Genomic DNA, 288358 nt, shown 5'->3' with positions numbered 1-288358 from the left:
AATATATATTACGTATAAATAAAGGACAGACAACAGAATTCTTTGCTATTTGTCATAAAGCACTGAACACGACAGGATGGATAACACTCATTAACCTTTTGAAATGTTCTTATTCTTTATTAATTTAGTGTTATTGGTTTGCAATTAATTTAGCTCCTTTGATCTGCAATTAGAATCCTGGTCAAAACTATGTTTAATTTTTTTATTTTAATTTACGCTACTTTTCTCAACTCAATTTTGTACAACTATCACCCATCTTTCGCAGCACACAAGTTTGCGATGTAACGTTTTATAGTATAATATCCTGTACGTTAGACATGATACATTAGATATGACACCCCTATATGCTATCAATTGTATCGAATTTCCATTTGTCTCTCTATAAGCCACCTGTTCTCAGACATTTTTTCTATTGTCACTTTAATTCCTTTCTAATCCATCAGTTGTCACTTGAACTTAATGTCATGTGTCACTTAAACGCCGCACTAAATCCCATTCAGATTAACTGTCTGTCACTTTCACGCAAAAAAAGTAACAGGTGTTGCACGCAGTTTTTCAGAAGTTAAGCTAGAAACAGAAATGAACGTCATTGACGATATGAGCTGCCTGCGCTTCAGCGACCAAAATAAATGTTCGGCCTGCTGTCCCATCAGTTTCTGAGGGAACCAAAGGCCCAGGATGCCGATTATCCCCACAAAGAAAAGACTCAGACATTCTTGTTTGCAAATGCATGTAAACAGCAAACTAGAATATTAAATGTACAGTATATAGAAACAAAACAAGCAAGGAAAGTAGAGTAAATAATATATAACAACAGAGGAGTAAAAAATGATTCATGCCATCAGTATTGTTTTTCATCAAGAAATTAGGATTGAAAAATATAACTTTAAAAAAGTTTTACCTCAACAATTTGCAAAAAAAAAGGTAATTTGTCCCTAAATTCAACAAAGACAAAAGTCTTGAACAACTCTCAGGCTGTAGGATATATGTTATCTGCATGATAATTTAAAATAATCATAATTTTTATGATTGAGGATTGCCACATGACTAGAGAGGTAAGGATGAGCATAAATTCCTATAATCTAAAATGACCTTTAAGTTACAAGCTGCATCTATGCATTACATCACGCTAACGAAAAAGAGATTAGCTGCTGTAATCTTCTCAAAATGTGTTTCTGTTTACACCAATCTTGCATCATCAGAGTTCGCATAAGATATTCATTACTGTAGTTCAGAAGAGGTATCCAAAGTGCGCAGCAGGAAAAAGGAGGAAAAGGGAAAATGCTTACAGCTGAGGCAAAAAAAAGACACTCTGATAGCAGAGTGAGACAGCCTGAAGTGAGGAAAGTTTTTGATGAAACGTGTATCGAGGTGTGAAATAGAAAGCTCACTGTAAAAAAAAAGAAAGAAATCCTTCAAGATCTCCAAACCACTGAAAGACCCTTTTTTATATAAAAAAATGACAGATATGCAGGTTCAAAAGGGGAGCATTGTCATATATTTTGCAGGCAACAGACCTCACTGAAAGCACCAAAATATACAGGGCATACATTATCAGGTATGTATTAGTAATATAATTTTAATCACAACTGACAGAACAATATATCCTGCTTATACCTGGGGAGTGAAATTTAGGTGCCAATGTATTTTACATGGTCTAATGTACAAGACAAGTTGGTGAGATCATATGAAGTTATTTAGCATGATATAAACCTTTGTGTATGGCAGGCAATTGTTATCTGTTATTTCAAATAAAATGGTAGTAAATTCAATACTTCTAAATCATTTTCCAATAACTGCTTGGCTTCTCTTTTGTATAACAAAATAACCACATGGTTACTCTCGAAATTTACAGATGTGAAGAAAGATTCGTAAATAGCAGCTGGTATTTAATTAGACTGCAGTTAAGTCAGGTTGTTTTAAACTTTTCCTTTATGACATTCAAAAGCATGTTGCAGAACTCATTAGGTTTGCTTTCGGGGGGGCTTTTGTAATTGCTCATTACAGAGAACGGGACTGCTACACGGCCCCCTTACCATTTTCACACTTCGCGCACTGCACTGGAGAAGAACGGATCACTGAACTGAATCATTACATCTTAATAATATCTTGCTGCACACACTGTTTCTGCGGCTGGGGCTAGATGGCAGTTTTTGTGCCATGAAGGCTAATAATGAAAAATGGAAAGTATGTCAGGTCTATATTTCAGGTTTCCATTTCACCTAAGAAAAAGAAAAAAAAAAAAGAATTATTTGCACATTCCACAGAACGCTCACTTCATTTTATATGTATGTCATATTTCTATATTTAAATGAACAGATGATTGAATTAATGAATGAAGGCACACATGCACGCCATATACATACATATGTATGCACATAGATCATAGCGTGTACTTACAAAACCTTAGATGGTATGGCTTACTACACACATATGGTAAAGTAACTTTTTTTTATAAGTAGAAAGAGTGCATTCTAAAATAACATAACATAAAATACAGTGCAGTATAGTGCAGTATAGTGCAGTAAAGTGCAGTATAGCACATACATAAACCAGTAACTTAGTTGTTTATCACTATTGAGTATTACGTAAGGGGCGGCACGATGGTGCAGTGTTACCGCACACCTCTGGGACCTGGGATCAAGTCTCCATGATGGACTCTGAACCTCATCAGTCTCTAGGGTCTGGATCCCCTTTGACCCTGAATAGGACGAGCAGTTCCAGAGGATGGAGGGATGGAGTATTACACACTCTATGCAACTGTTTGTGTTATACTTCTATACTACTAGCAGCAAAGCAGGACTGTTTACACCAGCATCGCCAAAAACATGGCAGTGATGCGTCGTGCAGTGACGTTACGATGACTAAGACATCGCTAAGCGATAGGAATTTTTCAGGACGTTATGATCTCATGGGACTCCGTCGTAGTATGTCATTGACTGACGATTAGAGTGGATTTCATAAGATTACATAGTAACTGAAATAATGATATATACATACATACTAACATTTGCTGGTTTGGCTTGCGATGAATCAGGCCAAGGGGAATCCTTGTACAGCAGCCATATCCAGACTTTCCCAAACTGCATGTATTGACTTTCACAAAGTGGCTGCATGTATGAAGGCAACATCTGACATATTTGACAACTAAAATTATGATCCTGCCAACACAGCCTAGAGTACTGTGAATGGCCCCAGACCCCAAGGGAGGTCTCCAAGACAAAATCTGTGAAAATACAGGGTGGCAAATACTCCTGTGTGTGAGCCCCTTGAGGAAAGGAGGTCAAAGCACCAAACAGAATTGCGAAGAAACCGCCAAGACGACCAGCACAGCCGGTGTACACCAAGGACCAGCCTGATCGTACAAACATGATAACAGAGTCAGCATTAATGTGGCTGGACAATTGGGAGGTGTAAAGTTTTTCTCAAAGTTTTTTTTTTTTTTGCTTTTTTCGTATATGTTCCTAAAGCACTTTCCATTTAACTTTATTTCTAATACTAAGTATAGTTTCACGCTTCCGTTGTTTGTATAAAGAAAAAGAACAGTACTTTTTGGTCAGCAAGGACGAGCACTTTTGTAATCCGATAATCCAAAACATTTTTGAGATGTGGCGGCATTTTTTAAAAGGCAGATTGCAAAAGTGCTGTTTGCAAAAGTCAGACGGAGACGAAGGAGCGTGAAGTTTGGCTTTCCCGATCAATCATCTCAGCTCAGCTGGAGCAGCAGTCCTGTCAATAACAGCCGTCAATATCTCTCTCTTCCAACCAAGTTAAGTAATGGCGAAATCTTTTAATGGGCAGCTGGGATGGGATGTCCCCTGATATGCATCGTCGGGGTTTCATTTACTCCCCATTATAGTCTAAGATTTAACATGTTTAACCCTTTAACAGCACTTAAACTCACATATCCACATAAACATATAAATAAAACTACGGATTTCACATTAAATATCTCACATACACCGATAACCAAAAATATTATTACCACACTCGTGTGAAACCCATAATGATTGTACAATGACCATCTAGTGATCTTAATCGAAATTATCTGCCATTTGTGCCGCAGTGCCTCTTCTCGTGGTTCATAGAAGATGGAACAGCCTTTGTTTACATCAACTATCAATGTGTCCTGGCCGTCCAACATCCTGTCAGTTTGTGGTGTATCTCTCCTCGGACTCTCTCAGTAGGTTCTCACCACGGCTGACCATGAGCTCCCCACAAGCCTTCTTGTTTCAGAGATGCTTTGATCCATCTGGCCGTAATGATTTAGCCCTCGTTAAAGTTACTTGGATATCTATCCCTGCATACTTCTTTTGCAATCTACATGTTGACTGCAGGTACTGAATGTTAGCTGACCATCTAATATATCACAGAACTTGACATGCACCATTTTTATGAAAGTCATCATATTTGCTTGATATGGGGCTGGTCATCGCTGTGTCACATGATTCAATTTCACGACTTTCCATAGTTTACCATGCACATTACTGTGTCACGAAGTCCTAGAAATAGGTGCCAAAATGGTACAAACACATAGAAACGAACTACATTGTAAAGATAAAAAAAACTTCATGTTCACTGGTTATGGCTATGGTATATATTTTAAATATCGAATAGGACCTGCAAGATTTATTTTACTTTCCACATGGGAAACAATAAAGCTCAATGATAATGAAAAACTTTATTGTCTAAACATAAAAGCTAATAACTAACTCAAATGATTCAAAGCTCGTCCATATCACTTTAAGATATTGTAGAATCACACACATTAATGCGGTCTTCCCCTTTCCTCCACCATCATTACCAACTCATTATTCACAAAGGAAAACTTAAAGGTACTCACTCCTGTAATTAAGGTAATCAGTTTAAGCAATATTAAGCAAGCTTAAAAGACAATGTTTTGTGAAGATTTAGCTATTGTAGTTATTTTTATATACTATTGATAGACAGTTATGACAGAAAACCTGATATTATAGTGTTTATTGTTCGAATTACAGGTTTTATGGTTCACATTTCAAGATGACCATCCAAGTAAAAACTAAAACTCATTTAATTCCGAGCAAAATCAGTATCTGAAAGTATTAGAAAACACCAAAACTTTAAAGGGCACATTGCTTTCCAGACAACTGCCTTTTTCACACAAACATGTGTTGGTCTAAAAGGAATTCAATAACTTTATATTGTACCACAAATTCTTTTTGTCCCATCTTTGGTACAAGAAATAAAATGTAGAGGAATACTCAGTATCTTGTGTTATGGGTAAAGCTTTGCAGCCGTTTTTTTTTTGTCGCCAAAAGCGGAAATTGCTTGGTAAAAGCTACAGTGCTTTATAACTGCTGACCCAGTTTAATCTTTCACAAGAGCTCCTGTGTAACACTATCTGCTCCGCTGGAGAGAAACGGTGAGCTCCAATCAAACCCTATAGTCAGTTTTACAGTAGAGACAGGACAGGCCCTAGTGCTTCTTGAATCAGTCCGATGACATCTGTCTGTAGCGCGGTCAGATTGGCTGATGCTTTGCTCGAGGCTCGGCTTACTCCCAAGTTAGCATCCACGTCCCTCCCCCCCCCCTCCCCCCCCCCCCTTGCAGGCAAGACTCACAGTTCAGAAGCGGCGCGATCAGTCGGCCTGCACATCTGTGTGTGTTTTTCAGACCTCAAGAAACCGAGATACTGGGACACACATTTTAATGATCATTTAGCATTCATGTTGTACCTTACATTTTGCGTGTGGAAAATAAAATATATAAATAAACCCAAATATTTTGGTTATCGCAACAGAAATAGAAAAGCTCGGTTGCCTCGATGTGCTCTTTTATTCTGCGGTGGAAAAGGAAAACAGTGCAGAAAGCAAAGCAAATTGGGTCCCTCGACATTTATTCTTTGAAGTGTTACATAGCACACCATCATTGACTGGGGAATTCCATAGCTCATTTGATATCCCCCTTTTCAGGTTTGACGTGTTCTTTATTTGTTCGAAATGACATGTCAATTCATTTAATAGGACCAATTTAGCATACTTTTAGAATGCATTATGTAGTATGCAACTTTATCTAAAAACTGAAAAAATGTTTCATTTTTGTAATGAGAGGATTAAAGATAAGAAAGAACAGAGGAAATCAATTTAAATGACATACTGTAAAAATCTATGTATGAGTAGTTTGTATTTATATTATGTCATCATCTTTATGAACTAGAACCAGTAAAATACAGAGTGTATCAAAGCCAGTGGTTACTGTGGCAATAAAAAAACTGCATTTGTTTCATATGTGAGCAGTGAGTATGAGTAAAATAGTGGGATTTACAGCTGAGGGCAGTGTTTGAATCATGCCCTGTGTTACTAACCTGTGAACTGTTAACGGTGGCCAGCTGGTGACTGCATGGAGGATTGACCACTAACTAACCTTGTGCTTCCACATCACTGAAAAACAGGTGAGAGCCTCCACGTTTAGCGATTTAAAGGTACAGCCCAGCTTGGGTGTAAATTGGGGGGGGGGGGGGGGGGGTTGTAACCCCTCTAATAATTAAAACCAGATAACACAACCCCCCCCCCCCCCCCGAAAAAAAAAAAATCACACCTCCCCCTAGAGTAAATGGGCCCAAAGTACAAATCAAAGTTACACCCTTGCAGCCCAGTGACCAGAAAACATTGTAAGACCACTTATGTCTCTGAAACATGGAGAGAAATCGTTAGGATGAGTGACAAAGTCAGGAACATTGCTTGCATTTATGGGATTTTACTCCTGGGGTGGCACCTTCAGAGAGCTTGGGGATCAGCATCTGCACTCTGTCAGACAGGTGATCCTACATTCAACAGTTTAGGACAGAATGATACGGGGTCCAGATCTCACCAATAATTCTGTCACCATGGACAGGTGACACTCCACAGAGGCAGTCAACAGCTTTGTGACTTACCACTGAGGCTTGTCACATTCCCTACAGAAGTTGGTGTTAACATGGGAGGGTTTATAGCAGGTCATGGACTGGCCATAGGAGATAATCCAAGTGAAACCTGACAACACTGTACTAGAGGGGGTCTTTCAGCAGGCTTGCGTTTCAATACCTTCTGCTGTTCATCTGTCTTGTTTTTAATACGGCCATTTCTGTAGTTTATCAATAAATGCAGTATTTAATTTTTGGTTGGGACTTCTAGTCAGAGCTTAAGCGGTTCAAAATGCAGCTCATTTATTGAATATCTGTAATTAAATGATACTTTGTAGATCTATTTGCTTATAGACATTATCTTGGGTATACTATAACTTGACCATGTTTGAACTGTAAGAATTGGCTCACAAGAGCCATGTGACACAGGGACCATGCAAGGAGTATGCAGTTTGATCATTTTTAAGATTCTCCAGAGACTGGATGCAGGAGGGAGGGAGAGAAGGAGAGAGAGAGATGTGGCATGTTTAGAAGGAGCGTTAACTTATAACAGGATTTGAGATGGACATCAAGAATCTCTGCTTAGGGTTACTGTAAGATAAATATTGTGCATGCAGGTAAGTGACATTAAATAACACATAGAAAAATTCACTGGTAGGAGTGAAACCCAACTCATAAATTACCGTCAAGGGTTAATAGGGTAACATGTTGTTTATTTAATCCTCTGTGTGTATAGGAGATTAGAGAACAGAAAAGAAGTATTTGGTCTCTTCCCCGTATCTACTTGCCTCACAAAGACAAATGTTTAGCTTCCCCTACATTCACAGCCTTCCTGTCTGATTGGTGTGAGCCTCCTTCGGAGTTGTGTATCACTGTAGCCGAAGGCATGCCGCTTCTGTCTATCCCAGTATTCTCACACTGTATCATCTGCCGCGTCAGTGATAAAATTGTGCAATTGTTCTGTACTTTGCTATTGCTTTTTCTTACCATATCTCCGCACGGCGCAGGTTTTAGGAGATTCCAAGGTGCCTTTTGCTAATGTTTCGTATTCATTTTCTTAGCTGGTTGCAGTACTTCAACGTTCATTTATTATGACTCCTAATCAGCCCTTTGAAGTTAGACTGTGCCCATTCAGACAGACGTGGTGTCCATAATCCAATGTTTTACGAATATCTGTGCATGAAAGCATTTTGGAATGTAAATAGTTAAAATGACTTTCGTAGGAACAGAAAAGCAGTGGTGGGGAGGAAATAAATACAGTGAAACTTGCCTCTTCAAACCTTTTTACAACCTTTCCAACTTTTTTAACCCTGAATTTATGGAGTTTATTCTATAGCTTTGCTGCACTGTGCTCCTAAAAATAATGATATAACCACATAGCCCAGGTTCAGCGTAGGCTTATACTTAAATAGTGTCCAAAAGGGTTTGAACTGTATTTTCCCATTTATTACATTATAATGGGTTATGCCCCATGAGGAATGTTTTGTTATTGTTTATCATTACTAGTTCTGATGGATTTTTGTTTCTTGGGCTCATATCAAAACATCTGGCTCCACTCTGTGAGAAGTGGGGGAGGTCATTTGTTACTCAGCGGATTTAACATTAAGTACTGATTTAACATTTAAATTACTTAAACATCTAATGTACTTAAATGGCAAACATAATTGACCTAACAATAATATACAACCTTGGGGTTGTGGGTTCAGTCCCATCTCAATCCCCCCCCCCCCCCAAATTTGTCTGCGGACACAGACGGGTCATGATCAGCGAGTGTATACAGCAATATTCCACCCGAACAGCAGTGAGCAGGTGCACTGCGACAATCGCGAAAACAAGCAGTATAGTGAGATGCGTAAACTTTTTTTTAACAGTTTTAAAGATGTTGCTACATTTAGGTGATATTACGGTAATGCGGCATACTGCGGGATTTCAAAATTCTGGTGACAAAAGGAGCCAGGACACTGCCAAGATTTAAAAATGGCAGAATAACATCGTTTTTAAAAATACTGTCAAAAAACTGCATAAAGAAACCTATTCCATCAAGCTGTTTTTTTTTTCAACCAGTGCTGTGTTATACTCTATGACACCTATGACTTAAAAATAGCTTTTTTTTTGCATCTGCATTTTTATTTAAATCCTAATTGATTAGTTGATCACTTCCTTATCAAAATAATAGTCCTAGCTGGAAGATTGATGGATCGATATATTTTAGTACAAGTGTAAAGTATATATATGTAAGTGTATGTATAAAAATACAATTGCATATTCTTACAAATGCATTTTGGGTGAATCCCAAATTTGTAACCGTAATGGGGGTGACAAGCTCGCCCAAGAAATGGGGGTGCAGCTTGCAGAAGCCTCTATCAGAGACCCAAGCTTTTGACTCAATGTAAAAGGCAATTCATTTGACAGCTTGTTGAATGTCCCCCTGTGTATTCTAGCAGCAACCTCAGCCAATTAAGGGTTGCCAGTAGCAAATGCATCAGTCACAACACTAATGCAACAGGGGAAGTAATAAAGCATCCGATCCCAGGCAGGGATTGAACGACTAAAGGCGTGATGCAAAACTTTCGATAAGCGAGAATTAGCTCACAAAGCTTCTAAAGACTCTAACAGGAGAGGTGTATCCATTTTTAGTTCCAAAGGTGACATCAGTAATGCATTTAGTTAAAATAAAGCCTTCTGCAGCATCATTAGATGACTCCTTCATTTCAGAGGGCACCAGTAAAACTAACCACCCCCATACTCAGAATCCATTAAACAAACGTATGTTTAGATTAGATCACCCTAAAACTATTAAACTGACAGAAGATTATTTTTCAGTTCCTAGAGCAGGATGAATGGATCCTTAATACTGATTTCTTTAAGGGAATAACTTATTTTTTGCAGCATTTCATGGAGTAGTAATCCATGTATGTTAATCCAATTAAATTAACTTCTAAACCGAGTTTAAAGTAATTTAATGGCATAAAAGAATGAGTAATTAAAAGATATAGCATTAGAAGTGTATATTTAAATCATTGAAGCCTAATACTACAATTACAGCTTCAAAGTGAACAACAAACTAAACTAGATTCATTTACTGCACATTCATCTTTCCCCACCAATCAGGTGGTTACTTGTATTTCTTTGTATATGTGTTAATTTCCATGCTTGAAAATGTCATTTATATAATGAATATTTATGAATACAGTACATTTAGATATCTCTATTCTATTTTAATATTTTTTGAACTATGACCAAAATTTTGCTGTGACATAGACCTCCGGTATAAGGAGTTGCAAGGGGGAGATGGGAGGATAGGGGTTCAGTGGGTTCAAAGGACATTATCTATTTTGAAACTGCAACCTTCAGAAATAAAAATAACGTGAACACATTATATTTTAACAAATTAAATAATTTAAATACATATAAGCTGACAGCATGTCTGCAAAAGTTGAGAAAGATCTGTAAAATACATGTTACGGGGATCAAATGTCAGAAAGTAACATTTTTTTGTTATCACTGTTTAAATTTTGGGGCAGTCTATCTCAAAATTCCAGTTTGTCATTCCTACAATGTGCCTTTTGTCTGAATTTGTCTGAAAATAAAAACAGGTGTAGATTTTCATCTATTAAATGTTTATTGTAAAGCAGTATTAAGATCTATCAAATACTTTTTGACTTATCACATTCATAAGGTCAAACGTGTGCCTTCACCCCTCCTGTTGCTGACACTAAGCAGTGGCATTTCAAATATGGGACAATTTGTCTCAAAACTTAATCAGACCCCCACACAATGCCTCTGCAGTTTGACAAAGACCCATAGAAAGTTTATTGAGTTATCGTCTTCATGAGATCAAGTGCCAAAACCGTAGCGCTGCTTCAAATTTGGGCGATCTGTCTCTAAATTTGGTCAGTTTTAGTTCCTCACCCATACAATGCCTGTGCGAAGTTTTAAAAAGATCCGTCAAATAGTTTTCAAGTTATTGGCTCACATGCTGAAGTGTCTGCAGTGGAGATGGAGACAGGGGCAGCAGATCAGTGCTAGAACCATATGTATTCCCTGAAGGCTGGAGAATACAATGACATAAGAAAACGTGTGGTTTTTCTGTGTTTATTGCCCACTAACAAGCATTCTTACGATAAGATGCAGTGCCACAAATCCTGCAAGGAGCACAGCACTCTGACACTCTAGATATCTGACCCAGGGAACTCTTTGCTCTGCATTCAGGTTTGGCAAAATGCCCCCTGCTTCTTCAACTGAATATACTGTGACATGTCTTCAATAAGTTCATCACCTTTCCTCATACAGTTTTAATATTGGCCATTCCTGTAGAAAACAACTTGACTTTGGTGTGACCTACTAAGATATTCAGGAAAGTTTAGTCATACAATTGTCCCATGGAGAATATATCTGATGTCAAACATGTATCTTAAATGATTTCTGATGTGAGTTCAATGACATTATCTTATCTTAGAAATGAGTGTGTCTTCTCAAATTTTTGTTAAGACATTGATACATTGTTAGTTTTTTAGGTTTTCTATCCCTCATTTTATGTTGTCCTTTAATGTTTTCATGTCTCTTAGTGTTTAAGTCTAAGTTAAACGATATTGAAAAATCTAAAAAAAAAAAAAAAAAAAATTACAAAATGAAATGTAGAACTAATTTTATGCTACCCAGGTATATAAATGTGACAATATTAGGATATCTGTAATAATATTCATACTCATTACGGAATACTTACTGGAATACATTAGTGGAATTAAACAAATAAGGAACTAGATAAAACAGATAGAAACAAAATAAACAAAAAACAAATTAAAGTGTTTACAAAAGCACAGAAAAATTAAATGCCTATACTTCCTGTTGATAAAAAATGCTTTTGCAGTCCATTAAAAAGTAGGCTACTCCCCCTGGGAAGACAACTGTTGTTATATTGTTATTGTTTTAGCTATGAAGGACATTAATTTATTGAGATTTGCGCGGCTTGGATTTTACTGGTCTATCCAGCCATAAAACTGAACACTTCATTTAAGCTTGTGAAGCGTATTACTCCAGGGGACACTGCTCAGATACATTTTCAGTTCTGGGATGAAACAGACAGACAGATAGGCAGGCAGGCAGACAGACAGACAGGCAGACAGACAGAGTGGCAGACAGACAGGTAGACAGACAGACAGGCAGGCAGCGACAGGCAGAATGACAGACAGGTAGGCAGGCAGACAGACAGGTAGACAGATAGATCCGAGCTCATTGGTCATTTGCAAGGATCAGTAAAATGTCAGAAATTTTCTATCAGACATTGGAAGTCAATAATATTATGTGTTATTATGTAATGCCCAGCATGGCCTAAAGAGGCATGCAATTCAGTGTAGAATTCCATTGTTTTCATTTCTTGAACTGCTACTGTACAGTTCAAGTATTGTTTGTAAATTTTATTGTAATGTTGACCAAAATTAATATTTTTTTTGTAAGCAATAGGAACATAATTTTTGTGCATTTTCTTTGCATTTAGACTAGGATTTTTTAAACCTTGGGGGGGGGGATGCATTGCCAGTCCTGGGGGACAATTTAAGTACATTTAGGTCATAAGTGCTTGATGGGAGAATCGACTGTCAGAGAGAGCACTTTCAGCTACTTCAGGTTTTACAAACTACTTTAAAACTGAAAGGATCCTATGCGTTGGTAAATAGTCCAGTTTTTCTTCTGCTTTGATTGGTTTGTGTCCTTGACTGAAAGACTCATCCTGCTGTTTCACATTAACATTAGTGACACATGCATGATTATAGGAGGCTGACCAATCAGCACACAGCAAGATCGAAATTGAAATCCAGGTCCTTTTCATTGAAATGATGAGTTAATAAATCCTTTCCTAGCTCAAAGTGTCCCCCCAGACATGGACTATCTGATCACAGTAACTAAGCAAAACACAAAACATTTTTTTTTTGGAAAAAAAAAATCAAAACATTTCTCTCTAATGATGAAATATCTATATATCTTTCAATTCCTTAGTCAGCGCAGGACTGTACTGCTCATATCCATTTTTTTTTCTTCTTTTTACTTTCTTTTGATGTTATTAAATAGTTTAAGTTAACGATAATGTATGCACATTATTGAAAAATTAACTTTAAAATGTAATTTTAATAAAATGGTATACTGTAAATTAGTTCTTTAAAAAATGCAATTCTCAGGTGTATGGTGCCCAAGTAAAGTTCACAATGAAGGTTTACAGTTTGATTTGATAATGCCAACAGCAGCACTGAGCAAAGAGAAAGTGAGTCGTTACATGTTCAAGAGGGTAAGTGCATGACATTTTAAACCACTTTGTACTTCGACTAGGCAAGGCTCTGGAATAATGTATAGTGTCTTTAAAAGGGGGCAGTATAATGTATTTTAAAGGTCAGCTAGTTTCATAATATTTTTACAAATCTGAAGTAATTTAATCAATCTTCTTACCTCCCCTCCACTGCCCAAGTACAGATTCTTCTCAGCATGTGTGCTATCATTACTGGTCATGTACATATGACTTGTGTAAATACTTTCTGCATCGACTTGACACATTTAATAAAGACATTTCCAGCAATTACGCTACATTATGTATTTTTTTATTATTGTTTTTTTTAACATGATTCACGATTGCGCTTCTGTCCAGCAGGGATTCCTGATGTCCTCACTCACTTCAGACCTCACACAGCTGGCATGACAGAGCCCCCCCCATGAGGTTAAGCGCGGCCGGTGCCCCCCCGGTGCTTTTGGTCAGTGACGCATGCCCAGCAGCACAAAAATGCGAGATGCACCAACCCTTCGAATACTGACTATCTGCAGAAGCCCCATTGCTAAATCCTCTACGCTTGATATCGAAGCCACCTGCCTTATTTTCGATGTGTGCATCTAATGAAATGCGAAAACTGTGCTGAAATGTGCATCACAGCCACTGAGGTTCTAGTCCACGTACATGAAATGATAAACTGTTATGCATTTAAACAAACTGATCTGTTCTAATCCTGAAAGCTCTTGCAGATAAATGCATGATGTACAGAAGCTACATCTTAAAAGTTAGCAATTATCTGAATTTTAGCTTGTTCTTGCAAAACTGAAGCTTGAATATGCATCTGTCTTGCAGAAATTGCTTGGAGAAGTTGTAGCTATCTGGTCATAATCAAATAACCCAAAACTAGATAAAATGTTTAAAGTCTTTCAACTTTACTGCAAGTAACCCACAATAGACAATCAATTACTGTATATAATAAGACTTGCATTCATTTCTTAAATTGCTTTGTACTGTCAGTTGTGTTATTCTGCATCCGATTAACTATCCCAGAGGCAAAACTGACATTTAGACAATAATATACTGTTAGTCTGTTAACAAACTAATTTTAAAAATAGATAGAATTCATATATAATGGTTATGAGTCTGTGAGAATGACCCATAATGTGTTTAAGAATTAATCCATATACTTTGCCTTTTTTCCCCTCTACATTCACAACAAGTATGTACTGTAAACAAACAAATATGCTTCCATGACAGATATTTATATTGCTGTCTGTTTGATGTCATCTGCACTTTTAAAGCTATACTGTTATGTTGTTATGTTTACATTAGCAAGGCAGCACACACACACACACATCTTTTCCACTTTTTTTTACTATAAAACAGGAAGAAATTTCCTAATTAGTGCTGGTCCTGAGAGGCCACTGTAATGCTTTGTTTAGTACAGTGCACTATTTCCAAACAATGCTGCTATTTACATATACATTGTTCATGTTACAGGTACTGTGAATAACATATTAGACTTAAATAGTTGCTTTGTGTCCATAACAAATATTAAAACTATATATATATATATATATATATATATATATATATATATATATATATATACATACAATTTGCCACTTTTATTGTCATTCAGAACATGCACACCTCATGCCACTTTCAATGTCTAATGCACATTCACAGTCTAGTTGCCAACCAACTTAAAAAACGAAATTCCAAACTCTGTTCCTCAGATCCCATCAATGACTTGTATTCCCCATTAGGACTGCAAGGACAGACTACTTCCTTTGAACCTACATTTTGCTTTCATTTTAATTGAAAGAATTATATTTTAATCAACCTGTCGGTAAGTCTGATTTATTTGCCTGCTGGGTGTGTTGACAAGTCAAATGTCACTTGAATCCTGGGTAATGGTAATATACTTTGTACAGTATATACTTTGTATATAGGCCTCCTGATATATTCATATATACTATTGCATTATGTAATTATTATATAATTATATGATTACTCACATCCATTTTGGATTGTAACATTTGTTTATAGATGTATGATACATGTTAAGACGTTTTGTTTTATAACTCTTATTGTGTAGGGCCTCCTTTTATGGTCAATACAGCATCAGTTCACCTTGGGAATGACAAATACAAGTCCTGCACAGTGACCAGAGGGATTTTTAACCATTGGCTAAGTCACTATATGATGCAGTTGGAGGAGAACATTTCCTGACTCGCTGCATCCAAAAAACACCCGAAAGTGGTGCAATATTATTTCGATCTGGTGACTCTGCAGGCCATGGGAGATGTTCCACTTCACTTTCATGTTTATCAAACCACTCTGTCACCAGTCTTGCTGTGTATTCTGACACATGACACCACCTTCAGGGTATAATGTTTGAACCACTGGGTGAACACAGTCCTCCAGAATGATTTTGTAGTCCTTGGCAGTGATGCGCCCATCTAGAACAAGTAGTGGGCCTAGGGAATGCCATGAAATCGTAGCCCAAAGCATCACTGATCCACCCCCATGCTGTACTCTGGGTACACGATAGTTTGGGTGGTAAGCCTCTTTGGGTGCATTTCTACCACACCAGGAACCATACTTTAGGTACTTTCCCTTTTCCATTGGCTTCCAGTTGAGTACCAGTATCACAAGTGCCAAACCAGCTGAGGTACTTCTTTGGTGTTTTTTTGAAACACTTTCTTTGTGAATTGGTCATGCAAATAGCCTGCCTTTACACAACCTGGTTGGAAAAAGGCACCAGCAGTGCTGGGTAGGCATCCAGCGAGGGGGACTGTGCATACTGCTGCTGCTGAAAGCAGCATTACATCACTGACATTATAAGCTCTTCATTATGCCATCAAGCAGTTGTCAAGAGTGCCAAGAGGGACTCTTTATGTTGGTGCATGAAGCAAACTGGTCAAGGGTGCCCCCCTCCGTTCAGAGGCAACTGGTCCTTTGGGACGAGCAGGGTGTGTGACTCTGCTACACCTGGTTACCCTGGACATATCAGGCAGGCCCGCCAGTGGTCCAGAAATGTGAATCAGAGGCAGGCAGAACTAATCATAGCAGGTCAGTCTAGTACCGACGTACAGGAATTGGTGAGTGCCTTTCTGAGGAAGTGTACATAGGTTGGGTTACTGTCGACGGCCTTCTGGACACCGGTTCAGAAGTCACAACAAACTTGAAGACCTTTTCGAGAGCACTTTGGGGAAGCTGGGTCCTCTCTGTCTCGTGCCAAGTGGGTTTGACTCACCGCTGTGAACGGGCTTGACATTCTAGTTCTTGGGTGCTTGAAGACAGACATCGTGTGTATGGGGAAGGTAGTGCCGAAGAAATGTGTATTCGTGTTGAGAGATGAGCAGTGTAGTGTGAGGTCTACAAGCAAGGTCCCTGGTATTTTGGGGATGAATATCTTGGGGGAGCTTAAGGGCCTTTTTCCTGACTTGATGGGCACAAATGAAATGACCTGGAGTAGGTAATCAGGGTCGAATTTTGGCCGAACTTGAGAGGGAAGAGTGCTGTTCGGGCCCAGGTGGCTGGAAAGCGGCCCATTTTTATTCCTCCGCTTAGTGAGGAGGTTATTGTGAGCCATTGTAGGGTGCCCCCCCCAAATCAAAGTACTTGTGGAAGCTACAGCAGGGGTAAGTTTGCCTCATAGCCTGCTAATTGCAAACACCTTAGCTCATACTGTAAATGGCAGTATGTCCCAGTGCAGGTGCTTAACTCTGATACAAGATCAATCAAGCCGCCCACGAGATCGTGGCTGGCACAGCTGAGTAAACCAGAGATAAGTTATATATCAAGAAACGTTGTGTCTGTCAAAGTAGTGGATGGTGAGCTGTACATGGGTGAAATAACAGCAGATGTGGCCCCAGTGAAGGATCCTCCAGGACTACTCCCAGTCCCAGTGGAAGCCAACCTCCAAGGGTCACTCCACTACAGATGCAAAGACTGAGTTGTTGGTAAAGCGCCAAGCCATATTTTCTCAGCATGACAGTGATTATGGATTTATGACAACAGTGACCCATCATATGGAGACTTGGAAGACCCATACTATCAAGCAGAAGCATCAAGACGTGCGCAGGACGTCACTGGAAGTGTTTCCTATTAAGACCGGAGGTAAAGTTCTCAGGGTCATGTTGTGTCAGCTGCTGGTGTGCAGGTAGACAGGGAGAAAGTTAGGGTCCTTGAGAACTAGCCAGTCCCTCATTGCACAAAGGACGTCAGACAAATGTTTGGGTTTATGAAGTATTACCGCTGTTTTATACTGAACTGTGCCTGGCTGGCGAGGCAATTGCATGCTTTGATGGCAGGGACTAGGGGAGGCAACAGTTTTGGCCCCCTTTGTCTGGAGCACAGAGTGTTAACGAGCATTTGACAGTGTGAGGCAGAGCCTTATGGCACCTCCTATCCTGTCATATCCAAACCTAAAAAGCCCTTTCATCCTGACGACAGATGGTAGTTCTCTCGGGCTGGGTGTGGTGCTTAGTCAGGTTCAGAATGGTGTTGAACGTGTGATAGCTTTTGCTAGTAGGGGTTTAAGGGGCTCAATAAGGAATGACAAAAACTATAGCGGGTTTAAACCGGAGCTGTTAGCTCTTAAATGGGCCATCACAGAGAAGTTTAGGGATCTGTTAATGTATTCCAAGTTCACAATGATGACAGATCACAATCCCCTACGCTACTTGGAAACTGCCAACCTGGGTGATATTGAGAAGAGGTGGGCTCTGCAGTTGGCAGAGTTTCATGTTGAGATGCAGTATAAGCCTGGGAGTCAGAACACTAATGCTGACGTTCTGTCCCTCATGGCTACAGCATTGGAGCCAGAGGTACCAGATGTGGAGAAGGACTTTCTGCTGCTGAATACAGAGGAAGTGCATGCCTGCCTGTGGCCAAAGCAGTCACTCCTGAAGTCTCAGAGGTTTATGTTGCTTCCCAAGCAGCCACAGAGGGAGAGAGGTACTCGTGGTGGTGGGAGGAGTTTCGATGGGTTTAAATGGATGATGCTGAAATAGGTCCCACACGTAGGCTACGTTCACACTGCCAGCCACATCGTTCAATTCCGATTTTTTGCTCAGATCGGATTTATCTATCTTGACGGTTCACATTCATAGCTACAAGTGACCTGTATCTGACTGAAATGCGAACGCATCGGTCCTCCGAAACATCACGCATGCGCACATTGATACGTTTTTACACGGGTCAACTGTGTCACTAACAACAAAAAACGTCATATCTGTGGGACGACTCATGGCATTAAAAGTGGAGGTGTTAGTAGCTCACGCATGTATCACACTTTGCTCTGGAGGATGACAAACGGTGAATCAGATGTACGTGAGCAGGTTGAAAAGGATAAAAAAGTCAGACGGCTAGCTTTTTCTGTTTTCGCAGTTATTGCTGGAACTGCTGCACCAAGAGATGTGTGACTACGAGCCTGCCGGCGCAGGCTGATGATGTCAGCGCATGCGTATAAGCAAAAAGATCAGATTTGAAAAGATCAGATTTGCATGTCCACACAGCCCTGAAAAGATCAGATCTGTGTCACATTAAGGCAAAAAAAAAAAATCAGATTTGAGTCACTTCAGCATGGCAGTGTGAACGTAGCCTTAGGAATATGGAAAAGAATAATCCCCCAGTGGGCCAACAATTGAAGTCTATGGAGCCAATCCACAAGAAGCTAACCTCACAGTCGGATAGACTAAGGTTGCGTAATGGTGTTCTGTTTTGATACATTGCTGACCTGCAAGATGGTGAGGAGGTGCACTAGTTGTGCCCGATGTGCACTAACCAAGGATGTTTTCCCAAGGATTCAGGCCCCAAGGGCATACATGAATGTGACCTCGCCATAGGAGGTATTATAGCTATAGACTGAACTGGAGAATCCCATAGGAGGCTATGAGAACGTGTTAGTCTTGACAGATATCTTTACCCGGTTCACCATAGCGGTGCTGACACTGCTACTGCTGGGTACCTCAGTGAGAAGGGGCTATGAGGTAGGTTGTTGAACACCAGGCCACTTCCATCAGTACCACACTTCAGGTCTGCACCGTGACATTCATAAGGACACCTTGGAGTCTCGGCCCGAGCGTGTAGCAGGGTAAGGGGCGATCGGTCGGAGTGCAGGGATCCAGACCCTGTTGCATCTGGATGGTTAGACAAGCCGAACCCCGACTGCATGCAAAAGCAGCGAGGATAAACTACTGTATAAAGCGATTTTTATACATATAATTGATAATCTATAAAAGGAATAATAATTTTTTAATAATAAGGAATAATAAGTTTTTTTTTTTCTATGACGGAGTACAAATGTTTCAGCTAAGTTTAAACTCCCTGCGCTATAATATCCATACAGAACTGAAAGTAAGAAAAAGCCTGATCTTAATCCAGGTGACTAGCAATGTAAGAAATGCTTGTACATAACATGCAATTTTGGTATTAATATAGCACATCGTCCCGCCCTATAATATACTGTACTACAGTGTTTTGAATTTAATACAACATACCCCGCCTCATGTTGTGATGTCATTCAGTCCCGGTAGACGTTCTTATGCCAGTGGAAAACCAACACCTTGAAGTAGCTTGGGGCTTCTCCACCCCGTACTGTAACTCTCCCGGATGTGAAAAACACAGTGAAGATAGACTCATCAGAGAACAATACATGTTTCACATTGTCACATTGGCACCATGGACACTGACGTTTGGCACTGGTATGAGTGACCAAAGGTTTGGCTATAGCATCCCAACCATGAATATTGACTCTGTGGAGCTCCTCGTGGAGGGTTTGGGGGAAACAGGATGGTCACACTATTTAATTAATTAATTAACTAACCAGTAATTAAGTGTTAGTTACATACTGATCCCATGCTTGTTCATTATTAATCAATCATGACAGTTCATGTATTCCATTCAAGCACTATGTTAGTTAACAGTTAACTAATTAGTTAATAATGGTAAGACTTCAGCCCAGGTTCGAGTCTGGGTTACATGTGTATGGAGTTTGCATGTTCTCCCCATTTCGTCGTGGGGTTTCCTCCGGGTACTCCGGTTTCCCCCCACAGTCCTGATGTCCTCACATGCTGAGGCTAATTGGAGTTACACATGCACTCCTATGGGCAATTTAGCGAGTGACTGGTGTGTGAGTGAATGGTGTATGAGTGTGCCCTGCGATGGGCTGGCCCCCCATCCTGGGTTGTTCCCTGCCTCGTGCCCATTGATTCTGGGATAGGCTCCGAACCCCCCGCGACCCAGTAGGATAGGTGGTTTGGAAAATGGATGGATGGATGGTAAGCGTGTACTACTAATGCATTAAGTAAGCATGTACAACTAAATTATTCATGCCCCCTCAAGTAAAGTGTTACCAATAGGAGAGTTGAGGTACGCATTTAATTCTGCAATGAATTGGGCAGCTGTGGTTTTATGTTTTTTGGATACGATCCGGGTTAGTACCCAGACATCCCTTTCAGACAGCTTCCTCTTGCATCCACACTTACTCCTGTTGGATGTGGTCCATCCTTTGTGATGGTATGCTAACATTACCCTGGATACCATGCCTCTCGATACACCACAGAGTCTTGCTGTCATGGTTACAGATGTGACAGTGAGACGTGCACCAGCAATTTGTCCTCTTTTGAACTCTGATATGTCTCCTTCTATGTCATGTGGATTGCAACATTTTATATACAGCTGTGCTATTGCTCTGCTAATTCAACCTTCACGCTCTGCTCTTACTGATGGAATGTGAAATCAGTGAAGATTGATCACTAGGCTGCGCATATGTAGGTGTGAATCTTCAAACAGTATTGACCATGATTTTCAGTTCCATTGTCCAACTCCTGAAAGTTAATGGGAGAATATGCTTAAGTCAAAGAGAGTGCACAGCTACACATGGGTGAATCGACCCCATAATGCACACAGTATACACTCTAGCGCGGTAATACTTTAAAACTGGGACATTGGTACGTAGAAAGAAAATGTTTGCGTGTACTTAAAGTTTATTTTAAAAGCCCTGAAATCTACTGTATATCCTGGATGTAAATTTATCATTAAGAATGAAGAGGCAAAAACATTTAAACAGCGTAGGGTAGAGCCATTTTCTTTAGCTTATACAACATTCTTAGAACATACTGGATACTACTGTACATAGACTAAGATGAATAGTCATTATTCTGGAGAATCTCTGTATCTGCTATCAATATTTATTTACCTAAACGTCTCTTTTATAAGATTCACAGAAGGAATATGTGTATATATAAAATTTAAAAAGCTATCAACTTGCTATACTGTCCTTGACTGATTCTTTGGGAAGAAATGTAATGAACTGCAATTTAGGCTAACTGCAAAATATTGGCTATCGTCACCGCATCATTGTATATGTTAGGCAAGGCGTGCTTGGTGAGGCCTGGAGTTCATTATTCATAAAATAATTCATGGCTCAAATGCTCATAAGATTACACAGGCCATGAGTAATAGTTGCAATAGAAGCAGACATTAAATGTTTCCCTTTGCAAGCCTCAATTGGTCATTAATATTGATAAATGGGAACACTTAATCCCTTCCATCGATTCTGATTTTGTATTTCTCTATGTAAGCACTAAAGCCTTTTCCCTGAAGCCATTCCTATTGAAGAAACAAAAATGTCAATTACTGGGCAAATATGCAAAAAGTGCCTGATATTTCAGTGACTGGTGTCTGTGATGTGAAAAAAGCAGGGCTTTAGTCTACTTCTATATGCATGAAATAAGCTTGGATTCTCTATTATCATATTTATTTTCATAACCATTGGTAAATGTAGCCATTAGTGACGCATGTTTAGTCTGGTTACAGCTGTTTATTACGTCCTGTCTTACAGACCGGATAAAACAGTAACTTTACCATTTTATATCTGACTGAAAAATGCTAGGTAAAATGATTCAGTGGCACGAACTGACCGATATCAGAGGATTTAAGGGCACAGTTCTGCATATAATTGTATAACCATCATAGGTTTACCATTTTTCACAGAGATATCTAAGCCATTGCATAAAAAGAAAAGAGGATCTACTGCTTTATAGCTTTAAGCTGATACAAGGAATATTCCTTTGGATGGGGCAGGTTCTCATTGACAGCAAACACTGATTTACACAATCTCATTAAAAAAATCCATATTTTATCATTAAAACACTAGAGCTCTCCCGGCTTGCCGATACTAATCAAAATGTCATTGCCGTAACCAATGTATAGAGAGCAAATGTGCTATAAATCACGTGTCCCCTTTCTGGCACAATCGCGGGATTTTTGTGGAGGTAGTTATGCTGTTTTATGGGTTTCAATCTACACTGGTTTCTTCTGATCGAAACATTGTTCGGCCATATTTGGATCACATTCGTGGAGCAGTGTGTCACTGGCTGACACAGCAGTTCTAGGCAGAAGGGAATAGGTCACATCAGTAGTAGGACAGTTCAATTAAAGGATGGGATAGTAATGAAAAAGCAATATTAAGAATAGCCCATCGTGCCAAAGTCCCTCACTTTTAATCATTCTCAAATCCTCATTTAACCTGTGCTTCCCATTACATTTTATAACTTCACCCCCTTAATTGTGCTTGATGTAAATTCCAAGCAGCATGTTTTAAATGCACTTGCATACTCTATAAACATATAACCGTTTGATTTATTGCAAAATGTGATCATTCCGATGTCTAATACTAACAGATTCCACGGATCATCATGTTCGGGGTGGTGAGCCGAGAGAAAATGTAGAAACAATAAAATATACGAACATATATTCAAGTGTACTTCCCAGGTTATACCAAGCTGTTGCTTAAGATATATTGAAGATATATTTTAGAAATATTCTACTTTATTATTCTGTTTGCTCATCCTCATGCTCAAATAAGCAAAGATTCTAGAAGCATTTCCCCCTTTATGGTTCAGATGACTTCTTTAACATTTGGTTTCCACATATGGCCTAATTCGATCCTTCCTTCTAAAGTTGTGATTTTTTTCCCCCTGCTGTTTGCGTTTTGCCCATGAACTATAGCTCATACTCTTCATGAGAAGTTGTTTACATCTGTATTAAACTACCGCTCTAAAAACTGGAAAAACAAACCCTGAAATTTAGGCTCGAGTTCACCGAACCACATTTATTTTCATAAATACTATTTTTATAGATCAGGCAAAGCACACAAACTCTACCCACACAGGGTAGAGGGTGAGAGAGAAACAAGCCCCCAGCCTTGTAGGTGTAAATAAACAACGCTAACTGCTGAGCCCCTATGCCCCCCGAAATTAGGCATCTGGAACCAATCTATATATATATATCAATATATGTATATATATGGAGTTGGGAAGAAAATATGATGTCAGATATACACTGTGTATATATATATATATATATATATATATATACGAGCAAAATAATTAAGACTCCAGCTACGAAAGGGGGAATGTAGATGAACGGATGCATGTGCAGCTCATGTGCAGATCAGAAATGGCAGGGGGAAAAATGGCAGGTTTTATGTAAGAGTTGTGTTTTGTTGGGGGGGGGGGCTTGAGACAAAATGGTGCTGCCCTGTACTGTGTCTCAGCGCAATACAAGTTTTTGCTGGGGGGCCGGTGATGTCTACACACTGCGTAGCGGTCGGCAGGCAGTGACAGCGATACCAAAATACATGTAAGCAAGGTGAAATACGGCAGAAATATGTTCCTCTGCAAAACGTAATATCTGACCATGCAAGTTACATGTGACGTAGAATCAAGGAAATAACTGTATAACTAGAGGAAATCCACGCAAAGATGGGGGAAACTTACAGAGTTTGTAATGCTGATCACCAAGCCGTCAAACTACAGTGCTCACAGAAAGGGACACGTGCTGAATATATTTTGACTGATTCATTAAATTCTCTTCTTGCAATTTTCCCATTAATTGCTACTGCAGTCCATGGATGTCAGTCTTTGATGTTTTTTTTATTGCAAAATGCGTGATGATGAAGTATTTCAATCTATATCTCTCTTAGAACCGTAATTTGGGTTTTAATTTATTACTACTTGAATGTTTTGCTTTAAACTACAGTACTGGTTGTTTCAAATGTGCTGTATATATTTTTTTCCATAAATGAATAAAGCAATATTTTTGTCACAAAACACTGTATATGTTAATCTATTAGCAGTGTCAGGCTGCCCTTTTCTCCGCTTTTTACTGTGTATTTCACTTTCCTGCTATGGGACAATTGACACATCCAGAAGAAACATAATTAGTAGGATGAAGAGAGGCTGCTCCGTTGCTTCATATCACGTCGGCTTTTTGGGCTACAGAAAATGGATCATTTTGGTAACAACTGCGCTAACATTTGTTAGTCTGTTGAAGGACAAAGCAATTTAAATTTAGACTTGTAAGTATGTCTCGCTCCCCTGCTCTTTCAGGCGAAAAAACACATGCAGCATGTACAGGTGGTAGACTGCAGAGCTGAAAGAAGCTCATTCAGCATAAACATTTGTGCAGGACATTCTGAGGTAATTATTCCACAGCTTAGAGGACCCAAAATATCATGCCAAAATCAAAGGTTAATATTCTTTTACCTTGCATTTTAAATTTATATTTCACAGATAAATTTACAGCAACAACAAAAAGCTTTTTAATGGAATAGAAAGTCAACATGATCAGCTATTCAGAAGAGGATTCCCTTGTTTTATATTACCATCTAAAATAAAAAACTGATTACAACACTACATTGAAATGCATGACACATCTGCCGCTTTGAATTACATTTTACTTGTTCCTAAACTCTTGATGCCGTTCTCAAGAGAACTGTTACATTTCACATGATTGATTCCCTGTCATGTGCCCTTAACAATAACGGATACATAGTGTCCCTTCATATCATTTCACTTCCCTGTGCTACTTGTGCGTTTTGTTGAACTGCTCCTTAAGCACAGTATATGTTATTATTCATCAGGCTTACCCCAGGGAATTCCCCATCCACTTTATGCAAAGTTTGACATAAAAGGCCACAAGAGAAAAACTAAAACTAACCCCTGTGATCTTAATGTAGCATTCCATACTACCTCTGCATTATCATTTTGGTAAAAGAAACAGCTATAAAATTAAGATAATAACCCTAGTAAAAAGGTTAAAGGGTTAAAAAAGACAGGTTTAAATAGATGTAGAACAGAATGTTACAGGCTCAAATATTATACATATTATGGCTAAATATGGAGCAATGTGTGGCTTAGTGCCCATGACTGGAAGATCGCTGGTTCATATAATGTGCCGGGCAGAGTGATATCACCATTGGGCCCTTGAGCCAGGCCCTTAACCCCAACTTGCGAAGGGATGTGACCCTTCTCTCTGATGCACACTTGCACTTTGCTTTGGGCAAACGTGTCTGATAAATAAATGTGATGTGTAATAGGCACGGCACAAAGAGCACAGGGGATGGCCATGCCGAAAAAAGAGCTAGTTAATACTGAACTAACCAATACAAATTAATTTATGCAGTTGACAACTTGCAACCGGCCTGATGGAGAGAGCATTACCAAGAAGATGTCCCCCCCCCCCCCCCCCCCCTCGAAGCAGCCTGGTTCCCCTCATGATCCAGAGAGTGATTTAGAGCCTTTTGGGTATCGTGAATGTTTCGCACGGGCTAGAGGTTAATTGGCACAATCATGATAACTGCCATCCCTCCAGCCACACGCTGTTACAATCACATATATATCTAAATTCTCTTCTTGCACATTTTGTTGCCTGATGTCATTTATTTAAATACAATCTAAAGCCACTGAGATGTTTAAATGTTTGCTTTTAAAAGCATTCAATTTAAATAATGTTTTGAAGGCAATTTTGAACACTATATGTTATATTGAACAGGACTCACCTTGCTGGATTATTTCACATTACGGCAGTTTCCTAGGCCAGTCCTTAGGGGATTGGCAGTCAGTCCATGTTTCCGCTCCCTCCCAGCTCCTGGTACTGTAGGTAGCAAAAATGAGGACTGTCTGACAGGGAGCTTGGAGGGAGCAAAAACATGGACAGACTGTGGGTCCCCGAAGGACCCAACTGGGAAACACTTTACTAGAGCAATAAAGAACCTCCTTAGTCTATGTACTGTACGGGAGTAACAGAAAGAAATACTACTATAAAACAAAAGATATAGTTAACCTTAAATATACAGACAACAGCTGTGTTTTCTATCCACAGTTATTAGAGAATGATTTGTGTGAGTCAAGTAGCATCCATCCATCCATCCATCCATCCATCCATCCGTAATCGCTGTAACCCGTACAGGGTCGGGTCAAAGTCAAGCAGAAAGTAAGGTACAGCGTTGTCAGTCCATTGCAGGCCATGCATTCACACTCGCAATGACACACAGGCGCCAAGTGACAGTGCGACACACTTTTATAAGTGAATTTGGTTACTGAAGGGGGCACAAGCAACTTAGTACCTTTTCTATTACTGAATTGCACATCATTGACCAAACATAGTAACTGCATGAAGTACATGAACCGTTGTGACTGATTAATGATGAACAAACATGGGATCAGTACGTAATTAACGCTTAGTTGACTAACATTAACTAGGAGTGTAGTCCATATTTGGGCCCCCTCTATTAAAGTGTTGGTGTAAATTTAAATGTCATTTTATACAAAAAAAATGTACGGACTAATGCATAGATTGGCATGTACTCTAACTAATGTCAAATATATTATTATTTCCAAATATATTGCTGATTAAATGTAGAACTTTTTTTGATTGAACACATTCATTTGCAATATATCTAAATGTTTAGACACCTTACTGACTAGACGGTATGAAATGCTTTTGGTGTCTTTAGAAAGCTTGGAGCCTCATTTATTAATATGAAACCATTATGAATACATATTTATATTTTGGACAAAAGCCCAAACTGCTACATTTTGTAAACTATTTTATTCATACACCATAACTTAGAGCCAAACCGAAACTCTCTCTTTATATTTCAGACTAAGATGAAATATAGTTTTAAGAAAAGACACTCTGCTTCATTTCCAATATAACTGACCTGGTAATTTGCAAGTTAAAAAGTTCTATTAGTGACAAGTGCATTGCTTACACTGCTATAGACAACCTGGAACCGCCCTGGAAAAAACATTATTTTCCCATTAAAGGCTCAACAGTACTTTGTCAATCCAGCCTGGCAGTGTTCCTAAACTGCCTATAAAACATCTGCAGAAACAACGCAATTATGAAAGCCATCTGGAACAATAACGGCGAGAGAATGGATATGATTAACACTAACGTAAACAGATGGCGTGCTGTTGGATTGGTGTTCGACAAGCATATAATAGAAGCAGCCTTAGGTCCAATTAAAAAGTAGGTCTCTCTCATCTCAAAGGCAAGACTTTGTAGTGAAGTGGAGGCTGTTAATTGAAGGCCTGGCAACAGGGCCAACTCATAGATAGTTGAATATTAATTGTGATAGGGAAGGCAAACTTGCAAGTGGCTGGCATATCAGAAAAGAAACTGAGATTGCTTTGGTGATTTATAAAGTGTCGTCCCATTCAGCAGAATTCCCAGTGCTTAATATCTGTAAGCAAAATATTCTAAACGACTTAGCAGCGCTACCTGTCGGCAAATTGTTTTTGACATGTGTTAGCTCACATCCACTTTATGAATGTAGAAAGAAATTAAATGTTGTCAAAAGCATTAACGTAGGATATTTATGTAGGTGCCTATTCGATTCAGTGGCGCAACTCGAGTTGATTTGCAGTCATGCTTTTATCACTAAGCAATGTCTTTATTGAACCATTGGTCTCACTAAATTAATAAAACCTTGGGATACTGGGCCCTCTGAGAATGTGTATGATATGCTTGTGTATCATATTTCAGGTAAGAATTCAGATTTTTCCCCCGTTTATGCTCAGTTTGTACTTCAGAAATTCTGACTGGGAGGCATTGTTTTTCTGACTCATTTGGAATCGGTATCAACTCCCTGTTGTAATCAACATGGAACGGGAGAATTGCTGGATGGATGAGAATCCATTGAGTTCCCTGCCTTAGTAGGTTATCTTTTCTCCCTGAGAACATAATCAGGGAATGTTGACAAGTAATTGCTTCCAGCAGGACCAGCTTCATCTAGCGATTTCAGACCAGCATCTGTTCGCCCAGAAACTACTTTTGTGCAGAAATCAACGTAAATTACTTCCCCCTCTTGGTCGTGTCCTACAGTCTTGCCCATCTATTGTAAGGTTGATCTAGGCATGGAATGCAGGCCAGGAAATGCATTTCTATAAAATGCACTGTCTCATATTTTTGGCACAAACGCAACGTAGCGATTTGGCTTTCAGCTGAAAATGGCCTTGGCATAGTACTTGCAAATTATATATTTTAAAATTGTTCAGCACTTTAGGAAAGCCTGAATCACAGTTGCCTTTTTAAAACATACGTACATTCATACGTCAGCTAAATATGAAATATTTTCTTCCCTCATTCTGACTAAAATTATACAAATATTGTTATACACTATTCATTAGGAAATAAATTAGAGAACTTTATTTTGGAAGATTTATGACCAGCATCATCCATCCATCCATCCATCCATCCATCCATCCATCCATCCATCCATCCATCGTCCTACCGCTTATCCTGAATAGGGTCAGTGGAATCATCTATATCCTCTATATTACATTATAATATAGTAATATAGCAGGTGATAGCAGGAAATTAATGAACTGAAACAGATTGGTGCACCCAGTGAATGAAGAGTGGGGTATCATTATTTTTCACTCTAAGTATGTTAAGAACTTGGTTCATTGAGCACTAAATGAAGTTACATTTTACAAACTGCAACATCATGACCCATAATTCAGGAAGCTACCCAGGCTCCACTTATAAAGATTTAATTGTTGTTGTTGATATGGAAGTATATATTATTGCTGAAGAATGATTTATACAAACTTACCCAGGAGATTGCTACATTATATAGTTACAGTACTATTCATGTTATACTGTACATGTATTTACTGATACAACTAGCACTGAATTGCTGGCTTTTATGTAAATGTCCAGTACCCTGGACACTGAAGTCATTGAGGGACTGGTAAAAAATGCAACATATTTCCATTCTTCTACAATTTTTTACATGTGGTTTATCTGAAAAAAAAGACAGAAATTTAAAAAATGACAGGATCACCTGCCTGATTTAGTTTTGGACTCAGTCCTTGTTTCAGTTAGAGAGATTTTTAGCTTATGGGGCTTCAGTGCTCCATAGAACACAACAACTAATATAACTACTGGTATCCCTACTCATACCATATTCCAACTGTCACACACAACAGAATCGTATTGAGTAAATCCTCCATATCAATCCTAGAGTTTACTGGATCCAGTTGGGATCTCCATCTTCACCCACTTGACCAAAGGATTTCAGGGGACTGCTTATCCCAAACCTTGCTGTGTGGCCTTAGATATGACAGATCCCTTGAAAAATATATGGGCAACTGTACCAATTACTAATAGTGTAACCCACTTTGACAGCTGTACATTTTAACAAGCAAGTTTTTTTTTTAAAAAAGTGTGTCTCTTCAGATTCAAATTTCATACCAAATGCATCACATGCTCCAATATTATTTTAGATTTAGAATACGTTAACTATGGGTCTCTGGGTTAATATGGCTTTGTCCTCCCATTTTAAACTTGCTAGGGTGATGCCAATTACAGAGAAACACTTTGGTGGTCTCAACCTCCCTGATAGATGAAGCAGACATGACATTTATATCCAACACATATTTCATCACAGTTGGCAGATTGTTCATTAGAGGACCAGGAATAATTAAACAAGAAAACTAATTTAATTTATCATTTATTTCCCAAGATGAATACCTCTTTGCTGCCAGTGTTGATAGACTTCCTCAGTTTATTTATGTGACAGTCATTCCCAGTGCTTCCCTAGCCCTCAATGTAAAAAAAAAGCAAATAGATAGAAAAATTTGTTCTAAAAGTGTCATTATCAATTTATCAACATTACCAAGCAATTAAAGTCCCCTACACATCTTTCGGTAACACAAATTATAATCTAAAGAGTGTAGGGAGATTTTAGCAATATTTTTCGGGAAAAGGTACACTTGCCAAATTCCATGTTAATCCTTGAGTACCTTGGAAAATGTATTGATTACAGGTTAATCACATCTGCACTTTAAGACATATTCCGTTGAGATGATGGGTTACTGCTTCCAAATTGTGTTAATTACAAAATTGAGTTGGGTGGATACCGTTTTGAATAATTGATTAAAAGAAATAAAGGAATGGCAACCAAGAGGGCACAGAACGATATCTAACTCCATTTCTAGTTTAGCCTAATGGGAAAAAAATGCTTTTATATTACCCGTCCACAAAATGAAATATGTCACCAAGAGGAACTCCTTCTCATTTCAGGAATGTCTTTAGAGAATAGAATGAAAGGCTATAGTGTTACATTGGATCTCAGCTGACATCAATAATTAAGCAACTAATATACCACAGTTTCCCAGATCAAAAATGGCAACAAACTTGTCAATTTTAAGGAGCTGCTTGACAGATTTTATTATTTTAAAAATTGCCACTTAAATCCAAGAGACGGGGGTTGGCTGTTTAAAATATGACATTATTAGCTAAAGTCAGTAAGTCAGTAACTTCACAGAGGACCAAAACACCCAGGAGATCAAAACTCTAACACTAATTTTCTGTATTTCTGCTCTTCAGCAAAAAAAAACAAAAAACAAAACAAAACAAACATCATTATTATAAGGATTCCAACAAAACCAACATCTCAAGCTATAATGAAGAGCTTTGACTCAAGACAGAATATTTATTGACGCATGCTCATCACCGCTTAAATGTTTTTGTTCTGGCCGTCCAGAGTGGCTAATTTGTCGTATTGGTCTACTCCTGAATGCCTGCCACCAATAGCAAGTTGGCATGGGTGAAATCCAACACACACATTCAATCCAGTGTCCTCTCAGACACCTACCTTTTCATTTTGTGTGCTGAAGACGTCAACGCATTTGGAAAAGAGAACCATTTATATACTTCCCTGTAGACCCCCAGTTGACAGTTGCTGAAGAGTGCTAAGACCAGTCTTCTGTTTTTATCTCTTGCCACAGAGGACTAAAACACAATATCTCTATAGTTACACAATTGTGTTGTAGTAGCTCTAGATCAGGGGTGACCAATCTTATCCACAAAGGGCCAGTGTATATGCAGGTTTTCGGGCTATCCTGTAGGTCAGCTGCTCAAACCCAGGTGTGAGGACTCTTGAGCCAATCAGTCCTAATTAGTAATCTGTTTAGGGAGTTGCAGCGAAAATCGACATACACAACGGCCCTTCCCGGATAAGATTGCCCATCTCTGATCTAGAGATACCACAACACACTGTGCTACTACTGGGATAGCCATTAAATGGTCAGTTTTGTACTAAAGTCTGTTGAATGTATATTTCACAATGCATTTCTTTGGCTAAAATGTAACAATTCATATTTTCAGCTAGGACATCCATTTCGTGAAGAGAAATTTGAAACATGAATTCCACAAAACAAAATCATAATTTTAGAATAGCTCGTAAAATATACGTATTAGTTTCTCAGGTTCGCATTTCCTGTTGTACCAAAGCAAAAAAAAAAAGAAAACAACAAAAAAAGTAATTAGGTGTTTGTGACAGCAAAATGTCTGCTTAATTAGGACACTACAGTTGCCTTTTCGTGCATGAAGTACTCAACAATTGTCTCAGCAGTGACTCAGCTTCATGGTAATTATTGATGTTGTCGTTTTCAAATCGCAGACTTCATTATCAAGTCTGTCACAAGCAGAATGAGAAATGTGGTTACACTCAGAAGTATGCTAGCAGCATGAAAATGAAACATAAAAAATTATAATGCTGGGTGCTGTGTCTGTATATGGCCTGTGCTAGACAATATTCATGTGCTGGGCTGTTTTAATCTCTACAGACAGTTTTTCCATTTCATAAGTATGTGAGCTATATTCTGAGTGAATATATAGGAGTTATGACTATCTGAATGAAGTTATGTTTCATTTTTGTACTCTTGAGCGAGGTTAGTGAGTGTAGCATTGTCTGTTTTATGGTTTCCGTTTTGCTGAAGCGGCTGATATAAGTTTATATTGCCATGGAAACAAATTAATGTGTCAGTGTCATTGTAGCTTTGGATTAGGCAGTCATAAAAATAAACATAAAAACACATCTTTGAGATTCAACAAAATGAATTATCAGAAACGCAACAAAAACTCACTCAAGGGAAGGCGTTCTGCTGTTTTCTGAATTTCCCCGAGTACGAGTTACGGGTTTCCCAGCAACGTGCTATTCTTAAGATCAGACACAGTGCTGCTCTCTTCATTTCAGATTTGGTAATGATCTTAACTATCGCAACAGCTTGTTATTCCAACATTCTTGAACAAAATCATTTAAAAAATACCATTTTGAAATTAGTGTGTCTCTCGATATCTGTCATTGGTTTACTGCTGTAAAAATCATTCAGTGGTCACTTAAATTTTCAACAAAACTCTGCAGTTTAATTGACGTTATTGTAGTTAATAGCCTCCACCAAGCCTTTTAACTCGTTAAAATTTCTTTTCCAGTCATTTTCCTGTATTTTCCAGAAGTTTCTTTGAGTTATTTTTTCTTTCTAGCTCTTGCTTTTATAAGAGTTGTGATTTTTTTTTTATCCCTGATCCCTAATTCTCCTTTGAGATCTACATTCTTGTCTTTTATTCAATTGGGCAAGCAACATGGTTTACACTGGTGCTTATTATATTTTTCTATTTGAATTATTCTTTTTGTATGTAGGCAATGTCTTTGATTAGTCAGCTTGATTCAGAAGTGAATCTATAGCATGATAGATCGATGTACAATTTATTTTATATTTCTTCATCTTTTATTTTTAATTTCTGGGTTAAATCGCGCTCTTGATTTGTATACATGTGTCTGGTTCATGAGGTTACTGCAAATCATTCTGATTTAGTAGATAAGTATTATTTTTATGATTAATCTTTAAAATTAGTTAACTGCTTTATAGCATCTAAGATCACTTAATATGCCTTAATCAGATTAATCACATTAATTGGGGTTAGCATTCAGAGTATTACTCTGAGAAAGCAGGTTTTCAGGCAGCCTTAAAACCACTTTAATGCTTTATGTTTCACACATACGTTACCCAAAAACTTGTGATCGGAAGAAAGCAAGTGAATATGACACATTGTAACTGAGTAACACAATGAATTCCCTTGTTAATCAAAGTCTCATTACGTGTTTTGTTTCATTTTCAATCACGGAAGAGTTTGAAACCCGCTGCTGTTTTTCTTTACACAGCCAGGGGTGACACAGCTGGTGATGTGTAAGAGCAGAGTACCTTATAACACACCATGTCAGACTGACAAGAATGCAAATGATGTGACAAGAACAGGAACCCCCCTCAAACCAGAAATGCCGAGCTGCTGGAATAGTAGCACTAACGCTTTTAAAAAAAGCCGATGTTGTTATTTTTTAACCAATTCTCATTCAGCCACACAGCTAGTTGGTGCCACTAGATTGACTGATGTCAGATTGTTTGACTGTTTCTTGTTTATTTGGTTAGCGTGTGTTTATGTGTCTTGTCCATCATCAAAACTGAATCATGGCTGTTATTCGTTCCGGCTGCCTTGTTTTTGTAACCCAGAAAAACACTGATTCATACACTATGTGTGGGTCGCATGCTATAAAAGCAATTAATTATAAGTCTAAGTATCATCATCCAACAAGCAATTCCACAAGCATTTCTGCATTTTGTGGAAATCCAGCTAATGATATCATGACAGGGACAGCTGAAATCCCCAAACATAAATTTATGCATATTTTTTTCTTCTTCTCTGGAATCCTTCCATTTTAAGTTACAGAAAACATGCCCCGAACAAGTTCAGAATATTTCAGGGTTAAGTTGCTACATACAAATTTGTTAGAAACTGCAGAGAATTAAATTTTTTTATGCTATTTAAATTCTCTGTGGAATCTCTTTTACATGACAGTGGCAGAACATTGCAGGTAAACTTGAAACACAAGCCATCTGTTATATTTTGTTTAGGGAAAAACATCCTAAATAACTAAAGGCTTCTGTTTACGTTCTGCGGCGACCAAATGACAACCTTCGGGGAATCTTCCTTGCGAAGACGGCGCTACTTTTCTGTTAGCTGGGAGATTCTTTTAAGTATATATTAACAGCCCAGATCTGGTTTAATGACATGCTACACGGGGATTGATTTTACACAGTTTCCTGTGGTGTGAGTGCACCCTTACTGTGTCACTAACTATGCCCCCCATTTAGTCTGAACCTCTATGCTGCAGCACTAGATGTACCGTGAACGTATCAGTATTAATGTGATTAATGTATGAGCTCAGTGGCAGCTTTGTCTGTCATGCTAGTGATTAATTTCTGCTTCTGAAGGTACAGCATGTGTGGGACCTGTACTGAATGAGCTGAATAGACTTTCAGCTATTATTCTCTGCATCTTTTAAAGCCATGCTGTGAGTACAAATGCAATGTTTACATCCAGCCTTGTATTTCATTCCTTTTCTGAACTCTCGTCCTGAACAGCCATATTTAAAAACAAGATAGCAACTAAAATGGCAGTTAATTTTTGCTCTTCCAGAAGGTTTCTTATAACCAGTGTAATGAAATGTGGTTAATTCTAAAGTTATAGTATCTATATTAAATTTTATATAAGCTGTCAAATGCATATAGATTACGTAGAAGCTGATTTTTATGGTAAAAAATGTAAAACCTAGAAAAAAAATCTCATTGCATTTGGGATGTTTTTTCTTTGGATAAGTTCTGCTATTGCCCATCAACTTGGATCCATGCTTTTGATTATTATTACACTAGAATGTTTATTTGAAATTCTGACATTACATTGACATTAGGTGACAGACTGTGACAACCAACAGACCACACATTTATGGAAAACTTGCAGTTTGACCTTAAGGATATTTGACTTGGATATTAGGGGCGGCATGGTGGTGCAGTGGTTAGCACTGTTGCCTCGCACCTCTGGGACCCGGGTTCGAGTCTCCACCTGGGTCACATGTGTGTGGAGTTTGCATGTTCTCCCCATGTCGTCGTGGGGTTTCCTCCGGGTACTCCGGTTTCCCCCCACAGTCCAAAAACATGCTGAGGCTAATTGGAGTTGCTAAATTGCCCGTAGGTGTGCGTGTGTGAGTGCATGGTGTGTGAGTGTGCCCTGCGATGGGCTGGCCCCCCATCCAGGGTTGTTCCCTGCCTCGTGCCCATTGATTCCGGGATAGGCTCCGGACCCCCCGCGACCCAGTAGGATAAGCGGTTTGGAAAATGGATGGATGGATGGACTTGGATATTAGGCTTTAAACATTCACGGAGAGAAAGCCTGTATCAAAGAAATTAATCTCATACTGTGAATGTTTTTAAGAGATTAAAATAAATCAACATTGCACTCAAAAATTACAATATTTTAGTTTAAGCCACTTTGTGCAAAACGTAGCTAAATCGTGATTTGATCTTTTGTACCTTTACCCTGTAGGAGAATATAGAGTAATAAGGAGGACTGATAGAGTCTATTACTCCCAGTAGTCTATTACTATTACTTTTTCTGAGGCGAAGACTGGGGGAAGCGTGGCTCTTGGATCCCTTATCCCACATCCATTTGCAGATCTTAAAAGCTCTGGCTACCTGTGAGACATGGCGAGATACGGTGTTGAGACAGTAGTTATCTGCCTCGTGAGTTTTTTTTTTATATATATATCTTACTGTTACAATGAAGCAGGTATTAGTGTTCGAAAGCCAGCCTGACCCGAGGTTCTATAGCCAATTCAAACTGTTTTTTCCTGTTCTCTGATTTTTGATTGGCTTACAGGAGTGTTCACTGTTTGCTTAATAAATAATAATAATAATAATAATAATAATAATAAACATTTTCTTTGACTGGCCACCAGCTGGTGCCTGTGAGCTAAGTCCATTTTAATAGATATAACGAAGGCTATCCAAAACATTATGTACAAAGTAATTGATGGTGCTATAACTCCGTGATTTATATTGCTCTTGAGTGACTATTAAGTTTTAAGGCTTCTTGTTTAAGTAAAAATAATAGGGCTGCCAAACACATTGCAATCACAATTTGACCCATGAGCAATTTTAACTGCTGAGTAAACGAGCAGTTGTAGCTATATCTCATGCTAGCACTACACATTTTTGCCATTCCTCACTTCATTTTTAATGTGCCGCCTATATATATCTCAGCTGCAATGCTTCAGAAACTATATTCGGCACTGTGAAACTTTTAAGACGGGAAGACTGTGCGCAGTGGGGCTTCTGATGTAAGCTGTAAGATACCCCAATGAGAGTTTTAATACCCAAGAGTGTTTATGTGAAAACATCAAGCTGTTTTCACACTGAACATTACAGTGTATTATCATATCACTGCCTCTTTATTTAATAATAAAATGCTATTGTTATTATTTTCTAATTAATGAGCTACCCACAGTGGTCTAGTACTTAGCAAATCAGCAGAGAGCCACGTAAAAATATGGGTCACTTTAAAAAAGGTGCAATGATTGTTTTATTTTTCAGGATGCCGCTTTTGTCTGGAACTTTAAAGAAGCAGGATAGCACAGAGGCTCACGACTTCAGCCCAGCTCTGCGTCACAGCAGAGTTTGCGTGTTTTCACTGTGTTTCCTCAGGGTACTCCATTTTCCTTCCATATTCCAAATATATTAAATAATATTAGCAGTTACTGAAAAATGGATGCATGGATGGAAGTTAAAAGAAAGTTCGAGAAGATATTATTAATGCTCGAAACTGATGACAGTACTTTCCTTCAGGACTGCATAATAACACAATGGTCCTGATATCACGTGCATTTCCCAAAAGCATTGTACTGCTAAAATAATTTTTTTTTTGGAGCCTTTATTGAGTTCAGAACTCTTTTTTTCCCAGCTGGGGATGTTTCTTGATGAATTCATATGAAATTATGTAACGAAGAACCCACAAAATGTATGAGATTTCTTTTGCCTGTATCTCTGGCATAATCATCATGTTCTTTTGTGACACTTAATCAAGTCTTGCACCTTCTGCACAGTTTAACACCTCATAGGCTGATGGAAGGCGAAAGCAGCAGTTTATTTTGTATTGTCGAAAATGTAATTATACATGTACTAAAATATTTAAAGGTTTGATTAATATTAAATTCTTACATTCATAAAATGCATGGCAGTAGTCAGTATCAACACCTTACACAGTGGCTTCCAATATTTTTGCAGAGATTCATATGAAATTGTTCAAAAGAAAATTGACACTGGCATATAAAATTGGAAACCCTGGGTTTCTTCTTGGGACAGAAAAGTATACACTCCTGACTACAATTGATCACACTGTGCACCACATTACTGCAGATACCACAATGGATTTCAAGGCCATGGGCCTTTTTCTAAAACAATTGTTTCTGTTACTCCCGATGCTTTTAAAAGCCCGGATCACTGAGTTTTACTAACATTCAATGCTTGGCACTCAAAGCCTCAGACGGCTCACAAGCAGAGACCACTTCGTGATTTTTTCCCCCTGCAGGTTTTTAAATGTCTTTGGTAAAATAGTGAGCCATAGGTCACAGCTAAGACTGATTGCACTAATGAGCCTGGAGGATAAAATGACCTGATCCTACTGGATACCTGCCAAACACTTCCATCTAAATAAACTTCAGCTGATGATCAACTTGTACCTCTGTTTGTCCACTTTGATGATGTAGTAAGGGCATCAGACAGTACTCTATGTACTGTGTATAAATCATATCAATCAAACCAATATAGTTTTCTTCAGGGACGGATTATGGGTTGTGTGGGCCCCTGGGCAAAACGTTCGCGAGGGCCGCCCCCCCCACCACCACCAGCACCACCACCACAACCACCACAATTCAAGGGCCCTTGGCAGCCAAACACCCTCCCTATAGGGTCAGGGGCCCTTGTAGGCAAAGGATCAAAGAATGTAGGCCCTCTAAAATAGACAAATGAAAATACATTGTTGATAAGCATTGCAAATTGTTTTGGGCTAGGGGCCCCCTGCACCTCAAGGGCCCCTGGGCAGCTGGCCTGGTCCGTAATCCGTCCCTGGTTTTCTTATAGTAACCTTAATACAAATATCTTCCTATTTACGTTTATCTTTTTTTTTTTTTTAATTGCATTTCCGGATTTAAAAAAAAAAAAAAACATAACCAATGCACAATTTCTGGAGTAAGATTTTCTAATAAAAGTTATTAAGTTTTGACATGATATGTAGGAGGTTTTGGTGCTTCATATACAGTAGTGCACAATTTTAAAGAATTAATGAACTGTCTTGTATTTTCTGCTAATGAAGCTGTCTGTGTTCATCCAGCAAAAGAGCACCATCTTCTTTGTCCTGTATGTTGCAGGGCAAAGAATTTTTTTTTTTATTGCAAAGAGCTGCCGTGACCTACATTATGGGACGTCCGTGTCAACCGTCATCTCAATTACTGCCACACACAAAGGAAAATATGCAGTGTCTTTGAGTGAAGGCCATGGGAATCGGTTGAAAGCACATGTATATCCCTGCTGAAAGGCACAACAACATGAATATTGATTACAGCTGAAGGAATGATGCATGTGATTCTTCCGTACGATTATGCATATTTCTACAGCAAACAACAGAAGTCGCAGAAACTTCTATATAGAGAATATTGATATTAAAAAAAGACAAATGGTGTTTCACTACATTATAAATAATTTTGCCCTTGAGGCGTACAATTTTACAAACAAATGTAATAACAATAAAATTTATGTTTTTATTAGCAGTCTCAATTTTCTTATTCTTTTTTAAAAATTATGAATATGTCATGTCCTACTCAGCATGTCCACCTGACCCTCCTGTCTCCTCTCTAGGGTGACCCTAACAAGTCATGCCTGGTACTCATTTGTCCTCATGTTAATCACACCCAGCTGCCTCTCGTTAGCTTCCTCGTTGGTATATATGTGCATCAAAGCCCTGTGTTTTCCAGTCCAAGTCAACCTTCCTGCTTCCTCTGCCATTCCTATTGTACAGTCCTCCTGTTTTGATCCTTTATGGTCCAGTTTGTTTCCAGGCTCCATTCCTTTACTTCAAAAAACACTTTTTGTTTTATTACGACAGCTGCCCTTAAGTCCTTTATCCCTTAAGTCGTGACACCTAGGCTGTTTAAGGAATGATCATAGTGAGAGCATTCCTCATCATCGGTTTAGAACACACTACGACATTTCCAAAAGTTTAAAAAAGATGTATGAAGACATATTGAGCAGGAAAGAACTGTTAAAAATTAAATACTTATTAAACTTAATTCATACTGTGGTCAAATCAAACTCATTAATTTTATCTTATTACTGAGCCACATCTGCCAAGCTGTGGCTTAATAAAGGACTGAACAGTATATTTCATCCATTAATCTTCCAACTACTGGTAAAGTACAGAGTTGTGGCGAGCCTGGATCCCAGCAAGCATGAGGGTAAAAGGCAGGGAACACCCTACATGGGGTGTCAGTGATCTTTATAGAATGCCATTTAGCATTTAACGCTTTACGTTAACAGCAACTTTACAGTAACATGTTCTATACATGCTATGTCAATAAAAATCTATGAACATTCATAACACATTATAATGCATTCTTAAAGCCTCATAATCATGGATATAAATATTTATAAAAAGGTATAACACCTTTATAACCATGTTTTTTAATCATTATGAATGCTTTATCAAGCTCTCATCTATAATGCACTGCAGATACCTTCATAATCCAGTACAATATATTACAGCTTGTTCACTGAACGCATTATGAATGCAATGCTTTAAAACATGTCAAGGCATGGGTGTAATTTATAGAGGGGATGGGGGGATTGTTACCCCCTAATAATCAAAACCAGCTAATACAACCTCAGGTCTCAACCTCCTTAAAGCTCAACCCAAAGTTATGCCCTTGTGTTAAGGTATACTTACATGCTGCTTAATGTGCTATGAATGCATTATAAATGCATTATGAAGGTGTGCTGAATGTTCTATGAATGCATTATGAATACATTTTGAAGGTGCACTTAATGTAAAGCAGTACCGAATAATTAATAACACTACTACATTGGTTGATTCCAAATTAATTTACTGATTTAAAAAAAAAAAAAACCTTTCTTCCCTATAAAACAGAGGCCAGCATCAGCTTACTATAGAATCATGAACTGAAGCTGTAACAGGCATATAATCAAAGGATTGATTACCTATGTGACCATAATTGTAGAATTGATTACCGTTCATGAGTGAATTTGCTAAAAGCAAGATTGAATTCTGTCCTTAGCTTTGGTATTGATCTCATAAAATTCAAAGACTCAAATTGAGGTCTGCTTTCATTTTTAAAGGTAATAGCCAAGCCTTTCAGCTTTTTAACTGAAAAATAATTGAGTGGATTATGCCGAAAGTATATAGGCTTCGTCTAACCACTGAAATTTCCCACTCATTATTTCACTTATATTTAAATGCTGATCGATTGTGACCAACATCTCCCACATTCTGAGAAAAGGGTAACATTAGCAAGTAATTGAAGCCACCCCCCCCCCCCACACACACTTTCTCCTTATAATGAGTTTGTATTAAATGCTGCCCTAAAATGCATTTTAAAAGGAGTTTAAAAAAGTGATCTTGAGGAAAAATAATTGCATATTCTCACAGTCAATAATAATTTTAAGGTTCATTAAAACGTGTTTAATGACTATTCACAGTACAGCGCAAATAAGTACTAATTATCATGCTTATGGCAATACTTGTGGTTTGCACAGCCAGAATTTGCAGCGTTGATTCTGTGTAAGGGAACCGGTGCCAAACGGTGAAATCCTGGCAATGAACAAGATCTAAGGTGAAAGTGGCGGCAAGGGACGTTCAGAGCCAGATGTAGCAAGAGTTCAGCAACCAAACCAAACACCAGAAACCAAAGGATGAAATCAGAGGTGAAAACGAAGTACAAAGACACCATGTACAGTAGAAACTAATGCTTAAGGATTGAGCCTTGCTAGCAACAATGACTATTAACTGCTTATAGCTGTTAATTCAATTAAACTGGGAACACTTCTGGATTCGGTTCAATGCAAAGGACGTCCCAGTGGAGAGCACAGTAGGGATGATGGTCAGCCAGGCTTGGGCCCCCTGAAATTGCTGCCTTGGAGTGATTTTATTACCGTTGAATTATAGTTCTTGTGGCGCACACATTCACATGTACGCCACCATCAGTTAAGGAGCGCCGCAGCAATGCCAGACTCCACACGTCGTCCCTGGTCCACAGACTTTGATCCCAGTTGCTCACGTACTCTTGACCTTACTGACCATGCTATCCCAGTTGTGCCATAAATTGTTCTGGATCCATCAAAGGAATAGTTAATCTTCTTGCCTGGCCTTGTGACAAGCCCTGGCCCAAACAAAGAGAGAGACACATAAAAAGGACGTATCTAAGGATACATTTTCTTCATAATGGACAAAAAAAACAAACTATTCATGCAGAGACATATACAGTAAATATCTACATTCAATAACTGAATGCTATTTCGAAACAATTTATGTTCCTCAGTTTACTGACGTACACATGGATTCATAGTTTGTTTTTTGTCATTTGTTGTCATGTTTGGATGCTACAGTATGTATTCAACACAATGCCAATTATTTTGAATTTCCAATTCTTTATTCAGACACGAAAAATATTAAGGATGTCATTCTGACTGTATACCTCTGATTGTACATTCTGTGTGAATGAGTTCTCCAAGGGAAAGGAAGACGGATTTCACTACATGCTCACTTCTGATAACACTGGCCATTTACATCAATAGCTGGAAAAATGCAAAGTTACATTCTGCTCATTGTCAGATGGGGAATAAAATGATCCTTTGGTAAGACACGCCCTGTCCTTAGTTTCCAAGGTGATAGAGTAGGAGACAATAAAGACTGCATATTGTTCGATAAAACATTCCTTCAAAACTTCCTTCTCCACAAGTTTCTAACCTGAACTTCATAGTTCCTCCAGCTGTGTTTTCCACTACTGAGGAGCTTTGTTCCAACTCCATGGTTCCATCCATCTCCAACACCTCCAGCATTTTATGTGTGTTCAGGGCTATCTATATAGAATTGTCTTCTTATCCACTGCCACTATGCTGCCAATGGAAGACGCGTCCAAACACTGTGCTGATTACCTAACCCATGTGGCATGTAAATATTATTAAACCAACATTCTTTTCCAGAACACTTTATGTATTCAGATCATGTGCAAATATTTTATATGCGCGCAAATATTTTGTGGTTGGTATTGTTGGACTGAGAAAACACTAGTTTTTCTGCATCATGCAGAACTCAGCCACAACCAATATATCCACTACCAATAGCTTTATCCCCGGTTTTCATTTTACCATGGTCCTTTTATTCAAAAGTTAATCTTACATGTTTATTTTATTTATTCACTTCATTAGTCAATTATAGCATTCTTTAACACCCATATTCTGTATCTGATTATGCTATTTCGGGTCACAGGGGAGGTCCAGGGTCTATCCCACAGGGTATGGGAACAGGGCAGGGAACAGCCCATGTTTGGGCAACAACACACCACAGGTGAACCTCACATGTACATCTACAGGTAATTTGGCAACTCCAATTCACGTTAGTATGTTTTTTGATTGTGGGCTGGGGGAACCAGAATAGCTGGAAGAATCCCCACAACAAAATGGAGGGGCTGTAAACTTGACGTAATGGCTGAAACTCTAACCCCAGTCCCAAAGATGGTAACAATGCTAATCACTACACTGCTCTACTACATCACCCCATGCGCTAAGATACAGTATTAGCAGTTAGTACCATAGTATTATTTAGGAGACATTAGTATTGCTCTTGCATTATGTTGTGTTAATAAAATTAATTTTATTACCACTGTTTGCTGACAAGCAGAAGCTTTACAAGTTATGTAACTCGTTATGTGAATTTCAAGGTCCTTCAAATGAGTCAAAGGATAACTTCCTTCAATTGATATAGATAATTCTAATTCATTCATACTCAGAAGGAGAAATTCCTTAGCTCTTATCCTCTGTGGTGATAAAAAGAAGCCACATTTGATATTAACATTTGCCTTAAGTGGCTAAATCCCATATCCACTGTAATATTAAAAGAAACATGTACTTTGTAATATTAACCATTGTTGTTCTTCTCTTTCCACATGAGCTTATACAGTAATAACATAAAACTGCAAATGCTCAGCTGACACCTGCAGACATTCCTGCGTTGCCCTTGAACCATTACCTCACCTAGCCCCAATCTATGTCATTAAAAGCGATTTCTTTTCAGAGAATGAAATGCTGGCGCACCACAGAACAAAAAAAAAAGAGTTTTTTTGGGTTTCAGATGAATTCATGAATCCCTGGGTGATTATCATACACAATCATGCAAACTAATTATACAGCAGCTGGACCACTTTAAAAACTGAGAGACTTAACTGACCTCATTAGTGTAAGCATATGGAGGCATTGACCTGTCGACCAGTTCAGTCATCCAAATTAAAAAATATGTATCAAATGTGACCTCCTTCTGCTAGCTTTTATATTATTTTCACTCTAGATTTTTTATTATTATTTTCTAGCATCATTTTCAGTAGTGGAGAAATATATTAGGAAAGAGCTTTCATATATATATTCACCTTTCTTTCCTTTTTCTTCATAAAATAAAGGGACCTGTGAAAGTCATTTGTGAACTTAAAGGTAAAAAGGCAGATTGTGGTGGTAAGTGGTGAATACTTTCAGTTTTCTGAATCCAAATACAATGGTAAAGAATGGTTATTATGTATTAATGATTACTAGTCTTTCACTGCCATTGCTTCCAAACTTCATAATGGCTGCCCAGAGTTTACATTTTATTTAACAGATGCTTTAATCCAAAATGATGTTCAAATGATACCCAAATGATGTCCGAATGATGCTCAAATGATGTCCAAAATGATGCCCAAATGATGTCCGAATGATGCCCAAGTGATGTCCAAATGATGCCCAAAATTATGTTCAAATGATGTCCAAAATGATGTCCAAATGATGCCCAAAATTATGTTCAAATGATGTCCAAAATGATGTCCAAATGATGCCCAAAATTATGTTCAAATGATGCCGAAATGATGTCCAAAATCATGCCCAAATGATGTCTGAATGATACCCAATTGATGTCCAAAATGATGTTCAAATGATGCCCAAAATTATGTCCAAAATGATGCCCAAATGATGTCTGAATGATGCCCAAATGATGACCAAAATGATGTCCAAATGATGCCCAAATGATGCTGAAAATTATGTTCAAATAATGCCAAAATGATGTGCGAATGATGTCCAAATGATGTCCAATTGAGAATGCAGAGTCAGAAAGTCCCATGATTAACTGGGGATTAAATGGTGAAACTACACTGCCAACCTTGGGATTTGAACAGGCACCCTTCTGACCACAGACCCAACGTCTTAACCCTCTGAGGCACAAACTGCCCCCACCCCAACAGCTGCAATCCCGGTTCAAGAAAAAAAGACATCCTAAAATCTATGCTAACTTGACAAATCGGTTGATGAATAAAAAAAGAAAATTATTAATATCAAATAGTCCATCAATCTATCTTCCTACCATTTATCAAGGACAGGGTTCCAGCAGGACCTGGAGTACGGTCCAGGCATCCTAGGGCACCAACACACTATAGGCAATTTAGAAACGCTGCTTCACCTAACTGCATGTCTTTGGACTGTGGGAGGAAAATGAATATCCAGGGAGAGGCTGCACAACACAGTGAAAACATGCAAACCCCCAGCTGTGCAAGAGCAAAGCAACACTGCTACCCACTGCGCCACTGTGAAGTCTCTGTACATAATAAAACATGCAGAGGCAATTCTAGGGTAGTCTAAATTTATAATATCAACAAAGAGAATTTAGTAAACACAATTTCTTTATTTTCACTTTATTCTGAAATATACGGTGCCTTCCACAATTATTGGAACATCTTGTAAAGATTTGGAAAAACGACAACCCACCTTTTGGTGAAGTTCTTTCATATTACACTGAAAAAAAAATGTCAAACATTCAACCTTTCATTAAAATAAATTTATTGAAAGAAAAACAAATCTCCTCAAGAAATAATTATTTTCAACAAAAACACATGTGCCACGATTATTGGCAGCCCTGCATTTAATACTTTGTACACTGTCCCTTTGCCTGTATAACAGCACTGAGTCTTCTAACATTTTATAAGGTTGGAGAACCAAATGATGTCTAAGTAAGGCATCTGAGACTATTCCTCTTTACAGAATCTCTCCAGATCTTCCAGAGTCCTCGGCCCTTTCTTGTGCTCTCTCCTCTTCAGCTCAGCCCACAGGTTTTCCATGGGGTTCAGGTCAGGGGACTGAGGTGGCCATGGCAGAAGCTTGATTCTGTGGTCAGCTAACTATTTTGGTGTTGAGGTGGACATGTGCTTAGGATCATGGTCCGGCTGGAAGATCCAATGACGGCCCAGTTTTACTTTCCTGGCAGAGGCAGCCAAATTTTGTTTTAAAATGTCCAGGTATTTCATGAAGTCCATAATTTCATGTACCATAACAAGGTTTCCAGGGTCACTGGAGGAAAAACAGCCCAACAACATCACAGAACCTCTCCCATATTTTTCAATTGGCATACCTGTAAGGTTATTTTCATTATAGCCATCCTTCTTTTTACATCAAACCCTCTTTGAATGTTTATTACCAAAAAGTTCCATTTTTGTTGCATCAGACCGTTGAATTTGGTTCTATTTAAAATTGTAGTAGTGTTTCACAAACTCCAGGCGCTTATGTTTGTGGTTAACTGGGAGAAAAAGCCTCTTTCTGGCATACCTTCCAAATAATCTGTTAGCATGAAGGTGGCGTTTGACGGTTTTTTTCTGAGACTTGGCAACCCCAAGATTTTACTTTGTCTTATAATTCACCAACCGTGGTCCTTGGGGATTTTTTTTTTGCCTCTTTTACAATCCTCCTCACTGTATTTGCGGGGAAAATAAACTTGGCTCCTCTTCCAGGCAGGTTTGTAACAGTTACAGTTCTTTTCCACTTTTATATTATTGCCCTAGGAGACGAAATGGGCATTTTCAGGCAAGTAGCTATTTTTTTATATCCATTACAAGATTTACGAAGGTCAGCACACGTCTCCATCATTTGGTCTGTGTGTTCTCCCATCTTTCCCACACTATAACAAAGGAAATGTTAAAATAACTTAAAATTTCTAGTCAACTTACTGCACTAGGTTTTTGAGTTTTATGGGCAACTCAAACTTCTAAGTTTTTAAGAAAACCACCTATTGTTATGCTGAGTAATTATGTTTTGTTCAGATAATTCATCTTTCATATCTATCAAAACTTCAGATTTTTGGTTTTAAGAATTCATAACAAAAGTTGTTCCAACCACTTTTTTTAAGATTTATCTTTGATATGTGTAAAGACTTTAAAATTTCAGTTTAGCATACTAAGGCTTCACCCATTGCAGTGCCCAGGGGTACAAACACAGTGCCGAAAGATGTGCTGGGCTGGAGCTGAACTGCCGATCTTTGGGTCAGAGGCACAGAGGATTAACCCACTGAGCTACATGCTGCCCCCTCTGGACTAGGATGTGGCCAAAACTCTGAACAGTTATAAAACTGTAAACAGTGCTTTGTGTTAGCACCTTATTCAGCTTATGCTCCATACACTTCAGCATGTGGCTCTGTGAGCTAAGCCTCTCTACTCATGAACTAAAGGTCACCAGTTCAAGCTCAGCATCAGCACATGTGAGGGCCCTTGAGCAAGACCTGTGACCCCCAGTTCCCTATACAATAGGTACCACAACAAGTAGCTGCACTTCACAGTCAAGCTTGCTGTCATTTGCAAATGCATCTGCTATTATTTATTACTACAATAAATCCCATTATAACGGACTTCAAAGTACCTGGCAAAACAGTCCGTTATATCCAAAGTCCGTTATATCCACAGTTGCTGTATGCCCAGAACACAACTACAGGACACCATTTACTCATGCCACACCCCAGCAGACACACTAGTGGTACAGATTATTATATTGTACATGTAGTAATCCAACTTTACCTGACCAGATTATTAATAATGCCGACTACATATCTGCGCTGGATATCAGGCGGAGCCTGCGTTTCTGTTATAGCCGAATAAAACTACAGCTAAAAGCGCCCCCAGGGACCAAACTGTTTGTCCGTTATAAGCAAAATATCATTATATGCGAGTCTGCTATGTCCAATGCTTGTTCTGCGTGTTCGTAAAGGTGCACGACCAGAACCAACGAACCTCATCCATTTTAGACGATATTCTGTTATAAGCAAATCCACTATAACGGGATTTTACTGCATCATTGCAATGTACTTTGTATTTGCCCCAGCTGGGGGGCCTCAGGCAATTGCTTGCCTTGCCTGTGCTGTCCCTATGCCTCTGATTACATGTCCAACGTGTCCCTTTTTTGGAGGGACTTGTTGGACCAGGGGACTCAATCCTCATGTCTAATAAACATCCAGAGATGAAACTGCAAACTATGTAGACTCCAACACTGCAGAAGGCCGATGAAACACAGACACCAACAACCTTCTATAATCACACAGAATGTTTACCTAAAGGCAGATTTCATACTGAAAGGATCCCCTTTTGAGAAGCAAAACTTGTGATGACTCCATATAGAAATTTTAAAGAGAGAAGAAACTCACTTCAGATCCCTCTTTACCTAGTTTTCTTGCTGGTTGTTAATATTGTGTTATCCAAACTTCTTAACCAAAAACACCTTTTCATATTTCACAGGCAGTAAAAGTCACCCTGGATTGGTTCTGCTAAAGTGTAAATTATCTTTCTTTATAAGCTACAATGCCTACATAACGCCTGACACATATCAAAAGAAGCAAGGCTGTACTTGAAAGATTATATTCAGTATTAAAACCGGGATACTGGATTCCTGAACTTTCAGATGCACTCAAGTTCACATCTTATACCTGCAGTCAGGTTTGACAAATAATTCATGGGATAGGAGTATTTGTTTAAAACAATACCTTTAGGCATAGCGGGTGAGATGATAAGTAACACACACACACGCACAGATCTAAAGGACAGAAACAAATAAACAGTATAACGCATAAGAATCGCTATTCAGCTGTCTGTGAGAAAGTGTAGGCATGCATAACAAAGGATGTTCAACAAACTGCAAATTCCAGAATGAATGAATATTACTTTTTTGTTGGGATTTACAAAGCTTCCTTTTTGTCCCGGAATACAGGACTATATTCATGCTTTATATATGCCCATAATCAGATTTGTGTGAAGACTCATCTGCAAAAAACCGCAAAGAATTGGAAACTATTTTTGAGCTACAGGAAACATGTAAAATTGGATGAGTACCATTCTCATCTCATCTCATCTTATTTCCTTGCCGCTTCTCCTGGTGAGGGTCACGATTCCGTAACATTCTGAATTGTAAAAAAAAAAAATCAACAATACTGTTACATTCAAATGAGTTAAAAAGCTCCTAAATATCTCATTATAGCATGAATCTCCCACATAAGAGCGTTGGAATGTAAAACATCTAATTTGTGACTGAGTTCTCTCAATGCACCCTTCTATGAAAGAAAATGTAACAGAGACCTCATTGTTTCACCCTATGAAAGACATTCTGTTATAAATTGAAGGGTTGGTAACCACCTCAAATAGACAATGTTGTTCCTGTGCTGAAGGAAGTGGTCCACTTAATATAAATCCTTGTAGACCAATGTGCTGCACTACATGGATATTAATAGTGTCCAGCTCAAAATGCATTACAGAAAATATGTGTGAAAAGTGATACACTTTAATAAAACCAGCAAAAAGGACTTCAGTTGAAATTTAATGTCGTTTAACTCCAAATATAGATTTTTGACTTTAGGCGCAATGTCCAACCAGTGTCATACTTTTAAGATTTCTTGCCATTTCTTGGGAATTTCAGTTTCTTTAAACCAAACATTTTGTCATCCAAATTATAGACTTTGATGAAAAAAGAATCGGCCTGGACGTGTGACGAAAAATGGAAAAGGAAGCATTGCTTTTGTTCCCATGGGGACCCAGTAAAAAACAAAAAGTAAAATTGCATTGCTAACTTCGTGAAAAGATATGGCTCTTGAAGAAAAATATGAGTATTTCTGAGGTTTGTTTTGATTTGTGTGTGTGTGTGTGTGTGTGTGGGAGTTACACAAACAGAGAAAAGGAAACAGATGCCATCCTTGGCTTACATCATCAACAGGTAATCTAACTGTTTTAATGTAGCTCCACCAATAAATTATGCTTCATTAGCGGCTTAATTCCCCCCCCAGCTACTAACGAAAAGACACTTGAACAGCAAACGGAGGTCATCATATCATACTGTAAAGTGTGATAGAACTCCGACTTCACTGAAGATACCTCCCACAACCCCTGTCCTCATACGGATGTGCTTTGGTGTCCAGCCTCTATATAGCCTACTCCAGTCACAGATGTGAAGTCAGTTATATAACATTAAGAAGTCCAGTTATCAAATAAAGTTGCATGAAAACTCACTGAATAAGCTGGTAAAATACAGCAGTACAAAGCAGTCCGAGCGCACCGAACTATCTGTGGACGTCAACCAGGAGTTAATGGAGAGGATGAGCTATCCTTCTATTCCTGTTTGTCTTATTCCTGGGAAATTGATTATACTGCTGTGCAATCACCCCCCTCAGCGGGACCCTGCACCCCCCCTCCATCAAATTCGCGACTAAGGAGGTTGTACCCTGTCGTGCGTCACTGTCATCTAAATTTTTAAAATGTAAATGTAAATTTTTTAATTGTTTTGAAATTAGTTTTAAATATGCATAAGCATCTGCATGCCATGGAAACTGATCTTGTTATTTAAAATTTAGTTTTACTCATTTGTAATTTGATTGGTCTAAACACCAGTCAACAGAAGGATGTGAATGTATTTATAATGTAGTTGGCAAGCTTATAATGCATGTTAACTGTATTAAAATTAAACTAAAATTGTTAGTGACTTTCTTTCTTGGGGTAAAACCCAAAAAATAATATTTAAAAAATGAAAAGGAACAGTACAGCCTGATGAGAATACAATATAGGCAGAATGTAGTACATCGCCACTTTTACTGATATGCCGAACTAGCTTATTATAACATTACTTATCTTTTGCTTTCCTGTTGGACGTGCTATACGTAAAGTGGAATTTGTTTGACCAAGAGGAGGACATTAGCCTACATTGGCTCTAGCAGTGTAATTAACATTTTTAGTTTAGGTCGTATTTTGGCAGACAGATGGGAAATTGCGTAATATATTACAATACTATCCATTGCAAATGCAGAAATGTTACTTTTCCAAAGAACTCTTACATAAAAAAGGAATGCAAGATGGTTACTGTAATAAGATTCATGGAAGAGTACAGGTAAATATAGGCAAACTGCCAGTATATTACATATATAGTTTGCATTTGAATATGTTACAGATGAATATTACCTCTATGACACACCATCCATGTATATATGACTGGATGTACCAAATACTTTACATTCACACTCCACCTTCATAATGCATTCATAGAACATTCATAAGCAGCATGCAAGCATCCTACTGTAACATCCCTTAACAGCTATAATATGCATTAATAACAAACATTATATAACAATAACAAGCATTGCAATTCTATAATCATGCAATGTTTGTTATTAATGTATATTTAAAGCTGTTAAGGGATGTTAGGATGTTAAGGAATACATACATGATGTTTATGAATGTTTTATGAGTACTTAATGAATACATTATGAAGGTGTATGAACATTTTTTCATGCAATATAAAAGCATTATGAAGGTGCAGTTTATGTAAAGCATCACTAAATATTTATATATTGATAAGGGGAAAAGAACATTATGAGTTTATTAGCATATTAAAAATCCATGTCACATACACAATGGTTTGTTTACTTTAGCCTGCTTAAATAGATAAAAATAGTTTCTCTGTTTCTCACATTCTTGATTCACTGGACAATCACTGGAAGATAAAACAATATCTATTCTAGTTAGCCCCTAGAGTTAATGTAAACTTTCGATGAAACACTTATTCAGCTATTTAGAACTTCTGCCTGATAAAAAAGTGTATCAGTAATAAGGCAAGAATGATAAGGAAAATGCAGGTGGTGCAGTTAGCAAGTAAGATAGCTCTCCTTTTTGAAAGCACCCAGAACAGAAAAAAAAAATACCAACCAAATATATTTTTTGCCTTTTTGTAGCTTTTGCTGTAAAGGATATTGTCCTGAGCTCGGTCTATCAACAGTGTCCAGACACTGGGCTTGTGACATTATTTAAGATGGTGTCCGATGTCTGAGCCTGAACCAGACTTTAGATCTTATGTTCTACAGAGTTTCCAGCTTCACGCTAACCTCCTGCCTTATTAACTTAGCGGTCTGGCCAATCCCTGAATTATCACTTGACCACGTTCTCTTATACAGTTTCTGTAAATGTACTCTCCGTGTTGCACACTAATATAAATCTTCTTCTCATGAGTTATCTGCGGCCAAGCGAAAAAGGGGATGGAGGTATGTTTGTTTTCCCTGCTGGTAAATTAAATTTTCAGTCGCTTGTTTGTCTCCCGCAAGAAAGTCAAATGTTATGCGTTTGACAATAACTTCCATAAAATTAAATTTAATTTAGATAACAGGTTGGTGGACAGAAATGCAGTGGAACAATTATGTGTAGAAATCATGGAAATGTGGGACAGCAGATAGCAGTGTAGTTAAGGGTAATTTGTGTGGAGGCTGCCATGGCATCCTCAAGGGAGACACATGAAGCGACTGCTCTGTGTTCTAAGCACCTAAAACTGAATAATAATAATAGCGTGGACTGACTAAACCGGTTTCTCCTTTAGACAAAACAAGTGAAGTTCAAGTGATTTTAATGAATCAAAATTACTCTTATGGTGTGCATGTATATGAGTAAATGGGTGTTTATATGAACACTGTCCATTTAAATCTGTACTATGCGGCAAACTGCATATATCTTGGGGTAAGCTCTCAATCAATGCAACTGCATAAGCGGCTATTAAATGTGGATTGATAAAATATATTAATATCAAGCAGCCTCTTGAAGAGGAATATTTCATCCTTGTAAAGATACCGAAAAAAAAACAAAACATTCCTTGTTCATTGACTTAAGTCAGAAAATAATCGTAAATAAAGGAGGCTTGATATCAGGATAAAAATTAAGAATGGTATACGTGACAAAAAAAAAAAAGTAATTCAATTATGCAGATTTACTTGGCAAGCATTCCACTAACTGTATAAATCTGATTAAATCAATTTTGATAGAAGCTGCATTTCCTTCACAAATGACAGAATAAGTGGATTTACTTTCTAGAGTGGATGCAGGTTGCTCCAAAACGAGAAGATGCTTGAATGTGGCACCCTTCCTGACACCCTTTCTCCCGGAGCGTGTGATGTTTGAACAACGTCACTATTTAAAACCCGTGTGATGCAGCGCTGAGATACTTAATTAGCACCTGCATATGAGCACCACATTATTGCATGGATAAATATAAAGACAGAATGCAAAACAGTTGACACCCTCCCCCCCCCCCCCAAAAAAAAAAAAACGTATTTGTAAATGTGACTGGTCCTCATGGCCTTTATGTTTATGTATTTTATTATTATTATTTTATAGTACCCCTGATGAGTTCTTAAGTATTTAAGCGGTTTTAAATGATCATGCCTCTGGGACAACTATAGAGGTTACATCTAATTCATATTGACAATGCAGAACTGGACAAAACCTTGGTGCTTGTTTGTATTAAATTTAATGAGCAAAACCAGATTTTGGAAAGATGAATTATTCTGTAGACACAAAACCCAGAGGGCGGCGTTACCAGTCCTTGTGTAATGTAGCTGAAGGCTTCATAACTTTATTGTTAATTGTTTATTTTTTGTTTTGTATTATGACTTACTTGAGTTGCTGATTCGGGGGTAGTTTGACTCATTTTAATGCCTCCAAGCTCATTCATTCAACCTCTGAAGACATTCTGCGCTTGAGTAGTTTAATGTCTTCATCTAAAAGAATTGTGGTTAATAGTTGTACACTGAGTATTTTTTTATTGCATTGCTATTGTCTTTGATTGAGGCGTTTATGCTAATGAATATGCGTAAAAAGAGGGTGTGGCTATATTTCTCATTTTCAAGGTCGAAGATTTTAAGGACATCATGAAACATTTCCAATCTCCAATAAAAATATAGTAATGAACATGGTCAATGTGTTGCACATGATCATTTTTACATAGATCGATGGACCTTTGTGTCCATCAGTTTTTATTATATGCCTGTTTATTAATCTGTTTACTAAAGATGAACTTTCTTTGAGGGGGAGGGGAGTGAGTAGTTAATTACTTCTTCTGTAGATTATCTATGTCTTGTCAGATTCTTAGAGAAACCACTTTTGCATACCACTTTGTTCCTCATACGTTATTCATCACATGGGGACCTTTAGGAGAATAATGATCATACAGAATATGCTCTAGGCGTAAACATGACCAGACAGACAAAGAAATGGAAAACAGAGAATTTCTAATCTTCTAACCTGGCATTACTCAAGGATGCTGCCACAGAATTAAGATGGAAAGACGATACGCAAACTATGCAAATATTTTCACCCTGTATTTCTCAATGCAGTTGTAATTTCAGCTGATAGTATTTCGGTAGCATTAATTGATATTTAAGTTAGTGAATTATTTATGAGAGAAAATATAATATATTGGTACCTCATCCTATCAAACGTATTTGCTGCATTTCTCTAAAAAAATCACAGTGTAAGCACTGCGTCCTGTGACAAAAACCATTTGCACTTCTTTCTATTAACTGTAACTAGGTCATATTTTTGCTTTGACATGCATCTTTTGTTTCCTTTGTTATGCTTAACATACCTTTAAATGTCAGTGTAAAAATTATTCCTTTTTCCCTTTTATCCATTCACTGCTTATAGAAGCATTTTAATAACAGACAAGCCATAGCTGAAAAATGTCTTATTAAAATGTCATATTAAATCTCATATAAACAATTTCCCCCTCGAACATTAATGTACAGAGGGTAAGGGAGAGGTTGAAAGTAATTTTAAAAATAATTTTTATATGATGAAAAAAGGATAATATAAATTGTAGGAAAGTGATAAGGAGTGAGGCTGCTGTCTAGCTAGGAAAACTCTGTCACATGGCTACATCTATTTGACTATATCCCGCTACCCAAAAACTCCCATGCTATACAGACACTCCCCAAGTTACAATCGTCCGTGTTATATTTCAACTTTACAATGGGTAGTTCCATCCTGTTTTTTTCACTTTCAGTACATTATTCAATAAATTACATGAGATATTCAACACTTTATTATAAAATAGGCTTTGTGTTAATGATTTGCCCCATTGTAGGTTAACATAGGTGTCCTACACATGTTTAAGGTAGGCTAGGCTGTGATGTTTGTTAGATTAAGTGTACAGTATTAAAATGCATTTTCCCCTTCCAATAGGTTTATCGGAACGTAACCCCAACGTAACCCAGGGAGCGTCTACGGTATATTGTTTATTTTCCTGCCCGTATTCCAGTATCAAAAAAAAGCTCAGGTTCTGTGTAGTTGTTGGCTTTTCACTGTATTCTAGGCCTCTCGATGCCACACATGCATGACTGTACATACCTTTGTTTTTGAATACTTTATACTTTATAATATTGATTTTTGTCATGCACATCTTCCGTGCCACCACTTACAGATTAATTTATTTATTCATAATTAATATACTAATTTCATGCTTATCATGCAGAGCTATTGTACATCACCCAGGTGACTGCACCCTTTCATGTCTTACCTCCCCCATGTCACTACTGAATGGGTAAGTTGACTACTGATGTTGTATGTTTGCTAAAAAGCCGTTTCCATATGCTACTCCATATACCAGCTGCCCTGCCAGTGTTTTTTTTTTTTTTTTTTGTAATGAACCTGGTTAAAATACACTGGAGAAATGAAAGAAATGCTTATTTTTCTTCAAAAAGACTTCATGCTGTTACAAAACCAAAGCTCCAGGGGATTTGGAAGGTTTAGCAATTCATACAGTTTGCAGTGAATTAAAAAATAAAATCCTCATATGACTGACAGAACTCATTTGAATGAGATTCCCCTCCTAAATACTTCATGCTGCAAGGCTTCCTACCATCAAATGTGCTGCTCCATTTGCAAAACTCTCACAGAAAATAAATGAATAAGTAAATAAACGAATCATTCTTACGATATCTGCACCATTTTAAAATTCATTTTGCACTTACTTAGCAATGGTGGTTGTCTTCATTGGTCAATAGACCTGAAAATAACAAACATATTTCCGCACGCTGCTTTGTAAACAGCGGGGTATGAAACAATATAGTATAACTAATATGGAATATATCATTCTAAGGCGACATATATTTTCAAATGTAAATATGTTGGAATTTTTGTTTCTTTTGTCTTTTGTCTCTAAATTTCTTTTGTGTCATTTTTATAAAATAATGTATCACCAATTGAAAAGGAGTTTATATCCGCTTATGTTTTTTCTTCATTTATTTGGAGGGCTAGTATTTTGTAACACTTTACATTGACTGTTCTATGCATTCATAGAACATTCATAAGCAGCATGTAAGTAAGCAGCACGTAAGCAGCACGTAAGTATACCTGTACCTTAACATCTTTAACATGCATCAGTTACAGACTTGTGATTATAAGAATGTGATTTTTGTTATTATCATACAGTATTTGTTATTAATGTACATTAAAGCTGATAAGGTTCTTTGGTATACTCACATGACAATTATGAATATTCTATGAATGCATTAGGAATGAATTATGAAGATGTACTGAATGTTCTATGAATGCATCATAAAGGCATTATGAAAGCACAGTGAATGGTTATCTAATGTTCTACGAGCAATAAGAGAGGAGAAAGTTCTGCCAACATGACAACGCTTGAAAATTTCTGTTTGCTTAGTTACCACCTTGGTAGCAAAACTCTAGGCATGTGCTTAAGCCAGTCTGGTTTTCACCTGACAGTGAACATGTGCACAAACCTCAGATATCACACTATAGTGCACTTCTCATGCTACCCTTGGTGTTCCCATGCATTACACCGTGTTTTTCCTAGGATAAGCTTCAGGCCAGCATGAACCTGTGCTGTATAGGATGTTATGGCAGACAAATCCATAAAAATAGTTGACATCATGCTGCCGTCAAAACAACATACACAATATACTGTCAAAGGATACAGGTGTATTCTTACAGTTTTGTATATTTAATTTGTGACGTTAAACGACATTTTTAAGAACGTCACAAAGATTTAATGGAGGCTAAAGACTGCAAAGAGGAAATTGGTTGTAAATAAACATCAATAAATCTACACCTGTTAACAACAGCTAAAAGCTTTCACAGGTTGGTCAGTCCACTGTTCAGCTAATTCATTGATGTCCCTCTTCACCTTGCTTGAATTAGCCATGTCTGAAGGTGCCATTCGACTCATACGTAAGTAAATGCCATTTTTAAGTGCCATAGCCCTTTGAGGATAAAATATATGTATACAGCCTTGTATATCTCTCTGGCAGTCTCAATAAACAATAACACAGTTTCCCAGTTTGACATACTGTCAAAAGCATTCATAAAATTATAATTATGGCTTCAGGTGACAGCTTTCTCTATATCACGTAAAAAGATTTTGAAAGTTGTCCATAGTCCATAGTCTTAATGAAGATACATATATTCCTAGCTATTTATTTAGGGTGTCATACTAATATAGTATTAAGTAATATATTTCCATTGAGATTACACTGTATAGCATACAGGTTTGATGTGTATTAATACATAGTAACATAATGCATTATTAAAATTTAAATACAAATAAATAATTTTATATATTTTAAGTGGCCATAAACAATGACATATATTTGACAACCTTGCAAAAGACATTTTTTCGTTCATCTTCCTGCTGCAATATTGTGTCGACCTACTCAACCTACCCATTATCAAGTTATAGCTAATCAGCTAATTAGCTAGCATTAAATGAATTTGAAAGCTATTTTTTAAAATTTATAATGTTAACCTTAAGTACTAATGTGTTTTAGAACCGATATAAATCTTATAATAATGTATTCTTACGTCCTCCTTAACATCACGTCATAGAATTTGTACTTTTAACAGTCTGTGCACTACTAAAGACATCTAGGTCTGTACAAGGCAGGGTTGCCATCTCTCACACATCTGGCGTGACACTCACACTTTCAAACTCTCATGCTCACGCAACAAATCTTGCAGTGAATCTATATTATTCCATTAAAAACCTAAAATTAGATACATCAAAAGCGTTGGCGTAGTTCGCAAACCCTTCAGACCATTTACAAGGTAATAAAACTGTTACATACATGAAAATGTGTGCAGACTGGTCTCGAATTGAAAATCTTACTCCAGCCAGCTGGCAAGCATGAGAAATTTGTAAGTCTGGAATGCAATATACTAATTTTCATGAGTCCTGCTTTCAAAGCAAATAGAAAGGTTTCAAAGAAAATCCTTTGGAGCACTTAAAGCTTTTGCTAATCATTAGTCTGCCACTATTTAAGTGCTTCATGACTTGCCTGAGCATTGTGGTATACATTCAGACCCAGTATTGCTTTTTCCCCTCACTCTGACATCAGGGAAGCACATACCAACAGGATTGACCTTTCTTGAAGATGCAATTTCTGATTTAAAGGATATGCCAGAGAATGGGTTACATATTAGAGGCAGCAACATCGACATCATCAGGCTTAGTCTGTGATGCTGGTCTATGTGCTATGATTAAAAAAAGCAAACAGTTTTCTGTGTTTTATGGATGCAACCTAACACTACACTGCGACATATCAGCAAATAGGCTACCCTTTACCCAAATAGAACAACACTGCCGTTTTATGATCTATCAATTGACATGATAAAAACCTTTCCAATTGATTATATGCACCAGATCTATATTGGTGTCATGAGAAAGTTGCTACTCATCTAAGTAAGAGGAGAAAGGGCATGAAGCAAGGGACCACTGATGTCAGTCTGACACATTGAGTTTGTTACTGCGGGGCTGATAGACCACCAAAGTAGCACTCCCACATGTTTTGCTTAGAAGTTTGAAATGCTTAAACAGACTGATAGACTTGCAGGCAGTGCATGATACATACAATTAAGCTAGTCTTAACTGGAGAGTTTAGAGAAGACTGTTATAAGCAGGGATGGACATTACAGGTATGCTAGTACGCATTCACCTATAAAAACAATACGTGCGACAGTCGATTGTTGTAACAGTGTAAATGCATACTTGTTTTATGTGCATTTGCGCTGATTTGAAAACAAAATATAATGCATTTTAATCTTAATATGCTAACTCTACTTCATTTGAGTTAAAATGAAGGTTAAAATGCAAGGTATTTTCTTGTCAGAGCAGTGCAAATGCACATACAATTAGTATTCATTTTCCATCTTGCTTAGCTTTGATCACAATATGGAATGTTTGCTCAAAGTCTACTAAAAGACTTTGTAACAATAAAGCCTTTATGGACCTGAGTTCCAAATCTACAATAGCCATTCAGTGCTACACATAACAGATGATGCCATCAGACATCATCATTAGAACTCTGGATAATCGTTGTTGATTTCCTTTTGAGACCTACCTACACTAAAGCAAATTGAATTCATCAGTGTACATCACAAGAAGAATTAATGAGAACAAGGGAGGAATGGCACTGCAAAGCAATGCAGTAAACATTGCCTGGTAACGCTTTACATTAAGTGCACCTTCATAATGCATTCATAATGCATTCATAGAACACTCAGTGCGCCTTCATAATGCATTCATAATGCATTCGAACAGAACATAGAATAGAACATTCATAAGCATACCGATTGTTTTATTCACTATTGTTTCTTTAAACTTATTTTTATGTTTCAGACTTTTTCTCTAATTTATCTCTGCAGAACCAGCGATGAGGACTAAGCCAGATTTTAAGGAAGCAGACACTAAGACTCATGAGACAGAATCTCTGATTTCAGGGATTGCACAGCGAATGAAAGATGTGAGTTAACAACCCTTCGAGTGTGTCATGGTGCTATTAGATGGACAGACTGTAGCTTTCTTCATTTGGGAAATGTGTCAAAGTATCTTTTGCATTGCCTTTGGCAGACCAGGACATAGCTGTATTTGTAGACAGTCATTACAGTTACTGTAATTGTGTTGGTTTATATAAAATTGAAACAGGGTTCAATGTACAGTATGTTGTGACACTTTACACCCATAACCGTCACTAAATTTATCTGCGATTTCTGTCACATTAGCTCTTCTTTTGGTTTGTATCAGACAGGATAACCTTCACTCACATCTTGCATTGATGAGTCTTGGCCGCTTGGATTACTGTTGGTAGGTACTCATCATAGCTGACTGTGAACACCTCAAAAGCCTTGCCGTATCGGAAATACTCTGACCTAGTCATCTGGCTATAACGATTATAGACTCAGGTCTTTATATCTGCCCAAATTGACTATGAATTTACTGAATGCACTGAAAGTTAGCTCACTGTGTAATATAGCGGTTGGAATAGGCCGCGTAAACGTGAGGAATCATAAAAAATTGAAAATATATAGTAATTTTAGGAAATTAACCAACCCCTCAGCAGAACCCCAAGCACTCCACGACCTGGTGGAATACTCGCCATGAACTGGTACAGTACTGTTGGACTGGAGGGATATGAACCGCTAGTTTAATACATCCCAGACCTTGATAACAGACCTGCTGGACTCATGACACTCTGTTGTTAGCTGATGGACTGATTTTCACTGCCCTAGATGTCTTCAGTAATTTGTTTTTTCAAATGTATTTTATCTACAATTTATAGTACTATAGTATTTATAGTGTCTACACTATTTGGTGATTATTATATCAATTTACAATTGCACTAGCACTACCTCCACTGGCAAATAGTATATTACAATCACTCTGCGGTGATTAGTATTCTTACAAGAGTTTCTTTATTCTTTCTTGTTATTATTATTGTTATTCTTCTTTTGTTATTATTATAATTTATTTGAATAGTGGCCTTTTGTATGTGTAGGCTATTGGGTGCCTACATTTCCCTCAAGATCAATAAAGTATCTATCTACGCTGTTTTTACGAGTGAGTTGGCGTTATTCACTTCATATCGGAATGTCCACCATTGTTTGCCTCATTGGTGTGTATTGTTTTCTTTCGCTGCTATTGCTTTGTTTTTATCATGAGTACACTTTCTGCTTTTTTGTAAGCTTAATAAGTAAATTTTTTTTATGTTTATGGATTAGGTCTGATATTTGACTTTCAGCTTGCTTGAGAATAGAGATAATCGTTGGGCAGTCTTCACGCAGCATTGCACATTGGACAATAACAGAATGTCTGGTTTGTAATCACAAAGTGATACAAATAGTCATTGAAAGGTTATGCAGAGCTCCACCACAATGCCATCGAAGCCCTTTAAAGTATTTAGTGTAGATTTTGTGAGTTTTACTGTACAAGCCAAATTAACAAGCTTTATAGCAGTGTTGTAATGACATGCAGTACTTCTGCTTGCTGGGACCCTCCCCCACTCCCAAAATACTGTTTTTCCCAAATAGTATACAATTGCAAAAAAAATAAATAATAATCTGAATTTTTCTATAATGTGAATTCTTTGAAAACATAAATAAACAAGAATATTAGGCAGGGTTCCAGACAAAACCAAACCAGGCAGTGGGGTCAGGTGTAGGGGTTTTTAAAGGCATCGTTTGGCCATTTAATTCTCTTCATCATGGCCTACTGCAAAAACCAGCATTGTGGTTCTAGCCAAATGTGGTAGACTTGCTGATTATAGGGAGACGAGTACGGAATACAGAAAAGAGCAAACAAAGACATTCAAATGTTTTCAGCTGTGCACACGCGTACACATTAAAGATCAGAGCAGAAAATGTTCTCTTCTTTCAGTCGCCATTATTGCCTTCCTCTGAAAGAAGGTAAGAGTTCATCTATGAGTGTTATCATTACGGATTTTGAATGGTTGGTGGAGGCCTATTATGTGAGGAAGGTATTTGACAGGCCAGTTCTTGTTTGAAAACTCTATTATTTTTTTGTTGTTGTTTCATTAGAATGAGCAGGTTTTTTTTTGTATTAAAAAAACTGCACTCAGATGAGAAATCTTGCATAGATTTGCCTCTTATTGCATGATGTCTCCAGTTTATCTATATTCCCTCGGTTCCCAGGCAGCCCTGGGGTGTTAAACATTGTTCCAGCTGCTTTCTGGTGTCTTTCACTTCTTTCTCAATATAAAGTAATTACCTTCTGCATAAAACAGCGATGAAGAGATTTACTGAAGATATAAAAATAGCTGACACATTTTCAGCACAGTACTGAAACAGACTTCTGGAAATCTGCTGGTGATTTAGAATATATAAAAAATTTCCCCACTCGCCCTCCTGTGGGCGGTCTTTTTGTCCTTCAAGCTCGGGTCCTCTACCAGAGGCCTGGGAGCTTGAGGGTCCTGCGCAGTATCTTAGCTGTTCCTAGGATTGCGCTCTTCTGGACAGAGATCTCAGATGTCATTCCTGGAATCTGTTGGAGCCACTCTCCCAGTTTGGGCGTTACTGCCCCGAGTGTTCCAATTACCACTGGGACCACTGTTACCTTCACCTTCCACATCTTTTCTAGCTCTTCTCTCAGTCCTTGGTATTTCTCGAGCTTCTCATGTTCCTTCTTCCTGATGTTACCATCGCTTGGGATTGCTACGTCTATCACTACGGCCTTCTTCCTCTGCTTGTCCACCACTACTATGTCCGGTTGGTTAGCCATTACCAGTTTGTCAGTCTGTATCTGGAAGTCCCACAGGATCTTAGCCTTATCATTCTCAGCCACCTTTGGAGGTGTCTCCCATCTTGACCCTGGGACTTCCAGCCCATACTCCCCGCAGATGTTCCTGTACACTATGCCAGCCACTTGGTTATGGCGTTCCATGTACGCCTTGCCTGCTAGCATCTTGCACCCTGCTGTTATGTGCTGGATCGTCTCGGGGGCATCTTTGCACAGCCTGCACCTGGGGTCCTGCCTGGTGTGGTAGACCCCAGCCTCTATTGATCTTGTACTTAGAGCTTGTTCCTGTGCTGCCATGATTAATGCCTCTGTGCTGTCTTTCAGTCCAGCTTTGTCCAGCCACTGGTAGGATTTTTCAATGTCAGCCACTTCCTCTATCTGCCGGTGGTACATGCCGTGCAGGGGTTTATCTTTCCATGATGGTTCCTGTTCTTGCTCCTCTTCCTTCTTGGGTTTCTGTTGCCTGAGGTATTCACTGAGCACGTCATCAGTCGGGGCCATCTTCCTGATGTAATCATGGATCTTCGATGTTTCATCCTGGATAGTGGCTTTGACGCTCACTAGTCCTCTGCCTCCTTCTTTCCGCTTAGTGTATAGTCTCAGTGTGCTGGATTTGGGGTGAAACCCGCCATGCATTGTGAGGAGCTTCCTTGTCTTGATGTCAGTGGCTTCCATCTCCTCCTTTGGCCAGCTTATAACGCCAGCGGGGTATCTGATGACTGGTAGGGCGTAGGTATTGATTGCCCGGATCTTGTTCCTCCCATTCAGCTGACTTCTCAGGACTTGCCTTACTCGTTGCAGGTATTTGGTTGTTGCTGCTTTCCTTGTGGCCTCTTCATGGTTCCCGTTTGCCTGCGGGATTCCAAGGTACTTGTAGCTATCCTCAATGTCTGCTATGTTGCCCTCTGGCAGTACGATCCCCTCGGTTCTGACTACTTTCCCCCTCTTTGTTACCATTCGACTACACTTATCCAGCCCGAATGACATTCCGATGTCATTGCTGTAGATCCTGGTGGTGTGGATCAGTGAATCGATGTCTCGTTCACTCTTGGCATACAGCTTGATGTCATCCATGTAGAGGAGGTGGCTGATGTTCGCCCCATTCCGTAGTCGGTATCCGTAGCCAGTCTTGTTGATGATCTGGCTGAGAGGGTTAAGGCCTATGCAGAACAGCAGCGGGGACAGGGCATCTCCTTGGTAAATCCCGCACTTAATGGTAACCTGTGCTATTGGCTTGAAGTTGGCCTCTAGAGTTGTTTTCCACAGCCCCATTGAATTCCTGATGAAGGCTCTTAGAGTCCTGTTGATCTTGTACAGTTCCAAGCATTCTAGGATCCATGTGTGAGGCATTGAGTCATAGGCTTTCTTGTAATCAATCCAGGCGGTGCTCAGGTTGGTATGTCTGGTCTTACAGTCTTGAGTGACTGCTCTATCTACCAGTAGCTGGTGTTTTGCTCCTCTGGTATCTCTACCAATTCCTTTCTGGGTCCCGCTCATGTATTGATCCATGTGCCTATTCATCTTAGCCGCTATGATGCCTGATAGGAGCTTCCATGTTGTGCAGAGGCAGGTTATGGGACCGGTCCCTTCTGGGGGTCCTTCGGTATCAGGACTATCCTACCTTTGGTCAGCCATTCCGGGTGGGTCCCATCCATTAGCAGCTGGTTCATCTGTGCTGCCAGGCGCTCATGGAGTGCAGTTAACTTCTTTATATATATATATATATATATATATATATATATATATATATAATCCCTAATTATTGCTATTTTTGTTGTTTTCATTATTATTATTATTATTATTAGTAGTAGTAGTAGTAGTAGTAGTATTATAATTCTTTTGCATAGAGCGTTTCAGGTGCATTTGTGTTATTTGCTCTTTGTATTTCTTGTGTGTAGGTCATTGTTCTTCAGCTGTATTTCAACTTTGCGGCAGGTCTGTATGGAATGTTGTATGCATCCGCGAGCGTTGAATTAAAGGAGACGTATTTCGCTGGCACTCCCAAAGGAGGACCTAAGTTGTTAATCAAACAGCATCAGAATGTTACATTCACCAAGGCTTTTAATGCTTTCTAATGTTTTTAAACTTCTTTCATCGTAGCAGCTCCTCTGAAGGCAGCCCATGGTGGTGTCTGAAGCACCTGAATGTTCCACTTTGTAGACAACAACCCCAACTGCTTCACCAACAGGCCAAAATTCCTCAGTAAACCTCTAGGATCCCCTCTCCATCTGGTCATAACTTTTAACGTATTGACATTTTTTTTTCCATAAAAAAGGTTCATTAAGGTCAGCGTGTCCAACACTACGGAATATAATCACGTATCTTCTAAGCAGGTCAAATGATTAAAACTAAATGCTTTATTATTGATTTATTACCTTATCAAAGATGGATGAAACATCTCAAAAGTGTAATGAACAAATTGCGTACCTAAAAGAATAAAAGCTTCTATCTTCATTAAATTATGAATTTGATCTCAACCATTGCTAATTAATGGTGTATTTTAAATAGAATCACAAGATTCGCACAGAATCACATAACATAATTTTTAATAGGCTTTGTTGTTAAACTGTTAGGCAGCAGCATCATTTATACCGCACAGCCACACTCTCTAGGTGATAAGAATAAGTTTATTTGTAACTAAAGCCATCATTTCGCTTGGATCGTAGGTAACTGACACCTAGTTTAGTCAAACTCATACGAGATTACCATCACTCAGAGTTAAACCACCGCTGATCATGATTCATGTTAAGCTTATTACCCACTGACGTCAGCACAGTGTATGCCGGTTACTGGTTATGTGCCAGTGGTATTAGGCCTAATGTATTTTAGGGTTTTTCCTTTATATCATTGTTATCTCCAAACTCGAGTTTGCCTAGAGCCATTTGAAAGGTTGGCCACAGATATATGGGTACGGATAGAAATATTTCAGCTTTCACTTTTATAGCAGAATAAAACGTGAAAGTAAATTAACTCTGAAAATAAAACATTTCACGTTTTGGCCAGCACCTTGATCTGAACAAGGCAGATTCTTAAAAAAAAAAAAGTTACACCATACCAAGAATTGTTGATAAAGGAAAAACGGAATATAAATCAGTCTTATATCTTTCACATCGGTAATGTACTGCAGATTAAAAAGAAAAAGGTACCGGATTCAGGTCAACTATGGGACAACCGTGCTGATTCTCAGCTGAAACAAAAAGTATCACAGATGGAGAAAACAGCACCGAGCTAATAATTATCTATAGTACAGATGGGCATTGTGGAGCTGATTTTAAAACACCATTTAACCACATTGTAATCAATAGGGTTTTTCTTTTGTCAACATGTCAAATGACTCGACTCCACTCCACTCCTCTGCCAGTTGTGTGGCTTCAGCTAAACTATGACAAAGTTTCTATATGATTCAAAAAGGGAAATTTACACTAAATCACAACTTTGATAGACAGGAGCCGGTCTCAGTTCAAACCAGTGATACAAGGATATTGGTCAATAGATTGCCTTTGGGAGTGTGGGGTGGGGGGGGGGGTGGGGGGGGTAACATTGTAATATCGCTGCTATCTTACAGAGTTTTATCCATGGTTAAGGTGTGTCATGCCTACTAATGTGCGTAGATGGAATGTATAGCTAATCAGACTTGTGCTCTAATTTTTGAACAGTAGTGAACATGACATCTCTCATGGGGAATATGCGTTTCTTTTACAAGAAACACCAATCAAAACAACATTAGACTATGAATAAATAACGATTCCCAGGAGACGGATCTTTAATTAATACATTTTCTACAGACATGTAATTAACACAAGTATGTTTCAGCTCAAACTCTTCTGATACTGCAGCTCATTAAGTGAAGAAGTCATTCAGAATTGACACATTTACACTGTTGTGGGATTAATTTCAAATAATGCATAATCTAAATGTTAGATATCTAAATGGTAGTTTGAATGCATTGCTTGTTATAATGGTCTATAATGGTCTAGTGTTCTCCTAGTCTTTTCCTATTGAAAGGGAAATACACATCACTAATCCTGCTTCATTCTTACATGTGTGTTTGTGAGTGCATATTTGTGTGTGACTGGGATGTGCATCTCCATCACTGAAGCTGATGCAATACACATCCAACAATCCGATACATATGAAGTGACTACTATTGCGATATAACATGATTCACCCCATAGCGATGCAATCCAAATATAAAAATACTGGTAAAGAAATTGGTCCTGTTTTAAAAAAATAAAGGCATAGGGTCTCTATTAATAATTACAATTAAAAAATAGGATTTTACCAATGCAAATACATTAGAAACGATGCATGCTGAGTTCCCAGATTGTATTGTTGCGATCTAGGGTTGGAGCGTAGCAGAAAGGGCATGGAATAGGGAAAGGTAAAAACAGGACAACCAGGGGCAGAGGAAAGGGAACACAGGACATAAAGGGATCGTTTTTTATAGTTTTTTTAAAATATATTTTATACACACTTTCACAACAATAGGTACAACAGACTTCGGGAGTGACACGGGCCAAAACAATATACAAAACACCGCTACCGAACAATTCCCAATCTAAGCTAATCCTACGTGAAAATAAAACACAAACAAAAACAACAATACTAAGTCCTATCTCCTTAACCAAACCAACAATTAAGCAACACGTCACGCAGAACAAAAATGGCAGTCACTCTGCGCACCTACAGCACAAACACACAGGAAACACAAAAGCAAACGACTGTGTCTGAGGGGGTAAGCAAAAGAATAGTCAAGAAGCAGGCGGGAGATCAAGACCAAAGAAACAATCAAAGCCGTGTCGAAGGTACAGAGAAAGGGGGAGGCGAAAGTCAGAAACCAAGAAACAAAACTGTTATACACAGGTAATCCAAACACAATACAGCAAACCAATAAGCAAAGGCAATGAGCAAGAGCTCTCGAGGTTACTAGCTGTCAGCTTTTCTTTGCAGGACCTGGAAGTGACGAGCGGTGCATCGGACGAGTCGTGGGCGGAGTCTGGACGCATAAACCCCCCCCCCCACACACAAGAGTAAACCCAGGCAGGTGTTCACAATCACAAACACGAGCAATACAATCAAGGGCATTCAGAAAGAAAAGAACAGAGAACCAGGAACAAACAGAAACAAGTCTAAGTAACCGAGGGTGTGAAGTTTTAGAGAGTGCCATTTCCTTATCAACACTTGGTTACGATAACTCTTGGTCCTTTTAACTCGGGCTTTTCCACAGCGGAGGTACGACGAGCCTCCAAGGAGGAATCATCTGCCTGTGCCATGATCAGGGTGTGCGTAGTGGAGGGGACCTCCGGGGACTCAGGGTCACTCTTCGAAGGAGCTGCCAGAGCAGGTCCTGACATAAACGTGTCAGCTAAGTCAGTATCCGCGAACCTGCACCACTGGACGCGGGAAAGCACACAAGCAGGAAACACGGTTAGGAGTTCCACCGCTACATCATTTGCGCATAGCACGGGGTCGGGGACAACTTCGGGTAGAGGGACAAGTCTCTCTCCTGAACTGTCATTACCCAGAACGGACGTAACACCCGGAATTGTTTTTGTACTGCAACACGCACATATCCAAGGAAGTCAGGGGTACTCAGGTATACTGTGTGTAGCGGAACAGCGGTCACACAGAAATCAATGCCCTGCACCAACACATCGGTAGCACAATAGGACAAGTCATCGAATGGAACAACACCTTCCACTAGGAATGACTGGGCGGCACCCGAATCACGCGATCTGCACCTTCCTGGAAGCAACACAGGCATCTTTACTTTTAAGGGCCAGACAGACTGAAATGATGTGACCCACCACCTGGCAGTAGAAGCATTCTCTCTTCTCTATACTGTAGGTGGTGAATAAGAAACCGACGAAGGAGAAGATGCTACAGGACGGGGACCTGTTTGCGAGGCCGAGGGGTTTTGGTAAACATAGTCTTATGGGTCAATACAAATTTATCCACAAGGGTGGCGGTCTCAGACAGAGTACACCACAACACAATCGGCTACAAAGTTTTCACACTCTTCTAATAACATCGACTCCTGGAGCTGCTCAAAGTCAGAAACATCACTCGCAGCACACCATTTGTCAAACAAAAGAGCTTTCTCATGAGCAAACTCAACGTAGGTATGGCTGGCGGTTTTATTCAGCTTCTGGAAATTCTGCCAGTAAGCCTCAGGTACTAGCTCATACGTCCGTAGCGCAGTAGCCTTAACGATGTCATAATCTAGGCTCTGTTCTAATGCCAGAGCCGAGCAAACTTCCTGAGCCTTATGGCATGTAACAGTATCCACTGCACACTTTTTTTTTTAATCAGGACAATTGCATTAAGAATTTTTAGCCCGGTGCACTGATGTACTGTATACATGTCTCCCTTTTATTCGCAGCTCTGACTGCTATAAGACCCTAAGCATTTACCAAGGGCCACCGACTGCACATAATAGAAAAGTGCAGCAAAGCTTGTGTCATGTGCTTTAATATTCACTTCTTCACTTAAGGATTTACTGGCAGCTATAGATAGCTATGACTAGGGATTGGCGATAAATTCCCGATATGCTGTAAGAGATGTGCAGAATCTGTAATATTTTGTTGAATATAAATTGAAACATGACATAAACAAGCCCTCTACACTCTCCTTAAAAGGCAACTAACACCAATTCTTAAAATAGTTAACAGGCTGAGGAATGCTAGGGGACAAGATATTACCATTCGGTAACTCTGAATCACAAGTCCATGTCTATAAGTATGTGGCACTATATTTTAAAATATGCGGTTTACTTGTATGTGATTTTGGGCCCTGGAATCCCATCCGGGGTGGGATTCCATTCTTTGTGCCCTTGCCTCCCTACGATAGATTCTTTGCTCTCCGTGACCTTGTACTGAATAAGCAAAAAGTTAAAAATAAAGAAAAGTTAATGAATGAGCATTTATAAATGTAAGGCAGAAATATGTCAAAGTTTAACCTGAACACCATGCAAATGAGAAGGGTGAATAAGCTGGAAAGCATGTCTGGGAAAATTGTTTTGTGATTAATTGCATTAGAATAGCACAATATTGACAAATATATATTATAGCTGAAATGACACGTTGATCAATCAGGAAAGAATACCTTGGGGGTATTAATTTTTATAGGCACATTTTATAATCCTATATAATCACAACAGCCCTATGCATCTCTGCGCTTTTGTTCACAAGGTGCAAATTAAATGTTCCTCTCATCCATTATAACGTAGGAGTGATTGTTGTTCAGTTTATGCTCACCAGCAGCCTGGCGGTTGTGGTTGATAACAAAAGTGCACACTTCTTATAAAGGTATTTCACATAAACATTAAAGAGTGATTCAGGACCATTTCTCCACATGCTATCCATCATCATTCAGGTGAGACAGAATTTTAATTAACCCAGATGGCATATAATTATCACATTTATCAATTGGAGGGCTATCAATTCTAGGAAGTTCTTTTTTTTTTAATAAAGAAAAAAATCAAATGCATTATTTCCTTGGTGAAAGTAAAATAGTTTCTTTGGAATTATATGTGCTTGTATTCATATACTTAATTATAGAAAAAACTATTTGTCTGTGTGTGTAGGGGGGGAGAGGGAATCGATGTTTACCAAATATCCTCACAATGTGATAAAAACCTGTTGTTTTGCCCTTATGGGCACGGGCACTGTGTATTTCATTTGGTCACTAATAGTTGAGATTAAGGCTGGGTAGGGGTTTGGGCTGTCATAGAAATGAATGGAACGTTCCCACAAAGATATAAATACAAATGTGTGTGTCTGTGGATTAAATTTTTATTACATTGTGGGGACCAGATGACCGCCACAATGTGATACAAACCTGTATTTTTGACATCATGGGGACCATTTCTCAGGACCCCACAAAGATCTATGAATGCAATCAAAAAAGTAAAAATCCCAAAAGTCTCATATTTTGTTTGGTTACTTATGGTTAAGGTTAGGGTTGGTTAGGGGTTAAGGTCGTCATGTTGGGATTAGAGTTTTCCCCATAGAAATGAATGGAGAGTCCCCACAAAGATTTAATTTCAAACCTGTGTGTGTGTATGAGACAGTGAGGATACGAGATGTACTGTAAGAATAGGCAGTTACACCTGGATGTCCTTTTGTGTGGTTGTGTATTCAAGTCAGGGCAAGTTTATTTATCAACCACATGTAAACACAACCAATGCTGAACTAATAGGCTGCACAAAATAAAAACACTATGTACTATGGAGTCAGTAATTACAATTTCCTCCAGGATAATAAAAGTTTTCTGATTGTTTGTTTTTTTCATCAGACAATAAGTTGATCTTCTTGCTTTAATTATACATAGTAATTACTGATATTACTTGTGCTGGTTATTTATAGATTTTCTTATAAGCAGTATGTGATTATGTCGGAGATTATGTGTCTCATTTAATGCTACAGGATGTCTTCTTCCTTCTGCTTCCTGGAGGAGGCTACAGGCACACCATGATCCTGAATAAGAAGCTTGGAAAATGGATGGATGGTTGAATGGATGGTAAATTATTTAACTGTGGTTGTGCAATTTATTAATGCTGAAATATTATTCTACAGAAAGATTCCTTTCTTACTAGCTATGTGCTCAGTAACCTTGTCTCCTGCTTTATTTGCTTCCTTGTATAAGTCCATAATAAATTTGACTTTCCTTCTTTGTAAGAGCTGCAGTATAATCAAAATATGGTTTTCTTAATTAACACTTAGGTTAGCAGGGTCCTCTACATGGGTTTAAAATTAACCAGATTTGTCATGTTAAGAAAAAGAAAATCGTGAGCCAGTATCATAATTCACAAATGTCAAGCATGGGATGCATTTAATTAGTTACAAAAAATGCAATCATTGTTTGATATTTTTAGTATTGTGACTTATTGAGGTGAAAGATTCCTGAAAGGGATTTGCATAACCTTTGGAGGCCAAATAATAACAGATCTGTATGCTAAACATTCCTCATGCAAAAATATTCCATTTGAATATTAATGTGGTCAAAAAGGATCATCATTTGTAAGTTTCATGTTATTTTATAGGTCTGTTAAACCAAAGGTTGTAGTTGACATTTCAAGCTTTAATTGAAAAGTGCCAGCTTCAACTAAAAATAATCAACGCTGGGATCTTAACTCAGCAACTTTTGTGCGACAGATGCACAGGATGGATGCTGACGCAGACCGAGTTCAGGTAAGTGGTTTTATCGCAGGATGAGCCATAAGAAAATAACCAGCATAGAATGTGTGCTTGTGAAATTCACACTTTTCTGCCTTGACAAATAACTTGTTCACCAGGAGCTTCTGGAGAGTCTCGCAGACATGTCGAACATGGTCCTGTTTAGTCTGAGAAAAGATCAAGATATCGTCAAGATATACAAAAACAAATCTGTTAAGCATGTCTCGGAGGACTTCGTTGACCAGATTCTGGAACACGGCCGGAGCATTAGTAAGCCAAAAGGCATCACGGGGTATTCATAATGACCAGTGGGTGTGTTGAACGCAGTCTTCCACTCATCACCCTCCTGAATCCTGACCAGATGGCAAGCATTCCTCAGGTCTAGCTTCATAAAAAACCTGGCGCCATCTAGCTGATCCAGGATGGAGTACAACAGTGGCAAAGGGTAACGGTTCTTGATTGTTATATTGTTCAGGCCCCTATAGTCAATACAAGGGTGAAGAGAGCCATCCTTCTTTTCAACAAATAAAAATCCAGCCCCTGCCAGAAAAGAGGAGGGATAGATAATGACAGCAGCTAAAACCTGGCCTATATACTCCTCCAAAAGAGACTAAAGGCGCCCCCTAGGGGGACTAGTGCCTGGAAGAAGGTCAATAGCACAATTGTACGGTTGATGACGTGGAAGGGACGAAGCCCGGGACTTACTGAAAACCCCTTTAAGTTCCTGGTAGTCACCTCGACCGCAGGAAGGCACTCCGGAGTCCCAAGCAGCTGTTCCCCACTCCCTGGCCGAGTCAGTGAGTAAAGTGATAACATATGCGATCTTTGAGTGCTTGGTGGGACACAGGAAAGTTGCAACTCAAAAATCATCATACATTGGGACAGGAAAGAGTGACAGGTACCAAGATCTCCATTGTACGGGCTTGGTGGATTTAAACACGGCTCGCTCACTGGCAGAGCTGATGACAACGGGGGGCAACTACAGAGCAGTTGCTCCATCTGCAAAGCAAGATTCCAGTGAATCCCCGATCGCTGTTAATTCACTTTGGTGCCCGAGAAGAGCACCCTGCTTACCCAGGGTGTCCGAAAAGTGCTGCAATTGGCTTGGTCCACTGGGTCCATCGTCGGTGCAAGATCTTCCGCGACAGATGCACAGGATGGACGCTAACGCAGACCGAGTTCAGGTAAGCGGTTTTATTGCGGGATGAGCCATAAGAAAATAACCAGCATAGAATAAGGCTTCCAATAAAACTCTGCAGACCCAGAGATGGGAAAGGTGGCTGAAGGCACCACACAGGGAGACAGGCGATGAGCGACAGAGTCCAGAGGGCGGAGACAAAAATCGTAGTTGAAAAAACGGGCGTGGGTCGGGCGATTGGCGTCTGTAGTAAAAAGGGGACAGGCAAGTCTTGGGGTCTGGAACACAAAGCAAAGGTTGGTAGACGAGAAAATCAATAACAGGAGAAACGCTCGAACTCTGGGCACACCGTGAAGATCTCGTACAGAACAGAAAACCGAGTTGCCAGAAATAGGACACTAACACAAGGGGAAACTAGGAGTAGCTGGGAGAGGAGAGTCCGGAGATCGGAGCAACCAGTAAAACTAGACAAACTGGACAACAGAGCGCGTAGCCTCGGGAAAGCCCTATCGGTTGGAATCCCCGGGGGGCAATGGGGATTCTCCAGCGTGATCCATGACACTTTTGCATATATTTTGTCATAAACCACACTTTGGAGAGCTCCATATGCTATTCTGTTCCCACAGAAAGGCCACGTGGTATGTAACACAGTCTTTGGCCAGGCATTGGCAAGATAAGCTTAATCTCCCTCGGAACAAATTCCGTCAAACAAATGACATTAAGTAATATGTCTTTAAATTCAATAGAAAATCTTACAGTGAAATATGTAAAATATGTTCTTGGCATAGGCTTTGTCTGTGTTTGAATGAATGCATTACATTTATATAGCACTTTTCAAGATACCCAATGTGCTTTACAGAACTACTTCAACCACCACCACCACTGTGTCGCACCCACTTGGATGAATGCGATGGCCGCTATTCTGCACCAGTACATTCATGGCACAGTATCTAAGATGGTAATGGGGATGATAAGGGGTCACGGCATGCAATTTTAACCAGGACAATAGTGTAGCACCCGAAACCCTTCTGAAAGATGCCCAGGGACCTTGTATGACCTCAGGGAGTCAGGACTTCAGTTTCCCGACTCATCCAAAGGACGAATGTTGGAATGTCCTCCTCCAGCACCTGTATGGAGTACCTGAGCTCTCAGCATCACAAAAGAACACATATCTGCAGGTCCTTTGGCTACCGGACAAGCCACACATACAGGTTTCTCTCTCCCCAGACCAGAAGTCATGGGAAAGCATACTAGACTCAAAGTAAAATAATTTGCATTCAGAGTTATTTCCTCTAGCCTAGCTACTGATCATTCTCTACAGATTCAAAGCTGCTTGCTTTATGCTTGTGATTAACGAGGTTGGTGCTATTGATTCCTATTTTTGCATTTAGAATTAAAAAAAAATCTCTTTTGAGTTTAGTATTTAAGGGCTGTTCTGGCGGAGGATCTGCTTTGCTTCTTGTAAGTCCTTTTAACCTTTAAACTTTAAATTGAGTATTTAAAACATTTTCATTCTTATTACTTATTCATTACAGTATGACTGCTTCAGATATTTTGAGAATTCCATTTTACAAGAGCTCAATGCACATATGAATTACCCATCAAAAGAATTACTGCATTAAAAGACATATTTTAATAGGAAATATTATTGTCCAACATTGAGAAACCATCCATCCATCCATTTGTCTTCAAGTGGCATTTCGATGTAAATTGTGGTTATTCAGACAGTTATTTCGAAGATGCAAACACAACAATACCTATTGTACTTCAGTCTATGCCACAGAAATATTGCACTTTTTTAAACTATTGTGAATCATTCTCATTGTTCCTTGCTGTCTGTATGTTGCACTGTGGTCCTGAGGGAACATTATCTCCTGCCACTGTATACCTATATATGGATAGGATGACAATAAAATGCCACTTGAGTTGGCTTGATTTGACTTGAAAGAGATTAAACATAAACTGAAAAGAAACATATCACATTTTGACTTACTTATCTGATCATTGTGACATCATGGGAAAATGATTTACTAAAACATGAATGCTGTGACTTGACGTGTGATGTTTGAAGAGGTAATATATTTATGTACATAACAAATTCATCATTGTTTAGATTATTGCAGAATAATACTATTCTGTATACTATTACTATTATTATTGTATACTATACTATTCTATAATAATATTTCCCTTTCACTCCCCTATGCTTTTGCACACTTGAACTAGACCTTAAGTGTTGATGTAGGCAAGTCTCGGAAAATGGAGTCTCAGGCTGGGAAAAACACACAACTGAGAGGCTGAAAATATTACCGCCGAAAGGATCCTTGAACAAGAAATAATCAGGTGGACTTCGTCTCAAGGGAAGAATAAGATGGACCACTTGTCTGTGGCAGAACTTATCACCACCAGAAAGCTGTGATAGAGGTAAAAACGTACTCACCTTAAGGTCAAACAGGAGAAGAGGATTGAATAGTGGAGTAATTGTCAAGGTGTATGTACAGGGATGGAGAGGATGCAGGATGTCGGCCAGAACAGTGTATAATAAAATCACTGCATCTCCAAAATGTCACTTCGCCTTATTACTGCGAAATCATACTAAACCTACAGTATAACTTCATCTTTGTAGTCAGACTGGATAAAAATGAGGTGACCTTATATAATTTCACAGGAAAAAAGAACACGCAGAGACCTCCCCCCATTCACTGTGGTAAACAGTGTTATGCGCATGGTGAGCTGTAAATATGTTCTTTCATATTTCTGCCACACAATATTTCAAGGATTTCTTGTATATCCTGATTAAAAATACTCTTTTCTCCAGCTTGTTTAATATAAAACAGAGTGGGCAATATCTTTACACATATATGTGGGTCATATATGTAGGTAAACATCGATAATGTTTTCATGTTTCGGCAATACATTTGTATAAAATGCATTTACACATACTCCATATCACACAAAGGTGTGAACTGAGTGTTAATTTCCAATTTATCCAGACATAATTTCAGTACAATTACTGTGTGTTCTAATTCAAATTCAAAGCTGGTGTGTGACCAAACAAGGACAAACCAAAGGACAAAGGCATACTAGTGCATCGTCAGTGAAATAAGCACACACGCCTGTGTTTACTTGTGCCTTTTGATGTTTTGATGGTAGCAGATTGCATTGCTTGCCTAGAATTTGGCAGCACCCCCAGGGCTGTGGGCTGTCTTTATTACAAGGCATTGCCACTTTGAGGCATTTACACTGTCAGATGCTCCTTACGCATGCCATTTTTTAGCCCGCAGAATAGCGCTACATGTATTCACATCTTTTTTAGATATCGTTTATTCATTCTTCTTTGCCTCTTGTGACACAGAATATGCAGATAAATGGGCTGCCTGCTCAGAAAAAAAGTTATAAAACTTAAATATGTTGTTTGAGATTTCACACCCTGGCTTCGGCCTATCACTACATGTAGAAAAAGATTGATCGGAGTAAGAAAACTTACAATTCATTATGCATTCATAGAACATTCAGTGCACCTTCGTAATGCATTCATTATGCATTGATAGTAGATTCATAAGCAGCATATAAGTATACCTTAACATGTCTTAAAGTATCGCATTCATAATTCTTCCAATGAACAAGACATGACTGAGGTAGTATACATCAATATCACTGCAATCAATTAATGTTTGTTATTAATGTATGTTATAGCTGTTAAGGTATGTTAGGATGTCGATGTATACTTTACATGCTGCTTATGAATGCATTGTGAATGTATTATGAAGGTGCACTGAATATTCTATGAATGTACTGTAAAGGCATTTATGAAGGAGTAGCTAAAGATTATGAAAAAGATAAAGTACTGTGTATATGATTATTGAAATATTTGAAGTTTAAGGTAAATGTGAATATAAACATCCATTCGTCCTTCTCCTGAAACTGCTTGTCCTATTCCGGGTCGCGGGGGGGGTCCGGAGCCTATCCCAGAGGCTACTGGCGCACGACAGGGAACAACCCAGGCTGGGGTGCTAATCCATTGCAGCGTACACTCACACACCTCTAGATAATTTGGTAACTCCAATTAAGCTCTGCATGTCCTTTGCACTGTGGCAGGAAACTGGAGTCTGTGGAAGAAACCCCTCGACGACATGGGGAGAACATGGAGCCCATGCTGGAGACTCAAAACCTGGTCCTAGAGGTGTGAGGCAACAGTGCTACCCACCACATTGGCCTTTAATACAAGCAATGTGCAATAAATGAATAAATATGCAAGGCAAAGCTAATGAAAGTGGAAAAAAATTAGACATCACCAGATACAGTCACACTAAGTTGTTTGATATCATTAAGATTAAAGACTGACCCATCGACTGAACTTGGCAAGTTAAAACAATATTCAAAATTACTTTCATTTGAAATTGACTTATCCTGGTTCAGGGCACCAGGCTGGCCATCACAGACCAAATGCACGCATTGACACATGTAAATATATACAGGTACTACAGTAAATGTAGAGATGCCAGGTTAGCCTAACTGCCTGTGTTTGGACTGTAGGGTGAACCTAGAGTTCTCAGAAGAGACCCGGACGTATGTATATGTACATATTTAGAACATTCATAGGCCTATTGCAAATCATCCTTACCTTAATAATAATAATAGTGCAGGGAGACACATCTGTGACAGGTACATTTTCAGAGGAGAGTATATACAGCTTTTTCTGATAACTATCAGAAGAGAAACAGTTTTATAGGGCATGAATTCTGGATGGGGTATGACATGTGTCCTCTTCAAGACTTGGAGGAAGTAGCCAGTTGACTGGAATGTGGGAGGACATCGAGATCTGAGGATACAGAGGAAGAATGGGAGTGAGTAGGCAGGTGGCCTGTTCAGTAGATTAGCTGGAGGTGGAAGAGTTCTGATATAGCTTTTTCGAATTGGGCAGGGGAATGATGTAAGGGTGTCATCCTCGATACGTCCTGGTGCAATGCAGATCGGAAGGCATTCTCATTTGTGGGGTTTTTTTTCAAAGAAAAAAAAAAGCATGCAATGAATAAAGAAAAATCTTAAAATTAGTCCTACAAAGGCATAAGTTAATTAGAATGAGAGTGAAAAAAACATGACAAATTATTATATTTCCTTTAATGTTCTTGCATTTTTGGCAGCTGTGAACAAAGAGCGTAGGGTTTTCCCTTCAAGGCTGCTATGTAATTGTCGGTGAGGGAACATACTTAATTGGCTGAAATGAGAAGATAATAATGTAACATGAGCACCAGAATGCCCTTAGCTTAAAAATATTTACTTTGTAAAAGTAACAGAAGACAAATTTATTTCCGTTTCCTTTAGGCACACATTAATCATACTTTAACAGTTTAACTGTACAATCAGGTACAATGAAGAAGTGAATGTTACCATCGCCTTACGTCAAATTTAAATGCCAGTCCTACAAATAATTTCTGCTGCTGAGAATTTTCTTCCATGGACCATTCTGACTTAACAAACATGACTTCTGCATCCAAAATATGCTTTAAAATTAGGTTACTAAAAGGAAACATATCAATTTACAACCAATATGATTTTGAAATATGATCAGTGCACGTAAAAGATTAGGTAACGCTTTATAATAACTGCATCTTCATATGGCTTTTCCATGCAGAACAATCAGGATGATAAGGTATCCTTACTAACTTACAAACGGATGATAAAAGTTTTGTGAATGCATTATGAAGGTGCACTGAATGTTCTATGAATGCATTATGAAGGTGCACTGAACGTTCTATGAATGCATTATGAAGGTGCACTGAATGTTCTATGAATGCATTATGAAGTTGCAGTTAATGTAAGTGTTAACAATTATTTCTTAATCAAATGCCAAAGTAACACACTGACACTGTCAGTTCCTCAAATAATAAATCTTAAGGTATGGAAACCATTAGAAATATACTATAAATATGATGATTGCATGCTGGACAGAACACTCATTTCTTCATAAAATGGCTTGAATTAAAGATGTAAATACCACAAAGACAACAAAGCAGGTTGGGGGGGGGGTCACAAAGTAACATAATTGCCTCTGAATTAGGTGGAATTAAGTTATTTCACTTAGCAAGAATGGAACAAACTTGTGATGCAACTGATTTTAACTTTTGTTGCATTCTGTTTGAGGATTGATGGAGGTGTCCCATATTACTTTGAAAACCCACCGGAGTGCTGTAAACTAACCCGACTGCCAGGAACAACCCTGAGCAATGTTACATCACTTACAGAACCGGATGGTATGGCAGATGTCAGGAACAAGGAGCAGAGGAAAGCAATGAAAGAATATTTGCAATGTTTCAGTTGTTATGCGGGGATTTGTATTTCTCTGCAATAAATGCAGAAACTGCCTCATTTGTTTATGAATTGTATACATTCACTCCTTTGTATTCATATTTACAAATTATAGCTGAACGGTTTGTTTGAAAGCCATAATCAACATGCAATGCTACATTTTAGAGGAAATGTATAATCATTCGCATTACATACATGTTTTCAAACTTTTTGTACATATTTGTTGTTTTGTTTTCCTGTATGTGCACAATGTATACCTGAGGATGGTGTATTTATTAGGCTGTGTGTGCTCAGCTTTTGCTTTTCCTTTAGCAGAGCAAGCCAACATTACTGCAGTCAGCTGTCTATTGGTACGAAACACAGACGATACGGTATTTTAAATGAGGACTGGGTTACCTGTGCATTTATCACTCTTTCAATGAGAATAGCTGATAGCATATTACGTTCTGAGAATCAACAACATGGCATTGTCATGGGTAAAGATGAATAGCCAAGATTATTTGAGGGAATACGACTTAAATTGTCAAAGTGTCCTTGTCCTACTATTGAGGGATTAAGCTCTGGGATCAAGGGATGTGTGCAAGCATGAATCAAAGTGTTGTGCAAATAACTGATGTTCTGTTAGGATTTCAAATGAGGAGAGACAGCAGCCTCTAATCGTTTGATAATGCATAGCTGCACTTTGCATTTCAGGGATGTGTGCAAAGTGTGAATGTCACTAAAACTTGGTAAAATAATTAATACTCTGCCTAAACTACAGAAATAAGCTTCATCATTTTTGGTAAATAAATGTTCACTTGTTCCGTTTACTATGCTAAATGTGGTAGATTTAAATGTAATTTACTTGCCATATTTTCTAGTAGACATATCCTTCTACTAAGTGCAAAATATTGCTTTTCCAGAACATCCTCTATGCACATATGTTACATTAAAAGCATATAAATGCGCATGCATACATAAATACAACATACAGGTGTATATTGTGTAAGGGTAATGTGTGGCACAGTGGGCTAACCCTCTGCACCTGTCATCGGAAGGTTGCTAGTTTGAGCCTGCTGGCCTTGGCACATCTGCAGGTGTTTGAACAAGGCCCTTATCTCCCGGCTCCCTGGACCCTGCTGTGGGTGGCTGCCCTTCATGGCCAGCGTGATTTCACCCATAGAAAGCAACTTAAGGGATGTGTAAAGATAAGTTCCCCTGGGGATCAATAAAAGCATCAATTATAAATATAAACATACTCAACAACATACACATATGTTCTAAATATCAATGTGAAGGCAAATACTAAAATCAAGGTTTTATCTATGCAAAACCCCACAAATCCTACTTAGATTAGTCTAGACATTTGTGTATGCTGCTTAGTCTCTTCGGCAGATTGCTGTGACCAAGCTTCTCTACTGTGACAGAATTTTCCTGCAAAGGACAAGGCAGCTGGAGTTCTAATGCCGCTTCAAGAAAGAAAAAAAATCTGACAGTTTTTGTTGTCTGAGCTTTGCCTAACCGTGCCTCATTTTTTTACACATGATGAGAATTGCAACAGTTGTTAGAAAAAAGAAATTGAGATGGAGATTGAGAACTGCTGCTGGGCCCTACAGATAATTGCTAGGAAAGTAAAAAAAAAAATGCATCTGCAACAAAAAAGACTGTGACTGCAAAGTGGGACAGTCAGTGGTATTATGGGGAGTCGACCTGTAACTGGATGGTTAGGTGCTCAAGCCCCCACAAGAATTCCAGTGTATCCCACAGCATGGTACCTGACACAAAATTTTCCTCGTAATGTTTTCTAGGAAAGTTGTTTTATACAGCTGATTCTGCTGATTACTAGCTCATACACCGGAGGGTTGACTTGATAAACAAAGTCAACTGCATTTGAGTAAATCCAAAGAAACTTAAAGGATGGGGAGTTCTTAAGCAGTGAGCACCGCTGACTCACTGTTAGACTGAGGTTATATAAACAGCGGCAGAGAAGGTGTTCCTTCTTACTAGAGGTTCCCCTATTATTCCTGTCAGGAAAGGCCTGACAATGACAGAACATGCTCCAAGGGCTGGGACCCACTAACGAAGTCATCTTGGGGGCACAGTTTTACATTTATGTACATATATCTGCAATGCAGAAAAGTTTAAAAGTAGTACTCAGATACCTGTAGCTAATTCTGCGTTCCATTTACCTCGAAGGTCGAAACTCGGAACCCGGAATGACGTCACATACGAATTAGACATGTTCCAGTACAAGAAGTCGGAAAGCCTATTAGCAATACCAGGGACCCGTATCAAAAAGCAAGATTGTTTGCTTAGCTGGACAATTTGTCGGATTTAAGGTACCTCAGTTTAAATGGCCTCGATATTCGTTCACTTAAAATTAGCCCGAACTACCTTAAATCCGACAAATAATCTGACTAATCATGAAGTCCAATTCTAGGCCGGTTAATTGTTAGCTATTGTTAGCAATATCAGTTGATAACACATTACGCGCAGTGCTTTATGTACAGTGTAAAACTCCGTAGCAACACGTCCACATATAAGTTAGACAGTATAGTGTGTGCGACCGATTTAATGAGCCACAAATAAGAAGCAGTGCTTAAACAGTATAAAACTATAACTCACTTCTGTTGATAAGGGGCGCAGCCATCTTGGATTCTGAACTTGGGATCCCTGTGCTGCTCCGAGAAATGGGAGCACACATGTTGTAACCTCCGGCTTCAGTACTTGGAAACTGACTCACACCTCTGGGACCCAGGTTCGAGTCTCCTCCTGGGTTACATGTGTGCGGAGTTTGCATGTTCTCCCCATGTCGTCGTGGGGTTTCCTCTGGGTACTCCGGTTCCCCCCCCACAGTCCAAAGACATGCTGAGGCTAATTGAAGTTCCTACAATAAATTGCCTGTAGGAGTGCATGTGTGAGTGCATGGTATGTGAGTGTGCCCTGCGATGGGCTGGCCCCCCATCCTGGGTTGTTCCCTGCCTCGTGCCCATTGCTTCCAGGATAGGCTCCGGACCCTCCACGACCCAGTAGGATAAGCAGTTTGGAAAATGGATGGATGGATGTTCATTGCTGTGATGATAGGGTCCATCTGTTTTATTGTTGGCTGTCTTCTCTTTTACTTTCAACTTGTCCAAAGAATGAAAGTTTTCAAAACCCAGAAATCACTGTAGCACCCTGTTTTGGGTTTAGGCCACTCTTTATCTGATTCTACTTTCAGTTTAGTTGATAAGAATACCCTGAGCACTGATCATATAACCTGTGTCTTCACTATGTTATAGTTTAAAAAATGAATTACTAACCAGAAGCCTCTGGATTACTAGACAGACATGCTTGACATGATCTTTATAATCAGAGGAGATTAATAGGAAAACATCTACATACATTTTGCTAAATTTCCCGACTTAATTACATTACGGTTTCATCAATGATAGTTAGCCTGAAAAACTGATGGCACATTCACCAAACCGTAAGGCATGACTAAATATTCATAGTAGCCGCTGTGTATGTGGAATCTTCCCTTCATCTTCTTCATAGATGCTGATGTGGTTATCCACACAGACTAAAGTCTGAAGTATTTCCCATTCCTTAATTGCTCCAGAGCAGCAGGAAGCAACTCAACAGTTCCCCTTTTGCAGTGATGGTTACTTGCCATGAAGTCAGCTCTGCTGAATCCTTTTCATGGCTTTTAAATGTCATTTCATGGAGGCAAGAAACTTGCAAGCTAGGATCCAGGCATGAAGATCATTTCCAACAGCTAAATTTTTAACCACATTCAGGTTTCACATCCAAACATAGTTAGATCAGGAGCAAACAGCGAACAGAGGACAATCTGAAGGCAGAATCCGAGGATCGAGCAAGAGATCTGAAATGACAGAGAAATCCACGAGAAACTAATGCTTCAGGCTGATTTATACTTAAGTGTCGAGATTATGCAGAGCTTTTGCCATGGCCTTCGCAAGTGGTCTGCACCATTGCCAACATTTATACTTAAGCACTGGTGTGTCTGTTTCATACTACAATTATCCTGCCAAAAGAAATAGCTGGCTGAACGCAGGGGAGTTTATGTTTCACTAAAATATTTTTACTCTGTCATAGGAAACAAAACTTAGCAAGCTTTGCAATTTTAATGACTGTTCCTCTTCAAGATTATCTAACATACCTTAAATAATAATTTTCATCCATTCTGTTTAAATCACTAATAGATTGTGAAACAATGTGAATGGCTGCAAGCGTGGCAAAAACAGCAGGCTAGTAATAAGCTAAACACAACTTGCCCCACACTAAACTCCAGCCAGCTGTAAACAAACATAACATCAAAGGAAGTGCAATGCTACCAAGCTGACTAATGACAGTTACTGTATACTGTTGTGACATGAAAATGGGAGATGAGACTTTGTACTGAAGCTTGTAGATGGTTTAAGCAGTTGTAAGTAAAGGGAGCAATTCCATGTATCCAAGGACCAGGGCAATCAGTTAGTACTGAAGTGTGGTTTATCACTGGTGACACCCTATGGGAGGATCTGACAACTATAGCTGTCTCAAATGCATTAGGTCATCTTATATTTTGCCCAGAATAAGACCATCTGTGCTCATTCCTGCTTCAGTTGACAAATATAGTAGATCTGACAATTAATCCACTAGTTTGTTTTCTTGCATTACATAGATTTCTTAATAGCCAGTACCAGAATTCAAATGTGTCAATGTTCTTCATGTCCTGATTTTCCTTTGAACCAGATGTCATAGTCACATAAAATACCATATCCTGATTGAAAAAATTGTTAATCAATCTGAGATATGCCCGTATTCTTGAAGATTTTTTCTTTTAGATCTGTCATTGCACCTTTAACTTGCAGCGCAATCCTGCATTTTGTATACTGAAAGTTTTAACCAAAGCAACGTATAATTAGGAGAGCAGGGTCAGGCAATCCCTGGAAGATTTAGGGGTTAAAGTCCTTATTAAAGGGCCCATCAGCAAAATCATTTTGTGGATTCTGAAATTTGAAACAGCGACCTTCGAATGAAGGACACTGTGTCACAACCCACTGAGCTGCACACACCGCTGGACCATTCATTGTTGATGATTGGCCCAAAGTGGAAAAGTTTTTTATAACCTCTATATCTTCATCATCAAGACTGAATATACAGGGAGTACTGGAACAGCGAGGCCAATTAATTTGTTTTCAATGTGCAATGAAGACATTGGTGTGTGACATCAAAAGATGAATATGAGAAGAGAGATCAGAGGTTCATCTTTTATTCACTGGTATTTACATCTAAATATGTTAAACGATATAAAACATAACACATTTTGTATCAAACCACCCAGTTTTTCAAGTGAGCAAAAGTATTGGAACAAGACAAGTGACAGCTGTTTCTTGCTACCACGGTGTGTCATATAAGTTTAATCGTTAAGTGTCCCTAGATATCTACTCTCAGGTTAAGCTTTGGCTTTCACCTGTGAAGACTGCATTTGTAGTTAAGAAGAGTACACCAACATCAAGACCAGAGAGCTGTCAGTGCATGAAAAGCGTGCCATCTTGAAGCCGAGAAAAGGGGGAAAATCCATTAGAGGTATTTGAAAAACACTGGGCATAGCCAGGACCACAATTTGGAATGTGCTGAATAGGAAGGGCACCACTGATGTACTGAGGAACAGGCATCGAACTGATCATCCAAGGAAAACAAGAACAACCAATGGCAGACAAATGGTGAGAGCAGTAAAGACAAACCCCAAAACAACAGTCCATAATATCACGAACTACCTCCAAAGAGCAGGGATGGAAATATCACAGTCCACTATTCGAAGGAGACTTAGAATGCAACAATATAAAGACCATACTGTAAGGTGCAGATCACTCATCAGCAGTAAAAATTGGAAAGTTAGATTGGAATTTACAAAAAAAGTACATAGATGAGCCACAACAGTTCTCGAACAAAGTTTTATGGACTGATGAGACAAACATAAACCTGTACCAAAGTGGTGGAAAGACCAAAGTATGGAAAATGAAGGGATCTGCTCTTGATCCTAAACCTACAAGCTCATTTGTGTGGCTTGGGCTTGCATGGCTGCTTCTGGAACAGGCGCAATCATTTTTATTGTATTTTTGTTCCTCTTAAGTGTGCAGCAAAAACAAACTGATTTATCTTGCTGTTCCAGTACCTTTGGAGTTGATCGTAGCTGCTCTTCCTGTGATCATAACCTTTGTTTTATTGCCCAATGTCTGATCTTTCCACTGTTCCTTAACTTTCCCCTTAACTGGTTTCAGGTATTCTTCTGTCACAAGTGGTGTCAATGGGATATCAAAGGTTACTTGTGTTTCTTCCACCAATCTTGGCTCCAAAATTCTTCCAGTCCAGCTTCTTTCATCATATACAGTATACTGCATCCAAGCTGAATGGGTGTGATGACTGCATCTAAACTTATCTATAACTACCACTCTGAAACCAATCAGTTTATTAATATACTGTCCTGACTGAATCTTCTTGTCCACTGTAGAGATTCTTCATAAGGACAATAATATGCTCTGGTGCACTTTGATAATTGTTATTTAGCTACATGAGTAATATTTCTATTAGGATACGGTCCATGCCTATGGCCCACCCCCTCAGCAGTGGTCTCAAGGCTACTCAGACCTCCTATTCCTTTTCTCTGCTGCTTCCATTAATCTTCCATTAATTTATATCTTGATTGTTGTCCTTTCTAAAGGTTTCTTCATTGAAAGACTTTAAAATAGCTATGCAATTATTTTCCAAAGGCTGTTTTCCAAAATTATTATATAATTAAAATGTGAAATAAGTGCTTGTGTTAATGAAATTGCTTTTCTTTTGCTTAAAAGCATATGTGAGAGATTTACGTAAAATGAAATGTATCTCTTGACAGCCATATATATATATATATATATACACAGCATATACACTTTGACTATATTTATCTTCATCGCTTATGTGCCTTCTCACTTTGACTCCGATTATATTAAGAAATTTAAATAAATGGATTGCTTTTGATGAAACAAACAATCAATAGTTAAAGGAAAAATAAAGCTAGGATGTGAATTATAGTATTATAAATATTAAATTAAAGAAGATGAGGTATTAAAGAACAATAAAATCAAAATAAAGCGATTTATGAACAACAGTAAAGATGTGATACTACAACATTTAAACAGGGAATGTGTCTGAAAATATCAGATAACTACTAAAATGATTACATTTTTTGTTTAAGAAAAAACAAAAATCTAATTTCTAGGAAAATTCAATTTATAAGAAAACAATCTTTGGAGACTTGCAAGCTTCATAGATAGTGTTACTTTATTTCTTATTGGAGGTGACCTTTTGCAGCGCAGATTATCTTCCCTGGATAGGGTTGGCAGACTTCAAGTTAGTCTCTCTTTAAGCAGATTTAAGATACAGCCATAGTAATAAACCAGCGTAAACTTAAAAAGTTTCCCCTCAAAAAATCTTAAAGAAGATTTTTCAAAACTTTACCAAAGTTACCTAACTCAGTAATCCTGTGAAAAGCTCAATGTGGATTATAGCAAGAATCCTATTAAGTAAGGAAATTCAAATTGGCAAAAACGAGCACTTTTCAAGACCCCTTGTCTGCACTTACTATCCAAATTGTTATATTTTATTACTTTTGTCATTTCCTATAAAATGCTGCTGATATGGAAAGATGAAAGAGAAGCATATTGATGAGAAGCCTGGAATGTCACCCATTTCAAAAATTTGCAATGTACTTTTCATCATTGACACCTACAGTATCATTTATTCAACACTTTGTTTAAATTTTTATGAGCAATAAAAATAGTTTATAGCAAATTTTTGCAAATCATTCTACACAATTGAAAATTGATAAATCTACTTACTTAGGTAGGATTGTTCTTTAAATATTTAATTTTAGTGATTTCCATTCAAGACTTTATTGCTGTTACTATAATTATTACCTTTTTCAGGTACATTATGATTCATACCTGTTTATATCTTTTTATTATATCAATAATAAACAAAGAAACTAAGAAACTTACAATGAAGTTTAAATGAAGCATTAATACTTCTGCCTCATATGATCTAAGCATTACCTGTCATGCTCTGAGGGACGGGGTGGTGTGCAGCAGTAGGATACCGGCTCTCCATCCCTCCCACATTACTCTCGCACCTGGACATTGCAAAGTATTGTAGCCAGATATGCCGTACTGTGCATTCCACTGAGCACCCAGTCTTCTCTCTAGCCCATGTTCTCCAAAGTCCACCTGTTTCCGCCTCACCTGTACCTGCCCTGATCCTGCCCATTCCTGTGCTGCTCGCCCTGATCCTGCCCATTTCTACCCTACTTGGCCTACTTTTGTCCCACCTACCCTGACCCTGCCCACTCCTGTTCCTGCCTGCTCATCAAGTCTGGTGCTCCTGATTCCAGTCTTCTGTCTACTCGTTGGATGAATTCCCCTCTCCAGTGGGCCCTTGTGGACCTTCCTCTTTGACTACGTTGCATTTGCAATTTGGATTTTGTTGTCGCATATAAAACCATCGGCCTCTATCATTGAGGACCCCTGTCATCTTTGATGTTCCATCGCGACAGAATACTAAATCTCCATAAAGATGGACCCTGTGGAGACCCAAACGTGAGACTAAGTAAACTAACGCACTGGTTCAATAGCTACTGCAGGGACAAATGCCTCAGGCTAAGCTGCCCTGCCTGATTCCCTGCCCCGCTCTGCCGCTTCGGTGACAGTGGCACTCCCAGATAAGTATGACGGAAATCCCGAGCACTGCTGATCATTTCTCAGGCAATGCAGACTCTATATGGATGAGCACCCCGTTTGCTTCTGCGAGGATATGGTGCAGGTTTGCTTGTCTTGTTTCTGTCTGAAAGAGCAGGAGAATGGGCCACAGCCCTTCGGACAAAGGACAGCCCACTCCTCGACTTGGTGAGATTTCCAATGAGCCTTCTGGGAAGTCTTTGATCATCCTGCCATGGGATACAGTCTGGGGCAATGCCTCTGCGATCTCCAGCAGGGAACCAAGACTGTCGAGACTTTTCCTTGGAATTCCGACCAATCGTGGCAGGTCTCTGATGGCCGGATGTCCGCTAAAAGGTCTTGTATTGCCAGGCTCTGAACTTGGATCTGCAGGACAAGCTCATCTCCCGCAGAGAGGCTCACCTTTTTGGTGAGTACAGTACGTGAGGCTGTTAATCACACTGGAAAACAACATACGTGATCACTGCCGCCAGGGCGCATGCCACCTCCATGAAGCTTGGCCGCGCTCCCCTCACCTCAGCAGAAAGACAGAGGCGATATCAAAATCATCTCTTTCACTACTGCAGGGAGCCTGAGCACACACTTCAGGATTGTCCTGTGCATGGTGCGCCTCCAACGTAATGGAGACTCCATTAAGGTTGGCCTGTCTGTTCTCCTAGGAATAACACAAACCAAAGTTACTGTACCTGCCTTAATCAGCTGCGGGGGAGAAAAAAAAGCTATATTAAAGTTCTTCTGGACTCTGGGGCTGCGGGCAATTTTATCGATCCCTCCATTCGGACAACAACTGAACCATTTAGGAACCAGTGGAGGAACTGCCAACCCCGATAGCAATAGACGGAGTCGATGGCAAGCCCCTGGAGTCCAGGAAAATTACACAACACACTGCTCCTCTGACCCTACAAGTGGGACTGTTGCATAGTGAATAAACACAGCTGTTTGTTATACCCTCAGCCCGAGGACACCCTTGGCTCACCCATGAACATAACCCACAAGTGAAATAGCGATCAAGGGAGTTGTTGTCTTGTTCTCTTTCATGTTTATCCCGGTGCTTGTCCTTACCTTGTAAATCCTCTTCTATAGAGAACCCCAAGCCCAAGGAGCTGTTGGAGATCCCTGCTGAATACCATGATTGCTTGGACATAATTAGCAAGGCAGGATCATTTCAACTACCTCCTCACTGGGTGTGTGATTGTGCCATTGATCTCCCGGAGGGGGTACCTCTTCCTAAAGGTTGACAATTTTCCCTTTCTCCGCCTGAGGAGGAGGCAACAAATGATTATGTCTCCGAAGGGTTGAGACACGGTATCATTCGAAGGGTTGAGACACAGTATCATTCGCCTGTCCATATCACGGGTCACATCAGGATTTTTCATTGTTGAAAAGAAGGACGGCGGATTGCAGCCATGTGTTGATTACCGAGCTGTGGCCGCCATCACAGTGAAATGGTGGGGGCTCCTGCCGCTGATCACACCTGCCCTTGAAAAATTGCACGAAGCTGTGATTTTTATGAAGCTGTGATTTTTATGAAGCTGGACCTGCGCAGTTCATATAACCTGGTGAGGATATGCGAGGGGGATGAATGAAAAATGTCATTTACATGTATAATATATGTGGGACAATTAGAATATCTGGTTATGCCTTATGGATTGGCTAACAGTCCTTCAGTTTTTGAGGCTTTTACGTATAAATGCAGTCCTGTCTGGTCTGTTGAATAAATTCCTTGTGGTTTTACATTGACAATATTCTCATTTATTCCTCTTCCCTTTTTCACATCCATGCAGTCCTGCACTGGTTGCATGAACACCACTTATATGACAACCCTCTGGAGTTTATGGTATCGTGGGCGATGTCGCGTATCTTTCTCGTGTATTTCAGTTCATAACTCACTGAAATCTTATTGTGGAAACATGAAAAAAACACGCTGACTAAATCTGTAATCCGTCTACTTTTCAAAACGTCAATTGTCGGAAGCATTGAAGTTTTTAAAATTAGGTTAGATCGGCAAAAAAATTTACCATGTTACTTTTCTTTGTTTTACCTGCTTGGGGGGCGTGTAGTGCCGCCCTCACCTGAAGATCACTATGCGCAATCTAAATAGCCGCATTTCTGCATTTTGAAATTGCATTCGTATGGTAATTTGATGAACAACACAAAGGTGAAAAGTGATCCAGATACATCCTCATCGACGCCATAAAAGGGTGGGGGGGGGTGTGGCCAGATGTGAATGGCTCATGCATGAAAGTTGCTATATAATCAATGAAAAGAGCCCAGAAATAGAGACATGATTGACATTTATGTATCAAGCTGAATGTTGCAACTACACCATTTAGTCATCTAAATGGCCAAGACTTTGGTGATCCGATATCTGGGATCAAGACAAACTGCCACCATTGCTTGCTATTCTACTTTTATAATGTTTCTGCAAATGTTCCAAACTGCATTTTTCAATGTCTATACTTTCATGTCAAATTACAAATTTCACATTAATCTAAGATTAAGATGAGTTTAATGCCAAAATAAATATATACAAAAGAATTTATTTGACATGAATTAAGTTGATATTGAATGAAATGTGTGACCATACCCCAGTCCGTGAACGTGTGTTCTCTACCCCTAGACCCCAGAGAGAAAAATGTGAGCTTCATTATCATACTTTAACATTCCTCGGTTATATCATCCAGCCTGGGTCGGTGGCCATGGATGAGGAAAAGGTCAAGGCTGTGAGGGAGTCTGCCCTACCATGAAAATAGCACTTCAAAAGTGGCATCACTAGCTGCATGGAGTTTAGTACCTATTCATCGTGTGCACAGACTACTACAATCTTGAATAACTCCAAAACACCGAACGGCTGAATGAACGGCAAGCACACTGGTCTTTGATTTTCACTCATTTTAACTTTAAAGCGCCTTACCTTCCCGGTTTGAAGAATCACAGAGCTGAAGCCCTGTCTCGACAATATGACCAGCCAGAGGCTGAGAGGACCAATTAGGAGGTTTCCAAGGTCCTGTGACTCTTGTTTAAGGATTGCGCTGGTGACTGGGCCTGATACCGCCCATGGGCTGAGTATGTCATTAACACTCGAGAAAATTCTGTGACTCGGTTATTCAAAATGACAAATTCCGTGTCAGTTATTTCCCTGGGATTTCCGCCCTGCACAGTGCTCTTGGTCGAGGAGTGGTGCTGGGGTAGCAAGGTGGTATCCCGAGCCCAATATCTCAACAGGTCCCAAACCTTTTTGCCACCATGGACTGGTTTTATTCTGTTAACATTTCCATGGACCGGGGGAGGGGGAGGGCATGTTAAGAGATGTGCCCATGTGTAATGGTCTTTTTTGCATCATAAACAAATTTCATGTAAAATTATATTTTCACAGATCGGTATAGAAACAACTAAAAACAAAGTGCGTAAAAATACAACTCACCATCCCGCTGAATTAGTGGGAGCCTTGAGCTTGTTTCCCTCCTACGAGCCGGTCCCATCTGGGGGTAATGGGAGATCCCGAAGTGTTACTTATGTTCAGTCTACTCCATGATTTGGTTTTGGTCGCTGTCACTGCAGAAAATCCCCCTTCACAGAGATAGGTTGTTAGAAATGGAAGCAAGGCATTCAGTGCTTTTTTGGCGATCTCTGGATATTCTGTCTTGATCTTAATCCAGAACACCGGCAGAGTTGTTGCTTGAAACATGCGGTGCGCAATATTTAACTAATCACTAAGTGTGTTGCCTTATTGCCACCTATTTGCCACACATGGAAGTGTTTTCCAAAATAAAACAGCCTCTGTTATCCATTTGCCGTGGCCCGGCACAAAATGCTCCCCGACCCGATGGTTGGGGACCCCTGTCCTAGAGCACTAGGCCAATGACAGAAGACCTTCGCTGACTGACAATGATGTCCATCTCCTGTTTATTGCCTGGGGCAATGTGTTTGGCTGTCAGTGAAAAATCTGAAGCGGCCTACATGTAAGAAGCTAGCTCCGTGGTTCATCGGCCCCTTGAAAGTGATATACCATGTTGGCTCGTACTCTTACCCTCTGTTACTACCGAGCATGTACCGTATCTCTCCGACCTTTCATACTTCCCTGCTCAAACCTGTCCGGTACAACTTAGTGCACCATCGCAGTCATGTTGTCGTTCTGCCTCTTCGGACTTTGCAGGATGGTGAGAAGGTGTATACGGAACATGCCCTCATGGACTCATGCCAATGCAAGAGCCAATTCCAGTCTCTTGTGGACTGGGAGGGCTACAGACTGGAGGAATGCTTATGGGTACCTGCCAACGATGTCCTGGATCCCAGCCTTGTCACCGCCAATCAAAGAGATCACCTGCAGAAGCCTGGGCCTGGTCCTCGTGGTGGACCCTGACACTTATTTTATTGTTTATGGTTGTTTATAGCATGTCTTTCTGTGTGTGTGCCCACCGTGCGTATTAGGAGTAAACAGGGTGATGGGCGTGGTGGGCAGCATGAGTGTATTGTGGGTGTGACTGGTATAGGCACAATAAAGCCACCTTGTGGTAAAACCTGGAACTGTCCCAATGTAATTTCTGGACAACGAGCTCGGCGACCTGCCTTTACAGAAGGATACCGGCTCTCTACCCCCCCCCCCACACTATAAAAGAGCACGCTTGCACCTGTATATTGCAAAGTATTATAGTCAGATGCGCCATACTAAGCATTCCTCTCGCCTAGTCTTCTGTCTAGCCTGTGTTACCCTAACTCCAACTGCTTGTACCTCGCCTGTTCCTACCCTGCCTGCCTTGATCCTGCCTGTTCCCGCCCTGTCTACCCTGATCCTGCATATTCCTGCCCTGCTCGCTATAATCCTGCCTGTTCCCGCCCTGCCTGCCTTGGTCCTGCCTGTTCCCGCCCTGCTCGCTATAATCCTGCCTGTTCCCGCCCTGCCTACCCTGATCCTGCCCATTCCTGCCCTGCTCGCTCTGATCCTGCCTGTTCCTGCCATCGCCTGTGCCTACCCTGATCCTGCCCATTCCTGCCCTGCTCACTGTAATCCTGCCTGTTCCCGCCCTGCCTACCCTGATCCTGCCCATTCCTGCCCTGCTCACTGTAATCCTGCCTGTTCCCGCCCTGCCTACCCTGATCCTGCCCATTCCTGCCCTGCTCGCTGTAATCCTGCCTGTTCCTGCCGGTTCCTGCTTGCTCTGATCCTGCCCATTCCTGTCCCACCTGTCCACCTGCCCAAACCCTGCCTACTTCTGTTCCCACCTGTCCATCCTGTATGGTGCTCTTGTTCCTGGATTCGTGTCTACTTGTCGGATGGATTACCCTTGGCAACGGACCCTGCCTGTGCGATTTGGATTTGGTTGTCTATGCTCAGATAAAAATCATTGGTCTTCGGCATCGAGGTCCCCTATCATCTCTGGTCTTCCATCGTGACATTACCATTAAACCTTCAGGAGCTATTTAGGTCTGTTGATTACAATTCATTTACAAATCAAAGACTCTCGAAACAAATTTTGACAATTGTATAACTGAAAAAAACATTTGTTACAATGAAAGTAAACAATACTTGTTTACACAAATTATCAGGCAATATGGCGTTATCATCTTTTCATGCATATTTATAGATATAGATAAAATAGCCCAGCTGGCATAATTATATAGATGGCAGAGTTTATTCTTATGCATGTAAATATTCTTCTTACCATTAGACTCATTCAAATCTGTCAGTGAAACTGCAGACCATGGAGATAGATCATACCAGGAACTTAATCATGACTCCTGCTCTGTCATATGAGCCAATGATATATGTCCTCCTTTGTGCATCTATGTGCTAGTTTTATGGGTAGTGGGAAATCAGCCAATATCGTTGCCAAGCACTGAAGTTAATAGACAGTAATGTGCTGCTGCTGCAGTTAAACATGTACAGCTTAGAAACGAACGGACAAAGTTGAACACATTCAATCAAAATGTAACTTTTTTTGGACAAACTTTTTTTATTCAGTAGAAATTCAGTCGAAATAAAAACATTTTCTTATACAAACATAGAAATAAACAATCCCAGTTCCAATTTACACTAGTTTAAGAAGAAGAATTCCTCCACTAATTATGCAAAACTACTTCCTGTCACCAGAGCTGCTGATAACACCAGGGGTCTCATTTGTCAAAGTTGCATATACAGAAAAAGAAGCTCAGAATGTACATACACATCTTTTCACACAAAATCTGGGATTCATCAAGCGAAAAATGAAAAACAGAAATTCAAGGACAGGCATACAGTATGCAACTTTTTGGATGCTCTGGCAAAACACGACCCATTGTAAGGCAGGGACCTGCAAATAAACCAGCTAAATCATCATAATTGTTTTGCATAAATAGGAAATGAAAACAGCCGAAGAATGAGTCCATGAGAATGACCCATATTGTGTTTAATAACAAATCCATATGCCTTTTTGGGCTTTGGGTTCTTTTTTCCCTCTGTATTCAAAGCAATTCTGCCAACAAGCAAATATGCTTAACCAATAGATATGGTGTAAATGCTTTATTTAAGTATTATTATTAACACTAACTGAAAGTTTACAATGCATTGCTAGTAAAAAATGCCCAAACAAGCTTATATTCTACTGTATAGTTCGTGATGTATTATTCAAAACCAACTGCTAGTGATTAACATTAAAAAAAAGAAACGTAAAAAAGTGTAGAATGGTTACCAGTGAAACATGTGTACTGGTCAGGTACTTCACTTAGGGACCCCTGGCCTAGTGTATTAGTGTATATGTGGCGTGTGCCTATATATGTATATGAAAATATGGGACACCTCACATTCCGTATTGGTTCACAGCAGAACATTTTACGAATAAATCAACCATCGCCTGAAATTTTTCACAAACATATAGGATTCGTCTGTCTGGATCTAGGTCTGCCACTCTGAATAAATTAGGCATGACCCTCCTCTGCACAACCGAAATGTTTTTATGAGTGGGGGGGGGGGGGGTTCTGGATTAGAGTGTATTTTGCCTGTTGGGGACCTCTGACCTAGTGTATGTACGAGACAATGTGTACAAAAATTCAGGACAAATTGCACCCTGTATTTGTTCGAAGCAGCTCTTCTCTGTCTGTTTCCTGGAGTACAAGTTCATGCACTGCGGCTCAGAACTGTAAGTATATTACTGCTTTTGGACCTGTTTTTACTCATTTTAACTGAAATAATCGTTTTTTTAATCAGCCAGTCTTTTACCCTAATTGATTTGTCTACTAGGCATTATAGCAGCCAATAATTTAATGACTGCCAATAAAGTAACAACATGCCAATAACATAATCAATTTCTTGGTTCTTAATGTAATAAAAGTCAATAATGTAATAAGTGGCCAATAATGTAATAACTTTTTACATTATTTGCAAAAAGTTAAGTTATTGGTTAAGAAAATGTACTACATTGTTGGCCAGTTATTAAATTATTGACTTTTATTACATTAAAAATAGAAAAATTATAACAGTATTGGCTGTTATTTCTTTAGCTCCTACAGGTGTGTTGACCAGTCACATGTCACTTATGCTGAATCTTCATCTACAGTAGTATATTTCCATGCTATTCTTATATAATTGTATTCTTATATAATTGTATAATTTTTCACGTTTTTGATTGCAACATTAATTTCTAGATGCATAATAAATGTAAAAAACGGATACAACAACATCAATGTCAGGACTGGGGGGCACAGGACTGGCAAGCACTTATAACAAGGAGTAATGATGTTGCACAACGAGAGGCAGCTGGAGTGAATCACAGTAGGGTAGGAACAAGAGTTAAGACTAATACAAAACAGGTATTTTAGGGCTATGCTGGCGAGGAAAACGGGACAATTGGCTGGGCAGGGCATGACAGGTTGGCCAAAGGAACATGGATTTTCACATGGTGAATTACTACAGTACACAGTGAACGTCTGATTTTCTGGTTGCCAAAAGAATTCTCTTTAAAAGGTCATACATCAGAACTAGCAGCACAGAATGAAATGAGTAAGCTATGAAAGTAACTGTTTAGGATGTCTTTTAAACTGAGAATTAACAAAAATATAATGGAATGGAATAAAAAAAATGGAAAAAATGGCACGTGGAATAAGTATTAGAGACCCTTTGTTCTGCATTCAGCATAAATCAGATTTTGTATTTATTACAAACACCAACAGAGTTGCTATGCAGATTATAATTATTTTTAAACTATGTGTGATTTTTTTTTTAAATGACATCTGAAGGACTAAAAATAAACAACAAACAAAACCTAACAAAGGGATCAAACGATGGGAGGCAGTAAAATGAAACGAAATTGCTGAAAGGCATTACGGAGCGTGTTTGCTCATAGCCTTGTCTGACAGGAGGCATTCTGCTGCCAGGTGTTATACTATCACCTGCCTAATTGGTCAAGTTTCAGGTGAGTCAAGCCTCAGCCGCGGCCTTTGGGGAAGTGGATAATGGCGATTTCCCCTATTACTGCCGTCACACCCCCACAGGCACCCTTTTCCATTAAAAGGAAAAAGTACCGCAGTCATAAAACTCTTGAAGAAAATCTCTTGTACTCTGCACTGCAACAAAAGTAGAAATTTCAAAAGAAATGAGTCATACAGTATAAGTCAGTACTGATTCTTAGTAATTCTAATATTTGATATATTTTTTTTAAATATGCAATTTGTTAATAAATGATATGTTACTTATTTTGCATAGGCTGGTCAAAGTACATGTTTCACTGTTGCCTGCTGAGTGTTCCTATTTAAAATCTTACAATATAGCTAAGCTAAACTGTGTGACTAATCATGTTACATTACCACCCCACTTCAATACACCAGTTCCTTTTAGAGCATTACTGAATTGTTGTATATTATGTCGGTTTCCACAGATTGAGTTCTTGTAAATGTAATAAAATGCAAATGTAAGAGGTTCTTAGCTTCAATTAAAATGAGATAATTCCATTTTGTGTTTCCACAATCTGGAAAAATCAATGAATCCCACAGCAGAGAACTTTGAACAGCGGCGAGAGGCACAAAATGGATGTATTCTTGCTATAAAATGCCCTCTCCATAATGTATAAAGTGTTTTAGGAATGTGTATGTCATCACAGTATTACTGTTGAAATGTAGAAATCACTTGGGACAGATCTGAAGGTAAGACGTTTTAGTATGGTAAGTAAATGTACACTTTCAGGTTTCCACCAAGTATGCCGGATTCCTCCTGCAGTCCAAAGGCATGCACTTAGGGGAAACTGCCAATATTGTATGACTGTATGTGCCCTGCAATAAACTGGCCTCCTGCGTCGGGTGTACCCCAGCCCTGTGTCCTGTGCTGCCTGAGACAGACTTCAGTCCCCTTAGCAGGTTATGCGGTAAGAAGATGGATGGATGGTGACTGCAACTATTTCAGTTCTAAAGCAAGGATCATTTGCACTGATGCATGAGATCCTGCAACTCCACATCAGCAATGATTTCTGTGCAATACGCATGTGTATTTCCCCACATGTAGTCCTAGTCTTATTCATCCAATTTTGATTCAGTTGATCAACAATTTTACAGCTAAACGGACCTGGAGCTCAATATACTTTTGATGCATAAATGCTTTGTTAAAAACAACCCGTGTCCAGAAGAAATATCTAATCATTACCATGTGCGTTGAGCTGCAGAATTGTTAGCTCTGTTACACAGATTCCCATCTGAATTAAGAATCAGCAATGGCGCAAAACCTGTCAGCACACGTCTTCCTCAATGATACAGACCTGCTTATGAATTCTCTGAGGTGTAAAGGTTAACAACTGTCATCAGATTATCCATTGATTTCAATTAGTCCTGCTTGCTATTAAACAACCTTTGACAGTTTAAGATCACTGCTTAGTATTGATCCTTTGCTTGTTCCATTATATTTGATTGGCACTGGGGCACCGTCAGGTCTGAAAACAGATTGCTGTCTTTCACGTTTTTTCATTTGCTCAGATGAATTCCAAGAATACAGTTCAGTCCTAGTTATTAACAATGTAACCAATCTATGATTTGATGTACATTTGTAAAGGTTAAACCTCAATAATAAAGAAAACAAACCAGCACTCAAAATGTTTTATTTCTGAAACGAATGGAGCTTAATACAATCTCTAGATTATAAAACTTTGAAATATGGGAGAAAAAAAAAAAATAAAACAGCTTTTTCCTAAATTTCAAATTAAATATGTACATTTCAGAATTTCAAGTAGTTAACTGTTTACCATATATAATATATGCCATTGCATGTAATGCATGCAGTTATATTTAGGATTAATAAAAGGTTTTATTAGTCATCTAATATTTATTATTGTAGCACTATAATGCTTTCAGTTTATATTGCATTGTCCAGCTCGGTAATGGTCTTAGTAACCCCTGTGTGTGCTGGTGTTTGTTCCAGCTGACTCCTTAATTAACCGGCCTTGATTTATCCATTGATTGAATAAATTGCACAATTCAAATCACATCAAATTGAGAGCATTAGTTTAAAGCACCCACTATAATTCTCCAACCGTGTTAAACCAAATTTGTACTGGTCGAAGCATACCTAATGGGAGTATTCAGCACAAATGACATTTGATTGAGACGATTGGAGATTAACCAGTGCATTGAATGGGTACTTGACAATGAAAAATAATGTGTTGCTGTAATATTTTCTTTATTCAAGTCACACAAGTTTCAACTGCTAGCATCACTAAATATTGAATATTTGAGTACTAGTGTGCAGTAAAATGAAAATGGATTTAAGTGTACAACGATCAATTAAAGTAGCTCTTGTGAATCATTTGTCTTGTTTGTCATAAACTTTACACTTTGACACATTATGATAGTGTGTCAAATTGATAACTTTTTAATCTAGTCCTCTCATATTCATACTTGTTAAAATATAAACTTTCATTTTACTGACTAAGGGAGTAGAGGTGCCATAATCCGTAGGTCTATTGCCTGTTCTGCTCCAAATACAGAATATATGTTTGAAGTGCTTATGTTGTTTATTGTGCAGGTCTCTGTCAGTGATGAATGTGATCCTCTCTCAGTGCTTTCTGCTAGCTACCCTCTAAAGATCTTCCAGTTTTATTGGTGGATTTGCTGACTGTCTCTAATCTAGTTGTCCCCACTGATAGAATTATTATTATGAATTTTAACATTCATATTAAAAATCAAAGTCTTGACTATTTTCAAGCCATAGAGCTTTTTTCCCCACTAGGCTGCTGAGCTACACTGAAATGGAACCAAGGTGTAAAGTCAGCTAAAGAAGTGTGAGAAAATCGTTTTTTTTTCCCCACCTCATTCAAGAACGCGGAATAAAGTTCTTTTTCAAACGGTGACTGAACGATGTCAGAGTTGAACATGGTGGGTCTTTCTTTTGCAGTCATTATTTTCCATTTTTTTTCTCTTTAAACTTTAAAGTTCAATGCTTCCTTATGGAAAATGTTGTGTTAATCTATGGTTACTATCTGCAAAAAGTAGCCATAGAGTGAAAAAGGCATAAAAAAAAAAATCTGTTACATACATATAGCTATTTCCTCGGTGGGGGGGGGGATTCACTCAGTGCAGGAAGAACATGCAAACACACCACTAGTCTGGCATCTAATATTTCACATCTTACAGTTACATTTATTAGGAAAATAAATCTGAGTTACAAAAATAAATGAGTTACAAATTATTCACCACAGTCTAGCTACTTAAAATCTGCAGGAAAGCCAACAAATATAACACTAGGACAGCAAAACACCATCTATGGAAGAGCTAGCCAGCTGATATATTTGTTTCCATATGAAGCAATGTATTGGACATACCTGTAGTGGCAGCTCTAAAAGCATAATACAAAAAATACTAAACATAAAAAATCACACCTCTAGTATACTGAATACTCTCAGACATGTTTCTTGAAGCCTGCTAATTTAGACTTATTTGATTTTGCTTGGAAATATAGCCAAGTATAAAATTGCGATATATATTGGCTAGGTAAATGTAAAGGATAACGATACCCTCAGACTTCCCTTGTGCAAAGTTGCGTTATTGACAAAGAATCAAACGTCAACAAATCAACAAAGCTTTATGTCATACAATAATGACTTCATAAATTTCATTGCATGCTAAATTATTATGCCAAACAGCATCGTGCTAGACTCATACAAGATTGTGTGGGACAGGCACCGATTCTGCTTATGTTGCTACTTCACACAACATTTTTAGTCAATTGCAGCTGTTGACTGCATAAATTACAAGCTCTAAATCATCTGCTTGTTTACTTGATTATATAGCACAAAGCTAATGAAGGAGCTTCTCCCTGAGAAGCCCATGCCACTCATAATAAATTCATAAATTCATGCCTATCCCCTGGATGTGTTTCCAGGCTTCCAAGGATATATTCATAGTCAAAATCAAGAAACCGAGTACTCAAGAAGCCCAATTTGGATACTAATTCTCTGACCGCCTACAAGTGTAACAACTTCCATTTTATGAAAATCTTATAGGAATGTAAGGCATAGCAATTGTTCACATTTTTGTAGTCTGGTTATGTCTATGAGATATTTCATGCTGTCAGCACTATGCCACTGAAGTAATTCGATTTCTGTCAGTTGCATCGTGTACTCCTACATGTAATTCACTTTTAACATTCCGTATCGGCAGATTTTCCTGGACACAATAAAAAAATATTTTTGCTCATATGCAATAGGTGGTCTACCTGGTTAGGTCTTAAACTTAGGTCTTAGAATAAAAAAATTCTGATAATCACACAATACCCTATCGTCCCAATTTTTAACTTGGATAAATCCAATGGCATTACTGTATGTTTTCCCCAGTTCCATATTTGTTTGACCAAATGATCCTGATTATGTTCTATAAAAAAAAGAAAAGAATATGAAAGGCAACAGTGCTGTTGTAATGATATGTTATATTCGAAAAAGTACTTTATTGCTCATGTTCAGATTCGAAAACTCTCTGACATAAACTCTTCTTTAAGAGTGTCTATCTAATGTCTCCTGAAGCCATACTAAGCGCAGGATGGACTATGACCAAGCAGGCAGTGCCATCACCATTACCTTCATCAGCAAGGCCAAGGCTTGGTATTGAGTGTCCTTCATGTCCTTCATTATTGAAAGTGTTAGTCATCCACATAACTGCTGTTAGTATGTGGGCTGGGTCATGTAAAGGACTACAGGTTACAGAAAGGTCTGGGCTTGTACATCATGACCTGCATGCTTGTATTATGATGCTTTGAGGAAAACTGCAGGCAGTCATGCAGGCGGTTCCCCAGTTATGAATGAGATTCATTCCCGGCTTTAAGTCGCATTTGTAGGTAAGTCAGGAAAATAGCAATATGGCACATAATAACAATAATAATTATGCAGTAATAAAACATACTACTGATCTTTTAATGTGCGTCATGAAGTAGTGTGTGCATTCGTCATTACAAACCGTTGTATTTAATTCTCATTTTTTATTAGGCTTTTTATCAGGCTTTATGGTAGTCCGTTCGGAAATGAGAAGTACGGGTTGTCTGTGCTGTATGTCACACATTGGTAACCTGGGGACTGCCTGCATGCCGAGTGGCAGTAAGCTGGAGGTGCATCAAATGAAGAGACGTTGCTGTAGGACACCTACCATGCTGCCCCCACCATCTTATAATTAATCACTCATAATTGACTTAGCGCAATATGCTAATAACATTTTATCTTCATGAATCCTACACAGCGCACACAGTGTTCATGTTTGCAGCCTAGTATGTACAGATGAGCAATGCATTTGGCACACAGTCCCTGCTGCACTTTGCGCAGGGATCCTCTCTTTTATTGCCGCTGTACTTAGCCACCTGGTATTTTCTCTGTTCCAGACAAAATTCCTTGCCATAAAATTTCATGGTACAGGTTATCTGACAGCTGTAGACTGAGCCCCCTTAGTGTTTGCTTCTGAGTCGCTCATAAAAAGCCAAGCGTTACGAAACACCTACACTGGACATATTTGTGTGGCTTTCCTCAGTGAAAAATCTGTCTCATCTCTGCTTCACTATATCAGCAGTGGAATCCTAGAAATATATGATTTCAGGTTCCTAAATCTATTGTCATCTCACAGACACTGATTGTTCAAATTAATGAGCAGTAGCACAGTTTTCCTGGATCTCTCTCTCTCTCTCTCTCTCTCTCTCTCTCAAATGCTCTTTTTTCCTTGGATTTTCACTTTAAGCATCTATGCTAAGAAGATGTATTTTTCCAGTAAAAAATGAAAAATGGATTATAATAACGGATAAGGGGAATCCCAGCAGATAAGCTAAATTTATCACAAACTGAGTTTATCATAAATTATTTCTCCACGTTTATTGTTTATTTCTGCATAGGTCTTACTTATATGCATAGATGAAGATGCATTTTAAATTGCTTCAGAAAATAGCATAAAATACATCTATGACATAAAACTATATTCTAAATGCTCACAAATTCAGTCCTCATTAAGAGTCGTATTTTCATATGCATAAATTTATACCTTCGGGATGTAATGTTAATGTGCAGTTCCTGTGATGAAAAACATTAAATACTAGAAAATCCATCCTTTCTCTTCTTTCAGATTACACCATACTTTCATACCCTTTTCTCTCTTTCAACTGCGTCCTCTTGGCCCTAAATTTAAGCACCACTGACCGTAATGAGGCATCTAGTTTGCATGTCTGTCAGATATGTTTTTATTGTCACTGTACTCAGCCATCTGGTAATTTCTGTGCTCCAGATAAAATTCCTTGCCATAATTTATTTTTTTTTTACTTTCCCCCTGAAGGGGATCAATAAAGTCAAGTGTAAGTCCAAGTCCAAGTCCAAGTCCAAGTCTATTTCCATGCTTAATCGTATAGTTCCTTGCTTCCAATATAGTAGTAATAAACTGCTAAACCGATCTCTCATACAAATCACAGTTATCTTATAGCAATAGGTTATAAGTACATTTAATGGTTATTTTTTCATTTCACTTTGTTGCGGTCTTTTCAATTTAATAGAAAGCACTTTGCAAAAAAATTGATCCATCTATCCTCTTACCACTTATCCTGGTAAGGGTAAAGAGAGGTCTGCCCCAGGCAGTGTAGAAGATGAAGCTGGGATATACCCTAGATGGGATATCAGTCAGCTGCAGGGCACATGCAGAGACAGTAATCACAAACTATAGGCAATTTAGAGTCAGCCTAACTACATCTCTTACGACCACAGAAGGAAACTGGAGTATTCAGAGGAAAACGATGTGACCATGCGAAGAACATGCAAACTCCAGGCAGAGAAAGTGGTGGTGGGATTTGAACCCATAAGCCTGGAAATATGAAATGACACTGAAACCCACCAATACCCAACCTTTTGCATAACTTTTTGTTTCGATTGATTCAGTGATTGATTATATTTGCAAACAGTATTTAAAAATCAGTTAATTACTTGCCTCAATATTTAATGACAGTCATGATTTTCTTAATGTCAGTTTTTGAAATATTAATACTTCAGGCCACATTTTACATATGTGAAAGCACGCGAGCAGACCATGTATGGCAAAAGCAGGGTTCCACCAAAGTAGCGGTCTTCATTTCCGCAGAAACTGCAACTGTAGAGTGTGGCGTGGGACTAATTTTAGTTTTTGAGTGCAGGAGCGTGTGAGAAGTGACTGGTATGGGAAGAAGGTTTGGGTAGAAGACTTAAAATAAGCATGTATTTCTCCAGTATGTTTTTGTTATTTTTCAACTTATATATGCTTGCGAGTGAATAGAAAGCTTAATAAAAAATTTCCCTGAATACAAGAAAAATAAGCTACTTAATTGCCTAATTTGGTTTTTACGCAGTCAGCCTGCCCTGGAACTTTCGGAAGGACATGAGCATTTTAAAAGGTCCTTGTCACTCTTGTGAACACCAAGTTAATGATGGCAGAGCCGGCGTGAAAATCTTTCATGCCCGAATATGTATGTGCCTGCTTCAGGAAAGGTGAATATGAAACTATATAACCACTTAATGGCAAACTAAATTAGGGGAAATCAGATATTTGACAATCCTTTTCCTTGTAAGCAATCACAATCTGCTGTTTATGATCTGGGCGCCGGACGGGAAAATGAGAAGCGAATTGGGCTCATGCTAACGAAGATGCTTGTGTCACGTGTGGCACCGTTTTATGCCAGATGCAAAATATGGCCCAGTGACGCATTATTTCACTGTGACTTAGAAGCCGCGTTATCAAAATAGTAAATAGTGAATACATGGGCTTGCGTACACTGCTTGTTACCTACAGGTAGCAGCACAAAAACATGCAAAAGATGAATAATATAAAGATTACAATGAGAAAGATCATTAATATCCATCCATCCATCCATCCATCTTCCAAACCGCTCATCCTTCCGGGTCACAGGGAGTCTAAGCTATAGGCACGAGGCAGAGAACAACCCAGGATGGGGGGCAGCCCATCACAGGGCACATGCACACACCAGTCACTCACACATGCACTCCTACAGGCAATTTAGTAACTCCAATTAGCCTCAGCATGTCTTTGGTCAGAAACCAGAGGAAACCCCACAACGATATGGGGAGAACATGCAAACTCTGCACAAACGTAACACAGATGGAGACTGAACCCAGGTCCCAGAGGTGTAAGACAACAGCGCCAACTACTGCACCACCATGCCGCCCCAGATCATTAATATGTACATCAAAATATTTAAAGAAATATGTGTCATAATGGTCAGTAATACTATTAATCAGATTTAGCTAATTGCAGTAACAACGAATGAAGTTGCTAATTATTACAGTCGGACCCCCACATCCACAGTTTTCTATCATCTGAAAAAACAGTCTAACAAGGTTTTCACATCTATTCTTCGGTCGTGTTGTAAAGACAGGGGAGGGTCAGACTGGTTCCCAGAAGACATAGGGGAATCATTATTATTTGAACTATTATTATTGTTCATAATAATGATAACAGTAATAATAACATTAATAATACTTGCGCTTCTGACCATGTGCTTTAGATGCTTAAAATAGGGCCCTTCATGTTGCACTTAAGAACAGGTATCTAAAATATCTTACAGCGCATCGATTTTTGGAAAACCCATTTCACGTCGCTGGTGAATAACACTGTCTACATTAATGACTATAGTTCCAGATACACAATACATATATTTAAAGGTCTTTGTGATGTGAATTTACTTGAATCAGTCAGTTTAGTTGACTATCTCTCTGCTTTCACAGCAGACACCATACAGAGTAAACTGCAAAATATGTGACGATAAATTACAAGGTATTAATTAAGGAAAAAAAAATCTTTCCAGGCTGTGCCTCTGTTTTGTACCCAGATATTAGGGAGTATTATGATTTAACTATGATGCACTTGCAATGTTAATTATCCTCATTTTAATTTCACTTAATGTTTCTTAAAAATTAATCACATTTCTTTTCCCATAGCAAAATTTGTAGTAGAAGTAGCTGTTAGAGTACATTTTGTAGCACTCTACTATGACAAAGCTTGGTTAAATATGGTATGAAAAAGCAATTAATTGAATAAATGGCTATTACCTTAGATGCTTAAAAGTCACACGAGCCTGATGGACTTCAAAAACCTTTGAAATTAGTTTATCTTTTGTTGGGTTCTATCCATTTTTCATCAAGAAGAAAACTATCTGCAACTAGATTACCTAACATAAAACTCTTCTGGAATTAAGTGTTTAAAATGATTTCTAATCATATTAAATATTTAAACTATTTTTCAAAAGACAACATGATCAGAGGGTACCAAAGTAAGTCTTAGATTAGATTTTAGGATCTTAATCTATGGCTGATTGCATACATTTCATCTGCTAAACCATGTATTCTATTATTAATTAGGACAATGTGACATGTGTGTATATAATTTCTCTGTTTAACAATGTCTTTGTTACTGAATATAAATCAGATGTAATTTAGTTTAACTGGCAAATACTAGCGGCAACTCCCTTTAAAGATTTGCAGAACACTTAAGTAGGAGTAGAAGAACATTTTTGTCATGTGCTATTCCTAAAATAGAAGCATTAGTGTAAGTTACAAGAATTCTGAAAAGCATGGTCTATTTCTGAGAAGATTATCAATCAATACTAAGTAGTAACTAATTTATAGATGCTTTATTGATCCCCGTGGGGAAATTCTCTTTACGCATCCCTCAACTTCCTCTTTGTTGTAGAGTAAGTTGTCCGCGAATGGCAGCCACCTAATTGGCATCTAATCTGAAAGTTATAAGTTTGTATATCTAGCAATAACATATAACACAAATAAACTTACATATTAGCACATAAAGGGATTGTTTCTTGAGAAAAAACTGGAAAAAATATTTTATGAAAAATTATGAAAGGATGCATTATTACTGGTTTCAAATGGATTTTACTGAAAGTCTCTTATATCCTTAGGCTGTTATATTTTAATATAACTGAAGATATTCAGGTTAAAAACATTTCTTCACTGATACAAAGAAAAAGTCGCACTTGATGGTTGACCTAGTAATTGTAACCATAATAATACTCTATGCTTAATTGCCATGAACTTATACAGCCTGTAGTGAAAAAAATGATATTTACTATTCTGAAGGTAAGATATTGTCAGAGTTTCATACTTTCTTCCATTATAAACAAATACGTGGGAGCCGCTAAGACAGAAAATTTGTTTTTGTCATATTTTGGGGACATTTGGACCCCAAAATGTACCATGTACCTGACCACACACACACACACACACACACACACACGCACACACACACAGACACACACACACATAGGTTTGTAATTATATCTTTGTAGGGACTCCCCATTCATATCTATGGGGGAACTCTAATCCCAACATAACCTTAACCCAGCCCTAACCTTAACCTTCAGTAACAAGATACGAGACTTTTGACATTTTTACTTTTTTGATTGCATTCACAGATGTATATGGGGACCTAAAAATGGTCCCCACAATATCAAAATAACAGGTTTTTATTAAAGTATGGGGGACATTTGGTCCCCACAATGTGATATAAACATAATCCGCACACACACACACGCACACACGCACACACACACACGGGCCACAACATTCTGGATATGATACCAGTCCATCAGAGAGCATATAGTCACACTATGGACCATTAAGAGAGATATTATCCCACCTACGGCATGTCTTTGTTAGAGTAAATTGGTACTTACAGTAGAGGAAACCCACGTAAACTCTGAGTGAATGAGTAGACACAGAACTAGGATAGGAATCGGACCCAGAATGGGACCTGCATGGATGAGGTCGCCTACAGCCCGAAAAAATACCCACAAACAATGCAGTTTTATTTCAGAAACAGAATGTTGTGCTACTGCTCAAAATTGAGGGGCAAGGCAAATTTGAAGTACTTGCCATTTTGCTATGATAGTTCAGCTGGTTAGTTTCTCGTTCCTTTGTGTAGGATACTTAAGAGTGGTCTCACAAGCCAAGTTTTCAGAAAGTTTTTGAGTTCCTAAGTTTAATAAGTGCTCTAGTGTACTAAACAGAATGTGAAAAAAAATGTCTATCTGTGTCAAACGGGAAGGAAGAAGTGGAGATGACATTTGCTATGCTGAGTGACAGACAAGGACACAATACAGAGGAAAAAAAATCAGTTTGAAGTATTCAGTTCTTGAGGGTTTTATTTACAATATACATACTTCAGCTATAAATTCACCCCTGAGTGACATGTTCCAACCAACTGCCAGTACTTGTTGTATGACCACCAGATTTGATTATGATGTCATACCCAGTTATTATTTATAGTACGATCAAGGGGCACTATGTCTGGTTTACTTGCCACTTAATAAAGTGACAGAAGATGTTTCAGAATGGCATACTGAAACACACCCCGAACACGATAAGACCGTCATTCCAGCAAAGCTATTCAGGCAACGAGCACATGCCCACACTAAGCTCAATTTGCAGTCACCATCTCACCTTTTCAGAATGCTGCCATAAGACAGAAAGAGCTGTGGATAGATTCAAGCCTTAAAACCCCAAAACTAGCTGGAGGATCACCCAACAGGGAAGCATTATCCCCTTATCAATATGGGAACTGGTAACTACTGAACACTATACACCAGAAAACTTAACATTCCTAACTTAACACCCCTCAGAATGTCAAACATCGCTCTTTATCCTTGGATAATTCGTTATAATTTTTTCCTGCATCTACTGTGTGCCTTTTTAAAATCAGTCACTGCATTACCTCTTTTAATTAGCTTGGGGTCATGCAAATCCTCAAACATTCCTTTCAAGAAATGCAATCCAGCACATGGAAATTTTCTATAAATTCTGATTCTAATTTAAAATATTCAATGTGATGTTCTTATTATTTAAAAATGTGTTCATTATTACAGTATGTTAAAAGGTCTGTGTCAATATTAATAGGACTTAAAGCGGTATTTTTCAATAATATTAAATTCAACTTCTGAGCAACACTTTTTATTGGAATGAAAATGCATTTCATGATTGAAATACAAATGTTAACATGAAAGATCATTTGTATCCTTGAATCAAGTGAGTAAACACTCTAATGAATTTGAAGGCAATAAAAATTCTGGTCACTACTGGAACAATGTTGCACATTAAGAAGCTTAAGAAGCACATTAAGAATAGTACAAGCCTTGATTACTATGACTACCTAAGACTGTGTACACTGTTGAGAATTATAGTTATCTTCGTGTATATGATATGAATAGATATAAAATGCACAACATCTGTATATAGTACTGATTAACAGAAAACAAACTTTTAGATTCATCCTAAAATAATCCTGCTACTCATAATGAAAATAAGTGTCATTTAATATTGGATTCTATTTAGACTGACAAGTATTACGCCTGTATTTAATCAGCATCTATTTTCTCTCTCAATGTGCAAGGTTAACAAAAAAAATTAAACACTTCACTGCTTCATTGTTATCATGGAGAAAATGTAAATCTCTGTGTAGGGATCTTTGAATGAGGTCCTGTTATAGTGTAAGTCTTAGTTCCAAAGAAGGATTTCCGTACTTGTGTTAGATAGTTTCAGTTGTTTAACATGAGAGAAAACTGGCATTCAGCACAATACCATTACTTTGAACATAATACTGAAAGAAGTATCCTTCTGTTATCTGTCACCACCGGGGGCGTTATGTTGGGTTGAACATGGGGGGGGGGGGGTATTGCTCAGTTTTGATTGAGGGTAACAAACCCCCCCCTACCCCCATAATTTACACCCATAGTCCACAAAAAATAAGCAAATACTCACAGTAAATTGACTCATCTTATGATTTATTGTACTTACCAAAGCTATTTTATATAATTTGCTTTTATCCAATCTACAATCAATTCATGATTGAGAATTTAAGCTGACTTTATAGAATTACTACTAGTATCTATTTAATCTGTTGTTACTTAAGGCCGGACCAAATGTGTATTGTATTTATTTACCCTTGTGAAGCTCAGTTTTGGCTTTATTATGGTATTTATTGAATATTTATATTTAGTTGATTACATCATTAATACGCTGTTAACACTTCTATGTGTGCACCTTTGATTAAATAATTGGATCGTTGTCATTATATGCCTTGTTTGTCTTTCTGTGTCTTCATTTTCTTATATTTATTCATGCAGTAGTTACATTGCTATTATGTTCACATCAGGAGTCAGACAGGATGTCATTGTACTATTAATGGCTAGAAGCAAAATTGGATTCTTGCTGATGAACTCAGCTCTTCACACTGTTGTCAGGATGTTGCAGACATAAGGAAGTGCTTCTACATCATATCATCAACTGGGCATCACCAAAGTTATTTGTAAACTTGGCAGTACCATAGCTGATAAAGATTTTATCTGTGACTAAGTGTTGTTAGTCATGTTTTCTACTATTATAACGTGAGTAATCCACTGTCTATGTAGTGGGATGGGGGGGGGGGTGATCCCACAGAAATCCACTGCCTAAGCAGAGGGATGGGGGGGGGGGGGGGTGATAATCTGACAGTATAACATTGCCTATGCAGTGGGATGATGAGAAAACTGCCCTTAAGAGTCAATGCAAGAATGACTGTCACATTGTTAAATAAATTACATTTAATCAATTTAATTAAAGCAAACAAGCGCAAAATAGAGAGAAAATAAAAACAAAGTGGGAGAAAAGGAAAAAGATTGAAAATGCAGTGAATATGGGGACATATGCATTGTGGCTTCTGCTAAACTACAATTGAAGCAATACAAAGAGTCTGAGGTTATTTTTAATCTCATTCAGTGCACAATGTAAAGATAGAACTACCACAGGAATGTGTGTCATTCCCAAATACAAAACAACAATTATGGGAAACATGATTGCCATGGCTACTATAATCAGAGAGCATGTGTTTGGCAAATGCTGCCCATTGTCTATTACTAGAAATGCATTTTCCTATGAACACAGAGCTGTTACTGCAGTGTCATTCAAACTGGATCGTAAGAAGCCTCCATTATGGCCATTGAGGATCTATAAATATTTTGTTCTTTATCTGACCAGTTTTTTTCATGTATCACTGGAGTTATGTAATTATTATTATAATTCCTCATGAAATGATACTTAATTTAACATACTGAAAATTAGTATGTTGTCATGTACTATGTAATGTTTTTAATAAATAAGATTTGCTTGCATGACATCATGATAATTACAAATTTAAAATATAAAACTTGTGGACCCAGTAGATAGAGAATCCAAGCAAATGGCTGTCTATTAAAATAGCGTTATTTTGACAAGCAGAAGTACTGTAGATTGCCTAAATTATTGTCCAGAAACAATAGCCATTAAAGGCACTGACTGTTATTCCTTGTCCAGCTAATTATAGCAAGGTGAGTTTACCCCATTTTATGAGTAATTATTAATGTATAATTTTGTCTCTGTCCAATTTTTGTATGATTCCTGGAAATGAAATAGCATAGTTTGACTTATTTTTTCTTCTGGTCAATGGCAACTAAATGGGAGCTTTGGCATTCCGTCAAGCCGCTACCATTTAATATGAGCCCCCTTCCCATGGAATCCCGCCATCCCCCCTTCGCCGACTAGACATTCTAAGCTCTTAGGAAATTTCACAGCAACATCACGGATGTAGTGTGTGCAACGTAGCTACTACGAAGAAGGGACTTAAGCCTCCAATTTGCTAATCTTTCGATGTCATAAATGAGACATAATTAAGACCAATGGGATTAGAGATTATCATGTTATTATTTTCAGAAGCGTTTCAAGAACTGCTTTCGAATTGGTGCGGAAGGTTGGGTGCAAGTGTTCTTCCTTTAAACCACCGCAGAGTCGAACTGATTTGTCATTCTAATGACAGTAATAGAGAGCAGTATCGTTCCCCCAAGAGGTCTAGCAGAAGCAAATAAGGTTTAGTCAGCTTAGTTGCTTGCCTCATTACAGCGATAGTAACACTTATAGAGCACTAGGGACAGAAAACAGCCCCCGTCAGGGGGTACAGTCCCCTTAACTACCCAGATTAATTCAAACTGCTTCTATGGGGTCTTGTTTTATTTTTAACTGAAGGTTGTGTGTCACAAGAATGCTTGAGATGAAGATGAATATGCTAAAGATAAGTTTTCCTTCTTATTGCTGCTGAATGTAACAAAATGAGTATCTGACTCATGATTTAGCACGGGGGGGCAGAAAGGGTCACTGTATGTATGTATGCATGCCGGTTTTCTGAAACTCCCTTATTAGGTTACTAATTAGAGGACTGATTGGTGGAGGAGTCCTCACACCTGCATTTGAACAGCTGAACTAAAGCTTATCCCCAAATCGACATTCATACACATGCGGATGAGACTGCGTCCCCCCCGACAAATTATAATTTTTTTTGTGTTTAATCCTTTTTTGGTCAGTGTATAATTTCGTGCATGTCATTTTATAGTTTTGATGGCTTCATGAGGGGTGGCATGGTGGTGCAGCGGTTAGCACTGTTGCCTCACACCTCTGGGACCTGGGTTCGAGTCTCTGCCTGGGTCGCATAAAATAAAACTTTGGATGGATGGATGGATATTAGAAAAATCTGTTTATTAATATTACATTTGATTAATCATCTCATTCCCATATACATCACCAGGGCTGTGGCCAGGAATTTAAAAATACTGAGGTCAAAAGTGTTAGCCCTTCCTGGGTGTGACCCATAATGAGTCATGGCTATTGGAGTCACAAAATAAATACTGAGCACCCGACCTTGACGTCCTTAGTGGTACGGGTTTGTACACTACACAGTTAGCAAGTGTATCGGGTTGAATACATGAAGGGAGCGACTACAGCCTCAAAGGAGAATGGCATTCCTAAGAAGTGATAATGTATCTCTGCAAAGTCCTGAATCAGTACACGCTATACAATTTACCCAGTACAGGATTCACATCTTTTTTTATGTTAATTAAAATGTCTTTCAATAGAAAATGCTGTAGTGTTTCCATGTCTGACTCTATGCCGCAAGTGCAGCACATTTATATGTACATGAGTTTCAAATTTTTTTGTCTTTGAACGACCCAGGATACTTTTGGTGTGACAATGTGTTTGAAGGATGAAATTCTGAATGCGGTAATGAAATGTGCACTTGAGCAAATGAAACAAAAAAAAAAATGCACATGTATCAAACTCAGAGCTCCGTAACACTGCATTTTATTAACAGTTTCAATGCAGCCAACCGTTACGGTAAAAAGTCACAAGTACAACAAAAGAAAACCACGAATCAGCAACTCTGTCAAGGAGAATTCGGGACACAAAGGCAGCTGAAGTGTCCAATTTAGAGGGCGGTTTGGGAATTTGATGTACAGCAAAGAGCCATAATTGACATGCTTCTTGTCTTATTAAAAGGAAACAGTCCCAGTGGCCCTGCTAAACTTCGTCACGCATTTATTCCAAGCCTACGAAAACACAGAGACCGGCTGACAGCAACGCTTAATGAAATCATGCGTGTAACAGAGGCAAGTCTGTGGTTTAACCTGCTGGCCAATTTATTAATGTGGGTCTTCCATATGTCAGATTAAAATACGTTCGACCCTTCCACATAGTACTCATATCATCAGCATTATTACATGATATATGTGTTGGGTGCCTGATGTTTGCTTGCTGTGATTTCATAATGTTACTTACAGAAAAATTACATTGTAAAATATGCAATTTTATGAATAATTTCTTTCCATTTAAAATGGAACTCGGTCATAAACTTTTGTCTCTCTTTTTCCTCAATCTTCTGAGGAAAAACATGAAATCATGTTTAAAAAGATTTACTTTGCCTTGCATTACAGTAATACCACTTACAGGTGATACAAAATACTCGAGAGGATAAGTTTAATATGCAACTATACTGGCATAAAAATTATCTCCAAATCTACCATTTCACCAGCGAAACTCAATGAAAGTAAAATACACTAATTTGCCCTTTAGCACAATGAAATTAATACATTCCAAATGACCACACAAAAACAGGTCATGCTAAAATGTTCAGATAGTTAAAACCCTGAAAATTACATGTCGTTGTCTTTTCTTTCTTCTTCTTCAAGAACTGTAATAGTAATTTGATTATTTACACATATATCAATGACAGTGGCTAACACTGTTGCCTCCCACCTCTGGGACCAGGGTGTGAGACTTCAGCTTGGCTCCATGTGTGTGGAATTTGAATGGTCTGCCCATGTCATCATGGGGTTTCCTCTGGATTCTCTGTTCCCCCCCCCCCCCTGCCCCCCCATAGTTCAAAAATATGTTGAGGTTAACTGGAGTTACCCAATTGCCCGGAGGTGTGAATGTGTGAGTGAATGGTGTGTGAGTGTGGTCTGTGATGGGCTGGCGCCCCATCCTGGGCTGTTCCCTGGCTTGCTTCCGGGGAATCCTGAACCGCCATGACCCTGCATAAGACAAGCAGGTATGTACAATGAATGAATGAGGCTTGAATCAGATACAAAATCATTTAAAAATATATCAAAAGCCATCTGGTGACCTGTAACATCTTCAAAAATAAACGCTTGAATTTTCTCACTGAATATACGGACAATAGATATATTACCAGTCAAATACTTTTTCACACCACAAGTTTTTACCACTTATCCATTTATATCATAAACTGCACATTTTTTAATTCTTACAGTATTAAGCATCGGAAGGTTGAGAGAACAACTATAAATGAAAATAAAACAAGTTTCCCTTATAACATGGGAAGAGTATCTAACAGTGGATGCCTGACATCCTATTAACTGGTTGTGTGGTGGAGTCAAATTCTAGGCTGTCATTTAACTTTAAATACGCTAGTTAACTGTTTCATATGACGAAACAGAGCAGTATTTAATGTCCCTTGTGGAAAGAATACCTCAAAATTTTTCTGCTGTTATAACTGCTAGAGGAGGTTACTTTGATGAATGAAGTACTCAAATGGTGAACATACTGTAAATCTATTTGCTAGCCAAGAATATTTAGTGTATTTTTAGTAAATGCTGTGAGCAGCATGCAAATGTAGAAAATCTCAGTGTCTGCAAAAAACTTTTGACTGGTAGTGTATGTGAAGTATTGTGACATGTGCAGTACCAGTCAAAAGTTTGGACACGCCAAACTGCTTGCAAATGAGAGTGATGGGGTCACGTCACATGACCTGGCCAACAGATCTAAACACATTTTAGATGGTTTAGGGGGAACTTTACCAGCGAGTGAAGGAAAAATGGCCAATGAGAGCTCAGCATATGTGGAACATTCTTCAGCACAGCTGGAAAAACATCACAGGTGGCCACCTCATGAAACTGGCGCAGAGGAAACAGTAAGGTCAGCCAGTTCCTGGAGCTACTGGGGTTAAGGGTCTCGCTCAAGGGCCCAATGGTGGGATCACTCTGGTGATTGCGGGATTTGAATCGGCAACCTTCTGAGTCCCAATCCACTGAGCTGCCTCCTCCTCCAACAGATCATTGTTTTTTTGTTTAATACTTTATTGGTCAGTGCAAAATTCCATATAACCATTGAAAAATTTGCAAATAGTACATATCTTTCTATGGGTAGTGTCCAAATTTCTGACTGGTGTGGTATTGTTGGAATTTTGTCATGTAATATTATCGTTACTTAAAGCTGTTGTTACAAAGCTAGCTAGAAATCGATCCAACAAGCTTTGCCCTGAAAATACCTTGAAAACTACTAAAATTTTAAATAATGATAATAAAAATACAATCGTTTTGAACCTCTTTGCAAAGGAGGTACATAAATGCTTGAAAATGGAAAATGCATCACTTTGTCTTGCTATAATTTTTCCCTTTTTTATATGTGATTTCTTTCTGTTTTTGTTTGTCTTCCCTAGTTTCTCATTGGTGCTTCATAAGCAGAAGCTTAATCTGCATATAATGACAACAAACCTTCAGTAGACATTAATGTGCTTGTAATATGATGACAATCTGTCAACATTAATAAGCAGCTTGCATTCATGAGTCACATGCTTCAGTGACAAATCTGAATGATGCGAATGCACAAAATAACAGCTCTTTATGAATGGTTACATTTTGGATAAAAGATATAGATTGTAATCTATGTGAGTGATTCTGAGAGAAATCTGTTTACATAACTGCAAAAAAAATGTATACATGATATTAAAAACCTGTTGTGATTTCTAAGGCAAAGAACGACAAAATTTCGGGGAATAATGCGTGTCCTATAAGCTTCTGTACTGTCGGTAATTGGCTGAATTCTACAGTATGCGTTTATGACAGGATCTTAAAATGGGATCCATGATGCATTTTGCATTTCTCTGTATTGTTTGCATCATACAGATCTTTACAGAACAAGAGCCATTTGTAATGCCTGAAGAGAAATAACAGGCTGGATAAGTTGCTGCAACTGACTGGCAGCAGCTGTGTTCAATTCACTAAACCGTAAGACTTTAACTAGCCCATGATATCCTGTGTTTAGGGCTTAATTCCCCCAGGGACACAATGCCCCTCCCCCATCAAAATAAACTCATTTTTATGCATTTAACATAGTTCTCTGCCAGCACCAGTAGAAGACTCAGCAATATAAAAGCAAATCACATTAATGACTGTGCTGGTGGCTTTACTATCGGACCCCTTTTAAAATATCGCTGACGTACAAACATATTTTGACAATTAGAGCCCTAGATGTTTTAATAATGGTGCCGTATAACGGGTAAGTTCATACATATTCCCCTTCCAGCATGGATTGCCTTCCTGAGATGTACAATATAGAGATAAGTATTGGGACACGCCTCTTAATAATTGAATTCAGGTGTTTCATTTAGACATTGTCACAGGTATATACAATGAAGCACCTAAGCCATGCAGTGAGGTTTACAAACATCTCTGAAAGAATGACTCATTCTGCAGAGCTCATTCATGCGTCACAGGATGCTACTTTGGAATAAGTCAGTGAAATTTCTTCCCTGCTAGATATTCCAAGGTCACCCGTACATTATTGCAAAGTGGAATTGTATAGGAACAACAGAAACTCAGCTACAAAGTAGCCAATGGTGTAATAAAGTAACAGATCAGGGTCAGCAAGTGCTGAACCGTATAGTGCATAAATGTTGTCAGCGTTCTGTTGACTTAATAACTGCCGAGTTTCAAACTTCCTCTGGCATTGTCCCCAGCACAGAATCTGTGCAGCAGAAGCTTCATGGAATGGGCTTCCATGGTCGAGCAGATGCATGCAAGTCTCACATCACCAAGCACAAAGTGTCGGATGCAGTGGTGTAAAGCACGGCGCCACTGGACTCTGGAGCAGTGGTAACGTGTTCTGTGGAGTGACAGATCACACTCCTCTGTCTGACAGTCTGACGGACGAGTCTGGGTTTGGCGGATGCCAGGAGAACGTTACCTGCCTGACTGCATTGTGCCAAGTGTAAAGTTTGGGGGAGGAGGGATAATGGTATGGGGTTGTTTTTCTGGTTTCAGTGAATGGAACTATTTATACTTCAGTATACCAAGACATTTTGGACAATTCTATGCTTCCAACTTCGTGAGGACGCTTTGGGGAAAGTCCTTTTCTGTTCCAGCATAACTATGTCCCAGTGCACAAAGCAAGGTGCATACAAACATGGCTGGGTGAGTGTGGAAGAGCTTGAATGGCCCACACAGAGCCCTGACCTGAACCCCATCTAATACCTTTAGGATGAACTAGAACGAAGATTGCGAGGAAGGCCTTCACATCCAACATCAGTGCATGACCTCACCTTTTATCCGTATTGTGTACCTCAGGGAAGAGTTTCACGCAAGAAGCTCTGACACAATCGTAACTATGGCTTTTGCGCTATGGCTGTTCTTGTACAAGAGTCATCAAATGCCAGCTGAGAAAAGACTCAGGGATGCAACTGGGAAGTACACCATCACACCAGTTGCAAGAGCCTTGCATATACGTATCAAATCAAAGTGCGCTGAGCAAGCCTGTGACAAATCTGGTCACACAAGCTGTCAGCTTCATTATTGTTTATAAAGGGGATTAGTCATTCTGTTGAGAATAATTGAGTTAGTTGGCACAGGGTTTGTTTAGACACCCTTTGGTCCTTTTCATGTGTACTGACACATACTCTGCCTATATTCACCCACACGCTGGCTTAATTCTTTGAGTGATATTTGTGGTTGTAAACGCATTTCTGTTTTGTCAAACATTCCTAGAATGGAGGCGGAATACTTAAGTACGCAATTATGCCAGCCAGGAAATGTTTTAATATACAACCAGAAGAAAAAAAAGTGAGTAGACCATATCTTTAAAAAAAGAAAAAAGCCCTTAGGAAGAGATTTTTCATTATAAAAAGTCTTGTTTTGCGAGACTAAAATAGCTCATTGCTTTAGCATAGGTTAGAAGGGTATGTAGCCTCAAGGTCAAATTTGTCTAAAATTCTTATGTAATTACAAGCATAGTTAAGACTAGAATGTAAATGTACTTTGCCTCTTAGTGCTTTTTATTGGGTGTTTAGACAGTGTTTTACTCCAAGGGCCTGTTTACAATTTTCTGTTAAGAAAACTTCTTTGTCATTTTGGTCACAGCACTTGCTTCTCCCTGTACAGGTTCATCTGTTGCTCTCTGCTGTTTTCTTACCAACAATGGGAACATTTATATCAAAAAAGTCTTTTCTTTAGGGGATATAACAACGATGGCATTGGGAAGTGTGGTAAAGAGGTCATTGATGGTGGTAAAGAAAAGTTTGACAGGCTTTTTCCTTGTGTCAAGACCAGATTGCCCTATCTCAACGCTTTGTCCCAGTTGGTACTATCTCCATTATGATAGCCCTTCAGTGATGGTGCTGAGTATGGCTGCTTCAACAGCTGCTTGATAACAGCTTCATTCTCAGTGTAGGATTGTTCCCACTATAGGGCTTTGAGTTCTGCACCTTAGGTTCTCCTTGTACAGGTTTGATTACAGATTGTAGCTGATGCTGGAAAGTCTTGCGTGAACCATATGGGAGTGCTGGGGTGCCCACTTCCCCTATCATTTCATACTGGAACCAGCTAGAGAGAGGAAATTTTGCTCTGCTTTGCTCGGCACTGTTGAGATGAGGATGGACTTATCAGGTGCTCACTGACCATGCCGAATGTCAGCATCCTCAAACAAAAGCTACTTCTTTCTGTGCAGCATCACCAGAGAAGATAAACATAGCTAAAGAATTAAGCTCCTGACAGCAAAAACGCAAGTATGAAATGCATAAAAAAAAATTAAAATATAAAAAATATATATTTGTGTACCTAAAAGGAAAATCAATCATTCGCATGAAAATGAAATTGTAACCTTTTTCAGTAGTGCTTTACAACACTCTTAAATCTATAGTTTTTACCCCTCGCATTTTTGCCACAAAATGAAGTGTGACATCCCTGAATTTTGTGTTCAAAATAACATATCAGGTAAAAAGTTAGAATTTTAGTTTATATGTTTACCCTGTACATACTATATCTACAATTAAATGCATCACAGAAAATTGTGATTAGATATTCAATCAGGTCATGGCTGGCTTAAATAAATTTCTATTATTCTCCAATATACATGAATAGATGGTGTTCGCTGACCATAATTCTCCCTAAAATAGAGCACATTATAATAGGAAGTTTTCTGCATACCAATACGAATTTCAGCGATTACACACTTTGTGTGAGGAAACTGTTAGAAACATAATTGATTTTCAATATGTATGCATTTCATACTCTTTACTGTTGATTTACCAGTTTAAAAAAACCAAACTGTGCAGATCAATTTCAAACAACGTGTGCATGAAGGACATGCAAATCCTTCTTCACACACCTGTCACTCCCCTCTCTATTTCATTGCTTCTTCGCGTCCCAACTATGTTATAATAGCACCATAATTCCCATGTTTCATGTATTACTCCAGTAACAGTTCTGCTGTATCAAAGAATATTTAAAACTTAGCAGTTCTCTTTGATGTGGGTGCTTCTAAGCAAATTAATAATGCAATAATTGCTGCTGATGAGACAATTACTGAGAGCTGACTAACATTGATTAGCATTCCCATGCTAAGGGGTTCCAGGCTTCTCCACTAAAAGCACTAGCATCCTAATCTAACCAAGCCTATACAAGACAAAAAGATGGATGTAAGTTGCTGAAGATTCATTTGACTTTTGCTGGTACAATTGACGACATAAACAGCAAGCATGCACAACATCAGAGGAAGCTCCAAGAGGCAGGGGGTGGACTGGCAACCAAAAGCAGCCCGGTGTATTTCGCCGCTGACCGGGGAGAGGGCTTGGTATATTTTACCTTTGGCGATCGCGATCAACCAGTTGGCCACTGATGAAATAAAGCATTGTCAATTAATTATTTCTGCAATTGAGTTGTAAGCATGGCGAGATCGAAATCGAGTTGTGCACCCCTGGTATATGGGCTATAAAATTTCGGGATTGCGGAAGAAAGACTGGCCCTTGCAAGACCGCCCCCCCCCCCCCCCCCCCCCCCATGGCCAGTTCACCCTTCAGTCCACTGATACATCCTAAATCTTTAATGCATGTTCAATAGATGTATTTCACTGTGTTTCACTGATACACACTGTGTAATAATACAATACACAAATAAGGGGCAGCGTGTGCCTCAGTGGGCTAAGCCTGTGTGCCTGTAATCAGAAGGTCGCAGGTTCAAACCCAGCCTGTGGGTCCTTGAGCAAGGTGCAGTGGGCATGGTGGTGCAGTGGTTAGCACTGTTGCTTCACACCTCTGGGACCCAAGTTCGAGTCTCCACCTGGGTCACATGTGTGTGGAGTTTGCATGTTCTCCCCATGTCGTCGTGGGGTTTCCACCGAGTACTCTGGTTTCCCCCCACAGTCCAAAAACATGCTGAGGCTAATTGGAGTTGCTAAATTGCCCATAGGTGTGCACGTGTGTGAGTGAATAGTGTGCGAGTGTGCCCTGCGATGGGCTGGCCCCCCATCCAGGGTAGTTCCCTGCCTCGTGCCCATTGCTTCCGGGATAGGCTCCGGACCCCCCACAACTCAGTAGGATAAGCGGCTTGGAAGATGGATGGATGGATAGTCAGGAAGCATAGGACACAAGGTTAGGTGCACCTTGAACAGGAAAACAAGCCCCCCTGGGTGCATACACACACTGAGTCAAACATTAAGGGCAATTTGGAGCCATCAAATCTCTTGGACCATGTCTTTGGAAATTGAAAGAAAAAAATGAAAAATGGAATACCCACAGGAAACAGCAGTGCACACACACTCACAAAGCTCTCAACGCTATACATCTCGATCCGAAGTTACATTTTGGCAATAATGCTTCATATCACGGTTCTTAGAATAAGCCATATTATGTACTGTTCTTAATTGACTATTCATTTACTTTTGAAGTGGAGGTGTTATTGCGTTATATTTATCTGTTCTTATTTCTTAACTTTCAAACCATCTAGCTTATGGACGTTTCTTTGCATATACTTATAATTATTCAAAGAACCAATGGCTGTGATAGGGTGCGTTCTTTTCATTTTGATAAACCGCTGAAATCAAAAGGAGAAATGTGTAATTCCCTTCCCTGAGTAGTGAGAAAAGAAGAATGGCAGTCCACAGAGGTACTTTAGTGAGCGGTTTGCATCTTTGCAGGGGTGTAGTTAAAAATGAATAGATAGGGGTCTGGGTGTTTACTGGTTACTGGGGGGGGGGGGATGGCAAACTATTAATGACTTAATAGTAGGGCTAAAAAACATTTAAGGGCTAAAATAGGTCTAATGACTCCCCTGTGCGGTTAAAAGGTATAATGTTTGTTTCAACGTGTCAGATTATCTTTCAAATGGTTTACCTAGAAACACAGCTATTGTATTTAAAAATATTTGGAAGCTATTTAAATATCAAATCCTACATTCTAAAATCATTGAGAAACATTTCTAAATATTTAATATATCTTCAGATTTATTACCTTAAGATTTTAAGGGTATCTTTGCACAGGACTGACTTTACACAGGTTTACCGGAGGAAACAGTAATCAATACAATAAACTGCCTTGCAGTATTCCAAGTAGGGCTGGACTGGCCATCTGGCATGTCATGCACTTTTCTGGTAGGCCAATGGGGTTGTGCTGAGTAAATCTCCCCCCAACCCCCCCACGCTTATTTGTTTTTTGCCAGAATGTATTTTTTACCATATGTGTGGTGGGCCAGTATGGGCAAAAGTACAGACCTGGTTTTTAATCCCAGTCCAAACCTGATTTTAAAGAAACACTCCAATAATTGCCAATCATTGAGTTGGGGGAGCGGGCGGAGGGGACAATTACCCATAATTTCATAATACATTTATAAAATAAAAAATAATAAAAAAGAACATTATCGCATATTATTACCGTACAAAGGTTTCCAGTGACATTGCCTACATACCTCACTTCTACCCTTGTGTTTTCATTCCATCAATATTTAGATCAATTAATTTATTCCCGACATATAGTCCATACAACTGTCAGCCTGCCTTCTCATTATTTCATTCTGTGCAACATTCTGGAACAAGCTCACACCTGCAGCCTTTGAAACTGACAGCTGGACTGCAAGAAATGTGTGGAAATTGATTTTGTTGCAAAAGCCTCAGCACAGCTCTCTAGCTCTAATCAGTAGAGATTACCTACGAAACATTGATGGTATCTCTACAACAAATGCTTACGAGTCCACCAATTACCGCTAATAAAAGATCTGGCTGGCCTGAGCTATGTGGAAAGAAACATATCCATATTTCGCACCTTGTCTGTAAATATCTTCAGGAGAAAGTTGTGTCGTACGTACTTCGTAAGTCTTCCTAATTATGCTTTTGAACTTTTTAGACCAAGACCTATTTTTGCATCAGTGTCATTATAACCAGCTGTTACGAAGAGGCATGATGGATGACAATCCCTGTTGCAGCTTAAATGAACAAGGAACTTTACTGTGAACCACACCCAGAAAACATGAAACAATGTGACCGTGAGGGCAGGTAGGCAAAACAAGAACTAACAAAGGCTAGTATTAAAACACAAGCGACTCCGAGGGAGTACATGAGACACCTGCAATGGCCAATGGAGGAACAGGGCAATGGCAGGCATATATATATATATATATATATATATATATATATATATATATATATATATATTAGGGCTATTACTAATTATAGAAACTAGGGACTTGGTGCTACAGGGAACAGGTGAAGGTCATTAACAAGGCCTAGGACTTAAACACTAGAAGACATTAAGAACACTGGTGAAACAAGACATAGCTACAAAACTAGGTACAGGCAGGGATACCTAAGAACTAAAATATAAAACATGGACCGAAATTGAAACACATGAACACAAGAACGCAGGGAAAACAAAACAGGTAACACAATTTGCAACATGGTTGAGGCTGGCCTCAAACTCCCTTTGGTCAGGGATACACAGTACCCAGCAGCACAGTCAGCCCATTAGGCGACACTTGGAAAGCAGGGAAAACAATAGGGACAGTGAGATGAGTTAGACCTAGGGACACAGAGAAAAAAATGGGATGGCCAGCTCCACCTGCTGGCCAAAGGGGGAGAAAGCGGGCAGAACTGGACAAGGCAGGGACTAATCCTGACACCAGAATCAGCATATTACCGAAATCTCTGTACCAGTGGAATGTTTTATGTTAATTAGAACAACATCTTTATCATACAGTGGCATAGTAATCTCTCAAACTCAAATTTTCTTCATAATGCATAATCAAATGAGTTGTTACACTTTAGTGTTCATTTTCCCCCCTTATTAGCTCCCCAGAGGAGTGTGCAGCAACACTTGTTTAATAAATGAGCCCTTGAACTAATCAGAAAGTACAGGAATGAAACTTCTAATGAATATGACATTGATGAATGTATCAGGACTTTAAAAATTACTGTCAATTTACCCAGGATTCTGTGGCAGCCGGATATGTAGTCCCGCTTATTTAAGTCCTGTCGTTGAAGGAAACTAGCCTACGAAGTCACGCTAACCTTGTTTGCCCTTGTCACTACTGCTTCTCTTCATATATTGCTTTTTGGTATTTGCTTTGGTGTTTTGCATAAAAGCAGATGTAAAATCTCTGCAGAAGAAAGATTTTATATATCAGAGGCTTATGTTTGCTTTGTCAAGATCTTACAAGTGCTTTAATATATAATTGTCCTCTTTATTTATATATTTCTGCACTGGATTTATCCACAATTGAGCTCTAAATCGGAGAGGATGCAATTATAGGTTGCGTGAAAACTATTTGACTCTTCTAGGAATATAACAATTGCTGAACCACTTTATGTTCAGGCAGATTAAAAGAAAATGTAGACCTTTTTGCAGTTACTTAGGCACTAACATTTGTTTTTCCAAAAAACGGTTTTAAATAAGCTTTTAATACCTATCTATCAAAACAACTGAGGGTGCATTCTACTTTAAAAAAATATATATATTTTTTATTTTATAGTGTTTTGACCTAGTTTGATTAATGCCTTTATTACCTGCAACATTCTGAAATAAATGGTTCAGTGGGTGCCGTCCTAATTGGGATATACTGGGAATGAAATAATTCATTTTCATTATCATGATCTTTAATGATATTCTCACAGAGCAACAAAACTGCAGTCGCAAGAACCTAAAATGGAGAAGCCCTCCATTTTTACTACCTGGCCAAACACACTCCCGTTCTTTGTCCACTTCACCTACATAGCCCATTAAAACCCACCCCTGCCCTACTTTGAACTTTTTGGATGACGTAGGGCCAAGTACCGTCAGCTTCCTTTTTTTTACAGCCCCTTGTCTCCAAAAATATCGATTGCTGTGCAAACCGAAAGCCTAACTTTGCCAAACGTTTCAGGGAAATCAGTCAATGCGTGACACGTGTCTCCTACCTTCTGCTTTTAGCTCATAACTGAAGCTATTCTCGTAACAGAAGGTGTGAGAAATATCTGTCCAGGGGTGACCCGGCACATAGTTATCCCACCATGCACCTGTGTGTGGTGAGGTGCCGATAGTCCAGCCGAACCACACCCAGCTGTGTCCCAGTTTAATATTGCAATTTTCCGTAGTAGGTTCTTTAAATTATAAGTGTGAGACTGAGATAAAACGAGCAGTGATAAAACGACGAGGGACCTGACGCCCACAGCCCAAAATGGCAAACCTTTCATTTTCTCAGTATTAATCTTTATTTTAGCTTTTGTATTGTGTTACTTTCTCTTGTTTGCCATACATTACCATACAGTGAAAGTGAGATGATGAAGGACTATCAAATATTTCATCTACATAGTCTTTCTTGTCATTATCACAAGGCAAACTAGACAGAAAACTTCCCTGTGACTTGTCTTGCTAAAAATACATTTAGTGAGTGCTTGTGCTAATTACCGTGTATCGCTTTCCACCATGAAATAAAATATATTGCTGTATTTGTGCTTGGCATTTTTTTTTCTCACAGAAATACACGCAGAGGGACACACATGCAACGTGTCTCTGTCACACACAGACTTTTAGGGCTGCTGGGTGTCGACTTGATTTCGTAAAGCAGGAGAAGCTGCATGGGGTGCTGGACTCCGGTTTGATTTAACAGCCAATACACATGTGTGTACACACACAGACCTTTACTCGTATCTTTGTGGGGACTGTCCATTCATTTCTATTGGAAAAACCCTAATCCCAAAAATGGCAACCTTATAAATGTCCTGTGCATGCATTATGAATGTTTTATGCACTTACTGAATGTGTTATTTTTACATGTTTTAACATCAAAGATCACATTTTACTATTTAGTGTGACATTATACAGAGGGCGTAAAAAGTTACCATGCACCGACTCAAACTGGACATGAAATCATCCATCCATCCATCCTCCAAACCGCTTATCCTACTGGGTCGCGGGGGGTCCGGAGCCTATCCCAGAAGCAATAGGCACTGGGCACAACCCATTATGGGGGGCCAGCCCATCACAGGGCACACTCACACACCATTCACTCACACATGCACACCTATGGGCAATTTAGCAACTCCAATCAGCCTCTGTATGTTTTTGGACTGTGGGGGGAAACCGGAGTACCCGGAGGAAACCCCACGACGACATGGGGAGAACATGCAAACTCCGCACACATGTGACCCAGGCAGAGACTTGAACCCGGGTCCCAGAGGTGTGAGGTAACAGTGCTAACCACTGCACCACCATGCCGCCCCATGCAGTGCTAACCACTGCACCACCATGCCGCCCCTGACATAAAATCAAATAGTATTTATTATAAACATTTGCAAATGATTATGGCCACTGATTTGGCTTAGGAGAATCGCAAACCAGATTGAGGATCAATACCTTTCTTATTAGTCAGGATCTGAAATGATATCTAATTCCTTTTGATGAATTCCAGCTGGTTTTGGAATGTCATTCTTAGTCTAGCTCTAGATTGTGTATGGTAAACGAAATCATCGACTGTTGTTTTCTGAATGGGGTTAGGGGGTAGCATGGAAGAAATTTTGGGGTTTGGTTAACAGCTGATCTGGGCAATTTTGTACAGCAACAAAAATGTAAAACCAAGTGCCTAGAAAAAAGCTTTGAAAGTACCCACTATGGCCCAGTTTAGGGGACATTTATAGAGCACAGACTTTCCCTGTCTGACAAAAGTGAACGAAACAACACTGAAAGCTAAGGTGAGAGAGAGGGCACCAGCTGCTGCACATATCAGACAAGCAGAAAATTGTCTGTTTGTTTTGAAATTTCAGTAAATAAATACCAGGGAATAATCACACTATACAACCATGTTTCCAAAAAAGTTGGGACTATTTGTGAAATGTAAATAAAAACAGAATGCAATGGTTTGGAAAACATATATAATTCAAATTTTATCGTTTTATGACAAATATATGCTCAATGTGAATTTGATGCCTGGGACACGCTTAAAAAAAATCGGTACGGGGGCAACAAAAGACGGGGAAAGTGGTGTATGTCAAAACAAATCTCGCCTGGCTGAATACCTCACAACTAATTAGGTTAATTGGCAACTGGCCAGTAAGATGAGAATAAGATGGGGATAGGCTCACCACTCTGTGAAGAACTGCGTGGGCAAATAGTACTACAATTTAAGAATAATGTTCCTCGACATGATATTGCAAAGATTTTGGGAATTTCATCATCTATGGTACATGATGTCATTAAAAGTTTCAGGGAATACAGAAAAACCTCTGTACGCAAGGGACCGGGCCAAAAGCCAGAACTGGATAGCTGTGATCATAGGCTCCTCAGACAACACTGCATTAAAAACAGACACAGTTCTACAGTGGAAATCACTGCATGGACTCAGGAACAAGGACAAACACTATTGTCTATGAACACAGTTCATCACTGCATCCACAAATGCAGGATGAAACTTACCATGCACAGAAGAAACCACATCTGAACATGATCCAGAAACGCCACTGACTTCTTTGGGCCCGAACCCATTTAAGATGGACTCTGGAAAAATGAAAAACTGTCCTCTCGTCTGGCGAATTTCAAATTCTTTTTGCAAATCCTGGATGCCATGTCCTCTGGACTAAAGAGGAGAGGGACCATTCAGCTTGTTAACAGTGGACCGTTCAAAAGCCAGCATCCATGATGGTTTGGGGGTGCACTAGTGCACATGACTTGGGTAGCTTGCACATCTGGGAAGGCACCATTAATGCTGAAGGATATATACAGGTTTTGGAGCAACTTATGCTGCCATCCCATTCTGCGCCTATTACAACAGCATGGTTCTGCAGTAGAAGAGTTCGGGTGCTAGACTGGCCTGCCTGCAGTCCAGACCTGTCACCCACTGAAACTATTTGGTGCATCATGAAACGAAAAATATGACAAAGGAGAGCCTGAACTGTTGAGCAGTTGAAATCCTATATAGGCAAGAATGGGACAACATTTTTCTTTCAAAACTCCACCAACTGGTCTCCTCAGTTCCCAAACATTTACAGAGTGTTGTTGAAAGAAGAGGTGATGCAACCCAGTGGTAAACACGCCCCTGTCCCAACTTTTTTGAAAGGTGTTGCTGGCATCGAATTCAGACTGAGCGTATATTTGTCATAAAACAGCGAAATGTCTCAGTTTCAACATTTGATATGTCGTCTTTGTTCTATTTTCAATTAAATATGGATTTATATATCTTGTAAATCATTGCATTCTGTTTTTATTTACATTTTACTCAGAAACCAGATTACAAAAAAACACACTGATGTACAAAAAAAGAATAAAACAATCCAACCATACCTAAATACATTTCCAATTAGTTCTATTGAGATTTAATAATTTCTTGTACTAGATGGCGACAGTAAAAGGTTTTGAGATTTTTTTATTGTCAAATTCTGTGAATCCTTTCCATGTGGGTTAAATATATATAATGGATAATTACCATTTACATTCCAATTTCCAGATTTCCCCCCCCCCACACACCTATTTTATATGCATAAATATTCTGAAATAATGTCTCCTGTTTTTACGGGACTGTTTTATTGCACTGCCATTTTATGGCTCTAATTTACTCTCTGCCTGTCCAAACCAAATGCTATGCACGGGATAATTAAAACACCCAAATTCCCTAACATTTACTTACTCAGATACAGTGGCATGGGGCTAATATTGTCCGAATGGTGCCGCTTGATAATCAGTGGATATTTGTTCATTCCAGAGACATAGTTAGAGATGAATGGATGGGGGCCTGAATCTTTAGTAGAGGAAGCCGATGGCAAACTTATATATAATATAAAAAGCTATTCATGACTTAAGCCAATAAATGCACATTTATTTGGGGTGATAAAAACATTTTAGGGGGGGCTAAAGTCCCCCTAAAATAGGCATAACAATGCCCCTGGTTCCTCCACAACATTCAAAACACTACATGTATATAGAACAGTATTTTATCAGCCTCTAAGAATTTTGGAAAGTCCTATCTCAAAATCTCATTTTCTGTTCTTAAACCTCAGGCCTCTGTAATATGCAGGTTAATGTCATTTTAAATTATATTCCTCTTATACACTCACATAGTCACCTGTTTTAACCTTGATCAATACCTTCCAGGTGCCTTTCCTATTTTTACTTTACACTCTAGGAGGCCTGGCATGTTATCAGAGATCTGCCCTGTGCCAAAACTGGACCATACACAGAAGGAACAGAAGCAGCTGCTGATAAGCTGATATATGCATTTCAAATACCACGACTTTTGCAAAAAGCAAATTCTTTAGTTCTCCCATTGTAGGTTACTTAACGATTGCATATTATCAGTTGATCACTGGTTGGGTAGAGTAATGTTAGATGGAGCACTACATGTTTAATAAACTGCATTTTTTTTTACATTTATTTTTATATATAGTTGATCATGTATATTTTATAATCGAAAAGTTGAAAAGCACAGAAAAAAATCCCCAAAACACAGAACAGCCAAAAAAAAAAAAAAAAAAACTGTCTGTGTAGTACCATTGTACATTTAGAACGTAATAACATTGAACATTGAAGCAGTTATGATGGCGTCCTCATTTATGAAGAGGTGATCAAATGATGTAGAATCCTGATTATTATAAGGTAAATGATGGCTTCAGATTAAAATGACTAAGCAGAGACTGCTGTGAAATACATGACCAATGCTCAGATGACCCTGTCCTGAATGTTGCCACTTCAGAGCCCATGCTGTGATCTGGGCAAGATAGCTACCCGAAATGACACCGGCTTAATATTATCCACATCGCTATACTTTTTTTTTCTCACAAGAGCAGAAACTGTGGTGTCTCAGACTGGGTCTTATTCCTATTCCTTGTCACGGTATTCCCTTTCCGTGAGCATATAATTGTTTTTATTTCATGCCGCACAATTTGAAGAATGTCCCCCTTCAATCTACTCCCTAGTTCATTTGGTTAATATTGTTACAGTAATTTTCCCAATTTTCCTTAAGGGTGATCCTCCTGGCTTTCCTGATTCCCAAAAGCAATTTCTCCAAGACTCTAAGAATTTCCTAACTGACAAGATAATTGCTGAGTATGTCAGTCTAGCACCGGGATTGAGATACTAAGATTGCAGTGACTGAGCAAAGGTGACAGGCAGAAATAGTAGGTGCTCTGATAGCATTTCTCACAGAACTCTTTGTATCGTGCGGACATGTCCATTGGCACAGGACTTAGGTCTTATTTTGCTTGCTTTCTTTAGCCTTTGCCAAGATCGGCCAGCAAACAAACGTTCTGAGAAATGAAATTTACTGTGCCCTCGGTCTTAGGGTATAAAACTATATCATTGTTAATGTTTGCCTTTCTATTAATGCTTCTTACATTTTTACACAATTACCAGTGTTTTCCATTTCATTTTTCCTGAGAGTACTTTCTAAGCTTAACTAAGACCCTCAAATAGCTATTCCTCCGTCCCATATGATCATCGCACTGTCACTCTGCATCATTCCTTTAGTTCGATTCAAAGCAATTTTTCATTAAAGAATGAAACTTTCTGCCATACATGGGAGACACATCTTAGTGTGAATGCAATACTTAATACATGTAAGAAAATATATTATTCTTGGATGTGTAATTTTTCAAAAGCGTTTTTGATAAGGAAAGAACATCTGAGGACCTAATGAATGGCATATTGCATTGCAGAAAAACACATCACAGAAATGAACCATCCAGGCAGTTTAGACAGTTTTTGGATTATTGTTCACTGTAACAATTTGGAATAGCGTGTTTCTGGTAAAATGTCCCATAATTGTATTCATACATAAGAATTTGCTGAGCAAATCTATATTTTGACAAGATCTAATGGGTTTCTGTCCATTCATCCACCCATCCACTTAGTAAATAGCTGTAGGCCATATTTGATTATTTGTATTTATTTATTGGGTATTTGAAAATTAAAAAGAAGTATTTTTTGGTATAATGCCTCATTTGCCTCTGTACCTTATGTAGATGAGGAAATTGTGAAGTAGAAAGGAAGTGGGTACAGATGTGATTTAGAGGACTTGTGTCAAATGCAGTGACATAAATGATGTATCTAACAATTCCCATCAATAATTTCTAAAGAGCTCCTAATGGAGGTATAAAACTAGACAGATAAGCAGTTAGACCTGAAGCTTCAATATATCAGGGAGATACACATAAGAATGTGGCCATGACAGGGGCAGATTAATCACATTTCTTTCTGTATTTTAGGTTTTGTTGTTTTTATTAAACTATTATGAAACCATGGGCACCATAAATGAATATTACATACTGAATATTCAGTCAAGAAGTCTTTAGAATGCAGGGCAGGTTATGATGAGCAAAGGTGGTGTTACCAAGCAAGCCAATTCATCATATGCAAAGACATAAATAAAAAACGTATTTGCACTATATTTTTATTGTGAACAGAGGTTGTTGTTTAAACAAAAGCAACACAGCATTCATCATTAGTCATGTACAACAATTTATCTTTGTGCTGTTTTTCAACCATTAATGGGCTAATGTCTACCAACCGCAGCAAAACCTAAGCTACTATTTAGCAGAATATATCTACAAACCATCTTAGTTCTTAGGTCATTCTCAGTTCCTTAGCTTGGTTATACTGAAAAAGTCGTGGCTGTTTGAGTTATTTGGAAATGCAGTTATATAACAGAGACACAGATCAAAACATGATTGCAATCCCGGGATTCATAATGCACACGTACTTATTCTTAATGTACAGTAGGTGTCAAATAGGTATGGATGGTAGGAACATTTTCCTACTATTATTGTGGTAGTGCCGCGTGTGTTTACGGGGGCGAGGATTTCAAAGCCTACCAATATGGAAACCAAACCTACGCCCTTGGTAAGCATATTGCTTTGAGATATAAACCTGTCAATACTTATCATTTTAAAATGTCTTTCACACAGGCAAAGACAGAACACATCTAAAAATGTATTATTTGTCACAGCTAAATATTTTGACAATTTTAGGTTGCTACTACTTACATAACTATTGGTTAAGTAATATTTAAAAAACTGCATTTCTTACTGATAGGGAATCATACTAGTCACTGAGCTTGAGTCCATAATGAATTTCCCAAATTCATTTTTAATTTATTTTTGAACATATGCGTAATCGAAAATTCCGGTTATGTATTGTGATATTTCCTGGTAGCATAAAAAGAAAAACAGCAACATTATAGCAGTATATCACTGTACGTTACGTTGGAATTTTTCTCTCAGCCACAGAAACCGAACACTTCTGGTCGCTAATGTATGATTGTATCATGACCATTATTAAATTAAATGATGTATCAAAAGGTTCATCTCAGCATTACTGAATAGAGGATTACCGTAATGTATCCAACTGGCCATAACTTTACTGTTCTTTGGTACGGTTCATTTACAAAGTATGTCAAAGTAAACCTTTTGCAAAGTGCCTAAGTGCCATTCTCCCGACGGCAATATCTAAAATTTGTAGCAGAACCAGGACAGCAATAGAAACCGTTCGTTAAGCACACATCCTTTGGTACAGCAGCTATCCACTGAAGCTGATTGATACAGCTATTACTCAGTGTGTCGCGAACAGAGCTAAATGAAAAAGGCCGCAGTGCTGAGCCCTTGGATAAAACCTGTTACTGATACTCCAAAGTCAAGCAATGAAGCAGGCATTTTGCTCTCCACTGTGCTTCTCGCAATGACAGTTTGAGCTGAAAATCATTTAAGTTAAATGCCAACTAAGAATAGACTTTGAATCAATCAAATGCAACCGTCTGCCTGCTGAATTAATATATTCTTTGGAAACTCTTGGCCTTTTTTTTAGAATGCAGGGAGCAATAAGTCAACAAATTTGTAATAGAAATTGACTATAGTGACTATAAGTAGTAGTAACTAACTCCTTATATTGTATATAAAATGTCCTAAGCACCCTGTGACCCTGACAAGGATAAATGGATGGAAGACAGAGGGATGGATGGATGTTATGACTGTTGTTCATAATTTTTGAAATTATTTTATATGTGTTTTAAAATACATAGGGCAGACAAGGGCTAAATTATTCTGCTTCAGTTTCGATTTTTTTTTTTTTTTTATATTTTATGAGCCAAAGATCCAACTAAGATGATTTCATTTAGCATCCTTTACAAAGGAAGGCTGTGTAAGTACAAATTCTGCAAATCAAATCAGCTCAAAGTTTACCAAGCACACAAAACAGCAATATCCGTAGCCAATAAAATAAGTTTGTGAAGTATTAATGGCTATAAGGTAAAAATGCATGTGTTCAGTTATCATTACCTTTGAAAGACAGTAGAGGTTTATTTTCGGTTGCTATTTGCAGAATTAAAAGCATGTTGGTTAATTGATAAATATAATCAAACTGTCCTTAAAATGGATAAGTGGAAAATATAATGTGGTCGCCCCACTTAATCTGCGGGTCTGGTTTTTACATATGTAATAAAAAGTAAGATCTGATTATATATATAAAAAAGGGAGACACGGTGTACAGCATTCATAAAAAGTTTACATGCCTGACTAGTTTGCCAATATTATAAGAGTCATCACATCAGAAGTACAGAGTGTTATAGAACAATTTTGATATGCAGACACTCCTCTGCTTATGATTGAAATACGTTCCGAACGGCCTTAACTTAAAATGTTTCCATGTCGTTATTCAGCATCATTTTAAGGATATACGCAAGTACAAAGAACTAGGATACTGGGAGTACGCACGCTACGCTGCTGTGCGGCTCGCAGAAAAAGAAAATTATGTTGCGAACAGGAAACGGGAGCCCAAATATCTTCCAGATATATTTACCATTTTCAAAGATACACTATTTTCCACCACATTGTCCAGCATCTGATTGCGAAGCCAAGGGTATTAATATGAAATTGGTCAGCCCACTGCTGCTATAATAGGCACTACATTTCTGGGATGTCTTTCTATTAGATCGGGGTGGGGAACCTGTTCCATAGGGGGCCGGTGTGAGTGCAGGTTTTTGGGATGGCCTCTTAATCAGCCAATAACAGTGGGTCCCCGGGATTGCAATATAAAACATATGAAATATGCAAACGAGAGGAGGCCATGCAGCCCATCAAGCTTGTTTGGGGAGAACTTAACTAATAGCTCAGAACTGTTAAAATCTTATCTAGCTCTGACTTAAAAGAACCTCAATGGAGTTGAGAACCACTGTTTTATTACTGGCTGATGGAGAGTCCATCCCAAAAACCCCACGCCGGTCCTCCATGGAACACATCCCCTGCATTAGATGTTGTAATATTGCAGATGAGATTCGGTGATTATCCTACCACTTGGCAGCTGAACTTGCTCCCAGATATTTTGACCTCTACAGTCACTTCACTTGCGACTGTGAGGCAGGAAATTTGGTGAACTGACATGTTGGAAAGATGCCGTTCTATGATGATGCCAAGCTGACAGTCACTAACATCTTAAGTACAGCCACCCATTCCGATGCTCATGTTTGTTGCAGGATATTGCATGACTGTACAGCAAAGTGTTTGTCTTAATTAGACAGGGACTCTAATTAAAAGGGGTTTCCACATACTTATAGCCATATTTCATAGCTGTAATCAAGTCGTACTGCAGAGCCAAACCTAACCCTACTCTGGACTCCGACACCATGTTTAGGTCTGTCTGATACCATCCATTTTTTTAGAAAATAAAAAAGAAAAATATATGACCCAGCAGTTGTCAGCCCTTCTGCTGTCCATTGACAAATAGGATACAGAGCACTCTGGGTTTCACTCTACATTTGACAGGGAACAGGCCCTTGTCAATGTACTGAATGACTACATTTCTTCTCTTATTGAGACAGAGCCCTTGTTCCAGGGCCTTTGAATTTATATATATATATATATATATATATATATATATATATATATATATATATATATATATATATATATATGTATATGTAGAAAGTTCAGGTTTAGAAAGTTCAATTCCAGACCAAGATTTTGTTCCAACCAACCACTTGAGTATAAAGAGTCACAGTCACAGCTAGAGTATTCAACTGCTTAGTTAAAATGAAATCTTGGTTGGGATTTGTACTTTCTGGACCTGACCTGAACTTTCCACCTTGGATTATGATGACATTAACTCCTTGTACTAGAAGGTATACTCTGAACTTGAATAAAAGATATTAGGCTGTAGATGACACAAGACTTCTATTCATAAAAGACTGAGGAATATGTCACTCCGACATACAATATGTCGGTCAGATATTTTTCTCCCATTTTAATGGCTTCTTTGTTACTAGTGTTTGGTTTCGGTTTTACCTGTGATGCTAATATTCAAAGATTAGAATGCATTCCTTTAACACGTAGAGTCAGAAAAAAGCAGAGAAAAACGGTCCATGAATTTCATTTACTATCACTATATACTATATTGTTTTTTACTATATTGCTTTTTTAAATTTAAGCTTCCCAATTATCTCCAACTGTACGGGAAACTTCTGCAACAGTTTGTACTAGAAATTAATTGCGCAAACACATCTGGCTTTTACTCGGCTCACTGGACTGCCTATGCATCAAAAGCCATATAAATTTAAATATATGCTCTATGCATCGAATGTAATACCATTCCTACTTTTCGGGAGAAAAAGAATCTTGCACTTATTTCTTAAGAGATATTCAGTCCTCATCACTCCACATTTTAAATATGTTGACAAGATGCTGGTTAAGCATTATTCAAAGTATGTAAGGTAGCAGAGTTTTGTCAAAAAAAGCTCCCAGTTGATGAAATAACATCGTCATGGTGAGGATTCAAATATACTTCTCAGATTATTATATAAAGTTCAAATTCAGCAACTAAATAGCTGATCCTATTGCTGAAGTTTCTATATAGAGAAACTTTGTCACATAGTGCTTTGTGACTGAATTAAGTCAGCACTGTCAGGCTTGCATTGCTTGTGTGATTTAACATTGTTAGATCTTCATGGTTGCATATTTCCAGTGCCTCATATTAATTTATTATGAGACCACAGATTTATTATGAGACCTACACCCAATAGTCACTTGCTATTTCTGCAGAAATCATCCATATATATAATTATTTATGTAAATATGAACTGGTCAATCTACTGAATTACTGAACAGTATTATCCAACAGTTTTTGTTTTTAGCGTACTATACAAATTTTTGGCAACCCATAAATGTAGTTTAATCCTTTTCACAAACTGCACGACGCATCACAGCAAACCTGACCAATTTGCGTGATCGTGTTTGTCGTGATTTCTATAATAGTGAACAGTGAAAATTTTAACTAAAAGTGTTCAGAAGGTGTGTGATCCATATCTGTTGCCAAGATGAGTCAGACAGGATTCAACGGTTATTAGTAAAACTTTGACTACAGAAAGCTTCAGTGTTTGTGAATCTCGCAGCGCATGCTATCTTATCTTTTTGTGTTTTGTTTCTCAACTAGTATCGTGATTTAGACCAGTTCTAGGCAGTTCATCAGCAATTTATTAACAGGAGTCTGCTGCAGATCATGCCAATCTTGTATGTTGTAAAGCGGCTAGAAAAAATATGGATTTGCCAATAAGGACTAGTGTGGGGGATGGGTGTGCGGGGGAGTGGGTGGTCTGTAGCTATGTTTCTTTCCAACCATGACAAAGCCTAGCTTACCAAGAGCTACCTTTGTTTGATGCCTGTACAGTTATTCAGGGAATATTATGTTTTCATTAGCTCAAATTTCCCATTAAGCTACAGTATATCAGCTACCGCATAATTAAGGCTGCATTCTGTACCTAGGAACATAATATCCATCAACATTATAAATGAAAACAATGCCCAACAAAAAACAGCATTCTAAGTAGACGTTAATTTTTGGGGCAAATCTTTGTATGAAAAAATAATGCAGAACAATGAGAACATTAAAAGTAGTATTAAAAGTAGATTCCTGTACTAGTACATTTCGATAGTCTTGATGCACTTTCATGTCTGCTTCCAAAAAAAAACATTTATTGATATATTTTATCCCTGAAGTTGAATGAAACACACCCAGAAAAGTCTCCTGTCCTCATTTATCAGTCTTAATCATTTCCTGTGGATTTTTCAAGATCACAATTATTGAATGCATCTATCTTTTGGTTTTTCTCTGTGGCGCCACAGACAAAGACTGATTGCAAACACCAAAAGATTTAAGATCTTTCTAAGTCCAATAAAGCAAGGCTGACAGCTCTTAATTCTTTTAAATGTTAACTGCCGTTAATCTCTAAAATATATTTTCAAACACACACATTGTTTTAGCTAAAGAAATTCTGGCCTTACTTTTAAAGGTTATTATTAAAAATTTAAATGTTATTTGTTAAAATGCCTTTTAAGAAGCACATAATCGGATAGTGTGATGGCAACTTTAAGGCTATAAAATGATGTGCATTGCATTGTTCCTAAGGACAATTGACTTGACTTGATACTGAAACGTGTATTAGGTTCTGTGTATTAGAAAGTCTAGAATTTATATTGCCTAAGCAAAGGTATTCGGCAATATTAACCTTAAACATATACAGTTTTGGAAACATTTGATAATCAGAAAAATTCCCTCTGGGATCAAATAAAGTATAATGTATAAATCTTCTATTATTTTACATGCTGAATGCGGGGGTGTAGGAAGGAAAGCTGGTGCCCCTAACAAAATGGACCCGTTTGTCGGCTGGGACCCCCTCCAGTCCAGGGCCCAGAAAACACTATTTTGCGCTTCCAGATAAGATACCAAACGGCATTCGCTGTCAGAGTACTTGTACTTTCTGCACTGATAATACAGTTGAGTCTTAAAAAGTGGGATGAATGGCAACACATCAACGCTGCAGTGAATTCCATCAGCGCTACAAAATGGCCAGGAAAAAGTGGCCAGATCTGAAGATGGAGAGAAAGAAATGAGTTTCCGTGCACAGGGCCTGTGTGACTGCAATTATCGGGGGCAAAGCCGCATGCATATATCATCTATAATAGGGGATGGATGCCCTATTGTGTGCTGTTGTGCCAGAGCAGCTGGAAGATACTGATGTGGTACATGAAACTCGAAATGAACCAATCATAAGCTGACCCAGACCATCAAGCTACTATATTTGTCAATGTCATGTCAACGTTACAGATGACTTGCACCTTAATAGAATGAAATGGCTTTCGATTGACAAAAGTACCTTAATTAGCACCTTCATTGTTTGCATCAACTGCTGTATGTGTTACTGTTTGATAAATCAACTTGAGATGCCCTTATCGCAATGTCAGTGCAGTCGATTACATTAGGAAAACTGGACATCGCTGCAAGTATAGTTTTTACGTTTGCCTGTTTAGCTAGGGGCATAGGAACCAGGGGGATTATGGGATATGTACCCCCCCCCCCACCGTCAAATATTTAATTTGGCTTCAGTCACCCCCCCCTAAAAAAATATTTGTTTTTAAATTACTAATTTGTGTCGCCCTTAATCAAACTCCCTCATACTCTGTGTTGTTCATTCACATGGTATGGAAACCTACAAATGCAAAATAGACAAAGTACAAAGACATCGGACAGCAGCGAACGCGTAATTAAAAATACTAGAAATGTGTTCCCTTTTAATCTTCCTGTTTACACAATCATTAACAGGAACGTCATTATGCTGTGTCGCATTCTCATGACTGTAAGCTGTTTCTATACATAGATCCTTGCATGTATATTTCTGACAGCTAATTCACATTTAGTGCAGCTATTTCCAATTAGAGATATTTTCCTTATCATGGGAAGGGGTGACAAAACATGAACTGATTTTCAGAAATAAATGGACACAAATAAAAGTTCCAACATTTCCAAGTGCGTGATTTTTTTTTTCTTCTAACTATGAAATCAAGTTTGATGAATTTGGGCCCCGGAATCTGTACGTCCAGACCAATGAACCCTTGCCCCAGCTGAATGTTTCTGTTCACCACTGCAGTGTCTCCAGTCACAATCCGGGATGTTTCTTCTTGCTAAGATCACAGGCACAGGTGCTGCCGATGCCCCGAGCTCTGTAAGGCATGTGAGGTGGACAGCGAGGTCAACGAAGGCAGCGGGAAAAGGGCAGCAGGGACATGCAAAAGAGGAGGTAACAGAATATAAAAAGCAGCACAGGCACATCCAAAAACAGGAAAATAAATACAGTTCGCCCTTCTGCATCGCAACCTTCCCCATCATAGTCTCAATATATATTGCAGGGGTGGGATAAAAAATTAAATGGGATTTTTTGGTGGTTTTGTAAAACCTGCAGATGACATGCAATGGGCAGCTGACAACATGCAATGGGCAGCTGACGACATACAAAAAGCTCAGTGACTTATAAATGCATAACAGTGCTGGTCTGGAGGACGTCAAATGTGTTTATGGCAGCCTCTCACGTGATCTCGCATTGATCTCTGTCTCCTGTTTCTTGTGTCATTTCACTTTGCCTGCCTGCTCCAGATTGTTGGGGGGGGGGGGGGGGGTGGGCACACTCTCTCACACACAATCACACACGACCAGCAATTTAGAGTCATCACTTAACCCAACTACCAGTGTTTGGACATCAAGTGGACACCCACACGAACATGGGAGAAGATGCAAACTCATCATACAAAGAACTGCATTTCTTCTTACAATAACAGGCGAACTGGAACAGTATGAATGACATACTCCATGGGAACATTGGGATGATAGTATTTACATTGAAGAAATTACGAATGTACAAATATGAGTGGATGTTATTGATTTGCATTACCCTTTGCCAGATAATTCCACTGTTGCTACATGAACTTTAAAGCTGTAAACTGGACGAAATATAGGGATATCTTATAAAGGTAATATTAAACAGAAACCAAAAGATCAGACCATCCAGGTTCACTGAACTCTGTGACAGCATTCCGCATTAATTTTGAAGAAAAAGATCTTGACTACAATATTCGAAAAGTTATTGAATTTTTTGAAACATACATCCTGTCTCTTACATCTGAATGTCATCATCCTCGCAATTACATAAGATTTCAACAGTATATCCCCATTGCAATGTCTAAAAGCATTACACCATTAACCTTATGTCGGCGCTGCACTTGTACCTTTTTATATTCAGCACTTCCCATAAAGGACATTAGAATAATAAGAATTCGAACACAGCAAGGAAAAAAAAAATACAATATACAGTTTACTAATTGATGTAATTTATATTTTGTAAACTGGTGCTTTCTGCCTGGCTTAAGTAGATGAGTCAGGTTTTTCCTTTTTTTAATGAAATTCAGGGGATTGTGTCAAAAAACACTCCATGTCCATTCAGACTTCAAAACTGAGAGCAGCTAGACCCTTTCTCTGTAGAATATGACATCAAATACGACCCTTGTTGTACCTGCAGGCCTACCCCTTAATGCACCTAGACATAGGTTAGCTATTCTTTGTCATACGTCTCAGCTCGAAAAAGTAAAGTCCTTCTCAACTCTCATACTTCTAGCACAGAAGATCCACACACACCCTCAAGAGAATTGTGCATGCTCAGGGTCTTCCTGCTACTTTTACCACTAACATCTATGGAGCAGGGACACACAATCCCTATATGTGCAGATAAAAGCGAAAGGAAGTCAAGTGAAATAATAAAAGAGATAAAACACAGATGACTTGCAGCTTCCACTGATGCTAGGTACCCAAAAAAGAACAAATACCGTTCCAGGGCTCTGGATCCAAGTTCGCCCTCATAAGTTGTGCATTAGCTGACGTTTCATTGTCCTCCACCAACAGCTGATCCTGTACCTAACGTCGGAAAATCATATATATATATAGAACATGTGGATTGTTCCCAGCAGCAGGAGCCCACACACATATGGAAGGCCCCAAATGGGATATATCCCTCAGCCCCGAGGGAGAAAAGCCCTGCAGAGATGATGCTCAGTCTCCACCTGCAATTCTCCTATCACACTTCCACTGGTTGCCCTTCACCAAGGGAATTTGGTAACACTCCCTACAGTATGAATGGCTTTCTATAACAATCTATAAACACATTGATAACTCATTATAATGCATTCACAAAGCATTATGAACATGGATATAAATATTAACAAAAAGGCATATATAGCCATGTTTATTACGCGTTATCAATGTTTTATGAAGCTCTCCTCTACAATATACTATAGACAATTTCATGATGCAGTACAAAGCATCCTTAATTCTTATAATTCACTAAAATGCATTATAAAGTTACCTATAGTGCACTACAGATAAGACCTTCAATGGAGGTTATAAAGTATTATAATCAACACTCTAATGCCTTTTGACTGTCAGTAGAAGATGTACTGCTTTATGAATTCTTACACCGACCATTATAATGCATTATAGGTTTCCATAACACAGTATAGGTGAGAGCTTTAAGTAAAGTCTTACTAGGAATTTTCACCCAAGTTTTCGCAGTTGCAGTGTCTGCTCTGTGTTTTGGTTATTGGGATAACTGGCAAACACCATTTCCCCACTTCTGCCATTATTTTAATAAACAACCTTGTTCATGTCAATCATTCAAAGACAGTAAAATATCAATACACACATTAGGCCTGGAACGTAAGCCTATCACATCACAGAAATGAACATAATTTCAGCCAACCGTACGATAATTTCACACGAATGGACAACCAGTGCCCAACAATTGAACAGCAAGGCTAACTGAGTTAGTGGAGCGGGTCTTATGCTACTGAATCCTCCCATATTCACAACCAATAATGTTCAATACATTTTTAACACATACACACGAGTCATAAAAGTGATGAGAACTCGCTCACAGAAAACAACAGATGTCAGCGAAGGAAGTTACAGCTCAGCAGCCACAACATCTTTCAAAAATGGAGATATCGAGGACAAACGGTAAAAAGACATCGTTGGTATGGTAGTATGACACGCAACCGACCGGTGCTGTGTGCAGTATACTCTGTTGAACACTTGTGCCAACATCTAGGAACTTTAGGTTCCTTGGAGTCACCCTCACTGATGACCTTAAATGGTCAAGTCACACTGCGGCAATAGTCAAGAAAGCCCAACAATGCCTCTACTTCCTCAGGAGACTGAGGAAAGCCCGGATGTCCCCCACAACCCTGTGCAGATTCTACAGCTGTACTGTGGAATCCATCCTGAGTTCTGAAGCATGTGGTGAACTCAGCACAGAAGATCACGGGCACACAGCTCCCTGCGATCCATGACATCCACACTGCACGCTGTCTCAGGAAAGTGAACTGTATCAGGCGGGACCCCAGCCACCCTGCTCTGTCACTTTTCACCCTCCTCCCATCTGGGAAGTGACTAAAGTCCATTCGCACGCGCACCTCCATGTTTAGGAACAGTTTCTACCCAACTGCAATCAAACTCATGAACAATCAGTAACCTTGTGTCACCTCCACTGCTACCCACACGTATATTTCTGCCACTGTCTCTATTTATTCCTAGGATTCAGTTATTATTTATTTACTTATATTCACTTCATCACTACATTCACTTATTTATTGTGTGTTTTTATTTGTCATCTTGTCTATGTTCACTGTCTGCAGAAGGACATGCAAGTAAGCATTTCATTGTACGTGGTACTCGTACTTGTACATATGACAATGAAGAATTTAATTGAATACCCAGAATGAAGCAATTGGAGGTTAAGGGCTTTGCTCAAGGGCCCAACGGAGGAGAATTACTGTGGGCGTTCACGGGATTTGAACCAGCAACCTTCCAGTTTCTGGCACAGATCCTTAGCCTCAGAAACACCCATCCACAATATCTATATAATACCATATAGTCTGTGTGCAGTAGGCCATACCATCTAGGTCTGTGTAAGTACTATACACTCTATGATCACACAATGACTAAATCACCTAATGACACACTTTACAGAATGTATCCCTGTTGTTAAGCGACACATGGCTGTGTATGCATGGTGAGAGTATATGCTGGCCAAAGTTCAGCAGAAACAGTACAATAAAGAAAGTAAAATGTGTTGATGACTTGCAGTGGGGTAGTCTGCAGATAAGAAGCATTGTCTGCTGCTGTGACAAGTTATCTAGGCAAGACTTATAGGCAAGGAGGTCTTGAGGGTGTGTATGCCACAACATATGGCAGCTGCCAAAACATTTCACTCATTGAAAGAAGATCTCAAAACAGTAGGCCTCTTTTGGTGTACTCTACTTGTACTCAGATGCTTGTTGGAAATAGACTGAAGGGTGACTCATCTGACCATATGTTTTTCTCTGCTGTTCAGTAGGTACTGTTTGTGTTCCTTACACCATCACCTTTTAATGATTTTGACCGTATTAACTCGTAGGGTGTTTTTCGTGAATCTTAGCAACTGGGCTGAATTAGGAATTCGGAAGCTTACTTTGCTCAGCTGCATGTTTTGCAGTCTTTGAAATCACTGTCAAACATTGACTAACAACTGCCTCACTCACAAAAGTCATCAAGATATCTTTTACTAGCCACAATAGCTTAAAATGGCATCTATTTTATAATAATGATAATAGGACTGACCAGAGACATTGTGCATAACAGCAAGTGATGCGAATTGTTTGATTAACTCTGCAACAGCGCCTGTGTGCAAGTACCTGTTTTCAATAATCTTTGTGCTCCCTTAGTTATTTATCCTATTTTGCTTATTTATTTCCTGTATCTTTGTTATGGCATGTAGCTAGTAATGTTCTTTGTGCTACAGTACAATACATTGTCTGAACAAAATTACTTTGTTTTCAGAAAAATATGTTGAAATGTAGGAAACAGGGTGGCCTCACACCTCTGGGATTGCAGATTAAAATCCTATCATCACTTTTCACGTATGGAATCGGCATGATCTCCCTGTGTTACGTGATTTTCCTCCAAGTACTCTGCCTTCCTCATGCACTCCAGAGACATGTAGTTGATCAATGTCTCTAAATTACCTCAACTATATGTTTTCGTGTGTCAGTGGATGTGTGTGTGCCATGTAGTGGTTTAGAGAGTCAATGGAGATTTAAATGTTATTTTTGATGATCATACTGTGAGTCATTGCCATTTGAGTGACAGGATTTACATGGTTTCTACTGGAAACCCTACTTTTATAACACAGACCAGTGCCCAGTATGCTAATGGAAGCACAGAAAATACACACATAACATTACACACACACTCAGGGTGAGACATTAATGCAATACACACTCTTTACGGGAAGCCAACACACGGTACAACAGTATTTACAGTATAGCATAAAATACGCACATTACAACACACTCTAAAACACCCACTAGCAACACCATGCAAAGCATACCAGGAACCAGGCTACTGAACTAAACTGTCCAGCCTTGCTGCCTCACAATACTGAATAGTTCAGTTTTTGTTTTTTTTCTGGAAAATTTTGAATGTCTCACTTTAGTTGTGCAACTGTTTTATTCATTAGCAAATTATTTAATTTTTATACTTGTAGAAAGTATGTGTCAGAAAATATTGCGAGCATGTTGCCATTTAACTTAAAAGAATATCCAGAGGTTTACATAATTTAGCTGATTGAAGTTAATTCTTGACAACTTTATGCTTACATAACGTACATAATGTTACTTGCTGGATTTTTTTTCTACTGTTATTTGAGTATATCCTCCACATGTAATGTGGGATTCCTTTGGGTGCTTCCATTTTTTTCTGTATTCCAAAGATATGCAGTTAGTGGTGTGTGACTGAATGTGTGTGTGTATGATGGACTGACATCCCATGGTATATGGGGACAATCTGGGCTACACTGCTAACTCATCTACATACAGTATCATGGCTATTTCAGAACAGCTTATAGGAGACAGAATGGAAAGGAAAACACAAACAAACCTTCTTAAACACTCATATCTAGACCTCCCAATAAAAAGGACAGAAAAACAAACAAACAGAAAAGCAAACAAACAATTAAAGGCCCTGAACACCTCACTAGACATCTGCTCCGATCAGGGGCTATAATAAAGATCAGACCAATCAGCATGGTCACCAGACTCTCTCTCTCAGGACAAACAGCATCCCACATGTAGGACGACTGCTGCATTGGTTTCGTTTTATTTATCTGATATAGTAAAAGATCTATTGTTTTATCATTTTTGTGAACCAGCACTAACATGTGAGATGATAGAACAAAATTCTCACTACCACCCACAGAAATAATGATCAGGTTTGCGTTATATTTCCAGACATGATTAATTAAAGGAAATTCAATATTTTATATTCACTTTGATGTCAGAGAGAGGACATTAACTATATATTGCCGTGATACATAAACATACATAAAAAGTATAACAAATACAATGTACACAATGTAATAATATAATTAACCTAAATACAAAATGGATATATGTACAGTAATGGATACAAACAATCCTATGGAAAATAAAAATGCAATAGTCTACCTTCTTCATCACGTATACCCAAGGAGTTACCTGTTATTTGGTGATCAAGACTTACTGTCACAGAATAAGACATTTTCTCAGGGGTAAATCCTTGAACTATGCTGCAGCCAACGTCATCTCAAAATGACATAATGCTTTTCCACATTAAGGCAGACTATACTGCGGAACTATTTCTCAACTCAACCTACTTGCGTTCATAATTACTCCTGAGAAGAAGTGATGAGATGCCCCCCCCCCCTCTTTAAACCTGAAGGCAAATATGAATTATTGGGATCTTAGTATCAGTGTTGATGTTTGAGAATTATGCCTGAAAATGTCTTATGTGAGGGAGACTAGATGTGTCATGTAGGAAAAAAGAACTGTTATTCACTAGGAGTCAATATGGAAGTACAGCTTTCAATGTCAAACAGTTTAGCTTGTGCTATATAAAAGGTACAGTGATTATTATGAGATGAGACACCTGTGAATATTGAAATATCGATTAATTATTGCTATGAGGATTCATTAGCCAAACATATTTCTGCTGTAATCTGATGAGATTATGAAATTTGACCTTGAAGTTAAAGTGCTTTTTAAGACCACCCACTTCCCCAGTGGCATTGGTGGATATTGTTATGGTCCATGCAGTGTAAAAAAAATAAATTATATATATATATATATCCATCCATCCATTTTCCAAACCGCTTATCCTATTGGGTCGCGGGGGGTCTGGAGCCTATCCCGGAAGCAATGGGCACGAGGCAGGGAACAACCCAGGATGGGGGGCCAGCCCATCGCAGGGCACACTCACACACCATTCACTCACACATGCACACCTATGGGCAATTTAGCGACTCCAATTAGCCTCAGCATGTTTTTGGACCGTGGGGGGAAACCGGAGTACCCGGAGGAAACCCCACGACGACATGGGGAGAACATGCAAACTCCACCCTAACCCTAACCCAGGCGGAGACTCGAACCCGGGTCCCAGAGGTGTGAGGCAACAGTGCTAACCACTGCACCACCATGCCGGCCCTATATATATATATATATAAAATCATACATCTATCTATCTATCTATCTATCTATCTATCTATCTATCTATCTATCTATCTATCTATCTATCTATCTATAAGATATATATATATATATCATTTTATATTTTATATAAAACAATTTGATGTTTACATGTAATAATATTATTATGGGATTTTCTTGCAGAAAGCAGAGGCAGGATTCAAAGTTAGTGGTACAAAGCAACAGTGTTACAGAGCTACTAAACATGACCCACACACACACACACATGCGCGCGCACCTATGCACACACTAATAATGTGACGTTATTATTCTTTTATTATTATATGCCATTGTTTAATTGGACATTAGGATCGTTAGCATGAAATTTGACATAACAGGCAGCTATTTTTTGCAGTATGGAATTGATATATTGATTTAGAGGTAGACAAAATACAGTTTTAGCACGCAAGAACTTAATTAAATGCATTGCCATTTAATTCTCCTTGTAGACGCCACATTCATTCACTTATTCCCAGACTAAACAAATTTTTCATAACGCTTGAGTCGTTTTAACCACCTATTGTTTCAGAAAATACGTGGAAAAAGAAATGACACAAAAACTACAGTAAAGATACAGTATCTCTAGCTCCTCTCTGTCCATAGACAACTAAACCCTGGATCAGAAAATGGATCTTCTTCAATGCCTTTTTTATCACTGGTAAAGCACCATATATTTTATTCAGTTTATTTATTGCCAGGTTATTTATTTTTTTATTGCCAGAAGCCATCAACAGAACTGACAACAAAGCTGCTGATTTACATGCTCTTCCACTCTCATGTGCACTGTCATGTGTGGCGTCTTCGCACAAAGTTAAGAAACGTTGCAAAACAGGAGGCATCTTCCAAGTTTCTTTCTAATGTGCTCTATTATTTATTGGCGGGAATTTTGATTGGGATATTTTGAATATATCAGTAAAACCACAGCGCTATTTTAAGGTAGCAAGAACTGGTTTGTTGTTCGCTTTTGAATTACAACTGAACAACACTGCCGTGCAGACATGTCTTCATTGCAGGCATCATTTGGATGAAGACTGTAACCCAACGGAACTTATTTATACGCTGCTAACAGGTAGGTAATGGTTTTTATGCTTGTACAAGTGTGCAGTTTCTTTCAGCTAAACATGATAGTATTATTTTAGTTATTTCTTTTATCGATGATGCAGGTTAAGTACCTGCCTTTTGTTATGCTATACAGATCTTTGATGGAAATGGACAAGATATTAATCTAGCTTTTACAACCTGAATATTTATAAAGTTACTCCCTCTTTAAAATATATTTATAAAACAAAAATATGATAGTTTGGCTGTGGCATGGAGGCTGATTGGGGGACATTCAGTTTTGGTTGAGTTACAGATCTTTTCCCTTGGTAGATGACTGGGCAAACATACAAATTTTAAAGGTTGGCTATTGAATATGATGAAAAAAAAAATCCAATCATACCATATTTTTGGAATGCTGGAAGTTTGTAAGGTTAACAGATTGGTCGTTCATAGTCTGATAGATCCAGATTGGAATTTTGCATTCCTATGAATATCACACTCTATGAAAAACTAGTGAAGTAGGTTGAAAATGAGATTCATAAATTATTGTTGCTCCACTCTAAAGGACATGGTAATGCAAGTCTGCAAATATTAATATTTTACCCTCTGTAGGAAAGCTTTTAAAGCAGTCATTCATTTAATCCTTTAAATTGTCTTGGAGAGATGAGTTCTTTCTTACCTTTCTTCTAACAATCTTTGTTACTTATGCCGTTTTGAAATGTGCACCAGTGTCATTGGTATAAACCGTCAACGACAGCTTAGCAACTTAGTAATCGACTCGCTCCAGGCATTCATCACAGCTGGTATTTCTGTGGAATTGCAGTAACATTTGACCTGAATAAATTAGTAGTATTTTTGAAACAGATGTCTCTTAGATAGGCGACACCCACTTTGCATGATCCCAAAATAACCAATTTCTAATATATATTTCTGCAAGACTTCTCACTGGAAAGAGAAGAAAGCAACAGGAATGACAGTATGAATGGACAGAATTCTTTCTCGTTTTTGGTGGAAAATCCAAAATGAATTTACAATGCAATTTGTGTAGTATTATAGAAGAATATTAATAGAAATAAATTTGCCTCCTCAAGTTTCAAGTGCCATTAACTGATAAAACAACAAAACCAGCAACTTACAGTAATACTTTTTTATCAATATTTAGAGAAATTTAGAAGAAACAAATATATCGAGCCAGGCTTGGATTTTAAATTAATATCAAGGAAGATTTGTGGAAGTGTGTGTATAGAGATACAATCTACATTTACTCATAAATTATATTATGTAAATAATTTCTACATCCTATTGTTATGGATTCAGCATTCTGAAATTAATGGTTGCCAGGGAAATAAACAAAAGAAAAATGAAAGATGCTAAACTCTTCTTTTGAACTGCTTTGAGAGTCGGTGAAAACCGATTGCTCCTGACCCAGCAGCTGAACTGTGCGAAAAGGAAGAATACAAATAAAGCTTTTAATATGGGTACCATCTTGCAGCGATTCTGATACTCATACGAGGGCTCAGTTTCAGACAAAAAGATTAAGGATGGAGCTTTTCTCTTGATGCTGCTTCAATGCCTTATAGTTTGTGTTACGTATTTGATCTTTGTAATGTTTGGGTTCACACTTCCCTAATAATTGAAAGATTCTTCTCCTTTCCTTTCTATTCTTTTAATACAGTGTATAAGGGATACGCATGCAAATACATGAGACAATTCTATTTTTAATTGTCTTATTACAGAGGTAATGTGTTGGTTAGTGGGTTACAGGGATCTTTGCCTGTATCCCGGAGGTCGTGGGTTCCTATCCTGTGGTTGGCAGAACAATCATAATACCGTTTAGTTTCGAAGAGAGGCCCCTAACCCCAACTATTAGCTGTCCCTGGACTCTGCCTTCCAACTTCCCCCATATGTGCATCACTTTGGACTAAAGCATCTGCTAAATTCATCATAATAATTACAATGCAACATATGCATAATGACATAGGCAGAGGTGAGCTACTAGCTTTGGGAGACACAAGGCTTTTAAACCCAGAGTTTACGGGGTTGTCAATCACTGACTAATGGAACTCACTTTATAATAGTTAATCTATTCATTCCCTTTAATTTAATCTGGCAATGACTGACAGCTCATGGCAATCGCATGTACCATGGGACTGGAAGTTTTATTTCTCCAATTACTATAGCTTTTATTAGGCAAATATTCATCTAATAAACTTTTTTTTATATATTAAATAAAGAAACCAACCTCTTTGAAGTAGATCTCTATCACTCTTCATATACGAGGCACAAATGTTATACAATTCATTGTAACCTACCAATGGAAAAAAACATTTTTGGTATCACAAAATTTGGATCAATTGTGATGGATTTCACACATGTATTCATTTAATACTGAAATGTGAGATTTTTTTTCCATATGACAATTATCTGTGTGAGTGTATGCATGTTTGTGCACTGTGACAGACTGACATCCCATCCCAAAATGGGATTTAGGTATTTAGGTAAGCTTGAGGTAGACATGTATCCTCGGGATATAATGCAAATACATTAAATTAATAGGCATTACATCAAATAAAAACATAAGCTATGCATTATTTATTGCATTACACATTATTAAAATTAGTCAAATCAAAATAAAAATCATATTATTACACCAATTCTAAAGTATCTCATGAAAAATTAGTTTAGTCTAGGAATACGAAATATCTTCTAATGTATCTCACACCTGATTACAACAAAATACAACAAAATTTCATGTGTTTTCAGCAGTAGGAAACATGAGTAGAGTCAAGTTAGCATAATAAATCAATTAAATACCACACAAAGAGGATTAAAGGATTTAAATTGGGTACTCCAGTTTTCTGATTCACCCATAGCGTGTGACCGTGCTTGCCCTCTGATGCACTGGCTTGCCATCCAGGGTGTAACACTGACTTCTGCCCTAAGCTGTCTGGAATAGACTCCAAGCTCACTGTAACCCAGTATTGCAATGTTTCCCAATCCGGTCCTCAGGGACCCACAACCTGTCCATGATTTTGCTACCTCTGAGATCCCTTCCAGACAGTCTACATTTTTGCTACCTCCCAGCTTCTGGGAGGGAGCAAAAACATGGACTGTCTGTGGGTCTCCAAGGACTGGATTGGGAAACAGTGCTGTATTGGACAAGCAGTTATGAAAGATGGACGGCTTGATTAGACTACTTTCTTGCCATACTACATGAAATATGATGACACTGAAAGGGGGAAAAAAAATTAAAAAGCCAGTAATTTCTGGTTCATTTTTCAGTACAATGTAGCAAATTTACTATGGTGAACAATACAACCAACCTTTTTTCAATCACATTAGGTTCAAATTCATAAAACATAAGTTGACCTCAAAGATATAATTAGCTCAGTAAGTTGAATCCATGTGCAACTAACAAGGGGAGGTAATCAATTTCAATATCCAGCCATACAGTAAATATGCTACACTACAAATCCAGCAAACCAGTTTACATTAGACACCATGCTGTAGTTATGTTTTAGGAAATAATTAAATCATATGTAATTCTCAGTTTTGCTTCACTTTCCATTTCCCTGTTTTTGCATTGTTCTCCCTTTATAAATTTCCACTCTATCACAGCATACCCATGCAAATTCCTTTGGGGCGACACTGTTGTGAAAGGCGCTATATAAAAATAAATGGAATTGAATTCAGTGTTGCATCAACAAACCCACTGTGGTTTATTTTACAACTTTAGTGCATGCCTGTGCAAAAAAAAAATCTGCCAAGAGAGTTTTCTTATGTAATTGTTAATATGTATATGCCATCCTCTCCATGTAGGCAATGTATTACTTCATGTGACTATGAATCACATGCTTGCATTTTCAAAACTCTACTGGCACGTTCAAGGGCTGATTGTGAACCCTTCCTCCAGTCACACCCCAGCACAGCCTTCAGCCAAGTGCGTTAAGCAGCTCAATTGTTACTCTAGTTGATCTTATCAAAATACACAGCAGCATAAAAATGTCTGCAAGAGCAGTTTTCCCTGCGAGATAAATCCTTAGACCTACAGTGTTCCCTCTGATTTTCTTCTTCTTCAATTAACCAGTAACAGCTGGAGTGTGAATCATATTATGAAAACTATATACTCCTGGAATCATTATAAAATCAGTTATTAAGTGTCAGGGCCAACACGATGGGACTTCACTGCTAATTCATTGATCCAGACTGCGAGCACCTTTTGAAGTTCTGATTGAATGACCGGCCTTCCTCCTTAGCCTATTCAAGAACATACACTTGGTTGTCTATTGTCTGTCTCCTTTGGTAAAATTCTAATCTAAACATGGTTTCAAGTTTGAACAGACTACACTAATGTATTGTGAAATTTAATCGAATGCTGTAAATTCAAGCTACGTATTACCGGTATCACCTTGCTGCAGTTTTCTTGAGGCTCGTACACTGGGAGAAGAATAATAAATATAATAAATCAAGAATTATGCTATTCTTTTGGTTGGGGAAAAAAAAAGACTGAAGATTTAAAAGTCAAGCTATACAACTATATGGTCGAACTATGAGATACAAGAATTACAATATTGTAACTGGGAAAAAAAATATGTAGTTTGTACTTAAGGAAGTGATCTTCAGGGAACATTACACAAAACTAATATGAAACCATCAGACAAAATGACTATAGGAGAATGTTCTGTATTACCTGGAAGCCTTAGTTAAATACAATCCATCCATCCATCCATCCATCCATCATTGTGATTTGGTGCCAATCCCTAGAACATGAGATTGGCCATTTTCCCTGGATGGGACGCCAGGCAGGTTCCCAGTGCACACAGGCATATGCTGAGGGAAATTTAAAGTCACCAGTTTATCATATCAGCATGCTACTCGACACTGTGAGGAAACCAGATGCCTAGAAGAAACTAAAAAAAAAAAAGGATGGTAACTGCACACAAAACGAAAACCTGACATTTATACAGAAAGTGTTAAAGAATAATGTGTCTAAACTGATAGCATTCCAATTAATAGTTGTTACTATTAAATCCATGCATCCATCTTCTGTAACTGCTTGCTCTGTTACTATTACGTGCAGTAAATAATTTTAAACCTTTAAATGTATACTATAACCTACACACGCTGGAGGCACATTATTAAATGCTTACTTAAGTACAACTAAATGGCACATCACACTTATAATTTCGCTGCATATTAATGAAGCTCAACGACGCTTAAGCAAATAAAACGACTCCGCCACTCGTTTTCAAAACATACATACGCTGTCAAACCACTGTAGCCAAAGTTATTACCTCATGGGATCAATAAAGTTAACCTTAATCTTAATTTCGGTATGCTTTAAACAACTGCACTGGGGGTGAACGGGCTGCGAAAGACCGCCACAGTAACATTTAGTGTTGTGTTCTTTTTTTAAAAGCTATTTTTATTATATACGCTCTCGCTAATTGCAGGTTTATTGTCACTTCGATTTTTTCCGAATCCTAGATTTATATCCGTATTGCACCGTGTTTAAACGATAGATGGGTGACATAATCCAAGACCGTACAGATAATATAATTTTGCACTCCAACGAGTTCTACAACAAGAAAGTTTATGTTAGGCAATCCCTCGGCACAGGGCAATCCCTCATACGCGTGTATTTCACCATAAATATAAAATTACGCAATATGCAAACGGCAGCTACCGACGACAACCATGCATGCTGAAATCCCTCGTAAGTAAATGGATGCGAGCTCATTATATTAAAAAGATTAATGCGGCGTAAACGCACATGAGCAGGGAAATATCTCCCCTATCTTGCCTCTAGGTTCGGCTGAGCTCCTCCCCCGTGTTGGGGGGCTTTCGTTTGATCAAATCCTTCAACTTGAACCGCTTCGCCCAATATCACTTTTTACAACAACGGCAACTGTAAACCCGCAACTTGCGAAGCGCTCTCTAATAGCACAATATATTAACAAAAGGGATTAAATACTCTGTATCATTCATTGCCAGCGGTAATGGAGAAACGGGTCAGATTTTGCCCAATCCGGCAAATGGCTTTTTGCTTGCAGCTTCTGATCTTGACCTCCTTCTTTATCATAACCAAGACGAATATAACTTGTAGATCATGTCACCTCCCGGTTCGCCCGCGATCTAACGGGTTATTAGAATCACTTCAAACGGAGAAATCTGCAACAGGCTCCGGAGGGGAAGTTATCAGAAATGGAGACGGGGCAGCTGGGTACGATCCTGCAAGTGATGAAACTCACCGGCGTGAATATCTGGGGGATCCCGACGATCGGCTCTCGGATCCCGGAGAGGACAGAAGCGGGCACCGAAAATGGACTACTGCCCTGAACCGTTTGGGGAAAGGACAGATGTCAGACAGAGAGAAAGTTTTCGACTACGATATGAAAAATGAGAGAGGAAATAGTGAACGGAATACTATGTTTTCACCAGTTGTACGTAACAACATTGCCGATAGTTTCAGTCGCGGGGATCGCAGGCGCACTGGGGGACTTGGGGGAGAATCGGACCGCGGGAGATGGTCAAATCTATCCCCAAAGAAAGGTTCCCTGCCATCGGGCCAGCGCAGAAAGCGCAGCCCATCACTGCATAGATTCGTTCGGTCAGAATTGAGATTTAACAGTGAAGACAGACGGACGTCCAGCTCAAGACAGGACGAGCTGAAACTTACCAGCTCGACTTTCGCACTGACGGGAGACTCAACCCATAACCAAGCCATGGTGCACTGGTCAGGGCAGAATAGCAGCGTAAGTGATGCGCCTTTATTAATGCAGCATGATTCACTGACTCTCAGGCGTGGGAGCAAAACCCCCCGAAAGTAAAACACACTACGTTTTAACTGGCGATGCTTGATATTTCTTAAATGTCACTGACAAGAGTCTAACAAGATGAGATGGATATTTATCTGAGCGCCGAGCCAATCTTTTCCAACACCCGTCAACAACTGTTCATTGTTAAGGGTATAGGCTCAGTCTTTGTCTTTAAATTTACAGCATATTGAATGTTTTATTACAAATATTTGAGTTATGTTTAAAACACAAAAGTTACCTCATATAAAGTTTACATTAATCGGTTTCTTAATATCAACATACTAGTAATTATTATCAATTATGTCACATTCACGTAGTCGCTGTCATACTAAGACATGCTGCTTGTATCTATCAAAAATATTCACGGCTGATTAGACGTATCACTGATGCCACCCGCTACTATCATCCACTCGATTTAATAATAATAATAATAATAATAATAATAATAATAATAGAATGGATATTTATCCGAGGGCGTGCTCGATGATGTTACTCACTATTTAAAGAAAGAAATCACTTAGCATCTCTCTGCCTCACAACGTTGCCCTTGAAAAGTGTGTTATGATACATGTGATAGCTAAGTGTGTACGTGTATTGATTATTTCACTATGTAACACAGTACGTGAAATATTACTATATATTTCTTTTTCAAAAGGTAATTTTGGAAACTGATCAGCCGAAAAACCAGTTTAATACACGATATGACAGGTTCCCAACACTTTATTTTATTTAAATTTTTTTGCATTCCCTCCAATCCTACGGCTAATTATGCGTCAGGTAAATCCTTGGTGGCCGCATTTTTATCTTTTTGTGTTTCCCTGGATGCGTGGTGACATGAAAAAAAAAATCTCAACCGAAGTTGCAAGTAGCAGGCGTAAAACACATTCCAAGGGATAGGAGTCCAAGCTGCTCCACGTGTAGTTAAAATGTGGCATTTGAAAATCCAAATATCGGCATCTTGGGGTACAATTAACAGATCATTATTCTGTGTATTGATTCAGAATTCTCCACCTTTTGGTCATGAATACAAACTTTGCACAAATCAAAAATAGATGTTACAGTACATTAATTATGCGGTGTTTCTGCTATACCAAAATAGAACTCACTTGTGAGGTTTGCCATCTGCATAGCGCTTTATAAATGAGCACGTGCTTAACTGTCAGCATATGTATGTGTCATATAAGTGTTTCATATCAAATTAATACTGTAATTGTTAAGGCTTTTGAATTATCCTTTTCTGTGGCCCAAGGATTATCCTTTTAAAATGAAAAAGAGATTATTCAGTTTTACTTGTTGCCATGCCAAGTGTACATAAATTGTTGTATGAACAATATTTTGGGGGACAACTTTGGACATGCCTTTCACATAATAATTCTCCTCTGTTATCTAACTCGCATCGAAGTGGTCACAGATGATTTTCATACTTTTAATCATACAAATCAAACAAAAAACATATACTGACTGGAATCTCAAGCAGTACAACATACATTGAAAGTATGAGGAGTTATATTTTGTTTGTACTCTGAGTAACAGAATGAGACCATACAATATCAGACCACTGATGCACTGCAGTCTCATGTAAACTCGCATCTCCTCCATGACCTTCAAGATCACCATGTCACTCAAACTGTTCTACTGTATAAATCGTTTTCATTCAAATACTATCATCAGTTTATGAAAGAGATGGCTAGGTATTGATTTTCATTTCGATTTTAATTAACTAGGATATTTCATCTATTCATTACTTAGAAAACTGAGATGTTTATGTCCTGCTTTTTCAATTAGAATATGTGTAGTGTGTGTGTAGTGTTTGTGTGTGTATTATATATATAACTTCATGCCCATAATGATGCCCATTACTATCCATTACAATAAAAACATTTTGTTTATCACGGTGATTTCCATTGTAATTCTGATGCTGAAAAATAATGAAAAACATATTTATATCATGTTACCTTTTTAGTCAATACAGGCGTGTAGTTAATATGTTATTTGGAAGCAATTTGCAAGTAATGCCTTTATCCAGTTTTGTTAATTTGGTTAATTTTAATCCTTCATGAAACAAGTGTTTATTTAGATTGTTCTTTGTAGCATTTAGATGAGACAGAACATTAACATAAAACCCATTCTAATTCACTCTTTATTGACCTCATCAGCATAATTTTCGGGAATTTGGAAAAAAAAATCTTAATATCACGTGAGCTCCCTTCATTATGTTAAAAAGCTCAAAATTTTGTTATTCATTCCCTGGGGTTCCATTAAAATAAGCATATGTATTCAGTAAGTGTTCTATTTTTATATTTTCACTGGTATTCACAGCCATAAACCATTGTTCTTTTTCAACTCATTTTATACAATGTTATTACTATAGGGTATGCATATTTTGGACACATAATATTTGAATTTTATATTAGCATTACCATTATAGGATACTTTTTAGTAAATGTAATGGGCATTTAAAGTGAGATGGTGTATTTGTGTCTGCTTTTGGCTTACTGAGTAGAAAATAAAAAAAATATATATATATTAAAAACTGATATCTGAAAACAAACTACCTGAACGCAACTTCTCTCTGGTTGGGAAATACTAGAAACAGCCTTACCCGGTTTGAACACATTCGCAAGTTAATACGATCCACTATTTATAAATGCACTCAAAATACATATTAATAGTGATAATATCCACACTAGGAGTGCTGTGGTGTTATTTGTGCTGGCTTGTACCTGCTCCATTGCCATCCAGCATTGTTAAAGTGTGCAAATGACCTGAATTAAAAAGGTGTGAATAACGGACATGGTGGAATCGTATTCACCATATTCCCCACTGGGCCTACAAAATCTTCAGAGTAAAACAGTTATGTAACATTTTGAGCTATCCTGGAGGCATAGTGGAGAGTGCTCTTGCCTCACACCACCAGAGTACATGTTTTCCCGTCCTTCCTGTGTTGTGTGGGTCTGCGTTCTGCACTCTTGTTTCCTCCAGTAGTCAAAGGACATGTGGTTAGTTGAATACAAGTCTCTAAATGTCCCATGGTGTGTGTGTGTGCACATGCTCTGTAATTTACTGGCATCCCATCCTGACAATTTCACTGCCTGGGATAGGCTCCAGGCTCTCTATGTGACGATTTCGCTGCCTGGGATAGGCTCCAGGCTCCCCATGACCCTGTATTGAATAAGCAGTTGGAAGATGGATGGATGGATGGATGGATGGATGGATGGATGGACGGACGGATTTTTTCCCCCTTTGACAGCTGATATTACATAGAGAGACTTTGGATGAATTTGATTGGCCTGCATTTAATTCACCCAGCACTCAAGAACTATACGGCAATTATTTTCCTTGATTATCCAAGCTTTCAGTATATTCAGAAATTAGGCCTACATGATATCTAATGAGCTTGAGCCTATATACCAATAGAACTACCACAGATCTGCTTCAAACATTCACTGACCATTGCCTAATTATATATTTTCTACATCATTTTAATTATACTGAGAGTTACATTACCTCCAGCCTGCACATTAGTATTATTTAATGAGCCCTGCTGCAAATGAAAATCGCTAAAATTTCCCTGGGTAATGAATCAAGTTATGAGGCTATCAGGGCTATAAAAACAAAAGTCTCACTATAGCTTAACATTTCCTGTGCCCTTGTACGCTGTGTTTGATTACTGTGATATTTATACCTTTTCCCCACCTGATGGCAATCAAACAGCCTCTTAATTTATTTGTTCTCATTGCATACTTTCCACTTCGGTTATTTTAAGGTGACTTCATGCACCTGTTAAATTGCTTATATTTTTGTCTAGAAGGGAAAAAAATGGATCCTTTGCAAGTAAGGTTGTATCTACTGACATTAAAACTGAATTTTGTAGACCCTTGATGGGTGTCACATAACCTTAATTTCAGAGATGGACAGTTCAGGTCCAGAAAGTAAAAATCCAGACCATCCAGTTGAGTACTCCATGACTTTAACTCTTTATGCTCAATTGGTTGGTTGAAATAAAATCTGGATTTTTACTTTCTGGACCTGAACTATCCACCTATGCTGAATTTTAAAATACATGTATATTTGAATCCATAAGTGTGATCTAAATATCCTTTGTAAAGCACAATAAATGATATAGCTAATAGTGCTATTGGTCAAATAAAATGAATGTCTCGATATGTTAGATTCATATTATAATGATTTGGTGTTAAGCTTTTTATACCCCAACAGCACAGAATCTGTGAATTATTTGCCTACTTTAGTAAGGCTTTGATATTGCCTCCCTCCCCGCTAAACAAATAATAAAGTATCAGTCATGTTTGAAGAGCTCATCCACCAAATGTTGGACTGAAAAGCAAACCATCTTGTACAAGTTTAATGCCAATCGTAGTAAATCATTCTGCGCAAAGCCCTCTGATTGAACATCATCTGTTCAAATGCAACAGCATGCCACTTTATTTAATAGCTGAATTTTAGCCTGTCTTTAATTGATAAATACATTTGAAATACCTATATGTGCAGTTCTAATATTACAGCAGGCTTTCCAGGCTAAACAAGAGCATTTGTAAACATGACAATGGCAACAAATGGCAAAAAAAGATCTAGTTTAAATATAACATACTTTTTACTTACAGGATCAGCATGTTGGTCAAATATAACCTCAAGTAAGAGATTTGATAGGATACCGACAACAGTGCCTGTGTAACCTTGTGGTTGAATCACGACTGAAGTGCACCTGACATCCTGAATTGTTCCGGCACATAACTTGAGACAATGCTGAATTTATTTTGGGAATCGCGCATGTATTCTTATAGAAGACATAAGACGATTAATAATGAATGATAAATTATGGCATACATGTAATTATGTAATCATTTTAAAAAGCAATAAATGAAACATTAAGACGTAAGGCACGGCTGCTTACTTAGTAATGCTGTTTGAATATGTTTATATGTAGTGAGTCTTGCCAGATGTATGAATACCTTTGTCTGTTTGAACTCCCGAGCTGGGAAACATTTTCTTTTTAAAGCTGCTGTATAATGACACACAATGACAGCAGCAAACCCAAGTGATGAGGGCTGACTGGCTTGTGGGAGGCAGGTGGACACAGTGCACCACTGTTGCTCCCACAAACTCTAAATGCATATACCGCATGCATATAAGGAAGGGCATATTTTGCCAGATATTCCTCAGTGTTTGTGTGAAATTACAAGTGAAATCAGTTTAAAACATTCATGATAATATATATATATATATATTTTTTTTATGTACCTGACCAAGATAAGCAATCGTTTGCTTGGTTGGTTAGTTGAATGGATGGCATTCTCATGTGCTTTTTGTCATTTTTTTGAAAGGTTATTAAATGTTATTTACGTGACTTGTAATCATAACAACAGCAATAATAATAATGATAATCATAATTTAGTATTGTCATTGTTTAAGGCTATTGTACTGTTATTTAGAAAAATTCTGTTAAGTGATGTTTGTGGTTCTTAAAAAAGAGCATAATATTCACTTCCTGGTCTCACTAATGCTGTGTCCAAAGAGGTGCGGCGAGGCCAATTGTAGTGGGCAGGCAGCCACCAGTACACATACAGGAGTGGCCATTTTTCACTTAGTTCATGCAGTTCTTTGGATGGTGACTGCACAATCAGCATTTATGCTGAAGTGCTGCTGGAAGCAGATGGCTTTCGTGAGATTGTCCACTCTACCTGTTCCCATTTTTATTATGAATGACTAGTAAGACCTCTGGTTATGGCTCCTTGGACACTGCGATTCAAAAGTTCTCAACACCGCTGGTGGATGTTGATGAAGAAGCCGGACTCATGGCGCTATGCTTATTCCTGTCTCCCTTTTAATCATTGCCCTTATTGAATGAGGCCATTGCTTCATTTTCATGCGCCACTGTGGTTATCACTTGTATATGTAATGGATAGTTCCCACTGCCAAACAATTGCCCCTCATCTGCCGGGCTTGCAGAATCGCCGAGGTACTAATGAATGATAGATTATGCGATCAGTGACCTGTAATTTAGGGTGGGGCGGTGAGTGAAACTGCCTCATGGATTTAATGAGAATTCCTTCAGCTGGCTGCCTCTCTGCCACCACCTCGGGTGTCTCACCCCGTGCCAGTGTTCCTTTATAGCTTAGAAGCTTTGTACTTCATTCCAGAGAGTGTTAACATGCCCAGGAGAAAAAACAGTGCATGTGCCGGGACAGTCAATTGCTAAGACACTGTCGTCATATGCTGAGATGCGAAATAAAAATGACGCCAAATTTTTATGCATGAAAGAACAAGAAATATGCACTTTTTCAAATTAGAGCATTAACGTTATTGGTGTTAACTGATATTTATTTATCCCTGACCACTGCAAATTTATTGTTATGCAAAAAAATTCATCACACGCAGAATGCATAAAATACTAAGACTTAAAAAATTCATATGTCAATAAACACCATAAATCATAACAACATCATTTTATTTATAGTGATTGTTTTAAAAATGTAAAAATTATTTATATAGGATTATATATCAAGGCTGGATAACATAATATCAGCAGTTTAAAACTACATCTGTTCCCTGCACTTTTTTTCAAAGAAAAAATGATTAAAGATTCAGTGTGTAGCGACATAAAGGACATGTAACAGTCAGACACAAAATCCGTCTGTCTGTTCTCTGTCGTTTGAAGGGAGATTGGTTGGCGTACACATTAGCAGTGTTCTAGCAGCTTTGCTCCTTCTGCAATTCAGATAGACAAGTTGAATTGTTGTTGCCGCCGGAACGTCGCCAGGGGTCCATTTAGCGGGTTTCAAAAAAAAAGGAAAAAAAAGTTTAATCTAGCCCCTGATCAGGTTCAGAACTGTATGGGCATTTTGGTGCTACAAATTGAATCCAGGGCAATCTGTAACCCTTAGGAATATGGCTGAAAGTGCAGATAAAAATGTCCCTTTCAATTGGAAACGGCACGTGTGGAGGGAAGAGATGAGATGCCGCTGAAGTTAACTGAGCAGGTCAATGGTGGCACGGAGACAGCAGGATGGAGTGCGAGCAGAGAAAAAGGTGGCAGCTTGCTTCTGGCGCCCGCATCAGTTTATTGCAAGAAGCAAGAATGTGTACGTATCAATTCAGAAGAAATGTGTCGAATCTAAAGTCTCCCTGATTGTCCCGTTTAGGCTGATCGAAGCAGAAAGAAGAAGGAATCACAGTTCCAAAGCAACAAATGTATGTGTGTGTATAATTCTCCAATTTAGATTTAGTAGAACGGTAGAACTAGTGGAGCAGAATTTTAATATTTACAGTTTAATCGTGTATCATCCCTGGTGCCACGTGAATGTCTCTGAGTTGATTAATAAATCAACTAAATTTCAGTACCGATCTTAAGTATGATAACAGCAAATACAGGATTTTGTATGTGTTCTTCCTGGAGCCAAGTGGAAAACAAACTTTAAAGAGAAACCTCTGGTGCTTTTTCTTCAATTCTATTTCACATAGATAACAGCAAGACCACCACAATACAAATAGGACAAGGCTTAGATACATTGATGTGATTTTCCTCATAAGAAATTATTTCTCAACCACTCCGAGAAAAGCTCAGCTGGATCTAAATAATAGATCTTCACAAGGTCAAAGTGTCTCTACAGTTCCTTTTCAAGTAGCTCTGGACTATGTGAAAAAGAGGTCACCTGAAGATGTGTGTTCGTATTATTTGTCTGGTATTATAGGTAGAAACTGGATAACCAGTCAATATCCTAAAGAATAAAAATTGAACTCTAAACATAATCAACTGTGACCTGACATATGTTGTTGTCAAAGCTTAAGTCAAACAAATGGCTTCAGTCTCTTAGAAGACAGAGTGGATTTTCGTGGTTGAGTTAGTACTTTTTGTATTAGCCAGTTTTGCTTTCACATTGTATGTTTCCCAGTTCCCTTTTGATAACTCAGCTGATATAGCACTAGACTGTAGAAGCGTAAAGATAGACATCCTTAGGCTGCTGGTTCAATTCTTACTCGAAGGAGCATGGATTGCTGGGGTGGTGTTTGGCTCCGTGTGTGAAGATGCTGTGCCTGTGATCAGATGGCTGCCGATTCAAATCCCAGTGTTGTTGGAGTGATTCTGTCACCGGCCCCTTGAGCCCCTTAACTCCGAATGCAACTGACGGACCCTGCTTTCTCAGTAATGCATTACTTTAGATAAAAGTGTTTACTAAATGAAAAAGTGTGCTTATTACAACCAAGTTGTGCAACCAAATGTCATTAAACTGATTTCATTTGAAAATGTAAAATAGAAATTGATATGAGTAATCACCGCAAAAGGATTATTTTGAGTGCTATGAAAGCATATTTCAGTTAATACCTCTTTGAAGCAGACTACCCTACATTAAAAATTAAACAAACAATTAAATCAATGTCCTTTGAATTGCACTAATTTAGTAACTTTCATTAGACAGTAGATATCATGTGATTTAATGATGTATAAATGTAAGCTATCATACTGCTCCAACTAAGGACATTGTATGATAAGAAGCTCATTTGTCACACTGGCCAGCACAGATGGATAGATGTGTGGAAGGGACTGGTATCTCACTGAATCCAAACAGGTAAGGCAGTGTTTGCCAATCTGCTCCTCGGGGACCTGCAGACAGTCCACGTTTTTGTATCTCTCAGCTCCTGACTGCGAGCTGGAAGGCAGCAAAAATGTGGATTGCCTGGCAGGGAGATGGAAGGGAGCAAAAAAGTGGACTGTCTGTGGGTCCCTGAGGACCGGGTTGGAAAACATTGAGATATGGTGTACACTAGAGCTGGGTGGTATGACCAAAAATTTATATCACGGTATTTTTCAGTTATATCGGTTTCACAGTACACAGTGGTATTTCTTGATGTATGACTGGGCTTTTACCACATTTTACTAGATTTTACAGGACTCATTTTCATTTTACGTTTTAGCATTGTTCCCACATTAACTATATTATTTTATTATTAGTCATTGCGCCTATCCGCTACCTTAATCATAACATACGGCTAACATGTTTGTTGGCTAACTGCTTACAGATAAACAGCATATGTTAAGGTGTGCGCCAGCCAAGTTAACATTTTTGGTAAGTGTTTAATAGTTCAGTGTTGCTGGAACGCAAGCTTTACTGACCTCGCAAAATTTCCCATAAAAAGTGGGATGTCGGTCTTTAAGATGCTTCGCCAGGTTTGACGTGCTACTTTACTTCTCTGCAACAACTTTGTAGTACTGTTTGCATAGAGGCTTATCGACAGCCTTAGCCTTTCCATGCTCGTCTGCAAAATACTTCCAAATGGCACTTATGCGTTTTTTTAGTTGCGAAGTGCCTTCAACTGCAGCATATGCCATGTTCGGCGCATGCACTGTAGTGGTGCTGCGTGACGTGTAATTTTTAATATCGATTAGTATCTGAGAATCGATTTTTGACAACCCCAGTGTCTCATTATTTTCCATTCCAGCGTCAGCTATATCTTCCGTTTCTGATCTTTTGCGGTACATTTTTAGCGGTGCAGCAGTGAAAAAGGTCCCCCCTTAAACAGTTTCCAACTGCACCACTTTCCGAATGTTGTGTAGGCTATTTAAACCGGTATTGCGGTATGAGAAAAATTCACATCATAACAATAATAAACAACGGTTTTCGGTATGAACCGAAAGTTTTGTTTAATTATGTTGACTCTCAGTCACTTTTCTAATTTAATAAATCATTTGTTTCTGTCCTCCCATGTTGACTCTTCTCCTTAAGGTGTCTGCAATCCTGTGCAAGACAGTCTGCAATTCTTCTACAGAATTTGATGGTTCACAATGCTTAACACACTGCAGGTTTCTTGGAATGACTAAAAGCCCGTTCAGAAGTAATTATAACTTCAACATTAAGACAAAGGATGTATGTATACCTTGGTTCGTTTCATCGGTACTTGCTAATTAATCAGAATCATCATATTTGTCACACCACACCCAAGATGACAGTCTGTATTTCCCTATGAGAAATTCTGGTTTAATTATAAATCACTGGGTTTTCTCATTCATTTTACACTTTTCAAATTCTTAAAATAACAAGTCTTATAAAAGGATAATTATTTACTATTAAGATTAAAGTCTGAAAAACAGCTACTAAAACTAAAAGCAGCCTCACCTCTACTTCACTTCGCCACTTTTAATCACACTGTTAACATTTATTGAAATTGTCATCCAATCACCATATTATTATTATTATTATTATTATTATTATTATTATTATTAATAATAATAATAATAATAATAATAAGGATGATGACAGCAATAACAACAATACTAATAACAATAATAATCATCATTATTATTATTTTAATAATTTTTTATTGACATTTTTTGCATTTTAAGGTAATTTTCATTGAGGTGTTCTTCACAAAGACCATATTCTATACTTTAACAAAAAGGTATCTCCCAAGATAAAGTAATAATATCTAGATACTGTAGGTATCAACACCACTGAAAGCTGTATTCAAAAAACATCAACAAATCAAAGGGGAACTAATTTATAACAGAAATTAAATGTAAAAATGTACAGATAAATGCCATGTTCAGTTTTTAACAAACAGGCATCTATGTATGCAGTGTATTTTGTGGTCTACTTGTAAACACCCTGCAATGCTTTCTTCAGATATCTATGTACAGTCCTGCATTTTAGAAATGACTCTTCAGGGAGAATAAACAGCCCTGTTACGTCATCTGGCATGCAGGCTGCGCCCAGGAACGCCTCGTTTGATTATCAAGCTGCTGAAACAGTGATAACATCTGATAAGCAGGGCACCTGAGTGGAAATTATGCTTGCTAGGCAGAATTTAGCTTGCATATTTACTCTTGGATAATCGAAAGAAGTTGACAGTTGTAACCTGTTTTATAATAAAAATGCTTGTAAGAAATTATATCAATATTTAAAATCTAAATAATGTAATGCAATTGAACAATAATCTCAATTATATACTATCCTCCAAAAACCGTAATTTTTGTAGTCTATTCCTGAAAGCTATACATGTGTAATATTGGATTTGACTTATTTCATGAAGTAAAACAACCTTCTATTACATGATACTTAAAATAAACTGATACAAAGAATCACAGACGTTTTGAATTAAGATGTACATTAAGTACGCTATTGTTGAAAAGGCTATTTAGTGTTTCTTCCAGATTTTGATTCAAGTCAGGTGAAATAGAATCTATTAACAGATTGGGGTAAAGCGGCATTAATATTAAATGAGGGTTTATGAAAAAAAAATCTCTGGAAAGCAACATCAAACAGAAAGGGGAAGGGACCTCAAATCAAAGCCAGGTGTACATTACTATGTTAATGAAATCATGTCCAAATATGTCCTTTCTTTATGAATTGTAAGTGTTGAATATGGTAATACACATATGCACGCTGAAACAAACTGATGTAAAGATCTTTCTGGTAGCAGTTTTGACATTTCTGTTGGTTTCTTATTGTGTTTTCTTTTTGCTGCATATTTTTTTATGAATTTCATTTGGAGACAGTTTGTCAGATGGGCTCACTGAGCATATTGCAGTTTAAAAGGCATTTGTCTAGTGTATTTTCAGTGGTGTTCATTTAAGATATAAACGCTGAAGTTCAGGGAGCAGTTCTGCTTGGCAGAGACCATCTGTATGGAACAGCTCTAAAAGATGTGCCTGGGACAGATGAAGACATCTGGACATACCTGCTGCATCTGTTGGTCTCTAAGCACATTTCCATCAATCCTCTTAACATCAGTAAATGACACTGACTGCTTCAGCTGACTCTTTGATCAGCTAGTTCTCGGTGTTTTATAAATGTTTATTTTTCCCAATAAATCTGGTATTTGGCATTTGCTACACTGAAACAACATTGGGTAATTAGGGCCATCATTCTCTCTGTCACCGTTCTACACGTGGCTGCATGCTGTTGCATATTAATTTAGGTTTGGAGGAATGTTTGAATTGGCTGTAGTTTTTTTTTTTGTTGTAATCTGGAGAGCAAGCCTAGAATGGGAGTGCAGGGGGTAGAATGATAGATTGAACTAGTGTTTGAGTACAACAGGCAGAGCTCATTAGTATTTCAGGTGTTGCAATTGAGTAGCAGGATCAGGTGTAATTAATTCTTCCACTCAAGTGCAGGACACTCCATAGAGATTACTGGGGACTTGTACAGTGACGTCTGCCATCACTGACTTGTAGTGCAAAGATATCAGTCTGGACTAGACAAAAAGTGTGCTGGTCATGCTCAATTGAGTACCTGTCTCAGTGTATTACAACCTTCATATTTCCTTGTGCAACTCAGAAACACTGAGAAAAATAGATACACCACTTCAAAGGTTGTTGTAGCATCAGCTGTGTGTACGTATGCATGAGTGTTTATGCAGTGTCTGAAGTTATGCAAAGCATTTAATAATGTTCTTGCATTGTTTTAACAGAAATGGTAGTGGAAAGAATTCATATTAGCTGTCAAAGCTCAAATTATATTGAAGTTCCACTAACACATTTAGCTTACCGAACAACTTCAATGTCTGCAATAATTCCACGGTGTATTTACTTCAGAATTTTATGAGGCCAGGGTTGCAGGTTTTGTGTCAACACTGCGATGGACAAAATCAGCCCCCGTCCCCCTAAAAACACATGGTTCCCCCATAATATTGTTGAGGTCCCTACATTCCTACATCCATACCCGAATCTACTTCCTTGTACGAGGCCCAGATAACATCCTTTAAATGTACAGGCTAAACGCTGTTTATTTTCATAATCACTGTATGACGTTGACCATATGTCCTCTTTTTCCCAGACCTAAAATGCCTGAAATGTTCAGGATTTCATGTTAACATTTACTTTCTACAGTCAGAATACTTCCTGTGTGAATATTTGCGTTACTTCGAGGATCCGCTTAGTGTCCTGTCTTGGATGTTCTCTTTTGTGAGAAGCAAACTAGGGTTGTCCTAATGCAGATGGATGGAATGATGGAGAAACTATTCTTATGATCTTTGTAAAAGTTTTTATTTAATTGTTCAACCTTATCCTTCAGTCTCTCTCTTGAAATTGCCTTTCTGAATGTAAACATTAATCATATTTAACTTTGTCATTACATCATTGTATGGTATCAATGCAGACATTGATATTTGTAAATCGAAGGGATTGTTAATCTGCTATTTAACAGATACCTATTCCATTGCGGTGTCTCTGTCAGAAAGTAAATTGATCTACAATATTGGTTCTTTAATTTAATATTTGTACAAATTGCAAAAAGGAGGGTTGCACATGACGTCACACGGTACTATGCACACCAAGCAAAGGCTGCCATCCACCATATCGGTGCAATCTCAAGAGAAAATTATGCCGAGAGCAAACTAAACAGCAGTAGAACTTGCAGAGGTAACTTTTGAAGAATAACGTTAAAACCGTTAGTGTCTCTGGGTAATCGGTTCCAAAAATAACACAACTAATCTTCATTAGTTACTGAACATCGGCTTTTGTTAGCATGCTAACGCTACTGTATCTCATTATACCCTTTATGTTTATGGTTTTGGCGACTGATGTAACCCTACGAGACTTGAAGTCATTTTATGGCTTTTTGTGCCATGGGATTTGATGGTTTAAAAAAATGTGATTGGAAGCATATGATAAAGGCCTTGCTTATCCTTTTACATTAGGCAAACCAGCCACTATGTACAGTATAGGCAACATTAACTGGGCACCAGCAATTAACTTTGGACACAACAGTCTGTCAGCATCACAGACATCAAGAGAGGAAAGCAAAGGGAAATGACTCCCAAGACAATCCCTGCAGCCACACATCCAGGGATAAAACAAAATTGATCAATAATTTGCCTTTAAATCACATTCATCTATGTGTGATCAAACCAAATTTGTTGAAAGAATAACAAAAACCGGCGCAGCATCGCGATGTTAACATTATAGCACAGAGCAACGTAATTACTTAACGTTACCATTACATGACGTAAATAATATAACAATGATATGTGATAATAAATGCTGAATAATAAGCATGAGCTTTATACTTACCTATGAATATGCCGAAATATTTCATCCACAGTTTTTCCTCCACAAATCTTGTACGCAGCCAGAAATAAAGAAATTAAACTTCCAGACTTTTAGTCGCTTTCTTTGCTTCAGTGTTACCCACGGCATTTGGAAAAAAATGTGTAATGATACCGGTCACATCCAGTAATATCAGTTTTCATAGCATCAATATACCATTATTTCGTGTCACCCTATGCAGTGTACGGTATACTGTAGGACTGGTGTGATAATAAAGCCCTACTTGACTTGCTTGCATTACCGTGCTCACCAATTCACCAAGATGGCGGAAGAAGGCGTTCGCACAATTACCGCGACCCTTTCTTAGGTACTGTAGCTGGGAATAGCAATATAATGCGTATTCAATCAGTGACTTTTTGAAACAGGTTTAGTATGATAAGGAGCAAGAAGTAAGTTCTTCATAAACTTTTGAAAGATACCAGGGAAGGTAGACCCTGTTGAAATAAAGTAAAGCGGATATACAGAGAAAACTATATCATTGTTAAACAACAGCAGCCCAGAAGAGGTATTGCGTTGTGTATAACGTTCACGATTGTCGATATGTAGTTTGTAGTTTGCAGTAAATCCAAGCCATGCTAAATTTTTCTGAAATGGGAAGCATATTTTTTGAGGCTGTTTGCTGAGTGTAAATTTTTACCTCCCTGACCTTCAAAATTGCATTTGACAATAAGCCATGTGAATGCATCTTACAAAGTCTTTTTATGAAAATGTGTAACTTATAAAAGCTATTCTTTGTCCTATATTTAAAGTGAATGCTTGCAGTCTTGGTTCCCCTGCCTTTGTGTAAGTTGATTTAAAGCATTAAAAGCGTTGTTTAAAAATGTTATTAAAGGCACATTGTGGATTGAAGGCCAAGTATTTAAGTATGAAGTATGGACAGCAAAATGTGCGGTATTATTCGCAGCTTTTAATTACGGAATAGCAAATTAAGTCAAATAGTTGCTCTCATACATTTTTTATCCTCTCACGGCTCCCACTGTGTAGTTGCATTGCAGATATTTAATGCTATATTCTTGCCAATATATGTTAATTATTCACAGTTGCTGCACTTTCTACCATCATTGATCAAGTTAGCAAGCTGGTCTTGTTTCTCTGTCAAAAGGATATGTCATTTACAAAAGTGATCTGCCGTTAACATCCACACATAATTTAACAATTTCACATAATTTAAGCCTACGACTTACTGCTTATTCCAGAACTAATTCCAACTACTTTTAACGATCTTACTGGGGAAGTCATGGCAAGCATTACTATTATTAAGCGGACTACCTGTTTTATTTTCATTTCAAAATCATGGTCAATAAGTGAACTGATAGCCCAAGAAAAGGTATTTCCTTTATGTCAGGTAAACTGTACATGGTGTCTCATTAAAAAAGTCTTGATATGTGAAAGATTGTTGTCAAAATGTTTGTCTGTGTTGATGGATATGGTTGTCGTGGGTCACAGGTGGCATAGAATCTCTAATACCTGCAAAACAGTAACACATGGTTCACACTCTGAGATAACTGGTCTGAACCCCCTGCCCGCAGTTTTGTTGTTACCACAGTCATGCAGTAAAATTACGAGTTTGAACCACCCATGAAATTTGCATGGGCCAACCTTGAGCTCAGTGTATGTTACACTACATGTAACCAAAAATAAGCGGTTGTTAGGTTTTCACAATATCACTGTCAATAATAAAGACCGATGGAAAAAGCAAATTATGTAGACATACCCTATGTTTCTGTAACCAGATTTCAAATTGCACTCCAAAATCTCCTACAATGCCTTTGCCAACATTATCGCAAGATCAGTGTCAGAAATGTAGCCATCCTACTTTTGGAAGTTCACATTCTATGTAACTCACAAATGGTATGCTGCATTTAATCTCTTAAAGAAACAAAATGCTTATCACGTCTGTCATCTGCAGTGCAAAGCAAAATAAGCCAGAGATAATGGAAGACTTTTCTTGCAATTATCCTTTCAGCAAAAAATATTTAGTGGGTAACAATGGACCTAGAACTGCTCAATTGCAGTATGATGATTGCTGGGATACAAGTAGAACATTGACATAGTTCACAAGAAAATGATGACAGGCAGTTTTAGCTCCGAGGCAGCTACCTTTCCTTGGCCATTTCCTTGGAGTAGAATAAGAATAATATTTTCTTTGCTTGTTGGTCGCTTGTATGTGTCTCTGACTTTTTTTTCTACCATCAAATTTTGACTGAATTAGGTTAGGCTTATAAATCAGGGGAGTAGAATCACTGAATGTGACAGTTCCTCATTGATATTAAACCTGCAAAATTATACACAAAAAAACATATGGATTCTTATTTTGACAGTTGTCTCTTTTATGTTCGCGATTCCAAATTTTTCATGTTTTTCATGTAATATCGCAAAAAAAAAACTAAAACTTAATGACAAGATATGTTTCTCATGCTTTATTGTTTTTTATAGTTTAAGTTTCATTGTTTTTGTAAAGGTTCAAACCTTGCAACTGAATAACACATCTTGTGATTCTCTTTTCTCTGTTTGCTGTGACAAATTGTCGGGGTTGAGACAGGCCAGTTATTGTATTTTATCTTTTTTTTCCCCAAGAAGAATCACAAATTTTATTTGTCACATATATGAATATACTGGTACACCAGCCATGAAATGAAATTGCTGTTACTCTAGACTGCGCATCAAACAAAGGAGAAGGATAATAAATAAAAACAATGAAAGTTAACAAAACAAGTACTAAAATATATAAAAAGTAAATAGAAAAAAGGAAAAAATGAATGACAAATTTTAGCTAAATAATTTTAGTTTTTAGTTTTACCTGGAGTTTATCTAAATCTCAAAATGATTGTTCAATGTTTAATAAGATAAGATAAATCTTTATTGTCATTGTCACTTGAACCACGAAATTGAAATGTAGTCGACTCAATGTGAGGTATAAGAGTAATAAAATATATATACAAATTGCACTGATTAAATATAAAAATGAACAGTTCTATTTTAAATGTAAAGCCATGATTGCTATGCGACTGTTTTTTAGGCAATTTGTCCTGGTTTAATGTTGCTACAATACTTGCCACACCTCCGACAATGTCAATCATCTCTCTGAGATCCCTGTACAGCAAATCCTGCTCTCTGAGATCCCTGTACAGTGAGTCATGTTCTCTGAGATCCCTGTACAGTGTCCTGTTCTCTGAGATCCCTGTAAAGCAAGTCCTGCTCTCTGAGATCCCTGTACAGTGAGTCATGTTCTCTGAGATCCCTGTACAGTGTCCTGTTCTCTGAGATCCCTGTAAAGCAATACTGCTGTCTGAGATCCCTGTACACCGAGTCCTGCTCTCTGAGATCCCTATACAGAGACTCCTGTTCTCTGAAATCCCCATATAGTGTCCTGTTCTCTGAGATCCCTGTTGAATGAGTCCTGCTCTCTGAGATCCCCATATACAGTAGAGAGTCTTGTTCTCCGAGATCCCCTTACAGTAAAGTCTTGTTACTAGAGATCTCCATACTGTATAGAGTCATTTCCTGTTCTCAGAGACTTTCTATAGACAGTATTGTCATGAAAGAGATTCCTGCACAGAGTGTCCAGGGTAGAATTTCAGTTCATCACACAAACTAAGCAAAAGCGTGTCTATATAGTGTCTATAAATGTCTATATATTACGTACCGGCCTTTTAACTTGAAATTTATTTGTAAATAATCAGGAATTATTTCATGTATAGCCTATCCATTTCCCTGAGCATTCCAAAAGTATTCACAAAGTTTTTTTTTTTTTTTTCTAATTTTATCTTGGGAAAATTTCTGTTTGTATGTGCCTAGTATGCAAGTGCTCACTCTCCATTGGGAACTATTAAATTGCTGTTTTGTGCAGTTTTACTTTTAAAGTTGAAATCTGCAGTGCGGCAAATTTTTTAATGCCTTGTTTCAGCGCGAAACTGAATCATGCGTGTTTCTATAAGAGTGCTTCAACCCCCTCACCTGGGAACTGTCCTTAGACTTGAGTAGCCCCGTTTCTTATCCGCATGACAGGATACTGTAGAAAACCTACAAAATTGCTCTTAATGAGGATCCCTTCTGCTTTTATCTTCCCCCGGGCTATAAGCTGAAAGGCATGTTTAGCTCATACAGAGACCAAATGGTCATAACCCTCTATTGAGGGAATCCCCCCAAATCACACCTCAAGCAAGTTTCTGTCAGGTTTGATCAATGAAACTTTTAGACTGCTGCATGGGTCTGAAACAGGTAATGCTCCTCTCTTGGGAGGATAGAACCTCCTTTATGACCTTCTGGGTTTTGGTGTTGTTTCATTTTTTTTAAAAGATTACAACCAGTTTTACTTCACCTTGACAGGAGTCTTATTTTTTAGATCAGGTTTAATGTCTTCTTATACCTTAGAAGTAAACTGTGAGTGATTTTACCTTGTCTTTATTAGTTATTTTTTTGTAAACAGGCTTGAACACCTGGGTGGAAGATGGAACATTGATGTAAATATTTTCACCATAGTCAGCAATTGCATCCAGTTGAGAAATATTCAACAGCGTGATACTAAACCATTCAGTAAAATGCATGCCCTCTGAAATTAAACCTACTTATATTTTATAAATACATCTTCATCTGGTGAACTAGGTTACTCTGAAAAAGTACAGCTCAGAGTAAAGTCTTTTAGCTCGCTGTTCGTTTTGTAGATATACGAGTTATTTTCAGTATACCGAGAACATCTCTCTTGAAAAAAAAAGTACATATTTAAATATGAGTAAATTCCGTTTCACCGTTTTGCTACAGGGCATCATTGTTTTCACTGGGTAGCACTGCAGCCTCGTACCTCCGGGGTTAGAGGTTGGGGGCGAGACAGGAGGTGAAAAACCCCTCTGTTCTTTGTGTAGTTATGTTCTCCCTGCAACATGTTGGCATTCTTTCCCAGAGTTCTTACTCCATCCTTGTGCTCTATAGTATGTGTTACAAGTTTCAGGTGACCCAGACTGGAATAAACAAAAGATTGATAGCTAGATTTTTCCTGAAGAAAATATCTAAATGAAATCACCTTAGGATGTAACAGTAAAGCGGCAGGCATTTTATTTTCTCAGGTACATTTTTGTAGATGCATCCAGGTGAGAAGGAAAACGTTGAAGCTCCGGTCTTCAGATAATAAGATGACTAAATGGTTCCCAGGCAACTTAGACTGATCAGTCTCCCAATTGGATTTAAATTCGCATGAGCTGAGATCTTGGGAGCGGGATGGAAGGTGACACTTTGAGGTGGTAATTAACTGGTTGCAGCTGGTTAGTTTCAGGATTGGACACAGTGTAAATTTTACACCACGAGTGTTTGAGCCTCGGTGTTAAATGAACATTGTCACTTTGCTGTGTGCACTCTTTCTCACTCACAGGAATCCCAGTCGTAGTTGTATTGGAATCAGTGCCAGCCTCCTTCGTTTGCTTTCACAGCCGCTTAAGGAACCATTTTGCGTTCGATGATATTTTGAAAAACACACCCAAAGGAATTGAGGGAATGCTGCCAAGAATGAGATTTGCAGAATGCTGTTTGCCATGTGACCTGTGCAGATGTATAAGAAACTGAGTGTATAATTGCCTGAGCTGTTCGGCAAAGAGCAATTGTATTGTTTCTCTGACTCCAGTGTAAGGACTAATCCATTCATTGCCTAACAAAAGGGTTCTCGACTCAGCATGTCTGCAGCAATGTTATTTATGTTGAGTGGGGATTTGATATCAAACTTGTCAGTCATTGTCACACACCATTGTTCATGAGTATGAGGAGTTGTGTGCAAATATTAGTTTACATCACATTATATTATTATCTGTTGAGGTTGCAATGCAGTGACCTTCAGCTTGTGAAGAATTATGACAGTGGGGGTGGCACGGTGGGGCAGTTGTTAGCACTGTTGCCTCTGGGACCAGGGTTCGAGTTTCTCCCATCGTTCTGTATGTGGCTCCACCATTGCTCCAGGCACTCTGCCTCCCCCCTCCCCCCAAAAAAAAACTTAATGAATTGGAGTTACTAGATTGTCTTTATGTGTGAATGGTGTGTGTGTGTGTGTGTATTTACCCTGCAGTTGGTTGGCACCTCTCCTGGGCTATTTCCTGCCTTGTGCCCATTACTTCCAGGATAGGCTTCAAACTCTATAACCCTGGATAGAGCAAGTAGGTGTGGGAAATGGATCAACGGAAAAGCATAGTGCTTAGGTGAGGAATAAAGACATAGCTCAGAAGTACTTGGATAGGCTGGTCTGGGTAGGAAAGTCTCATAAAAATATCCTTTAGTTTATATATCCCTTTCTCACATCCCTGGCATTTTTTCCCCACACTCACCTTTGCCTTCTAACTTTTTAGACATTGAACACTCGCAATTTAAAAGAACTTCCTAATAAATACCACATAACTGAATCTAGACAGGACTGTACTTTCTTAACAAGAAGAGTGACAAATTCAGGACACATCAAGGTCTTCATTTTTAAGCTGCCTATTGCATTGGCCTCAGCATACCTCAGTCCCTTGTGGTCATTTGTCTAAGGAACTGAACTGGTCTCTTAAAGAAATTACACTTTAGTGGGTACATTATATTGGGGGTCTTCAATGTCCCAAAGACTATTTACTGCTTGTTTAACAAGTCTCGCTTAAGAGAGGTGAAAATCACCAGGTCATTCAAATGTAATAAACTTTCCTGTAAAATTGAAGGGTGAGTTGCGGATTTAGCTTCAGTCAGAATGTGAGCATGAAGCTTTTATAAAAGCTGGAGGTCAGGCCCCATCACACAATGTGGTGAGGCGGTCCGGTCATTATGGTGCGGTGGTGGCTTGGCGTGGTTTTAGACATCCTTACATCCTTCACAGTTCTGGCATTTCACTAGCATGAGGCTTTGCTCCTCCATCTCATTGAAGCATATCCACAGCTTCTGTTAGTAAGTAGGTGGAGCGTGTGAAAGGCGACCGGAGTTGCCTTTCATCTACAATGTGGATTCAGTGGGAAGAGAAGTCCTAGCCTGTTGTCAGTGTAAACCACTGGTTTTGTAGCAAAATATATAACGTCATTTTTATTGCGGCGTATACAAGCTGTTCACAACATTTTGCATGAACGTAACGAGTATAAGGACATTATGGAGCTAAATACATTTTATTTTAATATAATCTTACATCTGTCCTCCATGCCCACTCGTCCCATGCAGGGTCTGGAGCCCAGGACTGAGAATCCTCTGAAGTCCAACACCCCCATTTATAATAAAAGCATTTCAGTTGCACAGAGTATCTGGCTAACTAGTTAACTTGCATCCATTTCATAAGAAAAGTAGTGAAATACTAAAACTACTGTAAGTAAATAATGTTACAGCACGTAACCAAAATGTATTACAGATTCTACCCCCCTTACTCTTTTGCACCCCTCTAATCTAAACTAATTGCCCATAGAGTAGCCTGGCCTTGCTAGAACCTGTCTTGGAAGCTATGGACGTAAGGCAAGGAATAATCCAGGATGGGGCACCGACCCCTCACAGGGTACACACGCCATTCTCTCTCTCTCTCTCTCTCTCTCTCTCACACACACACACACACACACACACACATACACACACAGAGTCATGTAATCGTATCTTTTTGTGGTCCGCTCATTCATTTCCATGGGAAAAATGCTAATGCTAACTATGACAACCTTAACCCTACCCAGCCCTAAGCATAACCAGAAGTAACCAAGTAAAATACAGCATAATTTTTAGTTATTTTCATCGCATCGACTTTTATTAAATTGAGTTTTCCCAGGAAAGCGATCCCCATAAGGTAAAAAAAAAAGGGTATTCATCACGTTGTGGGGACATTTGGTCCCCACAAGGTAATGTATACCTGGATCGCACACACACATGCACACATACAGTTTCCCAAGTTTACTATGTTTTTGGACTGTGGACCATGTTTTGGACAACATGGGAGAACGTGCAAGCTCCACACAAGCAGGGCTGAAGGTGCAAAGCCACATAACTAATTACTGCATCACTGTGCTGCCCCAAACTCTTACATATTTCACATAAATATAGCCATGAATGTCTGTCAGTTAACTTAATAATAAATAATACGCTAATATTCTTTTAGCATAATTAATATAGCAGTGGGTATTATTAACAGTGTTCTAGTACAGCATTTGATGGTGTAATGGCCGTAAATGTTAAGGCCCGCAAAGAGAGAAACTGGACCATAAAATCTGCCTGCTGCATGCGAAGCCTTATCAAAATTAGCATCACACAACACGCAACTCACGGCATTCCAGCCTGTGATGATGTTTGTTGTGTATTGCGCAACATTTATGACGCTGGTTATTTTCACAGTACGTCAGTTGAAATGTATGGGACTCCATACCGAGCAGCAGTTTGTGGAAACAGCAGGCAGGCTGCAAAGTTAAAGTTGTCTAGCACTCTGTAAATGGTGTAAGTGAATGACGTAGGGGAGAGTTTGATATTGAGGGGACATAACTTACTAAACTAAATACAAAAGTCCGTTATTGGGTGAGGATGAATGAATCCAAATTACAATGTCGTTCCCAACCCCCACACCCCCCCCCCCCCCGACCCTTTCCCTACACCCCTTGTCTAAGTACATCATTTAACATGTAAATTATTTTATGTCTGCCACGTCCTGATAATTAGTTTAGGGAACATGTCCTTTTATTGGATCAGCTTATCATATAAGTGAAGTACTACAGATAATGGAAAAATAATATTGCAGAGATTTTAAACCCTATTGTCATACTGAAGTGTAAGATGATTAAAAGAGACTCTTTACATTGAAGCTGCACTACCAATCAAAAGTTTTTGCACACCAAAGGTTTTTGCCACTTTTCCATTTATTTCATAAATGACAGATTCTTTTCTTCTTCTTAAGCTTTGGAAAACTGAGTGAACAACTATACATGAAAATGTAAGTCAAATGAAACAAGTTTCCTTTATAACATGGAGAGTATGTGACAGTGCATGTCTGAGGGCAAATATGGGGGCACACAAACAAACAGAGACAAAATAATTGTTCATTAATCATAATCGATCATAAAATGTTAGATTAATCGGGATATTGATTTGAGGTCATCTTGGCCAGCACTTGTGTGCGAAAACTTTTGACTTGTAGTGTATTTTCACATGGAGGCAAGTGCGTCTGATTTATTTCCAAGTAAGAAATCTGGAATGCTATTAAACCTTGTTTTTTTTTACCAGTAACTGTGAATAATATTTCAACAAATACTTTTAAGTTACAATAAAACTTTTAATGATGTACGTTTCTCTTAGACGATTCACTTTTTTGACTTAAGTTCCCCGTTTAGTGGTATTATGTTAGACATTACTTTTGTATTCTTGCTTCAGTTTACAATTATGCGAAATATGTAAATATCATAAATATGACGTTAGTTATCAAGTATATTTATAATGTCAGCATAGCACAAAAACATAGTGAGTACTGTTTCATTTTTATAAGATAACCAGTTAATTTAGCATATTTTTTTGTTCAGTTATTTCTGTTATCATTTCAAAGTAATACCTTTTTTACAGTAATTTAACAAAATTAGAATACTAACTGTTGTATACCTTAAAATTACAGTACATCCGTCTGTTTTCGAGCCACTTTATCCATCCCAAGGTCTCATGGAGCCTGGAGCCTCCCTGGCAGTGTAGGGATAAAACCAGAGAATCACCTGGACAGGCACTGCCAGTCCATCACAGGGCACACACACCCACCAGCTCAGAAGATGTGAGGCAAAAGTGCTTTCGTCCAAAAGATGCAGGGTCATCCAGCATCCCTGGAGCAACTGGGGTTAAGGGCCCAGTGGTGATATGATTACTGTGCCAGACACAGGATTTGAGCACACGGCCTTCCGGACATGGGCATTGATCCCAAAACCCCGTGGCCACACACCGCTCAATGACAAAAAGACAGGTGAATATATCGTGTCACTACACCCAAGCAGCAACAATGCCGTGATTTCCAAAGCTGACCATAATTACATGTATAATTGTAATTATATGTATAAATACACACCGGAGTGTGTGGATTTAATAATTTGAAAACAAAATATTTGTTTCCTTGTTTCAAGTGTATTTCGTAATAATGGATGCATGCGCAACATTGTAAGGTTCGTGAAAACATTGCAATCTCGTCGGCTCGAGCTACAGTACCTTGGAGTTCACTTTTATTTTTATTGTATTTTTATCATTGTCATTATTCTTTTTATTTATTTATTTATTTATTTATTTCCAACTTACCGAAAATTTGACTTAAAGACAGACTTACGGAACAGATTTCATTCATAACTTGGGGACTGCCTGTACTACGATAAGACTAGCCATACGTCATCACTCGGCATTGACAGGGGCCTTTGGTAACTCATAGCCCAGAGGTCTCTGATCAGGCTAATGTGGTCCTGAATACCGTCAATATTTTATGTAGTTTTACATGCTCTGTCTAGTCTTGGTTGGACTTGCCCTCAAAGTTTGGGGTCTTGCTCAGCTGCCCTCATTTAACATGAATGAGGTACATAAACTCGTACTCAGAGGCAAGCAATCAAAGCAGTGGTTTCATATGAGTCATGTTATACCAAAGGGTCTCAGTTAAAAGTAAGGCAATGTTGTACAGTAATACTAACGAAGGAATTGTGTGTGTAGATTTACCTGTGAAGCCCTAGGAATGACTGGAATAATGAGTGAATGAGAGAGAAATACTGAATAACTGGGATAATGACATGATTCTTTCTTCCTCTCGGGGAATGGCAGGCTTTTTTGGGGTGCAGAGTGTCTGTTACGGTGTTGTTTCTGAATTTTAAATATAAAATATTTAACTTTCATAAAACTTCATTTAAATTCAGTTCTCACTCGCATAATATTACTGAATGAACACCGGTGGAGGCCGAAAATGGAACAATTTTCTCTTACACCGTTCAAAATTAGTATTTGGAAATTACTCCATTGTCATTTTGCAAAGACCCAGGCGGTGAAAGGAATTTAAGTACAGCTCACTGTATAAGCAGTGGGTTTAGTATTAATTTTTTTACGAGTTCTTTTTCTGTTTTATTAGTGCAATGTTGAGTAAATATTTAGTCATTTTTAGTAAATATCATTATATGTGTATGTTACACAATTTGGATGAACAGCAACTATCCCTTAAGCTACATGTATTGTTAAGCAATAGAATATTTCCTTTGTAGAAGGATGAAGCATCCTGCATAATAGCATTAAATTATGCATGATCATATGGTAAGTATTGCTAAAAGGCTTACTGGACAAATGTTTTTGTTCTTGGTAATTATCATTATCTGCTGTTCATGATAAAATCACAGACATTTAAAATTCGTGATCAAAAACCAATGGATTAGATCCAAATAAAGAAATATTCATTAAAATTATGTGACTATTAAATTATATCCATTTATTCATATTTATACTCAAAAAGGGGCGACATTTTTTCAACCACCAGCTGTCCACCAGTTGATTTAAAATTATGCCTGGGTTGTATTGGGTCCCTCAGCCTTTCTGGATACCTGTTGTTTTTACCTTTGAATCTGGAGTAAGTTTGTCGAAACACAAAATAAATAAATAAATAATTTCATTTTCTTTGTAAAAAGTCAATGAAAAATCCTTTTAAATTCTTAACCTTGAAGTCTATGTGTGTATGTACATTGGCAGTGGGTACCTGTAGTTCATTAGTTGGTCTCAGAACTGAGATTACTGCCAATGTGCAGTATGAGATTTGTTTGAATTGTTTGAACAAAGAAAGAATGAGTATCTTTGGAGTCATTAGTCATAAGTCTACATGTGTAGCCGGGAATAATGAGATCAACAGTCAATAGTAGAGTAACTTGTGCCACATTTGAAAGTTATCTGTCCATCCTAATCTAATACCTTTTGTATTGCAGTCCAAATGCTGAGTTAAAGTCACTTCATGAAATTATATGACAGATGACAGTCTTCACTAATTATGTAATAGTTATGTCTATGCTGTAGCTGTTCCTATCACATTAATGTGAACGCTTACAATTTTGTAGCATTTTAAACTCATACATGTTTTACTGGGAAATATGATGCCTTGGTTTTAACTCTGGCCGTAAATCTGTGATCTAAATGTGGTGTAGCAAGAATCCTATCAAATAAAACTTTTTGTTTTCTTTTTTGTGGAGGTAATTTTCTTTTCGATATTGGATCTCTTTAGGTTTAGTCAAGAGGTGAGGCCAGCCATGTTTTAACTAAAATTTATTCAGCGAGGTGAGAACTACACAATATAAGTAAATAACCTTTGTATTTTTCAGCTTCTTTGTGAAGTGCAGGGGAGAGGAAGTCAGAATTAAACTCATTAAAGTTTATATTATCCAGTGTTTAAAGTACTGATCATAGCAAAGGAAGCCATCTGCTTGGGGGAGATGCCTTCCCTCAGCAGCCTTCTGTAATTTACCAGGCAAAGTTTGCCTCTCCTCTCAGAAATCACTGCCCAAATGGGAGTTCATAGGCTTCTGTTGCTGTGTAAATGGTGAGCAGGTGTTTCTCCTGTGAATTAATACACGTTTCGCTCTTAATGGGTTTCCCTCTTCCCGCTATGGCTTAGCATTAATTAATAGGGTTACCTATTAATTAGCTCAGTACGATAGGATTGTCTGATTATGAAATTAATTTGAGTCATGGATGTCTCATTAGCAAATAACGTTCCCAGTCATTTCTAGGAACAGCATTCGATGTGCCTTACACTGCGACTCGTGCCAAGTATTGACTGACATGAAAACATTTATGCATAGTTAAATCATAGTTTTGCACTTTTACATGTTCGGCATTAATTTTCTTCGACGGATCCATTCCATTGTGTGATGCTAGTGTATGTAAGCATGTAGTATGCCTAAAGAAATACAGGAAAATCATTTACAGTTATTTATTCCATTACAGCATGTTAATGATTTTGACGGAAATTAGGAGTGTAATGAATAATGATGCATTCCAAACTTAATTTAATTTAATAATATGTTGATGAAGAACATACAACTTCCTCAAAAGGTATAACCTTATGCAATGCATTGTATATTTCCTGTATTTTGTAGTTTAGAGGTTTGAGTTGTTAATTTTTACAGACTCTTTATGTGAAGTGCCTTCCCCCCACAGACAGTCTTCTTTGTCTAGTATATTTTATTGTGCGTTTATTATAATGTTTAGTGTTTCTGACCTTTCCAAACTTTTGACTTTTTTTTTGAAAATGTTCTCATTACCATACAAATTTCACTGGATTGTTAGTTAATGTATATAATTTTGCACGTACTGTTTTTAGCTGGACAACAATCATGTTGTCATTGTAAATGCTTACATGTTACTGCTTTGTAAAGATCTTCAAAATGACCCTAACTAAAACAAGTGGAGTTTCAAGTACTTCTGAAGAGTTAGGGTTTGCAATTATATGTTCATAGTTTTTGATGTATTTAAAGAATGAAAAGCTTTTAGATTTAATTAGTTATATGGCAGCTTAATAACTTATTATTCATTGTGAAATGCATTTCAGAGTATGAATTAAATTGTGTCCAAATAACAAATGAACAAACCTACAATCGTTCATTGAAGTACTGTATATTATTATGACTAATTTGAGTTTTATTCATTCCATCCATCCATCCTTCCATCCATCCATCCATCCTTCCAACCAACTAACCAACCAAGCAACCAACTGTTTATTTTGGTCAGGTACATAAAAAAAAATATTTTATCATGAATGTATTAAATTGATTTTTGTTGTAATTTCGTATAAACACCGAGGCAAAATATCTGGCAAAATATGCCCTTCCTTATATGCATGCAGTAAATCCATTTGGAGTTTGTGGGAGCAACAGTGGTGCACTTACTTGTTTCATTGCATTTACTAAATAATTATAATGACATGAGCATGAAAAGCACGAGTCCTAATTTTTTAATTTGGCTTTCCTCTGATATTTTTATTGATATTAGTGATCAATGCCCTGCATTTAGATTTTTCTCTCTCTCTCAGGCGTATCATGCATCAAGCAAAGCATTTCGTAAGGAATGCTGCTTGAGCTTGTATGCTAATGCTGGCTTATTGCTCTTACAGCAATTAAGCCACTGCAGCTTGACTGGTGAGGGGTATTATTTCTATAAATCGACATTCACACTGATAAAATATCTGAGGGGGCCCCTAAATCCCTGACTTCCCATCCTTTAGTTTTTCCTGCTGGGAGCTGTAGTCAATTATAGCTGTAGGCATCCTTCCATCTAGCACCTGCCAACTTGTGATTGATCCCGCGGCGCAGCGAGCCGCCATGGCGGGAACCCAAGGCACCTTTCGCCTTCCTTCGGGGGGAGACCTTTGTTCTCATCACCACAGAGAACGATGACCTGTCTGAAGTGATTGAGCTCCCTGAATGTGAAACTGAAGAATACATTTCCAGCATGGGCAGCCCTCGCTGGGATCGTGAAGGTCATGAGCATCACGCTGAATATGTGAGTGCCAGCCCCCCCACGCTTTTGTAATCAGCTGTATGTTAAGGGAAAGAAAGAGCAGCACAAATTTGAAAGAAAAAGAAATCAAAACCTAGTTATAGTACTTCTCATAGAACTAAAGAGAACATTCCTCATAGAACTAAAGAGAACATTCCTCATAGAGCTAAAGAGAACATTCCTCATAGAGCTAAAGAGAACGTTCCTCATAGAACTAAAGAGAACATTCCTCATAGAACTAAAGAGAACGTTCCTCATAGAACTAAAGAGAACGTTCCTCGTAGAACTAAAGAGAACATTCCTCATAGAACTAAAGAGAACATTCCTCATAGAACTAAAGAGAACGTTCCTCATAGAACTAAAGAGAACATTCCTCATAGAACTAAAGGGAACATTCCTCATAGAAATTAGGAGAATGTTCCTCATAGAACCAAAGAAAACGTTCCTCATAGAACTAAAGAGAACATCCCTCATAGAACTAAAGAGAACATTCCTCGTAGAACTAAAGAGAACATTCCTCGTAGAAATAAAGAGAACATTCCTCATAGAACTAGAGAACATTCCTCATAGAACTAGAGAACATTCCTCATAGAACTAAAGAGAACGTTTCTCATAGAACTAAAGAGAACATTCCTCACTGAAGTGTTTCATTCTGTGTATAATGCATTCAAAAATATACTATAATCTATCTATCCTTCCTTCCTTCCAATTATCCATCTTTTTCTTTCTGATCCAGTACAAGGTAACATGGAGCCTGGAACCTATACATACTGTATTAATATGTTAATGCAAATTACAATAATTAAATAGAAAAGTATGCACCCATACAAGTAAAGGTAGAGAAAAGATACCAGTGTCTAGTTTGTACATTGCACCATTCTGTAGACAGAGCCAACATGTATTGCTTCTATAGAAGAATGTTCACTGATTTTTTTTTTGTGCAAAATATGCAAATCCCTATCACTGAAAATGTATGCATCATAGTTTTATGGCTAACTTGGTTACTGGAAGAGAATAGCTAAGTGCATGATTTTGCTTCTTATTGGCACATTTGATTTTATTAATGTAACTTCATAAATATTTAATGGAATGCTTTATGTGGAACAAATCAGGGTTTAACTAAAAAATTCAATGAAGTATATCAAAATAGCACTTTTATTCTGTTTTTCATCAGAGGCTGATTGTGGCTGTGAGCAACTGTCATACTCAGTTGCAATAATTAAAATGAAACAAAAATGCAATTATATTTTATGGCAATTGAATATCCATGTTATTTAGTATGTTTTTTTCTGTTAAAATAATTCTGACAAGCAAATTTAATGTATCAGATTAATTGTATTCGAAACCCCTAAAAATTAAACACTAAAATCCGCCTTGTCTTGAAGTGTAGTTTGGGATGTAATTGATTTCAAATTGGTATTAAGGGGAAAATATTTCACATTCATACATAGTCCTCAAGGAAAATTATTTTGGCAACACAAGATTGTGTTTGCATAGCTAGTACATTGCTGTGCCAGTTTTGAATTAAATATGCAACATACACATATTTTTGGCCAGAACAGTTTAAACCATAGATTTGCGTATTTTTCAAATCAATACTCCTCATCTGTGAAGTTTTAGCCTCTAATTCAAATAGCACATGCAACAATTAAATGTGTGTGCGTGTGTGTGTGTGTGTGTGTATGTGTGTGTGTGTGGATTATGTTTATATTACATTGTGAGGACTGAACGTGCCCCACAATGTCATAAAAACCTGTGATTTTGACATTGTAGGGAGAATTTTTCAGGTCCCCACAAAGATCTGTGAACGAAATCAAAACTAAAAATGCCAAAAGTCACGTATGTTGTGTGGTTACTTACGGTTAAGGTTAGGGCTGCGTCGGGGTTGAGGTCGTCATGTTAGGATTAGAGTTTTCCCCATAGAAATGAATGTAGAGTCCCTACAACGATATTACACACACACGCACACACAGACACACACAGGGGAAATGGTTTCTGCTTGTCTTTTTCATCCACTACATTCTTTTAGGTTATATATAGACAGGGGTGTCTATGAAGGTGAAGACATCGGAAAATAATTAGTCTCTGTAGAGGCAGGGGGATCTTTTTTTGGTACTGAACCTTCTGTGAAGAAGATGTTTTTCTTTCTCAGTCACTCAGAAGATACACTCCGCTCTGGCATAACACACGTGGTGTTTCAGCTGTCATCTGCTATGTAATTGTGCGATATGTACCACAGACCAATTAAGTTTATTGTACTGAAATGCCATTAAAATGAAATTGCATTATTTTTTCAATCACTACTATATCATACTAACATTACAGAGTATATGCAATAATATACTGATAAACACTGTGATATGTTGTTTGTGTCAGATTCACAGGCTCCTTAAGTAAATATTTACATGCTTTTTTTTTTCTTGTTGCATGTGTTAAAGAAATACATGTTCAGATCACTAAAAAATTACATCATGCACAGAACCACATGTTTGATTCACCTGAACACCTGCCTTGGAATACTTAACATTTGCATTCCTATATCATTTGCATGTACCATTGCAATGATGTCATCGTTTCCTAAAACAAAAGGCATTTTGAACGGCTGGAAAATGCATGGCTCTGTGGATCTCCTCTGGAGGTATTTTTGAAAAATAGAACCTTTTGGAGAATTTGCTGCTGCCGCGCCAGTGTGGTTGTCTGTGTTGCTGTAGTTCAGCGGTGGCTGTGTCGAATTCTTACATGCAAACGGAGTCGACATCATGCCATTTCCCCAGCAGCCACGTCGTTCTGCTTCTCCTTTCTCCATTTCTGACCTTGTCTTGTCTTTAAAGCTGATGCAAGCAGTCTACAGCGCAAAAGGGTTTTGCAATAGATTCCCTGAAAGAGATCTCTGTGTCAGTCTTTTATTTTGAGTCTCTTCAGAAAAAGGCCAGCCATCTGAAACACAATGGCATGCTGTCTCTATGCCTGTTTAGTGAATTAAACACCTGCTTTTGAAATCAGCATTCATGTAGGATTCACGGGGTCAGTTAACACAAAATTCTCAATTTAGCCTTAAAGCTCAATAAATACATTTCTGAACTAGTTTTCTGCATGGTGTGTATTTGTGCCGGAGGAAAAAGAAAAATGAAAAAGGAAGCAAAGAGCCAAATTCATAATTTGTAACTTACTTTATGTGCTTTTAATTTAAATGACTCTACGTAATTCGTAAGTGTATTTAATCATGTAGCCAGGAATACTTTTTTGCGTAGACTATAGATACCCTAATTTTTATATTCTGCAAGTGCGCCACTATGAAAGAATTCCATTGTTAAGAGGGTACATCAGTATCGAGGAACAACTAAAATTTTTTTCTAATATGAAATTAGAATTTTGTAATGTTCAGTTAGCTACATTTATAGCTTTCATTGTAATTAAACACTCTTGCCTCCTGCTTACTGTTAAATATGTCCTTGCTAGGCGAGAAGTTAAAAAGATAAACTGCTAGTTCATCATGTTTTCATCAGATACGACCTTGGCAATCATAATGGTTCGGTTCAGCATATATTTGGAAAAATGCCATATTATACATAAGTATAAAGTTAATTGGAGAAACATCAGCTGTGTATTCACAGTAATGACGCCCGGGCCAGCTGTTATGTAGCAAGGGACTTTGTTGGAATCCCCTACTAGACAGTTTTCTATAGACTATTTACATCTGAGTAGTATGCAATATTATGCTATACCGTTTTTTAATAATCCATAAGCCATTTAATCCGTATGCCTGTTTGTACAGTATGACTGGTCCGTTTTGGCAACTGTGATGTTCATTGTTATATTTCTGCTCTACCTCTTATTTTGCGAGGAATCTAGTGTTTCTACCTCTTAATGACTCAAGGATACACTACTCATGGTTCAGCCTGATTAATGGTGGTTTATGGGTAATTTGGATGTGCATTAATATGCACGCAGTTCTTCTTGCCTGTTGGCTCAGCAGTAAATGTTATTGTCTCCGTATTATTTCAACATGCCCTCCTCCGCATGCATTAGTGGAACAGTGCCTGGAGAATAGGGGGACATGCCCTTTAAGCCTACACCCATGGTAGGCTCAAACCAGCCCTAAAACTCTCTGCACGGTTAGCATGCTCTCTCTGAATCGCTAATGATCTTCTCAGGTTGTGTGGTATCCCACAATCCAAAGACACACTATTTACATCAATTAGTATATGTGACTGTGTCTTTGTATGCACGTGTGTCAGTAGCCTTATAAGCCTACCGGTAGTGGTGGGTTTATGGTGACCACTTAATCCATGTTGGGGGGCACTATGAGCTAAATCAGGTTTTACAAGCTACTTTAAAACCAGAGGCGGATATTTCAGGTCCAGAAAGTCAAAATCCAAACCAGGATTTTGTTTCAACCAGCCAATTGAGCATAAAGAGTCACAGTCACAGATACTCAGCTGGTTGGTTGGAAGAAAATCCCGGTTTGGATTTTTACTTTCTGGACCTGAAATGTCCGCCTCTGTTTAAAACTGAAAGGCTCCTATTCTTGGCTAAATAGTTCAGTTCTTCTTGTACTTTTACTGGTTTGTTTACTTGATTGAAAGACTCAGCCAGCTGTTTCACATTAACATTATGGCACATGCACAATTATAGGAGACTGACCAATCAGCACACAGCAACATCTCAGCGCTAAAGTGAAACCCAGGAATTTTGCCTGGAATGGTAGTTTACAGACCCTGCCGTAGCTCATACAGTACTGTACCCTGATGAGGTGGTCACCCTATATAGGCTGGTGATATTTACCCTACCTTATGCCCTGTGCTTTGTGGTATCATTTTACTGCACATTTAGGTAAGTAAGCCTGCAGTAATCAATTTGCACGGATTGATGTTATAATGTCACATTTAAACACTAAAAGGATCTTGTTATAATGAGAAGCTAAGCAAATTATATTTTTGTCACGGCGGCGGCATTATGCTGTTTAAGCAAGCAATTATTGAAAAATTGTCTACTTTTGCTTAATATTTTGGGCTTTGCACTTCAGGGCCATCACAGGAAATGGATGGATGGGCATTAATTAACCTAATTGGTACAAGGGCATATGCCAGAGAAGGATACATATGTTTAACATATACTCTCATTGTTTATGCAATCTGTGTGTGCCAGGTGTTACAATAAGACAAAAAATAAGGAAAAGGCTCACATACGAAAAGCATTCGACTTACTTGCGTACAAAAGAATGGATGTTCCGTTTTTTTGGGAATCTTGTGATAAACTAAGCAATAAGTAAAGAGAAAGTGCTGCGCTGAAGTTTTATTTCATGAATAGTAATACAATGGCAGTAAACTGCAGAATGAAAAAGGGATCCAATATGTCCACTGGGTTGCAGCGGCAAATAGAAATACTTTATCCACTTAGTTTATGCAAATACTAGAGTCTCAGGAAAAAGGGGTGCAAAATATTATGTTATTTCTGCAATTTATTGCCTGTCTCCATGCAGTGTTAATTGTGTAATAAACATAAACTGCCTGAGCAGAAAAGGTCACACAGTAAACATTGAGTGGGGAAAAAAATCTGAACGTAAGCCAAATTAAGCAGTGGATAGCAGAGAAGGGGGTACCTTTTAAGAGAACGGCGACACATGCATGCATCCATGTCAGAGACTTCAGCAGGGATGTGCTCAAACTTGGAATGTAAGTTGGGGCATAACTGATTTCAGGTGTGTTCATGGAACAGAAAAAAAAAGATTCAACTTGCAGTTCATACCTAATTGTTATGAATATTAGTATGACTCTATATAGTATTGTTTTCATTTGGGACCAGCAACAAAGCAAAAATTCCATCAAATGCTCGCACCAGGAGTTACTTAGAAAATCATGTCTTACGTTTTTTTTTCTTTCTTAATTTGCAAGGATATCTCTAGGATTGAAGGTCGTGAGCCGCTGGAAGTCTGCATTTAGGTGACCTTTTCGTGTTTCCACGATGTTCGATTACTAGCCCTGTACTGACAGCTAACCCAGTTAATAAAGCCTATCTCAGCTGGGATGTGAAAATCAGTTTCCTATTTATCCTGCCTAAAGGAGCTTCTTTGTTAGGACTTTCTCCAAGTATATTAGATGGATTCAGTCGATCTCTTGGAAGAGAGGTGGGAGAAACTCATAATTATAAAGTAAATTGCTGGTTGTTAATATTTGTCTTTTTTTTCCTTTTTGTCATTTGGACTTACTAACTTGTTTTCACCCTTGCGGGAAACCACCCCAATCTTCGGCTAACTTGTCAGTGTGTTTTATGCAGTCTTTTGAGCATGGAAAGGCCATGTAGGTGTTAAAGGATTGATGACTGACTGTTTATATGTACCGTTTCCCCGACGCAACATACGCCCATCCCTTCCAGGTATCACACGGAACAGGGAAGGGAAATACCTTGGGTCATTTTTTATCAACCCTGTCACCGGAGACCCCCAGACTGTCCACAGGAGCACTGGGAGCTGGGAGGGACCAAAGATATGCATAGTCTTGGGATTCCAGTGAAGTGGTTTGAGAAGCAGTGCCTTAGGTAATAGGACGCCAGTCCATTTCAGGGCACATAAATCCACAGAGAATCCTTTTCTGCGTCAAAATTTAGAAACACTATTTTGCCTAATTTCACGTCATAGGAGACCCAAGCATGACAAGGAGATGCTGCACAGCCCCATAGAGGCTGCAGGTTTGATTGACTAATTCATTTTAAACTTTACTACCATCACTGTTCATTTAAAAACGAAAGGATTAAACCTATGGCAATACATTAATGTCTGATATGAAGCTATATCATATAAAATAAAAGCAGTAGAGTGTAATGCTATAATACTACTTCATATTATAGTACAGAAATGTTGCCCATATTGCCCAATAATTCCCAACCAGTGTTCATTTTCTCTTTTCTGGTAATTACATACTCATCAGACTCATTATTAGTTGACTCATTTAGTCCTGATGTAGAATATATTAGACATATGGTTGGCATGGAGCCCTCAATGACAGTTGTGAGGACGTCTAATATACTGTAGACTGAGCATTCTACCTTCTACTCCTAATTTGGCATCAACAAATCCATGTGCTTCCCACCCAAAAGAGAATGTAGAGCTCTTCTGAGCCACGTTTCATATTCCGCGGATGTCATGTATACTGGCATGCAGGGTTTTACATCTGCTGCCTCAAACGCGTTGTGACTCTCCTCCCCACCCCCAGAACCATGAGCAAGGTAGGTTTGAAGATTGATGGTTAGATGTTATGTATGTTTTTCGAGCAAATAAAATCAACTGAATCAAGTGATGTCATCTTCTGCTTTCTACATCATGCCTAATAACACCCATTAGCCAGAACATTATTCAGCAGTAAAGCACAGATTTGCAAGAACTGTATTGCTTAATACACAAAATTATTTTATAGACCCTGTTGGTTACTGCAAAATCAATCATAAGAATGTCTTGTTTCTGTGCAGCAAGTGATTTTTGTATAGTTAGCATCTTTCTAAAATAAGCCATTAAACCAAAGTTTGAGTAAAGTAATGCAGCTATTTTCAAGTATTTATTTGTAATGTTTTCATTTAGCAGTGCATTTACCCATTGCTGGCTCTGTGCTGATATTTCCTTACCCACATTCTCTTTTTTTACTGAAATGAATTTGCTTGTATTGTTCTGCTGAATTGTGAATTCCATTCCCAGGACCTATGTTCTTAGTGGTCAGCATCTAGCAACCTTGGATTGAGTTTTGCAAAGCGAACTAGCATATTGTCTGCAAATCACAGTTTTTTATAACGCTATTGGAAGACAAGAATGATCAGGTGCAGAGCTTAAAGCTACAAAATCATATCATTGAGGGGACATAAATCTTAAAGCATACATAGACTTCATTAAAAAGATTCATTGAAAAATAAAGAATATAATATTATCCAGCCACTTAGCAAATAACACAATTGATATCGTCAATACATTCATACATGTGATACAGTTAAGGTAATTATATATCAATTCGTTACATTACGTGGACCATGAGAATTCAAAGTAATTGTCTCGCATTGTTGTGTGGGAGGATTACTGGACCTTTGATGGTTTGGTTAGAGGAAACAGGATTGTAACAAAGCATTTTATCCCCAGCTTAGGAAGTAATCAAACGACCAACACTACATGCACTGTCGGGAACATCCCCCAGAGATTGGCTATACCGTGACATCTTAACAAGAACATTTTGTAATGTGTTAATACACGAGCCTATTACGGCTAATATAAATAAACATTGTCTATGACGTTCTGTTACAGTTGTGTTAAGTCTTCTGTGGAGGTTTTTAATGCCCGACAAGGACTTCTTCTAAATGTTTCTTTTCTGCAGTCGACATTCCAAAACTACTGTTGATAGGCTGCTGTTTCTTTAAGGGTCACGGACCGTTTCTGTGTCTTCAGTAGCTGCAGTAGCAATAGTTTCTGCTGACTTGGGGCAAAATATTTTATTTATAGCAGATTCATTATGCTGGAAATTGTGGGCTACCTCTTTGTACCAGTTGATGTAATGAAACCACACTTAAGTGCAAAGTAATGAATGGATTTTTGAAAGGCTTTCCCAGGTGAAAGAACAGAGATCTGAAAGGAAAGGCTGTATTCCTGTTCAGCAGCGGTGTTCATTGTATTATTTTCCATAATAGACGTAGTATTAAAGTGGTCTCTGTTTACATGCTTTGCTAAAAACCTGGAGTTGGAGCTTCTATTGCATGATTGCTTCAGAAAAGGGCACACTTTGGTATATTATCATTTCCATGTATAAAACTTATAAACAATATTGTGACTGCAATGCAGTATTTCAGTTATTACACACACAATGAATATTGGAGCTGGAAGTGGGCCTACTACTTCACAAATCTGACAAATCTGAGAGACAAACAGAGGCTTTTATTCTTTGTTAGCTTGTGGTTTACAAAACAATGATTGCAAGAACTTCAAAATGAACCTCTGATGTTAAATATAAAACATTTCTCTCTGCACCTTCTCTTAGAAGTACATGAAACGTAAAACTGATGGTTAGGGTGAAAAAAGAAAATGTCCTTCCCCGATTATGGAGGACGTCCCCCACCTTGGCCTTGTCTCTTATCTATTCTATAACATTCTAAAATAATCTTGTTCAACAATTAAGCACTATAAAAAACAAGACAAAATAGCTCATGCGCATGGTGAGTTAGTTGTCTTAAATAATTAACATATTAGGCAGTAAACCATTTTCTTGTCCATGAGTATTTTGTCTTGAGTTTAGTTTACTTTCAGTTTTACTTGGACATGCAATATTTTCCGCATCTTCTGTTTCAGTTTTATTTCCTGCTGCATACAGTATGTTACAGAGATTGTGCTTGTGAAATTATGGGCCATCTGCATATTCGGTGACTAATTAACAAGCAATTGAAACATCTTGAAACATTAGTACCAATTCCCCAGGTAATACTGATGTCTTAAAATTGTCATCGGTAAACGTGATGTTTCGACACTATCTAAACAGCAGTAGTCAGTGATGAATTAAATTAGCTTCTTGTAATCCATCATAGGTGGCGTGCAGAAGAGCGTCAGAACACGTAAGAAAAATGGGGAATTAAAAAAAGAAAACTTACAGTACGAGAGAGTTACTATGAAGTTCTATGAGGTTTAAACATGCTTGTATTATATACTGCACAGCACTGGACAAATATATATGTACAGGACTGTATTGATTTAAATCAGAATATGTGATTCGAAATGTATTAAATTGGACTCAGATTTCAGCACGTTAATGTGAAAAACAAAGTGTATTGATATCAACAAATAATCCCAAAATGTCCCAAATACACATTTTTTTAATCCATTATGTAGAAAAAATAAATTCATTGATTTAGTTCAGCAGACTTGTTCTGTAAAAAAAATGCAAATTGTTGTTCTTGACAACAATAGTTGTTGTCAATAGCACTCATTATAACTAGACACTGACTACTAAACAGGCTTACTGAGCAGTTCGTGTTGAAATAATCAATTTATATTCCATTTTCTTGAACTGCTAAAGACTTGCAGTAAGTCAGTAAGATCTTGAGACTCACCAAATGTAGCCATTTGACCCAGTTATGCCATAGTTCTCATCACACATGAGAACATGTTCCCATTAAATCAATGAGAGAGGAAAATGAATAAAAAATGACATGTTGACAGATGGTGCAAAGACAAAGTCATGCATAACTATGATTCTGAATTATATTTTTCCTCTGGAGAGTTTTCTTCCATTATCTTACTGGATGTAACTAAAAATGATCATTAATAGAACACATGCAGAAATCCTATTTCCTTTAATACTGGGGTTCGGAATATTGAATGTCAGTTTTTCTGTACTTACAGAAAGTACATAAATGGTTAATAAAACAGCTAGCAATATAATCTGTGCACAATCATACATACATATATATATATATATATATATATATATATATATATATATATATATATATATATATATATATATATATATATATATATATATATATATATATATATATATATATATATATATATATCCACACACACACACCCACATATGGGGGCGGCATGGTGGTGCAGTGGTTAGCACTGTTGCCTCACACCTCTGGGACCCGGGTTCGAGTCTGCGCCTGGTTTACATGGGTGTGGAGTTTGCATGTTCTCCCCATGTCGTTGTGGGGTTTCCTCCGGGTACTCCGGTTTCCCCCCACAGTCCAAAAACATGCTGAGGCTAATTGGACTTGCTAAATTGCCCGTAGGTGTGAATGGTGTGTGAGTGTGCCCTGCGATGGGCTGGCCCCCCATCCTGGGTTGTTCCCTGCCTCGTGCCCATTGCTTTCGGTATAGGCTCCGGAGCCCCCGTGACCCAGTAGGATAAGTGGTTTGGAAGATGGATGGATGGATGGATGGATGGACGGATGGATGCCGCCTTGTTTTACAATGTGATCATTTTGAGGAACAAGAAGAATGATCAGATAAGAGTTCGACAAACAAAAATCATTTTGGATTATAAATAATGCAAGTACAAATAATCTTGCACTGGAAAACCACAGATGCAAATGCTGTTCGTTAGTGTATCCCTCGGCGGGCATGACTATGAAATTGACATAATGTGTAGCACTTTATATTTTTGCTTGGTATGTACTGGTGGGAGGAGCTGGAACAGCATGGGGCTGGGTTTGGAGTATCGTTTGCATTTCCATGGCAATAGATGACCAGCCCTATTCCACAGGCGCTCTAATAAATGAAACCCAGCTGGTCCTGACTGAACAAATTGGGTTTTAAATGGGGTCAGCTGGGTAGATGGGTAGAGTGTAGGGGGAGTGCTTGGTAGGCATGTTTGCTGGTCTCAGGCTTTATCGTGCTTGCCTTCTATTTTTTCTTCCATAGTTTCAGATTCCTTATTTCCTTAAATGGATGCCGAACCCATTTTAAACCCAGTGATTTAATTCATTTAATGCATTTTAATGAATGCCTACAATTTTCCCCCCTAAAAGACACTAAAAACAAATTAAGTTTTGCAAAAAGAAACCTAAGGGAAAAGCAAGTTGGAAAAGCATTAAATAGATTTTAGCTGCTCTTAAAATATAGACACTGAATTACCATCCACTTCACCAAAACTTCCACTGTCAATAGGAAATGGTTAGACACCATCTATTAATAAATAATTTTCCTTGTAGTTCCAGTCTAGCGGAATTTATCTGGGGATGTTGAAAGAACATGATGTAGAAGCTAAATGAAAAATCTTCAATAATCAATAGATTTTTTTCCATCGTTACATAACAGGGAAAATGGATGGATGGATGTTACATAACAGGACACAGGATGTGCATTACATGTGTAAAATAACAGTTGCAGAAAGCTGAACTGCTAGCATGTGGCAAGCGATTATTAACACCTTTTTGGGTAAGGTGGCACTGTTCATTAAACTGCTTTTGCATGTATGTTTTGCATTTTGGTCACTTATGTTCTAATGTGAAGTAATACAGGTGAGTGAGGTTTTGTTTGTGTTATATACTTGCTTCGGAACCACCTTTGTCACAACTCAATGTGCAAATATTTAAAGTTATTAAATTGTTTGATGTGGTCATTTTATATGTAAGTATGTTCTGGAAATGCTGGCCCTACTTGCATTGAGGAAAAAAAAAAAACCTTTCTCGGTTATTGTTGTTCTTCTCTAGGGATCAAATTAAATTTCCCAGGCAAGGTCTTGACTTTAAGGACTTTGTGCAGCACTTGAAAATCTCCTCTTGAGACTTGAGCCCCTAAGTACACTGTCAGTGATACATCATTCATCACCCAATTGCCTGAAAATATTATAATATGCAACGTAATATGTTATAGGTGACAACAGGGAGCAATATCTTGTGGCCATGAATGAATTTATTCTTGCTTTTTGTACAGACTTAATGCAGGTTATGAAATATCTATCTATCTATCTATCTATCTATCTATCTATCTATCTATCTATCTATCTATCTATCTATCTATGTCCATCCGTCCGTCCGTCCGTCCATGAATGAATGAATAAATGAATTGCATTTTGCCTGCAACATGGTATATGTTCAGTTTTTATGTTCCCTGTCCCGTTCAGGATGTGCCCCAGCCTTGTGTTTGCCAGGGATAGGCTCCAGACTTCCCTGTGAACCTTCCCTGGATAAGGGGATGGAAGATAGATAGACAACAGATACCTAGCACAGTCAGCTGAGGCCCTCATGCAATGGCCACTGTCCAAATCATGGCTGCGTCATCGGCCGGTCAATGTGAATGGCAGTGGGGTAAACGGACTATATTTCACCTGCGAAGGTAGGAAGGTAATTGGCTGGGATTTATTCCTTGACTGCTCACAGGTTCATCAAGTCTGCCTTCATCAACTCCTGAGCAGTGCCAGTTTATCAACGGTGGGGAAAAGGGTGTGGGTGCATCTGAGTACATGAATCATAGGAAGACAAGTCTGCTGCCCTGAGTTCCTGGACCATGTTTTACAGCATTTCAAAGATGCATATTAGGACATGAATAAGAATGAAACCTGGGATAAATGAAATGGAAATAAACAACAATAAAATAACTAACAAATAAGAACAATTCAAATGCATTGTACTACAAACAAATAAGAAATTACAGAGAATGCCACATTAATAGATGCTGATCTTATTTAGAGAAGAAGATTGTTCTTGATCGTGTTGATTCTTATGCATATACGGAACACCTTCATTAGTATATACTGGAGAATACACATCAAATATTGAGTCTACAGTTCATTTAATAGTTAGGCAGTATTTTAGGCAGCCTTTTTTTTTAAATTGTAAACCATATCAATATTATTACATTTATATGTTGTAAAGTCTCTTACATATTTTCTTGCAGAATCACAATCAAAGCTAATCATCAATACTGAAAGTCAAACCATATGTATGCTTAAGATAAGCATATGCATACAACCGATAAGTTATGTAAACAGAGCAAACACAAGAGGTGGAAAATCACATGCTAATAGATTCATTTTCGCCTGTTACAAGGTTTCAAATCATACAGTAGTTCACTGTTTAACTTAAAGTTATTGTATTTAAACTGAAACAATTAGAATGTCATTTTAGAACTTTTTTTCACTTAAGAAACAAACACATATTGAAATATTGAGATATAGATACATCATAGCTCAATATTTTAACATGTATGTTGTAGTTTTTTATATATATATTATTTGTTTGTTTTTTTTCTTGAGCTATTTTCTGTCAGCTGTCATCTTATTATTTTGGGAAAAGGTTTTACCTGTAAATATGCTCATATTATTCTTGCTCTAGGACTATCTGATTATCTTTTGATAATTTGTTAGCTTGGCATTGAGTATGTAAAGCCAATGGGAATAGTTAAAATATATCCACAGGTTTCCAGACAACCTCTTTTATTTTAAACAGCCAGGGTATATAATAACAAATGTAATTAATTGTTATTTGGTGTTCCCCACCAATAAATGCCTCATTTAGCTATATTTTAATTATCATCAGATACGTGTAGGCTAATTGTCTGTTGTGTTAATAGGTTTCCCCTTTTTTAGTGTTTGAACAAGTTCAAAACTTAAAGAATTAGTTCAGTTAGTTTAGTTAAAGTTTTAATAAGTGCAAGGTCATCGCCATTCATCTTGTTCATGGACATCTCTGCTGCTCAATAATTAAGGGCTTTCAGATGTGCATTTTGAGCAGTGACCCGGATTTCAATGTTCTTACAATTCATTCTGGAAATACAATATTCACAGCTGTATTGCTATTTAATAAATCTATTTTTACTCATTTTTAAAACAGTCTAACATAGTAAAGTGTCGTGTCCAGCTGTTTGTAAACATATTTTGTGTTCATGAAGCTACAATAATTTGAGATATATATATATATATATATATATATATCTCAAATTAATTTTTATATATAATATATATCTCAAATTAATTTCAGATATATGTGTCAAGAATTACAAAATAAAAAATGACATTGAGATAAGGATTTATGGCTGTGAACTGGAAGCACCAAAAATAGGTCCACACCTAAGAATCATGCACTATTGAAAGCAAATGATGTCACTCCCAACTTTCACAAGTTCTCCTGCAAGGCTGACTGTCACCCAAGACAGAATTGTACCTTGAATGGTGTCTGTTTGCAAGCTTGTCTTGTCAGGGAGTGAAATCTCCTCATCAGTTATATCCCACACGCTCTGCCTTCTTTCCAACCAACATCTGTCTTACCTAAGTTGAGATCGGTCTTATGCTTGACACTACTTACTAGATATACACATTATATAACATAATATCTGATATTATAATGCGTTTATGGTGTGGTTTCTGTGGCATCTCACCCAAAAGCCTCTTAACACACCTATGAGTCATACTGAGAGAAATAATGTTAACCGAATACTCCTTAAGCAAACAATTTATTACCCTAGAGACATACACAAAAGGCATTGATATTGAAATGTCAATACTGAATTGGTATATTTACATTTATCCAAAGAGATCTGTCCTGTGTACTGCTTTTTAAATATATAAAATCAGTTTAGAAGAGCAGATGTTTCATATATATCGCTAACAGGTATGTAAAACAAACTACCGTGTCTTACTAAGCACACTGCAGGCCTATTTTACGTTACAATTTCAATTCAAGGACATACTGTAAGTCTCCTTCACACCAAAACTGATTATACTTAATAGTCAGTGAAAGGTTAGCTGAATGCAGCATTTGTAAACTGTGCTTACGTGAATGTGCTAAGCTTAGAGTTTACAAGTCAAATTATGGTGGTTTTCTTATGCTTAGGAAATACTTGCTTAGGTCAGCATACTTAGGTCATTACTTATGAACTCAACTGCAGAAATGGGGTAAATAGTATGCAAAATGCAGTTGTTTGTGCAAGTTTTCGGATTAAATCTGCTTTTTTATAAGCATTCTCAACCAGACTGCAAGATAATATGCCTTCAATTAGCAGCCAACCATAACAGAGTCTTCAAAAAATAATATTTGCACCAGCTACTGTAAGCTTGCTGAAATTCTTGGGTGTAAAAGCAGTTACAAACAAGTAATTATTGCACTCAAGGGCAATTCTGGGAACACAGTAAATAAAAATAACTGAGATCACATTAAAACACACACACACACACACACACTCATGCACACACACTTGGAAAGGCAAATAAGTACTAGAGCTACTGCCTGGCTGTGGCCCATTTGAGATCTGCATACTGTAGAAGTCTGTTTACAATGAAAAAACAACACAACAGCACTTGTCACTATTAAAGGTCAATCTTTTAAACAGGCTGTCACTCACCTGCTGCTCTGCAAGAGTTCCGCTCAGCAGCCTTACTGCTGGACAGGATACAAAGCGTGTTGCTCTGCAGGTCTGAAGGTTAGAGCACAGGTCTTAAGCTCTCCATGTGACATGTGACCGACCTGTCCAATGATAACGAATAATCTGTACTTGCTGGAGCATCTTACCAGTTCAGGTCTGATATGGCACTACACCTGTGTGAAAGGTTGTTTTGTTTTGATGTTTTGATACTGCACAGTGGGCAGATAGCTCTTATTGTTTTATACATTTACCTCGTTGAACAGAAAACTGTTTGACTGTGACACATACTGTGCTTTTGAGAGGCTACAAGTTTGTCTTAGTACTGTCTTCGAATAGATATTTATATTTCATATGTGAATTACTTGACAATTGATACATGTTTTTGCCTCTCTGAATACTAATAGGTCTTCTAATCATACAGTAAATGTCTCACTTATTCATATGACTTTGAATATCACAATATCACTCCATATTTCTGCTCATAGGCTGTGACTCGGTAAAAAAGATAATTAAAAAAAAACATTTGAATTAATTTTAGCCAGTTTATCAAGAAAAGACAGTAATTATCATTTAATTGCAACATAATATCTATTGCCATTTACTGATTAAACGATTATATGATATAATTATTATTTTTCCATTTGTTCTTTACAGAGTAAATTGGGAATTAGAAATGGTATATTTCTTTCTAAACAATCACATTTCAAGAGACAAGCCAATCTATCAGGCTTTTATTAATTACACTGTGTAGATATATAGACAGTCTTATTGATGAGGTATCTTAATTCTCAGTGCTTATAAGGCAGGATTAGGAAGCTAGAAAATTAATTACAAGGTGAATCATTCTTGTACGTTAATTTGTCTTTCTTGGGTATTCGCATCCACACTGCAAATAAATGTTTCCTTCTGATTCAGAACAGCTATTGCACATGCCAAAGTGATAATTAAGTCTGCTTTACATATTTTCTTATTAATTAACGAACAGTAATATGTAGCCCATGATTCATAAATGGTTACAGTAGATGATGGATGGATGGATGGATGGATGGACGGACAGAGAAACAGAACACTTGTATGTACCACTGTCACTAAGATAAATCTAGATGCTGTCGGGACAATGGCAACAATGTATCCCTTGACAACCTCATCACTTCCTCCATCATCTAATCCCTACCCCTCCCACACCCCCACGTTAGCACGGTATCTCAAAAATATTACTGTAATACCGCCCAAACCTACCCTACACACTCTCCCCACCTCTCACACGAAAAGCCCAAACCTACCCTACACACTCTCCCCACCTCTCCACACGAAAAGCCCAAACCTACCCTACACACTCTCCCCACCTCTCACACGAAAAGCCCAAACCTACCCTACACACTCTCCCCACCTCTCACACGAAAAGCCCAAACCTACCCTACACACTCTCCCCACCTCTCCACACGAAAAGCCCAAACCTACCCTACACACTCTCCCCACCTCTCCACACGAAAAGCCCAAACCTACCCTACACACTCTCCCCACCTCTCCACACGAAAAGCCCAAACCTACCCTACACACTCTCCCCACCTCTCACACGAAAAGCCCAAACCTACCCTACACACTCTCCCCACCTCTCCACACGAAAAGCCCAAACCTACCCTACACACTCTCCCCACCTCTCCACACGAAAAGCCCAAACCTACCCTACACACTCTCCCCACCTCTCACACGAAAAGCCCAAACCTACCCTACACACTCTCCCCACCTCTCCACACGAAAAGCCCAAACCTACCCTACACACTCTCCCCACCTCTCCACACGAAAAGCCCAAACCTACCCTACACACTCTCCCCACCTCTCCACACGAAAAGCCCAAACCTACCCTACACACTCTCCCCACCTCTCCACACGAAAAGCCCAAACCTACCCTACACACTCTCCCCACCTCTCCACACGAAAAGCCCAAACCTACCCTACACACTCTCCCCACCTCTCACACGAAAAGCCCAAACCTACCCTACACACTCTCCCCACCTCTCCACACGAAAAGCCCAAACCTACCCTACACACTCTCCCCACCTCTCCACACGAAAAGCCCAAACCTACCCTACACACTCTCCCTACCTCAACCACGCAAAAAGCCCAAGCTCAGCTTTGAGTGTTTAAATTTAATGAGGCTCAGCAGATCTGTGCCTGCGGTGGTTCTTTCAAATGCTGTTGCTGGCTAAGACTAGAGCAATGTGACACGTTTAAATTCTCCCACGATAAAATTTTCAAAGTGGGGATGGGGAACCCCCACAATAAATTCTGACAAGTAACCCAAGATAAATTTCATCAACTGGCTAACAGAATGTTACTGATACCTTTTGCCGGTAGCTTCAACTTTCATGCGTTTTTTATTAATCCGTACCATACCATCACCCGTACAATGTCTGTGCGCAAACTTTGGTAAAGTTTGATAAACATTTTTTGAGTTATCATACTGAAAAGAAATGAAATAGCCTAAGGCTGTCCTCTTTGCTCTAACTATGCGGTACTGCTTCAGTTTTGGTGCAATTTATGTCCAATTTGATCATTTCCAGATCTTCACCCATACAATGTGTCTGCCAAGTTTGAAAATGATCTGTCAAATACTTTTTGAGTCGTCATGTTACCAAGATAGAGTGTCTGAAGCTGTCCATCTCTTAGCTGTCACTATGCAACACTGGATCAGTTTTGTTGCGATCAGTCTCACAGTTTTATGTGCTCCAGATTCCATACTCACCTATATAATGCGTCTGTAAAGTTTGAAAAAGATCTGTCAAATACATTTTGAGTTATCGGACTAATGAGAAAGTGTTTGTGGCAGCAGACCAGGGAACACATTTAACAAACAGTAATTAGTACCCCATAATGGATGGATGGATGAATGGAACCGTTGTATGTACCAGAAGATTTATATTAAATATAAGTGTACTTCAGATAGAATGAAAAGATCAAAGATGCTGTTATTGACTCATCTTCCTGTTCATAAGAAAATTAAAGCTGCCAACAAACCTACTTAACTGCAGAAATGAAACATAAATAATAATGTGATATAAAGGACTTCAGGTGGCTCAGTAGGCAGCAATGTCACCTCATACTTCCTAGGTTGGGTTGCGTATACCACCCCCGCTCTGCATGTGGGGTTTCCATGTTCCCCTGTGTTGTTTCCTTCAGGTACTGCAGTTTCCTCCCACAGTCAAAAAAAGATGCATTTAATCTCTAAATTGTCCACACTGTGCGAGTGTTTGGCCTGTAATGGGCTGGCATCCTATCCAGAGTGCTCCCCCTATGTATAAACAGTTGGAGATGGATGACTGGAAAAAGGTCTCTCAGTTTGGTGGTGAAGATTAAACAGGCACTTAATGTTTTTCTTTCTTTTTTTTAATCAGTACATGTTGAAGAATCCTTACTTCTGAAAAAATAAATACAAATTTCCATATATAATAATTAACTTTAAGATTTCCATGTCGCATAATGAATGCCAGTTACTTCTAATCTGATGCGTTGATGGCAATTTCAACATAAAAATATTTATTTAATATCAAAGAAACAGATAGAAGCAAGGCCTCTTTTCATTGAACATAAAACGTTTTTACTGTTTTATTGTGATCAAAAATGAATTCCCTTTTCCCCTTTTATTTTTGTCAGACTTACTGCAAGAGACAGTGAGCCAGTGCAGAGCAGTCAAGCATGGGTTGTGATTATATGTAATGGAAATTAGTAATAGGTCGATGGAAGTGTTTCGTATAGTAATTTGCTAATACATTTTTAGCATATTTTGTGTAGCACAGTGTTTTCGCAAATATATTTAATTACCTGACTCTCATACATCACTTTGTGTAACATTTATAGCAAAGATCGTTAGCATGTAAAGCAAGTCACAGCCTGCTACTATGTAATAAGCAATAATGGAATTTATGTAATTTTCAACATATACGGATTGAGGGTGGTGATCCGTATGCTAATAATGAAAACATACCCACTGTACATGGAATATATTTTCTGTTTGTGCAATGCAACAGGAATTAACATTTTTAAACAATAGCAAAAGCCCATCCATCCATCCCTCCATCCATCCATTCCTCCATCCATCCATCCCTCCATCCATCCATCCATCCATGTATCCACCTTTTAACTGTATATCCAGAGTACTGGAACTCCAGCCAAGTAGCAGTAATTCGTAGTAAAGTCATAATTTTGTTAATTCATTGAAATACAGTTTGTTTAGAAAATTGAGTATTTCAGTTGCATGATAAGTCTGACGGAAGAGTTTACGGAACAACTATACCTAACCAGACAAACCTTGACACTGTGGCTTATGACAATGATGAATGTGATACTTTTTATTTCCAAGAGGATTACGTGTATTTTATTTTAGAACCTCAAGAAATGACACATTGCTTTCATACATATCCTATATCATATGGACAAGATGGGTGTCATTGTCTCACTTGAATCTGGGACGATAAATAATAATGTGTTATGTTCTAGGAGAGAAGAAATGTTCCAGATTTGCTGAGTGTCGGTTCACCTCATGCATTTTTTTAAATATCTGGGATTATTGAAAACAGGGAATTAGCTCAAGGGATTATCGTTTGCCGTGTTGTTTGGAATTGCTAGATTGACTCTTTTCCTGACTAGTGATCCACAGATGTGAGGTCACATGTTTCCCTACGGATTTTATGATTGCACACTTAAAATGCTTCAAAAATGCCCAGCAGTTGCATTACTGAGTAATATTCACGAGTATCTATGGAGTAATAAAAGTAATGTCAATCTACTTTTATTTTTTTTAAGTCATCAGGGATCATAGGGGGAAGGGAGGATAAGCTTATTTTTCTGCATTAGGCCGACACTGGTTTTAATTCAATGGCCAAACCGCATTTTGCATTCAACATTTCAAATCTCTAAGGGAGTTTATCTCTCTGCACAGTGTTATTTTTCATTTCCATATCATAGTTTAGGAATGTATTGTGTTGCAGAAGTCATTCGTAGATGCTGCAGAATTCTACAGTAGCAGCGCGCAAGAATCATGAAATTCATAAATGCTGGCAAAGATTTCTGCTTCGGGAGAGCTATTGTGTGTGACTGACTGTGACTCAGATTGCATGGGGAGGTACAGGAAGTTGGGAATGGCAGTAAGGCTCAAATGGCAGGGAACGACGATGTGCTGAGCCATTTTACGCCGCTGATTAAGCCCGATGTGATGCATCTGTCATAAAAATTCCCGTTTCATTACTTTCAAATGTCATCACCATTTATAAAGTTCTTTGAGGTCCAGGACTCCTAATTAACATTTTAAATTGAATTGGGTTGTACATTACCCATTTACAGGCTTATTTAGAGTTCTGTTTTTCTGCAATCATGAAACAGGCCTGCATGACAGCATCCGTTCATCACACATACTGTAGGAGTCTAGAATTAGCATCAAAATATGACATGTCAACTGACCAGATAGTGCAAAGAACATTTTTAACTATGAAAGATGTCTATGGAAGACACATACGAAACAACATGTGCTAAAACAGTTAAGCGTTAAACTGCTGTATATGGTATGTCATATTTCCAGCCTTCTCACAAAGTGAATTTCATTAAATGAGATATGCGTTTCTTACTGTCCTTGGAGGCGAAGAAGGAAGATTAAGGCATTCCGATTTTGTCTTGATACATTTATCAACTCAGCTAATTAAAGTATATCAGATACTACATAGCCTTTTTAGTATTTCCCTCCGTGCTGTGTGTATCGTAAAAAAAATCTCAGCGAAAATAGAAATATGTGTCCTGCAGCATGTGCTGTATAACGATACACTGGTGCCTAGCGGCTCATATTTAGTTTAAATACTCTGTGAGGAAAATGACGCCATGTTTGCGGAGAACGTTACTGTAAAGAATATGTAATAATGGGTGGTGCCGGTGAAATCTTCTTTTATTAACTGAAGATTTAAATAGGTTAATATGTTCATGCTGAATTCCTGTTTCTTAAGTAAAGGAGTCCTTTGGGTTTGATGCTGCACTCGCGGTTATCCGGCCTTAATCACATTTAATCACAGGCGAGTGATGTGAATCGGATGCCTTTGATTCAGAATAATGGGAGCAGAGACCAATGATAAAAGATAAAAGCTTGTTACCACCAACTTGTCATGTACCCAGAGAGCGCCTGAGGGGCTTTTAACTCCGCATCGCCCCAAGCAACCACATTTAAAAACTTGGGAAATTAAACAAATCGATGAAATTCCTTTTCCAAAGGAAGACAAATTGGGTGTCCTACAGAACATGGCACCGTTTTCTTTCACGTCATCTGTGTTATTAACCTCAAATATGTTAAATAATAACAGCTAATAGGCAAATATCTAAATTAATAAAATCATGTCGGACTGGTGAGCCTATTCATGCCAGGTTTTAGTAACCCATACATGCCTTGGATGACCGATGTACAGTATGTACGGATACAGTATATTAAAGCAAGACGTATCTTTACAGATCTTTCACTGTACAGATAAATGATCTTGATTTGTTCCTTTTGTATTTTCACTTTGATCAAGGATACAATTGTCCAGACTGCTATTAACTTTCAGGTGATGTGCCCTTTCTGTCACCATTAACGCCCTCATTTCAAGGTCTTTCTCTGCATTCAAACCAACCAAGCTGGTTTTTCAATAGGCTTAAAATATCCTTCCACTTACTGTGGAAAGTAGCTGTCACATTTACCTTACACCAGTGGTTCCCAACCCTGGCCTTGGGGACCGCGTGTGTTCCCTGTTTTTTCTCTAATCAGCCCCTGAATTAATTTCGCTTGAGTGGGTCATTCCCTGAATGCTGATATGGGTCTTGCAGCTATAAGCACTTAAGATAATCAAGAGGGCAAGGGATACTTTAGTTTGAATAAAACAATTAAAATTACAATTAAAATGAACAGAGTTTAATGTGACATCCTGATTATGCAGGCAGGTCAGTGTACCGCTGTGCACGGCCATATAACTCTTAGGTTCCAATCCCTTAACTTTGCCCCCATTTTCATAGTTTTTCCGCAGCTTTTATGAGGTTTGGAATAGCTACTAGTTTTCTTCGAGAAACGCAAAATGTTAAGGTGTTAAGATGTCATTTGAGGCTAGCTTCAAGTCTAGGCATCCATCTGTTTTGCATCAATGTGGTGTCCTGTACTGTTCGTGGTCACAATTACTGAAAATTAATACAATTTGATTTTACACTTTCTGAAATGTTCATGTGGCACCAATCATGTAATCGTTCACATGATTAGATTGGAATAGACATATTATTACTTTTCTGGTTTTAGGCGTTGTTAGTTGATTCATTGATTGACTTCAAATACGAATCCATAGCATTAGTGTCCTACACTATCCTATTTTTCTTTGTAATAGGCTTTGACCAGAGTACACTTTGAATTAAATATTGCTCGGTATCAGTGTGACAATCTTTGCCTCTATTTAACGGTAAATTAAGTTTTTCCTAAATAGGCTGTGGGTTTCTGATTGATAAAATACAACTTAGCCATCAAAGGAGATGTAAAAAGGGTTAAATAATTAGCAAAATCAGATTACACAGTATTTCCATTACCCCTAGAAATTCACGTTGTTAGACCTGGAAACCGTGTGAAACTCGGTGATATTTAAACATTTCTTTAATGATGCCGATCATTGGCCTTCTTATTAAGCAGGATTACAGACACAGCTGGAGAAAATAACACGATAAATTCAGGTAATCACAATTCAGGACGTAATTTGTTTGTGGGTGTGTGTATGTGTGTGTGTGTGTATGCGTGCATGCATGCCTGCGTGCGTGGATTATGTTTATATTACATTGTGAGGACCAAATGTTCCCCTCAATGTAATAAAAACCAGTTTTCAGGTCCCAACAAAGATTTGTCAATGAAATAAGAAAAATTAAAAATGCCAAAAGTCTTGTATTTAGTTTGGTTACTTATGGTTAAGGTTAGGGCTGGGTAGGGGTTAAGGTCGTCATGTTGGGATTTGAGTTTTCCCCATAGAAATGAATGCAGAGTCGTCCCAAAGAATAAAAGGCAAACCTGCAGCAATGCCATTATATTTGTAAAGTGCAAACTGTCGGTGCTGTTCCTTGGCAGGACAAACACTGGGACACGGTAAATAGACACTATCATGATGCTTATCCTATCAATTTTGCGTCTGCATTTTTAAAATACCAACTGCGCTGTTTCATGTCGCTTGTATTGTCTATATTAATATAATGTGCAACGTTTGCATTGACAAAAGAAGTCATTCCACATTAATCAGCAGTGTTACCTAGAACTTGTGGTTGGAACTGTTAGTTAAAGTGTGATATAGTTAACAAAGAATGGAATACATGGCAAGGGAATATGGAAAGATAGAGGAGCACGGCACCAAAGAGCTAGTTTGCTGCATGAATTTAAATCAGTAATAGAGTAGTGCTTATGCAATACAGGAAATTCATTTCTGATGTTTCTAATGCCACAGCATGTGCACCTGAAAAAGTAAGCGAGTGGCAATTGCTTAAGGTGTGTGGGATGCTGCTTCCGGTCCTCCCTGCGTTTAATCTACTGACTGTGCGACTCTGTTTTCTACAGCACGTTTGCCGAACAATGTCTGAACACAAGCTAAACAGCAACTTTAACGAAGCTTGACATTCTGCCTGTGCTGGTTTGAACTCAGAATCCTGGGTGGGGGGGGTGCTGAGGGAGTGATGGGGGTCAGGTAAGGGGGGGGGGGGGGGGTGGATCCTTTGTTTCGGCACTTATGACCCAAACCTCCTATTATCCTTTTAAAATAAATCTGTCTAGAATTAAGTATGTCAAGTGCTTGCGCCCATGAAAGGTACTAAGCGGTGATTTATTGTTTGGAATAACCTGTTTTTAAAAGCATTTTTTCCTGCCCCTGCATTCGCTCAAGTATGCATTATTCATAGTATGATAATGGATCAAACTAAGAATTCAAAAATGCACTGATTAATTGAAGAAGTCAATACTACAGACACAGCAGTGTGCTTTCATTTTCCAATGACATTAATAAGATACGATTTTTGATGAGATTATTAAGAGACAGATAGATAGATAGATAGATAGATAGATAGATAGATAGATAGATAGATTAGAAACATATTGAGTAATATTCAAGAGGGAATTTTACTACGGAAGTGTACATACTAAGTAATCCACTCAGTACACAAAGAGGCTACAGTGGATAAGTAATGGTCTGCTTCCAGAAGTGATCAGCGGGAAATTCTATGAAGTTAAGCAGTAATGGTTATGGATTAAAACTCCGTCCTCCTGGAATTCACTGTCCAAGTTAAGTGCGTCATGCTTTTCAAGTGTATAACTCTGACTGATATATATATATTTTTTCTCTTTGATGGGGACACCCAATGATACATTGTCACCCTGGGAGACACTCTTCCCAACCAGACAGACAAGGTCATTATTATGCATTATGGGATGTCCTTGACAGTTCAAGGCATATGCATGGCATGTCTTGGAAAGGAATGATGCAATCCAGGCAAATGTGCTCCTTGTGATTATGGGGCCTTCAGAACCACAGTGTGTAATGTTATAACCAGACAGGTCTTTAGGCCGTGACCTTACACACACCTTAAAGTTTGAGAAGAACACTATGAAAGGCAGCTTATCAAAACATCTCTCCCCCCAGCTGCCAGAGGTCCCTCTGGAACCTGCCAAGTTGTGTTATGATGTATTAAGGTTTCTGTGAGATTCAGAATTTTTTTTTTAACTGCACGCTGACTGAGTTGTGACTATTGTTGAACATTTATTTCAAGTTACAGGAATGGCGAATGTGTTACTTTTTTTTTTGTGCTGGAGATAGTTGCCCTTTGATGAAGGCATCGCTTCTCATATGCGAACAGATGGGATACATTTAGCATTTCAATGAATTAGACACTAGTGACCGCCATACCCTTTGCCTACAAAATGCTTGCTAAACACTAGGAGTGTAATGAAGAAAAAACGTTTCTAATCAGGCATCCAGTTTGAGTGTCTAGAGTGCCCTACATGGATTCACAACCAGCAATCTGAGTCAAAAGGAAATCGGCCAAGAACCAATAAAACGATCAAAAGTCAATACTCTCAATCAATACTATAATACTGCATATTATACTAATAATGTTTAATATTAAGATGAAGATGATAATTAAGTTTTGTGGAAGATGGTTTTGCAATGAAAAGTAATCAGTAATTTGGTTAAAACAAACCATAAAAAGCACACAATTCGAATGTTTTTATTTCAAGTAAGGCACAGTAGGGAGCATTACCCCACCCCACCAGGGCTGGGGGTTGTCCTTGTGCTGTGCATGGTTGGTCTAGGTCAGTGTTTCCCAATCCAGTCCTCGGGGGCCCATAGACAGTCCACATTTTTGCAGGAACTGAGAGGGAGCAAAAACATGGACCGACTCTGAGTCCCCGAGGAATGGAAACACTGATCTAGGTGAAACAGCATTTCTAAATTGTCCATATTGTGTGATCGTGTGTTTACCCTGCAGAATGAATGGCACCCTGTCCAGGGTATACTCCTGCATTGTGTCATATGCTGACTAGTGACTGGAAGATGGATGGATGGATGGATAGTCACTAAATAAATTATATGTGACATAATAAATAAACACGTAACATAATAAATAGCCCCACTTTCCAGTTATTTGTATCTAATTCGCAATCTGACCATTCCAGCATCATCCGTTTCCTGAACCTAGAACATTCTAATAGGAGATATCAGGGCCAGCTTGGGTGTCCTGGCATCCTTGGCAAGATTCTGCTGCCCACCCCCCAGAAGAGCAGAAAACAAATTTCGTCAGTTCATTTATATTAATAACTCTTCAGCGTATCTGGCTAAATAGCTAATCTGCATCTGTTTCATAAGAAAAGTAGTGAAATATTTAAACTACTGTAAATAACTAATGTAATGGAATACAAGCACAAGTATTTCTTCTGATTTTTTTTCCCCTTTCTCTTTGGTGCTCGCGGGGGGGGGGGGGCGCGGGCATCAAACAGGGGCATCCTGGTGCCCGCGAGTACCATGTTGGTGACCCCTGCCCTAGATAGTTGTCAAATTCATCAATTCCGGATTATTTTACAGATATTCAACCAAATATTTGCCTGTAAACTAACATTTAAATGGAACCTACTCTCATTTTGCTCCAGTACACATTCTTGTTACTCAGATCTTGGTTGTTTTTGCTCATTTGCAGTACAATACTATATGTCAGCAGTGCTCGCTTTCGGCTAGAATGATAAAAACAGCAAATCTTAGCATGTAGCCAAGCTATGCCTATGATTTTTATTAAAGACTTTTCACATTACAGTGCTACAACGACCCACAAATATGAAAGTTACATGTCTTTGCAAAGTCACATTTCTGTGGGCGTTTATGGATTATTTTGTTCCAGACATGTCGCAATTATGTGTTTTTGTACAGTTTTCTATTTTTTTTTCCCATCTTTTTTTCTGCTTCAATTAGTGCGAAATCCAGATAGAGAGGGGAAATAATTACAAGTTACATCACAGGCACAATGTGCAGAATAAATAATGTGATGTGAGTTTATGAAAATGACATGATATTAGTTACTAATTCGAAGTAAATTATCACTATTTATGTAAAACAGAATGCATCTTTATGCAATGAATTGGCCTATTAAACAACCTTAACAGGGAGGAATTATTTATAGTTCAAGAAGCACACACAGGCTTAATTGGCGTGCTTTGAGGAGGAGCATATGCACTATCCAGTGGGAGACCATCTGACGCGGACACTTGCTGATGGCCGCCTACATTAGTCTCCATATGTGGGTAACAGACGGCTCATATGCACCATGTCCTTCAGGTAATGAATGTATGCAATACCTCTTTACACAGAGACTAATATTTCCTGACTTACTCTGTGCCTCCACTTCACTGACACACCCCTTCCTATTGACCAATCCAGCACTGTAAAATTAAAAAAAAATAAAAAGTGAAAAGGTGTGATTATTCACTGACCAGTGCATGTAGCCAAATACTTCGTAATTAGCATTCACTGGTCTGTCTAGACATTTAAGGTTTTTCATTCCTTTGGGCGATTCCACGAAGGGAAGGTTGGGCTGACTTGAACCTTTTGAGACACTATTAATTAAAATAACTCCTTTCCTTTTTGACTTGGTAGAGCCTTGGCTGCTCATGATAAGTCGCCGCCATGACTACAGAGATGCTTCTGTAACATAATTCTGCAAAGAAGGGCGTCTGTTTGCATGGTGTTCAATCAGCTTCAGAAAATCAAGATTTCAAAAGAATCCATTTATTTATTTCACTCAAGGTCGTGAATGTGTCCATTTGACAGATTCCTTTTTTTTGGGGGGGTGGGGATCCAACCAGGTATTCCAATGAAATACGGAAACACACATTCAACACCCACAGCATTCCATAACCATGCTGCTAATGTTTATTGTGTGCGCTGGAATTTCTGACATGTGCCTGTAACACCTTCACCATAAAACATTAAACACATACATAAAAAAAAAAAAACTAAGGCTCATACATGCACAGAAAGTTCCTTCCCAAAAGTTTTCCTTTACCTAATGACCTAGAAAAAAGTTTTTGAAGTTTTATAACCCAGGTACATGTTGGGGAAGGGAAGGGGAAAAAAAACGTAGGAGTAGAATAACAACATTTACAATTCTCATTTTCTTATGCTCAAAGTACGATAGATTTAAAAAAATATATAAATAAATAAAAATAAGAATCTTCAGTCATAAAGTAAATTATTTCACATTCCTTACTTTTATCCCGCTGCCGGGAGAATCAGATGTTCAGTCTATTTTCCCTGTAGATTTCAGCTGACCCAATTTCAAATTGCTCGTACTTTGCAGGTGTGAAAGAATATTTATTGTATTTAGTATTTAAATTTAACTTAGTATTATTAAATTATGAACTTCAAATAATTAACCAGTCACATAAGGAATGTAGTGCATTTTTCAGTTTTATAAAGACAGAAATCCTTGCTTAAGTCATAACATACAAATGACTTCTTAGTGAATTCTTTGTAACTTTTTTGAAATGCTTTTTACACTTTTTTTCACAGGTTTAAATGTTAATTAGTTATTACTCAAAATGTAGAATTTGTTCATATGGGCAGGATCCCGCCTGCATCCTTATTCCGAGGGAGGGTCACCTTGGCGATGCAGCTTATTACGGTGTAAAATGAACACCTACGCATGACATTCAGCCTACGTTCCAGCTCCATTCCAGTCCCAATTACACCAAAACAACAAACAGATGCACACAACCAGTTGGGCAAGTGGTGCGGTAGCCTAGACGCGGTTACACTAGACTGGGCCCGTCTCATCGACGTATCGCTCAGAGTCATCGTAATGTGTTCTGCTGTGACATAGCATCTTATTTTTTTAGAGTTTGTGTTTTATCGCATGCTAAGCGTTAATGCTTGTTAACAGCCAGAATAATCTCAAGCCATGGTTTTTGAGGCCTTTAAAGTAAATAAATTGTTGTTAAGATTTGGCGCTTTCCAGCATTAAATACGGAACTACAGGTGTTAATACATTATGCACACCTTACAAAGAGGTAATATTATTGAGATTCTTTCTGTTCTTTTTTCATGAGGGAAAAATGATGAATATTTAGTAGAAGTGAAAAAACCATACAATTCAGTAATAATCATGCAGTGCAGTTCCATTAAGTATAGGTCATAATAAATCTTGACCACTTCTTTTTCTTTCCCCAGGTCATTCTTATGCTAACCAAGCTGTTCGACTTCAACTTGGGCAGTGTCACAGAGAGTTCCCTGTGGAGGTAAGAAAAAGGTTATTTTCATGCTTAAAATTCATTTGGAAATATAAAGGCATTTAGAAGAAACCGTTCCAAGTTATGTTGCTCTAAACAAATTCTGGATGGAAAAAAAATATATAATGCGTCAACTGGCCATATAATTTTTGTCCCAAAAATGGTTACCGAACGTTACGATTAAGGTATGGAAACGTTCTAAGTGTCCAGTTTTCCTGACTTCCCAGAATGTTATTCCACTACTACAACAACTAAGTATAATGGTAGAACAGAAATAATGATGGCGTCTTTAAAATTCTCCTTCTTGTGTCATATCAAAGAGAACAGACGAGTCACGTGTGTAGGGTTCTGTTCCATCATAACCATTCAGGTTGTTTCAGGGGCTATTCCACGCACCTCAGGAAGACTTCTGCTGCTTGTGTTCTAGGTAATGGCCTCGCGACCCTAAAGCTTCTGTAAAATCTAACCAGATCATGACTGATAACAGTTCAGGACACACTGCTTCAGTAACAACTCGTGCAATGGATAGAAAGCATAGGCTGCAATCCGAACGTCAAGTGTACTTCCAGCTCAGGCCCTGTATCCCCTGATTGCAGCTGCTGGGTAAATCATGTTGTGACCATTTTAGTCGCTAATTGACTAGGCCCAGAAAACAAGTGTGTGGATCCAGTGTTGGACCTTAATATACTGGACTAGCTGAGTAACTTTCAGGTGCGAGCATGGAGTGTCTTTTATCAGCAGGCAAACTTCATCAATTCCCCAGTAGTACGTAGAAGTGGCAATTTTCGTACCCTGCCTTAATCCAGTTTGGGGGTTATTCACAAGGGTGACCGCAGCTCTTGACAGCCTTCTGAACCAGCGCTAACCTCTCCTTGTTTTGCAGAAGGTTCTTTTAGAGTCTGTGCAATTCTTTACATTGTATCAAATTTTATAGCGAGAGAGGGTGAGATACTGGGCTTGAGAATTACATTACTCTGCTGCATTATCTAACAATGTAATTTCTTTAGTTTGCGCTAGGAACCGGGTCTTTGATAATGCTTATTCTTTATAATGCCAGCCACAGCTTTGCCAACCACTATACAAAATGTAAATACTGTGGTTTAAATGGGATTAATGGTGCTCGTTTTTACTGTAACCAATGGGTTGCTGGGCATGTTCTGAAAGGAATGATATAAGATGACAATCCAGATATGACTCATTTATATATAATGTGCCGAAATATCCTGTATATGCACAAAATGTTTATATTTCCACAATGAATTTAAATAACATGTTGCCAAAAATCAAAGTGCTTGAATAGTCTCCATTTTTCTTTTCACACATAGTATATGAGGCCAATTTAGAAATAAAATTAGTTCTTTTCAGGCAGAAAAGGCTGCTGTGTTATTACTGTGCTTAATCTTAAATATGTTTGTGCTTGTTGAGAATCAGTTTATATAGTATTGTTTAAGACAGTCACTCTCCCACCTCCAGTATCTTGTATATCGAATTATACTGTATGTTTAAGCCAAGTAATAAGGAAAGTTGATGTATGTGCATCATCTCACCTCGCAAGATAATCCTTCAGTCAGACTTGCACGTACTGTAACCTGAAGATAGATTATAAATGGTGAGGAAATCTCTGAATGTATTGTTGAACAGCATTTCTCACTGCGGCGACTGCTAATTGAGAATAATGGGTAAAGGACATTATTGAGCTGTTCTCTCCAAGGTTATTTTCAGCATCCATTTCGTAACACACTTACGGCTTCTTATGGTATTTCTCATGGCATTTTGTGATGGCAGAAGAAAATTGAATCCACTCATAAGACCAGAAATTGATTTAATGGATTTTTGGCATTTAAGTGACTGTACATTAATCATCAGAAATGTGTGGCTTCGAAATCATTATTTCTCTTCATCCCTCAGACGAAAAACATAAATAGGCACGGCAGCAAATGTAGTGCTCCCTGGTAGATACGTGTATGATTAAGAGAGAAAAGGAAAATATATATATATATATATATATATATATATATATATATATGGTCCAAGTGCAATCAGTTCATGTTTCACCATGCCTGTAATAGTTGCATTTATTGGAGAAAATTAGTATTGATTCAAATCATGAGACTTAAAATGATGTAATAATTGCTTATGATAATTCAATCTAGGGATTATTAGGGTGCCTGTGAGGGATGAAGTGAAAGTGACTAGAGAGGCTCAAGAGACAAATGCAGCAAAAAGGACCTACTAAGGACCTGTAGAAACCAGAAAACTTAAGCACACTTTAAACTTATTTTAAGTTGCGGTTGCCACCTACAGTGCACTGTGGGTGCATCTTCATTTGAGGCCAGGAACACAACCACCTGCCACAGGGATTGTGCTGAAGGAGCAGGTGTATTTGGAGTCTTTCCCCTTTTCGGGGTGATGGAGTTGGGCCAACGAGACAGAAAATGGAAATCATATAAAGGGGCAAGTGTAACTAATCAATACGAACAAATCTTTGACCTATCTCTCCCTCCCAAGACATCACGCCCAACATGAAAAAAAAAAACATCTATCTATTCATCTTTCAACTACCGATCCAGTACAGTGTCATGGGGAGCCAGGAACCGGGAGCCTATGCCAGGCAGCATGGGCTACATGGCAGGGGAATACCCCGGATAGGATGCTAGCCCATGGCAGGGGAACACCCCGGATAAGATGCGGGCCCATGGCAGGGTGTAGACACTCACTAGAGACACTATACTAGTGACAACGGTTCGTTTAACTGCATGATTCTGGTGGAATCTCACACAACGCAATGAGAGAGAGTCATGCAGGTTTAGGTTCTGATTACGCACTGCTGGAGGTGTGATACAGAAGTTCTGCCTTCCGATCCACTGTGCCTAAATGCGAACCCTTTCATGTGTGCAAATGATTTACAAATAAATGTATGTCAAACATATATGAAAAATGATTATGCTGAATGTCGTTAAGTATTAATCCAAAGTTCAGAAGATGTCAAAGTAAAATACATAGCACATTAACACAGATGTCAGTGGAGTTCACTGCGGTGAAAATAAATAAGAATATAAGGATAAATTAAGGCTGTAAAGAAAGTCTTGGGGGAAGTAATTGATAGTATCTTAAGTAACGTAACAAGAAAATAATTTCAGGACGTGATGTTGCAGCATATCTGGCACATATTTCCCTTTGCCACAGATAAATGTGAGAAAAGGAAGATCAGATTTTTAATTGCAGTACATGGTAATAGCGGGATCCGTTGTGAAAAGGAAAGAAGTACAAATCATGCGAGGAAAACACATGTGATACTTTAACCAATCAGTTCATCGATTTTTTGTAACCACTTGTCATACTAAGGGTCATGGGGGGTCTGGAGCCTGGTTGTGAGACACAAGGCAGGGAACAGCCCAGGATGGGGCGCCATCCCATCACAGGGCACAAGGCAGGGAACAACCCAGGATGGGGCGCCATCCCATCACAGGGCACAAGGCAGGGAACAACCCAGGATGGGGCACCAACCCATCACAGGGCACAAGGCAGGGAACAACCCAGGATGGGGCGCCAACCCATCACTGGGCACAAGGCAGGGAACAACCCAGGATGGGGCGCCAATCCATCACAGGGCACAAGGCAGGGAACAACCCAGGATGGGGCGCCAATCCATCACAGGGCACAAGGCAGGGAACAACCCAGGATGGGGCACCAACCCATCACAGGGCACACTCACACACCAATACTTTAACCTTTACACTGAAAAATAACTAATAATAATAATAATAATAATAATAATAATAATAATAATAATAAGAAGAAGAAGAAGAAGAAGTGTATGTGGGTTAAACTGTATGCCGTAACATTTACGCTAATGAATCAGCAAACAGTGTCACACATATAGCAGTAAGCTACAGTACTACTGTTTCTTCAGCTAATGACGTAACTTCAACACTACTAATCCACAACTATGCTATTATTCATTTTCAAGTGTAAGCGTAGAGTAAGCAATTATAATCTGTTTTCAAAACAGAAACTATATTACTTTAATTTGTTTATCACAGTAATGCGTGGTCTCATTTTTCTAAGTCAAGATATGCTGAAATGCCTTCATAAGTGAATGCCTCTTTAATGACTAAATGATTACTGCACCATGGTCATTTTTTCATTAGACTTATTTCATTTTTAAGTAGAAATACTTCTGTAGGTTTATATTCATGCAGTGTTTTCTTTGTCAGCATTTAGTTAGGATTGAGAAATCAAGGCTTATGAGTACTAATATTAAACAGGGTCCTCTGTATGTGTTGTATATATACACTAATGACACATGATTTCGTTCATTTATTAAAGCTCATTTATTGTACAGTTAATTCGAAGTAATCTTTCACCTTGTATTATATAATCAGTAATTTGCAAATAAGCATTCTGGTTTAAATAATGCCATATTATTTTAGATATTATAATCAAAAGCATAGAGTGAGGGAAAAGCAGCAAGTTATTGCTCAGCATTTATGTGGGACCTCCTTCAGGACAGCTGGAAAGGCATCGCAGGAGGCCTCATGTAACTGGCATAGAGGAGAGAGTAGAGTTAGCCAGTGCCTGAGAACTTGGGGTTAAGGGCCTCGCTCAAGGGCCCAATGGTGGGATCACTCTGTCCACCATAGGATTTGAACCAACAACCCAACCGAGTCCCAACCCGTAGAGCTGCCCCCCCCCCCAGCAAATATTAAATTTTTTTAATGCCTTTTTAGTCAATGCATAATCCATATATGTTATATTATAGGTTTGATGGCATTATAATAATTTTAAAATGTAGAAAACAGTTGATCTAACCTTTCTATAGGCAGGTATGTGCAAACTTTTGACTGCTACCTTACAGTATGTGCAGCAATTACTGAATCATCATAAGCATGAAGAAGCTAATGCGGTATGTAGCTTAATCAGAAATGCAGGTCTTATTGTGTTTACATGTGAGTGCAGTTTATTGTCTTCTTAACGGTTATGCACATAACTACCCCAGGTAGAGACTGAATCTGGAAAAGCTATACAAGACTGAAATATTCTCTCATAATCTGCTATTTATCTTCTAATTAAACCGTAAAATCGTTTCTGATTTTCTAGGGCTTAGAGTCTTGTCATATGCTAGGTCTTTGTGATCATGTAGAGAGTCAAATGGAATGCCAAAAGTACACCATAAAGCCTTTTACTGACCTCTGGGCTATAAGAGTCTTGATCGATAGCAAGATGATATTATATGCCACGCTCCATGTGTTAATGCCCTCCATTTTCACCAGTGTTATAACTGTAATATAGTTTATATTACTGAAATATACAGTTATCAGTAAAGTGTGTAATTGAATCAGCGGTTAATGTATTATAGCTTTTCTTAATAAGAAGGTGTTCGATAGTAGTTATGTAGTTATAGATAGAATTTTGTGCATATACTCTTTATATATGTCGTAATATTAATAAATACCATAAAATGTGTTCCCTGCCTCGTGCCCATTGCTTCCGGGATAGGCTCCGGACTCCGTGCAACCTAGTAGGATAAGTGGTTTGGAAAATGGATGGATGGATGGATGGATGGATGGATGGACTATAAAATGTACTTGAATTTATTCAGGTGTTTGAGAACTGAGCAGTTCAATACCTAAATACTTTTTGGTAGCCATTTTACATGTCTCAAATTGTAAAACATCTAAAGAAAATGCAGTTCAATTGCTTCAAAATATGAATGCTATTTCTTGGCCTATTCACTTCAATGTTTTTTTTTTTTTACAAAAGGTTATTTTAAAATGTTCATGAGATTCCCATTAATTTTCAGGTCTACAGACTATGGAACAACTTATGAGAAACTCAATGATAAAGTTGGGGCAAAAACCATTCTGAGCTACTTGTACGTCAGTCCCAATAACAAGAGAAAGGTAAGATCCATGTTATTGTATTTAAGGAAAGAATGTTAACCAAGTATTACACATCATTTTATAATCTATTCTTTTTTTTAAAAAACTGTTGAATGACAAGGAAGTTTGATTGGAAAAAAATCTAATTATTAATCTCCTTTAAGAATAAATTACACTGTACTGTCTCTATGTTAAATATATGCTACAATATACCACAGGATCAACATACATGACATTTTTACAGTATGTGCATGTCAAAAACTTCTGGGACAGGAACAATGAATGATTTTGAAAAACTACTGAGATTTCGTCTAGGTCAAATTTCATATTCCACTCAACTACCTGAAGTTGTAATATGAGCTGTGAAAGGCTGTAATTGGTGCATGCAAATAATATTAAGCTAGATTTTAATGAGATCAGGAGTTGACTACCATGAATTATGACATACAAACAATGTTACATAAAAGATTGAGAATTTTAATCAATGCGTAGTCTAAAGTGTAAGAAATAGTCCATATTGTTTTTATCCTAATTACACTGTAGTCCCATTGACTCTTCACACTGGAATTTACTTCCTCTCTGTCATACATAAGGGTAGCATTGTTTTAAAGCTGTTTGCATGATGCCGGACATAATGAGCTCTGGTAACTGAGTTCACACTGTACCTAAGTACTGCTTTTTCTGGAAGCTTAAATGTAATGTTGTCAACACACTGAGAAACAACTTCATTTTAGCTGAAACAGAAATGATTCCGTAACATTTATAAACATGGTGTACATCTTACTTCTCTCCAGGCAGTAAAATCTTTTTTGGGGTGGGAATTTTTTGGAGGGAAAATAAAGAAAACTTCAAAGCAGATAGAATTTTTTTTATTCCCCCAGAAAACAGATACTTGGTGGATTGTTTGTCGTTGACATTATGAGGACATTGCAGTTTCTCTGCTGTTCTAAGGGACGCTTTAAACAAGCCCTGAGAAGCAGAATATGCATCTGAGGTTGTATTATTCAATGCCTAAAAAAATGTGCCATCGCTTCCCTTTTCTACCTCCATCTCAGATGTATATCCCTTAAAAATACAATAATAATACATCCTCTTCAGTATCTCGGATATGACTCCATAACTAGTGATCACGATTATATGTAGCAGCCTTGAATTCTGACTACAGTCATTCTCCATGCTCTTTTACTTTTTTATGACAGACTCATTGTGTCTCATCTTGTGCAAACTTGCCTTCTTTCCAATACACTGTATTGCTCTGCTCTCCAGATGGAACCACTACGCCAGACATAATAACATTACTGTCGTAGCTTTGTGATTTACCCGCATCCCAAATACCCGGCTCCACCACAGGCAGCCTGATCGCGTTGTGCAGCTCCTCTCTGCAGGTGCCATGTTTCTAACCATGCTGTAAATGATTACCATGGTTTTAATTAAGTGCTACAGCAGAAAGTATCACCCAGACCTCTTCAGCAACAAAGCTCCCCTCCCCCAATAACACCAACATGTTTATTAATTATGTCTTTTTCCTTTTCATCTTGCCACAGCTGGTATCATAACGATGTAAAGCTAAGCTTAGTAAAACATTCCTGTTAGGGAGTTTTTCCTTGCCACTATCACCTCTGCCTTGCTTTTTGGGGGCATTAGGCAGGAACAATGTAACACCCTTTGAGACAATGTAGCCTTATGAAAATGCACCATACAAATAAAATTGCACTGAACTGAATTGAATAGTGGATTTGTTAAGGACATACATTGAAAAGGTGGTTTGGAAGTCACACGAGATCACAATCAGAGGTATCCTTTACCTGAAAGCTTACATCCACAGACTTTAGTACAGTTACCTATGCAAGGCAACTTAGGCTAGTGAGGGGGCATGACATAAGCAAATTGAAGTATTTTCTCCGGAAGGAAGCTAAAGGATCAAGACGAAACAGAATGCAGTTGCTCACAATGCTAATGAATTCAGCTAAAGTCCAATATAGAGTGAAAAAACAGAACTGCTGTAGCGCAAGCTGTTGCATGGACAGTTCCACCAAGAGCGAGAGACCCCAGCAGTCAACAAGACAGCATCCTTGGCATAGCTACATAGTTCCATTCTCAAAGGAGACACAGAGAACCTGATCCCAGTCCGGCGGCCTGTACTACGAAGCGGGGTTACTGGCTTCTAGGGGTAACTTGTCGGATTTAAGGTACCACAGTTTAAATGGACTTCATATTCATTCACTTACATTTTTCCCAGACTACCTTAAAACCAACCATTGAACTAGTTACGCAAAACACCAGATACGACCAGAAGAACATGCAAGACGTGCAATAAGGTGGAAGAAGATGCGAGTCAGTTGTTTTGGATTATTCACAGAGACACAACATGGCGGCCAGCTATATGCACTGGAGAATGTGCGAATACATTTCGGAACATGTGCCAGACAAATGATATGACCATATACCCAACAAAGAAGTCGCCAGCAACCATACAACTATCATGTGCAACGTGGACATACCTGTCAATTTATAGTGAAAGTATCCGTAACGCATTATAATGGTCTGTATAAGAATTAAGGAGCATTGTAACGCATCACTGAAGCTTATGATGTATTATAATCAACACTATAATGCCTTATGACTGTCATTAGATTGTGCTGTAATGCTTTATTAATTCTTTTATCGACCATTATAATGCATTATGGATGCTTTGTAATGCATTATGAAGGTGTCTATAATTTCATTGTAGATGATAGCTTCAAGTAAAGTGTTACCAAAATAATATATTTACTTAGTTATGACAAATAGTTAGGATTCATATATTTTGAAGTCTATTCTGTACTCTTGCAAGAAGAGAATTGCATTACAATAAGGGATTGGTGTTTCAGAAGAGGAAAAAACGGTTAATCACAGAAATGAACAAATAATCATAGATAACGTATATCATGTAAACAGTACTGATAAATAGTTTTTATACTATGTATGTTTATGCAGTAGACTGATGATTTTACGAAGTAAACAAATTCTACAGCATTTCTGGGCGGAATACCCCATACACGAGTACTGAAAATACTGCTGTCTTTAACTTTAACTTTTTTCATTTGAGTTCGGTTCTGTTTCTGACAGATCTGTGGATGTTCCCCTGACCATGTGTCACAATGGCAATCTAAATCAGCCTTGAGAGGAAACCATACCCACATTTCAGCAGGCATGCTTTTTATAGCTCCCTGGTAACTAGCAGTCGTGAAAATGTCTCTCAGAAATGTTGCCAAGCATAAGAGCAGTACATTTTCCATGCGAGATGTGCTGCACGTAAGGGACATGGGGAAGTAATGCAACGAAATGAACAAACTGGAATGAAAAGGGAAATGTGTCAGCCTTTAGGCATAATATAAAGGTATACATAACAAGATATGTCAATAACAGAAATTGTAGGGATTGAAGTTAAAAATTGCAATAGTTATTTATTGCATGTAGTAGCATTAATGGGGTGTCATCCCCCCAGCCATAATCAAAACCAGCCCATACTGGCCCTGGATCCCCTTAAATAGGTGGAGACCTAAATCCCCCAGAATGCTCAACCCAAAGTTATATCTATCTATCTATCTATCTATCTATCTATCTATCTATCTATCTATCTATCTATCTATCTATCTATCTATCTGTCCGTCTGTCTCTCTGTCTCTCTGTCTGTCTGTCTGTACGCCAGAACAAGTAAATACTTTCAGCCTCATGACATTTGTATATCACTTGCCCCACATTCACCGAATCACAGCTTCATAACTTTTCTGCTGCGGCTTTTTCATTCCTAGATGAGACATTTGATCAGGCATCCCAAGTCGATTGGTGACATTTGCTTTCCTTTCATGGGGGCTTTTAACATCCAGTTTTGTCCCTGTTAAAATGACCTTTAACCCAAAGCTTCAAATTAAGTTTGGATTTTACTCGCATGCAAGGTATATAATTTAAATCTACAACATTCTTCAAGCTGACATAATGATACAAAGATGCATGGCTTCAAGAGTAACGGTCAAATTACAATTGCGGCTGTGCTTCTTATTTAAGACCCACAAAGGGGATGAAACCGGCACAGTGGGGACGATCAGTGTGATCTGCGTCTCAGGAATCTTCCTTGCATGAATATAAAGAATTTAAAATACTTATTAGTACATTTAATAGTTGTGCTGTTAACACATGCAGCTCTTTTAGCTGGAACATTCAGGCATATATAAAGCTTTCTAACTATGGTCCTTTGGTCAATACACAATAATGGGTAAATTCAGTGCAAGGTTGATGGAGAATTAAAACAATCAATGTGCATATTGTCCGTAAGAATTTCATAACAGTCGTCTTAGAAAATACCTCCAGACAGCATTGTGGTTCTGTTCAACAACTTCAAGAACTGTCTTTTATTCATTTATTTATTTTTTACTTTACCTGTTGCATCCTCCACACATTGAGGACTTTGAATCAGGATAGACTATCCACATTTCTCAGAACATGTAGCATTATAGTTTGCGCTTTGTTCTAGTGTTCTAAAGTAGACTTACAAGTAAAACCAATTTTTTTGGCTATTCAGGTTCAAGAGTCCAAGAACATATTGATCTACTATTTAGCAACCGAATATTGTCAGACTTGGCACAACTGGTATTTTATGATATCAAGTTGTGCCACTAGGGGGCATCTTAATTATTGTGAACCATTGTGTTTTGCCAAGGATTAAGAGAAAAATAATCAAATGTTGACTAATTATGCTAATAAGAAAATGCTAAGGGGATTTTTGGGTTAAGTGTTCCAGGCATTGTTAATTGATAAACGCACATCTTACTGTAAGTAGTACCGTAACCCGGGAAGAAATCTATCCTGCTATGCGTTTTCAATGGCCTAGATTTTCTTGTGAATGTATTTTACATGATTACACACATTATTCGGTTATTCAGTGTTGTGTAGCCTAAATTTGATACAGGATACAACAATTGATTCAAATTAAGAGGCAATCTTTATCCAAGGGTCCTTATAAGAGGAGTTACAGGATTAAAATACTATTCAAGTGTCATATAGATGATTAAGCTGGCTATGACTGTATATACAACAATCAGGCTCCAACTGCTTATTAAACAGTAATTAAATCATACTGAATAGTGTTTTTACCTGTGTATGTCTATTTCTGCCTTCCATAAGCGCCGAAGAACACAGGCAGCTGGAAGTTTAAAATATCTATCTTAAAGAGGAATTATCTTTTGACATGATTTTGGATATAATCTATCTATCAGCTTGAGTTCCTGTGATTAATAGCCATAAAACCTGCTACCTGGTGCGGATACCAATATGTATTTTGCTACAATCTGTCGCTGTCGTCTTAAAATTGCTACCCGCTGCCTGTCAGTGCTAACACTGCAAATTTATAATCATGCATTTCTAGGATGAGCAAACTCTGTTCAAGCTGTATGTCAGGCTAAACGTATATAATGCGTTAAATTGAAATGTTTATTTTTAAAACGACAAAATAATATTTTTTGTGGCTAAAACAAAATTCTCCCCAAACAATGCTTTTGGCAGTTTAACAGCCATTGTACTTTAATCCCTCACATACTGGCACATTTGGGATATATTTAAGTTATGTGGGTAAAGTTTAATTGCTAAATAATACCGAATGGAAAGGTAGCTATTGTTTTGTTTGAGGTAGTGGTGTGGGTCGGGAGGGACAAGGCAGAATAGAACACGCCCAGGACCTCGAGCCAAAGCCAAGATCTCGTTTAAATAAAAAGAAAACCCAGCAAAGGCTTAAAACTGTAACAATGAAAACTTGGCACATGGGCCAAAAGAATTTCCCTGGTGTCCTTCTAGACCGAGGCTGTTCTGTTGATCAGGCTTTTCTACGTCCAGCTGTCGAGCGAGCTGATATCTGCAGTGAATGAAAGGTTGAGTCCAGGTCCTGCTCTCCTTTGCCTGACTGGCTACCTGTCCAAGCTGCAGGACTGCAGCAGCCCGCTCGACGAGGAGATGCGAGCCAGCCGGCTTCGGGTGCTGCCGAATTATCTCCATGCTGTCTCGTGGCTCCACGATGCCAGAGCTGCGACAGTGGGAGCTGTCCAAAAGCTGAAGCATCCCACCTGAACTGGGCACACAAATTGTTTTCTATACACTGAACTGGTGTTTACTTGTAATCCTGGGGGGGGGGGGAGCAACAAACATGTAGATAGTGCTATTGTAATTTCACCTGATTATGAAGTTGACTAATATGTCATCTGTTCCAGTTTTAGTGGAGAACAAATCCTTATATAGAAAGTTAACTCCAAACCATGTGTGAATGCTGTGTCCTACTTCACTTGGAAATTGTTTATTTGCAGATGGAAAATTATAATTGCCACGTTCCTATTTCCCTTCAAATCTCTCCATAAATGTGTGCCCTTTTGTTGTGCACTTCATGTTAATGAAATGGAATTCGTGTCGTGGGGCATCTGAATTGCAATTAAATTTATATGTGAGATTGAACATCAAACATTATATAAATGGCACGGTGTAATATGGAAATTTGTTGAATAGTTTTTTTGAAATATTTCAACTGGAGTGCTGGTCACAACAAGGTGTTTGGTGTTTTGGTCAAGATAATGAGCTACATTTATTCTTTGTTCGAGTTTTGGGGGGGTGGGTGTGGGGGTATCATGCAGCTTCATGAAGCATCGAACCTGTACAGTGACAAGAAAAGGGGTGGAAAACTTCTTATGTATAACTCTCCTCCAATCACAGATCGGTATTTATTTTTTCAGCATAATGAGTAATCCAATCACTCCAATCAAAATCTACACCACATTGGGGTAAATTGAGCCAACAGTTTATTCACAAAAATATGATGTTCAACAGGGTATTTAAACTAATTCATAACAATTTAACGTTTAAAAAGATGTTTGTGTGGTCCTCTTACCCCAGCTCAAAATAAATCTATATCCCTAACATAATCCCTAACAATATGTGCTGAATTCTAGTAATATAGTATTGGCTGTTTTGTGAACTTTAATTAGCAAAAGTGTAATTACCATAATTAAATTTGCGAAAGTAATGAGGCCTTGACCGATTAACCCAGTCTCATTGAACAAGTCTACTAATATTTTTTTTTCATTAATATTACCTCATCCCTTTGCTTGAAATTAATGAAACTACAGTGACTCAACTATTTAATGTTCATATGCAGTACATGTAAACTATTAAATCATGCCTTATTGTCAGTCAAGGTCATTTTTCCCAGAGTATACAAATGTTCAAAATTCTTTAAATGTTAGAACAATTCATTTTAAACCACGTCACACAAAGACTGCAGTAATATCACTGCACCCGGTGATTAAAATATAGAACACGGCTGAAGGTGAGGATTTTTCTCCATGTTATATTAAACGACATGACCCCACTGCTTGATTCTGGCATATAATTGTATCTAATTTGTACATGGTATTGAACTAGCAGGGTGAGCTTATTCTGACTGCCTGTCATATCTGGTATCTAATTCTCAATGCATATAAATTAGTTTAAACTACAACTGAGAAGACAATCATGTTGGAGCCTGCTTGCAGCTAAAGCCCAGTGCTAATGATATTTACGATAAGTATGGAAATCCGTGTCATTGCAGAATGCAAAATAGATTCTTTATCTTGATTATAGCATAAAACTCTCGCTAATGTAATTCCACGGTGGTATTCTTTTGGCAGGAGTGGTCCTTGAATGGCAGATGACATGTCATTTTTGATCACTGAAACCTGTTCTCACCCGTCTTTACTTCTCATGAGTGAAGGTCAGACTGAGACATACCAAATCCACAATCCCCCAGAAAAGATTATGGAAAGTTGCTATACCCATTTATCCTTTACTGTAATGTATTGATTTTCATCTAATAATAAATATTAAATAAATAGCCCACTGTACCCCCAGCAGGGGCTCTCGTCTACAATGGAAAAGCAGCCTGTTTTGCCACTGACTCCCCCGTTTTCCTGAAAATGACTTCATGAAATTGAAATTCATAGGATACAGAACTTGAGTGCCTATACAACACGGATTTGTAATTCAGTGTTACTAATATTTTACTTTGCTGACACCTGCTTTTTGGAGGCGAGATGAGAGAATAAGGACAGGTTTGTAAAATACACACAGGCACAAACATACTCAACATCCAGTATTTTCAACAGAGCCACTAGGGGGCGTCTAGGTGCATCAATGGAATAAATATATTTGAAATGGTCCTACTTTGCAACACAAATATATCATATTAGGCATTGACAAGCTCTCTATAAAGATTTTCCTGTGTCACTATCGACAAAGTGATTTTTAAATGATAAGCATGATGTCTCTATTTTTTTTAACAATGCACCAGGATTTTTTTCCCAAAAGGTTTCTCATGGCCCAGTTCATTTTTTTTTGCACTCTACCCTAACTTTATTATTTGTGAAAAAACATTTAAGAAATAAGAAGGTTAAAAAAAGCTACATGTTACTGGAAATCCAGGAAATGGGTTGAGCTATGTTCATTCAATCTAATTTTATAAACTTATTTGGTTTTTATGCATCTATTGCTGTGAGATTAGTTATAGCTACAGGAATGAATCATTTAAATTGAAGAACTGTTACTTATAAGTAACAATGTAGAATGTTGGGGTCGGGGACATTTTTTAAAATAAAATTCTCAAATGTTTATAATTAAAAATATTTGCTTATGGCCATTTCAATCTGGAGATCTAGTAGGGTCCTGTGTCTCTTTGCCTTGCAGTTTAACATTTGACAGAAATGAACTCCGTACAGGTCACTGCAGTATACCTGTACATGCGCCTTGTCAAGTTGTTGCCAGGCTGTGTCAAGAATAATTTCAAACACCTGAAATGATAAGGTGTTGCAGATGTTCAAGTCCACTGATTCAATTATGTTTTGGTTGATTATATTTTCCTGATATGGCACAATCAGGAAAAAGTTAAGCCTCTGGGGAAAAGAAGAGCTCTAAGGAAATTATGGATTTATAGGCTTGACTGAAGAGTGGGAATATGATTGAGGACAAGCATCAACATTTCTGTGTTGTTGACAGAGTGGAAAGTGTTCAGTAATTTACAAAAGATTATTACAGTGACACTAAGATGTTCATATTTATATAAATCACAATATAACTAAAAATCCCAAGAAATGTTCAAATGCGTCGTTTATATTACACACCTGAATTCAACTGAAATCTGTGAATGTAAAATCTGTTTGCGATTATGCTTTGCAATAGTTTTTTTCTATTTGCCGATTGTGAAAATTGAACTAGCACCCTTTAACGATTATACCATCTGTCTTATCATACATTCAATTTCCGTGTTATCCAACGTACACTAGATTTCAGTTTCTTTTATATATTTATATATTTGTGCGTATGTGTGTGTGCATGTAGCTATTTCCGAGGTATTTATGTGTAACATTTTTATATTGTAAACATCTGATGCATTTCTTGTCCTGTTGCAGATTATGCTGTTGACTGACCCAGATACTGAAAGCAGTCTGCTGATCAGCACTGATGAAGGTGCCACTTACCAGAAGTACCGCTTAAATTTCTACATTTTGAGTTTATTGTTTCACCCCGAGCAGGAGGACTGGATTTTGGCATATAGCCATGATCAAAAGGTATGTGACATCTATCAGTTTAAGAATATCGAGGCCTAGATTGTCTCTGTCTAGCCTCTAAATGTGAGAAACTTACATTTCAAATTCCTGGCGAAAGGCAGCAGCATATTCAAGCAAATAGTGTTCTGTCCACACACCACTACACCAAACACGGCCTCGGTATGGATTTTTGAAGCATTTCGACTACGCTTCAGACAGAATTATGGCTGTGAAATATGAAATGCCTATTGTGGGTTCCCTTGAATTTATGTATTAAGCTATTAGATATTTTCTGTTAGATATTAAATCTTGTAAATATAATTGACTAAGCAAGATTAATTCTTTCTGGCAAATACATACATAATTGGCAACAAGCAGAAAATTACAACGCTGACACTTCCTATATGGTATGCTGTGTATGCTGTTTAATTCCTTGCCATAAATTCACTAAACCCTGTCATATAGAGTATATTTTTCATCCTAGAGGTATAGTGAAAATGAAATAAGCAAAAAATGGTGTGAAGATATGCATTTTGTGGATGGTGTGTGTGTGTGTCTGTGAGTGTGAATTATGTTTATATTACATTGTGGGGATCAAATGTTCCCCACAATGAGTCGGGGTTAACGTTGGGCTTAAGGTCGAGCTTAGGGGCTGGATAGGGGTTAAGGTCATCATGTTGGGATTAGGGTTTGGCCTGTACAAATGAATGGAGAGTCCCCACAAAGATATAATTACAATGCTCGGTGTGTGTGTAGAAAATAGAAAGTTGTGGTCCTCTAGATCTCTAATTGCAGGATCTCGTTGCCGACTAAGATGGCTGTAACATTGTAGAGAAGGGCCTGATTTCTCTAACGTGAAATGGAAAGGTCACCGCAGGCAGCTGGGAATGGGATGAGCCTCTGGATGGTGCTGATCTTGGCTTCAGGAATGTGACTACAGTAACGCGGCAGAGGCTGCGAAGAGCGGAGCAGACTGAGAGCTGCTTATTCACGTCAGAGGATCAGCCTCAAGTTTTGAATGCTGCCAGAATATGTTTTCTTCCGCTGTGTGGATGGCAGAGATTCTTGCCGGGAGTGTTGAGCTTCGCTGGCATGTCTCAAGCTTCTTACAAAGTCCATTAACCAGATCCACAAACCAGAACTAGAATTTCTGTTTTTTTTCTTTTAGTTATTTCCAGCTGTAGATCTCTCTCAAGAAATAAACAGATATTAGGGATGATACGATTCACCGATTCACATCAGTGCACCAGCATTAACGTTCACGATGGCATTGCCCTGATTAAAAAAGTGTGAAGCAGATACAATTTCAGATGAACTCGGGATGCATGGTTTCTAACATCTTTGCATCTGTAAAATGCAATTTATTAATAAATATAATTATATCATATAATTATTAGCAGGGGCCCTGTTAAGAAGGGTTGTATCTAAACTACTCACAGTCACTATCTTTCTCACCAGTAGATTGACCTCTGGTGGCACATGCTATGTACTACAATATATCAGCTCACCACACCATCTCTTTATCAGTTTAATAGAAAAAGGAGCATCTGTGTATTTGACGGTATTAAAAATAATACCTTTGGGATTTCTAAATACTGGGGTCTACTGTAATACCATTATGCTGCCTAAGACTAGGACCAATGTCTTAATTATTTAGACATGTGACCAATAATTTTTGATCAAAAATTTTGTATTTAGATTGATTACTCTATTTCTCTCGATTTCTCTAAACTTTCACAAGCGCACTCTCTGTTCTCTGGTTCTCCACTGTAGTCAGAGGCCAATTCTCATCAAATCTCTCGTTCAAGTCTCACACTGGTTGGAGGCATGTCCAACAACGCATCGCACCATATCGAATTGAATCGCAGCGTTTCGCAATAGGGGTGAATAATATCATATTGCATTAGTAGTTGCTTCATATATATCTTTCATGTATTTGATCATTGCCAATGCATCAAGATGTGTAACGCATTGGCCTCAGTGATGGAGTGCACATTCCTAGCAGACATGTACAATTAATATGCAATGCTTAGGCAGGGAAACCTTGGGCACCTAGAAAAGGAAAATTGATGTGTTCTGTACAGACTGACTATTTGGAGAGATCTGAGGGGTGACAGAGAGGTCAGAGGCAACATGGTGTCTGATGTAAGAACTGCTTGAACCATGTGTAGGAAGGATGTAGAATGAAGAGAATGTTGTCAAAGAGAATATATAATTTGACAGATCAGCTTTAACTCGATAGACAGCTGTATGGATGAGCCCATCTATCCATCCTCTTATGAACGGTCCACCGATTCCAGTCCTGCTGGGCCAGCATCCAACCGAGTTTGCAGATTCACCTGCTCAAACACATCTCAATCATTTAATTACCAGGTTTAGTAGGTGTGTCTGTGCAGGGAATTCTGCAGACTGTGTTGCAAACTGTCCCTCCAGGACCAGAATAGCGGAACGCTACTCTAATAGCTTATCCTACTCAGGGTCGCCTCCACCCTGGGAGGTGCAAGGCGACATTGCTGCCTTCTGAACCACTGCCACCTTTAAACGGATGTCTTGATACTATGGCTTTCAGTTCCACTGTGTTTTTCAGTCATGCGAAGATTCATGCTCAGAAGTTGTTTCACATTAATATTCCTTATTATCTTTAAACCAAGTGGTAAATTAATTTACCAACATATCATGCAGTGTTTTTTTATGGGATATTCATCAATAATTTACTAATATAGCTTTTCCTTAAATCAGTTATACTGTATAATATCCATAACATATGCAGAAAACTGGAATAGAAATGTTAGCCATTAAAAACTGTCCATATGTCCAAAGCCCCTTTCCTTCTCCTCTGGTACAATCCAGAAACCTATAAGACTAAAATTCTGGGCGCATGTGGTACTGTAGTTGCATTCCTTAGTTCTCTTGCTCTCTTTTATTCTCTCCATGTCTCTCAGAAATAGAATTAAAGTACCATTCCCTTAACACTGTGGCATTCAAAGAAGCAATCAGTTTTTTCTTTGGTTAGTCAAAGCATGTCAGCATTACACAATTGCTCCTTTTTGGTTTATTGTACCACATACATCTTCTGACAAGATGGGACATTCAAAAGCTTATAACTGGTATCTTCAACTTGTAAAAATTACAGTGACAATAATAAGTCCTTGCTTTGGTCAGCTTTCTTGCATCTGAGAAGAAAGTTCCCTGTCTTTTGTGATCTAATGGAGAGTCCTTGGGGGATGATGTCCAGACACATACTTGGCTTTGATTCCCACTTTATGCCTTCACATCATTGGCTCTTCTCCCAGCCATAACAGTTTTAGACCATCCCATTGGCAAGGGATCATTCACACATTTAAATGACTTATCCCTGGTGCTGAACCCTTGGCTAAGATCTTTTTAGAGGATACAACTTCAGAGGATAGATGCTCACCATGAATCCATCCATCCATCTTCTATAACCACTTCTCCTATTCAAGGTCATGGGGGGGAGGGGGGGTCCAGAGCCTATCCTGGAGACTATGGGCACGAGGCAGGGAACAACCCAGGATGGGGGGCCAGCCCATCACAGAGCACATTCACACACCATTCAGTTACACACGTGTGCCTATGGGCACTTTGGTAACTCCAATTAGCCTCAGCATGTTTTTGGACTGTGGGGGGAATCCGGAGTACCCGGAGGAAACCCCACGTCAACATGGGGAGAACATGCAAACTCCGCACAAATGTAACCCAGGCAGAGACTCGAACTCTGGTCCCAGAGGTGTGTGAGGCAACAATACTAACCTCTATGCCACCATGCCTCCCCACCATTAACATATTTCATATTTTATTCTTATACTACGATACTATGTGGACTGGACACGTATATGCAGTGAAATAGTATATCTGTATGTACTTTATGTTATATAGTTTGAGGTTAAGCTCTGTTAAAGCAAACAGCTTCACATAGACTTGTGGATACTGTTGCCATTATCTGCTGTCATCATGATATACTTCAGTGTTGGCCTGCTGTGTCCTGGGCCATTTCCGTAAGTATTATTATATACATCCTTGCTGCTGTGTTTGTGTCTTTGTGGATTAGGTTAATATTACATTGTGGGGACCAAATGTCCCCCACAACGTAGTAAAAACCTGTTATTTTGATGTTGTGAAGACCATTTTACAGGTCGCCACAAAGATCTGTGAATGCAATCGAAAAACTAAAAATACCGAAAGTCTTGTGTTTTGTTTGGTTACTCACGGATAAGGTTGGGTATGGGTTGAGGTTGTCATGTTGGGATTAGAGTTTCCCCCCCATAGAAATGAATGTGGAGTCCCTATAAAGATATGATTGCAAACCCGTGTGTGTGTGTGTGTGTGTGTGTGTGTGTGTGTGTGTGCATGTGCATGTTTCTTTTTACCTGCAGCCTGCTTATGAAAGGTTATTTTGTGTTTTCCCCGTGATACAGGTCTTAATTGGATCATTGTTTAGCTTAGGCTTAATCTTTTGTTTCTAATGGGTGTTCCTTTCAGATATGATGTGGGACAAGTGTTTCAATTAATAACAAGTGACTGACTTTATAGTAAATCATATGAATGGTAATTAAATTACATTATAACAGATAGTGAAAAGCCTATTAATTTAATCAAATATAGAAATTAATTACAAATGAAAGTTAATTTCAATTTAAAAACGAATAATGCTTCAAATTTACCAGTGTGTGGCTCAGTGTTTATTTACATCTTTATATTTAACATAAAAAGGTGCACCAAAAATAAATAACAGAGTTAAAGAGAAACACATTTTACATTTTGTGTATTCTGTTCTGTATACAACTATACTTAATCAATGGAATAATATAACACATCTCCAGACCCTGCCAAAATCTTCTTAAATTATGCATAGCACATAAAACAATTATTCTTTCACCATGGACACTATTTGTTTATGTTGAATTTTATCACTCGATTACTCTTATTTATAATAATCAGGGGAAATTAGTGCTAAGGACATATTTTTTGAACACTGACCACAGAGGATACATTTTGGGTTATTCTGCATTTAAACTGCCTTTGATACCCAAATAATATTATGTCCTTGTCAAAAGAATACCTGTATTGTTACAGAATTCCTCATCAATATATCTGTGAGTGCAGACCATTAAAATTGCAGCATACAGAATTTACCATGGAGAAAGACATGCTTTATTCATAGTTTCCCTATCAGGATGCATATGATAATCAGCATTCAGTTGATTCCGTTTTCAGACACTATGACTGGAAAATAGGTAGTGACCTAGCATATAGCCTGTGTCACAAGTCTTTCCAAGCAATGAGGCATGTTAACTTGCTATCAGTGTACAAGTACACCTACAGTGTAGGTGTTTTCCTTTTTGACTGTATGGCTAAATTATACTGTGGCTGATAGCAACTGGGTTTGCTCAATTTCTGAAGTTGCAAAATTTCCAGAATCTGTTCATTTAGGAAGAGCAGTATGTCAATTTGTTGCAACGCTGAGCATCTGTCTGGATCCCAGAAGCCAAAGTGCATTACCAGTAATCAAGTGCTTTTTTTACAACGGAGAAATTTTTAGATAATACTTTGTAACTGATGAATAATTAATACTGTTCCTAAATTCAATAAAAATAATTATATAGCGCCTTTCACAACAGAGTTGTCCCAAGGTGCTTTACATGGATGTATTGTGATACATTACAACATCATTAAGGAGAGTAATACAGAACGGAAAAAGGAAGGAAATAAAGTAGATAAAGAAAAGCTAGACAACAGAGGAGAGGAACAACATCCAGGAACCTGAAACATCACTGAAAGCTGAAAAGAGACGGCTTGCTTGCTGAAAGCTGGGTGTAAGCTGTGATTGAGGATCAAGACTAAGTCCATCAATGAGTCCGTTATCCACGTTGGCCTGTGTAGGGGGGCCAAAGTCCATGAACAAGTCCGTTCTTCATGCTGGCCTGTGTAGGGTGGCACTGAAAGCTTAACGCGTTGACGTTATCCAAGCATTATGGATAAAAATGGCATGGTTAGAAGCACCAGCAGCCATAGTTAAGGTGACTTAGCTTGCGGGTAATAAGCTAAACTGAAGTAATAGGTCTTCGGTAGAGATTTAAAGACTCAGACCAAATCGGCATCCCGAACATAGACTGATAAACCATTCCACAATATAGGGGCCCTGGACCAGAATGCTTTAACGCCAACTGTCACTTTATTTATATGTAGAACAACAAGGGAACCTGTATTCTGTGATCTGAGCGGAGGATGCGACTTGTGTAATTAAGAAATTCTGTGAGCATTTAGGACTTGGTTATTTTAAATTTCCAATATACCCATAAAAGCTGGATGTGTTCTCTTTCTGGGTGTTCAGATTTATATGTTGGTATTGGTACACAATACACTAGAAGTCTTAGATTCATAGGCTTTTTGTAAGAGAATCAAGATCAAGCTAAGTGTTTGATATGCAGATTGCCTCATCATGATGTCCCCTCAAGTGCTTGCATCATTTTGTTTTATCTGCTTCTTGTCTTCAAGCCATGACATTTGCACTCATAGCTAAAAATGGTTAATAGCAATACAGTTGGAACCCTCCCTCCACAAAGCCCCTTTGTTTTTAGAAAAACAAAGCTAATGTAGCATTACATAGAATTACCAGGTCCATAATTACGAAATCCTAATTACATATGTAATTGCTGTTTATCAGTGTACCTTACATTAGCTATAAATACTCTCAAAATATGTATTCAAATTGATATTTAGTATATTACAATTATTCGAACATTTTAATATTGAAGTATTCTAAAAAATATGTTTGCAGATACCTTGAATTTATATATACTGTATATATATAAAAGATGGACTATAGATCACATGGTGGTTGATAATGACATCAGAAACAAATCTGGCAGTTTATTAAGCATATAAACTTTACTCAAATAAAAAATAATATAGCTTGATGATGTCAAAACCATGACAAAAATAAAATTTGCCCAGTTTCATTATATTAAAAAATCATATTATAACAAGCACCTTTTTATGTTTTAACAAGGAAATCGTAACGTTAAAACGCAAATATGATCTCATTATGACGAGGTACATTTCTTAATACAGATCGCATTTTAAGGAGAAAGGTTTCTTGTTTTAACATTATACTTTTGGTTGATATCACGTAAAAGATCTTATTATAATGTAAAAATCAGAAAATCATTATGCGCAATGGAAGCACTATGCAAGTACGTAATTAAGGTATACATAATAACTGCAAGAATACCAATAATACTAACTCCATCCATTAACTAGATAAACAGTTAATGAATCTGGACAGACAGACAACACTATGAAGTATACTGTATTATAATGGACTAAAAGGAATTGCATAATTATCTTCTATAGGCTTTCCAGCCCAATCAGAACGCACAAATGAATGAGTATATTATCAGAAGCTTCTTAGGCAGACCCTAGGAGGAGATAAATATCTTATGATCTCACAGAAGCCTCCAGTGATGTACACTCCACTGCATGGGGTCAGTTAACGCTGGTCTTTATAGCAGCTACCTTCCGTCAAAAGAAGCCTTGTGGCCATTTCATTTTTTAGCAAGAAAAAAAAGGGAAACTAGATAATGATGAATTGTTAAACAATTATATATACATTTCATACATAACCACAATTACTTCTACAGTGAAAGAATCATGAATATTTCTATTTCCACCACCATAATCCTATAGTCATGGTTGAATGAAAATCGATGTTGTTTCCACGAAACTGGACCTGGTTTATGCTAATATTTACTCCAAGTTGCAAGTGTTAGACTATGAAGTAGCATTAAGACCAGACCTGGTAAAGTTTAATCTCTTGGTAGCCTAGCACAAGATTATATGGTGGCTGCAGGATGCTGCCTTTTGCATGCGTACAGAGAAGTAACATCTGCTCACATCATTGCCCTGTATGTTCTCATGGCCTTGTGTGAATAAACACTTAAGATTTTGCTGAGCATTGCTGATTGCGTACCATGTTCTCGTTCATGACATATACTCAAACCACCATAGTAACTGGACTGAATCCAAAGAGAGCAAATATAAACCTTTATCTTAAGGTCAATTAATTCACAAATATCATACTAGACTTGACTTGTATTTTAACATTAAACAAAATTGTTGGAATTGTAATGATCTTCCAGTCTTGTTCCGAAGGTGCAGTGCTTAGTGTTGCAAGTTCAGTTTTGACAGTGTGTTCACTTCACCTTGAAGAGAGAAATAATTGAAGTCTAAATAAACAGTGTTCAATCACACCGATGGTAAACTAATGTTTATACTTCATACATGGTCAGCCACGTTTAAAATGAAAAAAAACAATGTAAAGGTCTAACTCATTAAAATGAGTTAAATGTTTAATTAAAAATCCTGCCAAATCTGTAGAATAAATATACGGGTCATTTAAGTTTATGAAAACAATAGTGGATGTTTTTTCCTTCATAAATTAAGAACACACGCAGACACGCACACATATTAGACTTAAAAATTGTTTGCGTCTTTCATTCTAATCTCATTAGATGAAATATTTTTTAACATAGTGTCAGCAGTTAAAACCAGAACCTTTCACCTTTTTCTGGCTACGCATTTTGGGTTATATTTTGAGACATTATTGAAAACGCAGTCAATGAAAAATGTGTAAATTGTAACTAAAGAACATGGCATTTAGTATGCTATAGGGTAAAATAATAAGGCTACCTACTGAGCTACGATATTGCCCCCTGCCCAGTGGTGGATTTTGGAGGGAGGGGGTGAACGACACTGGGCCCCGCATTATGGGTAAATCTCGAGTTTCTTTTTTAGTAAGAAAACACGTAGATGAAATGTCCATGGCAAACCAACAATTTTGGTCAAAATATCATAATCTACAGTAATATAATACATCTTAAATTTGGGCAATTAATATGTCGGCACGACGCCCTTGATAGATGGATTTTATTGGCAGCACGCCTGCCCCCACCCTTATCAGTAAGTTTTACCACTGGCGCCCCATGCTTTGATTAGCATATTATTGACGTTCCATCATTTTTCATTTCTGCTTGAATAGCCCACTTAGCCCCCCCCCCCCCCCCACCAATGCCAGGCTGCCCCCCCCCAGAGAAGTTAATCCAGCCTTGGCCCCTGCTTCATTTCAAATGTTGGCAAATGCTAACCAGCAGATTTACAAAAATCTCACGTAAATGACAGCACAGTCTTTACCTCAGAATTTCCAGTTCAGGATATATATATTTTCCCTTAATGTAATTGCGCCATTACAATAATGGCAACATCAACTTTATATTTGTATATTCTTTAGTTTTCTAATTTAATATTAGTGACCTTACTGTTTGTTTACTAATCAAGAAATATGTGCGTCCATGTATTTAAATAGTAAATATAAATAATAGAGAATATGGGATACAGCCTATGTTTTGTGCGAAGTGTACATACTTGCATATGAAGTCTACCCAGATCAGTAATAAAATAATAACTATCTATAGCGGGTCACGTATAAGAGGTCAACAAATAAACAACATAAAAAGGCACCTAAATCGGAATTACAAATCAGTCATTTTAGTTGAGATGTCAGTTAGCAGTTTATGTACGGTATAAAAGACGCCTGACACTCGTCACTTTTATATCTGAGTTTTCAAAGCAACAAAACACGGGCAAAGTCACCTGCAAGGGGAAATTGTGGTCGCATAAGAAATCTCTCCAACCAGGATCCACAGACTGAACAGAATCAGCCCCTCTGCAACCCACTATCAACAAAAAAAATATATATACACCGGTAGTTTCACAGAGGTGGAATTTACAGTATGTCAGCACTGCTGTTTAGAATGTGCTGATATTCAAGGCCAATGTACAAAGATGCATAACCTGGTGTAAGGAGCACCAGACCTCGCTCCCTGAGCAATGGGAAAAGTTATGTCGTCTGATGAGTCATCTTTCGCTTGTTTTCCTACATCGAGAAGGTTTTATATTTGGAGGAAGCCGAAGGATGCCTTCAACCCACAGGGTCTCCTGGTTTGGGCAGCCATCTCATGGGAATAATTAGGTCCAAGATTGCTCTGCATGGTTGTATAACAGCCAAGGAGTATTTTATAGCACTGAGTGCACTCCCTGTTCCCGACACTGTTCCTTCATGATTTTCCAAGATGATAATGCTAACCAATTATAAGAGTTGTTTCATGAACGCCAGGAGTTCCATGTTATACACGACTTCACCCCGAATCAGACATAAATATCATTGAACTTCTGGTTTGCAAAGGTGTGAGATTTCCACCCCTTCGTCTCTGAAATAACTGGAAGTTCACCGTACAGAAATGGTCAAATATCCCATTATAGATAGTCTTGCATAATAGCATTCCAAGAAGGACTGACGCTGCTCTGAAGGCAATGAGTGGCTCTAGCTCATTTTTTATTTACACCTACTCCATACATGCATTCCATCAGTGTCTTACAAAAAGTTTGAATTTTGTCATGTTCTGTTTTACAGCTCTACAGTTCTGTGGAGTTTGGAAGAAGATGGCAACTTGTTCATGAGAAAGTGGCTCCTAATCGATTCTATTGGTAAGGACAAGTAGGTGCAGTCTGCACCTTTAAAAATGTTTAAATCTGGAACTTTTGTCTATTATATAGCCATAAATACAGTATATTCTGTGATGACAGGGACGCTGTAAAATTACACTGGTACCTTTGTCCTGGGTTATTCCCTGCCTTGCGCCTGTAGCTTCTGTGATAGGCTTTAGACCCTCATAGCTCAGCATGGTACAAGCAGGTATAGAAAATGGATGGCTGAAGGATGGATGGATGGATGATGGATGAATGGATGGATGGATGGATGGATGATGGCTGGATGGATGAAGGATGGATGGATGATGGATGGATTGAACCAAAAAACTGCATTTTTGAACAAATGACCACTCCTGTGCTACTTTGGTCAGCTGGACCTTGGGAATTTCTCCCAGCAACTGAGGCGCATTCCTTTGAGGTATTTTCCTATAGTCACTGATTGTGTCTTTTGGATTCTAACAAGATCTCAAGACCCTACTGCTGGGAAGCACCCCACAGCATGATACTGTCACCAGCCAGCCTCACTGTAGGGGGTCCCCTTTCCAGATGCCTTTGCGATGTTTGGTTCACGTCGAACAGAGATCTTTGAATCTTGAAGTAAAACCTCTATTTTGGTCCTGTCTGACCGCAAAACCGTTCCCTCCTTCACCTTATCTGAATGACTCATGTAGTCTCAGGAAAAGTCCGGGCAGGATCTGATTGTTTTTGATTTATGACACCCCCAAACCAGTCAGTGTTGAGCAGAGCGCTTGATGTTGTGCCACATTCAGCCACTATACTGTAGGTCTTGAACAGCAGGTTTCTCAGTAGACCACTTTTGATGGCCCTTTCGCTTGTTTCCCTACGATCCCTTCAAATTTACTGCTGCGCCGTATAAGTGGTGCATGATTGCCTAGGTAGTAGTGTGAAGATTCCACTATACACAGATTAAGAAGTAAGTCTTCATGATGTTTGCTTATGTGCTAGATTCACAAATACTGTTACAAGGCAATTAAGATGTTTTACAGCAAAGTGAAAAAATCAAGGATGTAGTTTCCTGATTTACAGCACACTGCATGTAGCCCGTGTGCTCACAGATTTAATTAAATTATATCATCACGTGGTGACTTTTTAAGGATCTCTTTCGCAATTTGCAAAAACGCTTCTATAAGATCTAGAGGTAAAACTGCAGTCCATAATATGAACATAAAACTGCCTCGGTTCTTAACAGATGAATTCTTCTGTGTGTAGTGTTCTCTCTTGGGTTTTGTTAGTGGAGAATCAAATTTCCTTTTGGATCTTGGGAAGTAAATTAGGCAAAAAATATTGGTTATGTTTAAAAGGATATCTATATTAAAATAACAACAGGCAAAGGGTCAGATTTTTTTGTTGGATAAATCCCTCTTTTTTTTGCAAATCCCATGTCTTTTATTTTCCCTGGGAATGGATGCTCCATAAAACAGTGCATTAAAGAGACCTTCAAAATATGTTGTTCTGCTATGACTGTCTTGGGGCTTCCAGTGGTAGTTTAAACCCCTAGCTTCCCTTTTCATCTCCTCCTTTGTGTCTGCTTGTGCATTGGAGCAGGAATTCTCAAACTAGCACTGACAAGGAGAGAAGGTAATGGAGGGAAATGCACTCTTCATTGTAAATTAAACATGTCAAAGCTCCAACCTTACCACTGTGAAACGCACACAAAAAAATAATAAATTCTAACTTTTGGTTCTGTATTATAAGCAGGTTTGCATGCTTTGCAGCTAATGCACACATATTTGAATGTAAATTGTGCATGCATTAAAATATATTACAGGCATTTTTTGAGTTAAGAACCTATAGGTGACTCGTACTTAGCAACGGGCTTCCGTAAAGGCTATTATATTAGAAATTCGAATTAGATACAATGTTGCATAGTAACAAACGCACACACTACTTTCACAGGCTTGTGAAAACATTGTGTGGCTTCAGCAGTTTGTCAGCTCGAGGTGCAGTACAGTACAGCATGTAGTTACTTTTATTACTATACAGGTATAATTATTATTGTTATTATTCATATTCTTATCATTCATATGTACCGTATTAACATTGTTCCGACTTACCTCCAAATTCTACTTAAAATAAAATTACTGAACAGATCTCCTTCATATCCTGGGGACTGTCTTGTAAAGTTAAAATTTGAAATGTATAAACTGGTCAAGCGACACTTACAGTCTCTAACTGGTAGCAGCGAAGCCCTATTTCAGACATTACGCATGTACAGTAACACATATGAATGAAAGTAATATGTGGTTATTTGAAGGAAAGGTGAAATACATTTATACCCTTCTGAATGCAGCATTTTAAACTATTGGTCTTCCAGCTGAGGGCGGCATGGTGGTGCAGTGGTTAGCACTGTTGCCTCACACCTCTAGGACCCGGGTTCGAGTGTCCACCTGGGTCACATATGTGCGGAGTTTGCATGTTCTCCCCATGTCGTCGTGGGGTTTCCTCCAGGTACTCCGGTTTTCCCCCCACAGTCCAAAAACATGCTGAGGTTAATTAGAGTTACTAAATTGCCTGTAGGAGTGCATATGTGAGTGAATGATGTGTGAGTGTGCCCTGCGATGGGCTGCCCCCCCCATCCTGGGTTGTTCCCTGCCTTGTCCCTATAGCTTCCAGGATAGGCTCCGGACCCCCTGTGACCCAGAAGGATAAGTGGTTTGGAAAATGGATGGATGGATCTTCCAGCTGTTTATGCAGTACAAGGTTATGAGTCCTGCAGCCTATCCTGGGTGGTGCAGGGCAAACCACAGTATATGTACTTTCAAAAACAATGCATTTTGAAATCTTGGTCACTACTTTTGCATGAGCTCTGAATGCTTTCTTTGAGCCAATCATAATCATTTTCATTATTGCTGCTTAATTCACTCATAGGCAGGTTTATGAGAAATTTATTTTGAAACAAACCTGTCAATTAAATGGTGAATTTAAGCTACCTCCGTTGGGTTCATATGTGTGTAAATCTGACTCTGATGCCAGGGACAGGCTTGTGATCATAATGTTTTAGCTGATCAGGGGATATGTATGGTAGCTCACTGATCAGATATTTGGGATGGGTGATCTTTTCTCAGCTTAAATTGGTGATCTTCATTCTTTAATGTTGCCTTACTAAAGAAATTCTTTTGACAGCATTGATCCATTTGCTTCTTATTTTAAACTTCAATAATTCCTAGTTATGCATGCTAATAATGTACCTAGCCTTATATATGACTTTTTCTCAAAACATTTCCTCCCTGCCTTTCCATTTTATTCTACCACATGTACTTCATGCAAAGCTGGCCGTATGTCTGAGAGACTGAGCATGTCAAACCAAGTTATTTATAACACCACTGGCATACGTTCCTAAAAGAGCTGTATTGGTGTCATTCCTGCGGAACTGTCAAACTAGCTACAAAGCAACAGAGCCGAAGCCTGGGGAGACCCTTCTTAGGTGTAAGATTTAGCATAAGCTGCAGCACTACAGCTAAAATTTGTAGAAACCTATAGATAGATAGATAGATAGATAGATAGATAGATAGATAGATAGATAGATAGATAGATAGATAGATAGATAGATAGATAGATAGATAGATAGATAGATAGATAGATAGATAGATAGATGTATGATTTTATATATATATATATGATGGTGATGGCATGATGGTGCAGTGGTTAGCACTATTGCCTCACACCTCTGGGACCCGGGTTCGAGTCTCTGCCTGGGTCGCATGTGTGTGGAGTTTGCATGTTCTCCCCATGTCGTTGTGGGGTTTCCTCCGGGTACTCCGGTTTCCCCCCACAGTCCAAAAAACATGCTGAGGCTAATTGGAGTTGCTAAATTGCCCATAGAAATGCGTGTGTGAGTGAATGGTGTGTGAGTGTGCCCTGCGGTGGGCTGGCCCCCCATCCTGGGTTGTTCCCTGCCTCGTGGCCATTGCTTCCGGGATAGGCTCCGGACCCCCCGCGACCCAGTAGGATAGGCAGTTTGGAAAATGTGTGTATATATATATATATATATATATATATATATATATATATATATATATATATATATATATACACACACACACACACAGTGCACAGACACATATATCTGTATATACACACACACTTCCTTAAAACATTTTACAAGGAAAGTGAAAAAGTTCTACAGAAAAATTCACTTGACACAGATATTCCATGAATTCAATATCTAAAACATTTACATTGCACTTATGTATGCTCAGTAACGATAAGCAGTGCTCACTGCAGTCTGCTTCATAAATTATGTAGTCTGTATTATATATTCATATTTTTGATGCCCCCCCTTCTTTTTGTGCTTTGTATTTTTCAGCCTTTACATTTGTAAATGTTCAAAAGTATATCTTCAGATATAATGTAAAACGAGGAGTTCGATTTAAATCAGTAGTCCACTGGTAACAAGGTCACTTCTCTCTCCACTGGCCTCTTGCTGGTTTTAGCATTTATTAAATATTTTACTTGATAACCATTTAAAAAAAAAGTTATCAAACGTCACCAAAAATGAGTATAGCTTGTGAAGCCTTAAATGTAGGGTTCCTTTGCACGTCCTTATTTCACTTGTAATTTAGATGGAATTTTAAAGACTTCTAGTCTGAAAAGTTACAAATGACTGGTATGACACAAAAAGGAAACAAGAGAAAACCTCACTTGTGATGAAAAATGTAGTCTGACCTGGAGGTAGAAAGTTAGTGCCTTGTCTAGTGTCACTTTGAAGCATGACACATTCCAAGATGAGAATCCTAGCAAAGTTGAAGATACGTCTTTTCTGCTCTCATTTTATCTGTCTACATTTTTTATTTTAGCCCACAGATAATTTCCCTGCTCTAATGTGTTTTTAATTACGTTTCTCCCCCAGTAGCTTATTTTTGGCTGTTTTGTCTGGCGTGAAAGCAGACTAAAGCTACATTCATAAATGATACATGTACACTAAGTGTGATTAATTATTAGCATTATCGTTATAGTTTTGTAGGCTTGGCATTGTATGTTTATAAAATGATTGATTGCTGGAACTTTTCTCATCCCTTTTGACATATGACATTTCCTATCTAAGGCTCCTGTCTATTTTGGATGAATAATGCATATTATATACGGTCTCTTCTCACCCATCTTTAGGTCGAAAACAACGTTAGACAAAGAATCTGGCCTAATACATCTGGAGACCAGTATTTCAGATGGACGTAAGTGATCAATGATGATATTCTACATTGTTGGTGTTATACCAATACGTCCTGTTGTATATAGGATTTCATTCAATGTAGAATTCTTTCATTGTACCCCAGTCTTTAATAAGACTATATATGCAATGGCCAACAATTGGGATATATCTACAGCAAACATTACAGATTCAAGTGATCAATATCACATAATTTTACATAATGAATAACTTTCATCAGTAAAAGTTTTTCCTCTTTTAAAGTATTTTTAATGTGAGCTGAGCCCATGGCCAATTTGTAGACAACGATGCTGTTTTACTTAGCCTGTCTAGTTCACTTTCTTAACTCTATACTAGTCCAGTTAATAGAGGTTACAGCAGTGGTAGCACAGCTGTCAAGCTAGATCATTGCTGCTTGGGTAGAGCATAGATACTGGTCTTTTGCAGTCATTAAGGTCCCCTTATTTTCTCCCTTACTGAGTGCAGAAAATTCAAAGACTATCATTTCTTCATTAGATTATGCTGTCACATTGCACATCTAGGGTATTCATTATGTACACTAGATTATGTAGCATATTAATAGATCTTTAAAATTATTCGATTATTATTATTTATTTATAGGTTACCTCAACCAGTATGTGATACAACATCCGTTAAATAGGTGCAAATTATTCTTAACTTTAATAAATGTAGCTTAAGCCTCAAAATCCCTTCTACTCCCCTGTTCCTTCAGTATTTCTTTCTTGTTATTCAGAAATGCGATGCCCTCTTTAGTTTCCGCACGCTCACATGGATACAGCGAGCAAGGAAAGGAGATATTTAGTTCTAACTAACTGCCCTTTTGACATACTTGCTTATTTCATGGGGGGAAAAAAGCAGAACGAATGAGGAATTAAATCTAAGCTGAGTTTCCTGTACTAGATCAGAAATGTTTGGGGGTAGGTCAGTTCATTTGACCTTAATTTCATCTTCTCTTGTCGTTCATTTTTTGTTGTTGTTTTTAACGTGTCTCTAGTGAGTTGCGCATCTTCATGCACGTATTAAACACTGGTGATGTTAGGCCCTGCTTTTGTTTTTGAAAGGTAAATGAGGCGGTTCTGCTGTTATTCATATCATTAATGATTCCGCTTCACCCTCCTAGTGTAAAATGCCTGTTTAATGTTCAGGAAATCCTTTCTTGTAATGGACGATCCTTTTGAAAACCGCGTGCCTGACAGCAAACGCGCCGTAGGACGGCTCACAGCATCTGTTCAAAGCAGCCTGTCAAGGTGAATGCCTACTGCGCATGGTGATCACTATTGATCATGGGACTCGGGGGAAATAGTTAGCCGAGACGAACATACTAGGCCCATTTCCCTCCGCTCTGGTGTTTAGTGAAACGCCAGCGATTGGCCTTTCTCGTCTAGCTCTTGCTCTTTGCTGTCAGGTTATTGACGGGATTAAAGGCAGATTCTGTCTGAATGTCACGACTGGCTTTGCACTTTTCTGATATGATGATTCATTCCGAATCTATTGCAGGGGCTCAATATGTCACCTGCAAACTACAGAACTGCTCAGAGGCCAACAAAGGCAAACCGTTTCCAGGATATATTGACCCCAATTCCCTTGTGGTTCAGGATGAGTATGTCTTCGTTCAGGTATGTAATTGCCGAGTAATGGGGGTCAAGCGAGCCTGTAGATGAGAACCTCTATATAAATCAAGTTACGATGAAAAAAAATTGGATTATGATAGTCACTAGTTATTAAACATCCAGCTGTGGAAATTAAAATCCACAGACCATTTGTAAATGTGATATTTTTTTTACTTTTTTTTTTTGTAACGGGTTCATCTTCTTTCCCCACTTAGGTGTCTGCAGGAGGTCGGCCGGTCTACTATGTGTCTTATAAAAGAGACGTCTTTGTACCTATGAAGTTGCCAAAGTATGCTTTGCCAAAGGTAAGCTATTAAAGCTATATGACACAGGGACAGAGGCACCAAAAAAAGAATAGGTGGTAGTTTGTACTTAAATATTGAGTCCATCCATCCATCCATTTTCCATACCAACTTGTATTGTGTGGGTTTAATTAATACTACTCAAAAATTGTTTCTTCGTTTTGTTGACTGTATTAACAATATACTATCACATGTCGCTGGATACTTTAGTAAAACAAACTCATATTCGTAATGATCCTCAAATGTAGTGTTAATGTGATTCCTATGCTAAAAACAATACTAATATGGTGATTTAGTTTTTTATTCAAATTGTTATTTTTAAATTTAAGTAGGAGGCTCAACAGATATTTTTGTACTGCCGGTGTATAAAAAAAAACAATAAATATTGTGTAACTTTTAGTAAGTGAAAAATACATACTTGTCACTGTGTGGTGGATATTTAATCATTTTTGTTTGCTGTGTGTTTTTTTTTTATATATATCTTCAAGTTGTGTCAAGCTAGCAAACACCACATGTAATTTTAATGAAACGGTGACGCATAAAAGATGACACCATCCACGGCTGTTAATATGCGCGGTTCATTAAAGGTCTGCCTGACCTCCGGTGACGTTTCTCATTTAACTTCAAGTCATTTGTGGCAGAAGTGACGCCCCGAGACGCTTTGCTTCGCTCTTCAGGATCTGCATGTTATCAGCACAGATGAGAATCGGGTAGTGGCTGCTGTGCAGGAGTGGAATCAGAACGACACTTACAACTTGTATGTGTCGGAGGCTCGAGGGGTCCACTTTACCCTGGCTTTGGAGAGCGTCATGAGCAGCATGGGGCCAGAAGGCAATGTCATGATTGATCTCTATGAGGTATGTAGCTTTACGGCTTTCTGTCAATTCACCAGGAGATGAACTGTTCTGTGCCATCGATCTTTTACTGTCTAATATTATAGGTCAATGTTTCCCAATATGATCCTTAGGGAACCCCCCCCCCCCCCCCAGACAGTCCACGTTTCTTGCTCCCTCCCAGAAGAACGTGGACCATCTGGGGGGGGGTCCCCGAGGACCGGATTGCGAGAATGCCGCTATTGGTGATTTCTGGCTTTGGTCAGATTTTCTAGCATGAAGATATTAGAACTATAGTCACTTATTTAACTGTAAATGATTTTAAGTAGTTGTAGTGTGTATTGCAGTGGTGTATTTTTGTGAATTTTAATGTCGGATACAGTTTTTCACATCATTTCAAAGCATGCAAATAGACAGATCCCTGTAAAATATAATTCTCATGGCCAAAGTCGTACATGAGGCGTACTTAGCTTTGTGTGATTTAGTCTGATACTCATTGCATGAATGTTTCATTCAGTTGATTATTATTTTTGGAGTATTACTATTACTGTTCATTTTCCACGTTATATTTTCAGAATCATTTTCATTACTCAATATACGTTTTAAATTTCCTCCCTTAATAACAATCATTCATGCAGATCGGCGAGATGGAATTGTGTAAATTCCCGGAATTGTCACTTTTGCACCCCTGTAAAGCGACAAAATATGGATAATTTCAAAACTGACATGCACCTTAAGGAAGAATGCATTCCTATTTCCGTTCTAAACACATGGCATTTACTTTCCTGCTGCCTTTCTAAAATTATCTAGGACTGATTCATTTTTCAGCTTTTTCGATTTTCCTAGGTAGCAGGGATAAAAGGGATGTTCTTGGCAAACAAAAAGCTTGATAACCAAGTGAAGACCTATATCACCTACAACAAAGGCAGAGACTGGCGTTTACTTCAAGCCCCTGTTACAGACCTTTGGGGGAATAGCATTCACTGCATACTGGTAAGTAGGCACTTGTCAAATCCTTTTCACCAAATCTGAATGATTCAAGCATTGATGATTTCAAAAGGAACAGTCATATTTATGCAGTATAAAGATTCCGCCAAAGAGTGATGTGTCCTCAAGTGGATGTTTCCTGTAAATCTAGAACATTTACATCGATACATTTTAACAGCCTCCTGAATGGTCAGGTAGTATTCTGATTGCTGCATTATTGCCTTTATTTTTAAAATGAATTGTTTGCATTTTTTTTCTGCATAAAGTTTACAGGCTGTGTTTCAAATGGAGGTTTCATAACTGAACGTGCTTTTAGTAGCTTGATTTCTGTGAAAATAGCAGCTACTCATTTGTCTTATCAGGAAAGAGCAGAAGGTCAGTGATGCAATCAGAATTCTGAAAGGGGCAGATTGACTCCAATTCAGACATAAAAATGGCATCAAGGTCTTTAAAGTTTTAATGAGTTTTAAGTATAACAATTGTTTTTAGGCTTCAACTTTCTATTAGAGGACCTTGTTTAGGTATACTAATTGGTTTAGGTTTTTGGCCTTGTGGAACACATAATAGGATTTTTTGCAACAATTCTTTCTTCGACTACCCACATAATAATCACCCCAGATTAACACAATGAGGCAATACATCATAGTTTCTTAGATATTCCCAGAGTACCTCTTTATATAACAAGGAAAAAAGGTTGTAACAAGATAGCAGAACATGTTAGGTAAGTTTCTTTTTTCCCCTGCACCATCCTGCAAAGCGTTTCCATTTCACAGGGCATGCTGTTACAAATTGACTTTTAAGTTCCTTGAAGGCATTTTTAATGTGGGCCCATGACTGAATTCTTCAATTCTAGAATGATGTCTATATAAAAGAACTATTTTATTGGAGCACTTCAGACAAAAAAACTGTCAATTTTCTCTTTTATTACTAGTATTAATGGTCGTCATTCAGCTTACATTGTGCTACTTTTAAAAACTGATATTATGAACAACAATGCACATGATTGTAGCTTTATGTGATCTTCTGAAACATTTGATTTCTCACTTAATTTATTTGCTAAAATGTAATATGCAGAGAATTCAAGATAAATATGCGATGGACTTCCCTGCCCCCCTTTTCTCGCCTCCTTACCATACGTGTCTCTCACAGCCGTACTGTTCACTGCACTTACATCTTCATGTATCGGAGAATCCGTACACATCTGGAACAATAGCCAGCAAGGACTCAGCGCCCGGCATCATTGTGGCATCGGGTATGTAAAGATCCTGCACCCTCCACCCTTTTGTTTTCTTTTCTACACCAAAAGAAACCTGGAAGGGGATTGGCGTCCATGTTTTTATTTCTATATTCATCGGTTCTTTCTGCCTTTTACTTAGTGGAAATTAGTGAATAAAATAAGCAGACTTTTCAGCTTAAAAGTGTGACTGTTATGCACTGGGGAAGCAGAGGCAGGACTCGAGGTGTCGGGAGAATATGGGGTTTAATCACAGGAAAGACACAATCGGACACAACCACATACCGTCAATGAAGTATGAAACATACTTTAACGCAGACTTAAATACACAGGATTAATCAGCATGACTGGAAACAGCTGGTGACATCGGGATTCCACATGAGGTAATGAGGGGGCGTGGCACATCGGCGGATCGGACGAGCAGGGCATGACAATGACCTTTACAACTCCTTGTTCACGTTAGCATTTATAGCAGGCTACTGTCGCTGATCTATTTTTGTGTAACCGCACAGTGCCTTTTATTTAGTGTATTCTGTACAGCACCTGGGTTCACCTGGGTCCACAGTTCTCCTGGGGGTAGGTCTCCAGGAACCCATAGCTCATATCCTCGAGGTAGAGAGAAGCTTGAGTTTCATCCGGCTGAGCGCCTCTATGCTACAGGAAGAATACCAAGCACCTGGTGACTGGGATTTGGCTGCGAGAGAACCTCACATTACTCATCGTAATCTGTGTCTTGCTAGAAGGAAATTTGCAAGCTGGTGCTTCGCCCCTGGACTGGGCTTCCATACAGCATAGCTGGTCCAGGCACATGTCATTTTGTCAAGGATTTTATTTAAACTGCTCCAGTAATTATGCATTTATAAAATAGCTGCATAATATTGTACAAAAGCTTTCAGTTAAACAAAAATAAAAAGTTTCCAAATCCTCTGAAATTGGTTGCTATGCAATTTGTGACAAAATCCAGAGAAGGTATCTGTGTCTCAGAGTTTCCTAGTATAATGATGTTGTCATTTCATCACCCCTCTCTTGTCCTGCTTTCTTATTACCAATGGGAAATAACTAGTTACATGTAACAATTTTGCATAATTAAATTGTAACTGTAATTCGTTACTGTGAAGGCTTATATATCCATCCATCCATTTTCCAAACCGCTTTTCCTACTGGGTCACGGGGGGTCCGGAGCCTATCCTGGAAGCAATGGGCATGAGGCAGGGCTTATATATTCATTCATATATTCCAGACTTTATTTACACGGTTAATGAAGTTACCATAATATCCATGTTTAAATGACATGAAGAACTGCCTTCTTTTCCAGGATCCATTGGTGCAGAGTTGACAACCAATAATGTCAGTATGTTCATAACTTCAGATGCAGGAAACACATGGAGGCAGGTAAGAGAAAGGGGATGGATAAACCAGCACTTTATAAAATTCTTTTTTAATTCCTCTGTTGTGAATCTGTTATATACAGGATGGCCAAAACATGTCTTAGGTGGTGTGCTGTACCAATAGGTTTGTTATAATGCTTGTATAAACTTTAGAAGCTGCAACAAACCGTATTTGACTCACAGTTTTGAAGAATGTTCAAATGCAATCTAAAAAGCATGTTATTTTAGTGTAATTTTTGTGTCTAAAAAAACATTAAATTATGTACGCTTTAAAAGTTTTAATATAACTATTTATAATATTCAATAATGATTCCAGATTTGGTAAGAGAGCTGGAAATTATATACTGTGTAATTGTGTAAACAAACACAGACGCAACTTAATTACACATTGGCACTGCAGCTCATGCAAGGCTTGCATTCTGAATGAGTTCAGCCTAGTGCGCCAGTTGCTTTGCGATGCATTATATTGAATAAAGTGTGTTATTCATTTCACAATCAGGCTGAATGTCTGTGGATTTCAGCTTGCAAAGTTTTGAATGCAACGGCATACCTTGAAATCCCAAAATTTTCCACACTAATGTTTTAATTATGTTAAAGTGAATGCTGCAGAAAGCTGCTTCATAAATCACCGTACAACTCAATTATAGAAAACAATTTCCAGACAATGTTTGGGCACAGCTGTTTCGGGCATTTCATAACATTGTTTAAACATTTATGTGGGTCAGTGGCATTGCTGAAAAGGCATTATTGCCAACTGTTAATGTAGACATTTTGTAACTTTGTTAGATGCACTTCTATCATTGTGAATTCCTTTTATACATACGTTTATATATCACCAGATGCATTTTTAAATTGTGTTGACAATTTGGACAGACGCATTGAGTGTTTTGTACTGTAGTTCATTTTGTACTGAAGCTTCAGATTGTAAACCACCCTTTTAAATGACTAGCCTAACAGTTTCATCATTTAACTTTCAGATATTTGAGGAAGAGTACAGTGTGCTCTATCTGGACCAAGGTGGTGCTTTAGTAGCAATCAGACATACTCCACTTCCCATCAGACATCTCTGGTAATAAAAATAATAATGTGCATGATGTAATTCTTTGTAATTAGATTGTGGTTATTTTATATAAAGTTGAAGTTATATGAAGTTATTGAAAATGTTTATGTAACAATATAACACCACATTATTTAATAACTCGACAAATTTAATGAATTTTCACTTTGTTAAGTAATAGCTCCTGCATTTTGTAATAATCTTCTGTACTTTTTAATAGACACCTTGAATGCAATATGTAGTAAATTTCCCTAAATTCCCCCTGACGTGATTCATATAGACCCCATGACGAATACCATAAAGAATGATGTGAACCCCCCCCAAATTGGGGAGACAGGGGCCTCAACCTGGAACCAGGCGTGGGGTGGGGGAGCACGGCCTGGCATAGCTTGAAAGAAGAACACGAGTCCACCCTCTTGTGGGTTCACCATCTTCAGTAGGGGCCGTGGAGGTTGGGTGCAATGTAGATCGGGGAGCAGTTGAAGGCAGGGGCCTTGGTGGACCAGTCATCAGCGATCAAATCTGGCTTTAAGAAAACGGAATGTAACCTCTCTGGTGGGAAAGGAGCCTGAGCTGGTGCAAGAGGTAGAGAAATACTAACTAGATACAGTCGGTCTCACACCAACACATAGTGTTGACTCTGGAACCGAACTCCTGGAGGGAGGCTGGACTCTCTTCCATTCTGCAGTTGCCCTTGGTGAGGGGTGCTCAGCAAGTGTGGGTCTACCTATAGCCCCCGGGTTTTGTGCCTGTACGTTGGAGTTTACCCCGGTGAACGAGAGGGTCCGAAATCAAATCGGGATATAATCAGTCGGTGGAAGGAGTATTTTGAGCACCTCCTAAATCCCACTGATATGTCTTTGTTGGGGGAAGTACTGGAAGATTTACTCATCTCTAGGGCTGAGGTCACGCCTCTTCAACAGTGGTGGAGCTTAAGGACAGTGCCTTTGGCTTGGCAGACTGGGGTTGTGCTTCCAGTCTTTAAGAATGGGGATCGGAGGCTGTGTTCCAGCTACTGGGGGGATCACACTCCTCAACCTCTCTCCAATCTTCTATGTCAGGGTGCTGGACATTCCTCAGATACAGGAGGAATATGGATTCCACCCTGGCCTCAGAACATTGGACCAGCTCTTCGCCCTCACAATTATAGTGGAGGGGTCGTGGGAGTTTGCCCAAATAATCTTGATGTGTTTTATAGACCTGGGAAAGGCATACTGTATGATCGTGTTTCTCAGGGGATGCTGTGTTTCAGGAGTGCAGGGTACGGAGTCCATTGTTCCGAGCCATCAAGTCCCTGTATAAAGTGTGCGAGAGCCTGGTTTGTATTGCCAGCAGTAAGTCAGACTCATTCCCTGTAGGTGTTGGACTCCACCAGGGTTGCCCTTTGTCACCAGCTCTGTGATATAATGTTCATGGACAGAATTTCTAGGTGTAGCCAAGGAGCAGAGGGGGTTTGGTGCGGGGGTCTTAGGACTGCATGTTTGTTTTTTACACATGATGTGGTCCTATTGGCGTCATGGAGCTGAGACCCACAGCATAGTGTGAAGCACCCAGGATCAGGATCAGTAGCTCCAAGCCATGGATTTCGACCAGAAAATGGTGGATTGCCCTGTCCTAGTGGGGGATGACTTACTGCCTCAAGCGGAGAAGTTTAAGTATCTTGGTGTCTTGTTCATGAGTGAGGGAAGAAGGGAGCAGGAGATTGATCAGTGCAGCGTCGGCAGTAATGCAGACATTGTATCGTTCTCTAATGGTAAAGAAAGAGCTGAGCTGGAAGACAAAGCTATCGATTTATCGGTCGATCTACGTTCTTACCCTCACCAGTCGTCACAAGCTTTTGGTAGTGACTGAAAGAATGAGATCATGGATACAAGCGAATGAAATGAATTTCCTTCGCAGGGTGTCTGGGCTCAGCCTTAGAGATAGGGTGTGGAAGTTCGGACATTCGGGAGGGGCTCAAAGTAGAGTCGCTGCTCCTCTGGGTCAAAAGGAGCCAGTTGAGTTGGTTCGGGCATCGATATAAGATGCCTCCTGTACTTCTCCCTGGGGAGGTGTTTTGACCATGTCCAACTGGGAGGAGGCCCCAGGGCAGACTTAGGACACGCTGGGGAGATTATATCTCTCAGCTGGCCTGGGAACACCTTGGTATTCCCCCGGTGGTGCTGGAGGAGGTGGCTGGGGAGAGGAAGATCTGGGCATCCCTGCTGAGACTGCTGCCCCAAATCCCGACCCTGGATAAGTGACGGATGGATGATGGATGGGTGGATGGATGGATAGATATTACATATTACAGTGGTTATTCCAAAATGAGGGAATTGCATTTTTTATGAAGAAACTGTAATAATATAGTGAATCATGTAAAATCCAACCAAAACAGATCTCTTCATACAGTATACATGCTGTTGAGTGATTACATAATATGGTGGTATTATATAATGCATTGTTACACGGTACACCATGTAAGTGTTCTTTATGCTGTCCTACAGGCTGAGCTTTGACGAAGGGAGAATCTGGAACAAATACAGTTTCACTACTTCCCCTCTTTTTGTGGATGGAGTATTAGGAGAACCAGGGGAGGAAACACTTATAATGACGTGAGTGAAGAGTAATAAGGAGTGTATTACTCATTGAAGGAGGTCACAGAGTAATGACCTATACTAAAGACAAACATATTAAGTGCTGCAATAATAATAAGTACTTTGGAATGTAATTGTAATTTTTATGACTATGTCAAAAATGTAAAGTCAAACTGGCCATGAAGTTTTTTGTGTTTTCACAGCCCAGATTAATTTTAATTTATGCTACCACATTTATTTTTAAACTGCTTTTTGATGCAACGTGTTTTCTTATTTTTGTTTTCTGCAAATCATACCCGCTTAATAATCATCAGCTACTTAAATTGCATCAAAATGGCTCATTATACTTTTTATTTAATGCTAATTGCATTGTTTATTAATCTTTAAATGAATACCTATACCAACAATAATGAAATGCTTCTGCAAGGCACTGAGGTAATAATCTGTCTAAAGTGATAACCTAAAAACAAGGTAGAGCCCATAATCTACACTTATTAAATCACATAACATCTGTTATGTTCTGCCTAGTGTAGTGGGCTAGTAATAATACTTTTCTGCAAGGTTACCTCATCAAATTGATGATTCCAGGGAGTCTGAAGGCAATGGCCAGTTTAAGATTGAAAGGGTTTTGAGGTATAAATATATTGATGCTGTGACTTTGTTCTGTGTCAGTCAGTAATTTCAATGCAGTTTGATGGCTTACTGAATCATGCGCATGAGCCTAAGAGAATGAAGGAGGGAAAATAACCCGTATTGCCCATTTTTTTCCTTTCATGAATAAAATTCAAGGTCTACTAAAGATCAAAACACATTCCCAGAGCATTTTGATCAGTAGAGATCAATGGCTTACAAACCAGTAACTAAAGGACATGAAAAAGATTACCAAAAATGAGGACTTAAATTGGGAAAGAGAAGTTGGTTGAACATACTCTCTGTAATGAGAAAATACCTATATATTATCCATGTTTTCCTTTTCATGAATGTGAACAATATTTATAAGTGAATATGTAAAGAAAATATATTACTTTTAGCATGCAAAAATGTTTAACCATTTTACTTTCAGCACTTCTTAGTCCGTTTCTACCTTATTCTTCCCACATATGTGATCTAGGATCTAGGTGCTTTTCTGGGGTTTCCAACATACATGCAGATGTTTTGTTATGATTTTTTTCAGTAGAGAACCAAGTAAAAGACAAGAGAAGAAAAGCAGAGTGAATTTTGTTTGACTTATCAATAGAATTATTATGGTTTAGTTCTTGGAAATTAAGTGACAGCTTGTTTGCCGGCACGGATTAGCCATCAGAATGTTCGGGAATTTTCCCTGATTGACTGGTCTTGATATGAGCGCTGGTCTTTCTTCCCCAATGTCGGCACTGGAAGTATGATCGAGAGTGGAAGGTGGAAAGAGAGTGGGAAAATGTACCAAGGGCCAAGTCCCTGGTTGGCAACAAAATATACCAAGGGGAGCCCCGCAGTGGTAAAATATCACATTGTGGCTGTTTGACAGCAAATTCCAAGAATGTTTTTGTTGTCAGTCTGTGCATGGCTGGTTGACAATGAGTTGATGTCAAAGAATTTGCCGAACTAGCCTTAGCATCACGGTCAAAAAATGAAAGAAATACCTTATGTAAAAACCGAAAGAAGGGGAAAATGGGGGGGGGATACTTCTGCAAAAATTTAGTTGCCAGTCTATTGTCAACAATGCCAGTATAACCACTAAAACCAGTGGTGTTGTATGTACATCAGTATGTGTTGTAATAGGATTCTTGCTTTAGAAATGAACGTTGGTATACAAATGGTAACTTAGACCGGCAGAGGTAACAGTAATTACAGAGAAATGTAGCAATATTGTTACTAGTCAAGTACTACAATAATTATAAAGTAGATGGTTGTGAGAAATTTCAACAAGAGTCCTTTTGTAAAATAACTCGGGTTGCTTTCTAGAATGAGAATCACCAGAGCAAATGGCAAGTCAGCAGTATGTGGAAGATAATCATGCCGTTTACAACTATGCTAATGCTCAACAGAACAGGTGCAATACGCAAATGCTGGCTGTGTGAAAATCAGAGGCAAGGAGAATCCAGCTACCTTCTGTAATGCTGGGATATCATGTGGACTTATGTGGAGAGGGGAAAATGGAAATGCATGCCATAGAACGCACACCAGGGAACTTACTGGCAGAGGAAGTGTTCTTGGAGATAATTCCTACCACCTTGGCCATACGATTGAAGATCGGAAGCCAAAGGTGGTACAGCAGATGTGGTACAGTGAGCAACGTTGCACTTTTTAACAAATTGAGGAAATGTTTGCGTGGAATCACGGCAAACATTTTTAGATGCGGTAAGTTGAAAACTCAGAAATAGGTATTCAGCAGTGGCAGGTAAAACGTCAAGAAAGTCAGCATTCTTCAAGCTTTAACGAAGTGTAGTGAGCAGAGATAGGGAAGATACCAGACAGGGAAACTACTGTACACTGAACCATCTGAATTTATTTCAAACATGGAACAATTACAGTATGCATCTGAGCAGCAGACACTTAGCGAAATATTAAAACTGCTTAAATGTTAAACTTCTTGGAGATCTGGACATTGAAATGAAAATTTTCATTCCTGCAGAATATTCGGCCATGTCACCCATCGCTCTGAGTGGCAGCTTGTCAAAATTGACTTCAGATCCATCTTCAATAGGAGATGTACAGAGGGAGATTATCAAACATGGCATCTTCATAACCAGGTGAGAATTTCTGCGTGGCTCTCCCTCTATGACGCTTCCCTCTATGAAGGAGTTTTCCCAAGTACAGTAAGTTGACTAGATACGCATATAATAATTAGTTTAGTTGTACACAGTCCCTGGAAGGGTATCCAATAACACAATTACAATAACAGTTTGCTAATTACACATCCAGAAGCTTTAATCACCAAAATGAAAATGTAATATTTCTAATAAATCTCAAAATAAATTCTTGACCTCAAATAGGGTAGTCTGCATACCCACATCGAATTTATTAATTCCATAGTACAAAATGTGGTCATTGTGTAAATTGGGACCAGTGTAATCAGTTTAGCTGAGAAATATAGAAACATTGCAACGTATGACTCAAAGTAAAGTAGTTTTTCACAAGTCTTGATCTTCAATACAAATCGTAGTTGAGTATCAAACTGGTACCTCGTGATTTTTTATGTTGCATCCCTGGCACTTGATATGGCTTCCTCTTAAGATCAAGATCACACACGCATGTACATATTCATGCATTGCTGCAATACCTGGCAAAACAATGCAGTAGAATAACGAGACACATTTAGAAACCTGTATTAAATTGTGTGCAGAAGAGAGGAGCAAAACAGGTATCAGCATAAAGCTAACAGTGCAGAACTGCCCCAGATATGACAGACTCTAATGGAAGGGAGGATTATTGTCACCTGGCTGCAGAGGAATCCATACATGTAGAGAATTTAAAACTTTTAGATCAAAACTGTCTCCCCAGGTAAAAATATTCAACAACTTTTTTGACAGTGACACTGTTCTGGAAGAGCCTATATCAAAAAAAAGGGAATATTGCTTCCTGGCTGTTTTTTTGCAGAATTTTCTTGAATAAATGTGTCATTACATTAGTATTCTGTACAACCTACACGTAAATGTGACAAATGTAAAGTATTCTTTGTAAATACCTAGTCATACATAAGTAAGATGTATGAGTTTCTTGGTCTTACAAAAAAAAGTTTACCCAATAAACAATATCCATCTCACATTGTGTCAGTTTTTCAAACTCAAAAATGACCCATCATAATACTGTACATATGCATGCAGTGAACTGAAAACATCCTCGCTAAAAACAAACAAATAAATTAATACAGTTAGAACTAGAAAGGCAGCAGTTACAGTCTTTGTTTTCCTAAGCAGATATGGACTGTTTAGTATTTAGACCAAGGAGGGAACTTTAAGAATAAATACACGAGGAACAATTTGAACTGCATGTGTTTTTATGTACTTCTGTACCAGGGAGAGCCGTGCATCATGGGAGTGAAAAGGATATACCAGAAGCTCAAGCCTATAGCCAGGTGTGTTATGGGCAAAGATTACTCTGTCACCATGGCATCAGAACCCTGTGAATGCACCGAGTCTGACTTTGAATGGTGAGTAAATCACTCTTAGGTTCCTTACTAAGAGTGCTTACTGCAGCTTTCCGAGCTTGTTGTGTAGCATGGTGTATAATGTACAACTGAATTAACAAAATGGTCTGATACAGGAATGGCTTTAAAAATTTCACCTCCTTAACGTTGAGAGATAACTGTATATAAAAGAATCAATTATAGGTCAAATGCAGTTTACAGGATAGGCTGGGTTTGTGCATGTGCTTTTCATTAAATACGTCGATAGAGTAACTTTCCCACTCTGTGAAGCCATTATCTTCTTTGCCTTAGAACTGATGCCACTGGTCATTGTGGTGATGTGTGGAATACTGTAATAATCCAAAGGCCTTCGGCAACGAAATGTAGATAAAATCGTGGTGGCAGAGATATAACCATTCTGCATCGCCATCCCCAGAATTCTTGTGAAAATACAAAAAAAAAAAAAGTTATTTACTGTACAGTGACTATACAAAGAAGATGACAAAAAATAAACATAGATTTCCATCACAGAGGCAAACCCCCTATATTTACTCCAGCATTCCGCTACCATCAGAAGGGGCTATATATAGTTATGTACAATATTTAAGGCTGAACTCCATACAACACAGACAGAACTCTACAGTGATATGTTGTATATTACAGAACCGGAGAAAATGTGCAGTATTATGCTTTTTTAAGGCTATGGAGGCAAAGAGCCACGAGTCATGCAGCTGAGTACATTTAAAAATGTTTAATGCAGAGATTGGACATTCCGTTTTAGTCATTTATTGGATATGCAAGGGTGTGGAGTGTGTATATAATGTGTATAATGAAAGGGTAGCAAACCTGTTCCATGGAGGGCCAATGTGGGTGCGGGTTTTTGGGATGACCTCTCAATCAGCCAATAATAAAGCAGCGGGACCCACTGTTATTGGCTGATTGAGAGGCCATCCCAAAAACCTGCACCCACACCGGCCCCCCTTGGAACAGGTTCCCCACCCATGATATAATGTAAGACTTGGAATGCATTACTCTGCTTATACCACAGTTACTACACATCTGGCATACACATTTGTATTTGAAGGCATTTTCACTTTAAAGAAATGAAAACACATTTATTAGTATTACTACTGTTTAAGCTTGGGCAGTATTATGGCACCACAGTGTACCGTGGTATTTCCTTTCACTGAAACTTTTTCTTGGCATTTTCTCCTGCGTGTCAAATTTTGTTGCCAAGACTTTAGAATAGTAGAATACCCTTGCTTTTTAAAATACTGTTGAAATACCATATACCAAAGTGTCCTGTTTGGGCGGTATGAAAAATAAGATACCGCCTGAACCTACTACTATTAAACATTTTACTTACATGTCACCCAAGTGACCGCTTTTAATTCAAAAATAATCTGTTACTAAGATCATGAGCAAGTTGGTAGTTCGAAATGGCCTGCCCAAAGGCCATGTACAGACCTGAAGTATGGTTGTTGTCTAAGTCATTTGTATCAATTTCTTTGCTTTTATAGTTCCTATGAAGTGATAATAGTTGGAAATATAAATTATAATTGCACATCGATTTACTGACGTTATTGGCCTGGCTAGCACTGCGTGTGAAAGAAAATTAATGAACACCCTTCAGATGTGTGAATTCATGGTGTAAAAGCACTTAGTCTGTTAATGTTTAATTGTGCTCTATGTCTGGAATTTTAACTAACGTTAGTTAAAATTAAAAATTATAATAGCGCATTAATTTACTACTACGACTCGCCTGACTGGCAGTATGTTGGCAGTTATAGAAAATTTTTCATCATTCTGACCAATCAGATTTGACAAATCAAGAGTGTTGTGGTACAATCCTAAATTAGTAATTACAGAGAAAGGTATTTCGTTTTCACTTCTTTCAAATGATCTTATCCCAATATACCCCTGGCTAAAATGGACTATCCCAAACAGGTAGGTGAACACACATGTGCAGCTCAAAACTGGCCATAAGAAGCCAGCTTAAATGTGGTGGATTTGCACTTGGATTTGCATCCCCAATTATATCCCATATGGAAAACCAAGCATAATAAGTATGCATTTAATTCCACCTTGTTATACAAAATGAAACATCAAGTAAGACAAGTACATTAAATAATCAAGCTACTAAAGTTTATTGTAAAATCACTTAACCATTAAAACCAATAAGAGTGTTTGTGAATGACGTATTATAGATCACTACATTATCTTGGTGTACTGCTCAAAGATTTTCACAGGCATTTATCCATGTGACGCAAGAATGTTACAGATACGCAATTCAACCCAAAAGACATAAAAGGCAACTGTAAAAACCGAAACAGTGTCTTGAAAGGTAGCAAATGCTTTGGACTTTTTCTTTGTAATTGTGATGGTTCAGATAGGGTTGGCATCTTGCCATCCACTGTCGGCTACAGACCGCTGCCACATTGCCTCCCTCCTCTTCAGGGTTGCCTCAGTGTGGAAATATGGACAGTCAGTCTATAACCACATGCTTTTTACCATCCCTGTGTCAGCTAATGGAGCAGTAGGCCCAGCTATTATGATCTTTTATGGTCTGAATCCATGTGAGGTCACTGTGGTCAATCTCTAGACTGAACTCCCTTCCCAAGAGATAATTCATAATTTAGATGGTCCACAGCCTACTTTACAGCATGGTATTCTATTTCTGTCATGGAGTATTTGGTGAACCATGGAGTCGTGTAAAGAATAGGCGTCTCTTCTGCTTCAGGGTGTGACTGTTTACTAAAATCTGAGCTTCTCGGAATGTGGAATGTACATGAATATGCCTTAAGAGCATTAAAAGCTTCATCACATGCACTGGTGTACACCATTGTGTTTTTTAACAGTCTTTGTGCTCAGGTTGATTAACGAGCGCTGCGATGGTGGCAAAGTCTGTGATGAATTTCTTATACCAAACCACAAGGCATAGGAAGGACCTCGCTTCTGTTTTAGTCCAGAGTTGTAGAGAGTTCTGGTTGGCCTCCACCATATGAATCTGTACTCTCACGTTTCCTCCTCCCAGTAGATATAACAGATAACATGCTACTCCCTGAGCCTATTAACACTTTGTAGCATTTAGGGTCAGCTCCTGGACTTTCTACAGGTGCAACAGGTAGTCCTACTTGGAGCTACAGTAGATCACCTCATCTAGATGCACTGCATAGTAATTTTCACAGCCACAATGTCACAGGAGTGCCATGCAACCCAAAAGGCATTAAATGGAGTCTTAATAACCTCAATGGTTTCCTGACACAATAAATATTTTGCTTCTAACTGGATTTAACAATAACCCTTACAGAAATCTATGGGAAGTGACAAAACTGACCGATCCAGTTCTTTCTAGCTGGTCATCAATATAAAATATGTGATAGGTAACAGACTGAAATACAGCATTCAGCTTGCAGAAACTACTCACACAGGGACCCATCTGACTGCATGAATGGTCTGTGAGCCCCAAGCTTCTTCTGGGTCTTTATTCTTAAACTTATTAATCAGATTAGCATGCTAGAATTGCATACTTCTTCTTGTCTTTAATCAGGACTTAATAGGGAACTGCGTCCATCTTCCAGATAGTAAATACTGTAGTACCTGTGATTTTGCATGAGGTTTGCTTGTGGATGATGGAAGCAGAAGTAGGACTTTTTGACCAAACAGATGCCGTATCAAGGATGCTGGCTATGCCAATGCTTGTGGTCCTATTGACCTTTTAAAAAGTTCTGCTATGACTTCTCACGGTTTTTCTCTAGGTTGTTTCTTTCCCATGACATATTGAAAATCTTTGTTTTCTGCTGTAGTCACAGCTGGGATGGCCGGTGGTCCCATTTCAGGACAACTATGCAAGAGCGCAAATGGTCACAGATGCCTATAGAATTTCTCAGTGGGGGGAAACCAGCAATAGCAGCTATTTATCTCATTTCTTCAGCATGTTATTGAGGGTTTAAAACTCTTAAATAAACATCAGTCTGAGGTGGTAAAGGCTGCTTTTGTTGGCTGGGATGCTTGGCTGCCATCCAACATCCTTGTGAAGTTGGCATGCTGGGCTTCCCTTTTAATGGTGGTTGTATTGCACCATGGGAAAACCGCTTCATATCTTTTTGCATAATTGCAAATTTTCTGACTATGGATAGGCATGTGTAAGGTAAAGTCTCCATCTAGATAGCACTACTGAACACTCGTCATCCTGACCCATAAGCTACCGTACTCCATTTTTACCATCTTTTTTGACCACCTTGATTTTTCTCAAACAAAGGCTATGGTGAGGAGTCGACTCATTGCTGTTCAGTTATGTTCTCAGGCATTTCCTGTGAACATTGAAACTTAGATGGGTGTGTTCCCTCATATGTTTCCCTAGTCACAGGTGCCTATGTCAATTCCTCTTCCTCATATAGACAACTGTCTGGAAGAGGCAGCAGATCTGCTTTAGCTTGGGTTCTGGTCATAACAGGACAACACATACTGACAACAGTTGAACAATATCTAGACGGAAATGGAGGCACTATATTGGCAAGTACTTCAAAATTTGTACCAAGAATTACCTCTACTGGTAAGTATCCCAGGTCTGCAGAACAGTTGGACCATTTCTTATCCATGACCGAATAGGCATCTAATGAATCTTCTTTCAGCAGTGGGACTAGCCAGGATGCCTACTCGGCTTCTGGCTATTTCCAGGTTCCAGGATCTCTTGCTGGAAACATAACAAATAAATTTTTTATGTCCATACTTTGCTCACAATACATCAAATTGTGCTCTTTTTGGGTCCCACAGCAGAATTAAGATGAATACCTGTGTCTTGGTCACTTCACACTGACTGTCAGCTAGGGTGTTGAGAGATCTGCAGCTTGTTCATGAGGACTAGATTTAGGGAGTTTTACCTGAGGAGCTCTAGTTACTGCCAGGCTTAGGGTCCATGTTTGGAGGTTTTATGCTTTTGGCTAATAGTTGCCTTCAAGTAGAGATGTCTTCAGTACTCACAATTCTGTGATTGGTTACGAAGGCTTTAACCCAAAATTTGAGGACGCTGGCTGAGTTTGTCTTAGACTCTGCCTCTAAAGCTTCTGGGATTAATATACTGTAGTCACTGGCCTCCTTTACCAAAAAAATTCTTTGAGGTCTGTGACAGAAGTTCCATCCTTCGTTAGTTGCACTACTGTCTATCCCACTTCTGACAACAAATGTGGAGATACATGTGATAGGAATTGTTAAAAAAACGTCACTAACAGCATGGAATAGGTGTTTATTTTTGTGCATCCCCATACTCAGAGTCCTTGTGAACATTAAGACAAAAACAGCAAGACAAAACGTATACATTTATGCCATAGAAGCCAACATATTCCATTCATTACAACATTCTCCTCCACTTCATTCTGGGGTGCAACTCAATCACATAGAAAAATTGTGTAGGCATACTGCAAATATGGACATAATAATAATAGCAATGGCAAATTGTAACACATTAATAAACAAAACAATACAATCACAAAGAGGAATTTTTCTACATTATTCACCTGGCTAAAATGGGCTACCCCAAAGAGGTAGGGGACATGCACAGCTCAAATCAGACTCTACAAGGCCAGCTTAAATGTGAAAACTCAGATTTTTACCCTACAGCCACATGTGGAAATGACAACTGTGGTAAACAAGAATTTCTTTATACGTTGTTATACAAAAGGGAACATCAGCCATGATGAGCACATTGAAAAATCAAGATGTTCGCTGTTGGGCTTCATGCGTATTATCTCATAATCATTAACCAATTTAAAAGTGTTAGTAAACTCCTTCGGTGTGCAGCCACATAGTATGTAATCCTGGGGCGGAGCAAAGATTTTGTATTGGCGGGGGGAGGGGTGCTCAGGGGGCCCATTATATTAATATCTTGTTGTATAATAAAATTTTAGTGGCTGTAAATGCATCCATTCGCGCTAACAGCTGGGGCGGCTAAAATAGTTTATCAGAGGGGCACACCTACACATAATAAAGTCTTTTAAAGTCTTTTCTCTGCTGTTCCACCAATCTGTCTCTTCATTTGCATGCACCAGGTTTATGGTTATTCTTCGTATTTGCTCATCTTTTGAAGGCAAACGTATAACTAGCTGATGTCACACTGCTTGTTGCCCTAACAGGAAGTGACACAATCGAAAACAAATTGCAGGGCACAAATTCAGATGGAGATTTGATTTGCTCTTGTATTGTAATGTTTAAACCAAAGTTATTTAAATGGTTTGTGGTGCGTATTTGATTTATGTGTTTTGTTACTAAACAAACAAACAAGTAAATAAGTAAATGTGAAATCAACAGGGGGCCCTTAAAGTTTGGGATACAGAGTTGTCGTCTCCCCCCACCCCCTCATCCATGTGGTATACTTTTTTATTATGATGATTCGGATAACACTCCATTGGTATGGCTTATTTTTGGACAGACTGTAGCAATCAAATGTAGAAGAAAATTCTTTAAAAGTATCTCTTCTTTTTCACCCAAAAATGTAATGCAAATGTTATAGTGATAATTAAGCGTAAATTAAGTGACATCTGAACATGTTACAGTACATCTTAAAATAGTCTGTTTATTTCACAATTATTTTCTCCTGTCTTTTTTGCTAAGACATTGCACATGGATATTATGGCAACTTGATTGTGTAATGCACATTTATTTTTATTAGATATTTCTCTAATTATGTCCTACAACTTTAGCCAAGTAAATGTATGTAATGTCCAGAGAAGCATTACTTTTGAACCTAAGGTAAAAAACGATTCTCAATCAATAAGTAATTGCCACTTTTTCAAAGGAGCAGATAATCCAAGTTGAGGTGATCAGGAAAATCGAAATTTTCCAGTGAAACTCCCCAAACTCTGCACTGGATGACATCGGACCTTCACAGTGAGAAGGTGCCTTTGCTCATGGTGTTTTTCACCTTGTCCTTCTGCCACAGTGATTATGGCTACGAGAGGCGTAGCAATGGGAAGTGCTCACCTTCCTTCTGGTTTCTTCCATCTTCAATGGCGAGAAGCTGTACCACCGGAAACATCTTCCTTAATAGCACAGGGTAAGCATTTTAAAAGCAGGTGATGAATATTCTTAGTATGTGTAAAGCATGGATCCTTAGGCAAACACTGAAAATTGATAAGTAATAAATAGCTTATTAGTGCTTTTCAATAGTTAAAAGATAATCCATGTCAGAGAGGACAATTTGAATTACGTCAGGTTTTACAAACTACTTTTAAAATGAATTGCTTCTGCTCTTTGGTTAAAGTCAGTAAAGTTCAGTTTTTCTTGTGCTTTGACTAGTTTGTTTCCTTGATCGAAAGACTCAACGTTAACCTTAACGTTTGTTACATATGCATCGTTATAGGAGACTGACCAATCAGCACACAGCAAGAACTCAGTGCTTAAGTGAAATCCAGGTCCTTTTAACTGAAATGATAGTTTATAGTTTAGTTCCTGTCCTAGCTCACAGTGTCCTCCCTGGCATGGATTACCTGGTAGGCCAAACAGTGAAACATCAGAAGACCAATATTATTCTGGTGTTTCATATACTCCTTTCCAGGTAATTATGTTTCAAACTTTCTTGGTGACTGCTAATACTTGTTGTCATTTCGTTGGAACCCCGTTACGAATCAGCCTGCTTATTCAGCTAAAATGGGGTGCTTTTGAGCTTTATTGAGCAAATAATAATCTGTTTCCTTTCCGCATGGTACGTCTTTGGATGTTTATGCCAGATACAGGAAGGTTGTGTCCAATAACTGCACCGCTGGTATAATTGAGGAATACACCGCCAGGAAACAGAGGTGCCCCAGCCGAGCTCCCAGAGGCCTTCATCTCATCACGAGTGAAGGAAAGCTGACAGCTACACTGGGGACCAATGTCACTTTTCTTGTCTTTCTTGAGGAGGTGATGGTTTGAAGTTTAACAGATGCGACGCGCACATCGCAATAGTGGCGTGCCATGAAGATTTTCTTCCAGTTAGAGCTACACTGGTGTCTGATTCAATCACTGTATGAATAATGAATCACAGGCATGGGAGGTGTGGGAGATGGGGTGGGTATGGTAAAGGAAACTATGGGATTCCTACATAATTATGGATTAAGACAAACACATTTCTATTGTTGCAATGTTCAGTATTTTTTTCTAATAAGTTCTCCAAAATCTAATGTGCTTTAGATTTTGAACTTGATTGCATAATAATAATAATAATAATAATAATAATAATAATAATAGGAGCCTTTTATTGTTATTGTAACGAAATTGCAAAGCAGCTTCACCTTCACATGCACCGAAAAACATTCAATCAATTATACAGTAAATGTACAAAGTGCTATATATAAAAAGTACTTGAAAAGTATATAGAAAGTAGTAATGTTGCTAGACAGAGAAGTATTACAGATGATGAAAGAATTACACAATGAATTACCAATAATAATAATAATAATAATAGTAATAGTAATGCAGTCTGTCAATAATTACTAATTTATATTTCAGTAAATTGGGCTGCTCGATAATTGTTTTAAATTGTGTCTTTGCATTGTCTAGGGTGATGGATCTAGAACAAGCATCACACTGGATTTTGGAGACGGCAATGCAGTAACGTACTCCAACCTCAGTTCTATTGAAGATGGAATCAAGCACGTTTACCGGAATGTTGGAATTTACAAAGTTTCTGCGATCGCGGAGAACGGCCTTGGCTCTGAAAGCGTAGTTCTCTACCTGCACATAACATGTGAGCCGCTCCGACCACTGCGACATGTTTGAGGGTGACAAATGTAATAGTAATGGGTTATTGATCAGGAATTTCGAGCTGTCCCATCTGTCAATCTGATGTGCCAGAAGAGCAAATAAGGTTTGGGCCACTCTGAGTACCAGAGATGAAAAATAACACACAGATGGCATTGAATCCTGCAGAGGAATATTTTAACTTTATGGAATTACCCTTTTTAGGGACCAACTTTGAATAGTTCAATTTTTTTTTGTCTGTTCCTGAATAGGTCAGCTAGAACATATCTACCTTTCGGCTCCCTTTGTGGCGGTAAAGAATAAAGAAGTGAATCTAACAGCAGTCTTGTGGCCAAGCCAAGTAGGATCAGTCACTTACATCTGGTGGTTTGGAAATAACACAGAGGTTTGTAAAATGCTTGCATTTCTATCTGTAAATCGTCAAATGGCTATTAAGGCACGTATCATACTAAATTCATTTTATAAGTAGGTGGCAGGTTACTTGTTCTGCAGTGCATAATTTTAAATATTGTGAGCAACTATTTTCAATAAAATATCCTAAACTCAGTACCCCCTCAAAATGCTAGACTACAGTATGTGTAATAACAGAAATGGTTCACCTCTAAATAACTAAAAGAATCACTATGTAATCTGATTTTATCCAAGACTGATTTAAAGTTTTTTTTATAATAGGCACAAACAAAAATTTAAACATATTGCATTTAAATTTTATTCACCATTTTTAGAAAATGCCGTCGGTAGGAGAGTTACTGTAGTTCATCAGACATTTTAGTCGGTTGAGTTAAATCACGTAATGCACTGAAGGGCTTTCTTTTAGTTTCTGGCTACCAGCTACCATCAACCAGGTAGAGCAACATTTCCCGGGGGAGCTGCATATGCCCCACTCACGAATCTGCATTTTCAGCCTCTGATCACCCTAGAGGGAAGCGTTGCATTTACATTCAGCCGGGAAGGAATCAACGCAGTGACAGTGCAGGTGTCTGCTGGGAGCAGGATCCTGCAAGACAAGAAAACTATCGTCGTGCATGGTATTATGGATCTTATTGTTTAATTAGTTGTCTTTGATATGTCTTTTTTAAAACTAAAATTCTCATTTAAAACGCTTCACCAGAACTTGCAGCATCTATCCATTAGTTTACAGCAGGCGACCATAGCTGTGGTACAGGAAGGGAAATGGGCTATAATTGCGCTGGAGTCAGTGCAATGAAATTTTAGGTTAAAACGTGTGTGGGTTTGATGGGTTAAAACACCCCAATATTTCCCTTAGGAATTAAGCCTGTGCATAAATAAGGTCAGAATGTCCAGGTAAAATAATAGACATTTTTCCTTTTCCATTACGCAGAGCTTTGTTGTTTTAGAAACATGGCACTATTTCATGTGTAATTGACCAGTAGAGAGTTTTGCTTTTTTGTTTCAATTGTTTTAATTAATGCCATACGTTATGTCAAATGCAGTATGATATGTGCGTGTTGTAGAAGGTCTTTTATTATCTCTTTGTTCAAGAATATTTTAGGTCACATCTTTTAGCATTTTCTTCAAACTTGGATGAACATAACCCTGATGTTGCTGAATGGAGACAAGACATCAGCAGAGTAATTAAGAAATCTATGGTTGAAGTAAGTTTTTCCAGCTCAAGGGTTTCATATGCATATTAACTTGTGTCACTAAATCTTTGCAGCCGATAGGTATACTAAACAGAAATAATACGTTTCTGCATTTGTGGGTCACAGAACTTTTCCTAGGCTGAACGTCAGTTGAAGAAGTCCTCTTAAGCAACATGCCTTTAAAGAGGACTACCACAAATCCTCCAGCTCGTATTCATATTCACTTTTATTGACAGAAAATGCACAAAAATCACAGTGACACAGAACTGCTATTTCACAGTGGCACCAGGAAGTGTGTGATGCATGGACTGTGGTTTAATCTATGACAGGATAGAGAACAGACAAGTGCTTAAAGAGGTCATCTTTATGTCTGAAATAGGCCACCGAAGTCAATCAGGAGCAGCTTTTGGTCGCGGTCCTGCCTGGTTTGCCTACAGCAGCAGAATTCTTCCTTCTGCCCAGTAAAGATTTAACAGAGAGGAAACCAGAAGCCATCTCAGCTCATTTGGATCAGGTAGAACACAATTTAGTCATCATCTTCACCACATAAGGATGAACATCACTGTGGATCTTCCTGTATTGTCACAATACTGTATGCGCACAGAGTTAAGATTATTCTTGGAAAACAACAGACTAGAAATAATTCCCATTTTATTATTATTATTATTATTTTTATTATTATTAAATTATACTGTTACAGGTATGAATTAAACATATTTAACAAGATGAAGGCCAAGTCTATTCAGTTCATTTAAATGTATTCAGGGGCGGCATGGTGGTACAGTGGTACAGTGGTTAGCACTGTTGCCTTACACCTCTGGGACCCGGGTTCGAGTCTCGCTTGGGTTACATGAGTGTGTGTGGAGTTTGCATGTTCTCCCCATGTTGACGTGGGGTTTCCTCCGGGTACTCCAGTTTCCCCCCACAGTCCAAAAACATGCTGAGGCTGATTGGAGTTGCTAAATTGCCCGTAGGAATACATTGAGGGTGAATGCTGTGTGAGTGTGCCCTGTGATGGGCTGGCCCCCCATCCTGGGTTGTTCCCTGCCTCGTGCTCATTGCTTCCGGGATAGGCTCCGGACCCCCCGCGACCCAGTAGGATAAGTGGTTTGGAAAATGGATGGATGGATAAATGTATTCATGGTTTATTTGTATACTTCACTTTTGAAAATTGAAACCTGAAATACTATATAAAAATATTAAATCACCGCTGACATTGATAATTCGGACATTAGTTGATAAAGCATTTTATGTGTGCACGTGATAGCTACTCATTAGGTCACACTTGAAATGTAGTCTGAGCACATCGGCGTTCATCACTTTTACCTGTCTTTGGGCACCGTTAGCTGACCCAGGCATAATTACACCCAGTAACATGGTTTTCATCTGTACGCCACTAGATGTCAATGTTTACTCATTTTCCATTGAAGGTTTCATTTCACAAAATGCAAACAATCTTTTATGAAGCACTGAAAAAGGTCATGCCGGATGTATTTATGGTTCAAATATGAGTCATATTTTTTTTTTTGAAAAAAAGGAAAATGGTTGGATTATATTTGTTCAACATTTAATGCTCAATAAATATATCACAGGATAAACAAGACTCAAAGCCACGGTTCCTATTAGAACAACTGATGTATCATAATCTGGATGCCCAACATAGTGCTGAACTGCCTTTCTCTATCCAGCTGCATTCATCTTCATATCTCTTCATATTCTTTGCATTTGGAAACAATACTTAAATACTTGTATTTTAATAGTATTTATGTCTTATATGCTGGTATCATGTTAGCTCAGTGGGTGGCACTATTGCCTCATACCTCCAGGGTTGTGAGTTTGAATCCTGCCTCTGTGCGTGTGGAGATTACATATGTTCTTACGAGGGTTTGTATCCTAATCACAATATTCCCGTGCCTTATATGCAATGCTGCAGGTCCTGCCATGACTCAGATTAGGATAAGTAGTTGAAAAAATGGTCAATTAATATGTCAACAGGAATCAAATGATATATAGTATCATTTACTAAATGATTTCTCCTTTATTATTAATTAATATTAGCTATTGGCTAATACTGAAATTCTAAATACACAAAGAGCAATGACACAGATGTGCATGTAGCATAGATGGTAACCTATTTTTCTTCCTTCAGATATATGAAGTATTGCTTGGAGCCCTTAATCAGAACCTTGTACAGTTCACTCTCCGGCCCAGGGTTCAGGTCACAGTCTACGCCGCCCATTTGTCAGCCGGTAAGTCCTATTTGTTTGAGAACATGCCTGGCAGGCAACTCTGCAAGATGTATTAATTGCTCTGTTCCTCTTCACCAGCTCCACTCGTGGACACCACCGACAGTCACAACGGCGCTGCCATGCTCATGTTGCTTTCTGTAGTAGTTGTGGGTTTAGCAGTCTTTGTCGTCTATAAATTCAAAAGGTAATGTGGTCTTTTTTATATTTTGTTTTTTTTTTTAATTGCGTATAGAACTTATGTTGAATATGCTCCACTAGAAATTCACTAATTAAATAACTGAAAGTGCTGCCTAATCAGACAGCATCATCAAGTCATTACTGTGGGGTATCAGCTTCGAATCTGGCCACAAGTACTGTGCGTGTGCCATTTTTACTGCCTTCTCCGTGTTTTTTGTCGTCTCCTCCGGGTCTTCCATTTCTTCCCACAGTCTAAAGATACGCTGTCCACTTGAATTTGTATATTGCCTTTAGCGTGTGACTGAGTCTGTGTGCGAGCTGCAGTGGAGTGACAGCATGTCCAGGTTGTACACCGCTTTCTGCTCTGCGCTTGCCAGGATAATCCGGACCGAATAAGCCATTTGTGAACATGCCTGACCGTAGACGCAAGTTAATAGTTTTTATTAGTATTCTTAGACTTATAAATTATCGTATAATTATCGGCATGTGTTTATGTTAAAGTACTGCGAAAGAAAAAGTTTAGAAATATCAGCAGTGACGTTGATTCCCGCTGATGTTTCTAAGTTTGGAGCACTTTGATTTCAGCATTCTCTGCAAATGTGAAATGTCAAACATTATCAATTTTTAACCTATGGAGAATGCGCTAGTTGACATTTCTAAACTTTTAAGCGGTCATCTCTCTATGCAGGCACAGTTCTGTGGTACACGGAAAGGCCAGAAAGGGTTGTGCAGATAGGAGCTAAGACACACGGATTGTCCATACTGTATATCCTATACATTTTCTTTTTCTGACTTACTTGCTTTCCTTGGGAATATCTTACAGTAGGTTCTACTTTTAAACCATTTACAAGTGATGATACTGTACAGTCAATTTTCTTCATTTCAGTATTTGTGCATCCGTTAACCTTCCTTTCCTAACTAATTTATCTTGCAATTCTCGTTATCCACGTCTTATTGTGAATCTTTCCTCAAGGAAGATCCCAGGCATCAGTGTCTATGCGCAGATGCAGAACGAAAAAGAGCAAGAAGTGATTAGTCCAGTAAATCCAATGGAAGAGACGCCAAAACTACAAAAGGACTTGGTGACTTCTCTGGAACTGCTGGACACAGAGATGCATACACAGGCCACAGGTAATATCGCTTTCAAGCACGAGCCACAGGCTGTGCGGCTATATGAAAATAATCAACTGCACGTTTTTGTCGCTGACACAGTTGGAGTTGATTATTTTCATATAACTGCACACCTAGAAGTGGTCTATCCCACTTATACCGCGGCCAACAAACAAAAAAATAATAATAGAATAAACTATTTCAGAAGAAAATCATTTCAATGAGCATTCAATAATGTTCCAGCAGGCACTTAGAAATATTGTCCCTTTAAGGATGGCAAGTCCATTAAGTTACCATAGAAACTGTCAACAGGAAAATTCTGATAAAAATAACTGCTTCTTAATGAGCAAAAAGGCATACAGGTTTTTTGTATTAAAATGTTTAATAACACATTAAAACACATTAATATAGAACTCTTATTATGCTGCTATCCATCACCTTCATAATGCATTCATTATGCATTCACAGAACATCCAGTGCACCTTCATAATGCATTTATAATGCAATCATAGAATATTCATAAGTAGCATGTAAGTATACCTTAACATCCTAACATACCTAAACAGCTGTAATAAATAATATACGATTGTAAACCATTACATGGTTGAGGGACTTTAATAACAAAACCGTTAAGAATGCTTTCAGTAGTTATTCAAAAACTTTACCAGCAACGAAAGCAAAGAAATGTTTTGGTAGCCCAGTGGGTAGGATAGTCCGGGCTTCTTAAGGATAATGCCGACAATGGACATCTTCCACTACATGCCGTGTAATATCCATGGAGAGAAACTGTAGAATATGGTTCGCAGTCATTAAGCCATGTTTCAGTGGCAGAAATCACTGCATTGTTGCTTGCTGCTTCCGCACAATGGAGTTCTTGGGTAACTTTGTGGTGCAAGCGAAGAGAAGACAGACCTCATCCCTGCATGCAAACATTTTGGCAAGTTTTGCAACATATTTATCACATATTTCAGTAAATAGCTGTCCTAGAACCCAAGCTAATAACCCAAAGTCAAAGATCCTTCCCTCTAGTCAAGTATACAGTAGTTAAAATGTAAAATTATTGAAGCAATAAAACATATGAAAAGCTCCAAAATCTAATGCTGAAATTTCACCAAAAAGATATATTTAGATGGCTAATGTTTGTAAGGATCACAAGGATATTAAAAAGATTCTATCAGTCTTGCACTCTTCACCAGCAGCGACAGCAGCCATCTTGTTTCCCGCTTGTACGTGATGTATCCCTATAAGGGACAAGCAGTGTAGAAGATGAATGAATGAATATTATGCAGTCAAATGCCAAAGAAGAACAAAATGGGATAATTCCGATCATTCCCCCCCCCCCTTTTCTTCCCTGTCTAAACAGAACCTCACACAGACATCAGATTTGCAACAGAAATACCTACTTATGTCAATGTTTGAATTCTGGAACCCAAGTCAGAAGCAGTTGTGTTTCGGACCCGCAAACCATTCAGACACAAAGGTTTCAAGCTTTATGCCTGTGCATGTTGGACTGTGCTGACACAAACTGTGCTCTGTGGAAACCAGAATAAACTGTACAGGTTTTTTATATGTCACTATGAAATAATACATTTTGATTACATATATTTGTACAAATCAAGCATATAAACTTCTTTTGGCAAAATCTGCATGTGAACAAATACATGTTGGTGTTCCGATGTGGTTTACACCATGTTACTTTAACACTAACAAGAATCATACTGTAGATCTTAATTTATAAGAATATATTTAATTGACTCATTTTTTTGTAAACCATGACTGTGTTTCTGAGATGTGTATGGATTTTATTGACAAACTAAACTTAAATGTATTTGAATGACAAATGTTAAATTATTTAACTAAACTGAAAACTAGATATTTTAGTCTATTTATTTTATCATTAAATGTTCAACAATGCACAATGGCCATTCGGATTTTATTGTTTATTTTTCGCATTTTAAGAATTTTTATGTTTCTCTTTTGTCTGCATGCAAAGACGCACAAAAACACAAGCCAGTTTGATGGATTATTCATAAAAATGGTATTTCTTTTCCATTATGTATTTCTGTGTCTATCACGATCTATATTTATTAGCATAAAGCATATTTGAAATATTACACATGTAGCAATTGAAAGCTGCAAACATTCAGCCAAGTGGTTGAGCTCAAGTTATAAACCTTTTACAGACTGAAGCTGGTCTAGAGGTTACAAAAGAATCAGTTAAGGATTTATATTATACTTTTAAAATGACCTTTGTGTGGTTAATATTAACATTAACAAACACACTCTCTTTGCCAGTATTTCTGATATGAGTATTACTTTAAAAAAACTACTGCTGGGAAGGAAAACTGAACAGACCACATCTGAAAAATACAGCTGCATTAAATTCTATAACATCATAAATAATTGAAGTTATTAAATATCCAGAATGGATGATATATTGGTATGAATAACTATTTCATAATTATTATGAAATGATTTGTAATTTTAACGCAATTGTAATTATATTTTGATTTTCACAAAATATAAGAACAATTTTCGCAAACATCTGCTGGGAAAAAATCTATTTGAATATCGATAAAGCTAACCTTTCTATTTTATTGTACTTACATTTGCTCATTTTAAACATGGCTATTTTCCATTGCAGACTAGTTGTCCACACAAAATTAAAAATAAATAAAATAAAAACGCAAATTCTTCACTTTTGAATATGTTCCACAATGTAAGATTTTTGCACAATACCATGCTATATTCTTGGTAAGGAGGTCCTGATATATGTACAATAAGGAATTGTTAACAGATCATTCTGGATTTCATTCTCACTTGTATAACTACCACTACAATGGCCCAATATCCATAACTTTTAAGCGATAGTTTTAAGTGATTGATGTGGTCATAGTTTTTCTCATGTTGTGGTGGTCGTAACGTCTTGGTATTTGACTGACACATTCTAATATTGTGAAATTTATATCACATTTCAGAATATTCATATGTAGGCCAAACAAAGCCTACTGGTATCACTGAAATACTGTGATTTTCAGAACAGCTAACGAAGGCTGAAAACATGCTAAGTATATTGAATAGTCCACCTGGCCCAGATAAAGACATGTATCATCTCGAAAATATAAAAATCTCAATTTACATGTACTACACAGTATTACTGTATATACTAAGTGCTAACAAAGCTCTATATTTAGTCCTACACCATGCTTCCTGTGTTCCATATGTTTTCTAAATAGGCATCAATACCAATGGAAAAGCCTTTCATTCAACTTTACAAACCAGTTTTCTCCCAGCTACATACAAATCAATATTTGATTGGGGTGAAAATTGGTAACAAATTAAGTTATGAATGACACTGTAGAGATTAAGGTTGTACTTGTTTCCACACACAGAATTGACTATGTAAACATGTTTGGCTCTCCATCCATTTAACATGTTTTCTTTAATTGACATATCTGACACATGGACTTTCAGAAAAGTATAAACACCAGAAACTATGAAACTTTATGTTTTATAATATTCAAAATGCTTCAGTGCTAAGGTGTGATGTGAACCTTCCCTAGTCCAGAACAAGCATACTACCATGCAAACTGTCATCTTTTTAGATGTATGATAAAAGCTAAAAATTAAACTCCTGTATTTAACACTACGTGTTATACATTTGTTTTATTTTGTGATTGGAAGCAAGATTAGAACATAGAATGCACATGCATGTATGCACAGCAAGAAAAACTCTGAAATTCACACTTTGTATAAAAATAGCAATTTTTTATGTTTATACTCCCAGTATTAAACACCGATTTTCCTGTTCAGAAGCAGTATATATGGTTTGTTCAACATATCACTTATAACAATTTATACATTTGGAACTATTTATTTTTATTATTATATTTAGCCATATCATCAAGAAATCAATCAGGAATTAAATAACTTTTCATTATAAATGCCACACTACCACTGGACTCTGAAGTCACATGTTTAAAATACTAAGGAAACATTATGCATGAAACTCCGTAAGTGTGTGGTGTTATGGGACCATCTGTGATGTAGATATTGATAAATTGGTGAATAAGCCATGGACAAGCACAACGATCCCCCATTTCAAGAGTTAGTCAGTTTATTTTTGTAGAATAAGGAAAAGAATGTTACTGTAAGCTTTTATAATATATACTTAGAAGTGTTGTGTTTTGTTTTAGTTACAGTTGTTCCATGTGCAATTGTTTCTGTTTGTTGCATTTACAATCATATTTATTAAAATGGAACAAGTATGTGCTACTATGTTTCCATTTCCACTTATTATACTTTTAATACAAAGTCTGTATTTTTGCACGGCCAGTGTTGTTTTTTCATGGAATATATGAAGGAAATCAGCTGTTCCTGGAAAATAATTTTAGCATTTTTTTATTAAAGTAATGTTTGGGTATGATACGGACAGCATTGAAGCTACACTTCAAATCAATAAACAATCACTCAGCATTAACCTATTATGGGGTTTTGAAAATCGGTTAAAACTGGTTAAATCCATTAAGTGATAACCAACACACAGTGTGCAGCTAAAATAAACAATGGAATAAAGTACAGAACAGTTGATCTGTAAATGTAAATATAAGCTTAAACAGTGCTATTGAATTTGCATTAACAGATTACTAATCACAGAACATTCATTGCAGAGCAAACTTGCACTATGGGGGTTTGGGACTTGAATGATTTTTAAAGTTGTTTTGGATTTCAGTGATCCGAATCATGTACTAAAGGGGTGTAGCTAAAACATAACTCGTGTAGGGTGCGACTGGAGCTAGTTACTGTATATGAAGGACAGCACACTGGCATGCAATATTTTTCTTTTTTATGAAGTGTTTGTGATTTGCCGTCTTACTGCCAGGTATTACTGAAGTTTAACTGGGAAATCCCCACTTTATTGAACAATTTCCAGTATTTCCCTGTATAAAATTATTGTTAGCATGGCTTGCTGAAGATTGAAGAATTCCACGTGCCGTGTTATGAAGAATGCAAGTTATGAGTCGGGAAAACCAGCATTTAAACAACAATAAGACATAATCCATCCATCCATCCATCCATCCACCTATTTTCCATACCTGCTTCTCCTATACAGGGTTGTAGAGCATTTCACATAGGCTGTGGGTGTAAGGCAGGGAATAGCTCAGGGTGGGGTGCCAATCCACCACAAGGCACACACAATATGTTTGTTGAGAACAAAGGAAAACATTGAAGTTGATAAGAAAGCAGGGGGCTGATTGGCAGTTATCTGGCTGGATAGTAATCTGTGCCAGTTACAAGGTGGGTGCATCTGTAGTAACTGCGTTAACAGTGTGTTTTAGGCACACTCTCAGTTATAGATTTTAGCCTTATTAAAATTCAAATAAATCCGAAACAGCTTTGCCAGATATTCCCTAGATGATGCATGCTCTATTCAGTGTAGGTCTTATGTGGTTGAAAGGGAACTGAAAATTCCAGAACACTTTGTAATTATTAAGAAAGGATGAGTACCTAGGGATGGGTCAAGGGACATCTGTAACAGTTCTGGGAGGCACAATTCAATAGAGTAAATCCATGCAGGGTAGCCTCCCAGACAAAGGGAGGAAGTGGAGGAAGGTCTTTGCCACATGCCAGTAGGGGGAAACCACTCAGGATCGAGAAAAGCTGCTGAGAAGGATCCAGTTAAAAGGATTCTTCCTGCCCACAGGTTATATGAAGCTCTTATTATGGGCTACATGGGAATTTGTGCCTTAGTCTTATAAATGATTAGGTGGAATCCATCCATCCATCCATTTTCCAAACCGCTTATCCTACTGGGTCGCGGGGTAGGTGGAGTCATAGTTGCTTATTGTGCAGTAGTCATAGTGGAGTTAAAAGGGGGAAAATACACAGAATCCTTGTCTAATAATATCTAATATAGGGAATAATGCCTTTAAACACCTCAGTCTGATAACCCTGCCTACAGTATTTTCTTGGTATGATGTTAGAGTACTATGCCGGAGATCATTTGGCATTACATTAATGGTTTATTATTACTATCTAGTTAAACAAAAGGGCAGTGTGGTGGTGTAGTGGTTAGCACTGTTGCCTCACATGTTCGGGAGCAGGGTTTGAGTGTCTGCCATGGTTCATTGTGGGGAGCTTGCATGTTCTCCTTGTGTTGTTGTGGGGCTTCCTCCGGGTACTCTGGTTCCCCCCCAGTCAAAATAACAAGGTTAACTGGAGTTACCAAAGTGTTTGTGTGTGTGTTAGCTAGGTTTATTTTAAATTGTGGGGACCAAATGCCCCACCTCCCCCTAAAATGTGATAAAACCCGTTATTTTGACGGTATGGGGACTTTTCAGGTTCTCACAAAGATCTATCAATGCGATCAAAATAGTAAAAATGGAAAAAAATGTTGTGTTTTGTTTGGATTCTTACGGTTATGGGTAGGGGTAAAGGTCGTCATGTGGGGATTAGAGTTTTCCCCATAAAAATGAATGGAGAGTCCCCACAAATATATAATTACAAACCTGTGTGTGTGTGTGTCTGTGTGTGTGTGTGTGCGCCTTGTGATGGGTTGGCACCCCATCCTGGGTTGCTCCCTGTCTTGTGTCTGTACCCTCTGGGATAGGTTCCAGAGCCCCCACAACCCTACATAGGACATGTAGTTACAGAAAATGGATGGATGAATAGTTAAACTATAGATGACGAAACCAGAGTGAATTATAGAAGGACTTCCAGTCACTTGATTCAAAAAACATGTTAAGTATTATAGTCAGAATACATTAAATAGCTGTAGTGCATTTTTGCTTTGGTCTTATGTACCGAGCCCCTAAGGGGACAAGGGAGGAGATAAAAAATCATTTTGCAAGATCTCGAAATACTTTTGCGAGATCTTGCAATACTTTTGCATTATTTCGGAAAACTTGCAAGCTCTCACAAAACTTTCTGTTATCTTGCAATACATATCTATTAATAATTGCATTGTGTGCATTCAAAGTATGAAGTGCTAGGGATAGCCATAACTTTAAAACCACCTGCCTAATACTATGTAAGTCCCCCTTGTTCCCCCAGAACAGCTCTAAACCATTAAGACATGGGTACTAAAAGACCTCTGAAGATGTCCTCTGGCATCTGGCACCAAGACAAGTTGAGAGGTGGGGCCTACCTGAACCAGACTTGTTTGTCCAGCACATCCCACAGACGATCGATCAGATTGAGATCTGGGGAATTTGGAGGCCAACTCAACACTTTGAACCCTATAGATGATACATGTCAAAGTAACATCCACGTTAATGCCAGGACCCAAGGTTTCCCAGCAGAACATTGCCCAGAGCAATAGACCTTGGGGGCCAATGCACACCATTTAATTTTCAGATTTTGTATATTTCATATATTTTTATATTTCTACTATATCTATTCAAAGTACAAAGATAGAATACATGGACTAGTAATCAATCAAACGAAATGATGGACATGTCCAGTACGATGACACCTACTGTATGTTGGAGATTAGCATTGCTGGTCATTCTGCATTGCCCTTAGCATTGCTGCTCATTCTGTTTTAATTCTCAGAAAAGCATACACTGCTCAGATTTGTTTTATTGTACCATGCACTGAACAGTTTGATACGCAAGGATATGTTTCCCTCTACGATAAATAAATTATCTGATACTTTACCAGCAGTTGTATTGGGGATATGGCATTTTCAGTGTAAAATAATGCAATTCGGTTCTTGTAATGTTCCCCCAATTTCCAGTAATCTATGCAGTAGTATTTGGGCAGACGGTAAGTTTTGACCAAATATGCATTACTCTCTTCCTCAAGTTATGGTTTGAGGATTTGGTTTGATTTCATATTCTCCGGTCCATGACTCTTGGCTTGATTTCTCATCTTATGATTCTGGACTTACCCAGTACACAGGACCTGATCTACTTTTGTCCAGCTCCCAACTCTAGGATTTAGGACTAGCTATTTGGCTTTTTGGAATTAAATTCCAATTGGTGACAGAAATATATTTTATGCGTAAAAAGTCTCTTTCTCCATAAATGCCAGAGTAACAGCGTTCTCTTGCACCGTAATTTTCACAGCACAGTGATATCAGATAATAAGCTGTGCACAGAGAAAAGTGGATCGTCAGAAGTAATGAATTTATAAAAGCAGTCGCCATATATTTTGACAACATTCCAAGAAAAACAGAAGAAGGAAATTAGAAAGAGAAATTCAGATACAGACATGCTACTCGTATCTCACAAGCAGTCATGCTTAATAATGCAACTATTCACTGAGATCAGTGTCCCTGACGAGATATAAAAGATGCCCATCATGTAATGATCCTCAGTGCAGCGATTAATCTGGAGTAATCAGCCAAGCTTTTACCTAGTTAACACCTTCACCCAGTTTCGCAATATTGTAGCGTTTAGTAGCACTTCACCTGCAAAAGCATCACTGGTTTGTCTTGGTTTGTTTGTTTGTTTGTTTGTTCTGTGTATTATTTCCGCGTCATGTTTTTTTTTAACCCATTCCACATCTAGGTTCACCTTTTGTTTCTTGGGACTTTGTGTGAGAATTTTCCAGAGGGAATACTTTGGAAATGTGTCAGTTTCTTCTTATTGACAATTTGATTATGATGTGATTAATCGTTTAATTGCATTCTTTGACCACAATCTTTGTGACTGGTCCCTGTAGAACTGTTACTGGTCAGTCTCTATCAGGTCGACATCATGGCCCTAATGTAAACTCATTAGTATCTTCCTATATAAGGGTCTGAATTGATTGCTGCATTAATATGGTATAGCTACGCAAGCAGTTTGAAATGAATCATTAGCATTCTGCTGACCAATGTTCCATTGTAAGTGAGGTAATCTACAAGTCTTAGTTACCGTTTCATCCATACAGTTCATTTTGAGTGAATACAGCATGCGATCTTTGGCACGTTGCCTAAAGAAGGTACATTATTCCCTTGAATCATTATGGTATGTTAAAATGTACTAACAATCATTTTATCATTGTAGTGCTTGTACTGTTACATTCTTAAGTATGTTGTTAAATGTACTTAACAAGCATGAGCTCCTCATCTGGGTCCTTTTCTTTCCTTTTTTTCCTTGTTATAACCAGTTGGCCTGTCACAGTTGGGAGATTTACAGACTGGTAGTGACACCCCAAGCAGTGCACAAGGAACTCAGCCTCTACACATGACAGGACACAATTATAGGATGTGGGAGGGGGAGGAGAAAAAAAACCAAGTTAAACACCACCCCTTAATTTTACTCTAAAGATGATTCGTGGCATGATTTTTACATTCTATTGGCTCCCATTTGTGTTCATATTTATGCACGTCTTTATAAGGACTGTAGCCAGGCAGAGAGTTGCTGTGATGTATCGCCTGTGCTCCCTTTCCCCTCCATCAGCGCTGTGCATTTGTAATAAGGCTCGCGCTCATAGCAGCATAGAGGAGAACCAGGATAAAAGAGCCAACTGTGTTTCTGCACAAGAAACGGAAGAAAGCAAGATGGGGAGAGACACGAATTTGGGCCTGTCAAGCTGCTAAGAAAGTTTACTCTTGTGCTGCTTCTGCGCTGTTTTGTTTCAGGAGGTTCCCGCGCACAGAACATTCTTGCGCTCCTGCTGGTTCCGTTGATTATATAAGATTCAGATGTTGCTCTGAATAAACAACAAGATTTGGAGTCAACTTGTACGAGTCACGTGTCCCCTGCTGTGCTGTGTCCATTTCCCACACTCATCCACGGGGCCTGACTCTCGCAGCAATGCATCAGCTGCGCTCCCTCCATGGGGGGCTCCATTACTGCGCTGCTGTCTAGCAGTGAACATAAGAAATAATTAAATGGTACACAAGTCTTATAATCGTTTTATTACCAGTTAGATGCATGTTATGGATACTTCATTAAGTAATGGATACTTCATTAAGTAATGTATACTTCTTACTGCCATGCTAATTTAGGAAATAATACAAACAAATACATGTAATTGGATTTTGGCGCCCCCCCCCCCCCCCCCCCCCCCGTGCCTTTCCTTTCTCATGGCATTGAGCAATTAGAAGATGGTGGCTTTTTGATATTTTATTCTTTATTCTTTTTTAAATCAATAGCAAAAAATTGTCAGTTATCTCTGATGGCTCCTCTCTTTCTCCTTTCCGATGAAAGCCAGCTGAATATATGAATGTGCTCGCATTTATGTCTGCCGTATAACATATTTCACAATGAATAGCTTTCTGTTTTTTAAAACGAATCAATGAAGCCTATTCAGTTATATTCACATGTCTTATAGTGCTTATAATGGATATTCAAGGGCATGCAGCTCATTATATCTGTATTAAAAAAGCGGTTCAAAACAACCTCTGGATACACAACATTAGTGAAGATACAGTATCGTTTTGCCCTTCTTAAAAATGAACATTACAGAATATATGAATATAATAATGAATGTAACAGAAGCCTGATTTATATTACATTTCCCTCTAAACGCTTGTTTGAAAACCACAAACATATGTAACATCGATACGTCTCCATAACTTTTTTTTCCAGCATCGTTCTCGGAACATGCATGTTTCTATTCTGTTGCTACCACTAGGTGGCAATGTTGAATTGGTTTTGACCTCCTTTTTTCTTGAACGAAATCATTTGTTTGCTTTGATTATTTTGGCGTTTTTTCCATCTCCGATGGTTGCTAGTTTTTGTGTCTTATAATTAACCTTGTAAAATGAATAATGTAATAATAATGGATAATATATTAAGGCAAATATCTCACTTAAAAAAGCAGTACTGCCCTCTCAGGGAAGTGATTTGTGACATAAGGAAAAACAACTGCTTCATGATAAAATATACCGGAATTTTACACGAATTGTATTAGTCATGAATATTTTAAATGAAGTTTGTTTCAATATATTAGGTTCGTTTCTATTTGCATTTTTAACATTATTTACCTGAATAATTTATATTCGGATAACATGCTTTTCTATAAAATTTATATCTTTATATGATTAAGACCTGCTCCCAAAAACTGACTATTGAGCTATTTCCTACAAACGAACAACTGTTTAGCAGAAAGGAGTCAATAACTCATTATGAAACCTTTTTTCTGGTCACAAACTTTGACCCAGATTAAGTGTTTACAATGCAAAGGAGCGACAATTTATCGGCAGTCTCTAATTTTTATTTTGCAGGGCATTAGCCTGACCTTAAAATCCAACATAGTAGGGAAGGATCCTTCCTGTCATTTTTTGGATGAGTGATCGACAAGTATTTAGATTAGTGTGGTAAAAAGCTTAATTTAAAGAAGTGAATACAGATAAGTGAGCTAATTGTTTGCACTGTTTCATGATAATGTATTTGGCTACAATAACTGAAAGAGATCAGCACAATGTTGCCATTAAGCAATTAGTTATAAGCATCTCAAATAAAATGCTATGAAGGCCTTTAGACAGAATGAGCATGCAGTCACAACAGCCCAATAAGCATCAACTTACAGAAGGCCTGCCACTAGAAGACTGTCCATGTGGGGTGTAGACTTACATTTTAGAAGCATGGAGACAAAGTATTTAAATGAGAAAAACTTAATATTGCTACATATATCAATATAAGCAGAATCTGGGAAGCAGAGCTGATCCCACACAGGTTAAAAATGAATAATAATTTTGTAAATCTTTCAAAATCACACTAGCTAGGATTAATCAGGATTTACATAACAGATAAGAATTAATGTCATCGAATTACTGTCGTTGGAATTTATTGGAACATTTACACATATTTGTACAGTTTCTGCTTATAACAACTAATCAGTTATTCATTCTGTCCAGACATTTTTTTCCCTGGCAATCAGCTACCATACAAATAAGAAACATGTACACTATGGGATTAAGGAATACTGAGTTTATGGATTGTTGTATGTATGTGCTTAAGTTTTTGTTCAACAGTGTAGCAACCGATCGTTCATTTTTGTCATGTATTGTCCATCTATCTCTTCATGTTGTAAGAACTGGTCAGGGTTGCAATAAATGACTGATCTTGCATCATATGTTCAAGATACCTTTGAGATCCCAGCTAATCTCTCATTTAAATAATATTTTATAGATCAACAGATACAAGTATTATTTATTTACTTTGGAAATATATTTTTATCATAAGTTTCTTCACCAGAATATTTATTAAAAACCATACGGGCATATCTAAAACCCTTTCAATATTGGAATTTTCTTTTCTCATTTAAAAAGAGGTTGAACCCATTCCGTGTGGGTTGAGTATTTTCTCTTTTAAAGGCAAGTTTTAATGCATCCACCTACTCATACGCAAATATTAACAGAGCACAGAAGTGCTCTCATCAGACTTGTATAATGAAAAACACAGCTCATTAAGACCAATAAAACTTTGGCTTTTATAATGCCATTAATGCACTATTTATTCTTTACTAAACCACATTTATTTTGCATTTCAGTTGTTGCGTTGCTTTTCTAAATTAACATAAAAGAATCTATAGTCTTTAAGTTGTCGGCGTATGATACCGAACATTGAAGTTTTCTCCACCTCTTTTCTTCCATTGGTAGGTGGACCAATAGCCTTCTACAGAAATTTGCATTTTCTGGGAGACCAGCTGCAGTAATGGGGAATAGACTGTATAGTCATACTGCCACAGGAGTGTCACTATCACACTATTCACAGATTTTCTACCCTGTGCAGCAAGAAAGTAATTACCCTCCTGGCTGGTAAATCAGTATCACAGAGGATCTCCAGGAGCAGAGTTTTGCCAAGTCAAGGGCATAAAGCAGCTCAAATTCAACGACTACGAAGTAATGGCACTTTTCTCTGTTTTTAAAGATATAGTACTTCTAATGAGCCTTTCCCCATACAATTTATTTATACAACTCATGTTTTCAAGTTTTAAAAAGCTTTAACTCCCATATGGGTCAAAGTAGCTCCCTATTGTTTCTGTAAGTCACTTTAGGTGTCTTGAAAAGTGCTATATAAATGTAAAACATTAATTAATTAATTAATTCATATTTATAGTCTCAGAGTTACCCAAAAGGAAAAAAAAATACATTCTACTTTAACAATAGATGTCTCAAATTTATTCAAGTCTTTATGTGTTAAACGTGAGTTATTTCTTTATCCGATTCAGTCCCAAATTAAGAAATTATAGGAAATGAATTATTATTCTGTCTCATGATAGGCACCCTGTGGTTTATGTAGTAAGTGATGGACCTGGGTTATCTTTCACAGCTAGCAGAATGAAACGAAGTGTCTGTCAGAGCAGCATTCAAACCGCTCATTAAATCCTGCAAGAGAGGTGAGAAAAGTATAAGATGTGTTATTTCACAAAGATGTCCAACGGGCAGAATGGAGGAATGGTATAAGTGGTTAGAGCTACCCAGCACTTAATAAATCACTCTAAGAACAGACAATCCCATTTCTTCAATGTGGAAATATTACATTTAAGTTCTTTTACATTATTTTATCATTACTGCAGTTACATGATGCGAGCTGACATTTCATGTTTATACCGGAACTTTTTTGTTTAGAATTTTATTAATATAAATTTTATTTAAATGTTAATCCTTCTTTGTTTTACAAATCTGCGAACTTATATTGTGATGTTATGTAATCGAAAGGTTACTAGATCTCATGCACCATTATGAGTTTCTATGGTATTGTCTATACAGCTGGTGTTTTGGTCAAAAAAAAAAAAAAATGGTCCTTTTGATCCATGAAAATAAGAGTAAAAGGTATGAAAACAAATAGCATCAGAATAAATTTATAGTTCAAATACTGCCAAAAGGCAACATGTACATGTGTAAGAAAAACGTCAGAACTACAGTAATATTGTCCTTTACATTTTAATGGAAAGTTGAAGTGATCTTTGTGTCATAAGTATACTTATAAGTACATATATGCACACACACACAATTGAAAGCAAATTGGCAAAGTGTTTTCCGATACCTTAAAAGGTTTTAAGGCACGTTTTCCATCATCCCAGGATTTCAATAATCTAAGTGTAAACTATTAATTGTATAGTCGCATTATCGTCCAGTAATTTATTGTATAAGTGACAATTGTTATCTCTGCAACTTCAAAGAAAGGATACATTGTGAACAAGGTGCACAAAGTCAAGTATGATAACTCAAGAAGGATAGACAATATGCTGGCCATGCTAGATGCTAGCCTGTAGGATAATGCTAATGAGGAATAGTCTCAGTATCAGACCTCCTGTCTCTAGTGTTTGATTGAAATGTCAGGGATAATTCTCATCCTGAGGGGAATTTAAAAAAATGTACTTCAGGATCCAAAGGCAAGCCCCCCAGGAGTGCTTTATCAGATGGCTGTCTTATTACGGAGGGCAGCGATAATATTCTAATCCTTACTTTTTACGAAATATCAAAATATATTGTGTGGTGGTGTGGAATATCTGAGCCGTGCATATTTCAAGGATTTCTAGAAGATTCTATTGTATGTGCGCATGGTGTCGCTTACGGTACGCGTGAATTTCATTGTAGCTGTATAATCACTCAGGAAACCAAACTGGGGAAAATGAGAAATTCCTCAAGTATTTTCTAAAAAGACCATGCTTAACACTTTTCTGTGGATGGCAGCCAGAGTATATTTTGTCAAACAAAGTGTATAAGAGGGTTACCATCCATTTCACAGGTTTTGGAAATGCTATACAAGGGGCTTAGGGGCCTATCTGGCTACATTACATCTAATCATAGCATATGAAAGGGGGAACTTTACAGACATACACTGAGATATAACATAAAAATTCATTTTCAAATCCTGTGTCAAAGTTTCCGTAGTATTAGATAGGCATTGCTTTGACCTCTACGGTAAATGACAAGTAAATGATGCAAAATGGAGACTTAATACAGAATATTTTATTGACTTTATCTCATAAATCTACACGGCCTCATTTAGACCTAAAATTGCCATAATGCCAGTTATCCTATTTCCAGTCACTATGTCATATACAGGCCATACTGTATAAACTACTTTCCACAGCCAATGAAATACTTTTCTTCCTCGGTCTTCAAAGAATTTACTCCTCAGAATTAGAAACCAAACACTGAAAGCATTTTCAATATCAAAATAAAAAAAAATTGTGACCCTTGACATCTTTAAGTAATAATGTGTAATACTGGGCTGGGCATAGAGGAATAGTAAAGATCCCACTCAAGTAGATCACTTGATCTTGATCTCGATCGTTGTGTAACCTTTCTTATACCACCTTATCTCACTTCTGACATTTCTGAGTCCTATCAACGAAAAAATTTCTTGTCCTTTCCTCCCATCCTCAAATTCTCATTCTCTGTGCATCCTACCCACAGTCACTCTTATGTAATCATATTTTCAAGCAATTTTTTTTCCACCGTCAAAATAGCGAAATAGATTTGGACACACCCATAACTGTTAGTTCTGCTTTCCGCTTTTGCCTTAAATTGTCAAAATAGAGCCCCTCGAGTTTTTCCCCCCAAATATTTTCCTTCCTTCAAAAACTAGACAAGAGGCTACTCAATGACCGAAAAAATGTTGTGAGTTTCTATGTATTTTATTGTATTCCTTGTTGGGAAAGTTATATGGTTTTGGGGCCAGTCGATTAGCATGATAATTCAAAAATGATTTATCTGATCTTTTTTCGGACTTTCCAAACAAATTGTATTAGTGAAGATTTGAAATAGCTCAAATTTCAAGACAAATTGCACCAAAATTAAATATGCGTCAGGCAGAGATATCAAAGAGAAGGTCATTGTGGCACAATGGTTCAAAAAGGATTTCAAGGATTTTTTTTTCTTATTCAAATTTAGGTAAAAGATTTATGGGTAGAGATTGAAATTTTGGGACAAATCACACTAAAATTGATGCAGTGTCATTTAGTGGTGGCACATGAAAAAACAGACACAGACCCTGATTACACTGACTCAAACAAAGTTGGGCTTTCAATAAAATTATTCTGGAAAGATGAAGAGTGTGTGTAGGGGGCTAGATTGACGAGGATGGTGGTGTGGGGATTAGATGGGGGATGAACAAACAATCCAGGAAATACATTGATGTTGTTCTGACAGCATCGACTTTATAATGATCCCATATTAAGAAATATTTTATTGCGTATAGATTGATACAGGGCTGGACAGGCCACCTGGCAAACTGGGCATATTCCTGGTGCACTGATGGGTAGATGGACTGAAGCCCCCCCCACACACACTTTTACCAATAGACAGTGTGGGGGACACCAAAGCCCAGGGCCAAGTTTTAATCCCAGTCCAGCCCTGGATGGGTGAATGGATAGGTGGGTGGGTGGGTGCACCAAGATATCCTTTTTCCCCACATTTACTTGGCATTTTTTTAGGAGGGGGGGGTGGGTAAAAAGCCTTTTGCTATTCCAGTCGTCACAGTATTTAGCCATTTAGGGAGTGGATAATAACATCTATCTGCATTTTTTTTTATCCATTAACTACACTGTCAGACCATAACAGAACAACAGGAGACTGCTTCTCCATTATTTGTAAATATAAGAATTAATGAAATATATGAAATTGCTGTTTTGTTTTTTTCTCTGAGTGCAGACAAAATGACAAGTGAGACAGATATGTAACACTGCACTTTAGTTTTCATCTGCAATCACTTAACAGTATTTATTATACACAGACGGCTCTAAAAACAATATAACCGTAAACTGGCAAACTTTGTGGAATCCTAATTACATTTCTTATTTTCTTTCTAATAAGCTAGGTAAAGGTCTGCACACACAAGACAAATGCATTATCTTCCTTGTCTCTGTGGAGAGCAAAATCAATATCAGATTGTCAGCATTAACAGATAATCATTACTAGTCTCATCCACAGCTGGTAATTAAATGGCTGAACTTAATTTTCCTTGAGGTCAGATTCTTTGTCATTGAACTAAAGTCCCCCAATACTTGAATATTTTAAGTACTGAGCACACTATCTGTGCTTGCTAAAATGTATTTATAATGACCTGTGAATAGATAATCTGCACATTTTATTATAAATGTAATGGATATAGATATGTTGTGCTATGAACAAAGTGCATCCCTCCGTTCTTGCAACTTCAAGAAGCATGTCATTTTGATTTATATTGGGTTGAATTGGGAAATAGGCAGAACAATATCAATTTAACACCTTTTCACCACCCAAAAATACCATTAAGTATTATCATCGACAGTGAATGTGAGGCTATGATCATCAGTGGCTCAGAAATGTTAAAATACCAGATCGTTATGCTGACACATAAGAAATGACACCATCTCATCACTCTGCTATAATCCTATCTAGATGATGACTTGATTCATTATATAGATTTTTGGCATAAGAATGACCCAGTGTAGAAGTTATTAATCCCATTCTGCTATATTTACCCTCCCCAGAGAGGAATATTGTAAAAGAAAGGACTGTGTACCACAGTGAGAAAGAGGCACTTTTCTCATTGTCTTAATCACTTTAACAATGTATTCACAAGCCAGTTTAATGAATGTATTTAAAACACACCTTAAATTACTGAATAGATGTTTAACAGATTTTCTCTGTAAGAACTTACAGAAGTACAATAATAATGATAGTATTTTAGTGAGGAAATGTATACTGGTATTTGGTTTCGGCAGGCAGTAAATTGCTTCAAAAGACTCGAAAGTGGATTATCGTGCCTCATTGTTTATACATGCTGGTGCAATGAAACTGAAACATTAAAGAATAAGAAGTCATTGTAAAGGGCAACAATGTGTTGATTAACAGTCAGGCATGACAAGGTAGTGATTATTTTTCCATCAGAAAATATCTGCAGCAAAACACTGTCACGGTTTTGCGAGCAGAGTTGTGATCATTAAGGGTTTTGTTACATTTTGGCTACTGTATGTAGACCACAAATCTTACATCTGTCTCTTCTGATCTTTGGCCCGTGTGACACCCCCTCCCCTCCCATAGTATCAGAAATATTGCCCATCAGCAAAGTACCTGATTTTTCAAAGTCGTACTGTTGTAGGTGCTCTGGCTGCTCTTCGCATGCATTAGCAAGCCC

The 288358-nt window shown here is 38.2% G+C and overlaps 1 protein-coding gene and 1 long non-coding RNA gene across 6 annotated transcripts; one reads left to right on the top strand and one right to left on the bottom strand.

The window, feature by feature from the left end:
- Positions 1 to 113169: 113169 nt before the first annotated feature.
- On the bottom strand, positions 113170 to 152929 carry LOC125715539 (uncharacterized). The gene is made up of 3 exons (XR_007384098.1): positions 152881 to 152929; positions 152453 to 152536; positions 113170 to 113275 (listed from the first exon to the last, which is right to left on the bottom strand). It is a non-coding gene; the product is annotated as an uncharacterized LOC125715539 (long non-coding RNA).
- Positions 152054 to 272266, top strand: LOC125715535 (VPS10 domain-containing receptor SorCS1). 5 transcript variants are annotated; one of them, XR_007384095.1, is made up of 27 exons: positions 152054 to 152956; positions 211086 to 211153; positions 216948 to 217047; positions 226485 to 226643; positions 237112 to 237185; positions 242316 to 242380; positions 243874 to 243992; positions 244202 to 244291; positions 244966 to 245145; positions 245968 to 246114; positions 247258 to 247360; positions 248658 to 248734; positions 249708 to 249799; positions 252274 to 252381; positions 254978 to 255095; positions 256362 to 256495; positions 263409 to 263522; positions 264196 to 264367; positions 265007 to 265193; positions 265459 to 265592; positions 266112 to 266235; positions 266711 to 266823; positions 267191 to 267325; positions 268961 to 269060; positions 269139 to 269244; positions 270215 to 270368; positions 271711 to 272266. XR_007384095.1 is itself a non-coding variant. In XM_048987197.1 (27 exons), the coding sequence occupies exons 1-27, from the start codon at positions 152201 to 152203 to the stop codon at positions 271764 to 271766; spliced, it is 3789 nt and encodes a 1262-aa protein (XP_048843154.1). In that variant the 5' UTR covers positions 152054 to 152200; the 3' UTR covers positions 271767 to 272266. The 5 variants fall into 5 exon arrangements, 2 of the variants coding, with proteins under 2 accessions (XP_048843154.1, XP_048843155.1); XR_007384097.1 differs by lacking the exon at positions 271711 to 272266 and adding an exon at positions 269926 to 270059 and having other exon boundaries at positions 270215 to 270354; XR_007384096.1 differs by lacking the exon at positions 271711 to 272266 and adding an exon at positions 269926 to 270059 and having other exon boundaries at positions 270211 to 270328.
- The last annotated feature ends 16092 nt before the right edge of the window (positions 272267 to 288358 follow it).

Source organism: Brienomyrus brachyistius, chromosome 20 (genome assembly GCF_023856365.1).
Source record: "Brienomyrus brachyistius isolate T26 chromosome 20, BBRACH_0.4, whole genome shotgun sequence".
NCBI lineage: Eukaryota > Metazoa > Chordata > Actinopteri > Osteoglossiformes > Mormyridae > Brienomyrus > Brienomyrus brachyistius.
This window is presented reverse-complemented; position numbering and strand designations above follow the sequence as displayed.

Coding starts and splice junctions, on each gene's coding strand:
- LOC125715535 (XM_048987197.1), top strand. CDS start 152,201: ATGGAGAAACGGGTCAGATTTTGCCCAATCCGGCAAATGGCTTTTTGC. Junction 263,523..264,195: donor ATCTTCCTTAATAGCACAGG/GTAAGCATTTTA, acceptor TGTTTATGCCAG/ATACAGGAAGGTTGTGTCCA. Junction 270,369..271,710: donor GATGCATACACAGGCCACAG/GTAATATCGCTT, acceptor CTGTCTAAACAG/AACCTCACACAGACATCAGA.